The 288,358-nt window shown below is 36.0% G+C and overlaps 10 protein-coding genes and 1 long non-coding RNA gene across 19 annotated transcripts in view; 8 read left to right on the top strand and 3 right to left on the bottom strand.

The window, feature by feature from the left end:
- Positions 1-5,522: 5,522 nt before the first annotated feature.
- Positions 5,523-13,099, top strand: LOC128548001 (uncharacterized). Its single transcript, XM_053522208.1, has 5 exons — positions 5,523-5,656; positions 8,304-8,486; positions 10,127-10,150; positions 10,727-10,756; positions 12,658-13,099. The coding sequence occupies exons 1-5, from the start codon at positions 5,572-5,574 to the stop codon at positions 12,831-12,833; spliced, it is 498 nt and encodes a 165-aa protein (XP_053378183.1). The 5' UTR covers positions 5,523-5,571; the 3' UTR covers positions 12,834-13,099.
- A 5,970-nt stretch (positions 13,100-19,069) lies between these two features.
- Positions 19,070-37,518, top strand: LOC123528604 (CUB and sushi domain-containing protein 2-like). The gene is made up of 10 exons (XM_053520970.1): positions 19,070-19,168; positions 22,860-23,040; positions 23,570-23,704; positions 24,940-25,110; positions 25,645-25,821; positions 26,117-26,296; positions 27,689-27,871; positions 30,528-30,551; positions 33,952-33,981; positions 37,337-37,518. Exons 1-10 carry the CDS (start codon positions 19,070-19,072, stop codon positions 37,516-37,518), a joined length of 1,362 nt encoding a protein of 453 aa, XP_053376945.1.
- Positions 37,519-45,399: 7,881 nt separating this feature from the next.
- LOC123528699 (inter-alpha-trypsin inhibitor heavy chain H3-like) lies at positions 45,400-50,448 on the top strand. Its single transcript, XM_045308638.2, has one exon. It carries the CDS (start codon positions 45,901-45,903, stop codon positions 47,824-47,826), a length of 1,926 nt encoding a protein of 641 aa, XP_045164573.2. The 5' UTR covers positions 45,400-45,900; the 3' UTR covers positions 47,827-50,448.
- Positions 50,449-51,075: 627 nt separating this feature from the next.
- Positions 51,076-53,699, top strand: LOC123528700 (histidine-rich glycoprotein-like). Its single transcript, XM_053520758.1, has 3 exons — positions 51,076-51,266; positions 52,612-52,833; positions 53,037-53,699. Exons 1-3 carry the CDS (start codon positions 51,116-51,118, stop codon positions 53,126-53,128), a joined length of 465 nt encoding a protein of 154 aa, XP_053376733.1. The 5' UTR covers positions 51,076-51,115; the 3' UTR covers positions 53,129-53,699.
- A 4,450-nt stretch (positions 53,700-58,149) lies between these two features.
- On the top strand, positions 58,150-60,622 carry LOC128547785 (uncharacterized). Its single transcript, XM_053520971.1, has 2 exons — positions 58,150-58,346; positions 60,386-60,622. The coding sequence occupies exons 1-2, from the start codon at positions 58,150-58,152 to the stop codon at positions 60,615-60,617; spliced, it is 429 nt and encodes a 142-aa protein (XP_053376946.1). The 3' UTR covers positions 60,618-60,622.
- A 12,806-nt stretch (positions 60,623-73,428) lies between these two features.
- On the bottom strand, positions 73,429-194,523 carry LOC123528611 (prestin-like). 8 transcript variants are annotated; one of them, XM_053522210.1, is made up of 20 exons: positions 194,202-194,523; positions 137,675-137,992; positions 137,058-137,168; positions 134,920-135,152; positions 129,588-129,752; positions 121,633-121,794; positions 117,391-117,473; positions 115,227-115,374; positions 98,306-98,419; positions 94,949-95,026; positions 93,193-93,288; positions 91,035-91,130; positions 89,052-89,158; positions 88,620-88,689; positions 86,709-86,879; positions 85,236-85,439; positions 84,261-84,315; positions 82,904-83,031; positions 81,801-81,910; positions 73,429-75,961 (listed from the first exon to the last, which is right to left on the bottom strand). In XM_053522210.1, the coding sequence occupies exons 1-19, from the start codon at positions 194,506-194,508 to the stop codon at positions 81,815-81,817; spliced, it is 2,742 nt and encodes a 913-aa protein (XP_053378185.1). In that variant the 5' UTR covers positions 194,509-194,523; the 3' UTR covers positions 73,429-75,961; positions 81,801-81,814. The 8 variants fall into 8 exon arrangements, with proteins under 8 accessions (XP_053378185.1, XP_053378184.1, XP_053378191.1 ...); XM_053522209.1 differs by having other exon boundaries at positions 73,429-75,964; XM_053522216.1 differs by lacking the exon at positions 194,202-194,523 and adding an exon at positions 190,010-190,142 and having other exon boundaries at positions 73,429-75,964.
- On the top strand, positions 99,651-107,812 carry LOC128548002 (uncharacterized). 2 transcript variants are annotated; one of them, XR_008366851.1, is made up of 6 exons: positions 99,651-100,028; positions 100,675-100,747; positions 101,084-101,384; positions 101,978-102,114; positions 106,775-106,861; positions 107,371-107,812. It is a non-coding gene; the product is annotated as an uncharacterized LOC128548002 (long non-coding RNA). The 2 variants fall into 2 exon arrangements; XR_008366852.1 differs by having other exon boundaries at positions 99,670-99,755.
- On the top strand, positions 123,042-125,902 carry LOC123538625 (uncharacterized). The gene is made up of 3 exons (XM_045322845.2): positions 123,042-123,840; positions 124,101-124,460; positions 124,837-125,902. Exons 1-3 carry the CDS (start codon positions 123,649-123,651, stop codon positions 125,587-125,589), a joined length of 1,305 nt encoding a protein of 434 aa, XP_045178780.2. The 5' UTR covers positions 123,042-123,648; the 3' UTR covers positions 125,590-125,902.
- On the bottom strand, positions 126,698-128,901 carry LOC123538624 (putative nuclease HARBI1). The gene is made up of 3 exons (XM_045322844.2): positions 128,152-128,901; positions 127,358-127,969; positions 126,698-127,265 (listed from the first exon to the last, which is right to left on the bottom strand). The coding sequence occupies exons 1-3, from the start codon at positions 128,505-128,507 to the stop codon at positions 126,902-126,904; spliced, it is 1,332 nt and encodes a 443-aa protein (XP_045178779.1). The 5' UTR covers positions 128,508-128,901; the 3' UTR covers positions 126,698-126,901.
- Positions 194,524-247,744: 53,221 nt separating the features above from the next.
- On the top strand, positions 247,745-253,508 carry LOC123529401 (uncharacterized). The gene is made up of 2 exons (XM_045309729.2): positions 247,745-247,806; positions 248,215-253,508. Exons 1-2 carry the CDS (start codon positions 247,758-247,760, stop codon positions 249,528-249,530), a joined length of 1,365 nt encoding a protein of 454 aa, XP_045165664.2. The 5' UTR covers positions 247,745-247,757; the 3' UTR covers positions 249,531-253,508.
- Positions 253,509-277,047: 23,539 nt separating this feature from the next.
- LOC123528801 (probable cytochrome P450 CYP44) overlaps positions 277,048-288,358 on the bottom strand; it is a 23,553-nt gene continuing 12,242 nt past the window's right edge. The window contains exons 9-10 of the mRNA XM_053520972.1: positions 285,713-285,872; positions 277,048-282,449 (exon numbers count right to left, since the gene is read on the bottom strand). Coding sequence (XP_053376947.1) covers positions 282,295-282,449; positions 285,713-285,872 — 315 coding nt within the window. The 3' untranslated portion in view covers positions 277,048-282,294. The remainder of the gene's footprint in view (positions 282,450-285,712; positions 285,873-288,358) is intronic.

Below are 288,358 nucleotides of genomic sequence, written 5' to 3' on the forward strand. Positions count from 1 at the left end.
CAGAGCAGGATGAAGCAACTGTGTTGTTTTTCTGGATATAAGAAGTGATTCTGACTTTGAAGGATTGAAATGTACAAGCCATTGATCAGCCCATGACATGATTTTAAGAATGTCCGATTGCAGAACCTCCGCAGCTGGGACCGGAAAGTCAACAATGATGTAAAGACTAGTGTCATCTGCAAAAAGGCGGATATGACTACCAAGATCAAGGACGATATAATTTATAAATATTAAGAACAGTTCGAAACTTTTGTCTGAGGGCATTAAAATCGGCTTGTTCGTACATCCAAATCTGTCTTGTATAGGAAGGCATCTTTTGTTTTTTGAACTTAAGAATACAGTAGACAGGACAGTGATATCTAATATTCTGTTCGAGAAAATGGTCACCAACTCCAGAATGGAGTACTGCTTGTTGGTTAGAAGCAAAGATCAAGTCAATTGTAGAATTAGAAAGCTCCGTATAATGAGTAGGTTCTTGGATTAACTGTACGAGGCCATTTAGTTGGCAAAGAGATGAAACTTTAAGACAAGTATTTGGATTTTGGATATTGAAGTTAAAGACATCTGTAATAAAGATATCAGCTATCCCTGTGTCAGTAGCCAAAGAAAAGGAATCTTCAATAAGGTTATTGTAGATGGTATCGGAGCCGGGTGGTCGATAAAAATTTCCAAACAGGACATGCTTGTTATTACGAAGAATCACCTCAATCCAGAGACATTCTAGTCGATTGGGTTCAAGATCAGGTCTGTGCTTGAAATGAAGATTGTTTTTCACATAAATTATAACTCCTCCATGATTGTCGAACTGTCTATCCTTTCGAATTGGCAGGTGGAATGTTGGAATAGTAAGATCAGTGCTCGTAACTGATTCACTAAGCCAAGTTTCAGTAAAGGCCAAAATGTCAAAACGGTAAGTTCAGCAGACAAGATATCAATTTTATTCTGAATACTTTGAACATTATAGTGGATAAAAGAAAGATGATTGTGAACATGAAGAGGGGCTTCTAAAAAGCCTGTAGAAGACTCAGCTGAGGAGGCGACAGAATCTGGTCCAGGGTTTTTATGAATATCACCAGCGTTTGTGAGTAAAACATGAAGCCACGTTACCAACACACACTCGAAAAGCAAAGTCAAACTGAATTTTATAAATAATGAATTTGATCTATAACGCAAGATATTTGCATATACCCTTCTAGTTGGAAAATGTATGAAAAGTTGAGGCGTAATATTGCAGGTAAAGCTGAATGAAAAAGATACCAACCGGAGAGGATCTTGCATCACAACAATAAGCAGACAGAAGTGGGTCACTAAGGGAAAAGAAAAAGGGTTCCTGTAAATACTCAAAACACCGCTAGATGATGACTTGCCTCTATCCGGGACATTTGCAAAAACACGTGCATGTTTAACCATTATCGAATGGAAGTGAAGTTAAGTGTTTGGTCAAGGAATGGCCCGAACCTGACTTAGATAGTGGACACGAAAGATCACTTGTAGTATCATCACAGGTGGATACATAGAGAAAGACAAAAGGAGGATAAGATAAAATACAATAAAATAAATAAAACAAGTGATACATAAGAGATGTTTCATATAGAAATAGGAGAGAGAGGGACGCTAATTTACAACTGAGTATGTTCGGACACTAAATAAAGGCAGTGTGCGATATTTAGTAATTAAGAAGGATTGCTTCAGAGAATATAAACCATATAAAATACTTGTAAACTCTTATGTGTTATGTTGATGTTAATCTTAAGTTGTGTTGTATTTTGTGTTGTGTTCAGTTGTGTTATGTTATGTTATGTTATGTTAATGCTACGTTACGTTACGTTACGTTACGTTATGTTATGTTATGTTTGATGTATTATATGACTGAATAATATTTATTGTGTTGTGTTATGTTTAGCTGTACTGTTCTGAGAAGTTCTATGTTACATAATATACAACAAGGAACTATCGCCTTGATATTTACGTTACTTATCATAAATACCAGAACCACTATTCAGTTACTGTCACCAACATAGGTACACAGGTGCAATGTAACACTTAATACTGGTAAAGGTATATACACAGATCGTAAGCAAAGACATAGGTACACAAGTGCTAGGTACCACTTAATACATGAAAAAATGTATACACAAATCATAGCAAAAGCAAGATGCTACCATGGTGTTGCACTCTATTGATGGCAACCGTTACTAATATGTGATTGTCACCAACTTCAATATAATGCAATTCTTTAATAAACATAAAATAAAAACAATTTTTGAGTGTCAGTAATCCATTTACAAATCATGATAAAAATAAATCCACCATATTTATATGCACAATGCTTCCATTCTGACTTAAAAAATTAAAACGCAAGTCTTACTTAAGTTTTTTTTGTTCCATGCAAAACTATAATTCGTTACTAATATGTCATTTTCATTACTCAAATAAACAATACAACAAAAACAATTCATATCCCTTGAGACCGTTTTAAAGCAAGGAATCATAATATTTGGCTTGAATTTTTTTAAGTCAGTCTGAATAAAGTATTTTTTGTTCTATGGAAAGCCTTAATTAATCAAGTAATAATGGTTACCGTTACTAATATGTCATTATCATCACTTCTAAAATATAATGCGGACACTCAATAAACCTACAACAAAAACTATGGCAGTCTGTAAACCATTTACGAATCATTATCAAAAAAATTTCAGCGGCCATATTTATATGCCCAATATTTCTAGAGCACATATGTATAAACATACAAATATTACACAATACATGTATTTCTAAACCATTCTAATTACTGGCGTGATACCTATTATTTATTCACAGATTCACATACTCGACTGAACCGTGACATCTAGGACGACGATGACGAACGAATTTACTATCATCAATTCATCATCATCATCATCAACAACAACATCATCATCATCAACAACAACTGTGGAAATGTGAATGATAATCTTCACAAAATCACTTAAGACCGTTTCAAATTAAGAAATCGTAATGTTTAACTTAGAAGTTTTAACGCAATTCTGACTAAATTATTTTTATTTCATGCAAAACAATAATCAAAACTGGTTACCATTACTAATATGCCGATAACATTGCTTCCACAATATAAAGCGGTCAAAAACAATTTATGAGAGTCACTAATACCTTTATGAATCATGATAAAAAAAAATCAGCATATTTATATGCACAATATTTCCAGAGCACATATTTAAGCATACAAATAATGCACAATGCATGTATTTCTAAATCATTCTAATTACTGATAATACTTATTAATTCTGTTCTAAGATCAACATACTCGACTGAACTGTGAAATCTGGGACGACGACGACAACAAGCTCAAATATACTAACATTAAATCAACATCATAAACATCAGTATCATCAACTGTGAAAATGTAACTAATAATCATCACTATATGGTAAATTGAATGAAATTGAATGTAACACGCCAAAATTATTTTTTTTATTTACGCATAAAGCACTATGGGAAATGGTGGAATTGACGCTAGAAGGTGACGGTAAATTCGATGTGTGAAGAAAACAGTACTTTTTCAGGATAGAAGATCGATCGTGAATGACTTCGTTTGAGTGATCTAGACACTCTTTCTAGCTTAGATGTAGCAGAGAGTTGATTTAGCTGACAGACCACGGAAATTATGAAAGTGTCCGAGACCCATTGAATACTTCAGTCACATACAATAGGGTTCATTTGTTGAGAACATTTTTGTTCGTTGGGCAAAGTTCCAATTACTTTTTAATGAATATTTGAGCACTGCTGTCCCTTACTGCAATATAACGAGTCTTGTTTCATATGTAATAACAATATTGATTGATATTTCTTTTTGATGAAAAGCTATTATTTGTTTGCTTGATGTTAAAGTAGTTATATATGTTTGATCAACAGGAAATAGTCGTAACGCCATTTACCCGGATAACGTTGATTAAAGCCTGGACTTGGCATAAGGAAATGAAAATCGTTTCATGAATTAAAAGCAACCCGTAAGTTAATTCATTAAAACGGCAACACAAATATCCTTTTATTATGATATTTAAAACATTTGATTTGTCTTTAAATCAGCGTGTAATATGCGGGTCTCTTTAATCATGGACAAAAAATTCAAAAACAAGCACACAGACCTGTACATTTCATTTCACCATATTGCGGATCATATGTTATTGTAGGGATAACGCATGTTTTTTCACGTTGGCGTCATTAACTTTTGAATTATCCGTTTTGAGGCCGATATATGTTTAAACTTTGTCACGGAACGCGCATATATAAAAATGTGTTTAACAGCATGTGAGCACGTGGAGCTCTCCATTAACACACGCTTTTTCTTATGTTAGAACACCCAAGGAAAGTGACAGAACAATAGTTTTATGCTATAATGTATGAGTGTGAATATTTTCATTAAAATGTGCATTGCAGAAGAAGTTCTATTTGCGAAAGTATTATTAAAATTGTGATTTTCCAATAGACGCCCATTTTGAAAAACTGAGTGAAGTCTAAATTTTCAAAAAAGTCTAGCAAAAATCAAGCACTCGACCCTTTTAATTTGCCGAATAACTCTGACAAAATCGATTTTAGCATTATAGATTTAGGATAGCATTAAAATAATTGCAGATATCTTCAATTAGAGTTAATATATCATTAAAAGAACTATTGATATTGAAAAATAAAAAATAATTTTGGACTTCATAAAATTGATTTTATGATTTTATGAAATAAGTTAAAATCGTATGAGAATACTTTACAATCACTACCTTCCAATAAGTCCGATTTGAGGTTTTATCGACATGAGAGAGGGCGTAGCCAGGTGGGACCATCCCAACAGATGACTTAGCCTAGCAACTTTTGGCCGTAAAATCTCATTTTCAAAGAAATCAGTATATAATAAAGTTTAGTTAATTCTAGCTTACTGCTATAAAAAGAGCTTTTATCACGTGTTCAAAAAAATGACCACGGACAATTTAGTATCATTTACGTTTGCCTATGTACTCACCTGCAAATAGTTTGACATCTCGAATTGAAAGTATAAATTGTTAACAGATACATACCTCAGCAATTCTGAATAGCCATGTACTTGTTAACTGGTTTTATTGATGAGTTATTAGATGCGAATTCTCATCAAGCGCTTCAATAAGTCTTTAATTACATTGAAAGCAACAGTAATCTAGCGTAATAAATAACTGATTACATTTTTTTGCCCTCTGTGCAGAATACAAGTTTATCCGCCGTGATCTGGTTTGAAATCCAAGAAAAGGACGGAAAAGTGTTTTCTCATTTCTGCCACAGACTAGCTTTAGGGGGGAAAATCCCGAAAGGATGGAACGAACTTTCTTTTGGATTGTTTTGTGTTATATCGCTTTTTCTCAGATGTATTTAGCTGCGTTTTGCACCGTGGAAAGTTTAATGTTTAGTGGTAATCAGGAATTTGACGATAAAACATGTCCAGCTGAGGATATCATTTTCACGGAGACGGCACGCAGCAAGATCGTTTGCGCCTACAAATGTTTCGAAAGTTCAGGCTGCAAAGGCTTCTCTTATAACAACGCTGATTTAATGTGCATGGGTTGTGACAAATTTTACGAAACAGAAACAAATCTTGTTGAAAAACTAGGCAGCGTATTTTATGTCTCAAACATCAGTAAGTATATTTTAGCTAACTAGCATCTAGGTGAAAAATCCGGCCTTTACCGTCAATCGTTCAATCGCTCACAATTCTTTAAACAACTTCCCATGAAACGCTTCAGGTATCAGACATGACGGTAATTCGCCGAAAAAAAAAAGATAAAAAATACCTGACAGGATTAAAACACTATCAAAGATATTCAGCTTAGACTTGGAATACTTGCATATAGTGACAGTGTGCACATGTATGACAAGGGACATCACTCTGTCAGCAGTATTTTCAGAGTTGTGCCCCTTTTTACTTAAAAATTGTTTAAATTTTTTTTATAAAGTCATATATCTTGAACACCATGAAAATATATTCAACTGAGACCTGGAATACTTGTATATAGTGACAATGTGCACATGTTTAACAAGGGACATTACTGTCAGCAATATTTTCAGAGTTATGCCCCTTTTTAACTTAGAAGTTTGATTGAAATGTTTCATAATGATAACTATCTCAGCAATGCATTTATACATTGGATTCAAACTTCACACATGTCTTTAGGGTTAGTAAATATAGTCACAGGTCCAGGTCCTGGAAGTCTAACTTTTATTTTAGCAAAATTATGTGCCTTTTTATACTCAGAAAATTCATGTGGTAATGCAGAACTGCGGTGGTCCAATGGATAAGGCACCTATCCCGCAACCGGGAGGTCGATGGATCGAACCCTGTCAGAGGCGAGACTTGTTACTGAAGAGAGACCGGTTGGTGAGCCTCCAGCAAGATAAATAATGGTTACCGATTGCCTACCTGCCGGATGCCCGGCATTAAAGAAAAGGAATCGGGAAGTAGTGCTGTCCAATGTATATAGATGTCTCATAAACCAACTTGGCTGGCCCTTTCAGTAGGGATGACATTATTATAAACAAACACTTTACTTCTACTTTTACAGAGTACAATTTTCTGCCTTTGTAAGTACTTGGGGACTATTGTATTGACACTTTACGTATGTCTTGGGGTCGTTGCATACGGTCACTGGGCCAAGTCCAATAACTCTGAATAAGTACTAGGAATATTTAGTTCGAGTTAATAAATAAAACGTGGCTGGCACTAATGCTCTTCCGTAACGAGGGAAAATAAAGATGATGAGTTATACTAATGTAACAGCCTGTAAAATGTATCAATGACGTATTTATCACAGATTATGGTCCGCTATCATCTCCAACCGGATGGACGGTAAATTATACGGCTTCAACATATCTACAGACTGCTACATACTCGTGTAATACAGGGTACCAGCAAACAGGATGTAGATTTGGATTATTTGCTGAAATTTAGGATAATTTACTACAGATTTGCATAATTTACTTATGTTTGGGATTATTTGCTGCAGTTTTGGGTTATTTACTATAGGTTTGGATAATTTGCTAAAGTCTGGTATTATTTGCTAGCGATTGGGATTATCTGCTTTAGACTTGGAGTTTTTGCTATAGTGTCGTATTAATTTCTGTAGACTGGGATATGCTACTAACAGGATTCAAGCGTGTATACTTCAACACTCTTACAGCATGAAGTCTACGTCTACGTGATATTCACCATGTATTAGATTTCCAGCTGTAGCATTTGAAATAAACAGCGCCTTTACCTTGCTTTTCAATAAAACATAAATTACACCTCTAGGCGTTTCCCTGCCACTATGACGTTATAACGTCATGGATCTGAAACTGGTAAACTGGAGCGATCTTCACATTCCGTTGAAAAGGATGAGGACGGACTTGAGAAGCAAAGGACGATGACGGATTAGAGTAGCAAAGGACGGTGACGGATTGGAGAAGTAAAGGACGACGACGGATTGGAGTAGCAAAGGACGGCGACAGATTGGAGTTGCAACGGTCGACGACGGGTTGGAGAAGCAAAGGATACCGACGGATTGGAGTTCCAAAGGTTGACGACGGATTGGAGTAGCAAAGACGACGACGGATTGGAGAAGCAAAGGACGACGACGGATTGGAGTAGCAAAGGACGACGACGAATTGGAGTAGCAAAGTATGACGACAGATTGGAGTTGCAAATGTCGACGACGGAATGGAGAAGAAAAGGATGACGACGGATTGGATAGCAAAGGACGACGACGTATTGGGGTAGCAAAGGATGACGACAGATTGGAGTTGCAAAGGTCGACGACGGATTGGAGAAGCAAAGGACGACGACAGATTGGAGTAGCAAAGGACGACGACGGATTGGAGTAGCAAATGATGACGACGGATTGGAAAAGGATGACGACAGATTGGAGTTGCAAAGGTCCACGACGGATTGGAGAAGAAAAGGACGACGACGGATTGGAGTAGCAAAGGACGTCGACGTATTGGAGTAGCAAAGGACGACGACGGATTGGAGTAGCAAAGGACGACGACGGATTGGAGTAGCGAAGGACGACGACGGATTGAAGTAGCGAAGGACGACGACGGATTGGAGTAGCGAAGAACGACGACGGATTGGAGTAGCAAAAGAAGGTTACCCTTTACTTCTATTTTTTTAAGAGACGTGTAAGCGTTAAATAAACGGCGAAAAGAAAGAATACAAATTATTGTGTGAACATGTTCCGAGAGATAGGTCAGCGCCCTGGGAGTATACAATGATAGACATTAACAATTGTCAATACTTTTATTATTTTTAGTTGATTGTGGTGAACCATCTGTCTCGGACAATCACGTGGTTCTCGGACCATTTGACGGTAATACACAATCTGGAGCTGAAGTGTCCTACAGTTGTACTCCGTGCACGTTTTTTCCTGGCACGGAACCAGCTGTGATCACGTGTCAGGCTAATGCCACGTGGAGTATACCAGTGTGCGTTTATGGTAAGTGATATCTTTGATTTACAGCCAGACTACCATAGCTTATCATAGCTACTTAAAGAATAACACATTTTGCGACTTTTAATCATAAGCGTACCACCAAATTAGAATTAAATACTTTCAGGGTTTAGTTAGCATCTAAAAATAGTTAGAGACAAAAAGAGTATATGTCATGTGCGTGAAATAAAATAAAATGTCTCGGTGAATTATGTGTATATATTGTGTGTGCGTGGGTGAGTGCGTGCATGCACGCGTGTCCACTTTGCACAAAGCTATTGCGATTTTGGCCTGCACAATAGGCAGATACACGTGCATGACTCTGTCTCTGTCGATAGTTTTATGAGGCGGCTGAACCCGCGTTCAGGGTTATAACTACCTTCAGAGAGTGCTTAATTTATTCCTAACAACATCAAGTTTCTGCGCTATATCAAATAGTTCCATTCATGAGCAATGCGAATGAATTATCAATGATAAGTAGATTATCACTGCCACTGATTGCAGATTATATTTTGACAGTTCCTGATTCATCTCAGGACTCACATAGTTCCAGTTGGTCTAAAGTATAAATAATTAAGGATAACCTTTCGGTTCAACAGATCAATACAAACAGGTTTATTCGTTGGGTGATACTTCTATATTGATGCAAAATGTAGATGTTATAATGTCAGCGGATCGGCTAACCATAAATAAATAAATAAGTATTAGGTATTAGGTTTGCTGATGTTTCATGCTAATATATTGAATATTTAATAAATATCTGGCGTTCGATTTGTTACTTATTGCAATTTGATGGCATAGTTATTATTTATAAGTGTCCCATTAATAGCACAACATAGTTCTGCTTTTAAATGCGATTTTCATACATTTACGGAGGAGTGGCTTATTATTTATTAGGTTGGTTTTGTTACTATATTTATCTCAAGCATAAGATGTGTCCTTTAACAGGTTTAATGAACATGCACTTGTTAACAGACAATAGGTAAATGTAGCCATTCTCTGCATCATCTGATCTTTAAACAAGTAGCATTAACTATTTCAGTCATTAAAATTAAACAGGAAATTATTCTGCATAAACCCGCCTCAATCAGCCTTCCTAAGACTTTGATCTGAAAAGCATCAACAATCATTTTCTTTGGCTGAATGATTTTAACTATTTACCACTTAAAAGGTAGATAGGTGTATAGCCTTTCAATAAGTATATCATATAAGTTCCACAAATACAAAGTCACCGATATAAATAAAAGGATACAACTTTTCAAACATAATTATCCAGTGTTAATACTAATAAACTTTGATAATGTGGCAGTTGAGTCCAGTAAGTCAAGGGGTGTTAAAAAATAATCCGTCATAGATCTATTGTAAAGCAAATATTGGATTTACCTGTATTCGAAAATAAATAGTGTCGATTGTATTGAGGTCAACTGGCTCATTATCAAAGTTTATTAGTACATTAGTATAATCTCTAGATTGAGATTATTTAACAATAGAAATGAGTACGGGATGGCAAATCATTCTACAAACGTTTGAAAAATATACCAGTATAGAAAACAATTATCGACAGACATGAACTTTGGAGTTAAAAAAACATATATAATTAACATGTCAATTATTCATTTAGTTTTGTAATATTGTTTCTTTTACAGGTCCAGATGTTGGAAGGCTTCCAAGTGAGTAGTGACAAAAATGCACATATTATTTATCTTTATATTACTAAAAATGTATTTTAGCCATAAAAGTCATCGGCCTTGGAAGTAAAGTTGTCAACAGAAATGTGGATGATTATATAGTAACTGTTCGCAAGATTTCATTATGTGTGCATTTTGTCAAAATTTGTGGTGCCTGTTTAGATAGCCATGAATTCGGTAATTTTACTATCATATGTCGAAATAAACTGACCTGACTACCAAAGCAGACGACATTACTGGGCAAATGCCTTTACAGTCACATTATTGAATGGTTTCTCTGTCAAACTACAGTCATACCTCTTGATCTACTGAAGATCCCCCTCCGAATAAAAGCCACTGCCATAAAACCTGCTTATAAAAGCCACCAATATGAGTCGGTTTCAAACTGCATGTAAATATTCTGTTGTTTTGTTTTGTTTTATTTTGTCATCTTTCGTTCATAGATATTTTGATGCAAATATTTACATGTATACTTTTATCTTTAACTTTATCTAGATCTATGTAACATTCATCTATTACTTACTAAGCTGAATTAAAAAAAAAATCATCATTTTTCAGATGGTCAGCTGATCCCTGATGGAGCTATAGGTAATTCAAATATCATTAGCACATGCTTAATTGTTACAATACACGGACCACGGGCTTTTCATGCACTGTTGTAACAACGTTGACTTAAAAGATAATAAATAGGGTATCAATATACCTATGAAATAAAGTCTCAATGGTTTAGAATAAAACTTGGGTATTACAGGACCATATTTTCATTCAGGCATAGACCAATATTTAGCAAGACAATTAATTGCACAGCCGCTTTAGAAAGGAAAATAAACGGAAATTAGTATATTTCCATAGAACTATGCATTGAATTTGAATAATATGTATCATGCTGGTGTTTTCTTCTTTGCTTTCTTGGACGACCAGCCAGTAATGCTACATGGAAAATTATTCTGTTTTAGTAACTGCAGTTATGTTGACGTATTGCGACCAAACTTGACAGGCTACACAAACACTAAAGTTCAATGAAATTTGCATTTTGGGTTGCTTTACTGAAGATGTAGGTCACTGTCACAAATAGGAATAAGAGAAGTATATGACATCTCATTTGATTGTTATGCAGTTTGAATCAAATTCTTGTTCAACATTGTAGAAACAAGGCAACTGTTTTTGTTAAGTAACTTGTGTTAAAAGTAAGATGAGTAGACCAAATTGGTACATTCGTACATTGCATAGAGAGATAAATGTTTGTTTGTATACAAGTCTGGTGATTATATCACTAATGTTTTTAACACATATAACTACTGTTAGAAATGATATATTGCAAACAAACTCGATATACAAGTAACTTTCACAGACACAGGTTCATATGAATTTAAGTCTGTTTGTGCCACGGCCAATTTTATTGCAGCGTCCTGGTGCCAGGAGAGAGATTTAAATTTGTCTTACGTACGACTTAGTATCTCGGGACTTAGTATCCCCTACGTAGGAGTTAGTATCTCCAACGCCGGACATAGTATCTTAGTATGTATGAGATTTTCTACGTATGACATACTATCTCCTATATAGGATTTAGTATCTCCTATGTAGGAATTAGTATCTCCAACGTAGGATATAGTATCTTAGTATGTAGGGGATACAAAGTCCTACGAAAGAGATCTTAAGTACGACGTAGGAGTTAATATCTCCTACGTAGGACATATTATCTCCTACGTAGGACATACTATCTCCTACGTAGGACTTGTATCTCCTACGTAGGAGTTCGTATCTCCTACGTAGGACATAGTATCTCCTAAGTGGTGGGACATGGTATCTCCTTTGTAGGACATACTATCTCCTACGTAGGTCTTTGTATCTCCTACATATTATCTCCTACGTAGGTCTTTGTATCTCCTACATATTAACTCCAATGTAGGAGATACTATGTCCTACGCAGGAGATACTAACTCCTACGTATTACTTGATATCTCATACGTAGGAGATATTAACTCATACTTAGGAGACACTTACTCCTACGTAGGAGATACTAAGTCCTACGTAGGAAATAGTATGTCCTACATAGGAGATACTAACACCTAGGTAGGAGATACCAAGTCGTATGTAAGACAAATTCAAATCTCCCTGCTGGTACCAGGACGCTGCCATACAATGTCAACATTACATAAAAAAAGTAAAATTGTATTCACTCATGATGATGACAATAATAAAAATGGTGATGATCATGATGATGATAATGATTATTATTATACTAATACGTACATAAAGGATTCCGTCTAATTTTGCAATATTTATGTGTTGTCAAGTTAAAAAGATGTTTGACCTTTATCTCAGTTCGCTTCTGCCGTAAACTACAGTTTAATAAATCCAAAAATGCGTATGGCAGCTTTTTTCTAGATAATGTAAATAGAATTAGATATTTACAAAAAAGATAAATATATAAAATAAACGGACGGATTCTCCTAACGAAACACTCATATTTTAATTCATTTTGACAGGCTGTGCTGCGACGTTTGGTAACACATGTCCAAGTGCTTCAATATCTGAGTCTGCGCTGTTGCTGGATGGGTCGACCGGAAGTTGTTACTGTGACAGCGCGTGCTGCTCTTCAGACGACTGCTGCTTCGATTCCACGTGCGATGCCGATGATTATTACGACTATTATTACCGTTAAAAAACGTACTACAACACTTGTAGGGGGTTTATAATATCAGAAAGCTGTCCTATTACAGAGAACATGGTAAAACATTCAAACAGTTTAATATATATATATTTGCCCTGATGAGTATAAACGAAACCGGTAGGCAAATATAATGTTACTCATGTAATGTTGTTTATTTTTTCTTTATAATATACTTGATCCGGTACAAACTTTTGCATTTTATATATATATATATATATATATATATATATATATATATATATATATATATATATATATATATATAAATCGACCAATAAATAAACAAAAAAAAGATATTTCCATCAGAATGTTATGTATGTTGGTAATACAGTGGCAGCCATCTGGCTGGGTATAGTGACATCATCGTACATTCCTTACATGGGCAATCCCATAAACGGTAAATCAATTAATAATAAGTCCACGAAAATAAAACAGAACTACTTTTGAAACCTTTCTTAATTCATATGAAAGAATTATAAAGCCCAGACTGAAACTTTTATAAACATTATTCATGATTTAGAATAAACGAAGCTGGTGTAATTTTGTGCCCACAGAAAGTTGCCGATTTCTTTGCAAACGATGTTCTAATTGAACATATGTAGTTGACTATATCAAAATAGCCGTAGAATAAATTAATATGTGTTCTGATTGCATTATTGTTTTATACTTTGGTATGATATATATGATTTACTAAGCTATAATATGATCTGATATGCTATAATACGGCGATATTGGCATACAAGAAGAGTTACTGGCCCTCGTGCCTTACTGGTCTTGTATGACAATATCGCCTGAAGACTCATCAGCCCTGGACACAGATATTTTAACAGTTGATTAAGCTAATTTTCGGTTAACTTATAAGGTGATCTTTCGATATTTTTAGAAGACGTAGTAAAACAAATAAATGAGTTAAAGATTATTAACACAAAAATGTCTCTACAGTGAAACCAAACCATTATACCAGTGCTTACCATCAAGACTAATGTTTCGAAACAATATTGCCTTGTGTTGTGATTATGCTACTGACCTTAAATGACAATAAATAAATAAATAAATAAACCAGCGGTTAAAGTTTCGAACAACTGGGCCCTGATTTGTAACATTTTTATAACATATGTGCCACTAAACTCCTTTAGTGAAATATTTTAACGTTATTGAATGTTCTTGTAATGCAAGGGAACATCAACGTTGTCTGATGACGCTGACGTCATTTCCTAAGTGGCCCGGTGGTTCGGTGGTAACACGCCTGACTGTCACTCCCGAGGTTCATAGTTCGAATCCCGGTCCAGCATTGGAAATTTCTGAGATGCTCTTGTGTGTCTTCCACCTAGAGGTAACTACTGGTACGGGTTCGCGTGTATCCATGCTATACACCATACAATATTAATAACCCCGCTGTCTATTTGCCACGATCTAGGCCAAGTTAGCTGGACATGCTCAGATCGCTCTGTGTCTGTACTAGCAGAGGACCTGACTGACTTTCATGTGATAGCAATATCCATGAGCTGTGACGGATTAATTCTGATACATGCCATTTATTGTGATCAAGTAATTGTCTTTAATGTGTAAAGTATCATCGAGAATGTCGGGAATTGGCGCGCTTTAACGTAACGTAAACGTCAACGTCACATCCTTGCAATGTTTGGTATGTAACGTCATTATTAAAAAGGTATCGAACCTGGAACAGCGTCGTTATTGCTACATTCCACTATACTCCAAGATAACCGTTCCAATGCTCTACCGACTGAGCTACACTGCCGCTTACACATTTCTCCCCGTTATAATATTCAAGTCCTTTTTTGTCAAGTCCATTTTGAAATTCGTCCTCGAATTTCAGCGGGTACTTTATATATAAGCAATTCATGCGTCGGAGACTAACCAGTGCAATGCCGTCACGGTCCCATGTTGGGCGCCAAATGTCACAGGGTGAGAAAAATGTGCAGCCAGACCGGGACTCGAACCCGGGGCCTCGGAATACCGTTCCGATGCTCTAACGACTGAGCTACCCGGCCGCCTACACTTTCTCCCTGTTTTAATATTGAAGTTCTATACCATGACATACTTCCCCGCTATATGAAATTCGTCCTTGAATTTCTAATGGGAGTATATTCAATCACGGTCCCCGTTCTCCCCGTTTTATTATTCAAGTCCTACACCGTGACATTTGCATTCCACCCGCCACTCCCTCCATCCCAAATTGAAAAGACTGCACCATACAGATCTATTCAGGAAAAAATACAGCCAAAATAAACATAGGGTTGACCGATTCTTAAACTAAATCACAGACGTATTAAGAATACTCTCTAGATGGCCACCAACAACCAAAACTGGTCTTAAAACTCATGCTATGCATATTCTAATTTTCATATTCTATCAAACTGTATATTTTTTCAATTCAATTCAATAGTTTATTTGGCAAAACATATACAATGTTCATCGCCAATACTGTACAGCGGTGTTAAACAATTACAAAGAATCTATCTATATGAATTAATGCTATTTATTGCCTATATTTCACTCAAAATTTATCCACATTCAACATCAAACAATATTTTCCGCGTAACCACTACCTGTATGTCAATGAAGGGTAAATAACTGTGCGGTGTCTTTTAATTAAAGACTGTCGTTTTACAGTGCATTTTATGAATTTTAATTAATAGACTAAATTAAGAAACTGAAGGGGTAAAAGAGGAATAGTTTAGTCGTGCTCACTCGCACTGTAAGCATATACCAAGAGGACATTTTTATAATTATGACAGGTCTTGATTAAAGATGAGGGGTGGGGGCTTGAACCCGTGACTGCCAAAACGAAACCAAATACATCTGACATTTTAGACTACATTGACATCGAGCTGATATTAATAATAGCCAAAACATTAGAAGATGCGTTGATATCAATGGCTCACTCATTATAAATAATAAATGTCTAGTACATTACAAAACAAATGTCAGAAATTAATTTCATAATTCTTCAAAATATCAAAATCTCTGTTACAAACAGACCACCGTTGCTCCATCAACCGCCCCCCCCCCCCCCCACCCACACCCACACCACCCCACCACCCCATGTAATCATTACCAGCTGTACCTATCCACATGGTTTAACGCAAGTAGTTCGTATCTGAGAAACAACGAATATTGCTTAGTTAATTTTCCCAACTAGGGCAACTAGAACAAAACTATTATCAAGCAATAAAGTCCCCTAACGGAGGGAGTGTTTAATATATCGGCTGTCATAGAAATCACATGTTTATATTGAAACTTAATTGAAGAACCTGCAGCATTTTCTCTAAATAACCTACCATCTATAAGTCAGGTCTCATTCACAAAAATCTTGTACATTGAAAACAAAGGATCTATCTTTTTTTGCCATAGCAAGAAAATAAATTTCTATACTGCCGTCTATCCATGCTTCAAGTTTCATGAGAAAATATCTTGATTTTTATAATTTATCGCAGGATCCGGCTGTACCACATTTTTGTCATATTTTGGACCTTTTGTTGCTCCCCAATTTTTGTCAGAGCAACCACATATTTTTGCCATAGCAACCGTGAAAAAAAGAAGATAGTGTATACTTTCTATATTGCCGTCTTACATGTACCAAGTTTTATGAAAAGATGTCTTGTACTTTTAAAATCATAGTAGGATCCCACTTTATGTGACTGACTGACAGACGAATAGACGGGGGCAAACTACAAGTCATCTTCATTGAAACACCTGTTGTGGACTGTTACAACTGCAACGTTATGATAGCTGTATCTTTCAACTTAACAACTGATCTATTACCATATTGATCTGATCATCTAAATGAGGGGTAAAGATTATGCTTTGTTATTTCTATGAATTATTAACGCGTAATTCTACCCAAGACAATCTATAGATCAGGCAAAATGTAGATGGTGGAATATTTTATAACGTCAAATTCTTAACTAATTCAATTTTAGGGCATAAACCCATTTTATTTTTATAAACCTATATGGGACTGATGCATCTCACGTATATGCAATCAACTGACAATCGACAATATCCGACAATTTATACTTAGATGTTTTGATCGAATATTTAAAAAATAAACACTTAAATATTTGTGGGGACAATATGAAAACTATGTTTTAGAGCTCGTAAAGATATACAGATTCGAAACCCTTACTGTTTGTGTGTAACTTATGCAAAAGAAGGTTTGGTTAGAAAAGTTAAATAAATAGTCCAGTTCAACTGACCAGTTTCAAAATCAGTATATGATTAATAACAAGAAAGCTGTCCTAAATTCTAGACAAAAAAAATGTTCGTTCTCTTCTGTGAAAAGAAATTATTTTTGCTGTCTCAAAAGATATAATTACATTCTACATTACAATGAGCAAAGTTCTAATTACTTTTACGAATATTAGAGCAATGCCGTCTCATACCACATTATAACTAGTCTACCATTGTTTTTTATGCATTAATGATACTGATTGATATTTCTCTTTGATGAAAAGCTATTATTTGTTTGCTTGATTTTAATGTAGTTATGCATGTTTGATAAACCGGAAATAATGGCCATCTTTCCGGATAACGTAGATTAAAGCCAGGACTCGGAATCGGGAAATAAAAGCATTTTATGAATTTAAAGCAACCCGTAAGTTAATTTATTAAAACGGCAACACAAATATCGTTTTAAAAATAAAATAATTTATTATGACATTTAAATATTTGATTTATAAAATAATCTCAAATAATGTCTTTAAATCCGCGTGTAATGTGCGGGTCTCTTTAATCTTGGGCAAAAAAATAAAAAAAACAAGCACACAGACCTGTACATTTCATTTCACCGTATCGTGGATCATATGTTATTGTAGGGATAACGCATGTTTTTTCACGTTGACGTCATTTACTTTTGAATTATCCGTTTTGAGGCCGTTATATGTTCACACTTTGACACGGAACGCGCATATATAAAAATGTGTTTTAACAGCACATGAGCACGTGAAGCTCTCTGTTAACACATGTTTTCTCTTCTGTTAGAACATCTCCGAAAAGTGACAAGAACAAGTTTTATGCTAGAATTTATGATTGTGATAATTTTCATTAAAATCTGCATTTCAGAAGAAATTCTGTTTGCGAAAATATTATTAAAATTGTGATTTTCCCACAGACGCCCATTTTGAAAAGCTGAGTGATGTCAAAATTATCAAATTAGTCTAGCAAAAAGCGCATGGCCCTAACTTTTAATTAGCTTTTAATTTGCCGATTAACTGTTACAAAATCGATTTTAGGATATCATTAAATGAATTATATATATCTTAAATTACAGTTAATATATCATTAAAAGAACTATTGATATTCAAAAATAAAAATTACTTTTGACGTCTTAAAATGGATTTTATGATTTTATTAAATGAGTTAAAATCGTACGATAATACTATACAATTATTGCCTTCCAGTAAGTTTGATATGAGGTTTTATCCACATTAGAGAAGGCGTAGCCAGCTGGGACGAACCCAACAGATACCTTAGCCTCGCAACTTTTGGCCCAACAATCTCATTTCAAAGAAATCAGTATATAATTGTCAAATTTAGTTACTTCTAGCTTATTGCTATAGAAAGAAGCTTTTATCACGTGTTCAAAAACGGACAATTTGGTATAGTGTGTATAGAACGTTTTTCTCACATGAAAGAATAAAACCATTTTCTGTCCAACTTTTATCAGTATATGGCTAGCACTTAAACTGGTACTAAAATTGGCAAATTTAATTGTTTTGGACATGGGTGGGCATCTGGGTAGAACAATCGGCCTTCCGTAAATGAGCAAGATGGCTTCCTCACATGAATTTTACACCCCAAGCGGGATTTGCATCCACCTCGGTGAGGGACAAGTGATTCGGCAGGTCCAGTCACGCGAAATTTCTGAGATGCTCTTGAGCGTCTCGCACCTAACTAAGAGGCCTGTATTGGTTCTTCCCAGGAAAGACGGCTTTGCGTGTATCGGTGCTATACACCGGACACGTTAAAGAACCAGACAAGAAGGTGTTTGATATTGCAGATAACTGCAATTATACGGTAGTATGGCAGCGTCCCGGTGCCAGCAGAGAGATTTAAATTTGTCTGACGTACGACATAGTATCTCCTACGTAGAACTTAGTATCTCCTACGTAGGACATACTATCTCCTGCGTAGGACTTAGTTTCTCCTACATAGGTTATACTATCTCCTACGTAGGAGTTAGTATCTCCTACTTAGGACTTAATATGTCCTACGTAGGAGATAGTACTAGTATGTCCTACGAAGGAGATACTATGTCCTACGTAGGAGATACTAAGTCCTACGCAGGAGAACCTATGTCCTACGTAGGAGATAGTAAGTCCTACGTAGAAGATACTATGTCGTACGTAAGACAAATTTAAATCTCTCTGCTGGCACCAGGACGCTATTACTTTAAAGAACATGTTTGCACATACTTATATACGAAAAATAATTGATTTTGTACCAATAAAACGAAATGAACAGCAAATATTTATGATGTGTGCGTCAAAATCGGTATCGAAAATAACGTTTTATATGCGAAAATAAGCTAAATATTTTATTTTTTACATTTTTAAAACTGTATTTTCTGTTACTTTAAAGAACATGTTTGCACAAACTTATATACGAAAAATAATTGATTTTGTACCAATAATCACGAAATTAACAGCAAATATTTATGATGTGTGCGTCGAAATCGCTAATGAAAATAACCTTAAGTGCGAAAATAAGGCATATATGTTGTTTAATTTCCTATTGTTTTCTTTGAATTTTCTCCCAACTTAAAGACAATGTTGACACATGTTTATAAATAAAAAGTTCCCTTGTATGAAATCCTATGTCAGATGTCTCGGCGATGCTCGTTATTTTTCGAAATAAACTGGATCCCATAATGTTGTTTAACCATAATGAAGTTTGCACCGCATAAACACTTGAAATCATCGCAAATAAAGTTGAAAGTACCGAATATGAAAATCGAACCACTACACATAATGATAGGAGGATCAAGGAAAGGTGAAACAACCGCATATACCGTTAAAAGCACCGCATACACATTAGAAAGCACTACATATAAAGCTGGAATTTCCGTATGTGCAGCTGAAACCACCGCATGAAAATGTAAAACCAATCCATATACAGTTGCAAGTACCACGTATACAGTAGAAAGCATATCATATAAAGTTTAAAGCACAGCATATGTAGTTTAAAGCATCGCATAGAAAGTCAAAAGCAAAACATATGAAGTGAAAATCACTGTATATACAGACAAGAGCATCCCGTTTACAGTTAAATCCGCATATAGTTAAAAGTACAGTATACATAGTTAAATGCACAGATAAAGGCGACACTTATAAAGTTGAAAGCACCACATAAACAGTTGAAACGATCGCATACAAAGTTAAATATACCGCACAATCAGATGAAAGCATTGCATATACATCTGAAAGAGCCGCATATAAAGTTAAAAACACCGCACATACTGATGAAAGCACCCCAGATAAGTGTTAAGCACTGCATATACATGTATAAGCACTGCACATACAAGTAGAAGCACTTCATATACTGATATATGTACATCATAAAGTGCTATATCAACATCAGAAGACAGCTATGGCTTTCCATACATTTACGTTTGCTTAGTGAAAATATGAAACCGCTCAGTAATTCTAAACTGCCATGTACTTGTCTGCTGGTTCTATTAATGAATTATTAAGTGAGAATTCTCATCAAACTGAAATGATTTTGACGCTTCAATAAGTCTTTAATTACAATAAATAGCGTACTAAATAACTGATTACTTTTCTTGTCCACTAAGCAGAACCAAGTTTTTCCCCCGTTATATGTTTTGGAATCCAAGAAAAAGACGGAAAAGGTTCTTTTCATTTCTTCCACAGACTAGCTTTTCGGGAACAAAATCTCGAAAGGATGGAAGGAATTTTCTTTTGTATTGTTTTGTGTTATATCGCTTTTTCTCAGATGTATTTAGCTGCGTTTTGCACCGTGGAAAGTTTAATGTTTAATCAGGAATTTGACGATAAAACATGTCCAGCGGAGGATATCATTTTCACGGAGACGGCATCCAGCAAGATCGTTTGCGCCTACAAATGTTTCGAAAGTTCAGGCTGCAAAGGCGTGTCTTACAACATCGCTGATTTAATGTGCACGGGTTGTGATAAATTTTACGAAACAGAAACAAATCTTGTTGAAAATGTAGGCAGCGTCTTTTTTGTCTCAATCATCAGTAAGTATATTTTAGTTAACTAGCATCTAGGTGAATGATCCGGCCTTTACCGTCCGCCGGCAATCGTTCACATTATTCTTTAAACAACTTCCCATGAACCGCTTCAGATATCAGACATGACGGTAATTCGCCGAAAAAAACAACAACAAAATTAAAAAGTGCCAGACTAGATTATCAAAGTAAGAGTGACACACGCGGAAAAGGCTGGTTTATTCTGATATACTCTCTCTCTCTCTCTCTCTCTCTCTCTCTCTCTTCTTTGTTTTTAATTCTCTCATTAATCTCATGTTGTGTAGCGTTTAAAGCAATTCTCCCGGTAAATTTACATGATTTGGAAACAAAAATATAGTGTGTATAGAACGTTTTTCTCACATGAAATTTGAATAAAACCATTTTCTATCCAACTTTTATCAGTGTATGGCTAGCACTTAAACTGGTACTAAAATTGGCAAATTTAATTGTTTTGGACATGGGCGGGCATCTGGGTAGAACAATCGGCCTTCCGTAAATCAGCAAGATGGCTTCCTCACATGAATTTTACACCCCAAGCGGGATTTGCATCCACCTCGGTGAGGGACAAGTGATTCGGCAGGTCCAGTCACTGGAAATTTCTGAGATGCTCTTGAGCGTCTCGCACCTAACTAAGAGGCCTGTATTGGTTCTTCCCAGGAAAGACGGCCTTGCGTGTATCGGTGCTATATACCGGACACGTTAAAGAATCAGACTGTCTATTCGCAAAGAGCTAGGCTAAGTTAGCCGGACAGGCCTGTATCCCTCTATCTGTTCTGGGGGCTCCTCACTCTGTCCCTCTGGTCAGATCGCTCTGTGTCTGTACAAGTAGAGGATGAATTTCGCGCCCTGTGTGGCTGCGTTTGCTATATGTAAAGCGCCTTTAAACGTGTTTATCATGAAAAGGGCGCTTTATAAATCTGGTATAATGATTATAATAATAATAATATTAATTCGCAGCCAGCGACCTTAACCATCCAGGCCAAGGAGACCACTGGGCATATTTTTGGGCGAGTGCTTATCCAATAGTCCAATATGGTTATTGAGCTGTGTAGACTTATAAATACAATTTCATATCACATACTGTACAAACCACTGTTAAGTAACCATTTTCATACTATATTTATGCCTCGGAAAGGGAAGCGTGTCTGTCAGATAGATTGTCCATTCGTCCGAAACGCTCTCTGTCTCAGTTGTAAATTTAAACGATTCAACGGTTTCAGTGAACCTTTTAAGCATGGTGAGTAGATGTGATGCATACAGGAGTCAGGCCCATAACACGTGGGCCTGTATATATGACAACCACATTTGTCTCAGTTATAACTTCTAAACACTGAAATATTCCAATGAAATTTTGATCGAGTTGAGCAGGTTTGTCGTGTCCAAAATTAATGTCGCAGGCCAAAATCAAATTTGCCAGGCCATAGTCAAGGTCACAGACAAGGGAACTTAGATTTACTTGTGCCCTAGTTTTAACTTTTAAACCATACATGGAATTCCAATGAAACTTTATGGATATATGATACAGTAGGTAGATATGGCACATGCAAGAGCCAGGTTCTTTTCTCTAAGATCTAGATGACAGGCAATGGGAATTAGTTTACGGTCAGGGATATTCGTGAACTGCCTTTTACTTTTAAACGATTCAAGAGACTCCGATGAAAATTTTAACATATGTTATAATGATGAGAAATGTTGTAACGCTCAGAAGTCAGGTTAAGGACACAGGCAAAGGCTCATGGCTTTGGGTATAGGGTTTCTTGCAGTGTGAGTTGAGTGATCCAGCAAATGGTAATGTTTCCCAGACAGGAACCACGTACCTTGAAACAGCGACATACGTTTGTAATACCGGCTATGAGCAGACTGGAGGAAGTCCAACACGCACATGTCAGGCAGATGGTACATGGAGTGGTAGTGAACTTGTCTGCAATATTGAAGGTGTGTTTGGTAATGGACAGCATGAGCTTTGAAATGTTTGTGTTACATTCACTTCTAGTAGTGATCTTGCTTTTGCTTTTAATGGTTTATTTTTAGCCTACTCCATTTCCGGTAATGGACAGCATGACGATTGTGCATTTCATGGTTTGTTTTTACATCCATTAACGGTGATAGACAACATGTGCTTTCCAATGATTATTTTTACCTCGGCTTACGGTAATGAACAGCATGTGCATTTCATGGTTTGGTTTACATCCACTACCGGTGATAGACAGCATGTGCTTTCCAATGTTTGGTACTTTCACTTAAAAATTTCATGGCGGAAGGAATCTATTTTTTTTCCACTGGGTATTTTCGGAATAATATTTAGTACAAATAATTCTAGTTCCGTCCTATGGAAATTTGTTTATTTATAGATAATATAATAAATTGTTATATGGGCCCGGTATCGCCTTATTGAATAACGAAGGAAAATACAGATAAAATGTTATACTAATGTAACAGCCTGTAAAATGTATCAATGACGTATGTATCACAGATTGTGGTCCGCTATCATCTCCAGCCGGAGGGACGGTAAATTATGCGGCTTCTACCTATCTACAGACTGCTACTTACTCGTGTAGTACAAGGTACCAGCAATCAGGAGGTGATGTATCCCGTACCTGTCAGGCAGGTGGAGTGTGGGATGGAACTGAAATTATTTGCCAAATTTACATTACGTTTCGTTTATTACATAACATAAATAGTAGAAAAGTAGTGAAAATTCAGCTTCTGCCAGCTAGACGCCACGCCTGTTTCCTGAAATGGCTTCAGGGTGCTAAGTGTGCTACAATTTAGGATTATTTCATATTGACTGGGATTATTTGATATAGATTAGGATTATTTGCTAAAGTTTGGGATTATTTACTATAGATCGGGATTATCTGCAATAGATTAGGATTATATGCTGAAATTTGGGATTATTTCCTATACACTGTGATTTTCTGCCATAGACTGGGATTATTGGCTGAAGTTTTGGATTATCTGCAATAGACTTGGATTATTTGCTGAATCTTGAGGTAATTTGCTATAGACTTGGATTATCTGCTATATATTGGGATTATTTGCTGGATTTGGGGTTATTTGCTATGGATTAGGATTATGTGATGTAGAGTTGGATTATTTGCTGCAGTCTGGGATAATTTACTATAGATTTGGAAAATTTTACTAAAGTTTGGGATTGTTTGCTGCAGTTTGGAATTATTTGCAATAGGTTTGGATAATTTGCTTAAGTCTGGTATTATTTGCTAGCGATTGTAATTATCTGCTTTAGACTGGGAGATTTTGCTATAGTGGCGTATAAATTTCTGTAGCCTGGGATTTGCTACTAACGGGATTCAAGCGTGTATACTTTAACACTCTTACAGCATGAACTTTTAAGCGTACATTATTTAGAAGAAAATAAAACACTGTACAGTGAAATATTTAATGGAAGGAAAACAATAAAAGGGTGAGATTGTGGAGGAGGAGGTGGCGGAGGTGTTTTGGGGCAACTAGCATGTTTGTTTTTCTCCATGGAAGACCTGGATGGCTTTGTTCGCCCCAGTTAATGTCTTGATAATACGCCTGTCTCAATAATTTCCAAGAGTATATTGTTTAATCTATAATTACATCTTAATTATTTACCATGCTTGAAAATAGTTCATCGCGTTTCTTATGTCAAGTGCAGAGGATTTTTGCATGGATTCATATACAGAACCAAACGGTTATGTTTAAAATACTTCCATTTTGTTCTCCTCTAAACAGGAGGGACTAGCTGATATTTCATTTCATCATTTACGCCACAGTTAGCTTCTACATATACTCTTGTTCTACTGTTGATGTCGTTGTTTCAAACACGAAAGAAATTATTGGATTGTTATATTATAGCTTGTGCGACATTAACTGACCCCAGTGATGGAACTGTGACAGCAACTGGTAACAGCTTTGGAGATACCGCTACTTTCAGTTGTGATCCAGGATATGATTTGATAGGAAGCAGCTTATTGACATGTGGAACGGGAAGCTGGGACGATGGTGCACCAACCTGTACCAAAAAGGGTATGTGTGAACACCCTCGTGGTTTAAATTCTGTGCATCTTGACACTGAACCGCGGTAAATCAGACGATAAATCACGAGGCCTTACTCATTTAAATTCTTACATATTCAGTAAAATATGAAATACGATTCAAATCATGCTGGACATAATTTGTGATCCGAGAAGTGATGAACCGGACGTCATGTTCCAATTTTGCGTCATTATTGTTCTCTCACCGGTACGCGCGTCAAATGAAGCAATATTAGAATGTTTTCTAAAGATAATGGTACATTACCATTGTCATAGCTGTGCGAAAGAATTTTGTTATATCTCTAGGGAGTAATACTGAGTCGGCGTTTTGAATGATCTTTGTTTTATTATTGTACGGTTGTTAGTTATTACGTACACCGGCAGAAATAAAACAGTTTGAAAATATGATTCCATGTCTATTGTTGATTTTGTACGGTTTCCGAAATTGTAATTACTGTCGCCGATTAAAAACTTTATCGGATATATATGGAATTTCAATCATGGAGTTTAGGATCTTTTTTTTCAGTGTGTGGTACCTTGAATAATCCACCAGATGGAAATGTAGCGCAGACAGGAACCACGTACCTTGAAACAGCGACATACGTTTGTAATACCGGCTATGAGCAGACTGGAGGAAGTCCAACACGCACATGTCAAGCAGATGGTACATGGAGTGGTAGTGAACTTATCTGCACAATTGAAGGTTAATTTGTTTTAACTTTACTTCTGGTAGTGAACTTGCCTGTGCTTTTTGAGGTTTGTATCTAAGTGTCAAATTTAATACCATATTTATACTATATGTAGATAAAGAGTGAAAAAATGGTATATAAACAGTTTGAAAAAAAAAATAAACACCAATGAAAATCGCTTTCCGAGACACACCCAACGATGCCTCTATGGACCTGATAACGTCATGGCGTGAATAATCAAAAATGGAAAACTGATGAAGAATTTCATAAGCCCATAATACATATGTATCTGTAATATATTTCTTACAGATTGTGGTCAGCTATCAGCTCCATCTGGAGGGACGGTGAATTATGCGGCTTCTACATATCTACAGACTGCAACTTACTCATGTAGTACAGGGTACCAGCAAACAAGTGGGGATATATCCCGTACCTGTCAGGCAGGAGGAGTATGGGATGGAACGGAAATTGTTTGCCAAAATCTTAACGGTAAGTGAAAATAGCTAGATAGATACTCTCATAGATAAAAAAGATGTTCAGGAATTCTGAAGACAGCATGCTAGAATTGATAACATGCGAGAAAAGGAAAGGAATTAAGGGATAAAAGAACACAACAGAATTTTACTAACACCTCTTACATATATGTAATGCTAAGCATAAATAAATTGTTAGTTTTGCATATAACATTGCGTATTTTAACATAGATTAAGTTGAAATCGAAATAAAAACATCAATTCATTCAGTTATTATTCTATGAAACATTTTATCTATGGTTTAGTGCATGCAAATATAGAGAGGCGGGGAAGTGAAGGTAGGGGTGGTGGTGAGTGGCGGCGGTTGTTCAACATTCACCTTGTTATTCAATATTTACAAATTTATTTGAAAAGTCATCAGATTTTGAAGTACTGAAACTTTCTTATTTATAGTTGCTATGAAGGAATATTGACTACTGTTTCAACTACAATACTAGTATAAGGAGATTATTAAAATAATATGAAGGCGGTCGCCTATACATTCATGATTCCTCTTTACTCACATGTCTACGTGATAATCACCATGTATTAGATTTCCAGCTGTAGCATAATTATGTAATAAACAGCGAATTACACCGCTAGGCGTTTCTCTGCCACTTTGACGTTATGACGTCATGGATGTGGAACTGATAAACTGGAGCGATGTTCACATTCAGTAGCAAAGGACGACGACAGATTGGAGTAGCAAAAGATGACGACGGATTAGAGTAGCAAAGGACGTCGACAGATTGGAGTAGCAAACGATGACGACGTATTGGAGAAGCAAAGGACGACGACGGCTTGGAGAAGCGAAGGGAAACGACGGAGTGGAGTTCCAAAGGACGACGACGGATTGGGAGTAGTAAAGAATGACGACGGATTGGAAAGCAAAGGACGACGACGTAGAGCTGAAGATGAAGCTGGAAGAAAGGGCACGACGATGGAGAAGCAAAGACGACGAGGAATGAGGAGTAGCAAAAGATGACGACGGATTCGAGAATCAAATGATGACGACGGGTTGGAGTAGTAAAGGATGACGACGGATCGGAGTAGCAAAGGATGACGACGTATTGGAGAAGCAAAGGACGACGACGGATTATAGTAGCAAAGGACGACGACGAATTGGAGAAGCAAAGGACGACGAAAGATTGGAGAAGCAAAAGATGACGTCGGATTTAAATTTGTTTTTAGAACTATGGTCACTCTTTACTTATTTTTTTTCTTTTTTAAGAGACGTGTTAGGGTTAAGTAAGTGACGGAAAGAAAGAATACTAGTTAATGTATGAACATGTTCTGAAAAATAGGCGAGCGCCTCGGGAGCATACAATGATAGACATTAACAATTTTCAATACTTTTTTCAATTTTTAGTTGATTGTGGTGAACCATCTGTCACGGACAGCCACGTGGTTCTCGGAACATTTGACGGTAATACACAATCTGGAGCTGAAGTGCCCTACAGTTGTACTCCGTGCACGTTTTTTCCTAACACGGAATCAGCTGTGATCACGTGTCAGGCTAATGCCACGTGGAGTATACCAGTGTGCGTTTATGGTGAGTGATATATTGGGGTTACAGACAGACTATAGCTTATCGTAGCTACTTAAATAATAACACATTTTGTTACTTAAATTGTAACCATCATAAGCGTACCACCAAAATTAGAATTAAATACTTCCAGGGTTTAGTTAGCATGTAGCGCTCATCCAACAGTAGATAGTGACAAAAAGATCATATATCATGTGCGTAAAATAAAAATAAATGTCTCAGAGAATTATGTGTATATAGCGTGGGTGCGTGGGTGCGTGCGTGCATGCACGTGTGTCCACGTTGCACAAAGCTATTGCGATTTTGGCCTGCACAATAGGCAGATACGCGTGCATGACTCTGTCTCTGTCAATAGTTTTTGGAGGCGGCTGAACTCGCTTTCAGAGTTATAACTAGCTTTTTGAAATCAGATAGTTCAATTATTTTATTCCTAACAACATCTAAGTTTCTGCGCTATATCAGATAGTTCCATTCATAAGCAATACGAATGAATTATCAATGATAAGCAGTGATCCAGGCCGTGGTTACAACACTGACTACATACAGCTGAAGCTGACCAGTTTAATTAATGATAAAATGGTCCAGCCAAGGGTTATATCACAGATTGCAGTTTATATTATGAAGGTTCCCGATTCATCTCAGGTCTCACATAGTTCCAGCTGGTCTGAAGTATAAATAATTAGGGATAACCTTTTGGTTCAACAGATCAAAAGAAACAGGTTTATTTTTTGGGTGATACATGTACTTCTATACTGATGCAAAATGTAGATGTTTCATGTCAGCGGATCGATTAACAAAAGTGTTTATATTGAGCTGTATACAAATGACTAGAAAGTATTTAGGTTTGCTGATGTTTTATGGTAATATATGAACATTTGATAATCATTTGGCGTTCAATTTGTTACATTTAGTGCAATTTCATGGCACAGTAATTATTTACAAGTGTTCCATTAATAGCACAACATAGTTCTAGTTTTAGGTGCGATATTCATACATTTGCGGAGGAGTTGCTAAATATTTATTAGGTTAGTTTTGTCATTATTTTTATCTCAAGCATTTAATCTGTTTCTTCCTTTTCTTGAGATAAGATGTGTCTTCTACAGGGTTTAATGAACTTGCAGACAATAGGTAAATGCAGCCATTCTCTGCTTCATCTGATATGTCAGCAAGTAGCATTAACTCTTTCTGTCAGGAGAATATTCTGCATATACCCGCCTCAATCAGTCTTCCAAAGACTTTGATCTGATAAGCGTCAACAATCATTTTCTTTGGGTGAATAATTTTAACTATTTACCACTTAAAAGGAAGATATGTGTATAGCCTTTCAATAAGTATATAATATAAGTTGCACAAATACAAAGTCACCGATATAGATAAACCAAATACAACTTTTGAAACATAATTATCCAGTTTTAAAACATTAGTATAATCTCTAGACTGAAACTATTTAACAAAAGAAATGACAACGTTTGACAAATATACCGGTATAGAAAATAATTATCGAAAATAAAATTTAACGAGAAGTTAATATATATTACGTTCATAACAAAACAGTGGCAGCCAATTATAAACAAAGGCGTTGATAAAATGATGCTTCCGAGACAAACTCAAAACATGTTGACCTATATCTCCACATGAATTCTACGGAAGAGCATTAGTGCCAGGTGTATGTTATTTATTAACTCGAAATTTCGAGTTACTAAGTCGAAATTTTGAGTTACCTATCTCGAAATTTCGAGTTACTAAGTCGAAATTTCGAGTTACTATGTCGCAATTTCGAGTTATTAAGTCGAAATTTCGAGTTGCGTATCTCGAAATTTCGAGTTACTAACTACAATAGTTTACTTTGATGTATAGGTCCTGGCCAAGATTAGGTACCTGGTATATCCATCGGGTAGCCCTACAGGGTCATATAATTAAGATGATCGGGCAGCGTTTGCTCATAAAAAATATCACTATTTAAACCATGTTTAAGTCTGGAAGGTTTTCGACCTAGTTTGAGCCCATATGGCAAGTATATAGACTTACCCTATATGAACGTGTAGTAATGAGTCTGACAAAGAGTGGGTACCTGGATAGATCTAGATTTTGAGGAGAGGTCATAGAAGGTGACCGGGAAGTATTCAAACTTAGAATGTTTCACTATTTTGACCATATCTGGAAGGCTTTCGACCTAGTTCTAGCCCCTACCACCTGAACATACTATTCATGTAAATGAAGGTTTTTTTTTCCTGGATACAGTTTGAAATCTGGAGTACTCTAGGGGCTATGGGTAGGTCATACATTGATGTATGGTAGTATATGTTCAAGTCGCTACATGTTGGGTACAATATATGGACGTGTAGATAGATGATTCCACTTCGAAGAGTCAAAAGTCGTCCATTACATTTTTGGCCTTTGACAGACGGACAGACGTTCAAATTTTGCGGATAAAAGGGCAAGATACGAAATCGAAATTTCATGTTATTAACTACTAACTCGAAATTTTGACTTAGTATCTCGAAAATTCGAGTTACTAAGTCGAAATTTCGAGTTAGTATCTCGAAATATAGCGTTAATAAATAAAACGCACCTGGCACTAATGCTGTCCGTAGAAATCAGACATGAACTTTGGAGTTAAAAATCATATATAATTGACATTGTAATATTGTTCCTTTTACAGGTCCAGATGTTGGAAGGCTTCCAAGTGAGTAGTGACAAAAATACACATATTATCTATCTTTATATAATTCTAGCCATAACAAGAGGGACATGAAGGCCCTGTATCGCTCACCTGACCTATTGACCTAAAGATAGATCATCAAGATTAACATTCTGACCAAGTTTCATTAAGATATGGTCATAAATGTGGCCTCTAAAGTCTTAAATAGCTTTTCCTTTGATTTGACCCAGTGACCTAGTTTTTGGACCCACATGACCCAGATTCGAACTTGACCTAAAGATCATCATGATTAACATTCTGACTAAGTTTCATGAAGATATAGTCTTAAGTGTGCCCTCTAGAGTGTTAACAAGCTTTTCCTTTGATTTGACCTGGTGACCTAGTTTTTGATCCTGGATGACCCAATATCAAATTCGTCGAAGACTTTATTGAGGGTAACATTCTGACCAAGTTTCATTCAGATTGGGTCAAATTTGTGACCTCTAGAGTGTTAACAAGTTTTTCCTTTGATTTGGCCTAGTTTTTGACTCCACCTGACCCAGATTTAAACTTGACCTATAGATCATCAAGATTAACATTCTGACCAGGTTTCATTAAGATATGGTCATAAATGTGGCCTGTACAGTGTAAACAAGCTTTTCCCTTGATTTGACCTGGTGACCTAGTTTTGATCCTACCTGACCCATGTTCTAACTGGATTCATGATCCTCAAGATTAACATTCTGACCAAGTTTCATGAAGATACAGTCATAAATGTGGCCTCTACAGTGTTAACAAGTTTTTCCTTTGATTTGACCTGGTGACCTAGTTTTTGACCCCAGATGACCCAGTATCAAACTCTTCCAAGATTTTATTAAGGGTAATATTCTGACCAAGTTTGATTAAGATTGGGCCAAAATGCGACCTCTAGGGTGTTAAAAAGCTTTTCCTTTGATTTGACCTGGTGACCTAGTTTTTGATCCAAGATGACCCAATATCAAACTCTCCAAGATTTTATTGAGGGTTACATTCTGACCAAGTTTCATTAAGATTAGGCCAAAATTGTGACCTCTAGAGTGTTAACAGTCAAATTGTTGACGACGGACGACGGACACATGGCGATCACAAAAGCTCACCTTTGAGCACTTGGGCTCAGGCGAGCTAAAAAGTCATCGGCCTTGGAAGTAAAATTGTCAACAGAAATGTGGATGATATATAGTAATTGTTTGCAAATAAATGATTTCATTATGTGTGCATTTTTCCAAAATTTGTGCCTGTTTAGATAGTCATGAATTCAGTAATTTTACTGTCATATGTCGAAATAAACTGACCTGACTACCAAAGCAGACGACATTACCGGGCATTACAGACACATTATTGAATGGTTCATACATCCTGATCTACTAAAGATCCCTTCCGAATTAAAGCCACTACCATAAAACCTGCTTATAAAGGCCATCAATATGAGTCGGTTTCAAACTGCATGTAAATATTCTGTTTTTTTTTTTTTTTTTTTTGTTTTGTCATATTTGATTCATAGATATTTTGATGCAAGTACTTACATGTGTACTTTTATTTTGATGCAAGTACTTAATGTGTACTTTTATCTTTATTCTTGCATAAAAACTACTTTTTTCACTGGATCCGCCCATGTATAAACGGGAGAAAAATCGTGTGCAAACAAGGCAATTCACGTGCTGTTAATACATGATTTTTATTTTTGAAATGCTTTGCCAGGGATATATATGTGTATTTTTGCGCACACTGATATTTGGCATCTGCGTCTTGTTTCTTCCATAACAACCTCTTCTTGTAGCATTATAGATACAATGTAATCCATAGTATATTTAGCTGTATCTGTTTCCAACCCCAAACGTACTGCCCCCATCAATATCGATGTTTCTCATTACAGAGTTGGTGCAACTTTTTCTGCGCATGCGCAATAAATCTCAATCCCCAAAGCGCTTTGGCAGATCGCAGAAGGATCCAAAATGGCTGACTCCAGACAAGATACGCTCTAGCTTCTCTTAGAGTTCACTCCCTTTAAAAAGCGTCTGTTCAGTTATTGTAAATAACTGTGAATAAATAAGTATCGCGTGTAATTTGTGCTATTGTTCGTTTTTAGGTATTATATTTATGATTTTGGTAAGTATCAGTCAGTATGTTTTTATCTAATTTCTCGAAGAATTTGTATAAACAGCTTGGAAACTTGACACTACGTTCGTACTCATCCGTACTCCAAATGCGTGTCCGTACTCAATATAACTCGAATGTAAAGTTATTATTCTTGAAATTGTGATCGAGTCCACCAAATTGTGAAATGATATGAACAATTATTGGTAATTTTATGTTTGTAATAATGAGAGATAAAAAAATCGCTTAAAAACCTTCAGGATGTGCTTTTGATAGTGTTGTTTATTTCCGGGCCCTGGATACGGATATTTTAAACATGTTTACCGTTTCCAAGAACAACAGGAATGGTAAATAAAAACTGTACCGGAATCGTCAAGTCATCACATATGAAAACAATACATAAATCGTCGTGAAATATTTTTTTATGCAAGAATAGCGACAATACACGTTTGCTTTGTGTATTAACGTCTGCAGAAGCCCGCGGGATTGTTTGTGACCGAGACCGAAGGTCGAGGTCACAAACATATCCCAAGGGCTTCTGCAGACGTTAATACACAAAAAAACGTGTATTATCCCTACAATTTTATCTAGATCTATGTAACATTTAACAAATAATCAAGGCCTTCGAGTAGTTTATCGTCTAATTTACCACGGCTCAGAGTTCAGATGCGTAGGATCGAAGCATCTGAACGATGAACCGTGGTAAATTAGACAATAAATCACAAGAAGGCCTTGATTGTTTTCATTCTCTAGGCTCATTGAAATATTTTGATAAATATTATGCTGGACTTCATTTACCTATAGTGTGTTGCCAACCTACTTTTTTGACCAATCAGAGCGAGTTATTTTTTTAAAAAGTGTGGCATCTTATTCCTGAAGATCAATGTGACTGTAGCAATAATTTTCGAAGAACAGCTCTACATGCTGAAGAGCGTCGACACGACTGACTTTGCAATTCTGATTGGTCAGACGTAGATTTCACACTATGTCAGATATAGAGTCCATGAAGAGAATTCTTCGAGAAAAAGAAACCTCGGTCGGTCACTCCGCTACGCTCTGTTTCCCTCCCTCTCGGTTTCTTTTTCACGAAGAATTCACTTCATAAACTCTATCTATAACGAGGAGCAATGAACCGGACGTCATGCGGCAACTTGACGTCAAAATTGACGTAATAATGCTACCTTACAGGTCCGTGAGTCAACCGTTGTTTATCGCAGAATATACAGAGCTTGATCTCCTTCTTTGTTTAACTGGAAATCAAATCGAGCCATGTTAGAATCATCTATTACTTAAAATATTCATCATATTTCAGATGGTCAGCTGATCCCTGATGGAGCTATAGGTAATTCTGATATCATTAGCACGTGCTTGTTACAATACACGGACCACGGGCTTTATATGCACTGTTGTTCACCAAGTTAAAAGATAATAGTAGGGTATCAATACACCTGTGAAATAAAGTCTCAATGGTTTAGTATAAAACGCGGGTATTACAGGACCACACTTTTCATTCAGTCGTATATTTATGTGTCCGTCCGTCACACTTCATTTCCGATCAATAACTTGAGAACCATTTAATCTAGAACCTTCAAACTTCATAGGTTGGTAGGGCTTATGTAGTAGATGACCCTTTGGTTTTTGGGGACACTCCATCAAAGGTCAAGGACACAGAGGCCTGAACATGGAAAGCCGTTTCCGATCAATAACTGGAGAACCACTTGACCCAGAATGTTGAAACTTCATAGAATGATAGGAAATGCAAAGTAGATTACCCATATTGATTTTGGGGTCACTTGATAAAAGGTCAATGTCACAGGGGCTATATACACTTCAGTCCCGATCAGTAACTTGAGACTCATTTGCCCTAGAATCTTCAAACTTCATAAAGTGATAGGGCTTACAGTGTAGATGACCTCTATCGTTTATCACATGTCAAATTTACAGGGGCCTGAACATGGAAAACCGTTTCCGATCAATAAATTTAGAACAACTTAACCTAGAATATTGAAACTTAACAGAATGATTGGACATGCAGAGCAGATTACCCCTAAAGATTTTGGGGTCACTCCATTAAAGTTCAAGGTCACAGGGGCCAGAACATTGAAGACCGTTTCAGATCAATAACGTGACAACCATTTGACACAGAGCCTTCTAAGTTCATAGGGTGATAGGACTTACAAAGTAGATGACCCCGATTGTTTTAGGGTCACTAGATTAAAGGTCAAAGTCACAGGAGCCTGAATATGGAAAACTGTTTCCGATCAATAAGTTGGGAACCGCTTGACTCAGAATGCTGAAACTTCATATTAGAATGATTGAACATACAGAGTAAATGATCCCTGTTGATTTTGGGGATACTCCATCAAAGGCCAAGGTCACAGAGCCAGAACATTGAAAACCTTTTCCAATCCATAACTTGAGAACCACTTGACCCAGAACATTAAAACTTCATGGGATGGTTGGACATGCCGAGTAGCTGATCCCTATTGCATTTCAGTCACTAAGTCAACCATCAGTGTCTCTTTAATTTTCGCTCCTGTCCCCTATTGGATTCTTGCCTAATACTACTATGCTTTGGAGGAGACATGCGCTTTTCTACAAAAGCATCTTCTAGTTTGCCGCTTTAGAAAGGAAAATAAAAGGAAGGGGTGTATTTCCGTAGAACTATCCATTGAATTTGAATCATCTGTATCATATTGGTGCTTTCATCGATCCTGGCTTTCTTGGACGACCGGTGTAAGTTTTCTGGTCAGTAAGTTACTTAAATGAAAATTATCCTGTTTCAGTAACTGAAGCCCACATGGAAGATTTGGAAACCAAATGTGTAGCCTCATTAAATAAAGTCTTTATTTACTCACTCACTCACTCACTCACTCATTCACTTACTGCAGTTATGTTGATATATTGCGACCAAACTTGGTAGGTTGCACAAAGATCAAAGTTCAATGAAATTTGCATTTTTGGGTTGCTGTACCTAAGATGTAGGTCACTGTCACAAAATAGGATTTCAATATACCTTCCGCTAGGCTTGAGGTATTGCAATCAAACATAATACATAGGTAAATTGTGTGGAGACAGCTCATTTGATTGTTATGCAGTTTGGGTCAAATTCTTGTTCAATGTTGTAAAATAATTCAACTGTTTTTGTTAAATAACTTGTGTTAAAAATACAATGAGTAGACCAAATTGGTATATTCTTACCTTGCATAGAGAGATCAATGTTTGTTTGTATGCAGGTCAGGTGATTATATCACTAATGTTTTTTAACACATATACCTACTGTTAGATATGATATATTGCAAACAAACTTGATAGATAGGTAACTTTCACAGACACAAGTTCATATGAATTTAAGACTGTTTGCGTCACAGCCAATGTTATGGCAGCGTCCTGGTGCCAGCAGAGAGATTTAAATTTGTCTACATACGACTTATTATGTCAGGACTTAGTATCTACAACGTAGGGCATATTATCTCCTACATAGGACTTAGTATCTTCTACGTAGGAGTTGGTATCTCCTACGTAGGACTTAGTATCTCTTACGTAGGACTTGTATTTCCTACGTAGGACTTGTATTTCCTATGTAGGACTTAGTATCTCCTACTTAGGACTTGTATTTCCTACGTAGGACTTAGTATATCCTACGTAGGAGTTAGTATCTCCTACGTAGGACATAGAATCTCCTAAGTGGGGCATACTATCTTCTACGTAGGACTTAGTATCTCCTACGTAGGACATACTATCCACTACGTAGGACATACTATCTCCTACAGAGGACTTACTATCTCCTACATACTATCTCCTACATAGGAGATACTAAGTCCTACGTAGGAGATAGTATGTCCTACGTAGGAGATACTAACTCCTACGTTGTACTTGATATCTCCTACGTAGGAGATCCTACGTAGGAGATACTAACTCCTACGTAGGAGATACAAAGTCCTACGTAGGAAATAGTATGTCCTACGTAGGAGATACTAAGTCCTACGTAGGAGATACTAAGACAAATTCAAATCTCTGTTGGCACCAGGACGCTGCCATACAATGTCAACATTACATAAAAAACACTTCTTCTCATTTCATCATACTTACTATTGTTTGTAACTTGATATTGTATGACATTGTTGATTTAATATTCAAATTTATATTACTTAACATTACCTATCTAACTGCCATACCATTGGTACCAATATAACTGTAACATACGTGATTTAAATGTGATATATTTAAAGTTATTTCAGTCAGGTGACATATAGGTCCATTGGGCCGGGTACTGTAACTTTGTTTTGTCATGTTATGAAATAATATTTGCTGTTTTATGTACATGTCACTATAATAAAATATTTACTTACTTACTTAAAAAAGGAAAATTTATTTATTCATAATGATGACAATAATAATAATGATGATAATGATGATGATGATGATGATGATAATGATTATTATTATTATACTAAAACGTACATAAACGATTCCGTCAAATTTCGCCATATTTATGTGTTGTCAAGTTAAAAAGATGTTTGCTCTTTTTTCTCATATCGCAATTCGCTACTTCCGTAAACTACAGTTTAATAAATCCAAAAATGCGTATGGCAGTTTTTTTTTCTAGATAATGTTAATAAAATTACATATTTACAAAAAAGATAAATATATAAAATAAACTGACGAAACACTCATATTTTAATTCATTTTGACAGGCTGTGCTGCGACGTTCGGTAACACATGTCCAAGTGCTTCAATATCTGAGTCTGCGCTGTTGCTGGATGGGTCGACCGGAAGTTGTTACTGTGACAGCGCGTGCTGCTCTTCAGGCGACTGCTGCTTCGATTCCACGTGCGATGAGGATGATTACGACTATTACGACTATTACTACCGTTAAAAAGCGTACTACAACAGGTGTAGGGGGAATTTATAACATCAGAAAGCTGTCTTATTACAGAGAACATGGTAAAACATTCAAAAAATATAAAAATCGGTCAATAAACAAAAAAAAAAGAGATATTACCATATGTAGGAAATACAGTGGCAGCCATCTGGGTATAGTGACATCATCGTACATTCCTTACATGGGCAATCCCATACCAGAAACGGTAAATCAATTAATAATAAGCCCTCGAAAATAGAACAGAACTTTTTCGAAACCTTTCATAATTCATATGAAAGAATTATGAAGCCCAGACTGAAACTTTTATAAACATTATTCATGATTTAGAAAAAAAACGAAGCTGGTGTAAAGGGTAATTTTGTGCCCACAGAAAAGTTTCGATTATTCTAAATGAACATAATGTAGTTGGCTATTCGCTTATATCATAATATCCATAGAATATTTTAATATGTGTTGTGATTTCAGCTGATAGGCTGTATTATAGTTATATACTTATGATAATATGATCTACTATGCTGTAATATGATATACATGTATATGATATGCTATAATACGGCGATATTTGCATACAAGAAGAAGTACTGGCCCTCGTGCCTTACCGGTCTTGTATGACAATAACGCCTAGAGGCTCACCAGCCCTGATTTATAACCTTTTCTTGCATATGTTCCACTCAACTCCCTTGTTATATAAACAAGATTGTGATATATTGTACAGCGCGGCAACGTCAACGTTGTCTGATTACGCTTGCGTAATTTCCTAAGTGGTCCGGTGGTCCAGTGGTAACACGCTTGACTGTCACTCCATAGGTCCGGGACTCGAATCCCGACCCAGCACTGGAAGTTTCTAAGACTCCCACCTAAGAGGTCAGTACTGGTACGGCTTCGCTCGTGTGTATCCATGCTATACACCAGGCACGATAAAGAACAAGGCTGTCTATTCGCAAAGATTTAGGCTAAATTAGCCGGACATGCCTGCAGCTAAAAGATTTCTCTCCCTCTGTTCTGGGGTTTTTCTCTCGCTCTGTCCCTCTGGTCAGATCTTTCTGGACCTGTACTAGCAGATGACCTGACTGCCTGCCTTATATAAAGGCGCTAAATAAATCTTCTATTATATATGATTGTTATTTATTCATTCTTAAAGGACTGTAGTTCATTTATCCACGCTGGAAGAGGGTGCTAGCTAAATTAAGTTTATTTACCATGTTTTCTTTTGTACAATAAATATTAGTTAGAAAAAAGATAATAAGTAGTTAAAATATTAGAAAGATGTCACCTCGCCAGATTTGGATATTTTGCACAAACCGAAATTGTGCCGAAAATGGAACACCATATGTTTTCATTCTACTCATTCAGCGCAAATGTGTTACTATATTTAGAAACAAACGCAATGAGATACGACATTATATGATCATTATAATATGATATGATATGGTTTTAATATGATAATTCATAAATGGTTTATCCACGAAGAACCAACGTACAATAAGATTTTTCTCAATCATTATAAACGTAACATTGTATATAAGTAAAACTTCTAAGAATCCTGATTTTTAGGGTATCAAAGAACTTTATGAAGGTGGATATTTTTCAAGCCCGCATAGCAAATATTCAAATACATAATGTCGAATATTTGCTACAATATTTATAGGTTATTAGATATGCACGAGTTCTGCAGTGGAAATATTGCGCGACTTTAGGTCCGCGAAAGAAGGAGTGCATATTTCTTGATGCAAATCTAATAATCTTTTAATTACATACGCATCATATAATTGATACAAATGTGTTATTAAGCCTGAGTGAAATTGAAAACATCGTCGTTAAAGTAAACGCGACGACATACAAGAAACTGACGTCACAAATAACATCACACTCCCGATATGAAATTTGAACGTCAATATTGAAAAAAGGTTGACGTTTCAAGTTACATTGAAACTTTACGGAGTTATTAAATGAGTATGTAATAAGTTCTTTATTTCAAATTCTAATAAAGTGCCCATATTCAAATATGGTGGAGATGAGGGACAACAAAATTTGTTTGTAATGACAGAACTTTCAGAATTGTTTTATGCTATTTAATAGCGTGTAAAAATGAAACTTCTTTGTCTTAAGGATGTAGGATCGTTTCTTTTCTACCGTTAAGATTTTTTTCATATTCTGTGAGCTAGAAGAACATTAGTTTTTAAGACAAACAATAGAAGAAAAAACACAGAATTCGTTTTAATTTCATAGGGCATTTTCTTCACCCACTTTTTAAACAAAGTTTCTGAATTTTTGTTTGATTAGAAAAAAAATGTTGGTACCTTAAAAACACCAGTATTATATAAGCATAAATTTCACTCATAAATCTCTTTCAATTTTTGCATAAATAATTACCCTCCCCATCCCCCCCACCCCACCCCCAATCCGCGCCCTCACACTTTATTTTCAATGAAAAACTTCTGCCGTTAAGATTTTAAAATTATCTGGAAGCTATAATGACATACAAAAAAGAAAGAAAAAGGTTGGGGTCACCGTACATTTAAGAGATTTATTTAGAGGAAAAAACGTTTAAAAACTGGTAAAATATTGATATTTTTAGTTCTTTTTGTTTGGGTTTGTATTCTTTAGATAATATAAATAGCTATGTTGAAAATATTTATTTATATTGTAGCTTATCATTATATATATCAGTCAGAAAAATATCAGAACCAAATCTGATCTACTTTAATAAATATTTGAAATTACCGACCCCTACCCCATTACATCTTACATCAATTTTAGGCAAATGCCAGCAAAAATAAGGGTGGATTTTTTCGCAATAAGTAGAATCTGTTTTAAATATTTAGCATTAATTTTTGGCAAAAAAAATTGTTAGAAAGAAATATTCGAAGAAATATTTTTTAAAATGGCGGATATCCCGAAAAAATACGCTCGTATACATACATCCTTAATGACTGTATCAGCTATAATATATTTTTGAATCTTATCTTAATGTCTGATCATTTTATTTTACAACAAATGATGTAGCATTAAACAACCTGGATATTAAAATAATTCAAACAAAAATCCATAATTGGTTTATAAAGAACTCAGGACATTGGCTCGAAAGAATAACATGCAGGTTACAAATGAACTAAAGTTCACTGTAGAACCGTTAGAAACTGACAGAAATTCCTCTTACCGGATGCGGATGAAATCATGGTGCACAAAAGTGTAATTTATTTTTACCTTCTTCGGTTTCAAGGCATAAATGAGTTTTTCATGGTGTATTCAAAACTCTGAAAATCGGCTACTGAATAGTGCTGCATCTTCACAACCTTAACCTCCGGTCTTGATGTTGTTCCGAGCTTAGTGTTTAACATCACTGATCTCAAATAATCTATCCTCAACGCTACGGGTCCGAAATCCCACTTTGTAGAATTCTTTCATATGAGGAAGGGACAATTTCGTTTAGGACCTTTGGCGGCTTTTAACATCCAGGTACACGCTCGTGCCTGAAATAGTACAGAGATATTCCTCCTCCACCAACGTCAGAAAAACACCATATGACATAAAATGCAACTTAAAAGTTCTGTATGTAAAACATATAACGTCCGTTTTGAGTCAAGTAAGTTCTACCTGTTTGACAGTGGTTTAACTTTGTGTTTACATGTATCGATACCCAGTATCTTAAATCAATCGCCGATTCAAGGATGAAAAAAGGAGATGAATAAGGTAAGAGATTTTATCTTTCCATGTAAACTATCAGGAACTTACATTGAGCTATATAAGATAAATGATAATACATTTGTTTTAAAAGCGAAACTAAATGGAATCTATAGCTATGACTATGCACTGTATGGAATCATCCTCACGGCAAAAATGAAGCGCATAACGTACGACAACATAACCTGAAATTCATTTTTATCAAAATGAAGAGATAACGGCATCATGAAATGAATGTGTATTAATACTACCCTAACATTAATGAAAAATGATATCACAAATATAGTTTGGCAAACGAATAATATTTTCTCAAAATTTAGACCCAGAAACGCACCAGAGGCCACATTTCATACCTATAAGGGGCAGAGCCCCCACCAACCCCTCCATTACCTCAAAAAGTTTTAGACCTAAAATGCACCAGAGGCTACCATTTCATGCCTGTATTCAAAAAAAACTTCAGGGGGAGAACCCCCTGACCGCCCTAAAATGAAGGGAGTACCATAGACTAGCCATGTAGACTGATAATAAAGAAGTTGTCACAAAATTTAAGCTTTTGTAATTTTTCTTTTATTCTGTGTAATGCCAGTCTGTTTTAGAGATTTTTTCAGGGAACTGACTGTAATATTATCAGTATGATATTGCACATGGGATATAGACTGGCTGCATTCACAGTTTTAAAAACAAAATTTTAAAAAGAAAAAAAATATCATAGTGTAGGAGCTAGTCTAGGAGTACCCCACCAGTAAATGCACCAGAGGCCACCATTTCATACCGATATTTAAAAAAATTCCAGGGGGGATCCCTCCCCCTCCCCTACCCCCCCCCCCCCGCCCAAGATGGGCAGAGGCTCCCCTCCCATACCTACCCGTTCTCTGCGCCATACGCCTCAGCGGTCACACGGACGTATTCGTTCTAGACTGGTGTCCCCCCCCCCCCCCCCCCCCCCCACACACACACCCCGTCAAATATTTCTGGATCCGAGTCTGAATGGCACACATTGTGACCCGATATATAAGAAGAATAAAAAACTTCAGCAAATGCAGATGATCGTACACAGCAGCACCACGAAAATTATAATGCATTGTCAAACCGTTGGCGTAGGAGCGAACTCAAAGTTGAAGGGGGAGGTAAGCAATCGGGGCTGAGGGCCGACCAGCTAAACCTACGCTTTTTTCTATGAAAATTGTTGGACAGCTAAAAAAAAAATTCTGTATAAAGTTCCGGCCTACCCGGTTGATTTAATTCCTGTAAATATTGATCTGGCATTCTAGAATATTCCGTATGTTTCTGTAATTTAATTTTCGGTATTTTAAATTAATAACAAAATCTGGCATACGTTCACCTACCAATCTTTGCTTGTCGTGGCCTTAACAGACGGGAAAATTGCCACAGTGTCACACTTTTCATGATCCTCGATGGTTAATTTATCTAGCGATAAAATACAAAACTATTCAACTTTCTTTTCTCTTCATATATCATTATACTACTCAAGAGATTGAAAAAAATATAATCAACTTCGCGGCTTTTCTCAATAAAGATACGAACAGCTACATATTATTATATTCTATAAATGTGAGTTTAGCAAAAAGTCTATACTATGCATTCCTACCCTGAATAATATTTTTGTTTATATTCAGCGATATAGATCTAGCCAATAATATTTCTAGTTTCACCTTTAATACTCTGGCTGATCATCAATGATATATGGTATTTGATTTGTATATACGCTTGACCTTGTATAATATTTTAATATGGTTGCTGACGAGTTTGAAACATAATGGCGCGTCCTAATTTCTAAAATTAACTACAGAATTCTTCTTCCGTTCCTACTTATTTCATGTAAAACAGTTAAACCTTGAGACATTATTTTCGGAACTTAACAGGATTTCAATGTCAGCCAGAAGCCTTCTTATAAAAATGATCATATGTATGATACAGATCACCGGGGACCTAGGTTATGATATGATACAATATCGAAAGTACCCAAGAACCTACTGACTAACATTCTTATTACAAAAACAATGGGACCATTGTGTACACTAGACAAACGTGTGCTTTTTCTATAATTTGTCCTGTTAATCTGATACCTCCCCTCACACTCTCCTCCGCATTTTCGTATACTTTTTAAAAGAAAAGGTACGCCCCTGATGAGGACCCTATGGCCACAGGCCACCGGCACTTGAATAAAAGTTGATCAAGCTGAAAAATCGAATCATTTAGGTACTTTATCTTTAGCATTCGATGCTATTCAGAAATGAAGTATGACATATTCCCCACATGAATAAAGGGCGGAGGATGAATGATATCAGACACAATGTATGTTATTATTATTATTGTTATTATTATTATACCACATTTATATAGCACTCTTTTCATACAAAATATGTGCTTTCAAAAGTGCTTAATCGTCACGGAGAACATAGCCCCGCCGCGACCCTGCGATACGTAGATTTGCGCTCTCCCTACTGAATTGTATCGGAACATAATTTACCAATAAAGATAGCCGATGACACGTAACTGAAAATACAAACTTTACGTAGGAGCTATCTATATTATATGTATGTGAAGTTAACTGCATCAGAATACGATGGACTGAAAAAAATATTAAAATATCATTTCCTGAAAAAGAGTTATTTGAGCTGAAAAAAATGATCCCGGATGAAATATTTGGAAAAAATGGAGACAACTCCGCAAAGACTTTATGATAGGCTTAGGTGACAATTGACCTAGTACCTCATGCAAACTACCCACTTTTTACCTCTAATCATGAAAAAAGCATGCCTACTTGCCACATGAATTAGCAACCTGAATGCAAAACTATGTAAAGATCAAATAATTGATTGCCCTGGGGAAAGTAGGACATTTTATGTGGTGAAATTTGCCAACAAACAGACGATTTTTTTTTAAAAAAGTCAAAACCTACAGAATTTCACAAGGTGAAATATGTTGAAAAGGCTACTGCTGGAAAGAGAACAATCACAACTACCCATACATATGCGTCAAAGTATGGGAAAAATATCTAGAAATATGAGAAAATCGAAGAAATTGATTTCAAGACTGTTAGATGCATACCTGTGTAATCATACATGGCATTTATCATAGATAGGTTACTTTTCCTTTGCACTGATATAACAGGGACAGGATTAGGATTAAGAAACAGTGTTCACTCAACAATTTCACCATATAATTAGATTGTTTCCCTTGCATAAAGAAGGCTTAGGGCAAATCTCTAGGTGTTGTGACCATAGGTTCGAATTCTGTTCTTTGACTACGCATTTTCTCGTTCTTTATTTTTTTCATCAAATATATTATATAACTTACATGATGTTGGCTATATTTTTTTCTAGATCTGAGATGTTGGTCAACATTTTTATAATTATTCACAGGGAAGAATGCTGAATGTATATTTGAATCTACCTGTATATTTATTTCAATAACCGCACCTTCAAAAATCGTCCAGATAGAAGCGATCTCACTCGCCAGATAATTTTGTAGATAAAGCATTAACAATAAATGTGAACGCCATATTCACCTTGCCAGATGTTGTCCATTTAGAAGTGCATAATTATTCAACATTGGTTAAAATATATTATGTAACAGTTATATTGCTGTGTACGTTCGGACTGCGATAATTAATTGACGGAAATAGCCAGAATGTTTATGAGAGCCAGGTTAATACTTACGCGAAATACGTGCATAATACAAATACAAAGGGCATTATAATAACTTAGTCACGGTATTCCATACAATACACATTTATAGAACATCTATATTACTTTATTGTCTAAACGCAGTTCGATAAAACCTCCACTTTGCAGAATCAGATGATTTTAAACCAACGTTGTATTATCCAGATCTTTACACAAGCCTTATAGCAAACATCGAAGAGCTGGCCTCCTAAAATAAATGTAGATGTAAAAATGAATTAATTAGACAACCTTTATATTTCATCATGCAAAGTGTGTATAACTTCCACCAAGGAAACGCAGTAGAGTAATTTAGTCCTAGATCTAGAAAAATATTTTTCATTTAATTATGCCTTATTTTGAATTTTATCCTTTATCACAGTAAACAAATAAGCAAAGATGGTCCCTTTAGCTCCCCATCGCTCCCCGACCATGTACGCCCTTGAATTGAAGTACTATTGTATTTATTCAAGGTCAACCTGCAGCGGCTGCAAGTACTTATATTGTTTTAATGCTAGATGAGTAATATGCACGATCACAGCGGTATCTCCTAACGATGAAATATGCCAAGTATAAGAGTTTGAAAGTTATATTTACTTACAGCGAGCGGAATCTCGAGTTTCACTTGGCGTTTAAACAGTTTGTGGTGCTTATGTTAAAATAAAATATTTTCAGATTTTACCTGGAGTTATTAGCATTTCTTCAGGATATAACGCAGTTGGCCGCCTCTCGTAACAACAGTATTAATAAAATATGTGTAATGTCTTTTAATTATACGGATGGTTGTATATAAACTTTGACATACTTTCAAAGGAGGATATTAAGACAAAGAATGTGTGAAATGTTTAATTATGTATTAACTGGTGGTTTATAACCGTGACATATGATTAGTGACACAATGAGCATAGCGTGAAGAAACAAAATAAAACTAGTGAAAAGGGGCGTTGCTTTCAAAGTCCGTAACAACCAGTCACAGTATGGTAATGTTTTTGAGAATGTCTTGATAATGCATTCTGATAATTCAATTCGCCTCTTTTGGCTTTTACTGTGTGTATTCTGTGCGCTAACAGACACTACCAACAAAGTTCTAGGACCGGAAGTGACGATACGTGAGCTCGAGATCACATCTAAAGTCGCCTTCCGGTATGCAGATGTCGTTGTAAGAAGCCTTGCTGTCAATACGAGATCGCATGCCCAAGAAGTGACCTTTGAGGTCAAACTTCCAAAAGAAGCTTTTATAACAAGCTTTCTTTTAGTCACAAACAATAAAACAATAAAAGCTGTGATCAAAGAGAAAGATGAAGCAGAAAAGGAATACAGAAAAGCGAAAACAGCTCACGTGATAGCGGGACATGTGACGCAACAAGAGGTCAGAGATGACGTAGATATTGACGTGTTTGAAGTAGTAGTGAACGTCGCAGCGAACGCTGATGTTGAATTTCGTTTAGAATACGAGGAACTTCTGCAGAGACATGCAGGAAAATATTCACAGAAACTATTTATAGAATCGGACCATATTATTGAAAAGCTACAGGTGAGATGTGAATTTAAGGACAAACAAAAGTTCAAAATGTTAACGTATAAAACACCTTTCTATACAGAGAGGGTGCATGTAGTATATAACAAGGGAATGGTGACTAAGAATGGATATTATTTCAATGAAATTGAATGGAAACCAAGTAAAAGGGAACAAGAAAATGCAGACAAGAAGTTAGAGTCACCATTTGAAATTGAATATGAATTGGAAGTCAATAAAAGAGGGGGTATGGTTTTGATTAACGAAAAGGGCGAGTTTACGCATATGTTTTCGGCGCCCTGTGACGAAAGTAAAATCATGATGAAACAAATCGTTTTTGTGATTGACATAAGTGGCTCAATGGATGGAAATCCAATAGAACAAGTTAAAGAAGCTATGACTTCCATCCTGTCGCGCCTGCGCACTCACGATTTCTTTAACATAATTTTATTTGATGATAATACGATTATGTGGAAATCAACCTTCCAACAAGCGACTTCGCTGAACGTGAAGGCAGCGAAGTATTTCGTAGAGAAAAGTGTTAAAGCAGATGGCTCGACGAACATAAACGAGGCTTTACTTCTTGCAGTAGATATGTTTGATAAAGAATTACCGGCAGATATGAATGGAAACCTTGGCAAAATAATTGTCTTCCTCACTGACGGGTCTCCGACATATGGAGAAACAGACACGACAGCTATTAGAAGAAATATTCGTGCAAGAAATTACTTGAATGGTCAAATATGCTGTAAATCTAGTATTAACACTATCGCATTTGGAAGGTATGCGGACATGGATTTTTTGCGAGTTATTGCATACGAACATGAAGGTATTCTGACAATTATCAAAGAGACAGAAAGTAACGTGGCAGGTGAATTGGTAAAAATATATAAAGACATCGAAAATCCGTTCTACAAAAATTTAGTGTTCACGTACCAAGTGAATGACCAATTATTACCCCGGAATAATATAACACAGACACAGTTTCTGCAATACGATTGCGGAAATGAAATTGTTGTGAGTGGTTGGACATATCCCAAAGTACCAATACGCCCTACAGTTAAAGCGGATGGCGCCCAAAATGAAATAGCATTCAAATCAGTTCCAACCGTGTTGATATTACACGACGATTCTGTGATACTCTCGCGCCTTGTTGCATATAAAAGAGTTAAGCTTCTATTGAAAGAAGCCGAGACTACGCTTTATCCAGCGAGAAGAGAGACTGCGAACAAAATGGCACTAGAGCTATCTTTGAAATTTGGTTTTGTGACACCTATGACGTCGCTTGTCGTGACTGATTATTCCAAATCTTCGACAAAAGATTATATAATCGCTCGAAATGGGGATTCTTTTAAATCAGCCATTTCAAACCCAGTACATATTTTACTCTGCTTGTATCTTTACTTTCTGGTATAAAATTTGTGAAATAGCAGTCCAAGCATTTATAAATTGTACTAGCGCTATTCTTGTTTAAAAACTAACAGTTTCTAGTTATCAGATACTTATTTTCTCCTTGCATGCTTCACATACTGTTCATATTAATATCTATTTGTATTCCTGGTAATTCTTTGCGCAGTTCGTGTTTTTATGCTGCATATGTTCTCTGTTTTACATTTTAATTGTCAAATTAAGTGTATACGTGCTGTTGTTTAATATCTTTCTGATTTGTCAAGTGTAAGTGTATACGTGCTGTTGTTTAATATCTTTCTTATTTGAGCCGCGCCATAAGAAAACCAACATAGTGGCTTTGCGATCAGCATGGATCCAGATCAGCCTGCGCTTCCGCGCAGTCTGGTCAGAATCCATGCTGTTCGCTTTCAAAGCCTACTGCAATTAAAGAAGCTGTCAGCGAACAGCATAGATCCCGACCAGACTGCGCGGATGCGCAGGCTGCTCTGGATCCATGCTGGTCGCAGAGCCACTATGTTGGTTTTCCTATGGCACGGCTCATTCATAGTCTATTTTTTTAGCTGGACTTACTTAGTCATCAGTTAGAATTGTGAGATATCGTTTCTTACAAATGACGTTATCATAAAATACCAATCAAGAATTAGAATTTATGTTGGTATTAAACCACTTTCAACTCGTGTCAATAGTAGAGTTATAAATTTTTGGCGTCAATTTATTAGATAACTCCAAAGAAAATAAATAATTTGAACTTGGTAGTATGTCTAATAATTATTATTGATTGCCCTTTTTAGTTTATTGGAGAGATAATGAAATTCATCACCCGACGGATTTTCGTTACACAAATGGCGTAATACTGATGATGCTAAGCTTAAGGTAGTTCTGCACGTTCGGATCATTTTTTTATTTTCTACAAAGTAGAATCTGATTAAACCGTGATTTTTCAAGAGTTCAGAGTACACTTAGAAATTTCAGCAAAAAAATAAAATAATATAGGGTCTTGTGCTTGGTTTTTTGCTAGACTGATTTGAAAAAAAAATGGATATTAGGCAATTCTTCATAATGGGAGTTTATGAGAAAATAACAACTTTCATAACATTTTCGCGAATAGAAATTTTTCTACAATGTAGATTTTAATGAAACTTCTCACAGTCGTAAGTAAACATATGGCATATAATATGGTGAAATAAAATGTATAGGTTCGTATGCTTATTTTTTCAGATATTTGACTATGATTAAAGTGAACCTCACACTTCAGCCTAATTTTAAGACACTTTTTTTTAATTGTTTAACGTGTCGGATGTTTTAATATCATATTTTAACTTAAGAAAGATAGTAGCAGTGCCATTGTAATAAATTTACTTGCGGGTTGCCATTAATTCAGATGATTTTCATTTCCAAATCCAGGCTTTATCAAGGCTAGATTTTCCGGATAATTGACGTTACGCCATCACTTCCGGTTTATCAAACGTGCAAAAACTGAACAGTTTTGTTAATTATTCTGATAACTGTTTAATTTACAGAATGACTAGCAAGAATTTGTTTTGAGAAACATATCAAACTTCTGCCGTTTGATCTTGCTGTCATGCTACGTAAATTTAGTTGTATGAATCACGAACTTCCAATAGAAGAAAAGAAAAATATTTCTAATAGAGAACAAAGAAATTTTGCCATTTATGTAACGAAAACCCGTCAGGAGATGAATTTCAGTATCTCTCTAATTACACTTTCTTTTATGATGTTAGAAAAATATAAGGATGGCTATTACTTTAAACATCCTGATGCTTGTAAATTTTAGAAATTTACGAATAGTGAAAATAAAATGACTTTATTGAAATTTGGCACCTTAACAATTGTGTCTGTAGTTTCAAATAAATTGCGAGTTTTATTGCAATTCTCATTCTCCACATATGTTAATCGTTAACACATCTTGTGTTTGAAAATAATTTATGTTGCTATGTTATGTTTATGCCAGATGACCATAACGGCCTTGACTTTTTCATTTGAAACTTTAAATTTGAAACTTTAGTAAACCGTAGTGTTCTGATGTATGAAATGTTTTTTTTGCTCTTTGTTTTAACATAAAGAATGAATGCTGCTGTACATTCCAATCTGCAAGTTCTTAATCTTAAAAAAAAGGATAAGATTAACAAGTAAGAATGTAAAACCACGAAATCGACCGTAAGATATCGAAAAATACAACAAAATACAGAATTTAATGTATAATCATTTAACAATAAAAGAAACATTTAGGATGCCATACCAAGCCTGGGACAAAGGTTGATGTTCGTCCTTCCAGATGTTCGTTTACTATTTGTCCGTTATAGGTCTATCTGCTCGTTTATGTCTATGTATGTGTGTTACATGAACAAGGGCTGGATAAGGAGTACATGGGTACTTAAAGCATACAAACAAGCTTCGCCTCGTGTTAATGTAACGCACATACATACGGAAGCTTGTAAAGGGCACCACATATATTAGTTTGGAACTTGTAAGTATATGTATAGCTTTTCAGGTTCTTTATTTCATAACAATGCATTACAGATGCTTACTGAAAAATTACTGTATATATTGCATTTTCTATTATTGCATTATAAATGGCATTATAAAATATAAAAAAATCATGTAGATTTTCTGACTTATGTTCGTTCATTTCGACAGTAAAATGTCACCATACCTTTCAGCACAATAGCATACATGTATATTGTACACGAGTTTTTTTTTTTTTTTTTTTTTTTTTTTTGCTTATGCTGTGTTTCACAGAAAAGTATATTTTCTCCTTCACGGAGATAAAATGATTTATATCCAGTATTCAACTGCTTATCAATTTCTGTCTCCATCGGTATACAAAATGTATCTCAAATCTTCAACCTACATCAAAATAATGCTAATTTTAAGAAATCTTGAAATCAGTTTAGGATTGAGCTAGAAATTAAACCCAAGTTGTCATTGTATCATAGTTAACCATTCTGTTGTCCTATTGATACCATACTTTCACCAGTTTGCCAACACGGAATTGTATAGCAATACTTTTTTTTAATGAGACAACTTGTCCCAGAGCCCTAGCTCTTAGGTCAATGTCACATTTGGAGCTCCAAGGTCAATAGTTTTTTTTTTCTGTAATTAACCCAACATCTGCAAACGTTGGTTTGCATATGTTGCAGACCTAACCCTAGTAGACACTTCATCTACACTATACTTGCCTGAAACTCATGTTTTATATCTTGCAAAACAATCATGGCGGTTGTACAATACCATTTGTTTATGTTATAGATATAAAACAGAATCTACAGAACGAATGATGGCAACACCGGATGACCTTGTGCACTGTCCTGTATGTCTTGAAGTATACGAGCAGCCCCGGGCCTTGCCTTGCCTACATACATTCTGTAGCACGTGCATACAGGAATACATAAATGCTGCTGCACGTGCAACGTCAGCTATAACAGGTAGCGTGTACAAAGCGTTCATATGTACATAGATGAGAAGTAATTGTTTGATGTAATGTATTACATGGAACTGTTCAAAATGTCAAATTTATCAGGCATTCATTAAACGCAGGATATTCATACGTCAAATGATGGATATGAACCATTTATCGCGTGCAGTGTTCATTGCGTCGACGCGTAATATATTCAAAGCGTTATTGATATCGGTTATATTTTATATAACAACTCTTTCATGACCATAAATGTGATTTGTGTCAATTCATTGCGTCAATAGAGGTATATATGACTTTCAAGACTGCAACGTCAATCACAGAGATAATGTGGACTTTGTTTTTGTTTTTGTTGATTTTAACGTCGCACCGACGACACAATTATAGGTCATATTGCGACTTTCCAGTTGATGTTGCAAGATCCCGGGTGCCCCTCCGTGCATTATTTCATCATTGGTAGAACCACCGACCTTCCGTAAGCCAGCTTGTTGGCTTCCTCACATGAAGAATTCAAAGACCCGAGTGAGGCTCGAACAAACATCGGTGAAGGGCAAGTGATTCGAAGTCTGTGACCTTAACCATTCGGCCACAGAGGCCGCAGAGATAAAGTGGAAAAGCAATTATCGTTTAGAATGTTTATTTCTCGGGCAGTATATGAACACCCTTTATCTTTTATGCTAAATAATGTAAACTGTACAACTTTAATCACATCTTACGACTTTAGCCGTAACAAATCAAAGAGCATAGCATTTTATGACGAACCCGGGTCGCTCGGGTGCTAGTCAAATGCTCTAACCACTAAGCCAGAGTCGACTCCCTGACGCAGTTGTCAAAAATTAGCTTTAAACGTGCAGGCTATGTGTAAGCGACCGTAACACATTATGTAGTGTTCGTTATTCCAGTTTATTCATCATTTGTGCATTAAATAACACTTAACGTTCACCTATTACTTCAAGTAATGTATACGCGTGTATCGGGATTAAACTTCTGGTAAAGTATACAAAGTCTAATGTATATTTTCATCAGGAATGATGGTGCCTAGGTCATGCGATTTAAACAAAGTCTTCCGTGCTTGTGCCTGTGCACTTAAAATTGTGTTTTTAGAAGGACACTTTTGTCTTCGAAGCCCTTAAAAGGTCAGAAAAACTACATGTAAATGTTCCTGAATTTAATTGCTATACCGTATACATTACAACATATCTTACAAAAAAGTACATATTCTTATATGGATAGTAATTATACCTCTATACTGTCAAATCTTACAAGTCAGTATAACTCTTACTGGGTTAGAAAATGCCAATGGAATGCAAATATACGCACAGATTATATTTATGATAATTTTATACTTTGAATAGATCACGAAAAATACCCGGAGTATGATGAAGAGGAGGGTTATTGGCCGCCTCCGCCAGAGGGAGCACCTCCTCACTGGGGTCCCCCTCCACATGGGCCTCATTTCCGTCATTGTCATCCGCCTCCTCCTCACCATGGTCCACCAGGACACTGGCACCCACCACACCACAGGCCACCAGGACATGGACCCCCGCCTCACTGGCCTCCCCCTCCACATCACAGAGGTATGTCTTCTAAATATTTAGTCATTTCAGAATGAGATATAGTCTTTTCTTAAACTATATTTTCTCTTTTGCAAGAATTTTCCTATTTAAGGTTAAGATGGCAATCCTGAATCATTTTATATAGACCTACATTATTACATGGCAACATTAAACGTCTTACAGTGTTGTTGTTTAGTTTTATCACTTTACTTACCACTTTCCAGGGAGAGGTTGTCACAGGCCAGGCGGCAGATTTCATCATCCACACGGGCCTAGGCATCGCCATCATGGACCTTGGAGAGGTGGTCCCCCTTAGCTTCATTAAGTAGAATAGACGATTGCTTACGTGCCTATCATAGCAGCCGATATGAAGACAGACAATCTACTTATTTTGTGCGTTTTGCTAAGCTAAGAATTTCAACCTCACATGTGTTTAATCATAACTGTTGAACTGCACTGTGCAAAAATTCTCGTCTATATTGAAGGAATATCACTGAAGTTTGTTGTAATAGATTGCAAGACATACATCACCTTCTCAGAAAGAACACTGCTGTGAGATGAACTAACATCGGTTTGTCTCACGTCACGGTCTATTTTATCTGAATAAGCCATTACTTGGAAAATTTTGTCATAAAACATGAAAATAAATGGTGCATTCATTCAAAGTCGCCGTGAATAACTTCTGTTTTTATCAAGTAACAAATAATTGTTTAAGACTTAACGTTATCGATTTGTACAATTTTCAACTTATTATTTATATTCTTAAGGAAACTTCTAATACCCTCTTCGTAGTTAGCAATGACTTTCGTATTACTACTAATACCTTTATGAAATGTTTCACACGTTTAGTAAAACATGTTGGTAAATCGAATAAATCTATTATCTTTTATATGAATTTGTTATTTTATCAATTTTACGATTTCGTTCATTTTGCCGAAAGTTCATTAAAATACACATAAATGTATAGAAACTGCAAACGAGCGAAATTTCGTTATTTGTCTAAGACATAAATATAATGACAAAGCTAAAATGTCTTTTTTATCCTGCTACATCTACGAAACAAATTGAAATTTGTAGACGTAGTTCCTTAGCTTTAGAAAAACATAATAAAAGGCTGAAAACCTGATTTCTTAGTCCTTAACATTACCCCCAAAAATAAATAAAATAAAATAAAATAAAATAAAAACTAAAATAATATATTGTATGGCTTATTTCTACTGTGTTTTAGTAACAGCATGGAACAATATTTTGGATTTCCTTGCGTAGTAATTTCTATCTGGTACAAACAGTCTTGCGTGTATTTTTGAAAATTCAATCTAGATGGAAAAATAAAAGATAAAACGTGTTTTCAAAAACTTGTCACTGGTGTCATGAAATTATCATTTAAGCAGTATGTAGTAACACTTAACTTAACAGTTAAAAGTATTAATAAAAGTTATTTATAATATAATAGAGAAGATTATTTAAGAATAAAAAAATCTTTATTTTTTCCTCTCAACAGTGGATAAGTTTATTTCCAAATGATTAACGGTTAAATTTTACCAAAGAAGTGGGCCATGGATCCCCAGTTCAATCACCTACACATATATTCAGAATGAACCCTCACTACTCTTAATGAAGGTGCATTACCCCTCCTATATCATTGCTCCACAGGCGTCGCGTGACAGGAGATTAACCTTGAATGACCTACGTAAGTAACTATATTACATCTTTGTATTTGCATAAAACATCAAATTGCAGAGTCATCCTGTACGATAGGACAATGAAACTTGACACACATTGAAGTTTGTATTTTTTTGCAATAACAAATTAATATCATTCTATTTAAAAGGTACATCAAGTTTCTGCATACATTTACGACAAAAGATATATCAGTGTTGTAACTGTGGAAGAGCATTTGTGCCAGGTGCGTGTTATTTATTAGGTACTACTCGAAATATCGACTTACTAACTCGAAATAAATCTCGAAATTTCAACTTATCTGTTTTCATTTTTTTTTTTTTTGGCAAATTTCGAACGTCCGTCCGCCAAAGGTAAAAAGTGTGAATAAATAGGTTAGCAGTGGCTAAGCAGTTCTCCTAAGCAAGGCTTGGGAGCATTTTATTGATTCCGACAGTAAAAATGTAAAGTAGCTACATCTATATCTACACTGAATTCGTATATGGTACTTGCATGGACACAGCGTGTATAGAACGTCACTTAATACCTGCATGTATTTAATATTAACTGAACCTGCATCCATGTATGAGCTATACTGGAGCTACCATAATTTCCACATAATAGTATAGCTAAATGTCCATCTATAGTATGTGTACATGTTCCGGTCGCAGGGCCTCAAACTTGATCGAAAACAGTAAAGGTATGGTCGACATAGTAAAATATTCTAAGTTCGAACACTACCCTTTCACTTTCTACGACTTTCTCTCACCTCCAGAGCTACTCCAGGTGCCCGATCTTGGTATTAAACGGTAGATATGTCCTAGTTTTGAGGCATCATGTATGTCAATAAGTTATTTATATACTATGGTTTTCTAGAAGGTCCGATAAACAGGGAGTTTACATTTAAATAAGAAGCTGTCTGAGGACAGGGCAAGCCTACAGTAAGATCTAATTGAAAAACTTTCCTGCATTTCTTAATTGTAAAATATTACCAGTTTGGACATCTAACATTGATGGATATACATTAACATTGTGGGTTAAACAAGAGCTGTCGGATGACAGCGCGCTCGACTATTCGAAGAATTGATTAAAGAATGGGGTCAAAATTTTTCCATAGATTTTCAGAGAAAAAAAAATGGATTAAACAAAAAATGTTCCTGTATTTGTGGATTTCGATTAGTCTTGGACTAAGTGGCTATGTGTGACCATGATGGCAAATATGTTATTAAGTTATATGTTAGGCAAAATATGGACTTGTATGAAAAATTTAACTAATTTCCAAGTCCAAAAAGGGTCATAATTCAGTCAAAATAGTTGACAGAGTTATGTACACTTGCCTACAGATGGAAATCATGTTGATATACTAGTGTTAAAAGTTTCAAAGCCACAGTTCAAATAGTTTTGACAAAAATTTCAAAGTCCAAAAAGGGCCATACTTCAGCCAAAATAGTTGTCAGTGTTATGTACTCTTGCCTACAGATGGAAATCATAATGATAAACAAGTGTTTAAAGTTTAAAAGCCATATGTCAAATAGTCTTGACAAAACATGGACATATACGAAAACAGAACCAATTTCCAAGTTCAAAAAGGGCCATAATTCAGCCAAAAAAGATGACAGAGTTACGTACTCTTGCCTATTGATAGAGACTATAATACTGAACAAGATATAAAAGTTTCAAAGCCATATGTCAAACACTTTACACAAAATATAAACTGGTACGAAAAACTTAACCAAGATTTCTAAGTCAGAAGGGGCCATAATTCAGCCAAAATGCTTCATGGAGTTATGTACTCCTGCCTACAACTGGACATGGTGATGGTAAACAAGTGTTAAAGTTTCAAAGCTTTATCTCAAAAGACTTTGTCAAAATGTAGACTGGTACGAAAAACTTAACCAAGATTTCTAAGTCAAAAAGGGGCAATAATTCAACCAAAATGCTTGACAGAGTTATTACAAGTGTTGAAAGTTTCAAAGCTTTATCTCAAAAGACTTTGTCAAAATGTGGACTGGTATGAAAAACTTAACCAGGGTGTGACGCCGACGCCGACGCCGACGCCGACACCGACACCGACACCGACGCCGTGGTGAGTAGGATAGCTCTACTTATTCTTCGAATAGTCGAGCTAAAATGATGAGAATATATATTCTTTGGATATACTAAATTCAGTTTGGACTGTGTCTGGAATATTTTGGAATTTATATGGATTGGATTTAGATTTGACCATGACAGGATTGCATATCAGATTGAATTTTACAGCCAGTCAACATTTTTAAGGTATTTGAATTGCTACTTTTCATAATAAGCCTTATTATTCTTAATAGTTTCTGGTTTGTTTTTCTGTTACCTTGAGTGTTTTAAGTAATAAGCATTTTTTACCCTTAGACGGAACAACATATTTGAAACAGAGCACTACTCAGTCATCTACGATGCTCTATAGCTACCCCAGATTTATCCAAGGTACCTGTTCACCAATGTACATTCATGTTAGTTAAAATTTCGAGTTAAGCTGAAGTTTCGAGTCAGGAAGCCGAACTTTCGAGTTATGTTAATCGAAATTTCGTATAGCTACAACTTCGTGCAGGGTATGACTATATTTTCCTGGTAAAGAGTTCATAAGTGCGTTGAAAACATGGTTAAAATAGTGATATTTCGACCCTCGGCTACCCCAGGACTAATACTAAGACCTATAAATTTATGTCCATGTATTATAGTTAGTAAATCGAAATTTCGATTAACTTTATTCGAAATTTCGAGTCAGAAGTCCGAATTTTTGAGTAACGTAAATTGAAATTTACCGTTACATATTTGAAATGATTAAATCAAAGTCTCGGTGTTTAGGAGTAGTGGGAATGGATGCGTAATTTCCGTTCGAATTCATATTCCATCTGTTATTTCGTCATTCGTCGACCGTAAATGTAGCTCACGCAAGATTTCGGCGACATCCGGAAAATGCCGAAATCACATAATGGGTTATATACTTTATTAAAAACACGCATCTGGCAGGCTCTGTCATATCGTCAGACCTTGTTGTTACAATGTCTACTGTTTGTGACGATATAACTGATACATAGCGGCTTATACATTCTGTTCAAGGGGTCATTTTTTTCCCAAGTGGTCATGCACTCACCAAAATATGATACTCTTTATTCACAGCCACAGGCGATCATCGTTTATTGACCATTAAAATATACATGTAATCTGTATACGTTCTAGAGAATGTGCGGTCAATGTTCTATGTAGCTAAAAAAAGTATATAAAGTATTACTATGTCGAATCATATCATCTATTTTGTAATATTCGGAGTTTGAAACATGTTTACATTACAATCAGAAGGTTTTGTATATATTTACCAATTACTCTCTTAAAATAAGTGTCTACGCAACTTTTGTCATCAAAATAATGCCGGACACTGCAGTTGTTCGTAACTAAAGTGAAATGAAAATAAAAAAAATAACTGAAAATTGAACTACGTATTCATGAAGACATCAATACTATTATTCAGTTGTTCATCAAATGTTAATTTTTTGGTCTAAGGAATTATGAATAGTGAAATTCGATAGCAACAAAATAGCTCATGAGCATTTAAATGTTTGGTGAGTTTTAACGGTTAGTATAAAACTGGTGCATTCATAATGATAACAACGCACTTTTGAAACAAATTCAATTTTAGGTTTCATGTATATTTTGTACTTTCCAGTGGATGACGTTTCGGGAAACACAACGGACGTTACAAGTCTGGAAGAGGGTGGCGTTGACACACTGATTATCATTGTATGGTGTATGGGCGGAACCCTTCTAATCTCCTTTCTCCCACTGATTGCTCAAATTATCCGAGCGAAGAAGAAATATCTAGTCGGAAGTTTCAATAATAAGTAAGTACAATTTTTTGTTTAATGATTTCACACATAATACAGAATAAAACCCATCCGGAAGTGTTCAACGCACATTTGAAATAATGTTTGTGTTCGGGTTTAACGTCTTTTTCAACAATTTTTCAGTCATATAAACAACGGTGTCTATACTTGTAGCAGTGAGCACAATGCCCAACTTTATAGTGCTTCCTCACTGGAATATCACGACGTAGACACGTGACATGATACCCCACTCAATCACATTATACCGACACTGGGCTGGCAAGTCCTAGCACTACCCTCTTAATGCTGAGCGCCAAGCGAGGAAGCTACTAGTACCATTTTTTACGTCTTTGGTATGACGCGACCGGGGATCGAACCCACGACCTGAAATAAACTCCTATTCTTACTTTCGTGTATACTGAAATGGCTCCCCAGTATAACCCATTCTATCTTCCGTCATAATGCAGCCATCTATAAATACTGCCCGCCCGCTTAGCTCAATGGGGAGAGCGCAATCTACGGATCGCGGGGTCGCGAGTTCGAGGCGTATGTTCTCCGTGACGACTTGATAACAGACATTGTGTCTCAAATCATTCGTTCTCCGCCGCTGATTCATGTGGAGAAGTTGGCAGTTACTTGCGGAGAACAGGTTTGTAATGGTACAGAATCCAGGAACATTGGTTAGGTTAACTACCCGCCGTTACATAACTGAAATACTGTTGAAAAACGGCGTTAAACCCAAAACAAAACAAAACAAGAGCTCGTAGAACACGAAATGACCCCCTTGATGCATTCATTAACTGCACAAGGAACAGAAATTTTTTGGTCACTGTACACAAAAGTTCTATCGTTCTGGGTCAATGTGACATTGACCTTTGACCTATTTGACATCTGCTGGTCATGATTAACCTCCCTATCAACTTTCACGATCCTAGGCCCAAGCATTCTCAAGTTATTGTCTGGAAATTGTTTAACTGTTCTGGGTGACTGTGACCTTGACCTCTGGTCTCAAAATCAATACGGGTCATCTGCTGGTCATGACCAACCTCCCTATTAATTTTCATGATCCTAGGCCCAAGTGTTCTTGAGTTATCGTCTGGAAACCGTTTAACTGTTCCGGGTCACTGTGACCTTGACCTTTGACCTACTGACCTCAAAATCAATAGGGGTCATCTGCTGATCATGATCAACTTCCCTATCAACTTTCACGATCCTAGGCCAAAGCATTCTCAAGTTATCGTCAAGAAACGGTTTAACTGTTCCGGGTCACTGTGACCTTGACCTTTGTACTACTGACCTCAAAATCTATAGGGTCATCTGCTGGTCATGATAAACCTCCCTATCATCTGTTCCGGGTCACTGTGACCTTTGACCTACTGATCTCAAAATCAATAGGGGTCATCTGCTGGTTATGACTAATCTCCCTATCAACTTTCATGATCCTAGGCCCAAGCGTTCTTGAGTTTATCATCCGGAAACCGTTTATCTGTTCCGGGTCACTGTGACCTTGGCCTTTGATCTACTGATCTCAAAATCAATAGGGGTCATCTGCTGGTTATGACCAACCTCCCTATCAACTTTCATGATCCTAGGCCCAAACGTTCTTGAGTTTATCATCCGGAAACCGTTTATCTGTTCCGGGTCACTGTGACCTTGGCCTTTGATCTACTGATCTCAAAATCAATAGAGGTCATCTGCTGGTTATGACCAACCTCCCTATCAACTTTCATGATCCTAGGCCCAAACGTTCTTAGGTTATCATCCGGAAACGGATTAGTCTACATACCGACCGACATCTGCAATACAATATACCCCTCCTTCTTTGAAGGGGGGCATAAAAAATCTATAAATGCCATGGCAGCAGTAATATGTACAACATCCACACGCCAAGATCTAGGCGTAATTATAGAAAGAACTTGCAATAAAATATTTTTTATACAAGTGTCTAAAAACGTACAGAAATTTCCTAGATGATCACTAGAGGGTTTCCACGTGTGTATTCTGACTACTTTAATAATCGTTGATGTAAACAATCTATTGTATCCGTTATTTTACAGCGAGAATGTACAAGAAACTGGATGTTACAGTTTGTTCCGAATTCGAATTGACGAAAGAAGGCATAACTCTACATTTTCAGCGTCATTAGACACGGTTGATCTGTTTCCCGGATATGACACAATTGATACGCACGTGCTAAGCAGGACAATGCCGACAAGGCCTTCTGACGAGAATTCACCACGCAATATGTCATTCAGTGCTACCAACTTTCAGAATACTCGTCATTTGTAATTTAGAGAATATTTGAATGACTACTCGCCGCCAAGAAGCGCTCATGCGCAGACGACATTACTCCACGTGTAACAATGGTTGCGTGATAGGACCACCGCCATCACCTCCATACGGTGTAGTTACAGATGCTTCTAAACATACCATCTCCAAATTAGAGACAGAAGCTACGTAAAATCACGTGATCAATGTCACATGACAGTTTCTTCTGATTTTCGAACGTCATGGAACTATAAGTATAATAGTTAACATGACTGAAATGTTTACGTACAGATGTTTCCCTCAGTTAACAAACACACGACGTAACCATCATGCTATGGGACTAAAACAATACAGAATCTCATTTTCACTTCTTTTGTGAAACAGGTTCTACAAAGTTCTATTCCAACGCCAGGATGATAAGAGAGAAGAGGGGCCAGTTTTCCTTTTAACTATGAACGCCAAGGGAGCTACCGGTACCATTTTTCACGTCTGGTACGACTCGGCTGGAAACCGGACCCATACTGCCCGCGCCCAAAGCGGACCTAGGCTATCGGGGCGGTTAAGAATGTATGTCAAAATTCGGTATGTAATATTTGCTACCCAAAACAGTATTAAGGTGAAGAAGGTGTAATTCAGCGACGTCTGGCGGAACGCCAAACGTTACGCTTCGCAACGTCGCGTCATTACGTTCTATTAAGAAACAAAATGGCGCCGGGCGATGCGGGAGGGCGATACACCGGACATTTATTTTTTGTATTTTTTTTTTTCATTCTCGGCTGGATAATCGTGGAGGTTATAGGTGCCAAATGAAGACGAATAAAAAAGAATAAATCTTTAAAAAAGACTACACATTTTGAAATATACTACTAAACATTACAATAGCCGTGCAAAATTCGTTTGAAGTCAAAACATGTGCAGAAAAACGAATGTTTTTTTTTTTTTATATTTTCTTTGGCTGACATGGGTGGTTATTTTGTCCTACTTTTGTGTTTATCGCTTTTCCGTAATCGGGGGACACGTGATTTTAAAATTCATTCAAACGAATATCCCGTTTTAAGACGCACCACTTGCACAAAATAACTGTATTTTTTTTGTATTTTCTTGATGGTAATTATACATGATTTGCATGAAAAATATGAGATATACAACATTTTAGGTTCAGATTGACATTGTCATATATAAGGTCTATAATCTTAAGGGGACGCATATTGCTACATTCACAGTTCATACAGCAATGCGGAAGGGGTGCATATTTAAGAAATCGATGGTGGGAAAATAAAAAACTTATTCCTAAACTGATATAATACTGATGGACACCTGTAATATTCAGTATTTTGTGGATAAGGATGTGGTACTATGAATGTAATAGGAAAACAGAGGTCTTTGTGAAAGTACATTCAACACAAAATATTAAGCTTTTGTATAAGGAAAATACAGGTTTTTTACAATAACAGTGTTCCAAATAATGTTGAAGGGATGAGATTTTCTTTCTAACACACCAGGTTTGCTTAAACATGTAAAAATTTAACGCCACGTCTGTTCATCTCTGGATGGACGCCATATTTCTCATTGATAAAAAATGTAAACAAAAAAATCAGAGTGGGATTAGCATTGCAAGGGCATAACATGACATTCTACACAATGAATACCTTAGAACAGATATCTGAGATGCTACACAGGTCAGGCGGGTTAAATGCATAATGTCGATCACTTGAAATTCATCTTGAAAAGGTGGTTAATTTTAGTTTGTTTACATGGTTTTTGAGTCGGCTAAACGATGTAATCGTTTTGACGAGTCCTTGCTATCCAGCGATTCTCTAAGTCTAAATGGACCAAATAACACAGTGAAGCGATGTAGTTCCATTAGATTTCTCAAACTTCAAACAGTTCACTGCAAGAATGAAGTTAAGTTGCGTGAATTCCCTTTGCTATGACCAATATACGATGTAATCTGTCATATTTATGACTTGTAATTGTGCAATACTCGAATGTAACTCATTAAGCATAAATGTGCATTTTATGAATTGCGCAGGCTTACAAAGCTTGCGTAACATCCAGCGAAAGACAAAAAATAGTTCCACAGGGCTCCAGATAAGATGCGTATTAGCGTAAATTACGTATAGAAATAATGCAAATACGCATGTCTAATAATTTCTAAACGTATATAAAATTACAGAAATGCACACAATGCTTTTTTAAAAACAAAATCTGAATCGTCTGGATGCGTTAGGTAACATAGCCGATCCCGATCAGCCTTAATTCTCCCACATTGAACGTATACACGCATCGTATGATTTCTATAAACTTTGCGTGGGTTTCTACACACACACACATGAATTTTGCAGTCAGTAAACGGATAAATTATCGGAAGAAGAAGCTCTTACTGGTTTGTTTAGTTACTACAGATATTAAAAATGATTTTAATTCTTATTTTTCGAGAAATAAACAAATCGGCGAAACATTAAATTGTATTTTCTTGTAGTTTTTGAAATCGAAAGTAGATCGTCTATGTTTGGCGAAACGAAATAATTTTTTTATGAAAGATTTAAATAAGAGGTAATTTAACCGTAAACTTCAATGTCAGATACTGCCAATTGCTGCTAAATGTCTTCGTATCATCACAATTTGTAAAATATATTGTTCAAACTGGAGAAAAGTGTAATCGTATCCGGATATAATATTTTGGGTAAATATCGAGCTGTGTTATGAAATTTTAAGAAAAAAAAACAAAAACAAAACTGAAACTGGTAGACTATACTGTCAGTACATCAATCATTATCCGACTCAGGCCATTCAGGCCTTTGATTAATTTTCCCACGACTTCTCGGCGATTCACTGCAAATGTATTACTGCGCCGGACGAAAGGTAACTCTAATAAACAACGGGAGACAACTTAGGTGTCAGCACGTGTACGATTTTTAAAAAAACATGTCGATGATTATAATTTCTTATCAAATAATGAATCCTATTCAGATATTCGTCTTTAATATTAGAAAATTATTAATTTCTGTGGACATTTGTCAAATAATATTACTTACAGTGGACTACTTTGCGCATCAAACTGGTTTCCGCTTCAGTTGTGAGGCACTTCCGTTATACTTTTTGACAACAATAACAAAACACAAAATGAATCAATAAAGTCACTTATAAACCGACTGCTACTTAAATCAGTGTAAGTAAAGTTGTTGTTACAACATTATACATGTTCGTTACGTTATGAGATAAAGTTTATCTTGAACTGCATAATCCATTAATTACGTTTAGATGATATTGCATTTACAACTTATTTGACCCCGTTTTTTTACGTGAATGACAGCATTCTCGTGCAACTCGTGCAAACAGAATTATGAAAAGTATGGTGGAGAATTCAAGGACAAATTATAAATGACATTAAAGTGAGGATAACTGTATATTCGTCCAGTTTTGATCATTGACATTCCTGCTGTTTATTAGTAACTTTTGTGAACAAGATTAGAATGTTGCTTTTGCACATGTAAACATTGATTGGACCTCTCAACCAAATTTCATACCTTATTTTAGGGATTTTTAAGACAATACAATTCAAAAGTTTGTTGAATGTGTTTTGATATTTATTAGTTCATGAATACCAAGTTAAAAATTAATAATGGCAACATTTCTAGGCCTTTATTGTAAGCCACTAGACTTCTGTAACGATAACTGTTTTATGTATTAAGGGGAATATACTCTTTTAGTTTTGTAATGTGGCATTCCTTGACCACCGTATCTTTTCTTATGCACTACTTTGTAAACAAACTAAATAATGTGTTTTAGCTCACATATGCGAAATGAAAATCAAGACAGTGAACTTATTTCACATTCTTTCTTTAAATTAGAATCTGTAGGACATTGATAAATGTTTGGACAAAGTGAAGCACTATTATTTTCGCACCAAAAAGTCTTAATTGTTGACTTTGAATGTACACAAGAAGTGTTATGTAATTCAACAATAACTTTCTTGTTTCAGTTTTTCTCATTTTTATTTTAGTGAGCAATCCTTTGTGTACTTATAACAGTTGAAACAGTATTCATTTCATTTACCAAAACCTTGTACTTTTTTGCAGGTAAATTTTATAATACCCCACCCACTTTTTTTCTAATTTCAAAGTATGCGTCCCCTTAAAACTATGCTGAAGAAAAGGTTGACTGAATACGTTTGCGTATGAAGTTTTGAAAACACATTTATTTCGGAAGCTCCTAAATGGTATCCCCTCCACCCACCACCCCGAAAACTTGTAGTATAGCTGTTTATTACCTGTATTATAAGAATAATTTTCGTGAAGTTTTTGAAAATTATGAAAGGCATGTCAAAATTCATATATTTTTTGAAGACTGCTGATGTGTATAAATTTTATTTATCAATGAGACATTTTACGTCATTGCTGTATAACATACAACCATAGCAGTTATCAAACGCATTGTCATAATAAAAATGAAAAATTATGAAAAACTTTTGAGGTTTGCGTTTTGTTTTGTATTGTAGGTAGTAATGATTTACCGACAGTTTAACTGTTATTGTTTCCGAACTCCCTAACGGTATCAACTTGCTCAACATTTATTACTGACAACATCTCTGTAGCAGGTTTGTTTAGATGCAGTAGTTCTCCAAAAGATAAATTATATAAAGCAAGCTTTTGGCGGTCGCTCAGTCCCGAATATGTTACAACTTTACATGCTGCATATTATTCCTACATGGTTTCATGTTTCTATCATTTTTTAAAATAAATGTAACAAAAATCTTGAAGCACTTAATGAAATACATGCGACACAATTTTCTGTATATTTTCGGACTGACGGACGGACGGGCGAGAACACTAACTGCCCCGACCAAACATAACTTGGATAGGGCACATAAAAAGATATATTTCCTATTGTTACATTCTCTATGCAAAGAAATCATTTACCACCAGCTGCACCGTACTTATTATACTTAAAAACACATCTTCTTGAAATATGTCCCAACATTTCATGCCGCAAAAATGTACGGCTTTCTTTTCACCACGGAATACAATGAAAATTAAGATTATTTCCGACCGAATATTTGTATATATACATGTATATGCATTTGCTTAATTATGTTTTGTTTCGCAATTGTACAACCTAAATGGGTAACTTGAAAATTACCACATATATTCACGTGATAAAGACAACTATGAAATATAATGATTTGGAAATACAAGAATGAAAGTATGTTTTAGAAAATATTAGATTTTTTAAAACGGAATGGATAAATATCTATTTGCAAACATCATACACTGTTTTAATAATAAGACGTTTGCGTAACGTCAGAAAAAAGCGGGAAAATGCGCAACGTCAAACGCCGCCCAAAGCGCCATTTGAGACTTTATCATTTTTTGCGACTTCGTAGCTCGAAAACGAAGTCGGTAGTCAAGGACTTTTTTTTCGTTATTTTGCTGAGAAATGCCTTTAAAATAATTGTGTAAATTTTAAAAAAAATTCTATGGACCAGTAAATGCATGCTCCCAATTTATACAAGAAACGTCATTTTCGTAGAGGTCAGATTTTGGAACAACACATGCTAAGATTTATGGCTACAACTTAATTAATCGGAAAGAGTCAGCCTCAAACTTATCACTTAACAAACTCGCGTGCAGTCAGTGTCGCTGTGGACTAACATTTGTCTGGTAGAAGTGTATTTCATTAATTTATCAAATGATTTTCTTTTGATTTTTTATGTTTGAAAAATGCACAAGAAAATGGGGGTAGAGTAAAGTTTATGACAATACTGCGAAAACGAAGTCCGTGACCCCTGATTTTTATTTGCTCATTTTACAGTAAAATAAAATTATAAGACAGTATTAGTTTTTTAAAAAATTCTATGGACCTGTTTTTGTCCACTACTTAGTCATTCCGCACGAAAACAATAATTTCATAGACAGATTTTGGCATGATTTTTGCATAAAATAAGCATTCCTTCAGCGAATAGCGGGAGTATGTATTTAAAAATTACATCACCGTGTAGGTTTCGACTGGCATATTATATAGAATGAAAAAAAAAATACTTTTTAGATAAAATGAATGCCCCGAGACTAAATTAATCGCCATGAAAACGTTAAAGGTGAAATTTCGACGTTATTTGCGTAAAAAGTGTGCAAATGATCTTTTCAATAATTGTACATCGGGTGAAGATCTCTTATCTACGTATGTTATCTAGGATGTAACTTGTTTTTGAAAATCCCGCTCATTACACCTTCTTCACCTTAACAAAACTGCAAGCTGCTTGCATTCTCCTTAATGTTGAACAAAATAAAATTATCTGTTTTTAAAGCTGTTGTTTTTGAAGATGCGACTAGAAATCGCGCTATTGTTTTTTTTCTATCTCCAGTGATCGACGTAAATGTCGCACGATTGAATTAAGATGCCGTGAGTTCGAAAAAAGATGTCGGACGATCGGGATAAGAAGTCGTGCGTTCGAGATAAGATACCGTGCACTCGAGATAAGATGTCGTGCTCTCGAGACAAGATGTTGTGCTCTCGAGGTAAAATGTCGTGTGTACTCGTGAGCGAGTCTTAAAGTTGTCCCGAAGCGGCTTTCGTAATTTTTTGCTGACTTTAAGTTCGGGAGCCCCAAGCTCCAGCAAAACATAAGATGGCCCTACCAGGCACAGGTGGCCGGGTGTCATTCTGGAGAAAAACTCGTTTGGAAATAATTCGGCCCAAGGGGCGGAGAGGTGAGGGGCGGGGCGGGGCGAGGTGAAGCTGATCTTTTAAGCCTACAGCGTCCAACCGATCCAATCCAAAACTTGGGTGTGATAGAAAATACAGAAGATAGGGAAGTTAAGTTGCTGTACCATCCAGATATTGTACACATTATCTTCGGGTGCGTGTCCCTACCCGAGAAAAGTCACAGCCAGCACTAGTCAACGGTATCGTCATATGAGATACAGCAACTGAGTCCGATGCGTAACTACTGACCAAAGTCTATCGCTCAGTCATCGAGTTTAATCGGCATTTGTATGAATTGTCTCCACAAACTATGTAACATAAAAGAATAACTGCATAGAACAGCGGTGCAGTGCAACACCCGGTAACTCTAATGAGCTCGTACAAAACATGTTTGACAATCTTACACAATGCATCCACCCTTCAAGAATTACATGTAATCAAAACATGTAATCCCTGGGCACTGTTTATGCTCAGTTCACTTTGCACACGACTACATATTATTGTTAGCGCGGGTTTTCAGAGGGGCACGTCAAAATGGTTTGTATTTTTTTCTTCCTCCGATTTCTTTTCTATTGTCTTTCTATTTCTGTCGTTCTTTCTTCTCTCATTTATTCAGTTAAACTTATAAAGGATTAATTTTGTGTTTTCTATCCATTTTTACTTGCGAGGATAATTCAAATTGCTCTAAAAGGAAGAAACTATTTCTATAGAAGTAGCTAATGCCACTTTTTTCTTTGAACTCATAATAGAGACTAATGTCCAAGAAAATCCATAGCTTCAGATTTCTTTTTCTGGTATGGTTATTGTTTTATTCTTGCTGTGATAGTTATCTGCCATTTGCTATAATTTCGGATCTTTTCTTCTTCTATACAACATTACACAACCTTAAGGTTCAGTTGAACAGTCGCAGATACCCAGTCAGCCAAAAGCAGATTAAAAACATATATTTCTCATCCTTGCTCTTTGGCTCTATTGCTATACTGTTTATATCCGTCCAAATTTGGAATATTCATTCACTTATACTTTTATCAGGTGATGTACATCTAAACCCAGAACCTGGATCGAATGATTCCATATTGTCATCATCCTCACTATCGACCTTTACGGAGCATACTGATCTCTCCAAACACATCTCCTTTATCCACTTAAATGTTCAAAGTATAGCTTTAAAGTTAGATTCCCTTTATGCAGAGCTAAAGGACTTCGATATCTTAGCTTTTTCAGAAACATGGTTACATAGAGATTTTCCTAACGACGAATTAATTTTGGAGTCTTTTTCACTTCCTGAGAGAAAGGACCGAGCAGACGGATATGGAGGCGTTATTCTTTATGTGAAACAGTATCTATACTATAGAAGAAGGCGTGATCTTGAAATCAACGGTGTGGAATGTCTTTGGATTGAAATAGTAGTTTCTAACAAACATATTCTTTTCGGTACATTTTATAGGCCACCAAATACTGATGCCTTTCAACACTCTTTGATATTAGACTCTATTCATCTTGCTTTTGATACAGGTATTGAAAACATCATTATTGCCGGTGACTTTAATCTTAACATAGCCAACCAGGTTTCTAACAAAAAAGTCAGTAGTATATATGTGACCAGTTCTCCTTGACGCAGTAAATTGATACACCTACACATTTCACTGAGACATCATCCTCAATCATTGATCTAATTTTTACCTCAAATAAAAACTTAATACACATAAGTGGCGTTGGTGACCCTTTTCTTCCTCAAAACGTTAGATACCACTGCCCAGTTTATGGACTTTTAAACCTTAAAAAGGCAAAATTTCCACCATTTTACCGCCACGTTTGGATATTCGATAAGGGTAACTACGACAGACTTAGGCAAATAACATCAACATTTGACTGAGACTCTCTCAAACATGAGGATATGGATAAGTACACGGAAAACATTGCAAATAAAATTATTGAGAATGCCAAACTATGTATCCCGAACAGAAAAGTACTGATCAGAGAGGGTGAACCGTCTTGGTTCACGAATGAAATCAGATTACTAATTAGGAAACGTAAACGTTACTATAGAAAGGCAAGACAAAGAAACACTCCGTATCACTGGGAAAAATTTTGAAACCTCCGCAATCTTATAGTTAACAAAATCCGTGTTGCAAAGAGTCAACAGTTGGATCTTCTTTCTAAAAAGTTAAAATCAGAATCTCAAACCAACAAAACTTGGTGGTCTTGTTTGAAATCTTTCATAAAACCATATTCCTCCTCCTCTATTCCTCCCTTGTCATATGATGATAAAATTATTGAAGATATGCCTGGTAAAGCCAAAGAAGTATAAAATACACAGAATGGCAACTGGATGTAATCTCGCGTGAGCTCGTGTCAGAGCGTGATTCGGCGTTATCTTACTAAAAACAAACATCGGCGAGCATGGAGTTACAATTTGTACCTTTAAAACTACATTTAAAATACATGTTAGCTTCTAAAACAAAATTAGTTTAATTTGAAATGGTCTTAAGACACGAAGTACACGTTTTCTTTTGCCATCGAAAGAAGCATGGTCATACGGTGATAATTATTTTACCGATGAATAATTGCTTTCGCATACAAAATGGCGCGTGGAGAAAGCTCCGGTAAACGAGATCTCGTTTTTTTTGTCACGGGAGGTTGGCGAGATTTGCTCTATATGCCTTTCAAGTTGCCAATCTATTTATTTTTATAGCTCTTTGGTAAAGCCAACTTGTTCAATGACTTTTTTGTTGGTCAAACACGTATAGATGAGAACTCAGCACCCCCGCTGCCACACCCACAATCTGTTGATCACGACCTCCTTGTTAGTATTACTATTTCCCCAGATGAAGTAATATCTGTTTTACAATCGCTTCAACTAGGTAAAGCTGCAGGCCCTGATAAATAATCGTATCCTTCGTGAGCTTTCTCTAGAACTATCCGGCCCCTTGTGTGACCTCTTTAATTACTCATTGCGTATTTCTACAGTTCCAAACAGTTGGAAAAACGCTAATGTTACACCTATTTTTAAGTCTGGAGACCCCTCTCTTGTAAATAACTACCGTCCTATTTCTCTCATAAGTACTGTCAATAAAGTGTTTGAAAAAATCGTGTTCAAACATACTTTCAATTTTCTTCATGAACATAACATCCTCTCTCCCCTGCAGTCTGGTTTTGTTCCGGGTGACTGTACAGTAAACCAACTTACATATATCCACAATTTATTTTCACAAGCTATTGATTCTGGTAAAGAGATAAGGGCTATATTTTGTGACATAAGTAAGGCATTCGACCGTGTTTGGCACAAGGGTCTCATTTATAAACTTAAGTCTATTGGAATCTCTGGGTCCTTATTATCCTGGTATTCCTCATATCTGCATAATAGGAAACAAAGTGTTATACTTCCTGGCTGTAAATCATCTCAAAAAGTAATCACTGCAGGTGTTCCCCAAGGATCAATCCTTGGCCCCCTTTTATTTTTAATCTACATCAATGACATAGTCCTAGATATTCAAGCTCATATAAGGTTATTTGCAGATGATACGAGCCTTTCAATTGTAGTTGAAAATCCAAATACTGCTTCTGCTATCTTAAATTCAGATCTTAATAAAATTTCAAACTGGGCATCAAGGTGGCTAGTGAACTTTAACCCTTCTAAAACTGAGTCGTTATTGATATCCCGCAAACAAAATAGAGTTTATCATCCTCCACTATTAATGCAGGGTCAGCAAATAAACGAAGTCCATAATCATAAACATTTAGGTATTTTTCTATCAAATGATCTTAGGTGGACTACACAAATTGAGTACATAACAAAGAAAGCCTGGCTGCGAATAAATGTCATGAAAAAGTTAAAATTTCAGCTAGACAGAAATTCTCTTGAGGTAAACTACAAACATCATTCATTGACCTATTCTTGAATATGGTGACGTACTTTTGACAATTGCACTCAAAATGAAAAACAGGAACTTGAAAAAATTCAGCATGAAGCAGCAAGAATAGTAACTGGAACAACGAAACTCGTTTCTACTGACAAACTTTTATCTGAAGTTGGCTGGGAAACCCTTGCAAACAGAAGGAAAAAACATAAGTTAGTGCTGTTTTATAAAATGAAAAATAACCTCACACCGTCCTATCTTTCAGACCTTGTTCCATCTAATGTAGGAAGAGACCACAGATACCCTCTTAGAAATGCTGAAAATATTCAGACTATGTCCACACATACTGCATTTTATTACAATTCCTTCCTTCCATCAGTCATACGGGACTTCAAAACGCTCTTCCAGACGAAATACGTAATGCTTGTTCTCTAGCATCCTTTAAGCGTATGTTAAATAATGACATTCCTACTGTTCCAAAGTACTTTCTGACAGGAGTAAGAAAATCTCAGATACTTCATACAAGGCTACGTACGCAATGCAGCTCTCTATCTTCTGAGCTCTATGCTAAAAACATTATTGAGTCTCCAAATTGTGACTGCGGGGATGTAGAAACGCCTTATCACTATTTTTTCATATGCCCGAGGTATTCTCACTTAAGAATACAATTGTTCAATATCATATCCCAGTTTTGTACTCCAACATTAAATGTTATCTTACAAGGTAGTCCTGCCCTATCAGATGATTCCAACGTAGAAATATTTACTGCTGTTCAGTGTTACATTGTTAAATCCAAACGATTTTGATCTACAAGAAGTAAACATATCAGAAATAGCTTACATGAAAAATAGCATATCAAACCCTTTTAACTGTGTTAAGTGATAGTAACTCCATCATGTAATTGCCTTTAGTTTTGTTGTCAATTTCTTACTATTTCTGTTCCTTTTTCTTTCTTTTTTATACCAGTATCTCCTACTACGGATAACTTTATAAATAGTTACTTTACACCTGTGTAATGTTCTTTAGTAAACGTTTGATATTTTTTCCATGCATTTGAAGGTTTCTATTGCCATGAACTATATATGCACATTGTTGTAAAAGGGAGAGGACAACCTTAAGCTTATAAAGCTTCCTGTCCAATCCTTTATTGTATATTTGTAATCATGTTGTAAATATTGCAAAATAAAATATGTTTAAACCAAAATCCATAGCTTTATTGTAAATGTATTGTACTGTGAGTCAGTCTGTTCTAGAGATTGTTTTATACACACATTCATTCCGTATAGGGACCGTTGCTACGATTACGCCCCAACTGGATAGATATGATGTCCAAAACTATTTAAACAAGCAAACTCGATGAATTGGTATCCTCAGCCGAAAGGGTTTGTGGTGAGGAATGGCAAAAAAAAAAAAAAAATATAACGGGCAAAAATTTAAGGATGTTACTAAGAAGCAAATAATTTCATTAGTGACCAAGGCAAGAGGGTGCCCAGGTGTGGGTACACAACTTCACATGTTTATAATAAATGTTCATGGAAAAGAATGAAAGAAGTTTAATGAAATTCTACCAATATGGCTATAGACGTGGAACTTTCATTAAATCAAGGGCAATAACTCTAAGGGAAATTGACTAATCCAAACAAACCTCGATGGGCATCATCGCAGTATGTTGGTTCATGTTTATTTCAAGTTTCATGAAATTCTACCTGCTAGTTACTGAGAAATGGCTGCGGACGGACACACACACGCATTTTTGACTATTTCAGGGGCCATAACTCTAGAAATAAGGGGTGGACCCAGATAAAAACTTGACGGGCATCATCGCAGTATGTTGGTTCATGTTTATTTCAAGTTTCATGAAATTCTACCTGCTAGTTACTGAGAAATGGCTGCAGACGGACGCACGGAGGAACGGACAACGCCATTTCAATACCCTCTTCCGATTTCATCGGCGGGGGATAAAAATGCTTATTTTTTCAAGGTCAAAGTCACTAGGTGGTACCAGGACTCACCATGGCGGAGTAAAATGAGTTTTTGAACCATCCTACAAGGTTTCAAAGCAATGTATGTAACGGGTTTTGAGACATTGTCATTTTTGTGAATTTTCAATGGCGTCAAAAAATATTTTAAAAAGTGCTAATTTCTTTAAGGTCAATGTCACTAAGGGGTTTAGGGCTCACCATGGGGGTGTAAAATGAGTTTAATCTCGTTTCCAGAAAAAGTGGACGAGACAAAAACGACCAACAAGATTGACAAGCATAATAAAATTCCTCACAAATATCGATGTTTATTAAGCAATATACAAATTGTTCAGAAGTATAAAAATACAATGTAAGTTACATTTTTTTATGTTTTTACATTCCATTTAATAGAAATTCGATATAAATTGTAATAATTATTCAAAACATAAGAGCATGAAAATATTGTACCATACAAATACACAAAAATTATGAAACCTAAAATAAGAGAAAATGTTAAAAAAGCGCTGTACTTTTAACAAGGAACATTTTCTAGACTGAAGATCTTTCCATAACTTTAACAGAAATATGCAAGTAAATGCACTGAAACATATTACACATGAGATTCTATACAACAAGAGCTGTCTGTCGACAGCGCGCTCTCGACTATTCGAAGAATTGATGGAAGTATGAGGTCAAAATATTACCAGAGATTTTCAGACAAAAGAAAAAGAATAGATAAGACAACGTACCTGCATTTGTGGAACTGGATAAGTCTTGCACTATATGGCAATGTGTGACCATGATAGTAAGCAAGTGTTCAAAGTTACAAAGCCATATATCAAACAGTTTAGACAAAATATATAATGGTATATGAAACTTAATTAATTTCTATGTCAAAAAGGGACATAACTGAGATAAAGTCCTTGTCCTAGTAATGTAGTCTTGCCTACATGTGTAGACTATGACGGTATACATGTGGTCAAAGTTTTGGTCAAAGTTTCAAAGCCGTATGACAATCAGGTTGGGCAAAATATGGACTGGTATGAAAAATTAACTGATTTCCAAGTTCAAAAAGGGCCATAATTCAGCCAAAACAGTTGACACAGTTATGTACTCTTGCCTACAGATGGAGATCATGATGATAAACAAGTGTTCAAAGTTTCAAAGCCACATGTCAAATACATGTAGTTTTGACAAAAAGTTGACCTGTACGAAAACTGAACCAATTTCCAAGTCCAAAAAAGGGTCATAATTCAGCCAAAATAGTTGACAGAGTTATGTACTCTTGCCTACAGATGCAGATCATGACGATAAACAAGTGTTCAAAGTTTCAAAGACACATGTCAAATAGTTTTGACAAAACCATAATTCAGACCAAATCCTTGATGGAGTTATGTACTTTTGCCTAAAACTAGACATGGTGATGGTACACAAGTGTTGAAAGTTTCAGAGATTTTATCAAAATGTGGACTGGTATGAAAAATATAACCAGAGCGTGACGCCAAGACCGACGCTGTGGTGAGTAGGATAGCTCTACTTATTCTTTAAATTCTTCGAAATAGGCTAAAAAGCAAGAGGACTATGATTACCATTATCCCCCACCAAAGATTCGCAGCTTAAACAGGTATAATACATAATGGGAGAACTAGCCCCTTAAAACTTTTGTTAAAATGTCACCCAAGAACACTATGGTCAGCCTTTTAATGAGATTTTTGTACAGCACCTGTCAACCATCTAGTTTACACCAGATAAACTTCAAACCATGATAAATACGAATCTAGTAATGGCATGATGATAAAACACTGTAAAACCCAGCAATGATAGCCATTTTTGTATAAACATCAACAATTTTTCAGTGGTTCAGCACATGATCAATAATACTTATACTATATAAATGTAAACAGACAACATAGACAGTATTAACAGAAATTCATCTTGCCTAAGGTAATTTTATTTACAAACAACATGGCTATGAAACACTTTATCTGCACCATGTGACACCATTACCTACGGATTCTTTTACATTTTTGAAATGTATCAAAACTACCCACATATGGAAATATCCAATCCCGGGGGTTGATCTTAAATACATGTACTTTTGTGTAACTTTTTAAGGTAAAAAAGTTTATGATTTACTCTCCATCTTTCAAAGTAGACTAATACAAAACTCCCCATATATGGGAAATTCACATTTCAAGGATTGCTTGTGAAACTACCATATAACATTTGCCTACATGCAAATTCATAATTTTATCAACAATCAGAATTTACTGCATGACAAACACCAAGGAATAAGCTTATCTAAGGCACAACTCTGACTGATCCAGTCATACAAGTAGAGTCAATGTAACTCCCTGTAAGCATTTTTAAACGAATAATTAGTGTGTCTGTTTTCCTGAGGATACAATTTTGATCATAGGGTAACTTTCTACTTTTTAATGGTTGTGGAAGATTCTCCCCCTCATCCCCCCCCCCCCACACACACACACATGGGCATCAAACAAATAAATGCATTTTAAACAACAGTATCACTTATAAAAAAGGGAACTCTGAGCAAAAAGACTATTAACCTGGAGATTCTAGGTAAGTTTCATCAGTAGAATGAATAAAACTTAATTTATCTAGCATTTTGTTTATTTACTGGTAATGATAATGAATGATTAGCCTGCAAATGATCCAAACATTACAAGAAAAGAAATAAACAAAGCACGTCTTTGCAATGTTACAAGAAAAAAAGCTACAATTTTCAAGCTGTTTAAAATCCTCCATGTTTCTGTATCTTTCATTTTTGCTGACATTTTTACTTCATACCAAGAAAGCGGACACTTTCGTACAATTCCTGCTGAAATAGACAGAAATATAATCTCATAAAAGTTAAAACATATCAAAAGTCACCAAAAACCCGCATTAGTATGTTTTCTGTTAAAATCATACTTAAACAAGAGCTGTCTGTAAGACAGCGCGCTCCACTATTCGGGGATTTGACAGTAAAATGAATATATGTCTGAATAAGAGACCTCTACTATAAAAGGAAGATACACCAAGTGGCATAATTCCATCAAATACACAAATTAGAATTAGGATTGTTACAACAAATGCAGATGATGATGGTAAAGATATATTTTGAGTTTCAAGTCATTATCTTATATAGTACCAAAGTTATGTCCAGAAAATGAAGTTTGTTAAAAACAAGAGCTGTCACTAATGGTGACAAATGCCCCCACAGCACCTTGACCTTTGACCTGGTGACCCCAAAGTCAGTAGGGGTGGTGTACTCAATAAGTACTATCAGCATGTGAAGTTTGAAGGTCCTGGGTGCAGTGGTTCGTGAGTAAAGTGCCTTCATGCAAAAAGTTAACGTTGGCCCCTGTGACCTTGACCTTTGACCTGGTGACCCCAAAGTCAGTAGGGTTGGTGTACTCATAAAGTACTATCAGCATGTAAAGTTTGAAGGTCCTGGGTGCAGTGGTTCGCGAGTAAAGTGCCTTCATGCAAAAAGTTAACGTTGGCCCCTGTGACCTTGACCTTTGACTGGTGACCCCAAAGTCAGTAGGGGTGGTGTACTCAATAAGTACTATCAGCATGTGAAGTTTGAAGGTCCTGGGTGCAGTGGTTCGTGAGTAAAGTGCCTTCATGCAAAAAGTTAACATTGGCCCCTGTGACCTTGACCTTTGACCTGGTGACCCCAAAGTCAGTAGAGGTGGTGTACTCAAAACCATTCTGGGCTTAGTGGTTCTCAAGTTATGAATTGGAAACTGTTTTCCATGTTCAGGCCCCTGTGACCTTGACCTTTGATTGAGTGACCCCAAAATCAGTAGGGGTCATCTACTCTGCATGTCCAATCATCCTATATAGTTTCAACATTCTGGGTCAAGTGGTTCTCAAGTTATTGATTGAAAAAGAGTTTTCTATGTTCAGCCCCCTGTGATGGTTCTAGGTCAAATGGTTCTCAAGTTACTGACTGGAAATGGATTTCCATGTTCTGTTCGTTGCGACCTTGACCTTTTATAGAGTAACCCCAAAAACAATAGGGGTCATCTACTCTATAAGTATTATCACCCTATGAAGTTGCAACATTCTGGGTCAAATGGTTCTTAAGTTACTGACTGGAAATGGATTTCCATGTTCTGTTTACTGAGACCTTGACCTTTTATAGAGTGACCCCAAAATCAATAGGGGTCATCTAATTTGCATGTCCAATCACCCTACGAAGTTTCAACATTCTGGGTCAAGTGGTTCTCAAGTTACTGACTGGAAAAGTTTTTCCATGTTCAGACCCCTGTGACCTTGACCTTTATTGGAGTGACCTCAAAATCAATAGGGGTCATCTACTCTGCATGACCAATCATCTTATGAAGTTTCAACATTCTAGGTCAAGTGGTTCTCAAGGTATTGATCGGAAATGTTTATCCTTGTTCAGGCCCCTGTGACCTTGACCTTTGCAAAAACAATATGAGCCGTGCCATGAGAAAACCAACATAGTGGGTTTGCGACCAGCATGGATCCAGACCAGCCTGCGCATCCGCGCAGTCTTGTCAGGATCCATGCTGTTCGCTAACAGTTTCTCCAATTCCAATAGGCTTTAACAGCGAACAGCATGGATCCTGACCAGACTGCGCGGATGCGCAGGCTGGTCTGGATCCATGCTGGTCGCAAACCCACTATGTTGGTTTTCTCATGTCACGGCTCATATGTCTCTCCTAGAGAGGTGGGGGGGAGACATAATAACAAAGATAAAGTGAAAGTGCAACAACATAAACCTGAAATTCTAAGTAAAACAGGGCCATGATTCAACACATATTAGTGCCAAATTTATGGCCCTTGTTTCGTATGATGTAAGTGATGATGTGGTACAACTATTTTAAGTTTGAATCAATCCGTTTAGTAATAACAGAATACAGAGAAAATGTGCATCAAAACTTTAACCTGAAAAAAGGGGGCATAATTCATAAAATATTAGTGCCGGAATTATGAACCTTGTGTCATAATATTATGATGTGGGTGATGATGTTCAACAATTGTTTTAAGTTTGAATCAAATCCCTTCTGGCTAGTAAGGGGGTTTGCAGGTGTCCGACCACGGTGGTTCAAAATACCTCATGAGGGTCCTGTGCCCAGTTTGGGTTTGCCCCACGGGGTTTAATTTCACCCAAAGTGTTTTACGTGTATTATTAGAATTTAGACTCCATACGTTTGGACATACCGCTCACAGGGATCAAGTGAAAATGCATCAAAATTAACCTAAAATTCTTAGTAAAAAGGGGGCACAATTCATGTAAAATTGGTGCCAGAGTTATGGACCTTGTGTCATATGAAGTGGGTGATGATGTGGAATGGCTATTTTAAGTTTAAATCAACTTCATTTAGTAATAACTGAGATAGAATGAAAGTGCACCAAAAATTTAACTTGAAATTCTATTAAGTAAAATGGGGGGGATGGATAATTCATAAAATATTGGTACAAGAGTTATGGCCCTTGTGCCAGATGATGTGGATGATGATGAGGAATAACTATTCTAAGTTTGAAGCAAATCCATCAAGTAATTACAGAGATAAAGAGACAAAAGAAAAAGTGCATCAAAACGCCGACGCAAGGATGAGTAGGATAGCTTTCCATATAATTGTATAGCTGGGCTAAAAGCTGTGACTCGAAAGCACTTAATATGCACCTTAGACATGACTATCATTACTGAATACAGTCAGTAAGACAGTTTAAATTTACTGTTTAATCACAATTAATTAACCTTTAGTCTGCTGGCGGCAAGTGATTATGCGATTGCGACCAGTGCAGACAAAGATCATCATGCATGGACGTGGAAGCTGATCTTGGTCTGCACAGTTCGCTATTCAGTCTTTAAAATTTCAGTGAATGACCCTTTGAATAATAAATGGTACTGCCCAAATTGAATGATAGACCAGTCTATTTTAGAAATTTAGCAACGTAAAGGTTAACTTTCTACCTCTGCCTAAATTATGGTAACAATATCAAGTGTTTACGAATGTATAAAAGGAGATTTATTGTTTATCTTTGGAACAGTACTTCCAAAAGTACAATGACAGTTCCTTTAATTTAATGCTGATAGATCTGCTGCCAGCATTTAACTGTCCTAGGCAAGTAAATAATTATGTCCCAACAGGAATCAAGTAATTTACTTAAGGGTATCTATTTTTATTTCTATGTTTATTCTTTATAATGTCCTCTGTTTATTTTGTTGTCATATTTTAAATATTTTTTTGTCATTACAAACATATTTTTTCACTGCTATACTGACATGTATTTTCTCTTAATTCCCTGCTATTGAAAAACCAAGCTTCATGACAAAAATCTTTTGCGATACAAAGATGGACTAAAAATATTAGGAGTATACATGACTATTATCTGTTTAAAGGAAAGATATTACAAGACTAGAGATGCTTTTGAGAAAAGCGCATGTCTCCCACAACTGCCACTATAAACAAGAGCTGTCTGATGACAGCTCGCTCGACTATTCGAAGAATTGATTGAAGAATGGGATCAAAATATTTCCACAGATATTCAGACAAAAGAAATAAATAGATAAGACAAACAACGTTCCTGTATTTCTTTGATTTCGATAAGTCCTGCACTAAATGGCAATGTATGAACCAATTTCAATGTCCAAAAAGGGCCATAATTCAATCAAAATAGATATGTACCCTTGCCTACAGATGGAAATCATAATGATAAACAAGTGTTCAAAGTTTAAAAGCAATATGTCAAATAGTTTTGACAATTGTATGATAACAGAACCAATTTCGAAGTCCAGAAAGGGCCATAATTCAGCCAAAATAGATGACAGAGTTATGTATTCTTTCCTACAGATAGAGACTATTATACTAAACAAGTAATAAAAGTTTCAAAGCCATATGTCAAACACTTTACAAAAAAATATGAACTGGTACGGAAAACTTAACCAAGATTTCTAAGTCAAAAGGGACCATAATTCAGCCAAAATCCTTGATGGAGTTATGTGCTCTTGCCTATAACTGGATATGGTGATGGTAAACAGGTGCTGAAAGTTTCAAAGCTTTATCTCAAAAGACTTTGTCAAAATATGAACTGGTACGAAATATTAACCCCGATTTCTAAGTCAAAAAAGGCCAAAATTCAGCCAAAATCCTTGATGGAGTTATGTGCTCTTGCCTATAACTGGACATGGTGATGGTAAAAAATTAACCATGATTTCTAAGTCAAAAGGGGCCATAATTCAGCCAAAATCCTTGATGGAGTTATGTGCTCTTGCCTATAACTGGCCACGGTGATGGTAAACAAGTGTTGAAAGTTTCAAAGCTTTATCTGTAAAGACTTTGTCAAAATGTGGACTGGTACGAAAAACTTAACCAAGGTGTGACGCCGATGCCGACACCGTGATGAGTAGGATAGCTCTACTTATTCTTCGAATAGTCCAGCTAAAAATGTCTAGTTTCTCTAGATGGTTTAGACGAGTGGATCCAATTAGATGGTCTGGATGAGTGGATCCAATCAGTAATTCAAGGGCCATAAATCAAAAGTGCCTGGGTGGATTTGGCTAGTTATCAAACTTGGCTAAGGTCTTATGGCCAAACACATTTGTTCAAGTTTGGTGAAGATCGGATGAGAAATGTCCGACTCAGAGAGCGGACAAGAGTAAAAAGGCCGATTTTTCGGTAATTCAAGGGCCATAACTCAAAAATGCCTGGACCGATTTGGCTAGTTATTGTACTTGGCCGAGGTCTCATGGTCAAACACATTTTGTTAAAGTTTGATGAAGATCGGATGAGAAATGTTCGACTTAAAGTGCGGACAAGAGTAAAAAGGCAGATTTTTCGGTAATTCAAGGGCCATAACTCCAAAATGCCTGGACTGATTTGGCTAGTTATCGAACTTGGCCGAGGTCTCATGGTCAAACACATTTTGTTTAAGTTTGGTGAAGATCTGATGAGAAATGTTCGACTTAAGAGTGCGGACAAGAGTAAAAAGGCCGATTTTTGGTAATTCAAGGGCCATAATTCAAATACGCCTGGACTGATTCGGCTAGTTATCGAACTTGGCCGAGGTCTTATGGTCAAACACATTTTGTTTAAGTTTGGTGAAAATTGGATGAGAAATGTTCGACTTAAGAGTGCGGACAAGCTTTGTGACAGACACACACACACAGACTGGAGTAAATCAATGTCTCCCACACCACTGTGTGGTGGGAGACATGAATATTACCCTGCATCCAGTATGAAGCGAAATAATTGTATGTTTCAGGGAAAGAATATTACCCTGCATCTTATAAGAAGCTAAATAATTGCAAGTTTTAGGGAAAGAATACTACCCTGCATCTTATAAGAAGCAAAATAATTGTATGTATCATGGAAAGAATATTACCCTGCATCTTATAAGTGAAATAGTTGTATGTTTCAGGGAAAAAATATTACCCTGCATCTTATAAGAAGTGAAATAATTGTGTTTCAGGGAAAGAATATTACCTTGTATCTTATAAGAAGCGAAATAATTGTATGTTTCAGGGAAAGAATATTACCTGGTATCTTATAAGAAGTGAAATAATTGCATGTTTCAGGGAAAGAATATTACCCTGCATCTTATAAGAAGTGAAATAATTGTGTTTCAGGGAAAGAATATTACCCTGCATCTTATAAGTGAAATAATTGTATGTTTCAGGGAAAGAATATTACCTTGTAAATTATGCTTAAGCATTCTCTTCATCTGAATCTTCTGCTAAAGTGAAGTCAACTTTGCTTGCCTTTCTTTTCTCTTTACACAAACCATTCTGAAAGTCTTCAACCTATAAATGTAGCAATAAAATAAAACCCTGGCTAGTGTAAGAACTGGTATAAATTGTCAGGAGTGCAGTTGTGGGTTCACTCCATGGCGGCATCATATCAAAGATGAGGAAAAACCTCGCTTGGTGATCAGCTTTAACAGTATAGCTCTAGGACAAGTCAGCCCTGTGTCAATATACTTTGACTGGATGTGGTATTATCTCACATGTCTATGGCAATAAATTCCAGTGAAACAGCACTATAAAGCTGGGCATTGTGCTCACTGCTACAAGTAGACACCATCATTTATATGACTGAAAAATTGTAAAAGCTGATAAACCTAAACACACACATATTCAGCGGGTTATTTCTGACTGCAGACTGTGGAACAATTTCTAAAATTTTAAGTACACATGCTCACAGATGTGATGGATTATCAATGAAATAACGACTGTTGTGAAATCATTTAAATTCGTGAGCACACAATTTCATGGTCTGGTAAAACAGCTGTTTCACTGGCATATGAATTTGTGGATTTTAACTTTTTTCAGGAATTTTAGATGTTCACGGGGAATTAACCCTTTGCATGCTGTACAAGATTGATTCTGCCTTTGGGACCAGTGTAGATCATGATCAGCCTGCACATCTGTGCAGTCTGATCAAGATCTGCACTGTTCGCTATTCAGTCAGAATCTTTTTGTTAAGCACCCCTTTTAACAGTTAATGGTACTGTCCAAATTAAAGATGGATACGTTCATTATAAAATTTTAGCAGGGTATGGGTTAATTTCATGGATTTTTATTGTTAGGTCAATCCATGAAATTAATTCCCAACAAACATGTAAATGTAGTGTTCATATTGCCATAAACTGTTGAAATCCACAAATTCATAAATAGTCCCCAATGAGTATTAATAATTTCACAGTATATTATTTCTAATCAACAACAAATTAGATAAAGCCACAGAAAGTTATTGTATGTGTGAAACAAAATGATTGTCTTGATGATAAATCCAACCTGATCTGTGAAGTCCGGAGATTCAATGTGTAAGGCATGGAGAACTGCGTCATGTACTGATACATAGATGTTGGAATGGTCAACAGTGTCGTAAAACTTCGTCTTCTCAAACATGTCTCTTATACCACCTAAAAAAGAACTCAATACTTCAATCTTATTTTATCACATATACAAACACTTTACATACTCACATGCTTATTTGTGAAGTAAGGTGGTCAGTGGCAAAATAAGGTAGTCAGAGATCAGTGGTTAGTATGCCAGCAATCCTGTTCAATTCAGATGAGTGTTCAGTGCTTGGTAATTTACTTAAATTGGCAGAGTTTCTAGCAGTATTAGCCAAGACTGGAAGCTGGGGAGGTAAATATGACACCTGCCATAGGATGGACAGGAAAGAAATTGTTTCCCGGTAGAGACTTTTGTCAACTACATATGCTAAAGAAGAAACTTTTGCCTTAAATAGGATAAATCAATCTTGGTTTGAACGTCATATTATGATCATTTTGGAGAAGTTCTAAAGCTTTGCCTACTACCCAGACAGCACAGTTTTGACTCTTTGTCAAACACCCATGAAATTACAGTTTAATTAACTAATTAATTTCTGAAAATGTGCCAAGACTTTGAGATTTAGTTCAAACAGAAACTAACATATGTAACAACTTTTGACAAAAACAACCGTGCTTTACAAAAAATTGCAGTCCAGCAAAATTGCCAAATGCTTAATAAATCATGTTGGAAAATGTGAAAAATGGTCAAAAATGATGAATTAACATAACAAAGAGTCCTAAGGTAACCAGAGCTATCACTTAAGGTGATGCCAATTTGATAAAGAGAAAAGTAATGTTGCGATCAAAACCTTTGACCTTCAAGTATGACCTTAACTTTGACTTAGTGACCTTTGTTGTACACTGCAAGTCGTCTTCAGGAGGTTAGTAACTGGTGCCAGTTTTATGAAAATCATTCCAGCATTTAAAAAGATATGCAGTGGTCATAATGGATGGATAGACCAACAATCATACATACATGTGTGAATCAATTATAGCCTACATACACTACGCATCTTGAGGTATAATAAAAGAAAATATCCAAGAGACTGTCAAGTACAAACTGGCCAGGCATTTGTTTTCCCCCTAGAATAGTTGTTAGCAGTATCTTACCTTCACAATTTACCAGAATCGCATTTATTCCTACTGTAGCAGTGTCTCACCTTTACAATTTGCCAGAATCACATTTATTCCTACTGTAGCAGTATCTTACCTTTACAATTTGCCAGAATCACATTTTATTCCTACTGTAGCAGTATCTTACCTTTACAATTTGCCAGAATCACTGATTTATTCCTAATGTAGCAGCATCTTACCTTTACAATTTGCCAGAATCACATTTATTCCTACTGATTTGTATTCACATATTACCTGAAATAAAATTAATTTTATCTCTCAAAACATCATAATTTAGACAATTTACAAGACCTGGTTTTGAACTCGTATTACCATGTTTAAATATGTCATTTTGATTTGTAATAAAATAGTCTTTTCACTTTGTAATGTGGGGTCCTTGAAAGCTGTTATTACTTAAACAGAAACATCAACTCTACCTACTCTATCTGGGACAAAAGTCAAACATAGTGTGCACATGTCATAGAAATAATTGACTTCTTCTATTAAAACAACTACTTTTTTCAACACTGATTTGCTTCTAACGAGAAATTAGCATTTTTCGCAGCAAATGTAAAACTAATGTTTTTGACATTAAAATTTTTATGAAACAGCTATTTTACTAAAACTTTGGAAAGGCTACATTCTTTCCTTTGCAACATTCCAAAATCACCCTTAACACAGGAGTTTTGATTTTGTACTTGTATGAATAGGTGTATAATTATGTAGGATTTTATTCTTATTTCAATGTATGAAGTGTAAAATTTCAAATTCAAATCTTAGGTGTACATGTTAAAATTCTGAAATTCAAAACATGTACATTTACTTCTAGCAAGCAACTTGATAAAATTCATCAGAAAACTTTCTTTGTTCTTTGTTTTTGTTGGGTTTGACACTTTACAGCTTTGATGGTAGAGAAAGACCCCAGGTGCCCCTCCATGCATTATTTTCATTATGGGCAGGCACCTAGGTAGAACCACCGACCTTCCATAAGCCAGCTGGATGGCTTCCTCACATGAAGAATTCAACACCCAGATTGAGGTTTGAACTGTCATCAGTGAGGGGCAAGTGATTCAAATCAGCAACCTTAACCACGCGGCCACAGAGGCCCCCTGAACATTTTTACTGGTGTTTATTATTGTTACCTATGTGACATCTAACATCTACACCAAACTTACAGCAGCTAATACTTTCACTCCCATTGAATCAACGAAACTCCATGGTGAACAGTCTAGAATAATTGTGTGAAAGTCAACTTCTTGTGGACATTTTGGTTTGCTGTCTGCTACTACCATGACCTTGACCTCTCCTGACTTTGATTGCAGCTGTACTTGAGCGGCTTCATTTGTAGAATCTTGTCGATCAATAATAATTGATTCATCCTAAAAAGAAAAAAAACAAAAAAACATTTTACATCAAGAAAATACAAGAGCTGTCCGTAAGACAGCCAATGCGCGGCCATTTGAATTATTGTCCCTGAAGCAGGAATATTACCCTAAATGTTAGAATATCTATCGAGATTCAATCCAGTATCTGCATTAGTTTTGGAGATTGTAACTTGCATGCAAAATTTTAACAAGAAGTTAAGTTAAAAAGGGGACATTATTTTGCAAAATACATGTCAAATTTATGGGACTTGATGCTATGAGCTAGTTTTAGAAACCCAAATAAATGTGTGAGGTTTCATTCAATATTTCCATTAGTTTTTGACCAGGAAGGGGGCATAATTTGGCCAAAATTAAGCTCTGCCTACTTCAGATACGTGATTACATCTCTGACACTTTGTTTTGTGAAACTAAGCAGTAGGGATTTGTATTACATAAACTTAGATACATTCTCTTTTGACTATTCAAAAAGAACTTACCTTGCATAATTTCATTACATCTGATTTTAACTCATTTTTTTAAGTCTTGAAGTTAGTATTCATGATTTCATGTTATATTTTCTTTGATTAATAAAACAAGTTGCTCAAAACATGCTTAAACTTTTACTGCCACATAGACAAATAAACATACAAAGATGCCACATTAGCAAGTAGTGATCTGTATATAAATTATGATCTCACGTCATAAAAAACGATTCGATTAATAATCGATGATTGATCAAAAACCCCAATTATTTATAATGATCAATTATGAAAATAGACCAATTAAGCATCCCTCCCTGTGAGGTCACTTCATGATGCTTAAGGTATTAAAAGCATTTAGCCTTGTAGTTAAGAAACTTTGCATTAAAAATGTCCAAGACCTGGATGCAGATGATGAAAAAAGGGTGACAACAAAAGCTCTGCTAATTAAAAATCTTCAATTAGTTCAGCTGAAAGTATTACTGGTAGTAAAATCAAATCTTACAAAATCAAGCACCATTATTTAATTCAAGCTTGGGTAGGAAAAGTCATTTCAACCCTTACCCTGCTAAATTTCTACAATGAACTTGTCCATCTTTCAATTCGGACAGTACCATTAACTGTTGAAAGGGGTGCTTACCAAAAGAAACTGACTGAATGGCGAACAGTGCAGATCATGATCAGACTGCACAGATGTGCAAGCTGATCTTGGTCTGCACTGGTCGCAAAGGCAGAATCACTTGCTGCCAGCAGACTAAGGGTTAATGTTGAAAATCAAGGAAGCACTAATAAATCTAATGCATACCTGTTTTTTATCCTTCAGCTTTTCTTTCTCTGTCATCCTCTTTCTTTGAGCAATTTTCAGTTTTCTAGGGTTGGCAGTTTTCTTAAATAGGAGTGTTTTAAAGTGTTCTGTGTTCACAAAGAACAAAGAATGCTCAAATCTGAATATTCTAATTCCTGGGATCTCTTTCGCCTGAAAATAGATATGGAATATGCTCAAATTTTCACCTATTTTCATGTAGTAATCTATCTCAGTTCTACAGTAAAGCTGAACTTGCCTTAGCAGCCATATGAATTAAGCAGCCACTTGCCTAAAGCAGGCAGTAAGCTTGATTTCCAAAATGACTTTTTGCTCAATTATCCTCCATTTGTATTAAGCAGCCACCTGCTTTAAGAAACCCAATTTTGTCACTCCCTGGATTGGCTATTTAATACAGACTTGAGAATATCATATGTGAGTCAGTACACTAGACAACTTTTTATGACTGGTACCAATACCTTCTAAGAGGGAAATTTCACATTATTTGAAACAAATATTTTTATTCATGTTTACAGAATGTATACTAGTCCTTTTAAACCTATCAGTACCATCAAAAATCGTTCCTGAAAAATAATCATTTGCAACAATAACATTCCAAGTAAAGAACAGTCTCTAAAATGCCATGTACATTTTGTTACCTAAGGAATTCTCGGCTTAAACCAATTTTTTGGCGGGGTGGGGGGTGGGGGAGGGGGGGAGGGGTGCACCGACACAGTTATAGGTCATATGGCGACTTTCCAGCTTTGATTGTGGAGGTAGACCCAGGTGCCCCTCCGTGCATTATTTCATCACGAGCGGGCACCTGGGTAAAACCACCAACCTTCCGTAAGCCGGCTGGATGGCTTCCTCGCATGAAGAATTCAACGCTCCGAGTTAGGCTTGAACCCACATCGATAAGGGTCAAGTGATTTGAAGTCAGTGACCGTAACCACTCGGCAACAGAGGCCCTCACAAACTAATTTAGGAAGGGAATGATACCCATATAATGCCCAAACAAGAGTCTACTTCTGAAAAAGTGCATGACCTTTTGAGTTTGACCTTGATCTTTGAACTAGGGGTCTGGGTATTTTACATGACAAGTCATCCCATTATGAGGATATTTATGCAAAAAATTTTCAAATCCCTTCATGGAGGGTACAGTTATGGACCACAGTCAGGCAAAAACCCTATTGAACTTTTGACCTCCATGTGTGACCTTGACCTTTGATCTAGAGGACTGGGTGTTGCATATGACACATTGTCTCATTACAGAATACATTTGTGTCAAGTAATTTCAACAATGACAGAAATATGGACCGAACAGAAAAAAATCCTATTGACCACTGAGCTCTTAGTGTGACTTTGACCTTTGGACTAGATGTCTGGGTGTTATGAAAGACATGTCTTAATATGGGATACAGGTGTGCTGAGTGATTTTAAAATGCCTTCAAGGATGACAGCATTATGGACCAGACAGGAAAAAACACTACGGACCTTTGAACTCGAAGTGTGATCTTGACCTTTGAGCTAGGGTTCTGTGTTGCACAAGACACATCAGTTGTTTCAAGCTTTTCCTTTTTTAGCTCTAGCAGCCCTATAATTCAACAAACTAGAGAGAGGACCTTCCCAGGATATTATAGACCTTCCCACTTCCCAGGATGCTATAGACCTTCCCAGGATGCTATTATAGACCTTCCCAGGATGCTATAGACCTTCCCAGGATGATATAGACCAAGTCTGGTGTAATTCTGACCAGTAGTTTTCCGAGGAGAAGATGGAGAAGTTAAAATATCATCCACATATGCCGGGGATGTGTAATATACATGCTAGCATAATATATCTGAGTGTTTATGGTACTAACAGCCCAACCTGAACAAAGTTAAGGTGAGCTAATAAAAGAACGTTCATAAATACCTCTTGATAAATATGCATGTCTCTGTATAAATCAGTTCCTGGCATCTGTCCCAAAACACACCCATATGGTCTATAAAAATATATGTAAGAAACAATCCACTGAGTTAAAATTAAATCAAACTTAACATTATGGCAATCTAAGGATGTCATATTTTGTATTGTGTTTAAATACTCAAACACAACAGTTTTCAACTTTATTGCTATTTTTAAAGGCACTGGCTGGCAAATGGATAAAACAGAAAAATTTAACAATCCATCTAAATGGATTTTTCACACACAAAACTCTTAGCACTGCTTGAAAATAACAAGAGAGTTAGAACAGCAATTACTTCAGCTACACTGGAAAGAAGTGACCACTCCTCATCTTGACAAATACATTTCTTATGGGCAATTTGTCTTTCTACAAGGGTTAAGCTACCTTTAAATACCAACCTTTGGCTTCTCACTACCACAGTGACAATGTTAAAAATGACAGCAGCACCAAGTCCAAGGTCAACATCCAATAACACTGTGGCTAGAAAGGCCACTATCCATACAAACTAGAAAATGTTAAAAATAGCAAATTACGTCTATTTTGTAAATTATATCAATTAATCTAACTTTTGGATTGACAATTCTCATTTTAAGAAAAATATGGAAATTATTTCTTCTTGAATTAAAAATATGTGTTCCCATGGTAACAGGTATTTTACTTCATATGTATGTGTGTAATAAATTTTAAAACAAAGCATAAAACAGCTGATTTGTAATGTAGTATATGAACAGAAAAAACTTTGTACAAATATGTACAAGTATGTAAACTGATAAAAAAATTGGGATAAAATATTTTTCAGTCAGGGACTTGAGCAAAACTGAGATAAAGAAAACTAAGATAGCCAGAAGAAAGAATCTTCAAATCATCCAGTCAACCTCACTTGGAAAAGCAAACTTCTGCTGCAACATTATATCATTTTACAGATGAACCTGCCTTAGCAGCCACCAGCATTTAGCAGCCACTTGCCTTAAAAAGCCAGTCAGTTAACTTCCCAAACTGACTTTTCGTTCTAATTGGAACTCGTCTTAAGCATCCACCTGCCTTTTGTAGCTAAATGGTATTGCTTCCTCCACTGGCTGCTTAATAAAGGTCTGACTGTGCTTAAATACTGTGAAATCATTATTATTCGTGGGGGATTCATTTTTCGTGGATTTCGTGGTTGAGCTCAACCACAAATTTAAGTCCCAATGAACAAATTGTGCCCATGATATTTTTAATTGTACGCAAAGTCGCCAAGAAAGACACCACAGCCGTTCGATCTGATCCGTAGTTGTATGCATGCAGCAGTACTAACCTGCAGTTTTTGTGTAATTAGGCTCTATCAACGATAAACTTAGGTATGCGTGGAAACAAAACCGACTATTTTATTTAGAAATGTACCAGTGGTTTGTTTATGACATGCATGTCAAAGTAAAAGTAGATACTAAAAATAGAAGTTTGACATAGCGTCACATGCCAACCACACTATAATACGAATGTTATTTGATTTTTTTCGGCCCCGCTATTGCGATGTTAAGACACTAGCCTTTATTTTTATTGACATGTTGTAAAATACTTTGGAACTATTAAATATTATAAATTAATTGCTAGATTTGCGTCCGATGCATTAATGGTTAATTCAAATTACAAGTTTCTCGGCATGAAATAACACATGCTTATAATTTTAGATGCAGACGTGCCATTCATTTTGTCAAAAAAAAAAAAAGTCAGACCAGTTTATAATAGTTTATGTAAGGATTACTATGGTTATACTAGTACTACGGAATAAAAACAAAATTATTTAAATCTATTATAGATTTTCTAGTTTGTTTTAATTTGCAGTACAATAACTAGAGCGAGTCAATCAAATGATCAATTTTATATTTGTTTGATTATGAATGCTAATTGTGCAAGGTGCTACGGTTTTGTCACTTTTTTATTGGCGCTGACTTTTCTTATTGAATATTTCACAATTCTAAAAAGTTTTGCAAATTAGTGGTCATATAATTATAGATAACACGGTCGCTAATTGGCACATGATTACTTGCTAATCTCCCGCGGCGAAGACTGCAAGTCGGTAACCATGGTAGCGCTGTTTGACACATGTAGGTTTCACATGTAAGGACAGAAGTACTAGTAGGTCTATTCCTGTGGAAATTATGATTTTTTTTTTTTAACAAAAATTGAAAATCCACGAATTTACGTCCCCATGAAACAGCCGTTTTGGCCAAAACCACGAAATTTCGTGCGGACGAAATTAAATGATTTCACAGTATTTGTCAGAAACAAGTTTTACTGTATATAACTTCGAATTTTGCTTTTCATTCCTTCTTATCAATTAACATATAAAAGTAATTTTATCAAACACCGAATAAAGTAATTTAGAAAGAAACTTTACTTACAAAGTCTATCAATGAAACATGCCAAAGTTTTTTAAGGTCAAGGACTTGTAGAAACATTCCTCGGAGAGCAACTATGATGATAGAGGCTAGCACGCACTACAAACAGAGGTATATGTTAACTAACTATATTCCTTCACCTCTCTAAACTGTTTATATTTATCAGGGGGTAGTTATTAACCCTTACTCTACTAAATTTCTGTAATGAACTTGTCCATCTTTCAATCTGGACAGTACCATTAACTATTAAAAGGGATGCTTAACAAAAAGATAGAGATTGCATGATGAACAGTGCAGATCATGATCAGACTGCATGGATGTGCAGGCTGATCATGATCTACATTGGTCGCAAAGGCAGAATCAATCATGTCCAGCATGGTAAGGGTTAAATGTATTAGATAATAGAGAAATTGAGATTAATACACAAATCCATGAACACACTCAGTATAGGAAACTCCTTTCTATGACAGTAATGTTCTGCCACAAAAGATCTGATAAAATAACAAATTGGTTTGATACATATTTTACAAGTTTTGGACATCAAATTACAGTTCATGGGTGTTTTAGAAAAATGCTACATATAAGTTCAAACAAAATTTTAATGTTCTGTATGTTTGACTCTTCCAATGTTTAAGCCTAAAATAAAATTGTTTGTTTAGGGTAGCCTCATCCTACCTTGCTTAAAAAACTCTACCCAAATTTTTTTTTCAATTTTGTAAAATTTTCAAAAGTAAGCAATAAAACAGTTTTAAAGGGGAATAAATTCAAACAGACACCTTATTTATCAAAACGATCTGTTATGCTTCTATTTGTTAGCTGTAACACTTAACAATTCTAGTTTCTGATCTTAGTAACTATCAATTTACCATTCCCGACTTGCTATCCCCACTCCCTCCAAAATAGACCTACTTAACCAAACTACAAATCTTAGACATGTTAACCTAACCAATCAATTCATTTTAGGACTATATCCTATGTAAAGATACAAATCACTAATATCAATCTCTCTATTATATGGTGTGAGGTTATAAAACAGGAGACAAAACATTAGCATAGATTTGTTTGATAAAAGAGCACATAACCTCCCTTAAGAGTGAAATCATTATGATGTTATATCTCTGCCTGGGTAAGAACGGGTTTTCCCTACCAAACAGACAGTGGGGATTAAGAAATTAAGCTTTTACAAGGTTTCTTATCAATGTTGTCCCAAGTGTTGTGGGAATAGTGCAGAATAAAAAAACAAGTTTTGGCAAAGTTTCTTAACCATGTTGTCCCAATCATTGTGGGGACAAAGGAAAATGAGAAACCAAGCTTTGGCAAGGTTTCTTATCCATCTTGTCCCAACCATTGTGGGGACAAAGGAAAACGAGAAACCAAGTTTTGGTAAAGTTTCCCCAAGGGTCGTGGGTACAGTGGAGAATTAGAAAGCAAGCTTTGGCAAGGTTTGTTATTCATGTTGTCCCAAAGGTTGAGGAGATGGAAAATGAAAAACCAAGTTTTGGCAAGGTTTCATATTCATGTTGTCCCAAGTATTAAAACCTTAAAGATAAGAAGTATATTAATTACATGATCAATTTCACGTTCAAAGGCGCTTTACATAGTTCAAATGTAGCCACACAGGGCACATAATTCATCCTCTACTAGTACAGACACAGAGCGATCTGACACAATTTGCTCTCAAATAGTGTAGCAGAAGGGAAGACGCAGAAAACTGAATAAAAGTGAGTAAAAGTGAATAGTCAAGTGAGAATGTTAATTGTGCACTGAAAAAGAATACTGTAAAAACATTTATTTTGTTGGAGACAAATTTTCATAGATTTCGAGGTTGATTTAATATACAAAATTAAATCCCAATGAAGCAGCAAAATTCCCATTCATTTTATGTTCAAAGGTCAAAATCCAAAAATTTTAAATCCCCATGAAACAGCTGTCTTGTGCAAAACCATGATATTTCGTGCCCATGAAATTAAACGACTTCACAGTATGTGAGATTACTGATGAATTGACTTGCGAAAATATTGTATTAGAAATACCCTGAAATAGAAGTGGAAGTGTTAGGAGAAATTGAAATACTAGCTTTTAACTAAACTGCAATGTAATTAGCAAATCTGCAAGAAATTTGTTATAATAACACTGAATATTGTATGTTAGCAGTCCTTACAAAATCAGGTCTACGATTGTACCATAAATCTGGTACAGTGAACACCTGGGCAAACAAACCATCTAGGGCTACAATAACTGTAGAGGCCATAACACACTGAAAAAGTACCACATAGGTAAAGTTAACTAATGACAGTAACTCTTATGTAAATTAAATTCATGGCAGTACCACATATGTAAAGTTAACTTATGACACTACCATACAGGTTAAAGGCACTGGCCTCCAAATTATATGACAACAAAAAAGAAGAAAAAAAGAATAATTTTAATAGGTATCAGGAAATTAATGCTACATTTGTATATTTCTTAAGAAAGCTCCGAAACTTTATTATTGACTGACTATATGTTATGGGAACACATGAGAATTAGTTGTTCTTACTAATTTTTGCATTGAAAAATGCTTGTAACGGTTTATTTGAGGTAACTGACTTAACTATATACAACTGTATATACAGTGAAACACCGCTCCCTCGAGCATCGATGACTCGAGCACCCGGGCTCGCTCGAGCAATTCATGTAGTCCCGGCCGATTTCCTTCTATTTTCTATGTGAAAGTACCATGGCTGGGTCGAGCATCGATAACTCGGTCACTCGAGCATGACACCTGGTCCCTGTGTATTAATTTACTCTTTGTTGCTTATGGCAAACTCGAGCAAAAATTTTCACACCTTCGGCAGTCAGAATGTATCGGTTATTTTAAAATTTTCTCACGCCGTGAGAATTGCATGGTCTATTCCCCCACTGTCTTAAATGTTTGTTTGTTGGTATATTTGATCTGATAATGAGATTAATTATTGATGAAAGGTGGAAGAAAAATTTTATTGATCCAAATTGTTATTAATTATTACATTTTTTGCGGGATCGAGAAGATAAGTATGAGATCTTAATATTTTATTCAACAATTGTTTGCATGCAAATAAAGGAAATAATATAGCCTTTTCATAAAAATGAGACGATAATTATGAGATCTTAATTTGGAGAAAAAAATTGCGAATTCGATTACAGTATTTCAAATAAATAAAATGTCTTAGCTGTTTCTTCACATGTGCCATTTACGATCTATCATAAATAACGTTTGTAATACGATTTTTTTTTTGAAAATGTCACGAGTGTGTTATTATTACGCATCACCGTTTCCTCTGCAAATGTTTGGGTCGCTCGAAACCATGGATAACTCGAGCATTTTGCTCATCCCCTTGTGACCTCGAGCGAGCGGTGTTTCACTGTATTTATATTCAACAATCGCTATATACATATTCCTCCATGGTGTATTGGTCAAGAGTGTTGGAAAGTTTTATTGCTGTGGGCCTGTGGTGGCCCGGGTTCGATTCCCTACAAGGAAACTTTTTTTTCCCACCATTTGGCTTCTTTTTTTTTTTTTTTTTTGAATGCTGAGGTTTCTTAATTAATTTTAGCTTAGCCTAAGCTGAAATTATATATATGTAGGTTTGATGTAATGGTTGACAGCTTGAAAATAAATACAGTAAAGTTCTCCAATTAACTTTCAACCACATCATGGTGTAAAATTTATGGTATTATATCTAACAGCTAAAGTATTTTTCAATTTGTCTTAGATACAAGAAAATAGTTTCAGTATACTTTAAACTGCGTCTCATATCCAACAGAAAAGGAGTAGACAACTTCAAAACTACAAAGTTAATAACAATAATCTTGGTTCCATTTCTCTAACTGTAAAGGAGCAGTTACAGAAATAACTGCATTTATAAACAGGGGTCTCTAACCTGACATAAACTTACATTGGGTAAGGTTCTGAAGTAGGGTCCTATAGCCAATAACACTACCAGCAGAAGACAGCAAGAAACCAGTCCTGCTACCTGAAAAATTATATACATTGACTGGTTTATAAAATAATTTACTAGCTCGCATTGATGGAGGGAAACTCTTTGGTGAAGTGCACACATGGTGGGGTTACATCTTTTTTTGCATGAAGCATCCACTGCTACAGAGAAATCAACAAAAAGACGTTATCTGTTTCACCCCATCTTAGTACTATATGTATATCTCTCTAACTTATGATAAATAGAGAGAATTAACGAAATGGAAGTAAAACAGATCTAGTAAAATTCCTTTTCTAAATAGGAAGCAGGAGCCAAAAAAAACTAGAGCTTTCACTAAAGGTGATGAATGTACCCCCCACATGCAATGACGCACTCGAGGCCCACATGGAAGATTGGATAATCCAAATGTGTAGCCTCATAAAATAAAGTCGTTATTATTATTATTACACAGTACATTGCAATTTGACACATACAAGATTGCATAATTATGCGGACTGTATGTATAAAGACTGTATGTATATAGTATAGTAACAAAAAACAAAGTCCCATAACTCTGCAGAATATTTATCTAAAAGAACATAACATGCACCAAGCACAACTAGGGTTGGTACTGATCACTTGTGTGAAGGTTCATTAAACTGTGTCAAGGGGATGAGGAGAGTTGGTTCGCACAAGATTGTGTCTATGTAACTATATAGTATAGTAACAAAAAACAAAGTCCCGTAACTCTGCAATTTTTTTTTCTGAAAGCAGGGCTTTTCATCCTTATATAACAGAGGCCTGTATAAGGCCGCTTCCCAATCCAAATAATACTATTTTTTCCCAACTGTGGCAGAGATATTTCCCAAAATGCAAGGTTAGATTTCCCAAATTCATGCCAACAGATGGTTAAGATTTTGTTTACATTTTAGTATTGCCAGAGGAAGCATACATTTGTCTGGTATTGTTTTTTGTTGCACTGTATCCTAACAGTGCACAGAAGCATGTGAGACACATTCCAGTTAAGTCTGATCTGTTATATTCCATGGCCTGGATTTTAGTCCGTGTTTCAGGGGAGATAAATTTCGGTGTTTTCTTCTGGTTGATTATTTTTCCCAAAATGGACAATTATCGCACATAAATTTCCCAATTTGAAAGGCCAAGGTCTCTTCCCAATTTCCTTATGAAAAGCCCTGGAAAGAACCTAACATACCCTATGCACAACTACTGTTGTTACTGATCACTTGTGTGAAATTTCATTAAATTGTGTCAAGGGGATGAGGAGAGCTGGTGCACACAAGATTGTGACTATGGACAGACAGACAACCTGAAACCAGTATACTCACCCCCCCCCCCACCCCACCCCACCCCCTTACAACTTTGTTGTTCGGGGGATACAAAGAAGAAATAATAGACACTAAATGTATTAAGGACATGTTAGATAGACATTATACTATCATGTTTTCTGTCAAACCTTCCTGTTTTCCACAACAGACAGATTTGGTGAATCTGAATCACAGTTTCTTCATAAGAAATGTCAGGATTTATAATAAAAGTAGCATACTAAAAACAAAAGTTCTACCTCCTATGCATTCCTCAACTAACCTTCATGACAAAGACACGCACAGTGCAGGTCCTTTAGAACAATATATGAACTTGCATTCTACCTCCCCCTCTTTCCTGTATGAAACTTCTATTTATTTTGTTGGGTTTAACGTCGCACTGACACAATTATAGTCAGATGGCGACATTCCAGCTTTGATGGTGGAGGAAGATCCCCAGGTGCCCCTCCGTGCATTATTTCATCACGAGTGGGCACCTGGGTAGAACCACCAACCTTCCATCAGCCAGCTGGGCTGCTTCCTCACATGAAGAATTCAATGCCCCGAGTGAGGCTTGAAACCACATCGATGAGCTCCCATGCAGAAATATTTTCCTGTTCTCAGGAAATCCCAGAATTATCCTGGGATTCTTTTAGCAAGGCTGCAAGAAAGTCCTGAAGACAGGACATTAACACTAAAAGACAGGACTTTTGATAGAAAAGTTGTCCTGTTCACAGGAAAAAGACAGGACTTTTTCTAAAAGATACAGATTGAAAGATAGTAATTAATTTGAAACATGATCTTGTAAAGGTGTAATAAGTTAATTACATCCTGGTGTTGAAGACCCATGTTTTGGGAGAAACTGTATCATTAAGCACTTGTGCTGTGGTGTTGTTGGTGTACGTAACAGGAATATTTTCTATAAATTTGTGGTAAGTTAGCAAATTATTTCTGTATAAACTTTTAGAAATACTTCTAGTCCTTCATTTAATGATTTTACAAAACAATAAGTTATTTAGAAAAGTAGTTTTCTTTAAAATCAGTGAAATGTGTTACTACAGTTTAGGTAACCTACATGTACATGTTTGATCAAAGACAGTTTCACTCTAGTGAACAGATCATAGAATGATAAGAGTTTTTTGCTCAGTATGAAGCTCATAATTTGATGATTTAACACTGAATTGTAGTACTTTCACCTAGTTTTTTGTTGGTTTTTTTTGCCATGAGTGCACATATTTGACTTGATTTAAGATGTGCCAAGAAATTAATATTTCTGCTATGACAGGTTATATTGTTTCAATGTACATGATGTATGCCTTTTAACTACAAAATATTTTTTAATATTAGGAAATAATAATCCTTATATTCTTACTGTAAATACTATTGAACTTTAACAGTCAATTTGTTAACTGTATTTCCCGCCAAAGGGAATTTCAAATCATGTTTACAAGGTATTCAATTACATGTTCTGGGGTTTCCTGAAGACAGGACAATTGTCCTGAGATTTCCTGTCATCAGGAATTCCTGGGATTTCCTGAAGACAGGACAACTGTCCTGTAATTTCTTGACATCAGGAATTCCTGGGATATCCTGAAGACAGGACAATTGTCCTGGGATATCCTGACTCCAAGATTCCTGGGATTTCCTGAGAACAGGACAATTATTATACTTTTATGTCCTGTCTTCAGGAAATCTCAGGATAGCAGGATTGGAATTCTCAGATGTCCTGTTTTTTTCCTGTTCATAGGAAAGTCCTGGGATTGTCCCATTCCCATTTAATGGCGAGAAAAGTCCCAGGACTATCCCAGGAATTCCTGAGATATTTTCAGGACATTATCCCAGGATAGTCCTGGGACTTCCTGGGATAATCCCAGGATTTCCTGTTCCATTTTCGCACGGGAGGGGCAAGTGAGAAACACATGGTGCAACAGACGACAGAAAAAAAAATATCGAGAATAAAGTACATGTACATATTTTCTGGACTTGTATGATGCAAAGTCAGAAAAGTGCTTACCTGAGTTCTGCCTCCAACTCTTTCTTGTACCAGACTTCTTGAGAGAGAAGCAGATGGTGCAGCAGATGAGAAAAATGAAGAAACTACTGTTGATAGACCATAAGCTACCAATTCCTGAAAAATACATATCAAACAGTTCTAGTTTTATTTGATTAAGTATTTAACCTAGCTCTTAAAGTTTATTTTACTTCAAGTTCACACTGTGAAAAATTTTGGTAAGTCAACAGTATTTATTTTGAATACAACATTTCGACTTCCCAGAAATATTCTATTACTTACAACATTTTATGACCTATACATTTTCGGAAACTGCAATGAAAGAGCCATAACCTGAACATCAAATCATAATTTTGTGACCCTACTTATTGAACCAAAGATGACATTTATTAATACTATACGGTTGTATCTGTTACGTACGACCATTTTTTCAATTATTTTTAGTAAATCCACTGAAGAGAAAAGTTGTATCTGCCACATACAACTTTTAAAGATTTCATATTATGTGATTTTCGATACACCAATTATATAGTAAATAGGTCACAAGTACTAGCAGATACCCCATTTCACTACTGACAAGTGTAAATAGGCAATACTATATACAATTTCTTAAATAACCTCAGCTTGATAAATATATGACAATCATAACTGTCAGTATTTAAAAGCTTTCACTATGAGGTTGCAATATCAATATAAACAGTTTTTATGAGAAAATCATTAAAATAATATATAACGTTGCTTTTTTTTTCAATTTTCTCAAAAGTACTGTTTTTCACTTACAATGTTTTATTTCTGGGATAGTGATTTCAGTTTGATTATTTGTAAATAACACCTCAAGTGTTTATGATTTCCAACACCCTAGCCATCAAATGATTTGATGAGGAAACATGATTTTGATAACAACGTAAATGGTATTTATTTACAAAACCCTGTACCGATGAGGACATGTTGTGGACTGAATGAAAAACCATAGTAACCCCTTCTTTACCTAATACGAGATATGACAGTTTTTCAATCAACCCTCTATATATGGCATAGACCTATTTTAGTCCTTGCGCGGCTTGCGCCTCTAAATATATTATTATAGCCAGTTTAAAAACAACTTGAATTGTTTTTGAAGACTCCTTAACTTTCAAACTTGGTTAATATCTCACCTACTTGGGTGACATGAGGATATTTTCAACCTTCCAAAATAGTATTTTCCTCAGCCAGCACCTCAGGACTTATTACTTTGCTTGAAGACTGACAATATCCCATATCACTCTCACTGGCTTGTATGATTATTTATTATATACCTATATAAATTCTGTACAAAATTTAGCTTGTATTTGCCCCCACACTGTAGCGATAGGAAATAGGCGCTTCCGCATAATCGGTATGTGTCGCGCACTAAACTGTTTACGTATGCACCGGTTAACAACGTCGATGTGTTCCGGCACTCGCAGTCAGAAAGGTAAGTTTTATTTCTCAAAATATTCTGTTAAGTACTATTTGTCAACTTATAAACACATGTTCAGTCCAAACTTACGATATCAAAGATTGAATTTAACCCGGATTTTTTAGCGAAGCCATTTGAAATCATTGATTTTAAAGGTGTGTAGTTCTGTTCTGTCATTCTCTATTCATAACTTGTGTTTACACGAATCTTCAAAATGTGCATATTTATGTGGGTTTCATAGGTAAACCAGTGGCGCATGGAAGCTAAACATACTGTTAATGGCAGTTGGTAAGTGGGAATGGTCAATTATTTATGGTTTGTTTTTGGTTTGCAAAATAATCAAAATGTTAGTTTGACAGACGACAACAACAACAACTCGTTATAGTTTGTTTCAAAACATCTAGAAAATAGAATCATTTTGATTTTGTTCGATGATACAAACTGCAGCATATTATGATCTGTTTGTTGGATGATTTTAACATAATGTTTTAACTGAAAATTGTTTTATGGTACTAGAAAAGGGTATTGCAGTTTTTCCTTGAGTACCTATACTTTCGGATAAAATTTATTTCGGATGTAATATTTGGCTACTGTAGTATTATGTTTTTTCTTATGTTTAAAAAAATGAGACATGCTGGGCAGTTTTCCTGATTTTATTTTGTTATAAGTTTATACATTAAAATATTGTATGTGTCATTAGGATAAAAATAGAGCTGCATTTGGCAACATAGTAAAGATTGGACGATTTTTTTTGGAGATACCAAGGAGACGCCCCGGTACATCCCGAACTAAGGGCTAGATACACAACCGGTAGGGGGCACATGAGTCTAACGACTAGAGTCTCCGAAAGGAGGTACATCAGATAGATACATAATGGAGTGTTTCATATGATAAATTACGTTTTTAATTTTATTAATTACTTTGTATATTTCAGAAGCTGTGTGTTCACTGTTGGCACATTGAATGATTGACAGCATTGGATAAATAATGCTCTATTGGATAAATACGTAAGAAAATAACATTTCAATATTTAAGGCAAATGATTTATACATTTGAAAGGATATGTAAATTCAAACTATTTTAGAGAATTTATAAATGACTGCCTCCTTTGTAAAACAAGATTTATTTTTATTTTTTAAACTGATTGTTACTGTTATACTCAACAGTTAACATAAGAGAATAAAAAATACATGTGATATCAATGTCTATTTGCGTTTGACCTCCTTTTAAGCTGCCATTTTACTAACTTAAATATGGACGTTATAAAGATTAAAACGGTGGATAGGTAGTTTTAGGTAATAAGGGTTTTAAGTTTTAGATATGAAGATAAAACTATATTTCAGGTAAAGTACATTGGACAGCTGAGATTGTGGTGTGAACAGCTGAGATTGTGTTTTGGACAGCTGAGATTGTGACTTGGACAGCTGAGATTGTGGTGTGGACAGCTGAGATTGGTGTGGACAGCTGAGATTGTGGTGTTGACATCTGAAATTGGGATTTGGACAGCTGAGATTGTGACCTGGACAGCTGAGATTGTGCTGTGGACAGCTAAAATTGTGGTGTGGACTACTGATATTGTGGTGTTGACAACATATTGTGGTGTGCACCTGTGATATTGTGGTGTGATGGTTTAAAGTAGCAAAGGTATAAAGCATGTATTATATTATTACATTTCATTATAGTTTGACTATACAAAGGAGAGCTTTTATACTTACCCTGAATTTAAAAAGACTTAAATCTTCTGCAAAGTACTCTGAGTTCTGTGAAAGTCACCGATGTCAATTGACTCAGTTGTAATGATTATTTGAAAATTGAATATTTAAAAACGTAACACAGGAATTAGCTTTAACTTACTCCAGAAACAACAGTGTTAAACATTCCTGTCTGATGTCTCTCATAATTATGACAAAACTATCTTTTAAAGGTAAATTTCAAAATTTAGTATTCTACATTTCAAGAGTAGAATTATTAACTGAAAATGAAATATATGGCTAACCAAATAAAATGCCAAAGATCTAAAACAAATGAATATTCCATACTAATTATGTTAAGAAAGGATAACTAATAATTTAATTAAATATGTACACAATGTCAGTTTCAGTACAGTTGGTTTTTAAGTCCACATGTGCTAACTTATACAGGGACATTCTTTTTTCAATCTGAATAAATTATAGGATAGATTGTTTTAGATAAGAAGGGTGTTAGGTTTTAGGTATGTAGATAAAACTTTATTTCAGGTAAAGAACGTTTGACAGCTTAGATTGTGGAGTGGACAGCTGATATTGTGGTGTGGACAGCTGAGATTGTCATGTCGACTACTTATAGTGTGGCTTGCAGAGCTGATATTGTGGTGTGATGCTTTAAAGTACTAAAGGTATGAAGCATGTATCATATTATTACATTTCATTATAGTTTGACTATACAAAGAAGAGCTTTTATACTCACCCTGACTTCAACAACACTTAAATCTTATAAAAAGTACTCAGAGTTCTGTACAAGTCACTGATGTAATTTGACTCTGTCATAGTACTTATTTGATAATTAATTATTTAAACACATGACACAGGAATAAGCAGTAACCTGAACCTGAAACAACAGTGTTAAACTTTTCTGTCTGATATTATAAACTGATAAGACAGATCATCATGTAAAGGTAAATTTAAAATAGAGCAATAGAATTAAGTGCAATTTAAATATAAGGCTGACTCAAGAGAATGATAAAGATCTGAAACAAATCAATTTTGTATACTAATTTTGTTAAGAAAGGACAGCAATTAAAACAGTTTACAGTGTTGTTTCAGTATAGTTAGTTTTTAAGTCTACAACTGTTGTAGATTGACAAAATTAACAAAATCAAAATTATTACATATATAGAATTTTGAATGCAGCCATATCTTTTAACATTATTATGTAAAAAGATTGTATTCATGTTAATAAGTTGAAACATATATGGGAAATTCAATTTTAAAACCTGTATTAGTGATATGATAAAATTATTGGAAATTAAATACTTTGAATACCTACAAATTTCTGCTGTAGAACTAAAAAAAATGTTACATAGTAATTAAGTTTGCCCAGGACAAAGTTTACAAATAAATTTTATTTGTGTTGTCTTCTTGACAACTCTGATCAAACATACAAATGCACCATGATGACAACAAAAATATTTTATTTATTAAAAATGTTTCCAAATATTGAAATGTATGATGTCATTTTAGTGATATACATAATTTATAGCACAAATGACATCTAGTATACAGGCCATGCATGGCAACCTGATATTCCTTTTATGATTTTAAAAAGAAATATCTGATTTATATAAAACCATTGCAAGTCTTGTTCTGGTGAAGGTAACTTCTTCCAATTTTCATATTTGAATGTTTATTTTTGACATTTTTTCTTAAAAATTTGGTATTTTTAATTTAGAATGTTTTGCCACTAATGCAGGTTATGAAATTACTCATATCTAATTCTTCAATTGTGAAAAGTAATATTAATTATCACAAAGTAAAATGGTGAAAAGTTTGAGAAATGAAAAACTGATCCTTATGCTAGTGAGATAATTTGTAAAACAGTAAAGAAAATAAAATAGATATGCATATTAGAATTAAGAAAGATATTTTGTTTGACTTTAATACAGCTTTTGAGGTACATTAAAAAACTTTTGAATTGCCAAAATGTCTGTGTCATACCAAGAGGTGCTAAATATCTTTATAAAATCAAACAAGGATTGTGCTAAAGTTCATGAAATTATTTGCTCAAAATTTGGAATTCAGCCAGAAAAGTACATGCAAAGAGCCTCTATGGCAAATTGAAAAGGGCTTTAATAAAAGCTAATAGATTGAAAAATTCAACACAGGAGGTGGAATATACCAGATTTCTTACATCATTCTTCAAACTACCTGAGAGTTGTGCACTTAAAAAAGATATTGAAGAAACCAAGAGGAAAGAAAGTTCTGAAAAAATGAAAACAATATTTGAACAAAATACAAAGATCAGAAAACTTACAAATGATGTAATGCTGCTTAGACAAAGACTAAAATCAATAAATTTGTCAAGGCTTAATCAAAGAATTAAGAGGCAGTCATTAAGGATCAGAACACAAAACATCCTTATAAGTAAATTAAGAAAGGAGCTGAAAAGGATTTTGAAAAGAAATCAGTCGACTAAGTCTACACAGTGTAACACTTTTAAATTTGAAATACAAGAAATAAAGGAAAGAATCGATGAATTAAACGAGAAAATGAAAAAAATACCAGAAAAACATCTGAACCAGGAGTATTTGATTGTAGGACTGAAAGCACAGGCAAGCCCTATAAGGACATTGTAAGGGAGTATCTATGATTTTAATAAGTTTGAATGTAGGAGTAAATAACATTGAGAAAGTTATTTCAAAAGTGTTAAAATTAGTAAATGTTAAAACAAGCAATCTTCCATCTGAAAGAACAGTCAGAAATTTTCAAACTGAGTTGGGCATTTTAACCAAACATCAGTTGAGTGAAGTTATAAACAGTAGTGAAAACTTAACAATGCATCGGGATGCAACTACTAAAAAGGGAAGACATTTCTATGGGGTAGTGATATCTGGGAAGGAACAGACTTATACAGCACGTTAAGAGAAGTGCCTGATGCAAAAGCTGAGACATATGTTAATGTAATCAGTGATTTACATTCGGAAATTAATCAAGTCAGTAATGAATCAGATTGCCCAGTATTTTTTCAAAAAGTAAAGAATTCTATGACAGATAGATGTGCAACAGAAGAAAAAGTAAACGAGATACTACAAACGGAAAACAATATGAAAATAAATTCTTACAAGTGTTCTGTTCATCCTGTGTTACAATTTCAAGACATTTGTGAAAAAGAATCATTGTAATAGAAAAAGAAAATTGTGAAAATCTTAAGAAAGATATATCTACTGGAAATGTAATAAAGAGTACATCAAAGCTTTTTTTCAAAGATGGTACAGGGGATCCAAAATTGGCAACAGCTTATATTAAAAGTAAGGGATTTGAGAAAGTACCTATTGAAAATTTTAGAGGTAATCGCTTCAATACCTTTTTTTACAATGCTTTAGGTATCTTTTTACTTAGAGTACACATCATTGATTATCTCCAACAAACAAAGACTTCACAGAATTTCATTCAGAAGATAATTGTTGAAGGATTAAAGAATAAGTTAATCATTAACATGCTCTGTGCATTAGCTATAATTTACAAAGTGATAACAGAACCTTACATGAAAATGACAATGAGGAATGACTATAGTACTTTACAAATGGCTTCATTTTATCAAAGGTTGATTGATGTTTTATGTATCGGAGTAAATGATCCAAGGAGTATCATTATGAACAAAGTGAAAATAGAAGTTGGACCGCAAACGGAAAGTGATCTACACATTTCAGATGAAATCCTTTCAGTAGCATCAGACAATGCTTTCATAGAAAATGTTGTCAAGAGATTTTCAAAAGTTTTAATTAACAAGTGTAAAAAGACCTTTGCAGATTACATTGAAGGTGGCAAATTTCAAAACCCTTCAGAAAATGTTATTAAAGAGTCTGAATTTTGTCCACAAAATAATATTACAGTTGAAAGGCTTATGGCAAAATTGGATTCAGGACTCAATAAGGCACCTAATATTAATATAGAAAATTTAGAATCAAGAATAATTTATCAAAATAATAATACAGGACTATGGATTGAGAGAAAAGATCAAAATGAAAAATTCAAAATCATATCAAAAGCAAGAATGGAAAGAACTCAAGTTCAGAAAATAAATAATGATAAAAGAAAAGAAATATATGAGGCATCTATTATAACAATTAATGAAAGAAAAAGAAAAAAAATTGAAAGTGAAGAAAGAAAAAGTGCAAAGGCATTAAAACTACAAGAAGACATAAGTGTGCATGGGATTGCTAATTGTGAAAAAGAAATAGAACAGAAATTAAATAATATGTCAAACAAAAAGGAGAAACTTAATTATCTAAAAACACAAATCAACAATTTAAAGAACTCTATATTTCTGCATAATAAAACCTTAACACAATTTAGTAAGGCCGGAAACTGCTAGGAGTTGAGGAACTGAAAATCAATTTATTACATCTCTTAAAGAAGAAGGAATTACAATCACAAATATCTGACCCTCTGGAATGTGTAGGAAAAGGAATTTATCATATTTGGACAGAAGAAAATGGAAATGATAAGTCATATTCAGGGAAAATTCTGTCTTTCGACAAAGGAGAATTTAAGGTGATTTTGGCAATTCAGAAATTTATTAACTAATTGCATGTGTTCGTTTAATTTCACTGACAACAATGAAAGACAATGATAGAGGTTCCTTTATTTTTATCTTTATGCAATTAAACCTGTCATTACCAGTCGGGTAAAAGAGAGAAAACTGTTTAGTACATTTGGCCAAATTACAAAGACAAAATTAAAAGCTGCTTAATGAAGATTTACTATGCTATTGCACAGATTTGATTGCATAGAAGAGCACAAACAATGCTATACTGATGAGCGATACTTTTTTTTTAAACAAAGTTGTCATTTTCCCCTTAATTTTCATCTTTTTGTGTACATGTTCTTTGAATGGTAGAAGGCTTATAATAAGAAATTGGATACCCACACATCTGTTAATTTTTCAATGAACATGATTGTATGAATTCACCTCACTAATAACTTAAAAAAACTCTTTTTTCAATAACATAATGCACATTTGGTATTAAGATATTATACTGACAGATATAAACACAGATAATGTTTAGACTCACTTCCCTTGGGACAATGGTTTAATTCTGATGTTGTTTTTAATGGATAAATATTCTAATCAAATTTTGAGATGTATCAGACATTTGTTTTTTTACTGTAAAATAGTAACAGTTTATGTATTTCTTCACCTCAGTACCCAATACATTGACTTCAAATAAGTAATTTATCAGTTAATTATATTTCTAGTAAAACTGAGTAATGAATAACCATTCTGATGCTGAATATGTGTTTATATGTGCATCTGATAATGTCTCATTTATTTTTCAGATTAAATATGAAGATCATAGTGTGTTTGATGTAAGCATAGACGAGGTGTGTGAGGACCTGAGAAATGGCACGCTTCAGTTCATATAGGTATCGTATAAGGGTTATAAGTTGACATTCGGATAACTTAGATAAGCAAGGAAACATCAACAATCCTCAATAGCTACCAGTAAATGTATGATCAATAAAGTAGCCAGTGTGTTTTAATAACATTATATCGTTTATCTGCAAAAGTAACATATGAAAACCAAAATTTATGCGTAATAAATAAATTATTTGAGCCGCGCCATGAGAAAACCATCATAGTGGCTTTGCGACCAGCATGGATCCAGACCAGACTGCGCATTCATGAAGTCTGGTCAGGATCCATGCTGTTTGCTTTCAAAGCCTATTGCAATTAGAGAAACTGTTAGCGAACAGCATGGATCCTGACCAGACTGTGCGGATGCGCAGACTGGTCTGGATCGATGCTGGTCGCTAACGCATTATGTTCGTTTTATCGTGGTGCGGTTCATTTATAGAAAATCAATTTTTGTTAATTATTTTTGTATATATTTGTTGTTTATTTATTCAGTAAATGTTAATATATTCAATTTCAGATTTATTCCTTACTACCTTCCTGTCAACTATATCTTCCACAGCATGATTCAATCTAGTCCCAATCATTGCCTCTGGTCACCAGATGGTCCGTCCACAGAGTCACAAGCAACAGATACTAAAATCGGCAAAGTACATGTACTTCAGACTTCCAGAGGATATTGTTAACAATGATGATTTGATGTTAAAAAGAAAATGTATTTGAATAGCTATATTTCTCTTGTGTCACTTGGGTGTCAAAGGTCATTTCAGAGATTGTCCGGGCTGTAACTTTGCAACGCATAAACGGGCTTAAATGTTTGCTCAGCTAGACAGTGTTGTGTTGAACTCCCAGTCCTTTTGACCGCTGGTGGGCTCGACATGTTTCCTGTGGGCATTTAGTTTATATTGCATATACTTCAAGTAGATACACATTTTAGAATACCGGTAGATAACCAAATAAGAAAGAAAAACATTTTTTATTTTACATAATAGCAAAATTTGGAAAAATTTTAACTTCTACTTCACTGTTATATATAGAGGATAATTGTTGGTTTCGGTGTAATATCACGTTATAATTTCACCGAGTGGGCACCAGAAGTGATATTTTCACGAGTGGCGCAGCCACGAGTGAAAATAACAACTTTTGGTGTTCACGAGTGAAATTACCGTGATATTACATCGATACCAACAATTTTTCTGTTTATTTTATGTCTAAAACTCTACTTTTGTTGTGTTTATTTCAATAAAATGTCGAAATTTGCGGGAAATTTTATCAGGAAGCATCGCAAAGGTGACGTCATTTTAACGACGTCATCGTCATATTGTTTCCGGCTTTCAGTACGCTCGGTAAACTTTTGACATTAATCCGGGTATCAGATTTGATAATTTTCACTGAGTGGCCAGTGAGTTTATCAGGATATAATTCACCTTATATTTCGATAAACCACCGAAAAACATAAAATAATATTATATAATCACTTATGATGAGTATGAATGCAATATAGACACTGTAGAAAATTAATCCCGCATTTTTAAAGATACAATATCTTGTTATCTCTTATTGTCAATCATTGGTATGTAAGATTTTTGCCATAGGTTTGAATAGCTGACAAGCATGGTAGAAATTATTATTTACCATTAACGGGCTAAATTTCTATAATTAACATGTCCATCTTTCAATATGGACACTATCATTAAATGAAAGGGATGGCTACCAAAACACACTGACTGAATGCAAACAGTGAAGATCTTGATCAGGCTATACGGATGTGCAGGCTGATCATGACCTACATTGTTCACAAAGGCAGAATCAATCGTATCCAGCATGATAAGGGTTAAATCCATTGTTTTTACTGCCTCCTTTTTTGGCTCATTATTGTACAAGTACATATACAGCATTGCTTTTCTAACCATGTAATAATGCATATGATTGGTTTTCAAAATAAAGAGGCTTTTTCTCCTCTCTCACCATACTTTAAATAAGTTCAGTTTTAGAAAGTGTTTTGGGGCAAACTATATTCAAATCAATGTAGTCAATGAATGTGTGCAGTTTCAGGTGAATGGCTCAAGCAGTTTTATATCAAATTATATAGTTAATTTTGTCCCCTGTGAATCCTAGAAAGTGTGACATTTTATATGAAGGGTAGTTTTCAACTGTGATTTATTTTTTCAAACCAAGCATTATTGTAACAGCTTTAATTTTTTATGTAACTCAAACACTGCACATTTAAAGGAAAATACTTTTTTTCATAAACTACATTTTATTCTTACCAATGTGTCAAATCTTGTGATGTAACCCCATTCACAAATAAATATGAAAAAAATACTAAATTTAAATGTTGATCACTTCAATTTCATAACCCTATTGCTTTTCTTATGTCCTAATGTTTTACAAGATATTAATATTTTCAGCTATGAAGATACAATTAATATGATTTTTTGTTTGATAAATCAATTTAGCAGAACCTTGATGAATGTTTATACACCCAAAATGTCCCCTTTGCACCATTTCAGTTGTTAAGTGTCAGATATAATTTGAGCTGCGCCATGAGAAAACCAACATGGTGCCTTTACGACCAACATAGATCCAGACCAGCCTGTGCATCCACACAGTCTGGTCAGGATCCATGCTGTTCGCTAACAGTTTCTCTACTTGTGCAGTAGGCGTTGAAAGCAAACAGCATGGATCCTGACCTGACTGAGCGGATGCGCAGGCTGGTCTGGATCCATGTGGTCCCAAAGCCACTATGTTGGTTTTCTCATGGTGCGGCTCATTTATTTTTTAAATAGAATGTTATTTTACTTTACTTTTTCCTTGAAAGGGAGTTACAATGGATATTAAAGCAGCTTTTGACTTCACATGTAAAGGATTGTTAAACATTCACAAAGCCAAAGCTGTGCATCCTTTTTAACATTCATAAATTACCTTAGCATTACAGTAATATGTACTGGCAGTTCTATATTCTGAGCAATGTGTACACAATGGTTAGGCAATACTTGACGATTTAGAATTATGTAAGAAACCCTGGAAAAATTTATAAATCATTCTTTGCTTTTTTGCCAAAGTTGTCGAGTTTCAAGTTAAAAAGTTACTAATACTACTTCTTAAGCTGTTAATTTTACCTCCATATGTTAATGGCCGCTAGTGAATATTGTGTAGTTGAAAGAATTTTGATTACTACTGATTTATTGTATAAATATTTTTGGCTGCAATTTGTCCCCTGTGTATCTTCTCAGTAACATTAAAGTATGTATGTATTTACTATTCCACAACATACATCATGTGCCCTGACCTGCCATATTTGGTTAAATCAAGTTTTATTGTTTTAATCATAGTTTATTTTAAGATTTACAATGATATTGAATATTTTTACTGAATTCTGTGTATGACAGAATATATGCTGAACCCTTTATATAACATAAGGTTTTTTATACTGTATTCTGTATATAGCAACATTATTTGTTTGTAAACTTTATTGCACATAAAATATCAAAAGCATTAAAATGTTTTAAGCTGTCAAAAATTGCTTTTAACTATTCCATTTCTATATTCAAACACAAAAATGGACTATAGCAAAACCAAGAGGTCATTTGGTTCAAATTATGTTAAGGTTACTTCCCCCTTTTCAAAAAACTGTAAAGCAAGCTAGAGTTGCAGTTCTTTCTTAATCACAGGAATGTTTTGTTAGAGATAATTTGCAATAAAATATTAATTCAATTATGATAGATTGTAAATATATGTTGCTGTTTTAAGTATACTGAAGGACTTCCAAACATATTTCTATATTTTCTAATCTTTAATTCTGCAGTTGAAAAAATATTGTTCTATCTCTACACACTGGCCACCAAGAAAGACCCGCCCGCTTACCTCAGTAGGTAGAGCGTCGGTCTACGGATCGCGGGGTCGTGAGTTCGATCCTCGGGCTGGGCATATGTTCTCCGTGACTATTTGATAAACGATTGTGTCTGAAATCATTAGTCCTCCACCTCTGATCCATGTGGGGAAGTTGGCAGTTACTTGCGGAGAACAGGTTTGTACTGGTACAGAATCCAGGAACACTGGTTAGGTTAACTGCCCGCCGTTACATGACTGAAATACTGTTAAAAAAGGGCGTTAAACCCAAAACAAACAAACAAACAGCTTGTATTTGACAAGTAAATATGAACAGGCAGTAAAAAATTCCATATTGTATCTGTATTGTATGTTGCCGGACTACAATAATATGCATGACCTGACACAGGTCTATAAATAGCATACATAAACAAGAGGACCATGATGGTCCTGAATCGCTCACCTGTCCCAACATGACCCAGTTTTGAACTGAGTATGACGTCGTTTTTTTCCTATTATTTGACATAGTGACCTAGTTTTTGAGCTCATGTGACCCAGTTTTAAATCTGACCTAGATATCATCAAGATGAACATTCAGACCAACTTTCATACAGATCCCATGAAAAATATGGCCTCTGGAGAGGTCACAACGTTTTTTTCATTATTTGACCTGCTGACCTAGTTATTGATGGCATGTGACCCAGTTTCAAAATTGACCTAGATATCATCAAGGTGAACATTCTGACCAACTTTCATGAAGATCCATTCAAAAGTATGGCCTCTAGAGAGGTCACAAGGTTTTTCTATTTTTAGACCTAATGACCTAGTTTTTAACCGCAGCTGACCCAGTTTCGAAATTGACCTAGATATCATCAAGATGAACATTCAGACCAACTTTCATGCAGATCCCATGAAAAATATGGCCTCTAGAGAGGTCACAAGGTTTTTCTATTATTTGACCTACTGACCTAGTTTTTGATGGCACATAACCAAGTTTCGAACTTGACCTAGATATCATCAAGGTGAACATTCTGACCAATTTTCATGAAGATCTTGTGAAAAATATGGCTTCTAGAGAGGTCACAAGGTTTTTCTATTTTTAGACCTACTGACCTAGTTTTTAATCACAGTTGACCCAGTTTCGAACTTGGCCTAGATATCATCAAGATGAACATTCAGACCAACCTTCATACAGATCCCATGACAAATATGGCCTCTAGAGAGGCCACAAGGTTTTTTCATTATTTGACCTACTGACCTAGTTATTGACGGCACGTGAACCAGTTTCGTACTTGACCTAGGTATCATCAAGGTGAACATTCTGACCAATTTTCATGAAGATCCATTCAAAAGTATGACCTCTAGAGAGGTCACAAGGTTTTTCTATTTTTAGACCTAATGACCTAGTTTTTGACCGCAGCTGACCCAGTTTCGAACTTGATTTAGATATCATCAAGATGAACATTCAGACCAACTTTCATACAGATCCCATGAAAAATATGGCCTCTAGAGAGGTCACAAGGTTTTTCTATTATTTGACCTACTGACCTAGTTTTTGAAGGCACGTGACCCAGTTTCGAACTTGACCTAGATATTATCAAGGTGAACATTCTGACCAATTTTCATGAAGATCTTGTGAAAAATACGGCCTCTAGAGAGGTCACAAGGTTTTTCTATTATTTGACCTACTGACCTAGTTTTTGAAGGCACGTGACCCAGTTTCGAACTTGACCTAGATATCATCAAGGTGAACATTCTGACTAATTTTCATGAAGATCTTGTGAAAAATATGGCCTCTAGAGAGGTCACAAGGTTTTTCTATTTTTAGACCTACTGACCTAGTTTTTGACCGCACGTGACCCAGTTTCGAACTTGACCTAGATATCATCAAGATGAACATTCTGACCAATTTTCATAAAGATCCCATGAAAAATGTGACCTCTAGAGAGGTCACAAGCAAAAGTTTACGCACGGACGCACGGACGACGGCGCTGCGCGATCACAAAAGCTCACACTGTCACTTTGTGACATGTGAGCTAAAAATGCACTAAGTTCCGTTTTAACATCGATAAACATTGAAGACTTTGTTCAATAATCAAACGACAAACAACAAGAGGGCCATGATGGCCCTATATCGCTCACCTGAGATTAATTGCTTGGTTAAACAAATTTCTTTGCTAATGCTTCAAAAACAAACAAGAAAATAGATGAGAAGGTCATGGTAAAGATTCTTAAAGATAAATACTGAAATCTGTTAAAAAATTATACAGGTGGTCCAAATCTCTTTGCTGTAGCTTTAAAAACAAGAAAGTAGGTCAGGGCTAATAATATTTAGGATCAGTATTGAAATCTATATCAAAAGTTCTACATGTGGTCCAAATTTTCATGCTGTATCTTCAAAAACAAGAAAGTAGGTCAGAAGGTCACAATTAAGACTATTCAAGATGAGTATTGAAATCTGTATAAAAAAATATAATTATCCAAATTTCTATACTGTAACTTCAAAAACGAAAAAGTAGGTCAGCAGGTCACGATTCAGTAGGTCAAGGTCACAGTCAAGTGACCCCTAATTACTTGGGGTCATCAGGTAATTATAATTAAACAGTCCAGGAAATATGATCAGATAATTTTTAAAGTATTTTTTTCCTATATAACACATACAAGTGACCACCAGGGCAGGGCCTCTTTTCACCCCAGGGGCATAATTTGAACGATTTTGTTAGAGAACCACTAGGCAATGCTACATACCAAATATCAAAGGCTTAAGCCTTGAACTTTCAGACAAGAAGATTTTAAAAAAAAATTCCTATATAAATCTATGTAAAACTTGGGACCCCCTGGTGGGGCCTCTTTTCACCCTAGGGACATAATTTGAATAATCTTGGTAGAGGATTACTAGGCAATGCAACATACCAAATATCAAAAGCCTAGGCCTTGTAGTTTCAGACAAGAAGATTTTTAAAGTTTTTTCCTATTCAAGTCTATGTAAAACTTGGGACCCCCAGGGTGGGACCTCTTTTCATCCCAGGGTAATAATTTGAACACTCTTGGTAGAGGACCACAAGGCAATGCTACATGCCAAATATCAAAGGTCTAGATCTTGCGGTTTCAGACGAGAAGATTTTTAAAGTTTTTTTCCTATATAACTCTATGTAAAATTTGGGACCCCCGGGGCGGGGCCTCTTTTCACCCCAGGGGCATAATTTGAACAAACTTCATAGAGGACCATTAGATGATGTTACATGCCAAATATTGAGGCTCTACGCTTTGTGGTTTTGGACAAGAAGATTTTTAAAGTTTTTCCTATATAAGTCAATGTAAACCATGTGACCCCCAGGGCGGGGCCATATTTGACCCTAAGAGGATAATTTGAATAATCTTGGTAGAGGACCATCAGATGATGCTACATGCCAAATATTTAAGCCCTAAGATCTGTGGTTTTGGACAAGAAGATTTTTAAAGTTTTTCCTTTCAGTTGCCATGGCAACCAGAGTTCTGCATGGAATTCAATTCTTTGAACAATTTTTAAAGAGGACCATCCAAGGAACATCCCTGTGATGTGAAGTTTCGTCAAAATTGGCTTGGTGGTTTAGGAGGAGATGTTGTTTAAAGAAAAGTGTGGCCGGACGGTGAGTGATAACAATAGCTCACACTGAGCCTTTGGCTCGGGTGAGCTAAAAAGGTGGAGGTATATAATAAATGGGTCATTATAACAGTAGCTAGTTCTAGGATTTTGTATTCGGCTCTCGTGGATTTGGCAAGGTTGGATCACACTCACTGTTTGTGCGCCTTGTGAGATCCGATTTGACAAAAATCCACTCGAACCAATACAGCATCCCAGATCAAGCTACTATCATAATAACCCTATTATACAACTGAAACTGTATTAGTGGTCACCTGTATTTACCAGACACTTACCTTAAGCAAAATTCAATTATCTTCAAAAAATTGACTTTTCGTTATAATTTTGACTTGTCTTAGGCCACCTTCTGGCTTAGCAACTAGACTATGTTGCAACCTTGACTGGCTGCTGATTTGATTGAGTAATATTTGGGTAAAATAAAGCAAAAGGCAACAACTGTAAAGTTTAACTGTCTATCACTTTACCTTATTAATCAAACAAAGGCAGCTGCAGTTATTCATCTTAAAACCATCTGAAAGAAACAGCCTTGACATTCATTTTGACGTTCACTTAATTTATTGAGAAACAGATTTCGAATAATTGCAGTGTAGTGCATATACATATTTTGAAAAGCTTAGCACTGCATCGCTTTTGAACCATAAACAAAACCAGAACTTAAATTCTGCCTAAAAACTTCACACCAATTTTCACTTCCTTTGTCATTTTTTTTTCAATGTCAAATTAAAGGACATTGTACTGATTTCTCAAAACCCAGCCAGTCTATGTAAAACTGGAAATCAAATTACCTAACTGGCATCCACCTCAGAGTCATTTTTCTATGCCAGCATCGAGGCAGAGGTCATAAATCTTAAAACACTTAATGCTATAGCATCTGACATTACCAATGGAGAAAGTTAAATTACCTGATTGGCATCCACCTCATAGTCATGTTTCTTTGCCAGCAGTTTGCCCATAGAGATAGAGATTGCAAATATCACGATAGCTAATGCTATAGCATCTGAGATTACATCAGGAATCCGCCTTAACGCCTTCAGGTTTGGCTCTGGCAAACTGAAATAATTACAAAGGCATATCATTACAAAATTCTGACTTTCCTGTTTCAAAGTTCCTTCTTTTAAAATGTTAACACTTCCACTTTCTTTCAGTCAAATTTTCTGTTGTGTAAAAAGTAAATCTAACGTCCAGTCAGTCAAATATGAAATACTGCGACTTCAATTTTGTAAAAGTATTTCTGAAATCTCTGACATACTGCCACTTCCACTGTCTAGAAGTAAATATGGTCAGGTCAGTCAAATCTGACACACTGCCACTTCAACTGTATAGAAGCAAATCTGGTCAGGTCAGTCAAATCTGACACACTGCTACTTCCACTGTCTAGAAGCAAATCTGGTCAGGTCAGTCCAATCTGACACACCACCACTTTTACTGTGTAGAAGCAAATCTGGTCAGGTCAGTCAATCTGACATACTATAACTTCCACAGTCTAGAAGTAAATATGGTCAGGCCAGTCAATCTGACATACTGCCACTTCCAGTGTCTAGAAGTAAATATGGTCAGGTCAGTCAAATCTGACACACTGCCAATTCAACTGTCTAGAAGTAAATATGGTCAGGTCAGTAAAATCTGACACACTGCCACTTCCACTGTCTAGAAGCAAATCTGGTCAGGTCAGTCAAATCTGACATACTGCCACTTCCACTGTTTAGAAGCAAGTCTTGTCAGGTCAGTCAAATCTGACACACAGCTACTTTTACTGTGTAGAAGCAAATCTAGTCAGGTCAGTCAATCTGTCATACTGCAACTTCCACTGTCTAGAAGTAAATATGGTCAGGTCAGTCAAATCTGACACACTGCCACTTCCACTGTTTAGAAGCAAATATGGTCAGGTCAGTCAAATCTGACACACTGCCACTTCCACTGTTTAGAAGCAAATCTTGTCAGGTCATTCCAATCTGACATACTGCCACTTCCACTGTTTAGAAGTAAATCTGGTCAGGTCAGTCAATCTGACATACTGCCACTTCCACTGTCTAGAAGTAAATATGGTCAGGTCAGTCAAATCTGACACACTGCCAATTCAACTGTCTAGAAGCAAATCTGGTCAGGACAGTCAAATCTGACTCACTGCCACTTCCACTGTCTAGAAGCAAATCTGGTCAGGTCAGTCAAATCTGACACACTGCCACTTCCACTGTTTAGAAGCAAATCTTGTCAGGTCAGTCAAATCTGACACACTGCCACTTTTACTGTGTAGAAGCAAATCTAGTCAAGTCAGTCAATCTGTCATACTGCAACTTCCACTGTCTAGAAGTAAATCTGGTCAGGTCAGTAAAATCTGACACACTGCCACTTCCACTGTTTAGAAGCAAATCTGGTCAGGTCAGTCAAATCTGACACACTGCCACTTCCACTGTTTAGAAGCAAATCTGGTCAGGTCAGTCAAATCTGACATACTGCCACTTCCACTGTTTAGAAGCAAATCTGGTCAGGTCATTCCAATCTGACATACTGCCACTTCCACTGTTTAGAAGTGAATCTGGCCAGGTTTTGCAAATCTGACACACTGCCACTTCCACTGTTTAGAAGCTAATCTGGTCAGGTCAGTCAAATCTGAAACACTGCCACTTTCACTGTGTAGAAGTGAATCTGGCCAGGTCAGTCAAATCTGACACACTGCCACTTCCACTGTGTAGAAGCAAATCTGGTCAGGTCAGTCAAATCTGACATGCTGCCACTTCCACTGTGTAGAAGCAAATCTGAAGTTCTGTATGTCAAATTCCTGTGTGTGTCAAAGTGAAAAGTTTGTTTCATAAGGCATGATCATCAATTGCAAATATGAAATAAATAAAACATGCTTAAATTAACATGTACATATTATATGAAGTGAAATACTCCTGAACCAAGTATCATAGTAAGTGGAATTTCAGCTATCTCGAGGTAAATGATCAGTCCCCCAGAATTCAAGATACTGACTTTTACCTGAACAAGTGGAAGTCATTTCACATTTTCAACACATTTTAGTGTTAATCTGTAGGTACAAATCTAGTTATATAAACATATTCATACCCTGTTGGAATGTCTGAAACTACAACAACACCATGATTCTCCTCTAGTTTGATTGCATAGGAGATGACTGTACCCAAAACAACCTGAAATATACAGAAAAGGTAGGATTTTGTGATAAAGATAATGCACAAGATAAATTTCCAATCTCATCCAACTCTGTATCTGGTTGATTGGTATTTTGAAGTTTGCAAGATCAAGACATACACTTTACATCAGGGCATAGACATAGAGGAGATTGTTGCTCAAGAGAGGTTGTTGCTCAAGAGGAGGGTGTTGCTTAAGACAGGTTGTTGCTGAAGAGTAGACTGTTGCTCAAGAGGAGGATGTTGCTTAAGAGAGGTTGTTGCTCTAGAGGAGGATGTTGCTTAAGAGAGGTTGTTGCTCAAGAGGAGGGTGCTGTTTAAGAGAGGTTGTTGCTGAAGAGGAGATTGTTGCTCTAGAGGAGGGTGCTGCTTAACAGAGGCTGTTGCTCAATGGGAGATTGTTGCTCAAGAGAGGTTGTTGATCTAGAGGAGGGTGTTGCTTAATAGAGGTTGTTGCTCAAGAGGAGGGTGCTGCTTAAGAGAGGTTGTTGATCTAGAGGAGCGTGCTGCTTAAGAGAGATTGTTGCTCAAGAGGAGGGTGCTGATTAAGAGAGGTTGTTGCTGAAGAAGCAATTGTTGCTCAAGAGAGGTTGTTGATCTAGAGGAGGGTGTTGCTTAATAGAGGTTGTTGCTCAAGAGGAGGGTGCTGCTTAAGAGAGGTTGTTGCTGAAAGAAAATTGTTGCTTAAGAGAGGTTGTTGCTCTAGAGGAGGATGCTGCTTAAGAGAGGTTGTTGCTCAATAGGAGATTGTTGCTCAATAGAGGTTGTTGATCTCGAGGAGGGTGTTGCTTAAGAGAGGTTGTTGCTCAAGAGGAGGGTGCTGCTTAAGAAAGGTTGTTGATCAAGAGGAGGGTGCTGCTTAAGAGAGGTTGTTGCTCATGAGGAGATTGTTGCTCAAGAGAGGTTGTTGATCTAGAAGTGTTGCTTAATAGAGGTTGTTGCTCAAAAGGAGGGTGCTGCTTAAGAGAGGTTGTTGCTCAAGAGAAGGGTGCTGCTTAAGAGAGGTTGTTGCTCAAGAGGAGATTGTTGCTCAAGAGAGGTTGTTGATCTAGAGGAGGGTGTTGCTTAATAGAGGTTGTTGCTCAAAAGGAGACTGTTTCTCAGGAGAGGTTGTTGCACTAGAGGTTGTTGCTCTTGAGGGGGTTGTTGCTCAGATAGGTTGTTGCTCAGAGAGGTTGTTGCTGTAGAGGAGGTTGGTGTTCAGAGAGATTGTTGCTCAGAGAGCCTGTTATACTACAAGAGGTTGCTGCTATAGAGGGGGTTGTTGCTCAGGGAGGTTGTTACTCTAGTGGAGGTTGTTGCTATAGAGGAGGTTGTTGCTATAGGATGTTGTTGCTCAGGGAGGTTGTTACTCTAGTGGAAGTTGTTGCTATAGAAGGAGGTTGTTGCTATAGGAGGTTGTTGCTATAGTGGAGGTTGTTGCTATAGAGGAGGTTGCTGCTATAGAGGAGGTTGTTGCTATAGAGGGGGTTGTTGCTCAGGGAGGTTGTTACTCTTGTGGAGGTTATGGGCACTCTAGTGGAGTATGTTGCTATGGAGAGGTTGCAGGCACTCTAGTGGAGGTTGTTGCTATAGAGGAGGTTGTTGCTATAGAGGAGGTTGTTGCTCAGGGTGGTTGTTACTCTAGTGGAGGTTGTTGCTATAGAGACACAAGCATTCACCTATATAGAATCTACGGGCAATATTTCAGACACAAGCATTCACCTATATAGAACCTCTGGGCAATATTTCAGACACAAGCATTCACCTATATAGAACCTCTGGGCAATATTTCAGACACTAGCATTCACCTATATAGAACCATCAACCTTCTGTAAGCCAACTTGACAGCTTCCTTAAGCTAGAAGATGCTTTTGTAAAAAAGCGCATGTCTCCCCCACTGCATAGTCATATATGCAAGAAGTCAATAGGGGAGAAGAGCAGAAGTCAAAGAGACACTGATGGTTGGCTGCAATAGGGATCACCTATTTGGCATGTCCAATCATCCCACTAAGTTTCAACATTCTGGGCTTAGTGGTTCTCAAGTTATGAATTGGATACGGTTTTCCATGTTTGGGCTGCTGTGACCTTGACCTTTGATCAAGTGACCCAAAATCATTTGGGGTCATTTACTCTGCATGTCCAATTATCCTATTAAGTTTCAACACTGGGTCAAGTGGTTCTCAAGTTATTGATTGGAAAGAGTTTTCTATGTTCAGTTCCCTGTGACCTTGACCTTTGATGAAGTGACCCCCAAATACAATAGGGGTCACCTACTCTGTTATTCCTATCTCCCTATGAAGTTTGAAGGTTCTAGGTCAAATGGTTCTGAAGTTATAAACTGGAAATGGATTTCCATTTTCTGTCCACTGCGACCTTGACCTTTAACGGAGTGACCCCAACATCAATAGGGGTCATCTCCTATTCATGAACAATCATCCTATGAAGTTTCAACATTCTGGGTCAAGTGGTTCTCAAGTTACTAAATGGAAATAGTTTTCCATGTTCAGGCCCCTGTGACCTTGACCTTTCATCAAGTGACCCCAAAATCAATAAGGGTAATCTAGTCTGCATGTCCAATCATCCTATAAAGTTTCAACATTCTGGGTCAAGTGGTTCTCAAGTTACTGACCGGAAATGGTTTTCCATGTTCAGACTCCTGTGACCTTGAACTTTAACTAAGTGACCCCAAAATCAATAGGGGTCATCTACTCTGCATGTCCAATCATCCTACGAAGTTTCAACATTCTGGGTCAAGTGGTTCTCAAGTTATTGATCGGAAATGGTTTTTCATGTTCAGGCCATTTTTCCATTTTCTGTCCACTGCGACCTTGACCTTTAACGGAGTGACCCCAAAATCAATAGGGGTCATCTCCTATTCATGAACAATCATCCTATGAAGTTTCAACATTCTGGGTCAAGTGGTTCTCAAGTTACTAAATGGAAATAGTTTTCCATGTTCAGGCCCCTGTGACCTTGACCTTTAATAGAGTGACCCTAAAATAAATAGGGGTCATCTCCTCTGCATGACCAATCATCCTATGAAGTTTCAATATTCTGGGTCAGGTGGTTCTCAAGTTACTGACTGGAAATGGTTTTCCATGTTCAGACTCCTGTGACCTTGAACTTTAACTAAGTGACCCCAAAATCAATAGGAGTCATCTACTCTGCATGTCCAATCATCCTACGAAGTTTCAACATTCTGGGTCAAGTGGTTCTCAAGTTATTGATCGGAAATGGTTTTTCATGTTCAGGCCCCCGTGACCTTGACCTTTATACAGTGGCCCCAAAATCAATAGGGGTCATCTACTCTGCATGACCAATCATCCTATGAAGTTTCAACATTCTGGGTCAAGTGGTTCTCAAGTTACTGACCGGAAATGGTTTTCCTTGTTCGGGCCCCTGTGACCTTGACCTTTAATGCAGTGACCTCAAAATTAATAGGGGTCATCTACTCTGCATGTCCAATCATCCTATGAAGTTTCAACATTCTTGGTCAAGTCGTTCTCAAGTTATTGATCGGAAATGGTTTTTCATGTTCAGGCCCCTGTGACCTTGACCTTTAATAGAGTGACCCCAAAATCAATAGAGGTTATCTACTCTGCATGAACAATCATCCTTTGAAGTTTCAACGTTCTGAGTCAAGTGGTTCTCAAGTTACTGACCAGAAAAAGTTTTCCTTGTTCGGGCCCCTGTGACCTTGACCTTTAACGCAGTGACTCCAAAATCAATAGGGGTAATCTCTCTGCATGACCAATCATCCTATGAAGTTTCATCATTCTGGGTCAAGTGGTTCTCAAGTTATTGATCGGAAATGGTTTTCCGTGTTCAGGCCCCTGTGACCTTGACCTTTGACGGAGTGACCCCAAAAACTGTAAGGGTCGTCTACTCCATCCATAAGTCCTGCCACCCTATGAAGTTTGAAGGTTCTAGGTCAAATGGTTCTCCAGTTATTGATCGGAAATGAAGTGTGATGGACTGACAGACGGATGCACGCACGGACAGGGCAAAAACAATATGCCTCCAGAGAGGGGGAGACATAATGAAAAAATTCTATGCCCTTACTGAGGTTTCAGACCCATATCAGTGAGTGGCAAGAGATTCAAAGTCATTCAAAGTCAGTGACCCTAACTACTTGACTATATGGATGCCTCTACATAATATATAGTAAAATACTAACCACAATTAATTCAATGGGTACTGGCATGAACATCCTGGGTTTAAGTTTGGGATTCTGGTTTATAAATCTCGATGTACAATATAATATGGTGATACAGACAATGGACAGTAAAATGGTGACGTAATTTGCTGTATCGATGTTTGAGAAGAAATCACGGTATGTCTGAAAAATATAAGAAAATTATATTTTGTATGACAGAAAAAAAAATCAACATTCTGTTAGAGAAATACTGTGAACAGGTTGTCTTTTTAAAGTTTGGGGTTTTAATACTGTTAGGAACAGCATGTTCAGCAATAAGTCATATGTGTCACTAAGGAAACTGCAAAAAATAGTGCTTACACATTATATTCATGGTCCCCTCTTTAATGTCTAAAATTGCCAAAGTATGTTAAAGAATTTATAAAATTCAGTATTTCCTTCATTTTGACAGCAAAGTTAAGCAACATGACAAAAAGCAAAAATGATATTTTCCACTAATTTTCTTTCCTCCATGATATATATTTAAGTCACATAAAACATTTCAGTACAGAACAAAAATTTGGAAAAGGTTATTTGAAATCAGCAGTATCTTTAAGAAAACTTTTTGTTATAACAAGAGCTGTTTGGAAAATATGCATGCCCCTCACCCATGATAGCCTGCCCCATTTTCAGTTCTGATATCCCTATGACCTAAACCTTTGACCTCCAACATTATAGGGGCAACATACTAACCACAGGCAAACATCCTATGGTGTTTGTGACCTGTAGGCCAAGGTGATTTTGGTTACTGAGCAGAAACTGTTTTCAGTCATAAGATCATGGTTACCTTGACCTTTGACCTACTAATCTGCAAAACAATAGGGGTCATCTTCTGACAACAGGCAATAACCCTATGAATTTTGACAACTGTAGGCCACAGCTTTCTTCAGTTATTGAGCAGAAACTTTTTCAGTCCCTAGCTCACTGTGACCTTGACCTTTGACCCACAACTACCCAAAACAATGGAGGTCACCTACTGACCGCAGACAATAATCCTATGAAGTTTGACGACTGTAGGCCAAATTGAGCAGAAACTATTTTCAGTCTTGAGGTCAATGTGACTTTGATTTTTGATCTTCTGACCTCAGAAAAAGGGGGACATCTACTGGCAACAGGCAATAACCCTACAAATTTTGGCAACTGTAGGGTACAGCTTTCTTTAGTTATTGAACGGTAACCATTTTCAGTATCCAGCTCACTGTGACCTTGACCTTTGCCCTACTAATCACCAAAATCAATAGGGGTCATCTACTGATCACAGGCAGTCATCCTATGAAGTTTGACCATTGTGGGACCAAGCATTCTCTTGTTATTGATCAGAAACCAAAATGGTCTTCCAACCAACCAACAGATGGACAATAAGCAAAAACCCTGGAGAAGAGGAGGCATAAAGCTGGGCTCCCACTGCCGATCAGATCAACTCGATCAAGCCCGATCAAGCGATCGGGTACTTGTCTGGGTAGGTCGGCATGATTGATCGGGAGTGGTCGGGGAGGTCTACCTTGGTCGGCATCGCTCGGGCTTTCTACCCGAATTTTTTTGACATGTCAAAAAAATTCGTGTAGCGATCGTGTAGCCAAGCGGTCGAGAAGAGCTCGGGAAGCGATCGTGTATTGATCGAGTTGAAGATCGAGTTAATCGAGAAACAATCGTGTAGCGATCTTGTTTGGTCGGATTGACATCTTTTACCCGATCTGTAACCGATCTTCTCGACTTCTACTCGAGTAATATACGATCGCATCCCGATTAAGTAGATCTCTGTTCGATCTCTTGTCCAGATTATCAAGACTGCTACCCGACTACTCCACGACCACACACGACCGCACACGATCAAACCCCGATCACTGTTCGACCATACACGAGCTCACGTGACTAAAGCAAGAAAAGCGTGCTGACCAGTGTCTCATAAGTTGTTTGGACGCTGAAGATATAACATCTTTAGCAAACCAATATCTGTTAAAACATCTTCAGCCAAGCCATTTCTACTACAAACTAAAGATGCCGAGAAAAGGCAAAAGGCCGATAGGCAGTACAATTGCGAGTAAATGTGCAGTTGCTGCGCCTCAGCCTGAAATCGTGGAACCCACCCAGGAAGAGAGTAATGAGTCGCCTATACCCCCTACTGACTCTTCTGCCGAGCAAACCAGAAAAGAGCAAGTAGAAGAACGTCCGACTTCTCCTGAGATAGAGGTACTAAGCTTTTGATTTTGCTTTCCCTTCGAATACGAACAAACAACTGTCATTAGACTTATATTTTGTGTGTCAAGTGTTTATAAGGATATAATGCATAATTTGTTTATTTTATCATAACACACTGCTATGTTTGTCATGTATTTTTACAATTAGTACTCTACATGTATATGTTTTTTTCGGCAATATTTTAGGCGCAAAATAACAAACATAATTGGAAGTTTCCTTGTTATTCATAAGTATACTTTTAATGTTTACAGACTGATATCAGGCCCCGGAAGACACTACATCGTACACTCACGCAAGATGAAGAAGATGACCTTGTAGCGTGGTTAAGAGAGAACTCGTTCCTCTTCGACAAATCATCCGCAGGATTCAAGTATAAGGAGAAGAAGAACAGTACATGGGCCGCGAAAGAGGCAGAGTTGGGCCTCAAACCTGGAGACCTGTCGTCAATCTGGTACACGAATATGAGAACACAGTATTCGAAACTAATTAAGCTTACCAACAAATCTGGATCTGGTGCTGGAGAGCGCACAGCAAGGCAACAGTGGATTTTGGACAACTTTGAATTCCTGCGCCCTTATCTGGTACAGCTGCGAACTCAGAGGGGATCCAAAGTAAGTACATGTAGTAATAAAAATCCTGTATAAATCATGTGTATACACTTAAAAGAAATATACGTAATCAAGCATTAAATTATTTCTAAATTTTAATGGTATAAAAGGGAGTTCAGTTTTTTTGCCTAAGTTTGACTCGGATTTAACGACAGCTAAGGCCATATCTCTATTATACAAGGCCATATGTGGACCTATGTTTTAAGTCTTGTGCAAGAGAAATACCATACAACATTTCTGAAAAGTTCATTTCAGAGCCGGGATTCAAACTCAAGCCAACACATGACACAGGATTCGCAGTCCAAGGCGTTAACCTCTCTGCCATCGGGGCACCTTCTTAAAAGTCTGTATTTATTCTGTGTACTTTCTATATTTGCAGTTTGCGGAGAAGAGAAAGGAACTTGTCTTGGAGGAGACAGAGGATGATGACGCCGCCTCCGATTCGTCAGCACCCTCTACATCAGCAGTATCTGGTTGCCGTCCCAAAGCAGCGCGTGTACTGTCCTCATTGACGTCCGAGTTGGAGTCCGTGCGTGGTGCCATCACAGTTGCGCAAGATCCAGCAGCACACACTGGCCAGTTTTTGGTGTATTTGATGCGCCAAATGGACCAGCAGAGAATGAATGTGTTTGTCACACGTGCAACAAGGCTGGCTCTGGACCTTGCGGAGGAAAGCCAAGAGGAGAAGAGACGACTAGCCACCCAAGAGGCAGCAGGGCATGTAGGTCAACAGATAGCAGATCCAGTTTTTGCCATGCCTGTCCCTCCCGCTCCTACATCATCTATATACAGAAGACAGGCTCCCATATCAGCGGAGTTCGGCTCAGCATGGCAGCAGAATCAGTTTCAGCAACAGGATCACATGCAGCAGGATTTTCAGCTAGCTACCAATATAGCTGCATCTGCACCACCAGCCCATCTTACACCACTGCTGAAAAGTTTTACTCACCTGCAACCACCAAATGTGCAGGCAATCTTGCAACAGCCTACATGTGCTTACAGGTCCATTACACCCGCCATAGAAACCCCAACCACGACTGCATCTATCATCCGCCAGGCTATGGATATGGTCTCGACACCAAATAGTTCCCCCATCCTAACCCAGGAGATGCATGACGCACCCAAGGACTGAACAAAGTAACTGGAAAATGGTTGAACCAGCCAAGTGATTTGATGATGTGATTTTACTCAAGTTTATGTGCATTGTGAATTTAGTTTTTCGACGTTTTGGTTTTTACTTTGAATAAAGGTTAAATAGCCTCATTCTTGATAAATATTACTGTTGACTGTTGAGTCTTCTTAAGTAAATCAATGTAAACTGTTCGTAAAATTTGTTTGGATAGCAATTTATCTTACTTAGAAACTTAATTAGCTTACTTTTGGCATAAGGCAAAATAACCCTGTTATTATGTAGGTTTCTGTCAGTATTAAAAGTTGAACTTAAATGTGTATTGTTATAACAAAACAAGGCTGGTCATGCTGGTAGCAATTACTTAAGAATACATGTATTCTAAAATTTAATATTTTTCTTCAGCCCCTAAACAATTAATCAATCAATTAAAAGTGAGCGTTGTGTTCTGGTAGTTAAAACGTTCGACCTTATGAAGAGATGTCTGCTACCGCAACTTGTCCTATACGTGTAGGTTATAGTTCATATAATGGAAAAATAACCAAATTTAATACAAGCGAGCGAAGCGAAGCGCCGTATTAAGTTTGTTTATTTTTCCATTATATGAACTATGACCGACTTATAGTTAACCCCGCCCACTATCATTCCTGTGCCTTCAATTAAAGTCATGTGATCGGGGGAAAATCACGCCATCCGTATACAGCGCGCCAATTGGTTGAACGGTAACTTGGATAAGTCGTTATCGATTCAAAATGACGTAACTACCGCTTGATAAAGCAGAAGTGACGTCATTTTGAATCGACACTTCTGTCGTTCCAGACAGTAGGCTGGGCTTGCTATTTGGCGCGCGCCATGTCTGCTGACCTAGTTATAATACGAACTTATTTGTGCAGAAGTGTTCTTATATGGAACATATTCGAGCAGAAATTTGAAAAATCTCTGGACGGTGATTGGCTCAGAAACTAGGGTGAACTATAAATGAAAGTTGTAAATTACTGGTATGTGGCTATTTCTTGTTGCCGACTTAGGTCATGTTCTAAGTTAACTCACCACCGTGATATGATTGAAATACTTCGAAAAAGGGCATAAAATCAAGAAACAAACAATCAACTCTATTGTATATACATGTATACTTGAAGCTTATTTCCTCCATTAACAAACATATCATGGAAACTATCATATCCAAATAGAAGATGACTTACTATAATATACTTAAACATATCGGAAATCACTTTAATAACTACATAACTTGTGCATACTCGCATCATATAGGTTATACACTTCATCAAAATATCTTTCCAAAGTAACTAACACACTAAATCATATTCTGTTGCCACTCAACTGAACCAGCTCGGGAGTTGAAGTAGTGTTTAATGTAGTTCCTCTGACTGACCCCAGCGGATGTCACCACATTTCTTCCATGGGTCCGATCACCATCAGCCAACTGTCTTCCTTGGCGCCATTCACCAGGTACTAATTGGTTATGCTCGTCCTCTTGGTCGACGGCCAGTCTTGCAATGGCAGGGTACCGTATGCTGATAAGGTTATGCAGTGTGACACATGCAAGAATAATCAAGTCAACGGTTTCGGGCATCTGGTTCAAGCAGCCAAGTAGGCACTGAAACCGCATAGCGAGAAGACCGAAGGCGTTTTCTACCACTCGTCTAGCCCTGGACAACCTAAAATGAAAGGATGGTGATGGTTTATAAGAACAAATTTCTGATTAAATGCATAGCTATTTTGCCAATAGTAATTCAAAAGATTGTCTAACCTGTAATTGAATATGCGCTCCTCGTTGGTCAAGTTGCGTCTGGAGTATGGCTTCATCATCCAAGTTCTCAACGGGAAGGCGTCATCTCCAATGAGGAAGTATGGGGTGTTCATGTCATCGCCAGGCAGTGGATCAGGGTCAGGCAAACCAAGGTTGTTTTCTTCTAGCATGGTTCTGAGTTCAGTGTTATTGAATAGCTGGGCATCGGATGCACTGCCATTAGCACCAACGCTTACCCAGATGAATTTGTAGTTTGCGTCTACGAGTGCGAGTAGTATTATGGAAAAGAAGCCTTTATAGTTATAGAACAGAGATCCAGAGTTCTTCGGGTTCTTTATCCTCACGTGCTTACCATCAAGAGCCCCGCAGACATGAGGAAAATTCCACTTGGTTCGGAAGTCATCTGCAATCTGCTGCCATTGTTCAGCAGTGACGACGTCTGGCAAAACCTCTTCAGAGTACTCCTGTATTATAGCATCCAAAACTTCAGGGACGAATTTACTTATTGTGTTACTTCCCACTCGGAATGAGTACATCAAGTCTGAATACGAGGCTCCAGTTGCGAGATGACGAAGAGTGACCGCCAACTTCAATCCAGGCTCCAGGGCTTCCCTGAAATAGAGATTGAACAATGATAAGTAATAACTAGCCTGCTATTATACAACGTATTAAAATTTCTTAAATATTAGTGACAATTGCACAGAGCTGTTGATGTCAATTGGTTGGAAAAGTAACTAGATGACTAATTATTTCAGAAATACGTGAAAATGATGGGGATCAAACCCATGATTTACCTGAAGTTGGTGTTCTTTTTCTGAATTCTGGGTGATATGCGATCAACAAGCTCCCCAAACATATCAGCGTCTACCCTTAGGAAATTTTTGTATCCTTTTGGGTCTTCCCTGTTTAGCTCCTGTAGCAGTTGCTCATAATGCCCATACAGGGGTCGTCGTGCAAGCCACTGCTTCATCCATATTTTCCTGCGCATTTGTCGCCTACGTCTATGCCTACGACCCTCAGCCTCTTCCTCTTGTTCCAACTCTAGCACTGCAATGGCCCTGTCTCTCTGGAGCTCTAACCATCTGGCCCACATCTGCAACTGCTCAATCTCCATAAATATGTATACTATGCTGGACACAACATATACCATGAAGTTTCAGGATGAAGTGATAATGATCAACACTGTTTGAAGTTTTTATTCTAAAAGTTTTGGTACACGACTGTTCACGACCTTCTACGACTCGAGTACGACTATGACGATCGGGTCGGGGAAAGATCTGACACCGATCGAGCAGAGATCCAGTAGGTCGAGTTGAGATCGTGTAGGGATCGTGTAAAGGTCGGGATGATCGAGCGGAAATCGGAAAGGTGGTCGGGTTGACGTCGTGAAGGAGTCGTGAATAATCGTGTGGAAATCGTGTGTGATCGACAAGAGGTCGAGAAGAAGTCGTGTATTCGCCTTTAGTCGAGCATGGTCGGGCCTGATCGGGGAATTTGGGTGATCGGGATGATCGAGTTGATCTGATCGGCAGTGGGAACCCACCTTTAACAGCTATAACTACTCCTTAATAATTATGTTTTGTGAATGTTTCTTGAACATCTTCCAGTAGAAATTTTGACCAGAAGACAATATTTTCTAGATTTCTGCTAATTTCATAAATTTTCAGGTACAAGTACTCCAGATAATCAATACGGTTTGAAATTTTCCCTGTAATCCAATGACTACCATTGGCCAATGGTAAAAGTTCCTGACACACTTTAATGACAATGTCTTAAGCTATGTTTCTTACATAGTAAATCTAATGAAACATACCTTGAAATAATTCATGAAATAACATGACTGTACATTATTTAATTTATCAAATAATTTGATACTGTTGGTTTAAAATGTCATGGTTCTGGCCCAAAGCAGCTACTTCATGAAGATGGACTTTTTTTAAAGAGAAAATAATTTCCAAAGTAAAAAAATAGCAAGCAAATGATTTCAGCCAGAACAGCTATTTTATGCAGATATAATTAGAGAAAACAGAGTTTTGCACACACAAAAATTACTGGAAAAATTCTGTTTATTGGGACAGATGCAACCTTGACATACATGAAAGTTAGTATCTGTGAATAACAATTTCACAGTTTGGATAACATTGTAACATTTGTTGTGCTTATATATGAGAATTTTGTCTCAATAACCATATTTAAACTATCTTTAAGAAATTGCAACACAGAAACTTACATATACAAGTTTAAATACACCACTGTATCTGGCTGTCTGGACACCAAATACATGTTTGATCTGACTGGTGAAGACATGACATGCTGCCCCGGTTGTAAAACCACTGATCAGTGGATCCGACAAGTACACTGTGATGAATCCCAGCCGAAGCACACCCATCAATAACTGAAATATAGAGCCATCAACAACTAAAATATAGTACCATAAACAAATGAAATATAGAACTGTCAACAACTGAAATATAGAACCATCAATGACTGAAATGTAGAGCCATCAACGACTGAACTGAAATATAGAGCCATCAATGACTGAAATATAGAGCCATCAATGACTGAAATATAGAACCATCAACGACTGAAATGTAGAGCCATCAACAACTGAACAACTGAAATGTAGAGCCATCAATGACTGAAATGTAGAGCCATCAACGACTGAACTGAAATATAGAGCCATCAATGACTGAAATACAGAGCCATCAATGACTGAAATGTAGAGCCATCAACGACTGAACTGAAATATAGAGCCATCAATGACTGAAATATAGAGCCATCAATGACTGAAATATAGAGCCATCAATGACTGAAATATAGAACCATCAATGACTGAAATGTAGAGCCATCAACGACTGAACTGAAATATAGAGCCATCAATGACTGAAATATAGAGCCATCAATGACTGAAATATAGAGCCATCAATGACTGAAATATAGAACCATCAATGACTGAAATGTAGAGCCATCAACGACTGAACTGAAATATAGAGCCATCAATGACTGAAATATAGAGTCATCAATGACTGAAATATAGAACCATCAACGACTGAAATGTAGAGCCATCAACAACTGAAATATAGAACCATCAACGACTGAACAACTGAAATGTAGAGCCATCAACGACTGAACTGAAATACAGAGCCATCAACGTCTGAAATATAGAGCCATCAATGACTGAAATATAGAACCATCAACGACTGAAATGTAGAGCCATCAACGACTGAAATATAGAGTCATCAATGACTGAAATATAGAACCATCAACGACTGAAATGTAGAGCCATCAACGACTGAAATATAGCACCATCAACGACTGAAATGTAGAGCCATCAACGACTGAACTGAAATACAGAGCCATCAACGACTGAAATATAGAGCCATCAACAACTGAAATATAGAGCCATCAACGACTGAAATATAGAGCCATCAACAACTGAAATATAGAGCCATCAACAACTGAAACCCGTACGGATGCTGCATGGAGATTATATGGAAATTGAGTAATTTCAGTGCCGTTGTCGGCATTCTCCGCAAGCTTCCCACAGAAATCATACGACGCACGTATGGCATCCATGCAGAGGCTGTGCGGAGAGGATATGGTGACGGTGCAGCCACCGTGACATTTTTAACCATCCTAGTCATAAAGAGGAGTGTTGTGTACAAATTTATATTTCTGCTCTTAAGTTTGCCAATCGCACATTGACAAACAAGAGTTTCAAGATTTTTTTAAATTGTTTTGCCCATATCCTCCACCTCTGATTCATGTGGGGAAGTTGGCAGTTACTTGCGGAGAACAGGTTTGTACTGGTACAGAATCCAGGAACACTGGTTAGGCTAACTGCCCGCCGTTACATGACTGAAATACTGTTGAAAAACGGCGTTAAACCCAAAACAAACAAACAAATTGCCCATATCAAGACCGCTGCACAGCAATGGTGCGGCCACTGTGCATTTGCCATGCGATGATTGCTCAACATCCGTGTGATTTCACAGGTACTGCACGGGCAGCGAGCAGCAACCTTGCGGCAAGTTTTCAATTTAATATTTGAAGTAATGACAAAGATACTGGACATCAAGGCTCCGAAAATCCGATTTAAAGAATCTAGTTAAAGTAATTACTGTAAATAAATATTCAGTTATTCGCTCTACAAATATTATTTTAAAATGATGACAGATTATTATGCGAACAATAAAGTGGCATTTCTGCACTTACAGGTAATTAGTGCAAGTAAAGACTTTAATTAATCATAATTATGCATTCCGTGAAATGAAATCTGTAAAAAGATAACATAAAAGGAAATTTTAGTGTTTGTTGGGGTTTAATTTCTTGCCAATGGACTAATGCAAAAAAACAAAATCTGTAAAAATGCTATACCAAAATCTTTAAAAATTAGTCTCCAACAAATACAAATAATTTCACAGTATGATTATACGTTTTGAAATTAAAAAATCAGACTTTCTTTGAAATGCAAATGAGTAACTTTGAGATAAGCTGCTCTATATTTCTGTTATGGAGCAATGTGGACTGGTAATTTCACCAGTTCCACCCCCATAAAAATTGGAGAAAAAAATTATTAAAATATTCTATAAAATGAACACTGTTTTATCTGAATTTCTTACCAACACAGTAACAGATGGTTTTATATTGGGGTCAATGAAACTAAAACTCAGTGAGGCTGAATTTGACAAGAGGGACAAATATGATATTAAAAGGTCATCTCATATAATTAATATTATATATAACTTTATAAATTATACAAGTAATTTGCATGCAACTTGTTCTGCATCAGGTATGATAGATGGTAGATGATGTCACTGGAACGTTTAAATGTTAATTTGTTATGACAGTATTACGCCAACTGTCTTTTATGGGGGTCTAAGATTCACTGACAGTAATTAATTCAGTAAAGGTTTAAATCATGTTGCAATTATACTAAAACAACAAATAACTGAAATGTTTGTGTCACTGACTACATTTAACAGATACACTGAAACTCTTTTTCTATTGATTCAAGTTTTATAAAACTGTATTTGAGACATGCAATCAAACTCCAGCTTCTGACTGGTTGCTTTTAAGGCAGTTCTACACATTCAGAACAATTTTTTTCTAGATGATTAAACCCTGATTTTTTCAAAACTTCTGAATATACTTCAGGTTGAGGTTTTGCTGGACTGATTTTAAGATTTTTGAACTAACACAAGTTTCCATAATGGGAGTCTATGGGAGATAACATTTACACGAACAGAATTTTTTTCAGCAGTGTAGATTTTAATGAATCTTTCTTTCAGTCGTAAATACATGGCCTATAATATGGTGAAATAAAATGTATAGGTCCATGTGCTGGTGGGTTTGTACTTTTGTTAGATATTTGCCAATGATTAAAGATCTGTGCATTTCAAGCTGATTTTAAGACATTTTTAAAAGTAATTTAACATGTCAGATGTTTAGATATCTAATTTTAACTCTAGAACAAGAGCTGTCACTAATGGTGACAAATGCCCCTGCAGCACCTTGACCCTTGACCTTTGACCTGGTGACCCCAAAGTCAGTAGGGGTGGTGTCTTCAATAAGTACTATCAGCATGTGAAGTTTGAAGGTCCTGGGTGAAGTGGTTCGCATGTAAAGTGCCTTCATGCAAAAAGTTAACGTTGGCCCCTGTAACCTTGACCTTTGACCCCAAAGTCAGTAGGGTTGGTGTACTCATAAAGTACTATCAGCAGGTAAAGTTTGAAGGTCCTGGGTGAAGTGGTTTGCAAGTAAAGTGCCTTCATGCAAAAAGTTAATGTTGGCCCCTGTGACCTTGACCTTTGACCTGGTGACCCATAATCAGTAGGAGTGGTGTACTCAAAAAGTACTATCAGCATGTGAAGTTTGAAGGTCCTGGGTGCAGTGGTTCGTGAGTAAAGTGCCTTCATGCAAAAAGTTAACATTGGCCCCTGTGACCTTGACCTTTGACCTGGTGACCCCAAAGTCAGTAGGGGTGGTGTACTCAATAAGTACTATCACCACGTGAAGTTTGAAGGTCCTGGGTGCAGTGGTTCGCGAGTAAAGTGCCTTCATGCAAAATGTTAACGTTGGCCCCTGTGACCTTGACCTTTGACCTGGTGATGCCAAAGTCAGTAAGGGTGGTGTACTCAATAAGTACTATCAGCACGTGAAGTTTGAAGGTCCTGGGTGCAGTGGTTCGTGTGTAAAGTGCCTTCATGCAAAAAGTTAACGTTGGCCCCTGTGACCTTGATCTTTGACCTGGTGACCCCAAAGTCAGTAGGGGTGGTGTATTCAATAAGTACTATCAGCATGTGAAGTCTAAAGGTCCTAGGTGCAGTGGTTCGCGAGTAAAGTGCCTTCATGCAAAAAGTTAACGTTGTGACTAACGAACTAACTAACTAACGAACAAATGAACGGACGGACAGTTGAAAACTAATATGCCTCCCTTCGGGGGCATAAAAACAGCAACATTGCCCTTGTAACAAATTTACCCACCAGTTGCCATTAATTTATAAAACGATTTTTATTTCTGTACACCAGCGCTTTATTCTCAATATGGGAACAAAAATCTTTATGCCATTACTTCCAGTTAATCAAACATGCGGATTTAAATTTTGAAATTGACCATCACTGCATTCTGAGACTGGTTCTCAAACTTGGTTTTAAATCTTAAGGCTAATGCATCCAGCCTATGGCCTTTTAATAATGTAATGATAATGGGGTCTACATCATAACTAATATCCACAGAAATTGAGACAGTGAAATAACTGAAGGAACAGTCATGAGAAGTGTAAATTATTTTTCTTTCCATAATATTACATGCAAGTAAAGTGATTTGCAGAAGACATGGGTCCAAGGTAACTAAACTGACTTTGTAGACCATTCACAAAGTTCAAACTTGCCATTGGTCAATTTCAAAACAAAGCTAAGCATCAACCAATCAGATGCTGTAGTTTTTAAGACTTGTCTCCAAATTTGCACTAGAAGTTTTCACTGAATTTTTTCTCTCTTAATATTATATTTCAGTGCAGAAATGCTTACCATAACAGATAGAAACTATTTATTATTAATTATTTTGATACTCCATGTACAGAATTCTACTGCTAAAACAGTAAAACATTCTTTTCGTAGTACATGCCTCAAAGGAATAGGCAGATAAAATCACTAAGAATTGACATGAACCTTGTCTGCTAACAGTTCTCAAATAGGCAAAAAGCTTTCAAAATTGCTCAGTGCAGCAAAAATACTGCTCGTATTTCCCACAGAGTGAAATAAATCTTCATGGTTGACATTTTATTTCTCTAGATTTCAATGTAAAATTTCTTCCTCATGAATGAATTTTGAAAGCACATGGGAATATAGAAAATACTCTGCAATCATCAAATTAGTTAGTTTTTTTTGTAGCCAGATTTCCTGTTAGAAAGCAAGGAAACACAACATAAAACTGGATTTTATCCCATTTCGTAACCTCAGCATAAAAAGTAGGTAAGTGCATCAACACAAAGCACAGGTGACAATTTAAAAATTTATGAATTATGAATACGTAAATATAAATTTAATATAAAATTCACCTGAATGACTCCAACAAGAAATGTAACTGACATGGCAAACTGTAGTCTGAGATCAACTTCCTCACGGGACATGGTAGAAGTGTCGTCTGCCGCAGAGGCAGTTAAGTTAGTCTGGTTCCCTGTTTGATTTCCTGCGACAGTAACCAGTCCAGCTGTTGAATGGGGTATTGACACAGTATCCATCCCTTTGGAGACTGCTGAGCCAATCATAAGACATGCCACAGCAAAAGTACCTGAATAGATATAAACTTGACTTCTAAACTCTATCAATACAAAATCCATCATTATTTGTAGTCACAGCATGAACACTGAATTTCTCAACAAAAACACCTTATAGTCTAGTGTTTCTATGCAAACATAGAAGCATGATATTTCAACTTTTTTACACAAAGAATGTTTTTAGTTGGGAAATAGATTTTAGTTTTGCAGGCTTTGTTGGCAAATAAAACACGGTTTTGCATTCAGATGTGTAGTACTCTAACCATGAAGCCCGAAGGCCTGAGTGAAAAATTACGAATTTGAACGAAAGAAGGCCTGAGTGAAAAATTACGAATTTGAACGAAAAAAACGTGTTTTATTTGCTAACAAAGCACACAAAACTAAAATCTATTTTCACGTTCGAATTACACCAGGAATGGATACTAATCTGGAATCCTTTTTTAGGCGAAATAGCCAAAAGTAGGTCATTTTGGGAAACATGTTCTTATCGACAAAACAATACATGGTAAAATCCTTCTTTGTTTATATAAAAGAAAATCTTAAAAGTGTTAGAATATAACATAAACTTCCGAAACATTCTAAGCTACTCAAATTCTATGTTTTATTAAAAACAGTTTGGTCCAAACAAACAATACTTCTTAATGATGTACACTGTTTTCAAAATTTAGGAAATATTTCATCTTGTGCACAGATTAGGTTAGAGTCAGAGATAAAAATTCATGAATTCTCATACCGGTAATTTTCAGTTGATTACATAGGACAAAGCTACTGCTTTCTGCTTGAATAAGATTCCAGATTTGTCCACAGTGATATCTGTATTGAGTTGATATAAATTGCAGAATATGCAATGCAGATGAGAACACTCTGAACCAAAAATAATCTGATTAAATAAAACTGGAACTATCACTAAAGGAGATCAGATGTCGATTTGATACAGAGACAGTAAGATGTTGTGATCGTGACTTTTGACCTTCAAGTGTGGCCTTGACCTTGGGCCTAGTGACATCTAAATCAGGTTCACAAATGATGGCAGTTTTATGAAAATCTTTCCGCTGCTTAAGAAGGCAGGGAACAGACACAAATTTAAACCATTTGATATTTGACCCCTGTGACCTTGCCCTTGGACCTAATGACCTGGGTTGGACACTCTGCATGTTGTCTGGATGAGGTTAACGACTGATGCTGATTTTACAAATTTCTTTATATGGTTTAGAAGATATGGAGTAAACAACTGGATCTTTGAACTCTAAGTGTAGTTTTGTCCTTGGACTTGGTGACCCTAGGTCATGTGCTCTGCACGTCTTCTTGATGAGGTAAACAATAAATGGTACTTTTATGGAAAATCTTTCAAGCCGTTAAGATGATACGAAGAAGTCACAAAATTAAGTTATTTGATCTTTGATCTTCAAGTGTGACCCTGACATTGAACCTAGAGGCCAGGGATGTGGTGAGGTAAATAACACATGCCAGTTTTCTGAAAACCTTTCAAGCTGTTTAGAAGATATGGAGCCAATTCAAAGTTAAGCTATTTGACCTTTGACCTCTATGACCTTGTCCTAGGACCTTGTGACCTGGGTTGTGGGCTCTACCATCATCTTGGTAAAGTTTACAACTCGGGTGCTAGTTTTATGAAGATCTTCCCAAGGGTTAAGAAGATACATTTGACATGAAGATAAGCCATTTGACCTTTTACCTCCAAGTGTAGCAATAACCTTGTACCTAGTGACAGATTGTGCGCTCTGCGTGCTACCTTGATTAACTTAACACTTGATACTAGTCTTAAGAATATCTTTGCAAGGGTTAAGAAGATATGAATTTGACACAATGAACACAAGGACCAACACACTGATATGGGTGATTCCAATATAGACCCAGTATACCTTGTATCTGTTGTACAAAAGTCTAGTTTTCTAACATACCCATAGAGATATGTTTGCTGGATCCAAAGAAAAAGTAAACAAGCACCGGGAAGAATGACATGTACAAGCCATAGACTGGTGGCAGTGTAGTCAACATACCATAGGCCATACCTGCAATAAACCAACAATAGCATGTATAAGGCATAGACTGAAGGCAGTGAAATCAATATACCATTGGCCAAACCTGTAATAAACTAACAATGACATGTACAATTCCTAGACAGGTGGCAGTGTAGTCAACATACCATATGCCATTAACCTGGAATAAAACAACAACAATATGTACAATTCATAGACAGGTGGCAGTGTAGTCAACATACCATATGCCATTAACCTGGAATAAAACAACAACAATATGTACAATTCCTAGACAGGTGGCAGTGTAGTCAACATACCATATGCCATACCTGGAATAAAACAACAACAACATGTATAAGCCATAGACTGGAAGGAGTGAAGTCATCAGAATATAAATATACCCATCGATAATTTAACCTCTAGCTTAATGTACCAAAGACCATGTCATGGTGCATTGTCATAGACATGGACTTCATGTGATATAAACTGCGTCCCAAAAATAGTGGAATGAATACACCTGTAGATAAATTTACACAAACCTTGTGGAATATGCATTATTCCGACTGTTAATCCGGACACAATGTCGCTTGGAAGATCTTCCTTCACACTGTAGTCCTTCATAATATTTATAAATGGAAACATTCCAAACAGGAATTTCTTCAAACATGACCCTGAGCATACACATTTTGACAGCTTCTTGTGCACAACTTCTTTTAGTGTTGGTGAAGGGTGGCTAACAGCCTCGTAACTCTCGTCAAAATGTTTCTGAGAAAAGACTGAACGCTCTATCAGAATCTTTGGCTGGCTGTTGGCTTCCGACTTTTCCAGTAGTTTGTCAACTTCCTCCTGCGCCTGACCTGAAATAGGATTTAAACTTTGATAATAGAGCTAATCTGATCAGACTAATTTAAGATGAACAGCAAGTTTTCATTGTATTAAGTGCCTCAATCAAAATGAACCAGCATACACTGGTATAAGACAACTATAACCAGAATCAAACCTGCCTCACCCAGAATCAATTTACAGTTACTGGCATGTAAAACTTCTATCAAATATGCCAAGTAAAACAAGTGAATGAAGTACTGCAATGCAATACAAAGTCCCCAGTGCTGTGTTATGACATAATGTATATATGATACAACATTGTTTATACATCATTGACAGTTATACTACAGTAGAGAAAAATTAGGTGCCTTCCAGTAGGGAACTTTGTGTACAGTTGTTACTGAGATGCAGACTGATTGCCATAATGTGCATAAAACTCAATGAAGAAAATTAACATTCCATTCCTACCAGGTTATATAACTTGGTTATTTCTGTAGGGCCTTTTATTTTTGATCTTTCGGTTTACGGAACCGCCGCTCAGAAAAACGTGTTTTCAGAAAAAAAATAAAATTGAAAAAACGTGATTTTTTTATTTCCTCCGCTATGACATGAAAGCTTGCAGAAGAAAAAATGCATCGCGTATTCCAAAAAGAAAAAAAAAGTCTCGTTCTTCGAATATCCGTCACGGCGAACGAGTCAAATCGACATTAGGAATTCCTGTAATTCTATTTTTAAACTTCATATCTTATGCATGACGTAAACGTCCAATTAAAATTTCCGATATATACTGCGCCCAATCAACATGCTTGTTACGCAATTTACGAAACGTTTAAAAATGGCTGCGCCCAGGCTGTATTATTTCCAAAGTTTTGAAGTAATTTTAATGAAAATGCAAGAACATTCAAAGTTGCGACGTAGTGCTTTCCTGAAAAAATGGCCAATTGTCGGTGATATGCAGTCTGTATTTAGTATACAACTACGTTTATGTAACTGTCGTTCCAATAGCGCAATGCTTATTACGGTGATTCTATGCACCACTTATTACGCGAACTTGAAAATATTTTCCCCCGAAAAATATCATTTAAATACACAGTGATGACAGTACTTTTGTTTGGTGATATAAACTGGTACAGGGGACATTAAAACTGTGTAAGTCCCGGTAAGCAAACGTTTAGTCTGTACAGCTTTTTGGCGTCCAGTTACCTATTTTGTTTATAAGTTATGAATTACCTATTTTTAATGAAATTATTGTACGTTATGTATTAACATCAGATTAATGTTGATTATAGATGTAATTACTGTCTTTTCCAATGTAGCTGTGCAGTGGATGTGGCAAGACAAATATTGACTAACAGAATTTTCAAAGATCATTGCAAAGATGAACTGTTGTGTTACATTAGGCCTATTCATAAAATAAATTAACAAATACCTTGGAAGAAAACCATATGAGGAAAGGCAAGGCTTCCAGTTAACAGACATAGGCTAGGTGTCTGTTTACCAGATGGCTAGACACTTCCTATTCCTAACACTTAAAAAGATAATTGCTTATTAGGCACAGTGCAGTGTATGCTGTACCTCTAAGTTTCAGACTGGGTCCATTAACAGCCAAGATGCTTGAAAGCTGCTGAGTGTAAAAGCATATATCCATGGTGACAGTGTTGTTCAAATGTGGGGAATAGTAGATTCTTCCATCTGTTGTTTTAACAGAATGTATTAATTTCAGTCAGTGTTTAACATAGGACTTCTATGTCTCCAAGACTCCAATCATTTAGTTTGTGAGAATATATGCAGTTTTTATGTATAGTACAGTCCTTTCAAGAAAAATATTACAGCTACCTGCCCAGCTGTATATTAATGTAATTTCACAGAAATACCAAGACAAATTTTTTTCTCAAGCTGCTATGACAAGCCCCAAGGCTCATTTTTAATCAAATATAACCAAGGTCACAGGTATATTTGCAGGAAAAAGCATCAAAAGTGGGAAAGAAGATTATAACATGCAGCCTGTGTGATATTATGTAGAATTTACCCATATTCCTTTCAAAGGTCCGTTTCCTACGGAAAAAAAAAATTCTGATTCTGTTTTTTAATTTTATTTTTTTTCCCTCCTCCTACGACCATGTGTCATCCTGGCGGTTCGTAAACCAAAAAATAAAAAAATAATGGCCTAGGTCTTTTGACTGTGAAGCTATTTGTGAAGTTTCAATCCAATACTGAGACATTGTTTGTCAGTTAGTTACACGCAAAACTTTTTATATGTCAGAAAAAGGGACATAATTTGTACAAAACTGAACGAGGAGCAATCTAACTTGATTAAATCAGTAGCTTAGACTCGATCCAATATATGCAACAGTTACTGAGATAATCATACTGCAAACAAAACCTTAACCAAGGTGTGATGCTAACACCAGGGTGAGCAGAATAGTTCTCAACAAGACCGGTTCGTTGACTGTCGACTATTTGAAGAACTAAAGTAAGTATGGGGTCAAAAATTATTACCAGACAAAAGAAGGAGAATAGATAAGAGAAACAATGTACCTGTATTTGTGTAATTAAGAATATTAAGATAATTATATATATTAAGAGATTAAGTTATAAATATTCTGCAGTAAAACTGGTACAGCATTCAAATAACACAAAGTTGCTGTCTGTCACCGTGCTCCTCATGAAAAGAAAATTGCAGTTCTGAAGTGAATGTCAGTGGTGACTTCAACACTGCACGAGCGGAATAGCCATCATTATTGTTTCAATATGAGACCTCAAAGAATCAATGCAATATGTGAATTAATTTGCGGAGAATGTAAAAAATGTCGAAATATTGCATGAAGAGATGGATAGGTCTATCTATTTTTCGAATAGTCTAGCTAAAAAGTTGTGAGTAGAAAAATATAGAGACTATGATGGTATGGTAAGCAAGTGTTCAAAGTTTCAAATCCATTATATCAAACAGTTTAGACAAAATATGGAATGATACGCAAAACTTAACTAATTTCTATGTCAAAAAAAGGGCCATAACTGAGCCAAAATCCTTGTCCTAGTTTAAGTTATGTAGTCTTGCCTATATATAGATACTATGATGGTAAACAAGTGTTCAAAGTTTCAAAGCCACGTTGACAAAACATGGACTTGTACAAAAACTGAATCAATTTCCAAGTCCAGCCATAGCGAAATGTGGATCATGATTGATGATCAAACATGTTAAGACATGTTGGAACATGTTTTATGTATCCATGATCATGTTAGCTAATCATGTTTCATGAACATGTTCAACCATTAACCCTTAGCCTGCTGGCGGCAGATGATTCTGCCTTTGCGACCAGTGCAGACCAAGATCAGCCTGCACATCCGTGCAGTCTGATCATGGTCTGCACTGTTCGCTATTCAGTCAGTAAATTTTCAGTGAAAACCCCTTTGAGTAATAAGTGGTACTGTCCAAATTGAAAGATGGACCAGTCCATTACAGAAATATAGCAGGTTAAGGGTTAAACATGATTGTTATAATCTTTTTTTTTCTGCCAAAAAATGTTTCTCACATCATAAACCAACACTAAAAATATTGCCAGAACGAGAAAAAAACTGATGCAGTGTTTAAATATGTCAAGCAATCAGAAAATTGGCAAATGTTCAAACATGATTATGCAAAAAGTATTTTTCTTTTAAAATGTTTAAACCCACAGTTTGATTTTGTAATAATGTTCCACACAAAACGTGGGATGAGTAATGGATGAACAAAATTTTAACAGTCTAGACTTGACAAATATTATAAAACAATCTGAACAATTCAGACTTGAAAAAGGTGAAGATTGTAATTTTCACAATGTGTTATTTTCACAGTGCATTAGTTTTGGCGCAAAAATTGTAGCTTTCTTTTTTTGTTGTTCATAATAATTTGTAGCTGCAGTGTGTATTTTCTTCTCACTGAAATGCTGTAGAAAGGAATGATTTAGTGTAGTGCATGCTTTTTGATGTATTTTGATATTAATGTCAGTTTTATGATGACGCAACTGTCATCAGTTTTCAAGATCTTGCTATGACATGTTACACTATAAATAAATAGGTACTGTAACTCACAAAGGTTATTTAGTCACTTTTGAGACAGTCATCACTTCCCTGATCAGTACCTGTAAGTATTTACAAGCAAACCGAAGCTGCTGCTAATTCAAATACATGCAGCAAGACACTGAGGTTTCACTTCTAATACTTTTTTTAATAAACACTGCAAGTAAATATCAATTTCTGAAACTAAACATTGGAGTTTCAAGATAAAAACACTACTGACAACATGGTCAAATGAACATGTTTGTAACATGATAAATCATGGATGATTAACATGATTTATCATGATCTTGTCTGATTATGTTGTACCTGGCATGGTGCCATTTTACATACATGTAATAACATGTTTATATCATGGTCAAAACATGTTTAAATATGTTCAAAAAAACATCTTTGACATGTTCTGATCATGAACATTCCGCTATGGAATGTTTGCCTAAAACTGGACATGGTGATGGTACACAAGTGTTGAAAATTTCAAAAGCTATATGTCAAAAGGTTTTGTCAAAATGTGGAGTGGTATGAGAAACTTAACCAAGGTGTGACGCCGACACCTACGCAGATAGCCATCCTTATTCTTCAAAATAGTCAAGCTAAAAATCATAAATATATCCTTTTTTTGCGGAATTTTCGTAGTATATTCTGCATTTCTGAAATATCAGTTTCATTAAATTTTGAACTGAAGAAAAATCTTTTATCCAAAAGGTGCTGAACTACATCAATATGAGAAGTGACTATGTTACCGCTTTCATATCAATACCTAATCATATAAAGGTGCAGATGTCTCTGTAGGAAAATTAAATGAGTATAAATAGACAGCATTTTTACTACTTACTATTCTTGTGACATCTTTAACTCATTGATTGTGATATCCTTAATTTATTTTATAATATCATAATAAATGACAGTATAGTATGATATTTTTCGATATAGCGTATTTAATGATATTTAAGATAAAATTACACATATTTTGTTTTTGGTTATGATACATTTAAACTTTAGAAAGATAGAATCATTGTTAGTTTTATTATTTATCACAGCAGCTTCCATTTGTTCCTTGCATGTTTTATATTTCCGTATTCTTGGTTATCCAAATAATGTAACGCTATCACTTCCTATGTAACAAATGTGCAGAACTACCTTAAAGAACAGGTGAATTGTTCCGAGATGCTAGAAAACGAAACATGACTGTTGTGGTCTTGAAAAACCCTCTTATATCGATCTCAAAATTAGCATTTATACAAAATGAATAAAGTAACAATTAATTTAAATGTGGAAAAAAAAAAAGATATTCTCACATGAGATTACAACAGCAAATTATTCTAAAACGGACAAACCTTTCATAATCCTTATTTCTTTACAGCAAGGTTTTAATCTAATTAATAAAACAGTGACATTTGAAGTTTGTGAAAGTTATAAATGGTAGACACCTTGTCCTATTAACAAGACCGTGGGTAAATAAGACAGTATACAAAAATGCACAAGTTAAAAGATATTAATGTCGAGCTAGGTTTTACTAAATTTTTAATAAAACAGTTATTTAGTAATTAAGTATAGGTTAGTCTTTATTATTAATGTTTATTTACAAAGTTTAATCAGCTATGAGAGGCGCAGCCGCGAGGCTGATTAAGTTTTGTAAATGCACATTAAGGTAGTTCTGCACGTTTGAAAAACCGGAAGTGATGGCGTAACGTCACTTATCCGGAAAACGTAGAATAATGCCTGGATTCAGCGTAGGGAAACGAAAATCAGTTTATACATTAAGGGCAACCTGTGAATAAATGTATTAAAATGGCACTGTTACTAGCAAAAAATCGAGCACAAGACCCTATCTTTGTTATTTGATGAATTAATTTAATTTCTTAGTATATTCCGAAGTTTTGAAAAATCAAAGTTTAATCAAATTCTACATTGTAGAAAAAAAATCGATCCTAACGTGCAGAACTACCTTAATAAACACTTAAAACCTACTTAGTGTTTGAAATTATTTTTTGTTTCCGGATGACGTCAGAGCGAATAAAATCAATAACACACCTCTTCTCCCTTCTATACACAGGACTTACCTGTTCGATAAATGACTGCAAGTTAATGCTGATTTACTAAAGTAAATTTCCCGAAAATTTATAAGTACTGCAATGTCACTGGACAAAAAATGATTTCAAACACTAACCAGTTATTCAATTTCTGTGTTTACTTCTGAGTTGTTCTTACGTGGCTTATTTTACAATAAACAAAATGTCATGTTTAATTGTTATATTCCCACAAAATAAACAAGATGCACTTGCATAGATGACACATACAGCTGTTTTAGGCAAAAACCTGTGACACATTTCTGCCATAGTTTAAACACAAACAAATAAAATATCTTGTTCATCTAACAACATGAAAAGACAGCAACAATGAAAAACATTTTGGTGTCAAACAGTAATTTTTTTATTTCAAAGCTAAACTTTGTCTTATTCCCAACATGCAACCCATGATGCATTAAAAGGCTGGACAGACAGGAAGACACAATTTGTTTTAATAAATATTTTTAACAAACATAAAAATATTTTGGTTTTGTTATAATATAAATATTACATTGAACCAATTATAGGTCCTACTGGGAATTTCTAGCTTTTGATGGTGATTGAAACCCCTAAGGTGCCATCTGGGCGTTATTCTGCAAAAAAAAAGCAAAGTGCTCCTATCTGAATAAAATTGGGAGATGACCTTACAATGATGCTTCAGACCATTAGTTTCATGAAAATTCATGAATGGTTCATGTGAAAAAATCATTTAAAGGTTTTTCTATTTTTAGCTGAAGGGGCCCCTAACAGGGACCTGGTGCAACCATTTGAACAAACTTGGGAAAGGACCTTACAATGATGATACAAACCAAGTTTCATGAAAATCCATCAAGCGGTTCATGAAAAGAAGTCATATAAAGTTTTTTCTGTCATTCTGTAACGTTTCAATAATTTCAGTCAGTTTTGGTGAACAACATCTCACTCGAAATTATGGCTAATCCGTGTACAGGTAGACAATACAGTAGAGACCAAATACTGGATTATAGAGATGTGCCTAGGAGGTATACAATACCGAATAAAGAAACATTAGCTATGTTGAAAAAGTATAATCTTTTGAAATACAGAGGTAAACGAGCTGGTCGCCCGAGGATAAAATCTAAAGCTGATATTCACTTGACAAATTCGACCCAAATTAAACTTAATCATACATTTATATCAAATGCACACAGAAAGAAACAACAGGAACGTTCAAATTTGATCCAAATTAAACTAGATCATTCATTTTTATTGAATGCCCAAAGATTGAAACAACTGAAACTTTCAACTGTGAACATAAGGTCTGTGCGAGGAAAGTCTGCTGACCTTCTCCAGCACATATTAGAGGAGTGTATAGACCTCTGTGTGATCACAGAAACTTGGCTACAGCCGGATGGTGATGACGTTGTCGGGGGGAATTGTCTCAAGATGGTTACTGCTTTGATGATGTCCCGAGACCCGACCGTAAAGGTGGAGGACTTGCCCTGTTATACAGAAACAATCTCAAAGTGTCAAGATGCCCAGCAAAAACCTTTCAGTCTTTTGAATGTGCTGAATGGAAAGTACGTAGTCAATCATTCATCCTCTACATCTTTGGTATATATAGACCGCCATATTTGGAGAGACACCCAGTAACTCAGGCTATGTTTATGAAAGAATTCACTGAGTTTCTCGAACAAATAACGTCAAGATCCGAGTCTCTGGTGCTGTTAGGTGACTTTAACATCCACATGGATAATAAGTCAGACTGCTACACAAAACAATTTCAGCAGTGTTTGAGATCTTTTGGACTGGTTCAACATGTCAATGCTCCTACTCATTCTGGTGGTCATATTCTTGACCTGATGATCACAAAGCTAGAAGACAAACGTGTGAATGTCTCAGAACCTTTGCCAGACTATTACATCTCTGACCACTGCTTTGTAAGTTGTAACATTGAACAGTGTCGCCCTCCCTTGATCAGGAAAGAAATCAAATCTCGCAATTGGAAATCTGTATCAAGTGACATATTACAATCAGAATTCGGTCAATTAAATGAAATTGTAGTGAACACTTCCAATGTCAATGATCTTGTGTCTGAGTTCACTAGAATCACGTCCGACATTGTTCAGAAACATGACCCTCTAAAGGAAAGAACTATTCTCTGTAGACCGACAGTTCCTTGGTACTCTGGATACCTAAAACAGTTGAAACAATACAAACAATCAATAGAAAAAATCTTTATGAATGACAAATCTGACCTTTCAAAGAAAGTGTATAGTGATGTAAGAAATGTATATAGCGCTGAGCTTTCTAGGGCCAAGGATGAGTATTACCAGAACAAGATTGGAGAAGCAGAAGGAAACATCAAAAAGCTGTATGCCGTAACATCCGATTTACTGGGAAGGTCGAAAGACAATCCGCTCCCATTACACACAAGTGCAGTATCTTTGGCAAATGACTTTCTATGATACTTTGCTGATAAAATAATCAAGTTGAGAAATGATCTTGACAACATATCAACTGAAACACCCAATGGTAATTCTTCCTACTCAAATCCACCTGTGACTATGAATACATTTACTGCGTTCAAACCACTTTCCGAAAATGATATTTTGAAACTTGTATACATGTATGCATCAAAATCTACAACTTGTGAACTTGATGTGATACCAACTAAGAAATTAAAGGAGCATTTTTCACAACTTGTTCCCGTTGTGACAGAAATTGTAAATCGATCACTGCTATCTGGTGTGTTCCCTGATGAATGGAAAAGTGCTGTGATAAAACCTTTGTTGAAGAAGAAAGGTCTCCCACTTGAACTGCAAAACTATCGCCCAGTGTCAAATTTAACATTCCTCTCCAAAATTCTTGAAAAAGCTGCACTAAATCAAATCAACAAGCATATTGAAGCTAACAATCTCCTCCCAGCTTACCAAAGTGCCTATAGAACATATCATGGGGTTGAAACAGCAATGGTCAAAATGTATAATGATCTTTTGGAAACCATAGGTGAAAATCAAATAACAATCGTGGTCATGATCGACTTGAGTGCAGCGTTCGATACCATCGATATCCCGATACTGATTCAAATCCTTCAAGATGACTTTGGTATACATAGCACTCCCTTGAAATGGATAGAATCTTATCTCACGAACAGAACAATGAAAGTTTTAGTCGAACAGTCAGCATCTGACACAGAGCCACTAAGGTTTGGTGTCCCGCAGGGTTCTTGTGCCGGACCTGTGATCTTTACCCTGTATATATCGGCTCTTAACCGAGTGGTGCAGAAATATCCAGCTGATCTCTATGGATATGCGGACGACCACAAGATTGCGTTAAAAATTCAAGTGGGAAATTCTCAAAATGAGACAACTGTTCTTCAACAACTCGACAGTTGTCTAAATGAAATCATAAAATGGATGACAACCTTCGAACTGAAAATGAATCAGTCTAAAACTGAAATTATTATGTATGGAACAAGACAACAGTTAGCGAAATTGGACATCACAAGTGTAAACGTTGGTGGGTGTGACATAAATTGCGTCGATCACGTCAGAGACCTACGTGTAACTATGACCAATACACTCAACTTTGACCATCACATTCAGAAAAAGTGTCAGATAGCTCATGTACAGTTACGAAACCTTAGGGCTATACGGAAACATCTCACACAGAAGTCAACTAAATCATTAGTGCATGGATTGGTTCATTCTCACATTGACTTCTGCAACAGTTTATTTACAGAAATTCCAGCCTACCAAATCAATAAACTACAGCGAGTCCAAAATCATGCCGCTAGAGTAGTCAAGAATGCTTCCTATGAAAAACCAAGTACCGAACTTCTGAAAGAATTACACTGGCTTCCAGTTAAGGCTAGAGTCATGTTCAAAGTTTTAGTAATAGTCTTCCGTGTCATCAATGGTACAGCTCCAGTATATCTGAGGGAAATGTTTGTACCTACTCGACAACGATACAGACTTCGCTCACAAAGTGACACTAACTTTTACATCCCTAGACGGCGAACAAAACTAGCAGACAGATCTATGGCAGTCGTTGGTCCCAAATGGTTGAACGATCTGCCTAGCTATCTGAAAAACATTCAGTCTGAAGCCAGCTTTAGATCAAAACTGAAAACACATTTATTTAGGCAGTTTTATGAACAATGAGTGTAGTCTTGTTAAAATACAAAATATTCAGAAGTGGTGTAAAATAGTATTTATATATGTCCAAATCTTTAAATCTAAGTTCTAGAATCCTGTTCATATTTTGTATGCAATAGAATATTTTATAATTTTTGCGCTATATAAATGCCATGTATTTGTATTTGTATTTGTATCAGGTCTAGCCTTCAAGTGCCCCCATTTGAGTAAAGTTGAGAGAGGACCTTACAATGATTCTACAGACCAAGTTTGAAGATGAGCTATCAAGCTGTTCATGAGGAGTAGTCGTTCAAAAGTTTTTCATTTTTAGCTCTTTAAGTGGGCCCTTAATTAAAGGGACCAAGTACCCCCATTTGAACAAAACTGAGAGAACCTGACCTTATAATAATGCTACAGACCAAGGGTGATGAGGATCCATCAAGCTGATCATAAGAAGAAGTTGTCTAAAGGTCTGTCTATGTTAACTTCTAATGGCCCCTAAAGAGGGCCCAAGTGTCCCCATTTCAAAAAACTTGAGAGGAGACCTTGCCAGGATGATAATGACTTAGTTTGGTGTAATTCTGACCAGTATATTCAGAAGAGAAGATGTTTAAGTGCAAATGTTGACAATGAACCCTTTGGTTCAGGTGAGCTAAAAAGGAAGTCATAGATCTATTTCTTTGAGAATTCAAACTAGAACTGTCACAGGAGTGACTCATACCCCCACCATACGGTCTTGTCACAGAAGAATGGCAACCATAAGAAATATTAAAAATACTTAGAATAATATAAAAATGTCAAAAAAAGCTTAATACTAAGTAAAAAGAATTTTACTCGTCATTGGAGTACTTCATCCTGGGCTTCCACATATATAAGTAATAATATTAGCATAGTAATACTAGTAAAAATAAAAAATCTCTTATATTAGAGATACACTAAAAGTGAATACAAAAAAGTGTCTTACTGACCCATGTTACCACAGAAAAATGTATTTACTTTTTACATAGGACTTATAATATAAAAGGTAGAAAAATACCTAAAATATTGATAATCTAAAAATAGGATTTCTAAAAATAGACTAATTCCTGGAATTTAAGGGGAAGAAACTCAGTACAAAAGTTAAAAAAAGGTTACTTCCCTTTGGCTCTAAGCCAATCAGAATGAGATATAGTGAAAATACATCAAAACTAGAAAATGCTTTTGTAAAAAAGTGCATGTCTCCCCCAATGCAAAGTCCTATAGGCAAGAAGTCAATAGGGGTCAGGAGTGAAAGTCAAAGAGACACTGATGGTTGGCAGCAATAGGGATCATCTACTTGGCATGTCCAGTCATCCCGCTAAATTTCAACACTCTTGGCCTAGTGGTTCTCAAGTCACTGTTCAGGCTCCTGTGACCTTGACCTTTGATCAAGTGACCTCAAAATAAATAGGGGTCATCTACTCTGCATGTCCAATCATCCTATTAAGTTTCAACATTGTAGGTCAAGTGGGTCTCAAGTTATTTCCAAAAAATTATTTTACATGAACAGGTCACTGTGACCTTGACCTTTAATAGACTGACCCTAAAATCAATAGGGGTCATCTACTATGCATGTTCAATTATCCTATGAAGTTTCAACATTCTGGGTCAAGTGGTTCTCAAGTTATTGATCGGAACTGGTTATCAATGTTCAGGCCCCTGTGACCTTGACCTTTAACGGAGTGACCCCAAAAACAATAGGGGTCATTTACTCTGCATGAACAATCATCCTATGAAGTTTCAACATTCTGGGTCGAGAGGTTCTTAAGTTATTTATTGGAAATGGTTTTCCATGTTCAGGCACCTGTGGCCTTGACCTTTAACATAGTGACCCTAAAATCGTTAGGGGTCCTCTACTCTGCATGACCAATCATCCTATGAAGTTTCATTATTCTGGGTCAAGTGGTTCTCAAGTTACTGACCGGAAATGGTTTTCAATGTTCAGGCCCCTGTGACCTTGACCTTTCACAGAGTGATCCCAAAATCGTTAGGGGTCATCTACTCTGCATGACCAATCATCCTATTAAGTTTCAACATTCTGGGTCAAGTGGTTCTCAAGTTACTGACCGGAAATGGTTTTCAATGTTCAGGCCCCTGTGACCTTGACCTTTAATGGAGTGACCCCAAAATCGATAGGGGTCATCTACTTTGCATGTACAATCATCCTATGAAGTTTCAACATTCTAGGTCTAGTGGTTCTCTAGTTATTAATCGGAAATGGTTTTCCATGTTCAGGCCCCTGTGACCTTGACCTTTGATGGAGTGACCCCAAAATCAATAGGGGTCATCTACTCTTCATGACCAATCATTCTATGAAGATTCAACATTCTGGGTCAAGTGGTTCTCTAGTTATTGATCGGAAATGGTTTTCAATGTTCAGGCTCCTGTGACCTTGACCTTTGACCGAGTGACCCCAAAATCAATAGGGGTCATCTAATCTTCATGACCAATGATCCTATGAAGTTTCAACATTCTGGGTCAAGTGGTTCTCTAGTTATTGATCGGAAATGGTTTTCAATGTTCAGGCCCCTGTGACCTTGACCTTTGACGGAGTGACCCCAAAATCAATAGGGGTCATCTACTCTTCATGACCAATCATCCTATGAATTTTCAACATTCTGGGTCAAGTGGTTCTCTAGTTATTGATCGGAAATGGTTTTCAATGTTCAGGCCCCTGTGACCTTGACCTTTGACGGAGTGACCCCAAAATCAATAGGGGTCGCCTACTCCAGCAGCCCTACAACCCTATGAAGTTTGAAGGTTCTAGGTCAAATGGTTCTCCAGTTATTGCTCGGAAATGAAGTGTGACGTACGGACGGACGGACGGACGGACAGGGCAAAAACAATATGTCTCCTGGGGGAGACATAATTAACCTTAAATTCTAAGTAAAAGGGGACATAATTCAAGAAAAATTGGTGTCAGAGTTATGTACCTTGTGTCACATGATGTGGGTGATGAAGTGGAACATCTAATTTAATTTTGAATCAAATCCATTCAGTAGTAACTGAGATATAGTGAAAATACATAAAAATTAACCTTAAATTCTAAGTAAAAAGGGGCATAATTCATGAAAAATTGGTGTCAGAGTTATGCACCTTGTGTCACATGATTAGGGTGATGAGGTGGAACATCTATTTTAAGTTTGAATCAAATCCATTTTGGAATAACTGAGATATAGTGAAAATACATCAAAATCAACCTTAAATTTAAAGTAAAAGGGGACATAATTCACAAAAAATTGATGTCAGAGTTAAGCACCTTATGTCACATGATGTGGGTGATGAGGTGGAACAACTACTTCAAGTTTGAATCAAATCCATTTAGTAATAACTGAGATATAGTGAAAATACAACAAAATTAACCTTAAATTCTAAGTAAAAGGGGACATAATTCATGAAAACTTGGTGTCATAGTTATGCACCTTGTGTCACATGATGTGGGTGATAAGGTGGAACATCTGTTTTAAGTTTGAATCAAATCCAATTAGTAATAACCGAGATAATAGATTTCGCGACGCGTCAGGACGGGACGCAACAAAACTGACTCCTATATAGCCCCCCCAAACATGTTTGGTGGGGGTATAACAAGTGTTCAAGGAAGCTAAAAGCATTGTAGGGGCATTCAAATCATATTTCTCACAACTGTAACATTTTTAATTTACATAATACACCATATTTTCACACATGAGGAACTGTGTCATTCACTGACATGATTTGTTTTTTCCAAAATAACTAAAGAATTATGGTGTGTCAACAAGATTTTCAACAAGAAACAATATCATTTCCTGATGGGACAGTATTTTGATGTATTATATAGCTGGTAATTAAAAAGGTGAGACAAAGCCCCTCTCTGACAACTTAAAATGTCTTCTCCTGTTTCCACAGGTTGGACAAAACCCTCCTGATGAAATTTTAAATGGGAAAAATCCTACCCAATAAAATTTAAGGTTAAACAAGAGCTGTCACTAATGGTGACAAATACCCCTGCAGCGCCTTGACCTTTGACCTGGTGACCTTGACCTTTGACCTGGTGACCCCAAAGTCAGTAGGGGCCGTGTACTCAATAAGTACTATCAGCATGTGAAGTTTGAAGGTCCTGGGTGCAGTGGTTCGCGAGTAAAGTGCCTTCATGCAAAAAGTTAACATTGGCCCCTGTGACCTTGACCTTTGACCTAGTGACCCCAAAGTCAGTAGGGGTCATGTACTCAATAAGTACTATCAGCACGGGAAGTTTGAAGGTCCTGGGTGCAGTGGTTCGTGAGTAAAGTGCCTTCATGCAAAAAGTTAACATTGGCCCCTATGACCTTGACCTTTGACCTGGTGACCCTCAAGTCAGTAGGGGTCGTGTACTCAATAAGTACTATCAGCAAGTGAAGTTTGAAGGTCCTGGGTGCAGTGGTTCGCGAGTAAAATGCCTTCATGCAAAAAGTTAACGTTGTGACGAACGAACTTAAACTAACGAACGAACGGATGGACAGTTGAAAACTAATATGCCTCCCTTAATAGGCCCAAGTGTTCTCAAGTTATCTTTCAGAAACAGCTTAACTGTTCTGGGTCACTGTGACTTTGACCTTTGATCTACTGTCCTCAAAGTCAAACTTGACCTGTATTTTAAAATGTTACACCTGTGTTCCAAAACTTATCTAAATCTTTCAAGCCTTTCATGAGTTATTGTTCGGAAACCATGAAAACCAAAGTACCGACCAACAGACCGACAATACCACCCAAACTATATAAAATAAAAACTTTCTAATATGTTTTAAAAATATTCAATCCTTTGACAAATATCAGGGAAAACTATTACTGAAAACTGGCTTTAAACAAGAGCTGTCTCCATATAGGATGACACATGCCCCCGATGGCACTTTAAATGAATAGTTATGGCCCATGTTAGAGTTTAGGACCTTTGACCTACGGAGCTGGGTCTTGCGCGCGACACGTCGTCTTACTGTGTCACACATTCATGCGTAGTTATTTTAAAATCCATGCATGAATGACAAAAACATGGACCGGACACGTCCATCAATGCATCATCATGAAAAATGACCTTTAACGTCTAAGTGTGACCTTGACCTTTGAGCTACGGACCTGGGTCTTGCGCGCGACACGTCGTCTTACTGTGGTACACATTCATGCCAAGTTATTTGAAAATCCATCCATCGATGACAAAGATATGGACCGGACACGCCCATCAATGCACTATCCTTTAATGTCTAAGTGTGACCTTGACCTTTGAGCTACGGACCTGGGTCTTGCGCACGACACGTCGTCTTACTGTAGTTCACATTCAAGCCAAGTTATTCGAAAATCCATCTATCGATGGCAAAGATATGGACCGGACACGAAAAATGCGGACAGACCGACAGACTGACAGACGGTTCAAAAACTATATGCCTCCCTTCCGGGGCATAAAAATAATATATTTTATGTTCATAACAAAACACTCCGGCAGCCTTATCATAAACAAAAGTGATATGAGCCTTTAAGGAGGTAGGTTACCTTTGTTACAAGGGTAAATTCAAATTAGTTGAACCGCAGCATTCTTTTGTATTTCGTGTAATATGAAGTTTTAACTGCTACAATCTCAATTTCGTTTGTCTCTGTCCCTTCAAGTTCATTTTTTATCCAGGTTTGAAGAACATGACCCTCCAAAGGTATTTCACATTGAAAGAAGAAGGAAAATACGGATATTTAACACTTTTCAGTGTATTTTAATTTCATTGATATCCGTAGAAGTCGGCATAATTGATAATTTTACTAATATGCACGTTAGCTTTCTAATATAAGCTTAAAATGTATATGTCGCGGGGCTCGTGTTTCCATGGTTTAAACGCATTTTCTCTCATTTTTAAACAACTATGTATAAAAATAGGGGTTTTCGACGGCTTCAGTGCCATTCTGTTAATGACCAACATGGAATATTTGGGTAATATTATTAGCAAAATACCAAGCACTTTACATGGTACCCTATTTTTCTTAAAGTTTAAAGTAACCATGGCAACAGAGATGTTTAAAATAGCTTATATCTTGCTTTTTGTCGTAATTTCTTATAAAAAGTATTGAATAAGATTATCTTTCTAGCTGATGTAGCTTTAAAACATATTATTTCTAACATAAGTTATATTTTTGTGTTATTTGCATTTATTCAAACAAATTTCACAGCTTAGAATACTTACAGCAGCACCCCTCGTCTGGAATTTTTCATGGAAAAATCGTTCAGCATGCTGCTATTATTCTCATGGATATTGTTGAAATGAAAAAAAAGCCGAAGCTGTGTTTCTTAAATAGACCAGTGTCAACGCTTTTAAATTTTACATTTAGATACACAGGTCACGGGCTTCGTTTCCATGGTAACATCAATTCAATTCAAGAAACCACAATTTTCTACTGAAATTTGAACAATTTTAGATCTTAGTTTTAGTACATAAGTAACAAATTATCAACGGAACCTGAAAAATAGGTATTACAAATCAAACTGCTAGATTTTCTATTTGAAAATGGCCGTAACAAGTAACCTTTCACCCAACTATATTCCAAATCACATTGCTTATCATCATCCATTTTCTTACATTCCGCTTAACATTTCAATATAACTACATAAAAGAAGCAAAATATTGATTATTATTCAGAGCAAAAGACTCATAAAAAATATTTCAGCAAATAATGGTTATTTGAAAATAGTTAAAATAAAGAAAATGCACAGAATTACGTACTTCCAAGATAAAAACTATTAATTTTGCGCGTTAACTGACACGTAACGTCATGACGTCAATGACGTCATTGTAAGGCAACATTGTTTTGAAGCGTTTCTGCGGCAATTTATTCATTATTTCTGCATTATTAAACCATAAAGCATCAGATCGAAGACATGTTCATGATTTGTTTTCAGAAGAATGAATATACAAACACATTTAGTTTGTCATAAACGTCGTCGTAAATCGTCACGTTAGCTTCCGGTTGGACATGCGCACATACAAATATGAAGGTAACCAACCTCCTTAAACATGCTCATGCATTTTCATACTCAAATGTAAACTCTTCAAAGTTTCTTACGATGTTCAAGTCTCACTTTCTGGAACTTGTATTTTTTCCTTGAGGCTTTCCCAGAAACTCCCATTCTCAAATATATGTTGATCGAAACTTTGAACAAATTTTATTTATCAAAAGTCTCCTTCCAGAAGAAATATTCATGACAAGTCCATAAAAGGAATGATTTCATCTATTCTTCCGAGTTGTCAAAATGCCAAATTTGGCAGAAAGTTGCATCAAATGTTTGGCAGAAAGTTGCATCAAATGTAAAATATATCACAAAATAAAGCTACATTCCTTCCATAGTTACTGTTACTAAGACATTTTTCTAAGAATTATGCCTCAGTAGAATAAACGTCAGCAAATCATTATCTTTGACAGAAAATCTTCCTTTTGTAATTAAATATTATAAGACAAACAAAGATGATATCTGTGCTATTGAATTTCTCACAATTACCTATTAGGTATGTTGGTTCATTGACCCTTGACTGCAGCTGCTCAAGATGAAAATTTCAGCCAAGTCAATACAAGATTATGATCAACTGTTATTTGGAGATTTGAGTTATAAGTAGACTCAGCCTTCAAATTAAGGCTTCAGAGTTTTTAAAGGTGGTCAATCACAACAGAGCAATATTTTATGACATTATTCACTTTTCATGTATTCTATTAGAAAACATATATAAAGAACAAAACACAGAGTTAGGTCCCTATTTGAAAAATTGATACTTATGATAAAATAATTCTATCTTGATTGAACACTTGGATCAGAATAACCTCCAATAAAACTGGAGCATGTATTCAGCACTCAGTGTAAATGATCAAATGTTAAAAGTTTTGAACATATCCATTACTTGACTAAAATCTGAGGCATTCCTGCTTATACAAATTACACTAAAGCCTGAAAAGTGTCAATATAACACTGATGCCTCTGTTATGAGACGTTCCATAAGATGTTAGGACACGGAACTGTGTGTCCTGTAATGGGATTTTGACAATAAGAACAAGATACTGAAGCTATGGATTTGAAAAAAAATGACTGTACATACTTACTTCTTCTATAAATGATTAAATATTATATCCTCTTGTGTATTTTTTTTTTCATGTTAATGCTTTTCTATTATATGACCTAGTGCCCTAGATTTCTTACCTTGGCGATGCAGATTCATAGTTGCCTCTGATTTCATTAAGACAAACCTTATGACCAGATTATAAGTAAATTCAGGTACGAAATGTGGTCTCTAGTGTGATGATAACTTTTTTTCATTGCTTTAATCTTATTTTTAAAGGATATTGTAAAGAAAAATGTTCAGGACATTCAAGTTTCATCTAGATTAGAAAGAAAATGCTAACATAAGTATTAACATTTTTTTCCATATTTTCACCAACTGACCTACATTTTCACACAAACATTCTGACCACATTTCAATTAGATCAAGTAAAAATGTGATCCCTGGAGTGTTCGTCAGGTTTTTTTATGTCATGACCCTATAATCCTTTTACATATCCCAAATGATCAAGCTTCAATATGATCTAGACTTTATAAATATCAACATTCTGACCAACATGAACTAGACTTTATCAACATTCTGACCAAGTTTCATGTAGATTAGGTGGGAAATACCCAGACGAAATGATGACCATGGTTGACCATGGTCACCACAGTTTTTGATGGTTGACCATGTTTTAACATGGTCAGCCATCAAATACCATGGTGAAAACATGGTCAGGAGCACAGTCAGCCATGGTCGACAATGATGAGATAAGACTGGCTATGGTTGACCATGGTCAGAAAAGACAATCAACAGTTTGACCATGATCTACCGTGGTCAACTTTTTTCAACCACGGTTGACCATGGACTACCATGGTCATGTTAGTAATTTTCACACTTATCAAGTTTTACAATGCACCAAGGATGCCTAACTGCATTTTGGCTCCAAAAGTTTTCCTAGTTATAGAATAGTTTTCCTGCATTTATAGACAGATTCAAAGGTAAAGACTATAATTTATTGTCATCTTAGCAATTTTATGACAAATAAATGACTGACTTGCAAAAATAGATATAGACTGCAATTGTCATGTATTTTCACGACCTTTTCAGGTTCATATTTATATAGTTTTTGATAGTCAATAATCACCATGGCCATGGACCTTGGTCGACCATGGTTGACTGTGGTCCACAACCATGGTTGACCATGGTTTTTAACCATGGTCTGATACCATGTTTTATGACTGTGGTGTCAATTACCACAGCCATGGTCAACCATGGTCCTATGACCATGAACTACTATGGTAAACCACGAATTACCATGGTAATAAACCTCTGGGGTGTTAACAAGATTTTTTCTATGATCTGACCTTGTGACCAATTTTTAAAGCCCAGATGCTCTAGTTTCAAACTTGACCTAGATTTATAGATGAACATTCTGACATGGCTGTATGCAGATCATAAAGAAAATATGGCCCTCTAGCATATTAACAAGGTTTTCCTATAATCTGACACAGTAACTTACATTTTGATCCCGGATCACCAAGTTTCAAACCTGACCTTCATTTCACAAAGACAAATATTCTGACTAAGTTTCTTGAACACAGTTCTGGTGTGCAGGACGTGGGACAACAGACGAAAGATGCCAGATCATCCATTTAAATACTATCTCAAAACCAAAACCTGGAGCACCTTTCCTAATCCTAATTCAACTTAGCAGGTCTAGCGACTTGCAAGCTTTCAATGGGATGACTGGGCGGATCTGCAGAAAATGTTTACTTTCAGTCCAGTGGGCCTGCTTGACCTTTTGGTCACCGACTATTATAGACAATTTACAATCTAACAAGTGTGTTTTCCCATGAACAGACTCAATCAAACCAAGTCTGCTGTTATTCCTTTTTGGTTGCATTCTATATGCTTCCAAGCGATATTTTGACAGATTTTATTCCCAAGAAACACTGACTAACCCTTAGCATGCTGGACACAATTGGTTCTGCCTTTGCGAACAGTGTAGATCATGATCAGCCTGCACATCTGTGCAGTCTGATCAAGATTTGCACTGTTCGCTATTCAGTTAGTAATCTTTTTGGTAAGCACCCCTTTTAACAGTTAACTGTTACATGTACTGTCCAAATTCAAAGATGGACAAGTTCATTATAGAAATTTAACAGGATAAGGGCTAAAACACAGGTGTACACTTGAATAAATGTCTTTGGAGACATTGCATTTTGTCCAATTGTATTTCCCATTAAATATTGTTCAATGAACTATCACAGAGCTCAATAAATCAAACTTTTAATGAATGAAATTTCACATATATTTCTAAAAATAATGTAAAATTCTGACTTATATCACAGTAAAAAATTTAATTTTTTGGTAGCTTTGCAGTCTGCAGTCTGTGCCATTTTCAAAATTATACCATTACTCTGAAACCAATTGTAAGAACACAGTCAAATATCATAATGATTTCTTATCAATAAAATCATTAAAATGTATAATTACTTACCTTTTTCAAGCTTCACTTTCTGGTATTTGTACTTTTTCCTCTGAATTTTACCAGAAATCCCCATTTTTTTTTCACAAAGAAGCAGACTCAGTTTATCACTGATATTTTATTTTTGATCAACAGAAAAATCACAAATAACTTTCACATCCAAGTTGCCTGAGGATATATCTTTGGAAATATCTAGAAACAGCAAATGAACAAAAAAATAATCTTAGAATAAATTTTCAATTAAGCCAAGATGTTATTTTCGTTGTATTTCCCACAAGTGTTCATTAGATACCTATTCAAACAGATGTGGATTTTCTGATCAATTCTTGACTGCAGTTGACACAAAGATAACCTTTAAGTCAAACTGACTTGATACAATCATTTGTTATTCGTTGTTTTTTTTGTCTCCTATACTAACAAACATCATTATATCTGTTTCCAAGACTGGAAGTGTGACATTATAATGCTATAAAATCTACACGAAAATGCTGAAAATGAACACAACACAAAACTGGCAAGTGGTCAAGGATGAAGGTGATAAATCTTGATATCAGGTTAGAAGCAACATAATATACCGCAAACAGTGATATTTTCTTTTTTATGAAATCTTTGTTTGTTATCAAAATGCATAATATTACTCAGGCTGCACAACTGTGATAGAATTTCTTCACATCTGAACTCTAAACAAGAGTGCCAGAATGTCACAATATACGCCCGTCACAGCAAATTTCTTTACACTAGCACCTGTATTTGCAAATGAAATTTTAATTTTCTAGTTGTTTACAATGTTTTTTTTAGAAATTATTGTAATTCTTTTATTTTTCTAAGTCCACAAAAAAAACAAGAGCTGTCCATAAGACAGCCAAGCTTGACTATTCGAAATATTGTCACAGAAGCAGGAAATTATTACCCAAAATGTTAAATATCAAAAGAGTTTTAAGTTCGAAAGGGGGCATAATTTGACCAAAATGCATATCAGAGTTATGGGACTTGATGCTATCAAGTAGTTTTATAACCCCGAAGAAACATGTTACAGGGACTACCTTAGCCTGGAAAATTAGGGAGAAGTGACTTCTCCCTCCTGGGGAAATAGGGAGAAGTTTTGAAATTTTGGGAGAAGTTTGGCAAACGTGAGACAGGACATTGCTTACATGCATTAAATAGCAATAATAATGTTTATTCATTTCCATTTGTAGTATTATCTTTTTATGACATAAATAAAAATGGTGCAATGTTTCAACAATACAGTACAATTATTTGCACTGTTTTACTGAAAAATGTTTGACAATTTGACACAACAAATCTTTCCACATGTAACCAGTACTTAATATTTCTTGGATTTCTTCCTTTCTAGAGCAGCTTTTTCACTTATGTGAGCATTTTGAGTTTAAAAATTTTATATTGTAGTTCCTTCAATCTGACAAACTACAGAGTTTAAAAAACTCTCAAACTTACAATGAAATGTTATTTGTATTGATCAGTAGATAAAGGACTTAAAAATCAGGGGCAATATTTTTTAAAACTACGTATTTTGACATAAAAAAATCTCAAAATTGGTTAAATATATTACCTCCCTTTAACACATTTCAGAATGTACTAAGAGTTGTCTGCTATTTTATCAAACAACAAATTTAATAGTTTGTCAAGGGCCTTATATTTAACTTATATCTATGTTTTTAATGAAAGAGAAATGAAGATTAAAATGATAGTAAGCAGATCCCGATTGAAAAAAAAAAACGTCAGGAGTAACACTGGTAGTCTACATTGTGATGGCAATAAAATTTCAAAACGACTTTTATCCGAAACCATGAATTACTGGATAAGACATCCGCTTATAAAGTACCGAGGGCGTTCGGTTGACCCGAGGTTCCGTGTTTTGACCCGCGAAAATCAAGAAAAACTCGAATTTGACCCACACAAAAAAAAGTGTCCCGTGCGTCGGCTCGATCTGCGATATGCGTCTCGAGTTCTGCTTTGTCAATCAAAATCTGGGTGAATTTCAATTTCAATGTTGTTCGCCGCCACAAACGGAAGTATGACAGGCGGAGCGTCGTATGTAAATTAGCTACTGACAGATGTCAATCACGCCACGCGCCGACTGACACATAATTAGGTTTGTAATTCGGAAGTTAATTATCGCTGTTTTACGAAGTTTTCGGGCTCTCTGATCTCCGATTTCGGTCAACTTTAATTATTACTCGTTCATTCTTTAATTATCATTTACTGCAATCACATTAAATGCAAATAATTAGCAGCTTATCCTGCGGCGTCAATCTGAAATCGAGGGATCATCTTTTGTTGTCATGGACACGTTTCGCCGCGCGTGCCTCCCGGTGACATCCTGTGTATTGCGTATTTACAGACTTTACATAACCGAGATGTATAATCTCGGCGCACTTTATTGCCGATTATGTTTTCCTTTCATCCAATTTTAGGGCGACCTGAACTTCGCTTTTCTGGGCGGGAAGGGCGAAGTGAAATATTTTAAAGCGAAGTTATCGCTCAACTTCGCCTAAAACGCAGTCCCTGATGTTAAGTTTCAATTCCATAATCTGCATTAGTTTTGGAGATAGTAACTTGCATTTAAAACTTTAACCAGAATTTTCTAAGTCCAAATGGGGGCATAATTTGCTCAAAATACAAGTTAGAGTTATGGAACTTGACCCAGTGAGCTTGGTAATTGACCTAGAAAAAGAATAAATAAGTTTCAAATCTATATGCCTTTTGGTAATAGCTGTATGTACTTGCATGCAAAACTTTAACCAGGATTTTTTAAGTCCAAAAGGGGGCATAATTTGCCCAAAATACATGTCAGAGTTATGGGACTTGATTCTATCAACTAGTTTTATAACCCCGAAGACACATGTGAAGTTTCAATTCAATATCTGCATTAGTTTTGGAGATAGTAACTTGCATGTAAAACTTTAACCAGGATTTTCTAAGTCCAAAAGGGGGCATAATTTGCCCAAAATACATGTCAGAGTTATGGGACTTGACCCAGTGAGGTAGGTAATAGATCTAGAAAAAGAAAAAATAAGTTTAAAATATATACGCCTTTTAGTAATAGCTGTATGTACTTGCACGCAAAACTTTAACCAGAATTTCTAAGTCCAAAAGGGGGCATAATTTGCCCAAAATACATGTCAGAGTTATGGGACTTGACCCAGTGAGGTAGGTAATTGATCTAGAAAAAGAAAAAATAAGTTTCAAATCTATATGCCTTTTAGTAATAGCTGTATGTACTTGCACGCAAAACTTTAACCAGAATTTTCTAAGTCCAAAAGGGGGCATAATTTGGCCAAAATGAAGGTCAGAGTTATGGGACTTGGTGCTATCAACTAGTTTTATAACCCCGAAGACACATGTGAAGTTTCAATTCAATATCTGCATTAGTTTTGGAGATAGTTAAACTTGCATGTAAAACTTTAACCAGAATTTTCTAAGTCCAAAAGGGGGCATAATTTGCTCAAAATACATGTTAGAGTTATGGAACTTGACCCAGTGAGGTTGGTAATTGACCTAGAAAAAAGAACAAATAAGTTTCAAAGCTATATGCCTTTAAATGATAGCTGTATGTACTTGCATGCAAAAACTTAACCAAGGTGTGACGCCGACGCCGACGCCAGGGTGAGTAGAATAGCTAGACTATTCTTCGAATAGTCGAGCTAATTACCAGGTAGAGATACCTTAAAATACACCCAAAATTTGAAAGTAACATCAATGTTGTACCACAGAAAAGTGTTCTTGGTTTTTCCCTACGGTCAGTTATAAAAAAGTTACAATGTAAGTTATTTATAGTAACAACTAAGGGAAGTTAATCTTTAAAGAAAAAAAAAAATTGCAAGTCCATACAAAAATCCTTACCAGGTAGAGATAGCTCAAAATACACCTCAAAATTGGATGTAACATGCATGTTGTACTACAGAAAAGTGGTCTCGATTTTTCCCTACGACTAGTAATGAAAAAGTTACAATATAAGCTGTTTAAAGTAACAACAAAGGGAAGTAATTCAAAAGAAGAGACCAGTGCATGACACTCCGTCTCATGATGGTGTACAATTGTGCCAAGTTACATCAAAATCCCTCCATGCATGAAGAAGATATGCTCCGGACAGTCATTCTTGTATCTGACCTTTGGCCTCTGTGACCTTGACCTTAGACCTACGGACCAGGTTCTTGTGCATGACACTCTGTCTCATGCTTGTGAACATTTGTGCCAAGTTATATCAAAATCCCTCAATGCATGAAGAAGAAATGCTCCGGACAAAGTTTTCATTCTTGTATCCTTGACCTCCAAGTGTGACCTTGACCTTAGACCTAGGGACCTGGTTCTTGTGCATGACACTCAATCTCATGATGGTGAATAATTGTTCCATGCTACATCAAAGTTCTTTCATGCATGAAGAAGATATGCTCCGGACAAAGTTTTCATTCTTGTATCCTTTGACCTCTAAGTGTGACCTTGACCTTAGACCTAGGAACCTGGTTCTTGCGCTTGACACTCCGCCTCATGATGATGATCAATTGTGCCAACTTTCATCAAAATCCCTCTATGCATGAAGAAGATATGCTCCGGACAATGTCATTCTTGAATTTGACCTTTGACCTCTGTGACCTTGACCTTAGACCTAAGGACCTGGTTCTTGCGCGTGACACTCCATCTCATGATGGTGAACAACTGTGCCAAGTTTCATCAAAATCCCTCCATGCATGTAGAAGATATGCTCCGGACAAAGTCTGAGGACGCCGCCCGCCCACCTGCCCGCCCATCCGCCCGCCAGGGGCGTTCCCATAATACGTCCTGTTTTTCAAACGGGCGTATAAAAAGGAACTTATCATGCTAAACAAGAGCTGTCCGTAAGACAGCCAATGCTCGACTATTCGAATTATTGTCCCAGAAGCAGGAAAATGTTACCCTAAATGTTAAAATATCTATAGAGTTTCAATCCAGTACGTATCTGCATTAGTTTTGGAGATAGAAACTTGCATGCAAGACTTTAACCAGAAGTTTTATGTTCAAAAGGGGACATAATTTGACCAAAATGCATGTCAGAGTTATGGGACTTGATGCAATCAACTAGTTTTATAACTCCGAAGGCACATGTAAGTTTCAATTTAATATCTGCATTTGTTCTGCAGATAGTAACTTGCACGCAAAACTTTAACCAGAATTTTCTAAGTTTAAAAGGGGGCATAATTTGCCCAAAATACATGTCAGAGTTATGGAGTTTCAAAGCTATATGCCTTTAAATGTTAGCTGTATGTACTTGCATGCAAAACTTTAACCAAGGTGAGACGCTGACGCCGACAGCTGAGGGTGAGTAGAATAGCTAGACTTTTCTTCGAATAGTCGAGCTAAAAATGAACTTACTGGATGATAAAAACACTGTTTGGGATTATATTATTTCTTCAATCATTTAAAGCCTGATCTTCTAGTTAAAAAAGGTAGACCACAGAGCTTCCACATTGATGTTTATTATAAAAATGATGACATCGCAATGCCCAAAATGGCAATAATTTTGTAAAATGAATGCCATTCTCACAGCTGCATCTTTCTTGTATGCTTTTCATAATATTTTCATAGTTTTTTCTCCAGACTGTTACCGATTTAACTTTTAATTATTTCTATCTCAATTAAGAAAATTATCCAAAACACTGTATTATGCCATTAAATGTCATTTCTTACCGTGTTCTAACCTTACAAAAGGTACTTTCTGGTACTTGTAATTTTTCCTGTGAACTTTTCTACAAATACCCATTTTAAACAAATAAATCAATTTCACTTTGAAAACAATAACGATGCTGTTTCACACATTTATATTGCCAGGAATCAATTCTTAGAAATATTTCTAGAAATAACATTATGTACAAAACATTCACTATGACATACAATATCTCATTATTCATAATGTAGAAAGCAAAATTTCATTGGATTTCTTGCAATTATATTTGTTTCGAGAATTGTCAGATAACATTCACTGGTTGTTGCTACAGCTGGCCAAGTCAATACAAGATGATTATCACTCAAAACAAAACTTCTAATTTACTTGATATCAAAACAAGAAGGAGTAAGGCCAATATGAACAAGGCAGTCTGAAAGACAGCTAAATCCCCCGCCACTGCTATGCATAGTGAAAGGGTAAGCCTTTGATTTTAGCTGTGACGTTGACCTTGAACTGACATGGCTGACTCATGAATTCTGCACAGTGTCTTGATGAGGTGATCATTTGACCCAAGTTTCATGAAAATCCTTCAAGGGGTTTAGGAGATACAGAGCTGAAACCTTTGACCTTCAGTTGTGACCTTGACTTTTGAGTTGACATGGCTGACTCTTGAGTTCTTGATGAGGTGATCATTTGACCCAAGTTTGATGAAAATCCTTCAAGGGGTTTAGGAGATACAGAGTGGACACAAAATGGAAGGCTCAAACCTTCGACCCTTAGTTGTGACCTTGACCTTGAGCTGGCATGGTTGACTTTAATTTCTGCACATCGTTTTGATGAGGTAATCATTTTATCCAAGTTTTATAAAATTCCTTCAAAGGGTTTAGGAGATATAGAGCAGACACGAAATGGAAGGCTCAAACCTTTGACCTTCAGTTGTGACCTTGACCTTGACCTTGAGCCAACATGGCTGACTCATAAGTTCTGCACATCGCCTTGATGAGGTGATCGTTTGACCCAAGTTTGATGAAAATCCTTCATGGAGTTTAGGAGATATAGAGCGGACACAAAATGGAAGGCTCAAACCTTTGACCCTAAGTTGTGACCTTGACCTTGAGCCGGCATGACTGACTCATGGGTTATACACATCGTCTTGATGAGGTGATCATTTGACCCAAGTTTGATAAAATTCCTTCAAGGGGTATAGGAGATATAGAGCGGACACAAAATGGAAGGCTCAAACTTTTGACCTTGAGTTGTGACCTTGACCTTGAGCCGACATGGTTGACCCATGGGTTCTGCACATCGTCTCGATGAGGTGATCATTTGACCCAAGTTTCATGAAAATCCTTCAAGGAGTTTAGAAGATACAGAGCGGACACAAAATGGAAGGCTCAAAACCTTTGACCCTAAGTTGTGACCTTGACCTTATAGTGCATGTCAATTTGTGGGAATATGGGCCGCCGTGAGAAAAATATTGAGAAATATAGAGACCTATACCACATTGTAGATTGAAGTGAGTTATCGTAATTTCCCATGTATCTCTTTCCAGACACGTGACTGGAAAAAGTTATGACGTCATAAATATGGCGGCTAAAGAGAAAATAAGAAACTAGGGCTGCTGAATAATTACAGGTGACAACGTCTTTGAAAACTATGTTATGATTGTAAAAATGATATATTTACTGAAGGTAATATTTATTCTAGCAGATAAAACACTTTTATGAAAAAAGATGGAATTCATTATGCTTAAAATGAAACAAGAGGGTCATGATGACCCTGGATTGCTCACCAGAGTAATATGAGCTACTTGTTTCAAATGTCAAACTGATGATTTTTAGAATTTTTTTGGAAATTTTCCGATGTACAATCAAGTAACCCCTGGGGTGGGGCCAATTTTACCCCGAGGGTCATGATTTGAATAAAGTTTGTAGAGGTCCACTAGGCAATGCTACTGGTCAAATATCTAAGCTCTAGGCCTTCTGGTTTATTTTAAGAAAATGTTGAAAATTTTTCTATGTACAATCAAGTAACCCCATGGGGCAGGGTCAATTTGACCCCGGGGATCATGATTTGAAGAAATTTTGCAGAAGTCTATTAGGCAATGCTACATGTCAAATATCAAAGATCTAGGCCTTTTGGTTTATTTTTAGAAAAATTTTGAAAATTTTCCTATGTAAAATCAAGTGACCCCTGGGGCGGGGTCAATTTTGACCCTGGGGGTCATGATTTGAACAAATGTTGTAGAGGTCCACTAGGCAATGCTTCATGTGAAACATCTAAGCTCTAGGCCTTCTGGTTTATTTCAAGAAAATTTTTGAAGATTTTCATATGTAAAATCAAGTGACCCCCAGGGCGGGGTCAATTTTGACCCCGGGGTCATGATTTGAACAACTTTAGTAGAAATCCACTAGGCAATGCTACATGTCAAATATCTAAGCTCTAGGGCTTCTGCTTTTTGAGAAGAAGATTTTTTAAGATTTTCCTATGTAAAATCAAGTGACCCCTGGGGCGGGGTCAATTTTGACCCTGGGGGTCATGATTTGAACAAATTTTGTAGAGGTCCACTAGGCAATGCTACATGTGAAATATCTAAGCTCTAGGCCTTCTGGTTTATTTTTAGAAATTTTTTGAAGATTTTCATATGTAAAATCAAGTGACCCCTGGGGCAGGGTCAATTTTGACCCCGGGGTCATGATTTGAACAACTTTAGTAGAGGTCCACTAGGCAATGCTGCAAGTCAAATATCTAAGGTCTAGGGCTTCTGGTTTTCAAGAAGAAGATTTTTTAAGATTTTTCTATGTAAAATCAAGTGACCCCTGGGGCGGGGTCAATTTTGACCCCGGGGTTATAATTTGTATAAACTTGGTATAAGGCCACTAGGCAATGCTTCACACCAAATATCTAAGCTCTAGGGCTCCTGGTTTTTGAGAAGAAGATTTTTAAAGTTTTTCCTTTCGGTTGCCATGGCAACCAGAGTTCTGCATGGAATTCAATTCTTTGAAAAAAATTTAAAGAAGACCATCCAAGGAACATCCCTGTGAAGTTTCATCAAAATTGGCCTGTTGGTTTAGGAGGAGATGTTGTTTAAAGGAAAGTGTGGACGGATGACGGACATACAACGGACGGACGGACGATGGACGGTGAGCGATCACAATACCTCACCCTTTGTGCTCAGGTGAGCTAAAAACGTATCCATAAATGTCAGAAAATGACGCAAATGACTAAATAGCAATATTAAGTTAGCAAATTCCTGTTTAATGGCGCAGTATGTTCGATAAGAAATAGAAATAGTCTGATAATCTATCACTTCCATAGTCAAATGGCATAATTATATGTATTTAATTACTATTTATATGCATGAGTGTGTCAGATCAGCTTAATGCCCCGACACTGTGGTAAGAACTCAAAAGCAATAGAAAAAAATCTGTTACATGGTGCAATTTTAAGAATGCTGTTTCTAATGCATTAACAGCTTAAACACGTTAATTATGTTATAGTGCTAATTCTCCTATAGAAATTGATAAATCCAACCAATTAATACATAATTCCCCGTAAACCTGAGTTAAAGACATCTGCGAAAGGAATCATCAGAAGATTTCTCTATGAATGCTTAAGTCCAGTACACTAAGTGGTCTATGATGTCATCGTCCTTTAACGCCTACAGTATATTAACGTTTTCATAAGAAAATTTATAATACTTAAGTCCTTAAGTCCTTCCAATGAACAGGATTTGGTCACTAATCACATCCCTGAAGTTTGTATTGTCAAAGTTCGCATATATAATCAGCAAGATTATGTTGGATTCCTTCATTGCATATACAATCACATTATGCTCGTTATATAGATAATTTAACCTCTTATACATGTACCACTATTAATTTTTATTTAATCGTGTCGAACGGATAATTTACCCCACGTTAAAAGATTTTGCGACAAAGTATATACAAACTCTGGAGAACATTCCTAGAAAAATTAAAATCCAACAATTACAGGGGGCGGGTGCTGTTTCGTCGTTTCATACGATTTCTTTACGCTTTATACCTAGTTACCAAATAATCTAATCAATGACAAAGGAACTGCTTTAATTAAACGCATTTTTGTGCATTTAATTTCAGTTAAGCCTTTTCTGCTTGTAACATTTCTAAAAATAAGTCCATGTGAACCTGTGAGGCAGTTTGTCAAACCCTCTTCTTATTGAAAGACATCGATGCTGGTAAGGGAATGCAGATTTTTGAGAGGTAATAAATAATCCATGAGAACTATGTCTGCCTTAAGTTTGTTGTATGATTTAAAAAATGCTATACGGTCAGGTGTGGTTACTACATTAATTCACGCATTCTTGATGATGTTTTCAGATACGGACAATCAGTTTTTGCTCGAATAGTTGACATTTTTTGCCAGTGAGATGTAGTTATTAAAAGAAACTAACAATTCAAATACTACTATACTGTATCGCTTGGGACTGACATATTTCCATATTTAAAATTGATTGAATTACACTTTCAAGTTTATTTACTCAAGTTTTTTTTTCTATTTAGGTGGGGTATGGGGATATTCCCCATACAATCTTTTGCAATATATCAGGCCAGGTAAGTATCTGGTTTGACACAATAGCTGTAGGTCATGTTGTCTGTCGGTTATATGCGACGTTTAATAAATGCATTTACCTTTACCTGTATATAATCGTCATATATTTGCAAGAGCGACTTTCAAGAATTCAGTGAACGTTATCAATATGTCCTTTTGCAGAAATACTGCTATTATCAGCTGCGAGAATATTCTACTAAATGTCACTATCGTAATTCAGACTTGTGTGTGTCTTTTAAGTTTAATAACAATTTTAAAAAATACTTCTGTTACTAAATGTGTTAAAACAGTAGCCATTTATCAAATTCAATAGAAATTTTCCCAAATGTATTTGGTAAAATCTTGAAATGTTTTATCATGTGCGGTTCTGACCCTCTTATTTGGAGATACTGTTGACATTTTGTGTTCAGTCCTATGTCAGCTGGATGCTACACTTCTCTTTGATAATGCCTAACAAAGGAGGTGGACGACGTCATGAAAGGTGGTTCTTAAAGGCCACTGGCACTGAATTGCTTTGATATATTTCTACTTTCCTAATTTGTCGGATCCTTAATAATGTTCTGCTGTTGTTCCGCTTTCTGTAACGGCATGGAGAACAGACGCAAATGGTTTGTTAAAAGTTTTAAGAAGATCCTTTGAAAGTATGGAACTCAACTAATCAAAATAATAGATGACTTGTTTTGACTAAGTTTGTTCATGAGAGGTTTAGTTCACGCCCTTTAGCACCAGCTTAATCGGAATTCTATTATGATAATATTTAATGAACTCCATAATACTAAAAGACCAGAGGATCAGTTTCATATAAATATTTACCCGATCATTTTTGTGTTTCATATACTCTATAGCGGGTTATTTTCGCGGGGGTTTAATTTTAGTAATAGGGTGCCTTTAGTTTCTATTGTGTGAATAAGACATTCAGCAGTTGGGGGTTTAATTTATACTGTTATATAACTTTGGAATATGGTGAGGATATAGAGTGTGAACATTGTTGCCAAACTACTGTTAAGCACACCAGCGTTGTTTTGAAACTGACCGTTCCAAGGTGTTTTCGCACTACGTTCCTTTTCCTATTTTACGTTTTGAACTTTCTGTCTACAGGCTTTTCATTATTCATGTATTTATCATGTTCTAACCTATACATGCATTGCTGCAGTGTTACGGTTTACAGATGCGTTGCGTTAACATGAATCAGTCTATCAAAATCGGATCTGTTGAGAAATATTTTCGGTTGTAGAGAAAAAATGATAAAAAAAAAAAAAATGAAATAATTACTCCCTGCCCCTGATGCCCCTCCTTCTGCAATTAGCTTATGGAAGGCCCATATTTAACTCAGATTGTTTAAAATGCAAAGGTAATAAATAATACTGTTTATAGATACCTTTGTTATCGCGGGGCTGAATACAAATTAAGTAAAACACTTTCAGTGTTGATGTTAAGTTTGAATGAATATAATTAACCAGTAATTCTGAGTAATTAAGAAGACTATCATGAATTTAACATTTGCATTAATTTTAAAGAAAAAGAAAAAATCGGTCAATTTTTACGTCTACTTGCATAATCGTCTTGATAATACTTTAATTTAATCAAAATGAAATTGCAAACAATGCATGTAATATGCACATAATCTTACAATAAGAGCATATACAACTACTTGTGCCGACATTGATTTGTACTCAGCATTTTTGTAAAATGTCTTTTCTTCTAGGTACGTATTAAAAGCAAATATTGGTAGCATATATTCTCTTATTGTATGTTTTATTTCTTGTAACTTTTGGAAATAATCTTATTTCAAATTCAACACCATAAGAATAGTCGAAAATAATTAATATCAAGAGGTAGAAGCGACATGTAAAAATGCATTGTAAATTAAGTGGGTGGGGTACAAATTAAACAGTTAAAATAAATCAAATACATTTTTTCCTGAGAAAGTTTTAATATAACTATTTTAAATGCCCCATTGGCATGTTTAGTGACATGATATCAGATATTATAAGAAATTCAAGTAATTTTTTCAGACATTATTCAGCAGTATTATTTTAGATATCGGTTGCCATATTGATGACCAGTCGCAGTCGCCAGAAGAGATACATACATATTGTTTTTGTCCTAGACCAAGGAATAATTTGGTATATGTGGCTATATTTCTCAACTACTTTCGAGCGGGATTACAAATGGCCGTGGACTATTAAGCCAGCATGGCTGACTCATGGGTTCTGCACATCGTCTTGATGAGGTGATCATTTGACCCAAGTTTTATAAAATTCCTTCAAGGGGTTTATGAGATATAGAGTGGACACAAAATGGCAGGCTCAAACCTTTGACCTTGAGTTGTGACCTTGACCTTGAACCGACAAGGCTGACTCATGGGTTCTGCACATCGTCTTGATGAGGTGATCATTTGACCCAAGTTTCATGAAAATCCTTCAAGGGATTTAAGAGATATGGACCGGACACGATTTTGTTACGGACGGAAGGACGGATGGACGGAGACCATTCCTATAATCCCTCCGCCACGGCGGGGGATTAATTGACAAATTATCACCCAATATTTTTCCTTAAACTTGAGGAGGAGTGTGGGGGTGGAGGGCATATTGTCATTATTTATTTCTGATAATTTATACTACCCTGTAGAAGACAGCTGATATTAGAAATAAATGCAGTAGACTTTATATCAACAAGAGATGTTTGAAGAACATGCATGCCCCACTTCAAGGCAAGTCAAGTTTAAGGGAAGTGGCGGTCTAGCGGATAAGGTGGCGGCCGCGCTCAATCCAGGGGATGTGGGTTCGAGCCCCACTGGGGTCACGCCATGACTTTTCATTTGACACCAGTACTGGGTTTTCCAGGAAGCGGACTCGAGTGTGGTTCCAATATGCTTAAAGCTTTTCATCACAATCGAGCTAAAACAAATTAGTATAAAGTAAGGCAGGTCAGTAATGGGAGTGATGAAGTACTAACATTAGGAACCATTTTTGATGCTCAAGGTGACCCTGACCTTGTTGTTTGATCTACTGATCTGACAAAAGATGTCTATAAATTATGTAAGCGCACCTACAGGTGGGCAGTTGGTAACATTGCTTTTTGTTTGTTTTGGGTTTAACGCCATTTTTCAACAGTATTTCAGTCATGCAACGGCATGCAGTTAACCTAACCAGTGTTCCTGGATTCTGTACCAGTACAAACCTGTTCCCCGCAAGTAACTGCCAACTTCCCCACATGAATTATCAGAGGTGGAGGACGAATGATTTTAGACACTATGTCTTTTATCAAATCATCACGGAGAACATACGCCCCGCCCGGGGATCGAACTCGCGACCCCCCAATTCATAGACATTGCAGTCCTAATAAGTTTAACCCTTACCCTGCTAAATTTCTAAAATGAACTTGTCCATCTTTCAATTTAATCAGTCCAAAATGTTAACAAGAGGGCCATAATGGCCCTATATCGCTCACCTGTCATCATTGCATTTAAGGACAAGAAGGTCAAAAAATCATAATCAAGATCAATCAAAAGAATCATGAGAAAATATAGTTGAAATTTTCTTAAAGGTACAGATATGTCAAAATGCACTTATAAATTGGAGGTACCATCCATGTTGTACCACAGGAAAGTGGTCTCGGTTTTTCCCTACGGCCAATAATAAAAAAGTTACTAAATAAGCTATTTATAGTAACATAAAAGAGAAGTAATTAAAAAAAAATTATTGTAAGTGAACAAAAGGATCTGCCAAATAAAAACAAGAGCACTGCAATGCAATGCAAATGCAGAGCAATATACACACAAAACAAAGTCATTTGACCTTTGACCCCTAAGTGTGACCTTGACCTTGAAGTGAGCCATCCAAAACATGTGCTCTGCACATCGTTTTGATGAGGTGAACATTTGTGTCAGGTTTCTCTGAAATCCTTCAAGGGGTTCAAGAGTTACAGAGCAGAAGGGAAATTGCTAACCAACAGACAGACAGACAGACGGACACCAAGGCGATAACATAATACGTCTCTTAGGGTGTATAAAAAGGAATCGAGATCTTATGGTGATACAAGTTGTGTGCAAGTTTGGTTAAAATCAAATAAAAAGTGAGTCTGCTATTGTGCAGACAAAGTCAAAATAGCTAATTTTGGCTCTTTCAGGGGCCATAACTCTGGAACCCATTAAGGGATCTGGCCAGTTCAAGAAAGGAACCAAGATCTTATGGTGACACAAGTTTTTGTGCAAGTTTGTTTAAATTCAAATCATAAATGAAGCTGCTTTTGTGCAGACAAGGTCAAAATAGCTAATTCTGGCCCTATCAGGGGCCATAACTCTGGAACCCATAATGGAATCTGGCCAGTTCCAGAAAGGAATCAAGATCTTGTGGTGATACAAGTTGTGTGCAAGTTTGGTTAAAATCAAATCATAAATGAAGCTGCTATTGCACAGACAAGGTCAAAATAGCTAATTTTGGCCCTTTCAGGGGCCATAACTCTAAAAACCTATTAAGGGATCTGGCCAGTTCAAGAAAGGAATCAAGATCTTGTGGTGATACAAGTTGTGCGCAAGTTTGATTAAATTCAAATCATAAATGAAGCTGCTATTGTGCAGACAAGGTCAAAATAGCTAATTTTGGCCCTTTCAGGGGCCATAACTCTGGAACCCATAATGGAATCTGGCCAGTTCAAGAAAGGAACCAAGATCTTATGGTGATACAAGTTGTGTGCAAGTTTGGTAAAAATCAAATCATAAATAAAGTTGCTATTGTGCAGACAAGGTCAAAATAGCTAATTTTGGCCAGTTCAAGAAAGGAATCAAGATCTTGTGGTGATACAAGTTGTGCGCAAGTTCGATTAAATTCAAATCATAAATGAAGCTGCTATTGTGCAGACAAGGTCAAAATAGCTAATTTTGGCCCTTTCAGGGGCCATAACTCTGGAACCCATAATGGGATCTGGCCAGTTCAAGAAAGGAAACAAGATCTTATGGTGATACAAGTTGTGTGCAAGTTTGGTTAAAATAAAATCATAAATGAAACCACTATCGTGCAGACAAGAAATTGTGGACGGACGGACGACGGACAAAGGGCGATCACAAAAGCTCACCTGTCACGTGACAGGTGAGCTAAAAAGGGTGCCTACCAAATGGATACTGACTGAATGTTGAACAGTGCAGATCATGATCAGACTGCACGGATGTGCAGGCTGATCATTATCTACACTGGCCACAAAGGCAGAAACAGCCGTGTCCAGCATGATAAGGGCTAATGTACGGACATGAAAATATTTTCAACTGATTAGAAAAGTGGTTCATGATCTGCACTGCTCGCAATTTAGTCAGTACGGGTATGGTTTTGGTAAGCACCCCTTTTAACAGTTAATGGTACTATCCAAATTGGGAACATGGACAAGTTCATTACAGAAATTTAGCCGGGTAAGGGTTAACAAGAGGGGTTTTGAAGGTATGGCAAAATTTTCAAGTAATGTAATATTGCTAACTTGCTTAGGACCAGAAGAAAACACTTTGTGGCACATATACTGGACCCCGCTCCAAATGATCTCCTTTGATTTACATTTACCTGAAGAATGCTCTATGGGAAATTCCACCCCTACCACAAGCACATTCTCTGACCAGAAACCCACATGCTTCTTTGCGGCCAAAATCGTTAAACAGCGTGTCTGTTGCTTACTTAGAAAATTTCAACAAGGCATTCTGAAAGACAGCTATATCCCCCGCAGCTGTTATGGATTAGAAAGGGTTGATGGTATTGGGTGGAAGCATTGACATTGTGAAGTATATTCTATAGTCCATGTATGACAACATCAGTGATTTTGTTCCAAGCGATATGCTGAGAGATCGCAGGAATAAGTTTAATATAAAAAGAAATCCAAGAGTATAAAATTCATCAACAAAACTCTGGCAAGTAGATCGGTTATTGAATATCACAAACTTATGAATTCACTTACCATTTTTGAACATCTTTAATAATGTTACAAATTGATCAATGCGAGAAAATGGTCTGTGTATAAGGCAGAGGAAATCTACTCCAGACTGACAATCAAAGTTCGAGTATATTACAGCCAAGTCATATTAAATCCTTCAAGGGGTTAAGAAGATACAGAGCGGACACAAAATGGAATGCTCAAACCTTTGACCTTCAGTTGTGACCTTGACCTTGAGCCAACATGGCTGACTCATGAGTTCTGCACATCATCTTGATGAGGTGATCATTTGACCCAAGTTTCATGACATCCTTCAAGGGGTTTAGGAGATACAGAGCGGACACAAAATAGAAGGCTCAAACATTTGACCTCAAGTTGTGACGTTGACCTTGAGCCAACATGGCCGACTCATGAGTTATGCACATCGTCTTGATGAGGTGATCATTTGACCAGAGTTTCATGAAAATCCTTCAAAGGGTTTAGGATATACAGAGCAGATAAAACCTTTGGCCTGGAGTTGTGAGTTCTGCACAATCATCATGGTCTTGATGCAGTGATCATTTGCCCAAAGTTTCATGAAAATCCTTCAAGGTGTTTAGGAGATACAGAACAGACACGAAATGGAAGGCTCAAACTTTTGACCTTGAGTTGTGACCTTGACCTTGAGCCAACATGGCTGACAAATGAGTTCGCCACATCTCTTAATGAGGTGATCATTTGACCCCGGTTTCATGAAAATCCTTCCAAGGGGTTTAAGTTATATGGAGTGGACACAATTGTTACGGACGGATGAATGGAAGGATGGATGGATGGAGACCATTCCTATAAAAAAATTAAAAGTAGTCAGCAAGGAATCTGTAATTGCAGTTTCTGTGCCATTTATTCTGTTTGCATTTGTAGGGGTGAATGCAAAAGAAGTATAAGTGCTTCTTTATTTATATCCACTTAGACCTCTTTCGCATTCATCCCTTAAATTTTAATTTAATAAGTTGCATTTTTGCTGAAATGTGTACTCTGAATATTTCATTTAGCCATTATGAAAGTTGTGACATATTTGTACGAAATGTGACTGAAATGTTGACTTTTGTGACATAATATTAACTGTGCTGGACGATTTTTCATTTGTTCTATGACACGCTTGTTGCTGCTTTTTGCAATCTGATTAATGAATCTTCATGACCTATAATAATAAATGACAGGAAGCTTGGTTACAGTAATACCTGACATACAGGTAAATCTTCTTAAAATTATGACTACCATTCACGTTTCATTGAAACAGTCACAATAATGGTCTAGACACTTGAGCCTCAATTTTGTTTATGACTGACATTCATATTCGATTAAGTTGGTTTCAATAATGGTCTACACACATGATCGAGGTAGTCTTCTTTATGACTGACATTCATGTCTGACTGAGTTAGTTACAATTATGGTCTAGATAAAAGAGCCTCAATCTTCTTCATGACTGACATTCATGTCTGATTGAGTCAGTTACAATTATGGTCTACATAGAGAAAATCTTCTTGATGAATGACAGTCATACTATATGACTGTTCGGTTACATGATCGTCTAAACAAAAGATAATCTCCTTCAGGACTCAGACATTCATTGTCTGACTGAGTCATGACTAACATATATGTGATATCTGACTGGTCAAATACAATGCAGGTCTAGAAACCTGGGAAGTTTCTGGAATTGAAACACATACTGCACCTTGTACTTTTCTAAACAAGAGGGCCATGATCTACCTAGATCGCTCACCTGACATTCACAGCTGGATTTAATAATAACTATTTCAAAATTGGGCCAGCAGTTTCAGAATAGAAAATTTTTCCACACAGCCAAAAGGAAAAACTAGTCCCACCCCCTGGCAGCAATCTTTTTTAACGAAATGGAATTTGGTAGAGGGTGACTCAAAAAACATTGCTGTGAAATTATTTTCAAATTGAGCCAGCAGTTTCAGAGGTGATGATTTTTGAAGTATTAAATATAGTCATATACAAAAAAACTAGTCCTCGCCCCTGGCAGCCATGGTCTTAAACAAAACAGAATGTTTGAACGAATTTGGCAGACAGTCACCTAAGGAACACTGCTGTAAAGTTATTTTGAAATCTGTGAGAAGTTTCAGAGATGATTTTCAAAGATTGTCCATATAGCCAGTGGTAAAACTAATCAAGCCCCCTGGCAGCCATGTTTTTTTTTAACAAAACAGAAAGATTTGGTGAAGGAAACAAAGGAAACATTTCTGTGAAATTATTTTAAAATTGGTCCAGCGGCAGGGATCATCCTATTAGGCGATTTGAGCGATATCGTCTCTGTAAAGTCGGCCACTTCGCCTAATTATCGCCTCCAGGCGAAATCCGAATCGCCGAGTTTTTCTGAGTGTTGTAATCTGTTTACTTAAAGTTGTAAAACTTGATGCATATTCTAGATTAAATTACCGATAAATCCATAGTCAACCCCGCCTACTCGCCTGTCAAACTTCAGCCAATCGTAGTGTTAATATCCCACAGTGTTAATCAATAATATTGTAAGCCGCCGCCATTTTCAAAATTTTCAATCGGCGTGTAAAAAGCCGATAAACTTAACGAGTGCATGATCTTATCCATCAATTGTATATTATTTATTGATTTTATTAAAACTTACTTCAAAAAATATTTCAAATACGGCCAATTTCTGTAAATGAATTGCCTGGGCATTGTTGATAAAAAAAAAAATACGATTCCGCGGACGTCTCAACTGCCTTAAAAAATTATTGTAAAAATATCGCCAATATCTACGAGTTTGGTATTATTTTGATAAAGATTAATAAATATATCAATTAAATGCATAAATCTGAACAAGTTGATGCAAGAATTGGGCATTATTAAAGCACGAGTATCGAAACATGAATGAAAATTTTCAGGACATTTCGATCGTGCACCTGATAAACTTATGAGTTTCGGATGTGTAAACTTCGGATAAAAATTTTAAGGCGACTTTTTCATAGCTAAGTTAATACTTTATTTAGAAATTCATGAAAATAATAATGCAATAATCAATTTCCTTAAATAATTACTGTTTATAAGTTATAGCAAGACCCACAAAAGTGGAAATTAATATATAAATTAATTATAGGCAGGAAACTGAATACTATGTCGAATCTTCTCCTTAAATTCCTCGATTTCTCCCTAAATTCTGCAGAAGGAGAAGTCACTTCTCCCTAAAATTTTGACCTAGGATGATCCCTGCAGCGGTTTCTGATGAGTTTTTTCTTTTGGTTGCCATGGCAACCATAATTTTGTATGGATGGTCTAGATTTGAAAGAATCTGAAAAGGGACTACCCAAGGAATATTCCTGTGAAGTTTGGTTGAAATTGGCATTGTGATTTCGGAGATGATTTTTAAAGAAATTGTTCATGTTGATGGACGGACATAGGGACGAGGGAGCAAAATGAAGACAGATATCCAACGATTTTAAATGCTCACCGTAAGCACTTCATGCTCAGTTGAGCTGAAAAGCCAAAAACGTACTAAGATTCTTCTGGAGAAGTTGCCCATATAATCAATCAAGAGTCATAAAGAATGACAAGTTTTTTTTTTTTTTTTTTTTTTTTTTTTTTTTTTTTGGAATGACAAAGAATGACAAGTTAATGCACTTACAGAACTTAACTGAGAATTTTAGTTTCTCATAAGACTTACAGGACATGAAACAATACCAGACTGACTGTACCTCAGTTATTAGATTGTTATTTTACATCAAAATTAGCAAGTCTACTCATCCTGTCTGTTTATATTATAGAAGACTTTAAAGGTGGTCGGGATGCTTGGTTAGAGGTTACTTAAACCTCTGAATGGTCATAGTTATGATGAAAATGTTTGACTGAGCATGCATATAGACCGAAAATGCCCAAAAAGTAACAAATAATGGGTTTTACCAACAGCCGGCGTTAAGGCTAGTCTGATCCGCCAGCTGTTGGTAAAACCCATTATTTTGTTACTTTTTGGGCATTTTCGGTCTATATGCATGCTCAGTAAAACATTTTCATCATAACTATAACCATTCAGAGGTACCTCTATAACCAAGCGTCTGTGGGGTCAATCACATTTAAGCTACATTTTATGACATTTTTCATATAATATTATTCTGTCAGAAATATATTTATGGAACAAAAAGACCCACTACCTAGATTTAGAGCCCTACTAGAAATGTATGTTTTATTACTTTTCATGAAGTTTTGTAAATGCTCCCTCTCTCCCCCACCTTTAATATGGAATTATTTCACTTTTGATTTCAATGTAATTTCAAGCTTTACACTTGCATTTGATAGAATCTGATATGATATCTTTAAACAAATATTAAAAAAAAAAAGTTTTAGAACAGAGCATAGCTTTCAAATTCCTTTTTTTTCTTTGAAAAGGGAGGTAATAATAATTATATGAACTTGCATTTCTAATGAATTTTGGCTAAATACACAATTGTCAATCCAAACCTTTGACAAATATATTACAACAATTCTTATATTCATAGCATTCAATAGGAAAACTATGCTTACAAAACTTACACTGAAATAACTGTTAAAAGTAACTGGCTGAATAACAAAAACTAAAAAAGATTTTCATTAGACATACAAATTTCAATTCCCTGTGTGATACAGATGAGTATGCCTCTGGTAAAAGAGTGAAAGCATTAATGGGCAAGACCACTTTAAAGATACAAAATTTCTCAATTAATGGAACAAGACGCTTTTCCCATTTAACCTGATAAGATTATTTCTTACTGCACTTCCAGAACAAATGCTTCGAGCAATTTCTTCAATATTCAACAGACTACATTTTAAGTAATTTTAGCAGCTTTCTTCTGCTTCAGTGAAAATATCAATTTTCCATTAAGGCATTTCATATGTCTTCAAAGCACTCAGTATTTCCGAGGGGGACTTAGGTTCAACAGGGAATAAAAATTTAAATTCTATCTAGAAACTGTTCTACTTCCAAGTCCTCCATCTCTGGTTCATGCAGAAAAATTAGCATTTAATTGCAGAGACCAGGATAGTACTAGTACAAAATCTAGAAACACTGGTTAACTTAACTGCCCGAACCCAAATCCCCATGTTACACAACTGACAACTCAAATACTGTTGAAAAACACCCTTAAACCCCGAACAAACAATATTCCCTGTGAGAACCAGACAACTTCCCCAATGAAGCAGAGATGCATGACTTAAGCATTTTTCTTTTCATCTTAAGTTACCTTTGGAACAGGAACTGTCTTAATGGAAAGAAAAAAATAACATCTTTTTTTACTATTTCTGAACTCAAAATTCCTAAATGATGTATACGTAACTGCTGATGTTTTCATGATGAAGTAAACAATCGACTATTAAAATGCTATCCTATAATATTTGCAAATAATACCCAAAACTTTATCTTGATAATTATTATGTTACAGTAAGTTTCATTTTTCCCCAATTTAGATATTAACTTCTGATGTCATTTTCCCAATTTAGATATTAACTTCTGATGTCATTTTCCCAATTTAGATATTACTTCTGATGACATTTTCCCAATTTCACCAATGTTGGTGGCATTCCCAAATTAATGAAAAACAATGGCCTGTGACTTTACACACATTTTCTTCTATCAAATCACCACAGACAATATTAGCCTTGCTTGGCTATCCAACAGACGTCTGTAACACCCTGCCTGCTGACCCTATACGAGCTACCAGTATTAATCAGTGTATAGATAGGGAATACACGCTGAATCTTAAGTCACTTTAAACAATAATAAACACATACATTTTCTCAAGTATCTAGCACAGTGTGTTTTTGGAAGAACTGCAATTCAAAAGTGAAAATGAACTTCATAAAAAATAATTTACTGCTTACATCGAATTTTCCTACATACCATATATTGCCTTATTGTTATGCCCCGAGGATGTTACAAGTTGAAAAACGGGAGTTTTTATCAAAGGTACTAAATTTAAACTTATACAGAATGAAATTTAACAATAATAGCACTAACATAATGCTGGTATTCTTTTATGACCTACTTTTATTAAATATGGGTAGGGAGTGGAATCTTAATTGGGGGCGGGTGTTAATTAGGGAATTTACAGTATGATAAACTATAACTGGATTTATATTATAATACCAACTCACTTTATATTTTGCTTAATGATAAGTTAATCATTTTAATTTTCAAAGAGTTTTCAGAAGGCACACAAAATACCGTCTCAGAAACAAAATACTGAAACATCAAAATAACAACGTATATAATAATAAGAGACATAACGAAGCAATCAAATAAATCTGATATTTAATAATGATCAACTGCAGTCAAGAGTTTCAATATTTAAATCTGGTAACTGAACAGTGTTAAGTTTTATAAAAACACTTGAAAAGACTTATGCAAATAAACACCAAATAGATCCAATAATATTTACACTGCACAAATTAATGTCATTAAAAAGAATCCAAACTTCACTTTATTTACAACGCAAAAAAAATATCAAAATTCCAAAACAACATTTTATATCTGATTATTGCACAGAAACACAAGTCCAAGAAATTATACTATGCATCAGATTCTGATAAGAGAAACTGCTGATTCTGTAATGCCAAATTCCGCATGAAAATATCTGTCTATAAATTGATGTACCCTATCATTATATTGATTCAATACAGAAAACTAATAGTCCTAAGAGGTACACTACAGCCAAAACTGAGAAAAGCATGCACTTAAAGTAATACTGAAAACGAAGTACACTCCGAGGATAAAAACACCAATTATATGGAGTTTGAATGTTGCTTACATATCAATAGCCTTGATAATATTTCTCAGTATTATTACATACTGGTATAACAGTTTAAATGTCATGTTTGTTTCAGAGTCATTTTATCATTTTAGGTAAAGTACAATTCACTATAATTGGGTCATATTCCAGAACTTTTCATCTGGAAACTGGGAAGGGACCCTGGCCTTTCAAATTGGGAGATTAATATGAATTATTGCTCTTTTTGTGAAATTTTCAAAATTTTATATAATTATAGCCTTATGGAGAAAGCCATCTAGGCTCCTGCTAGTCATGTTTTTAGACAAATCAAAATAACTTGAGGGTCATCCAAGGCACATGGCTGTAAACTCATCGCAAAATCAGGCCAGCTGTTTCAGAGCAAAAGATTTTCAAAGTTTTCCAAATAGTCATACAGAGTAAGCTAGCCCCACGGTGAACTAAACAAGAGGACCATGATGGTCCTGAATCGCTCACCTCTTCCCACATGACCCAGTTTTGAGTATGATGTCGTTTTTTCTATTATTTGACATAGTGACCTAGTTTTTGAGCTCATGTGACCCAGTTTTGAACTTGACCTAGATATTATCAAGATAAAAATTCTGACCAATTTTCATGAATATCCATTGAAAAATATGGTCTCTAGAGAGGTCACAAGGTTTTTCTATTATTTGATCTATTGACCTAGTTTTCGAAGGTACGTGACCCTGTTTTGAACTTTATCTAGACATCATCAAGGTGAACATTCTGACTAATTTTCATGAAGATCTCATGAAAAATATGGCCTCTAGAGAGGTCACAAGGTTTTTCAATTTTTATACCTACTGGCCTAGTTTTTGAACGCACGTGACCCAGTTTTGAAACTGACCTAGATATCATCAAGAGGAACATTCTGAATAATTTTCATGAAGATCCATTGAAAAATATGGCCTCTAGAGAGGTCAAACGATTTTAATAATTTTAGACCTACTGACCTAGTTTTTGACCACAGTTGACCCAGTTTCAAACTTGACCTAGATATCATCAAGATGAACATTCAGACCAACTTTCATACAGATCCCATGAAAAGTATGGCCTCTAGAGAGGTCACAAGGTTTTTTTATTATTTGACCTACTGACCTAGTTTTTTATGGCACGTGACCCAGTTTCAAACTTGACCTAGATATCATCAAGGTGAACATTCTGACCAATTTTTATGGAGATCCATTCACAAGTATGGCCTCTAGAGAGTCACAAGGTTTTTCTATTTTTAGACCTACTGACCTAGTTTTTGACCGCACATGACTGTTTCGAACTTGACCTAGATATCATCAAGCTGAACATTCTGACCAATTTTCATACAGATCCCATGAAAAATATGGCCTTTAGAGAGGTCACAAGGTTTTTCTATTATTTGACCTACTGACCTAGTTTTTGATGGCACGTCACCCACTTTCGAATAGGATCTAGATATCATCAAGATGAATATTCAGACCAACTTTCATACAGATTCAATGAAAAATATGGCCTCTAGAGAGGTCACAAGGTTTTTCTATTATTTGACCTACTGACCTAGTTTTTGAATGCACGTGACCCACTTTCGTACTTGACCTAGATATCATCAAGGTGAACATTCTGATCAATTTTCATGAAGATCTCATGAAATATATGGCCTCTAGAGAGGTCACAAGGTTTTTCTAATTTTAGACCTACTGACCTAGTTTTTGACCGCACGTGACCCAGTTTCAAACCTGACCTAAATATCATCAAGATGAACATTCAGACCAATTTTCATACAGATCCCGTGAAAAATATGGCCTTTAGAGAGGTCACAAGGTTTTTCTATTATTTGACCTACTGACCTAGTTTTTGATGGCACGTGACCCAGTTTCAAACTTGACCTAGATATCATCAAGGTGAACGTTCTGACCAATTTTCATGAAGATCTTGTGAAATATATGGCCTCTAGAGAGGTCACAAGGTTTTTCTATTTTTAGACCTACTGACCTAGTTTTTGAAGGCACGTGACCCAGTTTTGAACTTGACCTAGATATCATCAAGTTGAGCATTCAGACCAATTTTCATGAAGATCTTCTGTAATATATGGCCTCTAGAGAGGTCACAAGGTTTTTCTATTTTTATACGTACTGACCTAGTTTTTGAAGGCACGTGACCCAGTTTCGAACTTGACCTAGATATCATCAAGATGAACATTCTGACCAACTTTCATAAAGATCCCATGAAAAATGTGACCTCTAGAGTGGTCACAAGCAAAAGTTTACGGACGGACGCACGCACGCACACACGGACGACGGACACCGCGCGATCACAAAAGCTCACCTTGTCACTTTGTGACAGGTGAGCTAAAAACAAACTAGTGGCCTAGTTTCTTATTCTTTATTTGATCTTCTACTAGGCTTCTCTTGATAAAGGGTGCAATGTACGTTATAAAATGTAGTATAATATAGGTGGCCTGGTGGTCTAGTGGTAACATGCCTGACTGCCAATCCAGAGATCCAGGGTTCTAATCCCGGTCCAGGCACTGGAAATTTCTGAGATGCTCCAGAGTGTCTCCAACCAAACTAAGAGGCCTGTACTGGTTCTTCCCAGGAAAGACGGCTTTGCATGTATCAGTGCCATACATTGGGCATGTAAAGAACCAGACTGTCTATTTGCGAAGAGCTAAGCTAAGTTAGCTGGACAGGCCCATATCTAAAACACAAGGGTCATGATGACCCTGGATCGCTCACCTGAGTAATATGAGCTACATGTTTCAAATGTCAAACTGATGCTAAAATATAAAGAAAGTCAGTATGTCACATTCATGGTCAATGAAAGTCAGTTTTACGATCGGTGTGCAAAACTGTGTATGTCATCCAAATTTCAAGGCTGTATCTTAAAAAACAAGAAAGTAGGTCAGCAGGTCAAGGTCACAGTCAAGTGACATCATATTACTTGGGGTCATCAGGTAATTATAAGTAAACAGTCTTGGAAATAGGATCAGATAATCTTTTAAGTATTTTTTCCTATATAACTCATATAATAAGTATGTGACCCCCTTTTGATGGGGCCTCTTTTAACCCCAGGGGCATAATTTGAACAATTTTGGTGGAGGACTACTAGGCAATGCATCATACCAAATATCAAAAGCCTAGGTCTTGTGGTTTCAGAAAAGAAGATTTTTATATAGTTTTTTCCTATATAAGTCTATGTAAAACTTGGGACCCCCAAGGGGTACAATTTTAACAATTTTGGCAGAGAACCATAAGACAATGCTACAAACCAAATATCAAAGGCCTATGTCTTGTGGTTTCAGACAAGAAGATTTTTAAAACTTGGGACCCCCTGGGCAGGCCGTATTTGACTAGGGGGATAATTTGAACAATCTTGGTAGAGGACCACTAGATGATGCTACATACCAAATATCAAAGCCCTAGGCCGTGTGGTTTTGTACAAGAAGATTTTCAAAGTTTTCCCTATATAAGTCTATACAAACCATGTGACCCCCAGGGTGGGGCCAGATTTGATCCTAGAGGACTACTAGATGATGCTACACACTAGATATCAAAGCCCTAGGCCCTGTGGTTTTGGATAAGAAGATTTTTAAAGTTTTTCCTTTCGGTTGCCATGGCAACCAGAATTCTGCATGGAATTCAATTCTTTGAACAATTTTGAAAGGGGGCCACCCAAGGATCATTCCTGTGAAGTTTGGTGTTATTCTCACCAGTAGTTTTCAAGAAGAAGATTTTTTTAGAAAATGTTGATGGACACACGACACACAACACACGACGGACATTGAGCAGTCACAAAAGCTCACCATGAGCCTTTGGCTCAGGTGAGCTAAAAAGCATTTCTCTCTCTGTTCTGGAGGCTTTGTCTCACTGTCTTTCTTGTCAGATCGCTTTATGTCTGTACAAGTAGAGGACGAATTTTGCGCCCAGACTGGCTGCCTTTGCACTATGTAAAGCGCCTTTGAACATGTTATCATGAAAAGGGCGCTATTTAATCTGGTATAATATATATAATAATATAAGAAATATTCAACAAATCATTTGTAGTGCTAAATGTAATATATTGATTGTAATTGCTGATGAATACAATTATAAAATCTTTAAATTAAATGAAATGATTACTTCACCATCTGCAAGAACCGGCGAGTAATGTTTGAAATGCAAAAATGCACCTTAATTTTCTCACATTGCCTATCGGTTAGTTCCTTAATGAAAACATCATTACTATTAACAACAGCTCATAGAACTCGAAATGCGCCCCTTGATGTATTCAGTAACTGCATGAGTTACAGAAATTATTTGGTCACTGTGCACTGGACGTTTGATGTACTGGCCTCAAATCAATAATTATGAGTTATTTACCAGTCATAAGTGACCTCCGTATCAAATGTGATCTTAGACCAAAGCATTCTCTAGTTATTTGGCAAAAACATTCTACTGTTCTGGGTCACTGTGACCTTGGCCTTTGACCTTCTGACCTCGAAGTCTATTAGGGATCATCTGCTGGACATGATCAACCTCCCTATTAAGTTTCATGATCCTAGGCCCAAGCGTTCTCAAGTTATCGTCCAGAAACTGTTTAACTGTTCCGGTTCACTGTGACCTTGACCTTTGACCTACTGAACTCAAAATCAATAGGGGTCATCTGCTGGTCTTGACCAACCTCCCTATCAACTGTCATGATCCTAGGCTCAAGCATTCTCGAGTTATCATCCGAAAACCGATTGGTCTACATACCAACCGGCCGACCGACCGACAGACATCTGCAAAACAATATACCCTTCCTTCTTCGGAGGGGGGCATCAAAATATTTGGCTTGACGGAAAACAATAACAAACATTTACATTGTTGTAAACTAAAATCATGCTGCTGTTCTAATAGCTACAAGATCAACTAGCAGTAGGAATTTAAACAAGAGGGTCATTGACCCTAAAGCGCTCACCTGTGTACAAGGCTTCAAGTGTCTTTGTATAACGTAATGGTACAAGTCCATAGTTAGGTTTCTTCTATGTTAGCCTATATTATATACATGTCACACACATTTTTGAACCTAGGGCAATAATTTAAACAATTAGGGTAGACAGTACAACTCTGATATCACACACCAAATATCAAGGTCTAGCTATAATTGATTCAGAGAAGAAAATTTTCAGTTTCTTATAAATAAGCTTATAGTAAGTACATGTTAAACACAGGGGCGTGGCCATTCTTTTTTTACCTTAGAGCAATAATTTGGACAAGTATGGTAGAGAGTCAAACCCTTATATCACATGCCAAATACATCAAAGCTCTAGAGAAAAAGATTTTTAATGTCTGATAGCTGAAAACCTATCTTTAACCAAAAAGACCCATAACCTTTTATGTTCAATGAACCGGAGAACCATTTGAATGATTTTGAAAGACGGCTACTAATGGGTCATTTATGTAAAGTTTTATCAAACTCCATTCAGTGCAAATTGAAGATTAATGTGTGCCAGGTCAATACTTACAGACAAATACCAACTCAAAATAAATCTGATCTATTAGGGACTATTATGAAATCATTTCTGTATAAACATTACACGTATGTGGGCTCCATTCATAATCCCGATCACACGATTGGTACACTGAAATCCACTATTCGGCATGTCCAGCATGTGTACTGAATTGATGCACGTGAAACTAGCCAAACTGTAACAAGTACATATTGATGTACCAAGCGAAAACTGGGTACACAATCAAGCCCATGTATTATACTTTATTGCATTAACCTGGCACAACCTATTTCCGACCACCACCTATTTTCACCATCTAGGACTGTTTTATGATAAAAATCTTTAGAAACCAAATTTATCAGTTGCAACTGTTTAATCAGTTACAGTGGAGACAGAACAAGTTAGAAACCTACTTTCCCTCAGTTTTGGTACTTGGAAGTTTATATGAATTACTTTTATGTAGCAGTACCATGTTTTCAGGAGGTTTTTCTTTTCACCAAAAATCCAGCACGTTTCTTTAGCTAATACCTATTCTTACCTAAACCAGTATCCATTATTTATATATCTTTTGCACTAAACGTATATTCCTTAGCCCATGTTTCCTACCAAAATTGTGAATCATACTATACAAAATTATTTTGATATTATGCAATGCTGATGCCTGTCCTTGCAACAGTTTTCTTCATTTCCTTACCATTTTTAAATTTTCAGAGTGTTAAAAGCTTAGCAGTAATGTAATACATTTTCATCTGGGACAGCTATCAATGTGGCAGATGTGACACTTAGGTTCTCTTGAGTTATTGTGCACATGATATTCGTCATTAAATGGCATTATAAATGTATTTTCCATTTTTATGTAGAAGCTACCCTTTTCGGCAGAATTCGAGACACAACATTAATTGCAAGTGTCTATAATCTGTTCGGCAGTAAGCAATTAACTTTCATTAATTAATGTATCGCCTATATTCCAAGTCTGCGGGGCGTGAAAATACAGCGACCTTGGTCGTTGCAGTTTATCGATTTTGTACAATACCCTGTCACCAGGTGTCAGTGATATGACAAGATTCTGTGTACATATTACCGCCAATGCACTTCATGATAAATTGACAATTGGCAAGGGAAGACCGCTGTATGTATTCTCAATTATATTTTCTAGCCTTTTCAAAAATTTACGAGTTCAGCATTTCGCCGCTCCTCAAGATATTGGGGCAGTGGACGTCGCCCATGCCGCCCCAGCTCATATACCCTTGCCTGTACCAGAAAATGTTCCAAACGGATTTCATTGGGGATTTCCCAACAGAAATATGGTGAATAAGTTTGGACTCAACGAGACAGCAACAGTCAAAAGTTATCATGCTGTCCTGAAACATCCTACAGTGCTTTAGGGTATAGCGGATAGCTAACTAATTACTCCTTCATTCTAATTCAAAGAAACAGAATTTAGTAGTTTTTTCTGCATATATAAGACAGAAAATAGCTATTCTTTTCAAAACATTCAGCATCTAATAGAAACTCATGTGATTTTTCTCTCCATGCTATTGTTTACATACATGCTGGTTAAGAGTGTACAGGATAGCTTTGGTCATTTTTTCCATTATTATATAGTTTAAAATTCACACCTAAACAAACTTCCCAAGATTTGTTTCTATATAAATCAGAATAATACTGTATTCTCTTTTCAAAAACATTCAGCTTTTTAAATTTCTATCAAATACTTTTCATTCATTAATGTTTTTTAATACACACTCATTTAGTCAGTAAAGGATAGCCTCGATTTTTATTTGATGACATGAAAAACAAGAGCTGTCACTAATGGTGACAAATGCCCTCGCAGCGCCTTGACCTTTGACCTGGTGACCTTGACCTTTGACCTGGTGACCCCAAAGTCAATAGGGGTCGTGTACTCAATAAGTACTATTAGCATGTGAAGTTTGAAGGTCCTGGGTGCAGTGGTTCGCAAGTAAAGTGCCTTCATGCAAAAAGTTAACATTGGCCCCTGTGACCTTGACTTTTGACCTGGTGACCCCAAAGTCAGTAGAGGTCGTGTACTCAATAAGTACTATCAGCATGTGAAGTTTGAAGGTCCTGGGTGCAGTGGTTCGCGAGTAAAGTGCCTTCAAAGTTTACGTTGTGACGAACAAACGAACGAATGGATGGACAGTTGAAAACTAATATGCCTCCCTTTGGGGGCATAACACAAGCAAACATTTAAAATGTATGTCAGAATGTCTGTCTACATGCCAATTAAAGAATCATATGAAAATTTATATAATAATTCAAGTATAAATGCAAAATTTATCAACCTATCCCCTAAAGCACTGTATTATTTGGACTACTTGTTAAGCTGTACCGGGATACATAAATTTCAAAAGGGGTACGGCACATGGGTGGATTGTGTTAAAATGCGGGTGGACCTCCACATTTGTTTAAGCATACCCTAATACAAGTGATATAGTATTATGGACCTTTAATAATTTTGGCTACAAGACATAAAATCAGTGATTTATTTTGCCCTTTTGGGAAAAGGTCCAGTACCGGATAAATTGGGAAAAATAGCGGGGTTTTTACTCAGATTGGGAATTTTTATAGTTAATTAATAACATCATTTAGAATGCTCCTTCCTTTAATTCCATGTAAATATCATCAAACAAACTGTTTGAATGGTTAAATCATGGTGAATGTCAATGTAACTAAGTTTTCCTTCTGCAATCATCAAAATGCAAACTTAATTTGGTCATTTGGGTAATTTTTGGATGATAATTGGGAAAAAAGATTGCATTTTTCAATTGGGAAAAGGTCCTTTTAAGGGTACTTTATAAAGACGGAAAAAAATCGCTGAAAATTAACCCAAAGTGACGGAGTTTGGACATACGTATTTCATACACACTTAGTACTTACCAATGCCAATTTCTTCCATAGCATTTTCCTTAATGACCTACTACAACTTGTGTTTATCAGCTTATCATTGTTATTAATTGTTTAGATAGTCTTTAACGATACACGTGCTGAAATACTTTGTTTCTTTTGTTTATTTTTTCAGCAGTGTTCAAGTTTCTACTAGAATTCCATTAGAGTAATCTCCCCAAGAGATTATCGATTTGGTTCCCAGTTTTATTTCCCGCCAAATGTCAATAGGGGAAAGACTAAAGAAATTACACGTCCTACCTTGAACGGTCGTTTGTTACAGAATAATGAGATACGATACATCTACATCTACATCTACGGAGATACTCCCAACAATCAATTTCTGATCATAACTGGGAGGTCGGGGCAGTTGTTTAAAAGCATGTTGCTATGTTACATGATACATGATATTCATGTTATTAAGAGAGTAAGAGCAGTAATATTTACAGCTTGTTAAAAATAAAAACAGGATGATGACATTAGTACATATATACGAGTCTAGGTCAGATGTGAAGCACTGAAAGTTCACACTATCCTTGATGTTATAAGGTAAGGCGTTCCAGTATCTGATTGTGCGGGGAAAAAAGGAGTTCATATGATATTGTGTTCTTGAAGATGGAATGATAAAGTTCTAGAGGTTTTCAGGTGGTTATGATATACAGAGACGAGGTTGTTTGATATTTATGCAACATAATTAAAGATGCATGCATTCTTCTTTGTTCTAATGTCTGCCATTTAAGAGTTCCAAGCATTGATGTTACGCTGCTTTGGTACGAGTAGTCATTCATAACATATCTGGCTGCAGCTCTTTGTACCTTTCCTCATGATCTCACATGTTAAGTTTTTCTGCCATGGATGCCATATGGTGTTACAGTATTCTAATTGTGGGCGGACGTATACATGTTTTGTAGGCAGTTTCTTTGATATTACGGTTATTACATTGTACATTTCTTTTTATAAATCTGAGGGTGTTACTAGCTATTAAAGATGTAAATTCAATATGTTTTTTCCAACTAAAGTCATAACTAATAGTAATCCCAAGATATTTAGCATTTTCTGTGGTTTTTAGTTCTTGATTATGTAATTTATATGGAAAGATGATATTTTTTCTTTTTTTAGGGATTCTTATGATTTCGCATTTATCAGGATTAAATTCCATAGACCATTTACGTTCCCATTCTTCTAATTTTGTCAAATCATCTTGAAGTTTGTAGGAGTCTACTAATGAGCCGATAGTGAGGTATATGATGGTGTCATCAGCAAATAAACATATTCTACTTTTAACAGAGTCGGGAAGGTCATTGATGAAACAAAGGAAGAGACAAGGACCGACTTTGTCGAAAGCTTTCGAGAAATCCATTACAATGAGATCTGTTTGTTTTCCAGATTGGAGATTGTCAAAAATTTCCTGTGTGAAGGATAATAGTTACAATACAATACAAATTTTATTTACTGTCGGTATGGCATAACAAATCAACATTAGCTATGAATAGCTATTGACCGACTTGACCGAGATCGTTCCATGTATCAGATTTTGCTTTAGGTCGTGATTTATTAAGTAAACTGCGACATACATCTCTGTACACGATTCAAACAATCTGATTAAACTAAATTAGAGAATGTTATAGCTAGAGCATCATAACGCTGTCCTAATTCTAAACTACTGCACATATAAGATAAGATAAGATAAAATAACATGACAACACAGGCAAGATTTTTACAAAGAGAGCTTTTTAGCCTTCTATTATTGGCTATTTAAAGATAGTAAATGCCCATCTTTCATTAAAATATGTGCATGTATTAGATCTAAGTGTGTAACGCATAGGCCTATTATGTAACTGTTACTGCACATAAACATGTTCATTACAAGTATTCATAAATCATATAAAGTAATTGCTTGTATTTTCAAATATGAAATTTGGTCAAGTTTATCTTTAAGAATTTATACTGAAATAAAACCGAACTTTTGAACTGTTTTCTAGTTTTTGGATATTAAAACATATATTAATTATACCTGGTATATTCTAAAATTTATTCAAGTAAATAAAAAATATGATAAGTTGAAGAGAATATTGTAATGTTATATCAAAAAAATAAATATGTATGCTGTAAACAAAACTGGTGATTGACATAGCCCAGTAACAACAAGAAATTCATTATGAAAATAGTATCCCTTATAATATTATGGACAATCCATACATACCTAGTCCCATTTCAGAGTACAAATTTTACCTGCTTTTAAATAATTTTCCTTAAACTGGCATAAAACGAAGAAAAAGTAGTGGTCATGTATCTATTTAGCGAGATTTTTCTTTTCACATTTTGCGTTTGCATAAACTGGTATTGCTACTCATACTAAAACAGAATAAGTGGAAACTCCACAGGTCGCTCAACACGACAAAAAAGAAAATGTTGCAGGCTCGGTTTGATTCAGTCTGTTCATGGACGGTAGTGGAAATGCATGCTACCGCCCATGCCCGCTAGCCCGGGTTGAGCAGAACTCAACATTTACACATGCTACAAGTACAAAAAAAAAAAACAATTTAGAGACATCCGCAGATGTGTTCATATGGCGTTGCACATGGAAACTCAATGATACACTAGCGTGTAATTCCACGAAAAGCGGCGTATGGTCCCCAGGTAAAATAATGGGGAAAACAATGAGCAGAACTAAACAAACTGGAATTAAGATAATGGAGCCTGCATATCACAGGAACTGCCAAAAACAAAATTAAAAAGCAGGCACAATATCCAAGGGATGATTATACAGCACCCAAAGCTATGAAAGCGGGAGTATTGGAACCACCCAGGCCGAAATGTTCAACAGTACCAATAACACGACATAAAGTCGTGCTGAACGATCTAAAAAGATCGAAATATAACAGCCCTGAGTTTTACTTCACCAAACACAACATTCTCTCTCATTTTTTTACCAAAACGTCAAAAAAGAACTTCCACAGTGAAATTAAACAGAAAACAAGCAAAAATTTTGATTTCTTTTGGCAGCCCAAAAGAAACAGTAGTGTTCAATTACCTATCCGCCAATATGTGATAGACCAGATTGCTCCCGCTCTGCTTCCTTTGACCATAAGAAAGGTATAACTCGTAACGAACACAGTGGAGCACCGCCTCAGAACTGTCAGTGGCAACAACACCACTGGAGAGCTTAAACCGGTTTATGGTGCGCAGCCAACCTCACTCTTACCCCCACTATGTTACAAAGACACGGGACAATGTAAATAAAAGTACTCCCCGTCAGGTGACTCTCTAACACACGTAATGGAAACAAAAAGGCATGGCATGTAAAACACAAAAATGCTCCTGTATAAATATATAAAAAGCAAACATTATGAACCAAAAACGTATGTACTCAATGCCTTTGCAGAAGACAGAGCAACAAGAGAAACACTCTTAAGGGCCCTGCGAAACAGGCCAGAAGACGGATGTCCTGGTGGGATTTAAAAACTGCTCATCATACAGTCCCCACCCACCCTTCTTCCGTCGGACACAATCAAAGAGGGAAGCGTAGTGTCCAACTGTAAACGGGCTGAACACTAAACATGCGGTATGTCTCAAAACAGTTGGGTCGTAACCTCTTTTAATAAAACGTTTTATAATTTTAAGAATTGCGTCTTGTCAAAGAATTCATATATTTCTAACTGTACACTGCGAAAACATAACTTAAACTTTACTACATTTTGAGAATTAATTTGCCTGCAAATGCATGCCGCACGTAAATATGAATTATGACGCTCTAATGGCACTGAAAACGCGCAGTATAACAGTCTTATTGGGAATTAAACAAAATTAAACAAATTAAACTTTCTTTCTTTGAGACAATACAGCGCTATAACAGAATTATCCAAATCGGACAAAAATAAGACATTTATAAAATTGAGTATTGGTGGTGGAGGACAGCCCTAGGTGCCCCTTCTCGCCCAACAGTTCTGTAAAACCGCCGACCTATAGTAAGTCAGTTGGATGGTAGATGGATTATTTGCTGGATTTTAAACTCACAGCAATGAAGGACAATGCCAACAACCGCTCGGAAGACGTGACCCCGTAACAGGTGTAGACTGAGTACTAAATAAATCTCTGTTCTTTCAATTTTTCTTAAAGATGGAAATATGGATTTTGTATTAATTCGGCCTGTAATTTTGTATATTTTTATATGATTTGAAATTACCTGAAAGTTGATTCGGGTCTAGAACTGTGTAAAACCGAAAACGCTTCCGTACATCGCCGATATAACTTTCCGGTACCTTCGGAGCGAGGCTTCTCTTCCTCAGCAGATTAGCACTCGAGACGTTTCGGAACTTAATAATGTTTTGATTGATATCTTGGTCGAGTCTTTCTCCAACGCCAAGCTCAAACCTGTTGCTATGGTAATTTTCAACGCCTTTTGATGTCTCCTCATTAAATTCGAACAAAGGTGATGAAATCACTCGCTTCATTCGACCAAGGACAGAATTTTTTCTTTTTGATTTATCCATAGTCCTCGAAGATAAACTGCTCGTTGCATTTTGCGACTGCTCAATATTGTCGAACTCAATGTTGTCCATCATGCTAGACAAAAATATACAGGTTTACTATTACCAACTTGAAAATGCACTTAAGAAGTGAAGCTTACAGCAAATATGAGTAAAGGTCACGGTCATATTAAAATGCAAAATTCTCTTATTTTCTTTTGTTGTCAATCTGAAGCGAAAACTAAAATATTCGTGTCTGTATATCTAAAAAAAAACAGCACAAGGTCAATGCCATACCTGAAGATCAAATGTCAGAGATGATTGCCGTACATTACGTTCTGGAGAAACTAAAGGACTTTAAAATGACACCGTTTTCAGATACGTGTATTCAATATTAATACTATATAAGTAATAAAGGCACTGTTTTATGTAGGAGCATACCTGAAAATCAAATGTCAGAGGTGATTGTCGTGCATTACGTTCTGGAGAACTAAAGGACTTTAAAATGACACCGTTTTCAGACACTTGTATTCAATATTGATATTATATAAGTAATAAAGCACTGTTGTATGTAGGAACATTATCTCCTGATGGTGTTTTTCCAACTTTTAAAATGGAAACATTGAGGATTTTTTAATGAAGTAAACTGGCTTATTTCACTCAGTAAATAAAACTTTATGAAATGCACGCGCAGCACATGCAGCTGGTAATAAATTGTACACATTGGGAGGGAGAACAATTCCACTAAAACATGTTAGGAAATGCGGTTTGCTATTAAGCATTGCAAGTTTACATGCCCGATGTAATTCATACTCAAATAGAAAATTCTTGACCGAACGTCTTTAATCAATTGTTTGCCAGTACCTACACATCCAGTAAGAAGTAATCTATAGACAAACATATTGCGAATTAAAACACTTACCGTTTTTCACCCCGTTGTTCAAATTTTATCACTTTTTCTCAATACATATTAAAATGGAAAATAAATAAATTCTTTAAGTTTAAAGGAACTTTTTCCTCCTAAATATCCTAACCATCAATTAAGAAGACACACAAAAACTACAGCGTATCCATGCATGACAGTTATTACATCTCTCATAAACAGCATAACTTAATTTGAATGTTAATATAGTGTTTATCATGACTGGTAAAATGTTGAATAATGTCGGGCAAATGACCGATATATTAACAGGTAATTGTTTAATATCATAATTATGATAAAACGGAGAGAATTTTGTAGAAATTGAAAAAAATATCATTTATTTACGTAATTAGCATTATAAATTATTAACTTAACCCTCATCTTCCATGCAAATAGGAAACATATTATTTGCATGAAATAATCAAAACATAAAAGGATGTGAGACGTCATATTGTGTGCTTATGGAATAAACCAGACATGTGCGTATGACGTCCTATATTGTATATATGAAATAACCCAAATGAATGTATGACGTCATAGTTTGTGCGTTTGAAATAATCCAAACATTAAAGAATTTGTGACATCATATTTTGTGTATATGAAAAAAACAACAAGACAGTGTGTGACGTCTTATATTGTAGATACGAAACAACTCAAGTCAATGGATGTGTAACTTTACATATTGTGCATATGAAATAAACCAAACATAAAAGGTTTCTTGTCGTCTTTGATTGTATATATGATACAATCCAAACATCAATGCATATGTGACGTCACATATTGTACATATGAAATAATCCAAACATAAAAGGATGTGTGACGTCATTTATTATACATATGAAATCAATTGATGTGTAACGTAGCATATTGTCGCACATGTAATAATCTAAATATCAATGGGTGTGTGACTTCACATATTGTGCATACATGAAATATTCTTGCACACCGGACTGGTGTTTCCGGTGATTTTACCCATGCCGGCAAAACCCATCTGGCACCCCTCCCCCCTCCCCCATGCCAGATGACTCTCGTGCTGTTAATGACAACTAGTTGTTCATGCACTGATAAAATATTGTTTATGTAAAAACACGAAAAAAGCAGGTACCTTGATAGTTTCTCTCCGTTCCTTATAGTATATTTCTCGATTCAAAATACGTTAGGTTACCGTAAGAACATAACGTTACGCTACAAACGATAAAACTAAAGTAGAACTTTGTTATTGTGCGTAACGTAAAACATCATGACGTCACTTCTGCTTACGGACGTTAATTTCCCGCGCTCTACTATAAGAAAGAGTACTACAAAGAAAGTATTTCTATCTGTTATTTGTAAAATACGGTATGCAAGAAAATAATCTGCCAGAATAAAATGCTAACATGTATACGATATGCAAGAAAAAATATCAGTCATGTGTTTACGAATCGGATGAAAATATCCGTCCCTCGGCCACCTGCGCATGGGCGGTAATTCGGCAAGCCTCATTACTGCCCAATGCGCAGGTGCCCTCGGGACGGATATTTCTATCCGATTCGTAAACACATGATAGATATTATTAATCCAACACCAGTTGATGTGTAACGTCACATTCTGTACATATGAAATAACTCAGCATCAACGGGTGAATGACGTCAGGTATTGTGCATATGAAATAACCCGAAAGACGTCCTACAGTGAACATATGAAACAAATGTTCAAAAGAAGAAAAATTAGAAGATATTTTTATTCCTAAATGCCTTTCCAGAAGTAATGAAAAAAGTTTAAAAAAGACAAACTTGAATCCTAAATTAGATTATCATATTTGTACCTAAAATGAGAATTGTATGTACAGAAGTGATAACTGTAATAGGTTTTCAAAGGTAAATCAAAAGGTCAGTCTACACAACTTTGTAAAACATTCGGATAAATAATATTTTGAAGGAGCAAGGTCAATGAAAGATTTAATACAGAATTTATGCGGCCACGGTTATCTCATTTTCAATTAAAAGATTTAATAGAGTGTGATCTGGTAGAAGTTGGGCTTCCAATAGGTTTTGAAGGTAACGGAAATGAGGGAATGACCTTTAAAGTCTACTCATTCTACCAAAAATTGCATCAGTGGAGTTAGAACCATGCATATGTGGTAAACTTCTTCGGTTTTGGCAGTGACATATTTTGCTTTTTGTAAATATCTAAATAAATAGTTCCAGTTACCATGTTCTATTATCACACAAGAGTACATTATGATGAAACCTTGCTGAAAATTTGAACCTTATTGAGCAAATATTGTTTGTGTTGTTCCCAAAAATATACCTCAAAATACTCCCGAGAAAGTTTATCAGCAGAAATCAATAAATGTTCTTAAAGTTATATATTTTAAATTTTCTGGTGCCATGTTCTATTATATATGTTGTAAACATATGCCTTAATATCTATGCAAAGTTTAAGGACATGACATTTTGTAGTTTTAGTGAAAATCTTGAAAAATATCTATTTGTTCACATTTTTCCTGTTCGGTTTCTTGGGTGGCTAGAGCTGGCCAATGAAATTAATCAAAAATATCTAAAGATGTCATGTCAAGAATGTTGTTTTGAGTTATAGCGAACTTTATAGAATTTTTACAAGTTTTGTTCTCTTGAAATCGTTAAAATTGGACTCTTGATGCGAGTGTGCAATTTTGGCGGCCATATTGATTTTGTCTTATGGGCGACAGACACCCTGACGCTTATAAAAAGTATGTTTGGTACTTTAACAGACAAATTTATCTTGTCTTGTTTTATCGGTCAGAAATATAAACCATATAATTTAGTTCTTTCTTTATTTCATATAAACAATTACATGTAAATATTTAGACCTCATTTTTCAGTACTTTAGAGGATTTTAATGATATGAAAACCGTATATAGACAGTTAGTAACCAAAAATAAAAAAAAATATTGAAATGTTATTTACATAATATAAGAAACATAATCTGAAAAAAAGAAACAAAACCCTCTGAAAAAGCTCCCAAGAAATTTGCTGTTTGGAAATAACGCATATATAGACATGTTCTCAATGACCTGCAAATTCACAATGAAAGTGGGCTAAATCTTTGTTAAAACAATGAAAAAGCCTGAAACCACCGAATCCCATAGAGGCATTTTTTACCTTGCTTTCTGTGCCAGCAATTATAATTCAATTGCTATTGCCTTTGCAAGCTGAGAACCAGTGTCGTTTTGAGCTGCCGAAAGGAATTTCATCTTCCTTCGTCGTTGACTTGTTTACAATTATGTTTTACAGTCTATCGACTTGACTATTTTATTTTCTGATGAAGACGTCATGAATTTTGTACATTTTTTAACAAAAATACGAAATTTTAAAGTAGCTGAAAATGTCTAATATGTTTAATCCTCTTCAGTTTTCTAAATGATTTCAGTGAACTATATCACAGAATGTAATTTGAACGAAAAATCTCCTGTATTTAGATTGCATTATAATAATTGTTGGTTGGCATATTTCTGTCACGAGTTAGCTAGGTAGCTATCACGACAATATGCAAAAGGTATAAAGATAATAATATACATTTATGTAAATTATCGCAATTATATTTCCAGGAAACCGTTACATTGCTTTATCAAGATAATATTTGAACTATCGCGGGAGAAATATGCCGCCATACTTATAAGTTACTCAACATTCCCCAGGTGTTGTCATTTTGTTTTGAAACCTTTCAAGTATACAAAACACTGACAAATTATTTTGATCTTGCTAAATTTATACTAGAAGCTATTTTATCATAATAATTTTGAACAATGACACATTTTCTCCTGATTTCCTTTACTGTGTTTTTTTATTGTATACCAGGAAAAAAATGTACTATGACACTGCTTACATCAGACTGTAAGTATGCATTTATTCAGTCAGGAGACATCTTTGTTAGACTATTGTTCTATGTCATAACTGATTATGAAGTTATACTTTTTTGTAATTTGACACATTCAAAATATACTCATACAAACGGATGCTATACTAGAAGTATAAAGCACAACTTAACTATTTGATAAAAGTGTTTTCACAATAGGACCCATGTGCAGGTGGAAATGTGAAAACAAAAAAGATAGCGCCTAAAATGTTTACATGTTGTCATATTAAATCATTTTTGTATTATACAACAAACAAGGAATAAAGAATTTAAAGAAGAGGAAAAGCATCGTAAAGATAGCGTTAACGTTGTTCACTTCAACAGACGACGTCCAGTAAGTTGTAAAGTGTCCCTTGGTCTCAGACCCGACACAGTGATGGCACGTTAAAACGTTTTCCGGATCATAACGACGCTTGATTTGCAGTAATCTAGAGTAGTGGTTGCCCCAGAAATCTTCACGCCAATGTGGATTATTTTTTTGTTGGTTCGTTGACGTACATGCCAGTGCCAAATCTACGAAGTCTCTCACTCAATGCGTCGGCAAGAGGGATCCAAATATCGTCTTGTTGTGACTGGTCAAACCATGTTTGTTTCGTCGGACTAGCTAGTGCCACGTAGCACGTTAAACATGAAACAGCAGTTCTGTAACCAGGATAGAGCGGAGTTGATTCTATAGCGAATTCTGTTGTTTTGCCTGAAGTAGCCACAATATTTAGATATTTAAATGTCAAACCTTGATTGCTTGCAGTGGAATTGTAGTCATTCATGTTTCAAACTTGGCTACTAAAGTTTTATCTTAAATTCTAACATGGCTCGATTTGATTGTCGGTTAAACAAAAAGGTCAGGAGATTTAAAATACTAACTTGTGAATAACAAAATTCAACTTGCAGCAAATCACAACATAAACATCAGTTAGAGACATAAAACTGTTTAATCTTCGTTTTTCATATAATCTGTGTCTAATACAGATTTTAGTGTAAACGCTACGTGTTGAACCTTACCTCCAAGCGAAATTCCTGTACATCCAAGATAAATATCTTTGAAGTTCGTGAGAAATTCTTGCTGAATGAATGTTACAAGGTCCTCGTTGACTTTGTCTGGCTGCAGCATAGTACCAACTAGAAAGATCCTAGTTATAGGTGGATTAATCACGTTTTTCTCATATTCCCAGAAACTGCTAATATTAGTGATTGTCACATTGATTTGAGGATTTGAAGCTGTTTACCAATGTTAATGAACTCTTCAAAAACATTCTCTTCTGTACCATCCCAAGGACCAAACTTGTTCATTGCCAACTGCAAACTCCCCGTCATTGTGACACCTTGATGTATTGTTTTACTATTTCTTAGTAAGTAATAGCCTCCCCATTCCTTTGGCATCGAAGTTACTAGGTTACCAAGAGCAGATAAAAGCTTTCCACTGACATCTATATCATATTGATCTATCTTTAGAGGCATCCATGTATTCACTATCACCATCCCCGCAGGCATTAGGTGCAATTTGAAAACAAAATAAACCACCACTCCGAAAGTCCCGCCTCCACCACCAGGTACTGCCCAAAATAAATCCCCGTTGTCTGTTGACGTTGAGCCATCAAGTTCTTCTATTTCGCAACCTGACTCTGTACACGTTGCTATTCTACCGTCTGCCAAGACAGCCTATATAACATATATTGATATTCTAAGTACATTTATATTACATGATAATTATTTCATGTTTACTTATAACGTTCGCTATACTATGGACGCATTGGTCGAGAGGGCTAAGACGCTTTCCTACGGAGGTGAAGACCCATGATTGATATCACCAGACGCCATATTTTGATACAGGAAAAGTAAAATATTTCGATCATGTTCTTTGACCTTCAAGTGTGACCTTGTTCTGGGTTATGTACACTGCAAGTCGTTTCACTGAGGTTAACAATTGATGTTACTTATATGAAAACTCTTCAATGTTTAACCGCAAACATGATATTAAGGTATTAGATCACTAATAGAGAACCTCCTTTTTGAAGAGTATTCAATTCCTTCCATAAACCTACTTTTACTGCAATTCTTAGTGGGGCGTAGGTTCAAACCCTACTGGGACCAAATTTTTCTTTCGTTATTTTCCTTTCTCTAGTAAGTTTTTACTTCTTTCAAGACTTATTATAGATTTCTTGTACAAAAATGGAAAAACATGAATCTTAAAAGTGATTTCTTGGTGTTCAAGGTAAATTTACTACTTAAACAGAAGGGGTAGAGTTACACATCTTTAAAAATATTGAGTTACACGCGGTGAAAGTTCTCCATTTGGCTTTCACTCTTAGATTATATATTGTGGAAGAAATTTAGGTAGGTTTTTTGTCTGTCCTAATGTTATTTTTAAATGGAGTAAGCAAAATTCAAAACAAAAACACAGCATTCGACCTTATTTTTTCAATGTTGAAGTATGAATTCTGTCTCATTAAATCCGTTTACTTGAGTCACCATAGAAAAAATGATATTGACATTTTTATTTTGTGTTTAATGATTGTTTACCAATAGTTTGATGTTTCTTTTATTAAAATTAATGGTAAAATGAGTTCTCTGCAGACGTTTTGGATAGTGGCTATCACTTTGAAATTTGTCTCTACTTGAGCTTGAGGAGATACCATATGTTATACAAAATTTATAAAAAACGGCACGGTTAAAGTTGTTTAAAAATTGCAGAATAGTGCAAAACACGGTTACCTTTCAGAATTTTCTAAGCAAAGGCCATTTTGTAAACATTACTATTAGTGATCTAATACCTTAATGACGTTCCGTTATACTGCCGACCTTGAAACTACGACGACACGATGCTATTGCGCAATATAAATATCGTACTGTTGAACGCGACATCACGATAACAAGATGTGACAGCATGACAATATAATGCGATAACACGTTTTGTTATGCTATTGGATCGTGTTGTCGAGCCTTTTCAGCGTGTTATCGCGCTGTCGCATCGTGTTGTCGTGCCGTGGCTTCGTATTATCTTAGTGTCGTTATTACCTCTGTGACAGTTGACATTACAATGGCCCTACTGCAACACAGTACAGGAGTCACGCATTGAAATTCTCATGCCAGTATGTGTAATGACTACTGTCGGTTTTTCAGACTGTGCTAATGCATTTAAACATGTAAAGAATAAGTGAAAAATAAGATGTACCTGGACTTCAAGAACATTGTCAACTGCGTATCCAAGTGACCTTGAGATTGAACTGTGTCCTCCGCCCAGCGTATACCCACCAGGTGTCACTGTATGGCTACTTCCGCCTACAATGGTTCGATTGTAGGTTTGATCAAGCTGTAGAAAAAACATCAAATCTATAACTAATTTATTTATTTATTTGGGTTTTACGGCGCACCAACACAGTATAAGTTATATGGCGCCAAAATCTATAACTAAAATTTCTGACATATATATGATATGTTTTAATATATAAACAGGCAGACGTTCATTGTACAGCAGATGCACGACTGAATCTCTGAGATAAATAATTATCAAGGACCTCTGTAAAACTCTTCCTTTAGAACAGGGGCGTCGGAAGGTGTTTGATATTGGGGCCGCGAGGGGGGTAGGTACGGGAGGGGGTTTCCGACCCCCTACCCCCCGTAAGGGGGGTAAGGGGGAACTCCCCCTGAAATTTTTTAAAAAACAGGATCATAAATGGCGAGTTCTGGTGCACTTTAGGGGTACTGAATCGCATCTCAAGCCTCCAGTATTTTCTTACTATTTACATGACTATAAGCAAAATAGTGTTTAATAAACTCTTATCAGAATTAATAATGTGTAACGCAATACAAAGAATGCATGTATGTTGTTTTTTTTTTTTTCGTATTTAATGTATTGAACAATAATCATTCATGTTACATTCAATAAACTCAAGTAAGTTCACTCAACAGTTTTCAACATTCTCAAATCAGCTAAGTGTAATTGACTTATTCAGTCTCTTAAACTTTTCCAAAAATGGAAAGACGTGAGTCGTTGCTGTTCACAAACTCATTTGCCACCGCATCGAGATCAATACTTAGAGATAGGTCCTAAAATTTTCAATGATAGAAACTCAATAAATAAAGTCTAGAAATTGATTTCCAAGTCCTTGAAATAACCAAACGTGATTTCACAAATGTGTAATTTATGATAGTTTTGTTAATATCAATTACAGAAGTTTAAATTTTTAATTTAAAGTTGTGATCCGCAAAGAATGACAACTCTTGCCTTGGGCTAGTACTTAAAAGCAGAGATATCTATTAGTTTACTTCCCTTGTAATTACATAAATGAGTGGAAAATGGAAATGGTTTAAGACACAATATGATACTTTTTTGCACAACAAAAACATTTAGGATTTATTCATATGTATTTGATTTACCCCTCAAAACCTGGTTCTTATGATTTTTTTAACTTACTTATGGTGAAAAAATAACTTTTAACAAGCCGATAATAAAATGAAATACCAGTAAGTATTTTATAGTGCAGATAATACAGTTTTGCTTGTATCAAAATGTCACAATAGAATCACTTTTGTAATAAAGAACACCTGGTAGGATTAGTAAGGTGAAATTATATTGATCTCTATTTCCTATGCCTACAATACTGTCTGTTGCCTCTCTGTGAATATGTAAAGTCATAATGTGGTTCAAACGTTTTTCGGTCATGTTGGAACGTAAGTACGTTTTTAATCTCCTAAAAGCTGAAAATGAACGCTCACTTGTAGCGTTGGTGGCAAGCATAACTAATATCAGTTTCAAGACAGTAACAATTTCAGAGAACATAGCGCGAGAAGCTGGTTTCATATTTGTCAACAATTTGGTAACATCAGAAACAGTAACATTGGAAACATTGTCACAGCTATTTCGAGCATGTACTTTCAGAGATTCCAGTTGAGATTTTAGTGAGGGTCTATCTATATCGTCCTTGTAGAAGTCTACCACAAAATCCATGTCTTCCAGGTATGAAGAGTCATTGGTGACACATTTAAGTACCATATCTTCCAAGTGACGATAGGACTTGTAACCGGGTTGGTCAAATCGATCCTGCACACAGTTTACAGCTAAATCCAGTGCTGATGTCTGTTGTTCATTTTCTCTTGAGCGTGAGCCGAAGATAAGGTCTCACCGATGTCTTTTGTCTGTTTTGGAAGTGTGATGCTTCTTTCAACCGCCTCTTTATGGCAATCTGAATTTTCATGTTTTTTAATTTCTTAGTGGCGTCCTTCCAGTTGCTGAACCCGGTACTGATGAAGGCAGTTTCTGCTTTTGAGTTGGCAACCTTTCCACCTGTCATAGCTGACATGCATATGTAGCAGAACGCCACGTCTTTTGCCTAAAATGAGATAAGAAAAATTGTTTCAATGGATTTTTTAATTACATGTATAAAAAAGATTATATATAAATAAAATACAATAAATATGTCCATATGTTACAAATTTAAGCAATGATTTAAAAAGTTTTTCATGATGGAAAACATGTGAAATCAGAAAAAGTACGTACCTCATCACAGTGAATCCAAGGATGAATTTTGAACCACTGAACATTGATAGAGCGCTGTTCATGATTTTTTATTCCAAAAGTGCGTTTTGGAAATTTGAAATTTAGTGGTTGGTTAGGAGTATCCATTATGAGTATCATAAAAGATATGACATAAGTTAAACTTCATTTCTTATTTTGTTTTGAAATATCTTTTTTTTTTTAGTAAAAACAATTTATGCAATTAATTCCTTACATCTTAGCGGTGTGATAAATCTTAACACTTACCTCTTTCATAAAATAAAAACATGATAATTATTTTTCTGAATTTTATAAGATCTTTGCGGCGGGATATAGCTTAAACGTACCATTAACTAAAGACATGCCAATTAAAAATATGCTGATTTGCTCATGCGTAATTAAGTCCAATCACGGACACGTGTGTATGACTCCAATTAACACCCCCGGTCGTGTCACCGTCACCACGGTAACACACTAATCTAAGAAGCTGCAGTATATTCCTGAAATAAGCCAATAGTCCATGCAACATTTGTCAGTACCGAAAGTTAGAGTTCAATGGATACCTCTTGGAGAGATGCCAATCATCAATGCTCTATTTAGATGTGTTGCTGATGATTTGTTTGAGCCAATTGTGCCAGGAAAAGGAAACCGTTACCTACTGACCGTAGCTGATTTTGTTACCTATTATGCAGAGGCAGAAAATGAAACATTATTAGAAGAATTCTCGAGAATAGCTTTTCCTTCTGAAATCTTAAGTGACAGAGGTAGCCAGTTTATATCATAACTTATAGGTAAAGTTTGCAGGCTCTTGGTCCAACATTCTTGTTGTTGTTGTTGTTGGTCCTAAACAGTTGTTTGCCACACCTTACAGCAAAGAATGTAACAGCCTTTGTGAGAGAATGAATAGATTTATTCTCAAAAATATGCTACAGAAAATGTGCCAGGTTTCCGAGCAAAAGTATATAAATACTGGCGGTATTTTGCTCATGATAAAAACATGTGTATGATTAATAAAGCTTATCGACGAAGGGGTGCAGACTTAGACTTTTATGGAAAGAATGTATGATGTGTGTTCGATGAAGGCGGTAAAACGTCACAATGTCGAAGTATGTAATTTATAAACAGTGGAAAATTTTATATAAAATTGCAAAAGAACACACACACAAAAAAATAAGAAAAATAAAGTGCTAGCTTCCAAGGTGAAAAGTCAGGCGGCGCAAACTAGCTCCGTAACCGTTGGAATCGCCTCGCGCCGACCCCAACCCTGATAGTGATGATGAACGTTTTACGATTATCATTAGATATATCTGATATGGCTGGTTAAAACTTATATATATAGTTGTAATTCTGGCGGAAAAATAGCACTTGTTATAGTAATTCAAAATATATGGTTGCACGCTATTCGAAAAGTAGGTGGCAAATCGAAATTTAAATCAGTACTTGAATGTTAATACCGTTTCTATGAATTGAAAAAAAAGAACCCGCTCAGTAGCTTAATTTTGATTCATATATTAAAATGAATCTTCATCTGTATGTAGTTTGTAGAAATAAACGAAGTTTGTGTGGCATACGCCCAGCCAGAATCTTGAGAAATAGGGAAACGTTATGTCCGTGTATCTGTCAAGTGTAAAGGAACTGGGTCAGTCATCTTTTATGTCTGTATATAGTTTTGATACACACTTTTTGTTTGGGGATTGTAATATTTGAAATATTTTTGACATATGATACTTTGTATACTCCTGATGAAAATATAATATATCAATTCTCGGTTGTGGATATTTAATCCACTGTTACTATCTTTAAATGATCACAATGAAAGTAGTAGAAAATACAGGGGGAAGTCAGCATAAAGTAGTACACGTACACTTGTCTTACCATTTTATATATTTCTGCCCAAGTCAGTCCGGTCTGAACTTTGAATTTTGATTTCTCCATATTCGTTTCTACTGGAATTAAGTTTGACCTCGTACTCTTTTATTTCAGACAAGTTTATGTTAATACTTCCATCCCATGTAGATCTTCCAACATAGTCATGACCGGAACTTCTAATTGTCACGTGCAAGTTGTACTTCCGAGAAAACAGGATTGTTTCTTTTATGTCCTCCTTTGAAATTACCATACTCACTATACTTGGATACCTTTGGAATAAACATATTTTGGATTATTTGATGTGCTATTCAGTGCTAAAGTAAAAATATTAATAAAAACTTAAGAACATTTATGTCTGATGTAATGAAACAAAATACTTGAATGGCTTGCCGATTAACGGTCAAAACTATTGTCCGGTGTCCAATCTATTCAGTATCAAAATTTGAAACGGCACTCATTATTATGTGATGTAGCCTGAAATAGTTATTAAAACTGATATACTAATTTTAGCACGAGACACGTTTGCAATTAAATAAGCAACAGAAGTTGACTCAGTGTATGCTAGAATAAAGCATTATTTAGGAAAATTTACGAAATACAGTTTATGTTTATATAATGTTATCAGAATGATCTAAAGTGTTAAACATACTTCGAAAGAAAACCTCTTCGAAAGATGGGCCAGATTTATATGTAACTTTGAAAACCTACATTCCGAGGTTTACAATTTGCAACATTATTTTTTTTGGGGGGGGGGGATTTTTTGGTCCTTTTTACAACCTTTACAGGATATCTCAACTTGTTGTATTCTTCCAATCAATATACATGTTTAGCTGCTTGATGTGCTAAAAGAAATATTAAACACAGATTTCTGACCCCTGCATTTTGACAAAACACGTGGTAACATACCTCTGGTCATTTGTGTTGTACGTATGTGACTGTTTGATGTACTCGTACATATGCGGAAGAACAACTCTGCCTTTCAATTTTTAATTCAGAGAAGCAACTTCCTTTTGCGATGGATAACATTCGTCTGCTGCACAACACCTAATATTGATGACGTCATTCACGTCATAACCTATTTTGTTGCGATCCTGTCTGAACGACGGTCTGTGATTGGCCAGTGTACCGACATAATAACCAGAGCACAAAAAATGACAGCATTCTAGAAATATTTCAAATCACTCTATATTTTCTGTATACAGTTACAATAAGCCTTTACAATGTATATACATAGAGCTATCATGAATATTCAACTTCCGCTCCGCACATGCAGTGAATTGATTTTTTTCAATGTTTTCTGAGGTGCCTTAGTACACATACAAAACGTTTGCTCATTATGTTTTTGATGAATACATATATAAAACTTCCACAAGATTATGTATACAGAGAGATGTAAGCAACAATATTTGCCTTCAGTAAAATGTATTTTAAATGAAGTTCTAAACGGACCATCCGGGCAACAGCCTTTCATCCAGCAAAATACCAGATATAGTCAATCCATCATTCAGATTCTTAGTTTCGATAAATCAACAAGTTGAGATACACGATTTCATGTTAAATAATTATTTAATTTTTAATGTAGATCATTTATAAACTACAATGATCTGTAACTGGCTGAAGATGCACATGTAATATCTGGTTCGAGAGTACAGTACACAAAGTCATCAACATTTGCCCTTTAAAGTCAAACTGTAGTGAATGACCTTTATTATTTAATCGAAATCTCATGTATTAAAATATCAAATTTTCGATTATTTCTGCTTTTCATATGATATACTTTATGGGTTAAACAACTTCAGGGATCAGACATTTAGCATTCAAAATAAACCTTCCATGTACTTGACGGATCTTTTTTATGTCAAATTTCAAAACTTTCCATTTAATATTGAGTTATTTTAGAAGTGTACAAAGGCGTGGGAGCACACATTGAAAAACGGTGTTTATATCATACAAAATTGATTTTTTTACAACAAAACTTAAAAATTCAACTGAAAAAGTTTTTGCTGAATGAAAAATAATTAACAAATTATTACAAAATCTACCATTTTTCTCACATTCTATATGTTTATAAATTACCTGCCAAAGTTCAAGAATGTCCATTGATTTTAATTGCCAAAATGTTCCACTCAATGTTGATTTCTTTTACAGGGGATACATATTGAAAAACAGTATTTATATTCATTCGCTATTACTTTTCTGTTCATAAAAAAGATTACTGGTGATCAAACAATCAGGGTATCCCATGAAATGACTATGTACATGTGTATATAACTGAAACTTTTCGCAAAAAAAAAAACATAAAAAAATCAACAGCATGTAATGCTTTAAATGAAAAATAAGTGACTTAAAGCATAACTGACACATTGTAATCACAAAGGTTGCATGTATTACTTAATACAAAGTGTAAAAATGACAAAATCTCGTGAATGGTACAATGGAATAATAAAATTCATAATACTTTGTAATGCAACTGAACAGTTGCACAGGGGACAAACTGGAGCAAAAAATATATTTCTAGTAGACGTTTATAATAGGTAAAATTCTTTCAACAACATAACATTTACTAGTGAACAGTAACACAATTAGGTACACTTTAGTGCTTAAGAAGCAATAAATTTGATGTTTGAACTTTTTTACTTGAAGATTGGTCCCTTCGAAAAAATGCAAACAATGAATTTTAAATTGTCCATTGCTTCCAATACATTGTTCAGTCACAAAGTAATGCCTAAATTTTGTGTACGGTCTGCTAAGAATATAGAATTGCCACCACTGACATTAATGCCGAGGTAATGTCAGAAATGGGTGTACAAGGAACATCACTTTTGGCTTTGTAAATGTTTAACAGTCCTGTATATACGAAGGTGAAAGCTGCATTTCTATCCCTTGTAACTTCCATTCCAGGATAATAATGTAAATACAAAACAATTCATTTTAAAAATAAAAAAAATCTGACACTTAACAAATGAAAAGCTGCACACGGAACATTTTTGGATCTGTAGACATGCGTCAAGATTCTGAGAAAGTCAATGTATAGCTAATTAGTTATAGGTCTTAGAAAAACATTAAGATGTAATTTATGAGAAAGAAATACTTAAAAAGTACAATGTTTAAATTACTCCACAAAATAAAAGCTATTACAATAAAACTTGGCTTGAAAAATTAAAGCACAGTTGGAAACAAGCCTTCATGCAAAATGTCATACAGAGGGAAAATTTAGCTATATGCATATACTAGTATTTCGATATAACTTGAAAACTACTCGAGCCTCTATAATCTGAAAGTTCACACATTTATTGACTACATTGATTCCGGTAGAAATTGCCCAAAACATTTTCTTAAACTGAACTGAATTAAAGTTGAGAGAAAAGAAAATATCTCATTATGTTGAAAACCATCTAATGCGCGTCCAATTTAAGTTAACCTAGCCGACTTTACAAAGATAGAAGATGACCAATGGAATTTGATATTTTGTACATACAAGCCATCATAAAAATTAATACAGCAAAACTTTTGCAAGTTTACAATTCAAGATAGACTATGATTATATTCCGCCAAAATATTTTTTTTAAATGATTTGAAACCGTTTAATATATTTGATGTTAATATTTTTTTTCTAACGTGCTAAAATAAAATGCAGCCAGTGACGTACTCCAAAATCACTAATTTTCCAAATTTTAAAGTAGAAACTCACCCGTATAGTTTCACCATCCAAGTTATTTAGTGCTTACTTGTCATTATAAGAATAATTCGAAGGTATAATGCCACGTAAATATAGGGCACACAAATGTAGGGCGAAGAGGATGGATGTTTGAATATTATGAAACACCTTAGTTGCCTCCTCATTGTGGTTTAAATTTCATCTGGTCCATATCACAATTTGTTCGATGCATATCTCGTGATATACATTTCTTTACTAGTTATGTAGGTTCAACAACTGTTTGGTAAATGGAAATGCAGAGAACATATTGTGACACGTACTCCACGAAATAAAAGTCACTTTGGAGATACAGCAGGGGCGCTTCATAATAATCAACCTAGTCGTCACCGTAATTGATTAATGTAGTTGCGATGATGTTTAACTTATATTGTTATTCAATAGAAAGACCTTACACACCTAAAAAAGGAAACATTATTACATACCCGTTTGTATTCCCAGTTAAGTTACACTGGTACCGAAAACGTCAATATTTTTCCATACACTGACGCCTGAATTTCATATCGGTTGCGTGACGTAATTCTATGTATGTTGTTGCACTATTTTTTTCTATTTAGTTCAGTATTGTCAATCCTATTCAGGCTATTGAACATATTTATGATATTTACATTATATTTATACGTGTAGATGCGTATGTAATAATAGGTTATTATCTTTGCATCGGGAAATATGTACTCGTTCTTCTGCGGAAGAATATTGCGCTCCTAAAGCCGCGCAATATTTCCGCTGAAGAACTCGTGCATATTTCCCGATACAAAGCTAATAACCTATAACTATACCTTTATTCTGGTAGATTTAACGAAATTTTGAAAGATTTACCTGTCATCTATACACATATTTGGGAACCAACTTGCTAAAATGTTAAATTATATTGCGAAGAACCTGCATCCCCGGTTACCCAAGTTCTTTGTTTATCAGAATTTATTCCTAATGTGTGTGCTATTGTCATGAAATGCACGAGCTCTTTTCTAAGATGATATAAAACGCCAATATTTAGATTATTTAGCATTATTTGAATTGAAACAATTAAACAGACTTGCATATCAATATTTAGTTAGTATTATATGTAGTTCATATATAGATATTGTAGGCTTCCTTTTGTAAATTAATTCCCTCCTTTGAGCAGAACCAGCTTTTTTTTGTTCTGGTATGCATTATATATGTATATAAATGCATACTACATTTCCTTTTTATTTACAACCATATACTGACATTGGTGTTATTTATACTTAAAACACGGTTGTGATGTAATCCTTTGTTAGTTTTGTCCATTATATAGGTTATTGTACCGATACCGTTCTATACACACGATTATTTTACTATACCTGTCCATTATTAACCTGTAACTGTCCATTCTTAAAATAATGGATACTTTAAGAATGGACAGGTACAGGTTAATAATGGACAGGTATAGTAACAACCTTGTACGTTGAGAGGTGTAAGTACATCAACCTATGAAATTCGAAAGTGTCAAAATATAAACTGCAACGTTTTACAGAACTTGTAGCTGCAATACAAACCCTGAAGGGGAACGTATGACATTAACCCAAATCGCCCCACAAATTATCAGTCAAATGAAAATCAAACAATGTGCCAAAAGTAATTACAGAATGTTAGTTTAAATCTTCAACCGTTAGAAAGTAGTAAAGTCCTCTTTGTGTACTCCTAAATCGCAATAGAAAAGTATCGCAGATATACGGTTGGTATGGCATTTTCAGTCGAAAATAGATGAAAATAGGCAACGTAATGTAAAAACAAGAGCTGTTGGAGGACAGCAACGCTCGACTATTCAACAGCCTTGACAACTGAATGGATAGTAAAGTCGAAAAGGGGGCATAATTTTGTAAGAATTGCAAAAAGGGTTATGTAACCTGTACAATGCATATCAGCTCTTAACAATGGACAACTGTGCAAGTTTCAGTCCACTCCCATTAGTGGGTACTGAGATACCAGCTTACATGCATAAAATTAACCAACAACTGCTTAGTCGAAAATATGGCATAATTTTGTAAAAATGCAAAGTAGAGTTAAGGAACCTGAGCACTGCATGTCAGATCATCACAGTGAAAAACTGTGTGACGTTCGAATCCATTTCCGTTAGTAGGTACTGAAATACCAGCTTACATATAAAACCTTAATCAAAATAAACTTGTGCAATGCAAGTCAATTTATCACAGTGAATAAGTGTGTGCAGTTTCAATCCATTCCGACAAGTGGTTACTGAGATACCAACTTACATACAAAAACTTACATACGCATTGATGTAATACAAAAAATGGAACACTACAGGTCGCCCAACACGACATAAACAAAAATGTTGCAGGCTCGGTTTGATTGAGCCTGTTCATGGACGGTAGTGGAAGTGCAGGCTAACGTCCACGCCCTCTAGCCCCGGGTTGAGCAGAACTCAACATTTTCACATGTTATAAGTACCAGAATGTAATTTAGAGACATCCGCAGATGTATTCATACAGCGGTGTACATGGAACCTTTAGTGATGCACAGAGTGCAATTCAATGAAAAGCGGCGTATTGTCCCCAGACAAAATAATGGCTCTGTCTTAAACGAGAAAACAATGGGCAGAAACTGGAGTCCAATAACTCCACCTGTTCTCTGAATAGTCGAGCTGAAAACATTTTTTTTTTCTTTTTCAAATGCTGCAGACCTATCTTTCTCATGCGGTGTTCGTGTAAAATTGGTTAGTTGTTTGCAATAACTGACATTAATTTTGTTGCAGTCCTTCCCAGAAATGTGCAATTTCAACTTTCTACTATAAAGACAAAAAAAGAACAGAAAAAAAGCGTCAAGTTCCCTGAAGTTTTACTGCACGTTTCGGTATTACCAGAAAATTTGTAATGATCTTAATTTAACAAACCAATTTTCTTGCAATAACGATGTTATTTATATTAATAACTATATATTTTCTGGTAAAAACGAGATATGAGTCATGACGAGTAAATATCTCATGTGATATGGGTAATTTTCTTCTAAAAATTGGATAGAATATCCCGTAATTACGATAAAAGAACCATTGTTTTATAATTATAATGATATAAAAATAAATACATACATTTTTGTGTCTTCACCTGGACCCCTCATTTATTAATTACTTGATTTATATAAAACTGCAAACTCAGCACGAACGAAGCATGGACAACTATTAATATATACATCATAAGGCCAAGTTCATTTTAATTTTTTAAAGGTACTTCAAATTATTCATAAACATGACAAAGCGAGAAATGTTCGAAACTTTCCTAAGAATCAGCACTGAATATCATTAATGTTTAAAACCCTTTTAATTGCAATAAATATTTGTATGCAATCTAATTTAAACTCCATTTGACTTGGTATTTTTATTTAGCACAGAGACACAAATCAATGAATTGTCTATGCCTCATAGAGGACAATATTAAGGACATATAATATCACGACAATCTTGATTTGTTCGTGAGGACCGTGTTTTAAGTCAGACAAAAGCCTCAAACTATCCATTATGTGAAAGAATGGACAATCTCGGCGCGTTGCGCCTCGATTTGTCCATTCTTTCACATAATGGACAGTTTTCGGCTTTTCTCCTTTACTTAGATATCTACAACTAAATCGTAAAAAATCATTAACTTCCGCAATTCAGTTATTTTGTTTTGAATGAAAATTGAACGAAACAACAACATTCATGTTTCTTACGTAAAAGTACAAAAAGTACACAACGTTATAAAATTGGCTTTACCATAAGATATGGTTACACTATAAGTCTGTATGCTCATGTTTCATCTTTTTATCTAGTTTATAAAGCTCGACGTACTTGATATGTTTAAGACACTTGAGCAGTTATTATGTCTCCAATATGTAGTGGGTGAGACATATTGAATTATTGTTGTCCATCTGTCCGTCCGTCCGTCTTCCGTCTGTCACAAAGTTTGTCCACGCAATTCCTCTGACACCACTAGATGGATTTACACCAAACTTCACAATAGTGATCATTGCCAAATCTAGTTGTGCGCATCGTCAGCATTTTCTAATTCGATGATTGGTCCTTTATTCATTCAAATTTATGATGTATGGCCACTTCTCTTACATTACTGAGCTGATTCCCACCACACCGTACAGAACTTATCAGTGGCAAGCCTTGTTATACAAATCATTGACATATTCTGTTTCACTGATTTTCAGTGGAATTATGGCCCTTCATTTGTCGTATTTCACCTTGTCCAGGCAACTGCTGCGAAACAACCAAGAGGAATTAACCAAATTTTTTAAAAGTTATCAGCGGTCTAGTTATGCATATCATGGGCAAGTTCCGGTTCTGTTTTTCAACAGAGTTATGGCCCTTGGGTCATCATATTCATAATTTATTTTGTTTTAGAAACTTCTTTTATATAATTAGATTGAATTCGACTAAACCTTACAGGAGTGATTAGTGCCAAGTCCTATTATGTATATCATTGGTATGTTCTGGTTCAGTGATTTTTAGGGGAGTGATGGCCCTTTATTTGTCAAATTATATGATATTTTGGCAACTTCTCTTATACCATTGGGCAGATTTCCACCAAACCTTTCAGGAGTTATCAATGCCAAGCCTAGTTATACATATCATCGGCATGTTCTGGTTCAGTGATTTTCAGAGAGTTATGGCCCTTGATTTGTCGTATTATAAGTGTTTACAGCAATTGCTGCATACAATTTGGCTGAATTTCACCAACATACAGTGTTTACACTACTTGCTGCATATAAATTGGCTGAATTTCACCAAACCTCACACGTGATTAGTGTGAAGCGTAGTTGTGCATATTATTGTATGTTTTGATTTTCAACGGAATCATGTCCCTTGATTAGTCACATTCTTTGCTATGTCCTACTTCTCCTATACCACTGGCTGAAATTGCACCAAACTTCGCAGGAGTTACCACTGCCATGCCTAGCTGTACCCATCGTTGGAATGTTATGGTTCTGTGATTTTCCCTAGAGTTTTGGCTCTTAATTTGTGGCACTTTGCAATTTCTGAATGGTAAGTGGTGGGAGACATACGTTTTTCGAGAAAAACAATCCGTAGTATTCATATCATTTAAATTGAAAATGTTACATAGAAAAAACTTCACTATGTGAAATGCTATTTTCAGACGTTTCTCTTGTTTATTTCCTTCTTTTATCACTTGGTTATCAGCTGAAGAAACATTTTATAAGAAGACGTAAAAGCCTGTCTTTCTGGCATTCTGACAAATATTGACATTATATTGTTACCAGAAGTCCATAAGAGGCTATTAATAGATAATTGGAAAGCAAGGCAATGAATTCTTAAAAATAATTTTGACGAAGAACCATTTCTACAAGTATGGGAGGGCTCCCAATGATGTGATGTACGTATTTCGTCCAGTGGTTCATGCAACAACAATGTCTGCAAAGGTTGCTCTGATTTGACCCAGTGACCTAGGTTTTTACTGAGACGACCAAGTTTTAAGTCTAATTAACCTAGATTTCATAATAAAAGGTATTCCGACAATTTTTCACGTATGTCATGCACTAAATGTTGTCTTCGCAGTTTACAAGAGTTTGACCTAGTGACATAGTTTTTAACCCAGATGACCATTTCCAAACTGACCTAGATTTTAAAACGGAACACTTTATATATATAAAAAAAACATATAGCTTATCGGGTCCAAATCAGTTAAAAAGACTAAAATGTCACTGTTGTGAGACATGATAACAGAGTTTTGAGTATATAGGCAAATGTTGAACCACTACGAATGTGTAGTACAATTCGGGTGTGTGTATAAAGCAGCATCGAAACTAATCTTATCGGGTTAGTGGACTTGTAAAATATGCACGCTCGCGCTTTGCCTTATTTGGTAGGTGATTTGTTCGTATAAATTGACCTGTGTTATCTGACTGCAACGTTGTGAATGACCCTTATTAGTACCAGGTGATTAAAACATGTAAAATGTGAAAAAAGGAACGTGCAGTTCATTTTGGCTGTCCTCGAACTTTTTGGCATCTTGATGTTGCATTTACCGACTTTTTGACAAAAGAAAATGTTTTTACAAGTTAAAGCATAGCAAAAGTTCCATCTAGGGCACATTTATATAAATATATAATGATCATCTTGTTAAATTTTGGTTGCAATGTCTGTTGGTCATCAGTGTGTGGAACCCCAGGCCAGGATCAGACACAAGGACAAGACCATTCTACCTTATTGACACTCCGTATCCCCCCTGTTTAATCAAGGAATCAGTGGCGCATTGTTTAGCAGTTTGGACTACAACGACAGCGATTCGGGTTCGATTCCCGAACCCGGATCGATATTATTCCCGGATGTGGCATATAACCCGACTAGTGTTCAGTGCTTTGTGATTTACTTTACTTGGTACTGTTTCCAACAGTATCGGTGTAGACTGGATGCTGGGGAGATAAATATGACGCCTGCCGTGGGCCTGGCTGGAAATTAGTTATTCCATCAATTCCAGGTGGGGCCTTTCGTAAGTATTCCAAGGTCAAGGAGTTTGATTGAACAGCTTGAAATATTACATCAGCTTTCTATTGTAATATTACATCAGGTTTCCAGGTCATCTGCTCAGTCAAGTGTAACTTACCAAATTAAAGAGTTCCTTCTCAAGAGAAAGAACAATAAAGTGCACGATTATTTTGATTATGAAAAAGAGCAGGTTGCCAATCACTGACTTTAATTTGAATCTGTTTATGCCATATTTTTTCGCGGTCATTCAATTTTTTATTCTACCATTTCTTTTCCTGACACCTACAGAAATACTTAAAAGAATGTCAATAATATACAAAAAATAACAGAAAACGTCTTGCTTAAACTATCATTATTCATTTTCGTTGATGTTTTGCGTTTCGTGTTAAGTTTAGTTAACAATACTTGATTTTGTATATATATAATAAATAATTATACTGATTTCCGATGGTCAAAGTTTTAACACTACAGATATAATGCATCACAAATAATACTGTTAAATATTTATTTTGGCATCTTTTTCAGACATTTATTCACAGAACTGCATAAAGATCAGTTAACAAGTACGGACAGAATAGGTTAAGGTGTTTTGTCAGAATTATTAAAACTATTATCTCTATTGAAATATATCAGTACGGAAATCGTTGACATTTTTTGTATCCAATATTTTTGTTCATTTAGCTCGACGAATCGAAAAAAAACAACAGTTAAATTATACTTGCCCAGGCTTCGGCTTTGTCGTTGCGTTCAGTATAAGTTTGACTTACTGAGAAGAAAACAGCTTTTGATTTAGAGGCCTAAAGGATAAAGTCACTGCTTTTCGTCCTCATTCAACACTTTCATTTGTTTTATATACTTAACACAAAAATACCGAAACAATGTTTACCTGCGCCTTCCTCCTCCTCACATTTTTCTAAGTTTCTAAGTATATCCAAATACACCCCACCCCCACTCCCACAACACTATACAGTTAACAAAAATGTTTCTAACCTCCTATAATTATCCATTGTTTTCTGTAATTTTAAACTGTAGGGTTAACGCACGTTATTTTGTGTAACAACATCTGCAGAATTCCAAGGGATTGGTTGGTGCACGAGCCCGTAAGGCGAGTGCACCAACATAGCCCGAGGGATTCTGCAGATGTTGTTTCACGAAACAAACGTGCGTTATCGCTATTCTTGCATAAAACACAACTAAAGTGCTGGAAATATCGAAAAAACAAGACTATTCAGCTGACATTAGCCGATCGAAGTCGGCCGTTTCAGGTTGTTATGGACACATGTTTTATTTATGCATTTCCAGGGCATACAGAAACAGTGCATATATTTTATACATGTCGAACGGACATTCTTGTTGTGGTAATTTCTTTAATATTAAATACATGTAAAATAAGCATGACTCCCCCTTTTTCCGATATATCGGTAGGAACTTCAGCTTTAGAGGCTCGGAATTATGAGAAAAGGGCAAACACGGCATCCTGTCTTTACACAATTTGCAGGTGAGGTGCCGACAGAACACAATTCTAGCTGCTTGGTTTAAATTAATAGTCTGTCCTTTACGCTTTTTAAATGTAAATATTATCGTTTAATAGAAACTGGTATCGATATCTATATTCTTCATGTCGTTAAAAATGAAATCTCTAGGCCTAAACTAAAAAATTTTGCTTTGCACCCCACCCCATCGCGATCAAAGTTTGATAAACACAAAAATTTGAATTTTTCCAACATCGATATAATCAACTTAGATTGGATTTATGAACTCAAACATGGTTGGTGAGATCTACAAATAAATTGAAAAAAATATATAATAAATACCTTCTGTTCATCAAATGTTCATTAACTATGGAAAAATCCTTCAAACTTTACGCTTCGTCATGTTTATGCTTTACATTACACACCATCACTACATCAGTAGACTGCATAGATGTGTAAAGTAGACACAAACATTTTTTAAAAGTTTTAGTGTAAGATTTAAAGTTAGCATGTCAACTTTCTCGACTCAAATTAATTTGGAAAACGAAATTGTATTTTTGTAAATGTTGTTTGCTTATCATTTTCAGGGATTAAATCGCGGCGTGTAAACTTACTTTGAGTCAAATACGCGTAATAATACAATAATAAGGAACGTCAATGCAGTCGCGTATTAAGAGAGGTAGCGCTTATTACAAGTTAAAGTAAAGTTAGGTTGAAAAATGATATTTTTAATAAAAATGCAGATGAAAAGATTTCATAAATCTCGGACATTTCGACTTCGGCCAAAATTGATTCGGGATCCATAATTTGCTTACGTTGGACCGGCAACAGCATATTCAAAACGTTCACCAACAGCGCGTGCTCACGAGAATCTCCTTGTCTATACACGTTTTTTCCCTGTTTGTGCATGCCCGAAATCGGCAAAAAACAAAGGTTTTATGCAAGAATACTTCTCTATCGGCAGCTTGAATTGATTACTTGAATTTAGTATTGTAAATGTAAATAGGTTTTAAAAACTAAGTATATGCATGTCACTTGATTTTCTTTTATCTATTTAATCTAAACGCTAAATAGTTATTTTCTTGCTTTTCACAGTGCCTGGGCGACAACCCTGATAGTGTGAGACTGAAACTGAAATGAGTACAGAGGGTAACAATTGGCTAATATAAGGAATGAGAGCAAATTTCTACCGACATGTCAATAACATTGTGCTCTGTAAACATGTTTGACATTCATATCTAAACACTTTCATATGACTTTTATGCCTATGATTACATGATTTATACAGATGTTTTGTTTATTTGTGCATATTTTGAAACAAAATGTTTCATATATGATATTCAGTTACATGCTGTTGTTTTCCAACGTTCGCAACGTACTTCAAAGGTTTGTGTTTTGAAACGGAAAAAGTAGTATTATATTTTCACAATGGCACCGGCAGCTTGAATTAATTACTTGAATTTAGTATTTAGGTTTTAAAAACTAAGTATATGCATGTCACTTGATTTTCTTTTATCTATTTATTATATAAATATAAATATAGTTTTTAAAACCTATTTACATTTACAATGCTAAATTCAATTGTCTTATCATATTATTTCTGCTATATGTAAAGCACCTTTGAACGTGTTTATCATGAAAAGGGCGCTATATAAATCTGGTATAATAATAATAATTTTCAAGATTAAAACTTTATATGAAAAATGTCGAGCCTGGTAAAAAAAGAAACACAAAACGTTATTGTAAGAATTTATAGTCAAGTATTACTTTTTTAGTTTTTGGCATTAAATAATGAAATAGATAAAGCGAAGAACTAACTCCAGAAATATACTTTTTACTTCAAAACTAACATGTTTCGTCCATTGGACTTCATCAGAGTATAATAACAAAACAGTATGACGTCACAGGAAAGTACGACGTCAAAAGACGTTACCCATTTTGGCGTAATATTCACATATAGTATAAGATTAAAAATAGATACTTATTCCTTGCAAAAATTGCAAAGCAAAAATAATATTAACACAGGCAAGGAAAACTAACTAATATGCAAAAATACATTAGGAAGAATCTGTGTGAAAAAAATGAAAGACTAAAATAATATTTTAGCATTCATGCCATAAGGCCAGGCTGTATTCAATGTATGAATCCAACGAGTCTCTTTCAAGAGCCTAAACCAGTCATTTTTTACCAAGTCGATTGGCATGAAAGAAAAATCACTAACAGAGTGATTTTCAGAATTGAAATGTACAGATACATTTGTAGGAGTGTCAGGAAAATGTCTGATATCAAATTTATGGCTGTTCATTCTTTGTGAACATTGCTGATTTGTTTGTCCCACATATTGTAACTTACACTTTTTTGCATGTGATTAAATAGATAACATTTTCAGACATGCAGTTAAGATTTTGTTTAACATCGTAAGTTTTTAAAGTTTGAGAGCTTGTAAGCTGTGCAGATTCAGTGATACTAGCGCAATGAGAACACCGTGTTCTATTACTTTTAAGAACACCACCATTTACATCCGAAGACATCAGGCTACTGTGAACCAAGATATCACTAAGATTTGTAGGTCGCTTGTAAGCAATAATTAGTTTGAATTTAAACAGGTTGCGTACACTGCTTTTCTCAGATAGTGCACTAAATAATGAAAATACTTAATTCTGAAAATGATGTCACATTTTTTTCCAACTAGAACGTTAGAAATTATCATGTTAAATAAGCTACCATCTTTTTAATAGTGGTGCCATTAAAAAAATAGTTCAGCGATATAAATGATTTGATAGCGATTTTGATATAAAATCAACTTATAATTAGGCATCCTTTCCTCTTTTAAACAATATTGCATCGAAAAGTCATCATGGCACATATTGCTTAATTGAAACAACACATAGACGCTTAAGAATATTGTGGGATAAAATCGTATTACCTCTTGCAAAGTCATAAATGAGTACGTAAGTAAAGAGGAGATACCAAATACCCTGTACTTGTAAAATTATTACAATAATTAAATTGGTAATTTATATTTAATGATAAAAGAAAAAAAGTGAAATGGTATATCTTTATCAAATACTTAAAGTACTGGGTTTTATCATATGCGCAATTATTTATGTATTTAATACAATGCCAATGAAACGTTTTAAATTAACATTGATTCAATGAATATATCTTATTGATGCAGAGACTGAATAAAAACCAAAAAGGGCAAAATGTTTGTTATATATCCATGTCAAAAACCTACTGAAATGCACATGAACAGAAAGTTTAGCATAGAGTCCATTTGGAACAACTTCCGTGGAACAATACAAATTCTGTTACCATTATTAAGCTCTCTGTACATATGATCTGTCTCGAAGACATTGAAAACATAGAAAAGGTACAGTATGAAATTATTTCGTTCATATGTCTTGATAAATTTTCAAAAAATCCTCTTAAAATCGATAACCCGTTAATTTTGCATTATTTTGTGAACTACTTTACCGTACATTACTGCTATATGCAACATAAACAAAGGTATGCCTATTTCTTACTACATACATATTAGTAAACAGTATTATATTAAAGCAAAAAAAGGTTTTACTGTGTATCATGTTTATTTAGTCAGACAGACTTAACCTATTTTTTGTGAACTACGTAACCGTGATCTACGTTACTATCAAATTAGCAAAATGTCTAATATTCAATCCTAGGACTAATTTCTTGGGGAGCAATACACATAGGCACTGACTAAACTTCACGGTGTTCTGTTTAAACAAAGATGGTGCGTCCCATTTATGATTTCATCAAATAAAAGTAGCACAAACAATCAGATTTTAACCAGTCGTCGTTTAGTAACAAATCAAGTAAGTTAACCAACTGATATGTGTTAATTTTCTACATTTTCTGGTAGTAATATGATGAATCTGTGGTGTGTTACTTAAGAAATAATATATCTCATCGGTGATTTGTCGCTGAATAAATCACTGTTTGGAGTTCAGATGCGAAGGAATTATATCACGAGGGCGCAGCCCGAGTGATATAAATCTACGCATCTGAACGACAAACAATGATTTGTTCACGAGCAAATCACTAAATGAGATATATTATTTCGATTCTAACACGTTACCAAGGATTTTGAAGTACATCCTTGTCGGCATTCATTAAATATTTGCCCATTTTCAATCGGTTTCTTTTCCAGCGCGCCGCTACGCCGTTTGACGCTGTGACGTAATAATCGTGACGTCAGAACAGTGAATTGTTGTTTAATAATTCATCGTTTCCAGCCTTCTTTGTTTAATAGGAAAATGAATCGGATCGTGTTAGAATGCTACATTAAATGCAAACATAAGTATAATACATGGAGAGCATGCTGGAGATGGTAACGTAGTTCACAAAATGGTAACGTAGTTCACATCAATTTATTTGTGATCAGAATTATTATGTCACATGTTTAACTTGTATTTCTATCATAAGCAAGGATATACCTCTTACAAATAAGTATTTTTGTGAACTACGTTACCAAATACATGTACTAGTCGGCATAAGCTTCATGTCCTTTTTGTTCCTTGTTCTTTTAATTGAGTTACATCTAGTCACGTTTCTTTACGTTAACTGCGACTACTTTTATTTGTAATATTAAGCGTAAAGCAACACTTAATTAGCGCATAGTTGATCAAATAATGTTGGTTACACTTCTTACTAGTTATATAATGATTTAGTACTAGTCAGCATTAGCTATGTCCCCGTACATTCCTGTTTTTATTGAGATCCCTAGTCAATATTCGTTACCTGTGGTGACTATATGTCTATTTTGAATAAATACGACTGGATTCTTTACATCACAGCTAGTCCAATTAAGTGAATTCATAAATTTCATAATCCACTTTTCTTAAAATACTGTAAAATAAGAATTTTGTGAAAATATAAGATGTATAAAATTACTGTATTGCAATATAAGATTGTCAAGGAAGTACTTGGCTTTGGTTAAGATAAATTATGTAACATAAATTAACGGCAACGTCACATTTATAGTCTGCAAACTATAGAATGGTGAACTACGTTACCAAACACCATTTGTTTTTGTCACAACGTGTATTGCAGATTTTGCTTCTTCTAAATTCTAATCTTGGATTATTTAAAATGTGAAGTCATAACACCTGTAATTAAATGTATTGCCCTGTATTGAAACATTATTTTGCCATCCACAGTTAAACTTCAAAATAAGATATTTAGAAAATGGTGTAAAACAGAGAATTTTTTTTTTTTAAAAAAAGACAAATTTTAAAATGCACAAATCTGACAAAAATATATGTCTGTGGTAAATATATTCTGTTAAACAGTTTTTTTTATTGTTTCAGTAAAATGTTAGAAAAAAAAGAATCGTATATCTAAGATTATTCTAGTTGTCATACAGGTATAATGAATGTATCCACTCACTATATAACGTAGTTCACATAACGAAATTGGTATGTACATTGTTGTTTCCAAAAAAATATTTTGCCAGTATTTGCCATTTTTTTTAATGTTGAAATGGGTAGCAACAAGGATTAATCGGACGAAATTAAACGCAAAAATAACTGATTTAAGAAAAAAAAGCTTCAACGGATTTTCTCAAAAATTGTCCACATTTCTGGTTTTTTGATGTGTATGTCATGAAATTCTTTGTTAGAGTTTGACACAGGTTTAATCGTCACTTTTTTCCCGTACACTACTAATGCCCTGGGTTTTGTAGCCATATACATAGCAGGTTACCTTCTCTCTCATAGTCGCACTGTATTTCGAAACCTTTTATACATTACACTGACAAAAGTCTTTAAGTTCTGATATTTTATTGAAAAGATTATGTAACTGCGACAAAAAGACTAACCGAGAACAATTACACTATCTAATCAGTTGAATTTGCCATAACTGTATAAGTCAAAATATTATCGGAGTAGTAAACAGTTTTGCACAATTTCTGATTATAGGAGTTCCCGGCTGGCTTGTTTGAGCTAATTAATTAGTACTATACATTACCGCCCGTAGAATGGAATACCGAAGCAGGATAAGAGTTACGTATTCGCGCTGAAACTGCCGTTACGTGCCCAATACCTTATTTCATGTCTTGCAGTCCACCTACTGCATGACACCACCAACAAGACTCTGATTATGATTTTTTGACCTTCTTGTCCTTAAGTGCAATGATAACAGGTGAGCGATATAGGGCCATTTTGGCCCTCTTGTTATGAAGATCCATTCACAAGTATGGCCTCTAGAGAGGTCACAAGGTTTTTCTATTTTTAGACCTACTGACCTAGTTTTTGACCGCATGTGACCCAGTTTCGAAGTTGACCTAGATATCATCAAGATGAACATTCAGACCAACTTTCATACAGATCCCATGAAAAATATGGCCTTTAGAGAGGTCACAAGGTTTTTCTATTATTTGACCTACTGACCTAGTTTTTGACGGCACGTGACCCAGTTTCAGACTTGACCTAGATATCATCAAGATGAACATTCAGACCAACTTTCATACAGATCCCATGAAAAATATGGCCTTTAGAGTGGTCACAAGGTTTTTCTATTATTTGACCTACTGACCTAGTTTTTGACGGCACGTGACCCAGTTTCAGACTTGACCTAGATATCATCAAGATGAACATTCCGACCAATTTTCATGAAGATCTTGCGAAATATATGGCCTCTAGAGAGGTCACAAGGTTTTTCTATTTTTAGACCTACTGACCTAGTTTTTGACCGCACGTGAGCCAGTTTCGAACTTGACCTAGATATCACCACGGTGAACATTTTGACTAACTTTCGTAAAGATCCCATGAAAAATATGGCCTTTAGAGAGGTCACAAGGTTTTTCTATTATTTGACCTACTGACCTAGTTTTTGACGGCACATGACCCAGTTTCGAACTTGACCTAGCTATCATCAAGATGAACATTCCGACCAATTTTCATGAAGATCTTGTGAAATATATGGCCTCTAGAGAGGTCACAAGGTTTTTCTATTTTTAGATCACCTGTCACATAGTGACAAGGTGAGCTTTTGTGATCGCGCAGCGTCCATGCGTGCGTGCGTAAACTTTTGCTTGTGACATCTCTAGAGGTCACAGTTTTCATGGGATCTTTATGAAAATGGGTCAGAATGTTCATCTTGGTAAATTCTAGGTCAAGTTCGAAACTGGGTCACGTGCGGTCAAAAACTAGGTCAGTAGGTCTAAAAATAGAAAAACCTTGTGACCTCTCTAGAGCCCATATTTTTCATGAGATCTTCATGAAAATTGGTCAGAATGTTCACCTTGATGATATCTAGATCAAGTTTGAAACTGGGTCACGTGCCGTCAAAAACTAGGTCAGTAGGTCTAAAAATAGAAAAACCTTGTGACCTCTCTAGAGGCCATATTTTTCATGAGATCTTCATGAAAATTGGTGAGAATGTTCACCTTGATGATATCTAGGTCAAGTTTGAAACTGGCTCACGTGGGATCAAAAATTAGGTCAGTAGGTCTAAAAATAGAAAAACCTTGTGACCTCTCTAGAGGCCATATTTCTCAATGGATCTTCATGAAAATTGGTGAGAATGTTCAGCTTTATGATATCTAGGTCAGGTTCGTAACTGGGTCATGTGCGGTCAAAAACTAGGTCAGTAGGTCAAAAAATAGAAAAACCTTGTGACCTCTCTAGAGGCCATATTTTTCATGAGAGCTTCATGAATATTGGTGAGAATGTTTACCTTGATGATATCTAGGTCAAGTTTAAAAGTGGGTCACGTGCCTTCAAAAACTAGGTCAGTAGGTCAAATAATAGAAAAAACCTTGTGACCTCTCTAGAGGCCATATTTTTCAATGGATCTTCATGAAAATTGGTCAGAATTTTTTATCTTGATGATATCTAGGTCACATGTGCTCAAAAACTAGGTCACTATGTAAAATAATAGAAATAACGACGTCATACTCAGTTCAACACTGGGTCATGTGGGGATAGGTGAGCGATTCAGGACCATCATGGTCCTCTTGTTAGACCTACTGACCTAGTTTTTGACGGCACGTGACCCAGTTTCGAACTTGACCTAGAAATCATCAAGGTGAACATTCTGACCATCTTTCATAAAGATCCCATGAAAAATGTGACCTCTAGAGTTGTCACAAGCAAACGTTTACGCACGCACGGACGGACGAAAGACGCAGCGCGATCACAAAAGCTCACCTTGTCACTTTGTGACAGGTGAGCGAGCTAAAAACCTTGTGACCTCTTTAGAGGCCATATATTTCATGAGATCTTCATGAAAATTGGTCAGAATGTTCACCTTGATGATATCTAGGTCAAGTTTGAAAGTGGGTCACGTGCCTTCAAAAACTAGGTCAGTAGGTCAAATAATAGAAAAACCTTGTGACCTCTCTAGAGGCCATATATTTCATGAGATCTTCATGAAAATTGGTCAGAATGTTCAACTTGATGATATCTAGGTCAAGTTCGAAAGTGGGTCACGTGCCTTCAAAAACTAGGTCAGTAGGTCAAATAATAGATAAACCTTGTGACCTCTCTAGAGGCCATATTTTTAGCTCATGTGACAGGGTGAGCTTTTGTGATCACCCTTCGTCTGTCATCCGTCAGTCCATCCACAATATCTTGTGAACAAGATAGAGACCACATTTTGCAAGCCAATTTGATTAAACTTATACAAAACTTGTATTGGCATGATATCTCGGTTCCTTTCGAAAACTGGCCAGATCCCATCATGGGTTCTAAAGTTACTGACCCTTAAAGGGCCGCTATTTCTGTGCGTCAACAATATCTTGTCTGCACGATAGTGGTTTCATTTATGATTTTATTTTAACCAAACTTGCACACAACTTGTATCACCATAAGATCTTGGTTCCTTTCTTGAACTGGCCAGATTCCATTATGGGCTCCAGAGTTATGGCCCCTGAAAGGGCCAAAATTAGATATTTTGACCTTGTCTGCACAAAAGCAGCTTCATTTATGACTTGAATTTAATTAAACTTGCAGAAAACTTGTGTCACAGTAAGATCTCGGTTCCTTTCTTGAACCGACCAGATCCCATAATAGGTTCTAGAGTTATGGCCCCTGAAAGTGGCAAAATTAGCTTTTTTCACCTTGTCTGCACAATAGCAGCTTCATATTTTACCAGGTGACCTAGTTGTTTAACCCAGATGACCTATATTCGAACTTGACCTAGATTTCATCAAGACAAACATTCTGATCAAATTTCATGATGGTCAGGTGTAAAATGCTATCCCTGTTGCATACACAATGTGTTAAATTGATTTGACCTAGTGACCTAGTTTTGGATCCAAGATTACCCATATTCAAACATGACCTCGATTTCATCAAGGTAACCATTCTGACTTAATTCCATGACGATCCGGTGCAAAATGCAGTTCCTATTGCATACACAAGGTTTTTCTTTGTTTTGACCTAGTGACCTAGTTTTTTTACCCCAGATGACCAACATTCGAAACTGACCTAGATTTCATAAAGGTAATCATTCTGACTAAATTTCATGAATCATCCGGTGCAAAATGCAGCCCCTATTGGCTATTGCATACAGAAGGTTTTTCTTTGATTTGATCTAATGACCTTGTTTTTAACCACAGATGACCCACATTCGAACTTGACCTAGAGTTCATCAAGGCAATCATTCTGATTAATTCTACGAATATCCAGTGTAAAAAGCAGCCCCTATTGCGTACACAAGGTTTTTCTTTAATTTGACCGGGTGACCTAGTTTTTTACCCTAAATGATCCATATTCAAACTCGACCTAGATTTCATCCAGACAAACATTCTGATCAAATTTCATGAAGATCCGGTGCAAAAAGCAGCCCCTATTGCAAGGTTTTTCTTTGATTTGACCTAATGACCTAGTTATGACCCCAGATGACCCATTTTCAAACTTGACCTAGAGTTCATCAAGGCAATCATTATGACCAAAATTCATGAAGATCAATTGAACAGTCCAGCCTCTATCGCATACAAATTTTTTTTAGCTCACCTGTCACAAAGTGACAAGGTGAGCTTTTGTGATCGCGCGGTGTCCGTTGTCCGTCCGTGCGTGCGTCCGTCCGTAAACTTCTGCTTGTGACCATTCTAGAGGTCACATTTTTCATTGGATCTTTATGAATGTTGGTCAGAATGTTCAGCTTGATGATATCTAGGTCAAGTTCGAAACTGGGGCACGTGCCTTCAAAAACTAGATCAGTAGGTCTAAAAATATAAAAACCTTGTGACCTCTCTAGAGGCCATATATTTCAGGAGATCTTCATGAAAATTGGTCATAATGTTCACCTTGATGATATCTAGGTCAAGTTCGAAACTGGGTCAAGTGCCGTCAAAAACTAGGTCAGTAGGTCTAAAAATAGAAAAACTTTGTGACCTCTCTAGAGGTCATATATTTCATGACATCTTCATGAAAAATGGTCAGAACGTTCACCATGATGATATCTAGGTCAAGTTCGAAACTGGGTCACGTGCCGTCAAAAACTAGGTCAGTAGATCAAATAATAGAAAAACCTTGTGACCTCTCTAAAGGCCATATTTTTCATGGGATCTGTATGAAAGTTGGTCTGAATGTTCATCTTGATGATATCTAGGTCAAGTTCGAAACTGGGTCAAGTGCGGTCAAAACTAGGTCAGTAGGTCTAAAAATAGAAAAACCTTGTGACCTATCTAGAGGCCATATATTTCATGAGATCTTCATGAAAATTGGTCAGTATGTTCACCTTGATGATATCTAGGTCAGATTCGAAACTGGGTCACGTGCCTTCAAAAACTAGGTTAGTAGGTCAAATAATAGAAAAACCCTGTGACCTCTCTAGAGGCCATAATTTTCACGGGATATGTATGAAAATTGGTCTGAATGTTCATCTTGATGATATCTAGGTCAAATTTAAAAGTGGGTCACGTGCCATCAAAAACTAGGTCAGTAGGTCAAATAATAGAAAAACCTTGTGACCTCTCCAAAGGCCATATTTTTCATGGGATCTGTATGAAAGTTAGTCTGAATGTTCATCTTGATGATATCTAGGTCAGGTTCGAAACTAGGTCAGTAGGTCTAAAATTAGAAAAATCTTTTGACCTCTCTAGAGGCCATATTTTTCAATGGATCTTCATGAAAATTGATCTGAATATTCAACTTGATGATATCTAGGTCAGTTCCGAAACTGGGTCACGTGCGGTCAAACACTAGGCCAGTAGGTATAAAAATCGAAAAACCTTGTGACCTGTCTAGAGGCCATATCTTTCAAGAGATCTTCATGAAAATTAGTGAGAATGTTCACCTTGATGATATCTAGGTCAAGTTCAAAACAGGGTCACGTATCTTCGAAAACTAGGTCAATAGGTCAGATAATAGAAAAACCTTGTGACCTCTCTAGAGACCATATTTTTCAGTGGATCTTCATGAAAATTGGTCAGAATTTTTATCTTGATAATATCTAGGTCAAGTTGGAAACTGGATCACATGAGCTCAAAAACTAGGTCACTATGTCAAAAAATAGAAAAAAACGATGTCATACTCAAAACTGGGTCATGTGGGAAGAGGTGAGCGATTCAGGACCATCATGGTCCTCTTGTTTTGACCTAGTTTTTGACCCCAGATGACCCATTTTCAAACTTGGCCTAGATTGCATCAAGATAATCTTTCTGACAAAATTTCATGAAGACCTGTTGAAAAATACAGCCTCTATCGCATACACAAGGTTTTTATTTGTTTTGACCTATTGACCTAGTTTTTGACTCCAGATGACCCATTTTCTAACTTGGCCTAGATTTCATCAAGGTAATCATTCTGACCAAAATTCATGAAGATCCACTGAAAAATACAGCCTACATCGCATACACAAGGTTTTTCTTTGATTTGACCTAGTGACCTAGTTTTTGACCCCAGATGACCCATTTTCGAACTTGGCCTAGATTTCATCAAGTTTATCATTCAGAAATCTAAATGCTGACGGACGACAGACAGACGACGGACATCGAGCAATCACAATAACTCACCTGAGCTGCTCAGGTGAGCTAAAAAAACAAAACATTTTCTTCTCAATAACCATCTGACGAAATGTTCTGAAACTTCATCAGATTGTTACTTGGAAAAAAGAAATTGTATAAATGACGACCAAATTCAAGAGTGGTCCCATCCCGTTCAGCCCATTCACAGGAAAAACTTCAAAAACTTTCTTCCCTGACACAGTAGTAGGTCGGCCTAAGATATTTGGTATGAATCAACTAACAAACATGTTGAGTCAAACCTACTTAAAGGCAATCTTTGACTAAAGACCAATTGTTTATAAAGACAATGTTTCAGTTCCCATATAAACGCATGTAGTGTAGTTTGTTTGTTTGTTTTGGGTTAAGCGCCATGATTCAACAGTATTGTAACTATGTAATGGCGGGCAGTAAACCTAACCAGTGTCACTGGATTCTGTACCAGTACCAACCTGTTTTTGCAAGTAACTGCAAACTTCTCAACATGAATGGACCTACTAAAAACCTAGTAAGATAACACCCGAATGAGTTTAAATGTAAATTATGACCATTTATCTACTTAGAAAATGTGACTGAACTTTTGCATGAAACAACGTTTTTTTTTTTTGTTTGGTTTAACGTCGCACTGACACAATTATAGGTCATATGGAAAGCTTTGATGGTGGAGAAAAATTCCAGGTGCCCCTCCGTGCATTATTTCATCACCAGCGGGCACCTGGGTAGAACCACCGACCTTCCACAAGCCAGCTGGTTGGCTTCCTCACATGAAGAATTCAACGCCCCAAATGAGGCTCGGACCTACATCGGTGAAGGGCAAGTGAATGGAAGTCATTGACCTTAACCACTCGGCCACGAAGGCCCCCGGAAACTAAGTATTAAGCTGTATCTAAGCTATTAAAGTAACAACTACATCAACTATATTTAGACTGAAACTTTGGTACAAGTTTTGCCTGCAACTAATTATCAAGATGTAGCTCAGTAAATAAAATCTGTAAAAAGATCTATTGGAAGCATAGAATACAACCAAGAAGAATAATAGCAGACTCGGTTTGATTGAGTCTGTTCATGAGAAGTTATGAAATGTGCAACACCTCTCACGCCACCTAGCACCGGCTTAAGCGGAGCTCTATTACACACATGTTGAATGGACCCCATGACCCCGAAGGACCAGAAAATATAACAACACTGAAGCTGTAAGTATCCGATCCGATCACACCTGCTGAAATAATCAAGATAACTCTCCCTTGAATTTAATGTAACATATGGCTCTTTTTCAATTTAAAAAAATCGGTTAAAGCTATCAAGCCCTATCAGTAACACTCATATATTTGAATGAAACTTGAAACAGCTCTTCCAGATCTTCTCACATATCCAAGTAATTACTTCTCGCTTGATTTTTTTTCAGGGATTAAGGTTACGAAGTAGGCCTTGAGAAACAAAAATCAAACAACACCAAATCATAGAAAGAAAGATTTGTTTGACATGAAAATTGAACAGCATTTAAAAGATGTAAATTACTTTGCGAAACTAGTGTCAGTATACTGATATAAACATTGAATTCTAAACAATGACTGCATATAGGGGCCCCACTTCCGGACAGTCAAACGCCTTTAAAAACACCATTTTCAAAGAACTGTTACATGTTCGTTTTGATGCATTTGCAATAGCGTGCGAGTGGTGAAATTTCACATACCAAGGTGGAACACAGTTTTCAGCAATTGTTTATCTTTATTTCTTTACAAATGGCATTCATTTTCAAAGGGAAACCACTTTTTCTCGACGATTACTTAAAATAATCGGAAAAAGTTGTCTCCCTTTGAAAATGAATGCCATTTGTACTTAAAGTATTCCGAAAAAGTTGTCTTCCTTTGAAACTGAATACCATTTGTAAAGAAATAAAGATAAACAATTGCGAAATTTCACCACTCGCACACTATTGCAAATGCATCAAAACGAACATGTGTAATAAAAATGGTGAGTTTTTAAAGGCGTTTAACTGTCCGGAAGTGGAGCCCCTTTAGGCAGTCCTTTTCCGGAATTCAATGTTTTTATCAGTATACTGACACTAGTTTCGTAAAGTAATATACATGTTTTACATGCTGTTCAATTTTCATGTCAAACAACTCTTTCTTTCTATGATTTGGTGTTGTTTGAGTTTTGTTTCTCAAGGCCTAATTCTCATCCTGATTTGTTTCTCAAGGCCTAATTCTCATCCTTTCCATGCTTACGACCAGGCCTGTGTTGCAACACCATATTTTACTGTGATAGTTCCTCCAACCATCCCGCCAACTGACCTTGTGGCTCCCAGAATCTAGTATATCAGCGTTAATATGCTTGAAATGTTCTTACCTGAAAGTGTTTCCTCAACAGGTAATGTCTATACTGCCTCGTGAACCGAACGACAGCTCATACTGTTTGTCTAGTAGTATAATACCTACTCTGTCTTATAGTTAATGAACAACTATAAGCTATTACTCTTTCTACCCTTACGATTTTTAGGATAGTAATTCTTTGAAAATGACTTTCTTCACATGTATAACAAGCATGAGACTTAGTGCTAGGGGGCGTGGGCAGTGTTGCTTTTTCCATTTCTGCCCATGAACAGACTCAATCAAACCGAGTCTGCAATTTTCACTATTTGCCTTGTTCTCGGTGCTTCCGAGGGATCTACTTTCCAAATTTTATTTACTTCACAACAGCAAGTGCTGTGTGGCGGCCGTAAAAAGTCGCCCCGACTTCATCTCAGTGTTGTTATATTTTCTGGTCTTTCGGGATCATTGATTTCAACTCGTTTAGATTTGAAGATTGAATACTGCTTAAGCCGGTGCTAGGGGGCGTGGGCAGTGTTGCTTTTTCCATTACTGCCCATGAACAGACTCAATCAAACCGAGTCTGCAATTTTCACTATTTTCCTTGTTCTCGGTGCTTCCGAGGGATCTACTTTCCAGATTTTATTAGGTACAAGTCGTGATTTTGTTTGTCTCATTCTCTTAACAATTTTTCGAGAATGGCTGTCTGTAATCGCACCTCTAAGTCTTCGAGAGCTTTCTGCAGATCCTGCTGATGATCATCATCACTGCTTGAAGACTGTATTTGATTAACAGCACTTACAGTTTCTAAATCATAGTCTACCTTTCTTCTTTGTTTTTCAGGTTTTGCTTTACCATGCATAGCTACATGAATTTGTTGGTATCTTCTTACCGTTTTAATAGCTTGATGTACTGTTCCTGGAGCTTGATTACAAACATATTCTCCAGCTTCTTTGTCAACCATTCCTTGGCAGAATTTGTTTACTGCCTGTTCATTTGAGAATGTTTCTGGTAAACCTTTAAAAGCTCTAACAGCCATGGTAAGAACCCTATCAGCCCAATCCTCCAACGTCTCACCAGTACTTTGTGATGATTGCATGAATCTTGCTTGAGCAGTAGCTGGTAAATCATTCTCATTGAATCTGTCTGTTAACTTCTTTAGAGTTTCCTGATCATTCATTTCTTTACCATCAGAAACTACGGAAAGATATTCTAAAGCCTTACCTTTTAAGCTTAAGCACAAACAGTTCAAGCATTCTTCTTCTGACCATGCGTATGTTCTTGCATAGCGCTGAAATTGCATATAAAATGCTTTCAAACTGCCCTTTCCATCATAGCTAAGATGTTTTGGAAGGGTAGCCAATGGGTCTCTCTGTCGAATTCCTGTTTGATTAACATTTGATACTGTTTGTTGTATCCCTGTTTGACTATTATTTGAAACTGTACCTGTTCGTTGACCAAGTGTTTCATCAAAATGTAACTTAGGTTTTGGTAAACCTTTTACTGCAGATGGTAAAGGAGTGAATGGTGTAGTCATTGCTTGATTATTGGTAGAACTTGACTGCCTCGGAGATGTATTCTGGACATTGCTAGATGTAGGTGTCGAAGTTTTCGGGACACTAGGTAATTTACTTACCATGTCGACTCTTACCGCATCATTCTGACTTCCTCTGGAAAGGTTCTACGGGCAATAGTTAATAAAATCTCCGGTGTAATATTTCCACTACTTTCCCTAACTGCCACCATGGCATTAGCTAGTTTCAGCTTAATGCCTGGAATAGTGACAAGTACATCCACAGGTGCAAAATTTATGGCAACAGGTGTTGTTGATGTGTTTGACTGAGATTCCACCATTATTTTGAAGAATATATAGCTACTTACCAAAAACTGTAAACTGTTTGTTGATTTTAATAGACAAACCACACTCACTACACTCCTTCCCTACCAAACAAAGGACAGGAGCTCTGACAAATGACAACTGTCGATGTAAAAGAATGTTTATCTGCAACATACAAGAATTAATTAAGAAAATGAATATATTCTCTTGATGTATAAATTGTAGTTTATCACTTCCATATATGTGGTCTATCAAATATTTCCACCATAGGCCCCATCTAACGGTATCCTTATGGTATAGCATTATATAGTAAGAAAAGAAAAGGTAGGACACTTCCGAAACACCAAATCTGATTTGAAGCTAATATAGAACGTACGGTTCAAACGATACATTTAATTAATTGATATTATTGTAATAAACCTACGGCATAAGTTTAACCTTTATCACTACAGTATTTTTAAAGAAATCAGCGATTTTCCACGAACTTCAGATTTCTACATCTTCCCTGCTTGTAATCATCCGGTTTGCAACGGAGTGAATTTGTAGTCCTTATTGCGGTGGTCAAAAATAAACCTTCGGTATCGAAGGTATAAAATTTCGTGAAAATAAATCGAAAAATTTATATTCTGTACCGGCTTGGCCCGATATAATAATGTTGTGGTCACGCTTAGCAGCGCTCCTTAGTTGTTCTAACTGAATTGACATTTTTGTTTATTATTGTTTGTCGCTATTTTTTCATTCAGTTCTATTGAAGTAATGATGATGAAGGTATATAGCCGAGGTATACAGTATCGATTTTCCTGGTATCTGTCAAACTATACCTATTAACCAATGAAATCGCAGAGGATATTCGCACCGTAGATCCGGAAAAAGCGGAGCAAAGTAAATGTTGGACTCGATTCAAAATGTAAAAGATCGATTTTATAGCTATAATAGGACTTATTTGAACACTTTTTGTGGTATATTTGTTAAAATTAATATTTCCAACTAACGTTTAAATTTTATTCTATTGAAATCGATCATATATTAATGAACAAGAGAATATAGGTATTCGGAAGTGTCCTACCTTTTCTTTTTTCTTACTATATAAATGCTATACCATAAGGATGCGTTAGATGGGGCCTGTGATTTCCACTAGGTTCAGTGGAATATTTTATTATCTCGGATTGGCCGTATGCTCTCTGCTGTTCTAAAGAAGACTGTAGGTAGATACCAAATAAAGCTGTACGTTGATATTTTAGACCTTGATTACGGTCTTATTCTGTTTCTGGTAGATAACGATTAGTTTCAATCGTTACCCCTCCCACTCTTGTTGAAATTCGGTAGCGTTTGCAGCGACATTTTTAAACCGCTGCCACCATTATAGTGTTTTCCAACTAATAAATATCAATAAGTAATGGTTTACTTACTTATTGGAAGTGCTTTCCTTCTAGCTGAACTACGTAGTTAGCTGTAGTTAAAATAGTGGATAGTATTCTAATTCTATGTGTTTGTCGTCCTTACTGCAGAGTGCGGTATACCAGAATGCCCTTTTCCCAGCTATTCCAACGTACGTCGGCTACTTTTGGCGAGAGTCGTAGGTTACTGAACATCAGTCACGGGTCAGTGAACCGCAGCCACTACAGTACAAATGGCATTCATTTTCAAAGGAAGACAACTTTTTCCGATTATTTTAAGTAATCGTCGAGAAAAAGTGGTTTCCCTTTGAAAATGAATGCCATTTGTAAAGAAATAAAGATAAACAATTGCTGAAAACTGTGTTCCACCTTGTTATTTGAAATTTCACCACTCGCACGCAATTGCAAATGCATCAAAACGAACATGTGTAACAGTTCTTTGAAAATGGTGAGTTTTTAAAGGCGTTTGACTGTCCGGAAGTGGGGCCCCTATATGCAGTCATTTTTTGGAATTCAATGTTTATATCAGTATACTGACACTAGTTTCGTAAAGTAATTTACATCTTTTACATGCTGTTCAATTTTCATGTCAAACAAATCTTTCTTTCTATGATTTGGTGTTTTTTGATTTTTGTTTCTCAAGGCCTACTTCGTAACCTTAATCCCTTAAAAAAATCAAGCGAGAAGTAATTACTTGGATATGTGAGAAGATCTGGAAGAGGTGTTTCAAGTTTCATTCAAATATATGTGAGTGTTACTGATAGGGCTTGATAGCTTTAACCGATTTTTTAAATTGAAAAAGAGCCATATGTTACATTGAATTCAAGGGAGAGTTATCTTGATTATTTCAGCAGGTAAGATCGGATCGGATACTTACAGCTTCAGTGTTGTTATATTTTCTGGTCCTTTGGGGTCATGGGGTCCATTCAACATGTGTGTAATAGAGCTCCGCTTAAGCCGGTGCTAGGTGGCATGAGAGGTGTTAACGTTGCACATTTCATTACTTCTCATGAACAGACTCAATCAAACCGAGTCTGCTATTATTCTTCTTGGTTGTATTCTATGCTTCCAATGGATCTTTTTACAGATTTTATTTACTGAGCTACATCTTGATAATTAGTTGCAGGCAAAACTAGTACCAAAGTTTCAGTCTAAATATAGTTGATGTAGTTGTTACTTTAATAGCTTAGATACAGCTTAATACTTAGTTTCCGGGGGCCTTCGTGGCCGAGTGGTTAAGGTCAGTGACTTCCATTCACTTGCCCGTCACCGATGTAGGTCCGAGCCTCATTTGGGGCGTTGAATTCTTCATGTGAGGAAGCCAACCAGCTGGCTTGTGGAAGGTCGGTGGTTCTACCCAGGTGCCCACTGGTGATGAAATAATGCACGGAGGGACACCTGGAGTTTTTCTCCACCATCAAAGCTTTCCATATGACCTATAATTGTGTCAGTGCGACGTTAAACTAAACAAAAAAAAAACGTTGTTTCATGCAAAAGTTCAGTCACATTTTCTAAGTAGAGAAATGGTCATAATTTACATTTAAACTCATTCGGGTGTTATTTTACTAAGTTTTTAGTAGGTCCATTCATGTGGAGAAGTTTGCAGTTACTTGCAAAAACAGGTTGGTACTGGTACAGAATCCAGTGACACTGGTTAGGTTTACGGCCCGCCATTACATAGTTACAATACTGTTGAAACATGGCGCTTAACCCAAAACAAACAAACAAACTACACTACGTGTGTAAATCTAGGTCAAGTTTGAAAATGGGTCATCTGGGGTCATAACTAGGTCATAAGGTCAAATCAAAGAAAAACCTTGTGTACGCAATAGGGGCTGCTTTTTACACTGGATATTCGTAGAATTAATCAAAATGATTGCCTTGATGAACTCTAGGTCAAGTTCGAATGTGGGTCATCTGTGGTTAAAAACAAGGTCATTAGATCAAATCAAAGAAAAACCTTCTGTATGCAATAGCCAATATGGGCTACATTTTGCACCGGATATTCATGAAATTAGATCAAAATGTTTGTCTGCATGAAATCTAGGTTGAATATGGGTCATCTAGGGTCAAAAACTGGGTCACCCGGTCAAATTAAAGATAACCTTGTGTACGCAATAGGGGTTGCTTTTTACACTGGATATTCATAGAATTTAATCTGAATGATTGCCTTGATGAAATCTAGTTCAAGTTCGAATGTGGGTCACCTGTGGTTAAAAACTAGGTCATTAGGTCAAATCAAAGAAAAACCTTGTGTATGCAATAGGGGCTGCAGTTTGCACCGGATCTTCATGAAATTTGATCAAAATGTTTGTCTGGATAAAGTCTAGGTCGAATTAGAATATGGGTCATTTAGGATTAAAAACTAGGTCACCCGGTCAAATTAAAGAAAAACCTTGTGTACGAAATAGGGGCTACTTTTTACACTGGATATTCATAAAATTTAGTCAGAATGATTGCCTTGATGAAATCTAGTCCAAATTCGAATATGGGTCATCTGTGGTCAAAAACTAGGTCACTAGGTCAAATCAAAGAAAAACCTTGTGTATGCGATAGAGACTGTATTTTTCAATTGAACTTCATGAATTTGGTAAGAATGATAGCCTTGATGGAATCAAGGTTAAGTTTGATTATGGGTCATCTGGGGTCAAAAACTAGGTCGCTAGGACAAATCAAAGAAAAACGTTTTGTATGAGACTGTATTTTTTAATTGAGGTTCATGAAATTTAGTCAGAATGATTACCTTTATGAAATCTAGGTCAGTTTCGAATGTTGGTCATCTGGGGTCAAAAACTAGGTCACTAGGTCAAAACAAAGAAAAACCTTGTGTATGCAATAGGGACTGCATTTTGCACCGGATCGTCATGAAATTAAGTCAAAATGGTTGCCTTGATGAAATCGAGGTCATGTTTGAATATGGGTAATCTTGGATCCAAAACTAAGTCACTAGGTCAAATCAATTTAAAACTTTGTGTATGCAACAGGGACAGCATTTTACACCTGACCATCATGAAATTTGATCAGAATGTTTGTCAAGATGAAATCTAGGTGAAGTTCGAATATGGGTCATCTGGGTTCAAAAACTGGGTCACCTGGTCAAATCAAAGAAAAATCTTTTGTATACAATAGGGGCTGCATTTTACACTGGATATTCATAAAATTTAGTCAGAATGGCTGCCTTGATGAAATCTAGGTCACGTGTGGCCAACAAACTAGGTCATTAGGTCAAATCAAAGAAAAAACTTGTTTGAGACCACACTTTTGGTCCAATCTTAATGAAAATTTGTCAGAACATTCGTTTTCATGAAATCACTAGGTCATACATGTTTACACTGTTATGGTGTGTTTCTCAGGTGAGCGACCTAGGGCCATCTTGGCCCTCTTGTTTACAAGTTTACGAGAGACAACAGAACATATGACCGCATTAGATCGTCTTATCCTGATTAAATGCACTAAGAGACACTGGAAATTTGTCTTTAAAAAACACCCATCTTCATTAATTTTCAATGCCTTGGGGAGGGGATATCCTCTTGTATTTGAACAATTTCCCTTTTTTATACGCCCAAAGGAACGTATTGTTATAGAATCACTGGACCTCAAATTCCAAACTTGTATGTTAGGACTTCACCTTGCGGGGATTATTTTTATTTACACTGTCTTGTAACTTTGGAACATGGTGGGGGTAAGAGTGAGGTTAGGTGCACCATAAACCGGTTTAAACTCCCCAGTGGTGGTTTTGCCACTGACCGTTCCAAGGCGGTGCCCCACTGTGTTCCTATATTTGTTTGTTTTGTCCTTTGGTGTTTCATTTCTGTGTTGTGTGCGAGGGTTGTTCGTGTGTGTCTTTGGAGAGGCTGCGTGTTTTGAACGTGGCTTTCCCTGTTGGATATTCTTCCTTGTTTTTTTGTGTAAACGAAACTTTCCTGACATGAAATCTGCAGCATTGGCATGATACACATACTAATTCATTTACAAATGGTACCAGCACTCCGTGATTTCAGTTAGCAGTGCATCTAAATTGTCCTGAACTTTGTGCAGTACAACTGTCAAACCCATTCGGGTCGCGAAATTACATTACACTCACGAATAAATAATAAACGGATGAAACATTTACCACATTAAACAGATAAGATGTAAATCTATATCAGTACTTTTACTGCAACTACCCATTTTGATGTATCATTTTGTAGAAAATGCACAATAACAACATTTATCGGAGAAATTTAAACAAGTGCCGTTTCCAGGCAAACGACCAAAAACTACCGTTATGCAACAAAACTACCCTAAGTATGTTCAGATACTGTATCGTCTACTCAATATTGGACTGTAAATCATTTGTGCATTAATTACATAAATGCAGAACAATCTTATATTAGCGGAATCCTATTTTTCCTGGAAGCCTAAAGCCATGACAGTTGTAAATTTAGCGTAACGTTTTGATTGGTCAATCATTTCCGCTATCGCTGCTGATTGGATGAGAGTGCATTTGAAAGTTTGACAGCGGGACAATTTCAGTTGTATATTCCAACGCCCAAAAGGTCAGAGACCACCAATTCAAAAAAGTACAGGGAACTTACTGGGAATGAGGTAAGTATATACCTGGGAATAAGGTAGCATCTGTGCGTTCTGATTGGTCAGTCATGTAAACAAACCCAAGAAGAGATTATTTTTTTCAAAATGGAATATTTTTACTGCATTTACAGTATTTCATGATACATTTTGACAAAATTTGCTACATTTTATGTGTATTGAAAAAAAGTTTCATCAAATGAATTTCTCCCGCCATGACAACGATGTAAACAGGGGGTGATCTCATTCACACGAAAAAGTATACCACTATTCATATGTTTTTCGTCCGATATTTTGGTGGAACTAAGATAGTTCTTGAAAAAAATGTGATTGGATATACATGTTTCGATATATGGAAGGCCGTACACGCCATAATGTTATAATGGAAATCTATGGGAAAACAATTGGTGTTCTCTACCCTATATTAGAGCTAAAACGTGACTTTTGTCGAAAGCGATCACAGGTAATGTTAATGGTCACAAATCTGTTGCAGATGATGTAGAAAGACGTTTTCGTACAAAAGTAAGCGTGAATTTTGAATATTTTTTAAATTTTGGCCTCTTTGTTTGACAGGTGTGCGCATTTTTATCTGAGGTTTTGGACCAGAAAGGCTCATTTTTATGTCTGTAATGTCGGAGAATGATCAAAATTGGTAGACTTTATTTCTATTTCTTACGGAATGAATCATATTTCAGCTTCCAAACAAAATCCTATGCCAATAACTTAAATTTTCGCGAAAAAATGCAATAAAATGACGACAGTGTCTGAATCTGGGCCTGTAAATCGACAGGGGGTGACCTTAGTAAACTGTATATATCTTTCTTAAAACTGAACATTTCTTGATGAAACTTTGTGAAACAATTGGTATTGGATTGTACTTAACAATAAAACTGTAAAATGGGAAAAAGTGAAACGAAACTTTTATCTATAGGTCAGAGACCACCAATTCAAAAAAGTACAGAGAACTTACTGGGAATGAGGTAAGTGTATACCTGGGAATAAGGTAGCATCTGTGCGTTCTGATTGGTCAGTCATGTAAACAAACCCAAGAAGAGATTATTTTTTTCAAAATGGAATATTTTTACTGCATTTACAGTATTTCATGATACATTTTGACAAAATTTGCTACATTTTATGTGTATTGAAAAAAAGTTTCATCAAATGAATTTCTCCCGCCATGACAACGATGTAAACAGGGGGTGATCTCATTCACACGAAAATTACTTAAATAAAGTATCACTATTCATATGTTTTTCGTCCGATATTTTGGTGGAACTAAGATAGTTCTTGAAAAAAATGTGATTTGATATACATGTTTCGATATATGGAAGGCCGTACACGCCATAATGTTATAATGGAAGTCTATGGGAAAACAATTGGTGTTCTCTACCCAAAAGCTTATAAATACGAGCGCAGACGTCAGTCATCAGCTTTCCATCCATCAGATATGGACTCTAGGTCACGAGTTATATAGGTTAAAATCCGCCATCCGCCAAAGATTCTACATATTTGTATATACAGTTAATCCGCCAGCATATGTATTTACTTTTGGTATGTGTTAACTCTGGTTATTTAATCCGCCAAAACGAGATCGCCGCTAAAAACATAGTAACACTGTGGAACATTGTGGAAGCTCATACCAAGGGTGACATTATAAAGATCTACTAAGTCTCATTAAATTAAAGCATTGTTGTATTTTATTTAGATCTAGTTAATACAATATTAAAAGTATAGAAATAGACATCTGTCTTTATGTGAATTTTAGGTAGTTTCGAGTTATGCCTGTAAAAAAATAACTACCGTACCATCTCTATACTAAATTGCCCTGCCATACTGTAACTTAAGCCTGGGCAATAGCAAATATAATAATATCGTCCTGAAATAAGACCCGACGATGATTACAGTATTATGTTATGACGCCGGTGTCCGTCTGTCCGTCCATTAGCAATTTCGTGTCTGCTTGAAACACATCACTTGAAGGATTTCAAAGAAACTTATCACAAGGTCACACTTTCAAAGGTCATATGAGTTTGTTAAGTGTCTGCTTTGTAGCTCTTGAACTGCTTGAAAGATTTTAAAGAAACTTGGCACAAATGTTCACCACATCGAGACAACGTGCAGTTAGGCTGGCGATATTCGCCAGACTATTATAACCATATATCGAGTTTCCACAATGTTCTACAGGTGCTGAGACTGACAACACAAAATGTAATTTCATGCGCAATTCAAATAGTCCGCCACGTTTATCAGTTTTGCCATAGTGTTTGTATAAAGATTGTTAAACTTACCTGTTTCAATAGATCTATTTGCTCAAATATATTATAATAATGTTTGATTTCTTGAAAGATGATATCAGAAAGTATTACATAATGATGGTAAATTAATTCGCTTCTATGATGAAATGTCCATTTGAATGGAACTTTTTCGTAACTCAACACTGTTGACCGCTTCGTTATAGATTATGACCCCGGTCTATAAGTAGCTAATTAAACAAACGCTGGTTCTGAGAAACAATCGTCGATATGAGTTATACTGCGCATTATTCGACGACCTGATAAAACATGGAAAATAAGAAATATGAAATATCAATTAAAATGAACTTATAGTGATATGAGTTATGTCAGGTCTTATATTTAGGGTTTAAGTTTTAAGAATCTATTCTTTCAGATCATTTGCTTTAGGTATTACGGGACGTAATCGCTGCGTGGAATTGTCACAGTAACATGGAAGAAACAAATAACTACATTATACCTTTTTTAGGCTATTTTTGTACTAAATTCGTTTTAAACATTCTGACGAATACTGAAAGACATAATGCAAAAAGTGCTTTGTCACCAGTTTGCTTAAATGGTTGGGGCATAGATGTAAGCGAATTTTGTTTAAACACACGTTTTCAACTGTTTTCAGGTTATATTAAGATAGTGAACCGTACGTATTGGTAATGTAACTAATGTTTAACAATTGCATTAACTTGATTCAGTCCTGAAGTTAATATATTTTCGCACTGTGATTCATCTTTAAACGACTTTTACCGTGTCGTTGTTGTTTGTTTGTTTTTGTTTTATTTGTTAATTTTGTATGAATTATGTCTTTTTTTTCCTCCAGCTGAAAATTTCAAAGTGATAGCCATTGCGCAAAACGATCGCAGAGAATTCATTTTACCAAATATTTTTCTAAATGAAACATCAAGTAACAATGATAAAACACAAAATAAGATTGTTGATTACAATTTTTCTGGGAAGCCTCGAGTGAAAGGATTTAATCGGACAGGAATTAAGCTTGAACTCTTAAAAATTATGGCATTGTTCTCTGCATTCATAAAGAACCATAGGGCAGAAGTAAAACCTACCTACCCACATTTCTTTCAAACTTCGTAAACTAAAGAAAAAATGCAATATCAAGAACTTTTACAAATGTAACTAAGTATTTCTAAGATGTCTAAACATTCACCCTTCAGGTTAAATTCATTTTAAACAGCAAGAAATGTCTAATCAAATGAAACATTTCCGCTTTTGTACGACAGATCAATGATAACAAGTCTTGAAAAAAACAACAGTTTATCTTACTTGAAAAAAAGAAATATAATGAACAAAGGTTGGTCCTAGTGGAGCTTGAACCTACACCCTTCTGAAAAATTAGTTAAAGTAATCTCATGGTAGGAATTTAATACTCTTCAATAAAAGGAGTACATTATTACGGGTACGTCAATTTTCCTAACCATCGTATAAGGGAAGGAACATGACTAAACAAGTATCATTAACAGTCCGGTTAATAGCGGGGTTCGAGCCCAAAATTTCCCTCATACCGACAAGAAAAATCACCCCATCTGATCATTGTGCATACATGACATACATGATGTATGTGTGTGTGTGTGGGGAGAGGTGGGGGGATTGCTTATCGAAATATAGATGTTGTGTTTGTTACCTTTATATTTTATCTGATATTATGTCCCTCAATGTTTACTTTCGCTTCTTTAGAAACATATATAATATATAAACAGTTATGGCATGCCAATTGTCCAATGATAACACGAACCCAGGTTCACGGTCGAAAAACTAGGATTAACAATAGATAAACTAGGATTTTGGAACATAAAACCAGGTTTTTTCTAATACTTACCCATATTTCCGAGCAAAAACACGCCCATGAACCCAAGTTTCAACTAGGTTTTTTAATTGAACTCTGAATTCCGGCCGTTATTCTAAGTTCACGAGGGTGAACCTATGTTTACGGGAGTAAACCAGGGTTCCCGAGTGTAAACCAGTTTACGAACGTGAACATATGTTAACGATCGAGAACTTAGGTTTACCACCGTGAACATGGGTTTACCTAGGTTCACGTTTGTAAACAATGGTTCACGCTCGTAAACTCATGTTCATGGTCGTAAACATAGGTTCACATCCGTAAACAATGGTTCTCGGCAATCAAATTATCCAATAACTACATTCTTTGTCTAAAAACTAGGATTATCGAATAGTAACATAAGTTTTCGAGCGAACACACAGGATAACGGGCGTAAACTATAGTTTACTCTCTTGAACCCATGTTTACGTCCGATAAACTAGGTTTCTCGATTGATCTTTAACTTGGCTGCACAAGTTAATCAAGATGGTTCATCACAACAATACCCTATGCTCGCCTAAGTTTGATATGGAAAACCCATAATATCTAACATTTTGCAAACATCTTTCGCGCACAGTTTTCATTCGCTTTTTTGTGGTAGCCAGCCTTTCTGTACTTTCAGTGCTTTGATTACGCTTCGAATTATTATAAACAAAGGGCGCATTCGGCATTAAAACCCGTGTAACTCTGACTAGATCACCCGAGTTCACCTGAGTGACACGAGTAACAATTGTAGCCCGAACGCTTTATCGAGTAACTGAAAATGATGGAGAACGTTACCTATATGCTAACAGTTCAAAAGCTTCTGAGCTGTAACAATAATAAAGACTGTTGCTTCTTTTGACACATAATGACTTCATTTTCCAGAATAAACAGCTGATCAGATGAGACAGTATCCCTCGACCAGGGAAAGTTGTTGATACATTTACCATTTTCAACTACTTTTGTATATCTTGACAGGGGATCGGATCCGCAACCTTTAGCCAGGGACGTTGATCTATCACTTAGTCATGTCCATTGAAAAAAATATGTTACGAAAAGTTCAACTCTGCTGTCTCTATTCCAACATGCTAATGAATGTAATTTTTTTTTTAATGAAAATGTCTGTGTTTCAAATGACATAGCTGAATTCACCATGCTCACAAATAGCACATAACAAACAGTATGCTTTTTTTCAAACTGTGTACGTAGTACAGCCATGAAATGTGCTAAATGCTAGTTTGACTTTTAAAAGACCAAGTACCAGTTCTAGATGTTGTTCAGTTGGGTCCAACACCATTTCCTACAATCTTATATTGCCATATATGACTGACAGTCACTAATGGTAACAAATGTTCACTCTCCCTGGCAAGCTTAGCAACCTAAGTGCACTTTCTTAAGGAACTGACAACTCTACATCCGCATGAACTTAGGTAGACTGCAAATAGCCATGGAAGGAATTTCTTCGCTAACCGGATCAAACAGGTGACCTTTAGACTGGCTGTACAGTTCATCAACTACTGAGATAACTAGACAACAGTACCATATGTGTCTGTTGAAGGTTTGTCGACAAGTAGGGAGGTTGAATTTATTACTTATAACTTCAACATCAGTGCGTGGCTTCTTTTGTGGATTCTTTGTCCTTACACCCATTATGTGTTTTTAAGTCTAGATGTTATTCTCAAAGTTGTCCCTTGTGAACCTAGAAAGAAAACTTACAAGCTTTTAGAATCATATCGAGAACCCTCGAAATATGCTTGACATAGATATTGCTGTAAGAAGCAGATTTCTCAACCTCTGTCCTATTCAGCAGTAATTACGAGGGCAGGTTGGGTGAGGGGGGGGGGGGGGGGTCATGAATGACAAAAGAGCATTTCAAAGTTACTCTGCATTTAGAAGAAAGTAAAAGGTTTTAAAAGAACAACATTGACAGTACGCTCCACTATTCGAAGGCAATCGTCAGTATAAATGATTTTCGGTTCTAGAATTGAAATAATGATTCAAGGATTATTTGACTTGATTCTATAATCTGGCTTTAAAACTCTTAATAGTTTTCAACCCAGTACCGCCCTTAGTTTTGGCAAGAGCAACTTGACTACAAAAAAGGAAATAACTTAAAATTAAAGCAAATGTTATGGGACTTGATGTTTTTACCTTACTTTACAATCCTGAAGGCATGTGAGAAATTTCAACCCAATGCCCCCATTAGGTTTGGAGATAGCAACTTGCATGCAAACCCAACAATATCTATGCACAAGAAAGAGGGCATAACTTGTCTAAAATGAAGGTTATGGAAATTGATGCTTAAATTGAAATTCCTTTACAACACTGGAGACATGTATTGACGTTTCGATCCAATATCTGCATTTGTTTCCGAGATAGTAACTTGCATGCAAAAATTAAACAGCTTTTTCTAAGTTTAAACAGGGGGCATAACCTGGCCAAAGTTCAAGTAAGAGTTATGGAAGTTGATGCTATGTCCTTTGCAGCATGGCAGACATGTGTGAAGTTACAACCCAGTATCTGCATAAGTTACAAAATACAACTTGCATGCAAAACTTTAACCCCAAAAAGCGGTCTGACTCAAGTAGTTATGAGGCTTGTGATATGTTGATATGATCTTAATTTACATACCCGAAGAAATATGTGAAGTTTTAACCAAACATCTGCATTAGTGTTGATATACTATCTTGCATGTAAAACTTAAAACTGCATTTTCTAAATCCAAAAGGGGCATAATTTTGTCAAAATGCATATTAGAGTAATGGGACTTGATCAACTGTGGTTAGTTATACATGTATATAATGACCTTAAGATGTAAAATTAGGTTTCAAAGCAATATGTCTATAAATGAGACCCATAATTTACATTAGATTCGATCAAGAGATATCTAATGGGACTTGGTTATTTTGGTAGATCTGATGAGTCGAAAGACTTGTTTGAAGTTTCAATTCAATATCTTCTGCGTTTATTGAGATAAAGCCTTGATAGCAATTGCACCCAAAACTTTACAAGTTACCACCAACACCATGGTTAAAGTGTTAATGCATTCGGATACGATCACCCGCCTTTCCCAGCTTCAGGAGGTGGGTAGAATTCGGGTGACACAACTACCATCGCCCGGGTTACACGAGTTATACTCGAGTAATACCCAGGGTGACTCGGGTTAGCTCGAGTAGGTATGCCGAACGCGCCCAGTGTTTGGAATGGAGGACGGATCTGTCCGGAATTTATCTAACCCGGTGTACATGTAAAGTACAGGTCTGTCAATGGCGTCTTGTAAAACGAAAGTTGATACAAACGTAATGAAAACTGAAAGTACGGCTTTGAATTGTAGTCTTTCGTAATTTTAATGGCGTGCATGGGATATTTACGATATACTTTATTGAAAATAACCGCTATTCCTTAAAACGCCGCCGAAATATATATGTTTTACCTTTTTACTCGTTCGTAATAGATGCACATAATTTTGCGAGTGCCACAACCGGAAAATTGGCCCGAAAACAACTCTGCTGGCAATGTTCTGTCGTATAAGTTGCAGGAACTTTTTCAAGCTAAGACTTCTATCATATATTAATATGGCTGAAGTTATTTGAGAACATATACTTGTCTGAAAAAACTAGACATATATTGGAGCTGTTTATCTAGCCAACAAGTTAAGATTTTTGGAGATAAATTGCATAGAAAAGTATTCAACTTAATGGCATGATCATTTTCGTTTTTCAGAAAAAAGATGGTCGTCTGGTAATCTTGAGGATTTCCTCTCATTTCATCCAGCAGAGAGACCTGGATGGAGGGAAGCTACCATTGCTGGGGATATCAGTTCAATACCGTCAGTTTCTGACATGATAAAAAATATAGTAGAGTATGAAAAAACCTATGAGAAATTAAAGAAAACTACTGGAAAAACTGACAGAAAACAAATCAGTAAATATTTACTCACTAAGTTCTTATGCAATGTACAAAAAGAAGAAGATATTGGAGTGAAAGAGGAAGGGAAGACTGAGGACATCATGCATATTTTGGACAAAGAATGCAATATTGATGAGGCTGGGGCAAAAAGGAAACTTTCTGACTGTTCAACTGATATGTCACAGGAAAAGAAACTGTGTGTGGAAGATGAAAAACATGAGTCACCAGAATTTGATACATACTCAAGTTTAGAGGATGAACTTGGTGATTGTCATGGAAGAATATCAAGTTCAGGTGATGCAAAGCCATCAAAAACTGTATTAGAAACAAAAAATTTGTATAAAGCTTACAAGCACATCGCACATGAACTTAATAAGTCTAAGACTGAAACAGATATGTATGCTGTAGACAGTAACTCAACAGAAGCCGTTGATGACTGTAAAGGTGTTATAGATATCGACTCTTTGATTATCCACACTCATAGAATCCTTATGGAAGGTGTAATGAAGGAAAACCAGATGCCAGGAAGATTCAGTACAAATGATAGAAAAGCTAATTTCAAAGGCCAGGAATACTGGTATCCCAAATTTGAAGAAGAAATATTTGCCGAAGAAGCTGTTCAGACTTTGATTGACAAAGTGAATGACATTATGGATGACATCAGGTATAAGACTGTTTCAGATGAAGAGAAATATAAACTTTACTTCAAATGTTCCAGCCTTTTTCTCTTCGTGTTTCTTACCCTGCATCCATTTGCAGATGGAAATGGCAGGCTTGCCCGTTTGCTTGCAAGTTACAATCTACTCACATTCTCACCATTTATGACGCTAATCTACAATGTGTTCAGCTCATCCAGGGAATGTGATTATATTCAGGCATTAGTCGACACAAGAGAAGGTCTACAAATTCCAGAGAAAATAACTGCTAAAGATGAGGCTAGAAAGTTGACGATTTCTGTAATGCGTCAGAAACCTTGTGATTTGTGTTCCATGCTTATTGAGTCAAATTGGACAATTTGGCGACAGTTATTGGTCGGATTGGGTGACAGAAGTGTTAAGCTTTTTGAATGGGAAGTCCAGAATCAGAAATTCTTGAGCAGGACTTTTGAGGCATCTGAATCTGTTCAATAAGTTTATTGACCACTACTGGGGCACTAATGCATTCATATGTCAAGCACCATGATAATTAAGCCAGTTGATGATGCTTGTATTAGACTGTTACCTTAGAAATTGTTAATTCAAGAATGTGGCCAGAGCAGTCAGTAAGATCTTAGTGTTTTAAACTGTTTACATAGATTCCATAATTATGTTCCTCTTCAAAGAAGAGGGGTATATTGCTTTGCACCTGTGTTGGTCTGTCTGGCGATAGAGCAAATGGTCTCCGCCCAATAAATTGAGACCACGACCAAGAACCTTCAAACTTAGGAGCATGATTTGGCTTATGAAATAATGACCCATATTGTTTTTGGGGTCAGTAGATTAAAGGTTACAGGGGACTTAACCTTGAAAACTATTTCCACTCAATAACTCTTGAGAATCATATGAACTAGAACCTTCAAACCTGATAGCATGATTGGGCTAATAATGTAGATGACCCCTGTAGTTTTGAAGGTCAAGGTCACAGGGGCCTGAACCTTTAAAACAGTTTCTGATCAATAACTTGAGAACTATTTGAACCAGAACCTTCAAACTTAACATGAATGTACTTATAAAGTAGATGACCCCTATTTTAGATGGAGGGGTAGGGGTCAGTAAGTCACAGGAGCCTGAACCTTGAAACAATCCCTCCCATAAAATTGAGAATCTCTTGACCCAGGGCCTTCTAACTTGGTAGAATGATCTGGATAATCAAGATGATGACCCCAATGTTTTTTGGATCAGTAGGTCAAAGGTCAAGGTCACAGGAACCATGAAAACGGTTTCTGTCTAATAACTTGACAATGACTTGACCTAGAAGCATGATTGGGCTTATAAAGTGGATGACCCCTATTGATTTAGAATTCAGTAGGTCAAAGGTCAAGGTCATAGGGGCCTGAACCCTGAAAATGGTTTCTGCCTAATAAAAATAGCCCCAGAACCTTCAAACTAGACAGCATAATTGAGTTTACAAATTAGATTACCCCCTTCTGTTTGAGGGTCATTAGATCAAAGGTCAAGGTCTCAGGAACCTGAGCCTTGAAAACCGTTTCTGCTCAATAACTTGAGAACCACTCAACTTAGGATCTTCAAAATTGATAACATGATTGGATTTATGAAGTTGATGACCCCTATAGTTTTGGGGGTCAAATGTCAAGGTGATAGTGATCACAGGACTGAAAATGGGACAGTACATCATGGGGCCCTGTATGTTTTACAAACGTCTCTTGTTTCAGCTTCTTGATCCAACAGTTTTTCATGAATTTCAGCGTTATCTTATAAGAACGAGGTTGATTGCTCTAAGGGTGTAATAGAGATTTTCAGCTTACTTCGACGCGTACTGCGGACCACGGACTGCGAACTTACTATAGGGGTTTTCTCAAACTGTATATACGTTTTTATGCACATATTTAGCATGTAATACGTACTATCCGAGAAAAGACAGTTATAAGATTTATTAATATCCTTTGTATTGTATATATGAATTACCGATATACATGTATTTCGTCTTACAAGCATGCTTAACAGCGTGGGCGCATTAAAAAAAATATCGTTTCATCTTTTAGATCTTTTTTATTAATGCATCTACTCAAATCATTCTGCTACCCTATTTATAAACAAGACATTGCAAACTTATTCTTTTTATCCCCCTCCCCCCTTTCGAAGAAGGGGAGGGTATATTGTTTTGCAGATGTCGGTCGGTCTGTCGGTCGATCGGTCGGGCGGAATGTAGACCAATCCGTTTCCGGATGATAACTCAAGAACGCTTTGGGCTAGGATCATGAAAAATTATAGAAAGGTTGGTCATCACCAGCAAATGACCCCTATTGATTTTGAGGTCTGTATGTCAAAGGTCAAGGTCGAAGTGACCAGGAGCAGTAAAACGGTTTCCGGACAATAACTCATGAATGCTTGGCCCTAGGATCATGAAAGTTAACAGGGAGGTTGGTCATAACCAAGAGATGACCCCTATTGATTTTGAGATCTGTATGTCAAAGGTCAAGGTCGAAGTGACCAGGAACAGTAAAACGGTTTCCGGACAATAACTCATGAATGCTTGGCCCTAGGATCATGAAAGTTAAGAGGGGGGAGGTTGGTCATAACCAAGAGATGACCCCTATCAATTCTGAGGTCAGTATGTCAAAGATCAAGGTGACCCCGAACAGTTAAACGGTTTCCAGATGATAACTCAAGATTACTTGGGCCTAAGATCGTTAAAGTTAATAGGAAGGTTGGCCATCACAAGCAGATGACCCCTATTGATTTTGAGATCAGTAGGTCAAAGGCCAAGGTCGAAGTGACCAGGAACAGTAAAACGGTTTTTGGACAATAACTCGTAAATGCTTGGGAGTATAACGCTTGGGCCTATTATACGCTACTGAATTAAGTCAGTTTTCCCGGCCACGTTATCAGGATATAAAAGATGGCTACATTATAAATTTTAAACCATATACAGTGAGTTTTCATGAGTTTAAATCTTTGTCCAAGTTTCCCACAGCCGAGTATCTACACATACCCCCACAGCCGAGTATCTACACATACCATATGTATGCATGTGTTCGAAAAGGTACCCGACTAAAAAGGCTTTGTCAATAATGAAATAATGATAAAGACTAGTCTCGACTGCTGAGCTGGTTGTATCAAATGACCACACAGAATTGCTCCAATGGTGTCAAAAATATAATGTCGTTGACAATTCTATGCATGCACTGGCCATAAAACATTTTTAATATGATCTGAATTTGACCTTGGACACTTCCCATGCCTAATGTTCACAAAACAATTTTCGGTCTCCGCTAGGTTTTAGATCGACATTTTGACAGCCAGTTTTGATAGTACTTAAAGATTAAATTCCTCTTGAAACTGATGATCCATACTAAGTAGTCACTTTAAGATAGTAAATTTAAAACAACCTTTGTTACATGCAATTCTGATATCAGATTATGAAAATAAGAAGAGGCTATTTCCTTTGTTCATTTCAAAACATGCTGATGCACACTAATTCAGCATGTTTTAGCTAAAAAATGGTAATGTATTGGATCACGTTTCGACAGGGTTGAAAGATACATGTATGACAACTTCCTGTATGTTTAGACAAAGTGTTGAAGTAAATCATTCAAGATATTTCAGTAAAACTTCTATTTTATCGAACATTAGATACAATTATCAAAATTAATGAAAAACATTAACCTTTTCCGTATAGAAGTCTACGAGAACACGGTATTGATACTGTGCAACAAAAATTAAACGGGCTTTCATTTCATTCAGAATGATTTATTATTTTTTTCACAATAATATTTTGTACCGCATTTATTTTTTATTTTGTTGCAAGGAAAAACTAGTCTAGGAATTGTATGGACGGACACATATTAAAACCAGGAGTCGCCGTTATCTTCAAATCCATGTTTCAAGCTATATTTTAATGCATGAACATATTAAGCTAAGGTATTGTAGCACAGTGGGTTCGAAAGTTCACATGTCATGTCGTTCGATTCTCGTGGAGGTTAAGTAACGCCAGAAATGTCTCAAAATATAGAAACAAAATGTTAAAGCATACGGATAATTGAAGATCCTGCTTAACGCAAGTAAAATGCAGCAGAGTATTTAGATGACATCTTCATATTGCGATTACGTGTTTTAAATGTAGCCTGTTCACTATCCATATATTTTCAAACGTAATAGCAGATAATTATATCACAATACACTAATTTGTACAATGAAGGCAAAAGTTACAACACATATAGGTGAAAGAATCATATATACCCTAAGTATGTTTTTTTTTTTTTGCGAATATTTTGAGAAAACCCCTACTGTAAGTACGCAGTCCAATGTCCGCAGTCCGCGTCAAAGTAAGTTGAAATCTCTAATAGGAACTTTCTGAATTTTTAAGATATCTTTAGTAGTGTTACTTTTATGGTGGCCAAAAACGTACTTTAAAATTCCGGTCCTTGCAAAGTTTACTGTATTTATGATTTATGTCCCCCTCTCCCCCCCCCCCCCCCCCCCCCACACACCACACACATTAGGGAGACAATTGTTGTTGCCTATCGTCGTCCTTCCCATCCGTCACACTTCATTTTGTATCAATAACTTGAGAACCATTTTACCTAGACATTCAAACTTCATAGGGTGGCAGGGCTTATGGAGTAGACGGGGTCACTCCATCAAAGGTCAAGGTCACAGGGGCAACATGGAAAACCATTTCCGATCAATAACTTGAGAACCACTTGACCAAGAATGTTGAAACTTCATAGGATGATTGTTCATGCAGAGTGGATGACCTCTATTGATTTTGTGGTCACTCTAATAAAGGTCACAGGGACCTGAACATGGAAAACCATTTCCGATCAATAACTTGGGAACCACTTAACCCAGAATGTTGAAACTTCATAGGATGATTGTTCATGCAGAGTAGATAACACCTTTTGGTTTTGGAGCCCTCTCTTTTAAAGGTCAAGGTCACAGGGGCCTCAACATGGAAAACCATTTCCGATCATTAACTTGAGAACCACTTGATCAAGAATTTTGAAACTTTATAAAATGATTAGACATGCAGAATAGATGACCCCTATTGATTTGGGGGTCACTCTGTTAAAGGTCAAGGTCACAGCGAACAGAACATAGAATTCCATTTCCGGCCAGTAACTTGAGAACCATTTGACACAGAATGTTGAAACTTCATAGGGTGATAGGACTCACGTAGTAGATGATCCCAATTGTTTTCGGGGTCACTCTGTTAAAGGTCAAGGTCGCAGCGGACAGAACATGGAAATCCATTTCCAGTCATTAACTTGAGAACCGTTTGACCTAGAACCTTCATATTTCATAGAGTGATAAGACTTACAGAGTAGATGACTCCTATTGTGTTTGGGGTCACTCAATCAAAGGTCAAAGTCACAGGGAGCTGAACATAGAAAATACTTTTCAATCAATAACTTGAGAACCACTTGACCCAGAATGTTGAAACTTAATAGGATGATTGGACATGCAGAGTAGATGACCCCTACTGATTTTGGGGTCACTGGATCAAAGGTCAAGGTCTCAGGGCTGAACATGGAAAAGCGTTTCCAATTCATACCTTGAAAACCACTAGGCCCAGAATGTTGAAACCTACTTGGATGATTGGACATGCCAAGTATTGCAGCCAACCATCAGTGTCTCTTTGATTTTTGCTCCCCTATTGACTTCTTGCCTATTACCCCAGTCACACATACGGCACGGATTGCTACGTCTAGCCACGGATAGAATTGTAGTAATCCGTATCGATCCGTACCTGAGCTGTACGTATTGGTACGGATTACTACTTTAAGGTATGACTCAGGGACGGATAGATACGGACTACTACGTTTCTGTCCGTACCTAGACGTAGCTATCCGGGCCGTATGTGTGACTGGGGAATATACAACTAAGTATTGGGGGAGACATGTACTTTTCTACAAAAGCATCTTCTAGTTCATACTTTTATAAATTTTACCCGGAAGATGTTGCTTTTATAAATTCTAACTAAGATATCTAGAAAATTTTGTAACAGTCATTCGTCAACATATAAAGCCAAAATTGACACACTTTTTTTGTGTGACCAGAATGATAGAAATTACAGTTGAAAATAGTTTTTGAAAATGTTACCACCATAACATTCTTTAGAGTGATGTATAATATGAATTGTGTTGTCTTTATTTAAAAGAGAAAACATTGTAATAGAAAAGGTGATCAAACTGTTGTATTTATTACCTTCTTGTGTTTGGTTTCATGTTATTTTCTCCTGCACAAAATGCATATATCTTTACAGTTGTTTCATTATTTGACTTCAAGCTGTTAAGCATAAAATGCACTGAAAATATTTTTGATCATTTTTGTTTTGTATGTAAGAAATTTTAACCAGTAAAATAACATGTTTGATCAAATTGTCTTTTGTGTTCATTATTTTACCATCATTAACTTAAATGCCAAAGCTTGCGGGTGAGCTCTTTGCACTTATAGATTCTCTTTACACATGTATTGTACTTTACCCAAATGCACCTTCCCCTTTCCATATAATCTAAGGTAAAACTTATTCCATTATTTGCAGTTGATTCGGGCATATAGCATCCACAGAAGTTTTTGGCTTGTACTCTCCTCAGGGAAGGTGGAGTATTTAGATTTGCCCCTGCTTTGCTCTATTCTTCCTTGGAGTTTGTGACCTAGAATCGTCAATGATTATTATCCCCTACCAAGGTCGGAGAGATAGTTTTGTGGTTGTTTTTCTTTTCATCCAAAGCATTAGCTATGACATAGTTTGGAACATTCAAAGAAAACATAGCAATCTGCTGTACGGAAATGCCAACTAGCATGTTTGGTCAGATTCCCTGAGTAAGACAAGATATATGTATATTACAAAGTGATTTTTTAGGCTTAGCTGACCTGAATGGAAGGTATCGGATCATGTTAAGATAATTAGTCACCTTCATGTAGTGGACTCTCTCTGTAACTGCATGTCAATACTTCAGTTACCTTTTTTATTACAATTAAAAACTAATCCGTCAATGATAAATTGCATGCAAAACCAAATTTTTCAAAGTCTAAGAACGGCCAATATTTTAATTAATTTCAACGAAGTGTTCTCTCACTCGATTATTAAATATAAGCACATATGATGAGAAGGATGAATTGCCAATACCATGTGTTACTGAGATATAATTTGACAGAAAATTTCACGCAAAAAATATTTAGTTTTCAAAGTCAAAAAAAGTCATTAATCCCTGGAAAAAAACAGTCGACAAGTAATTAACTTGGATATGTGAGAAGATCTAGAAGAACTGTTTCAAGTTTCATTCAAATATATGTGTGTTACTGATAGGGCTATGTTTAGTGTTCAACCCGTTTACAGTTGGACACTACGCTTCCCTCTTTGATTGTGTCTGACGGAAGAGGGGGAGGACTCTATGATAAGCAGTTTATAAATCCTACCAGGACTGAACTGTTTTGATATTTGTCTTCTGGCCTGTTTCGTCGGGCTCTTAAGGGTGTTTCTCTTGTTGCTCTGTCTTCTGAAAAGGCATTGAGTACATACGTTTTTGGTTCTTAAGGTTTGCTTTTTATATATTTATACACGAGCATTTTTGTGTTTTACATGCCGTGCCTTTTTGTTTCCATTACGTGTGTAAGAGATTCACCTGGAGGGGATTACTTTTATTTACACTGTCCCGTGTCTTTGGAACATGGTGGGGGTAAGAGTGAGGTTGGGTGCGCACCATAAACCGGTTTAAGCTCCCCAGTGGTGTTTTTGCCACTGACCGTTCCAAGGCGGTGCCCCACTGTGTTCCTTTGTTTGTTCGTTTTGTCCTGATGTGTTGGCTTTGTGTGTGTGCGTGTGTGTGTTCCTTGTTTGTTCGTTTTGTCCTATTGTTTTGGCTCTGTGTGTGTGTGTGTGTGTGTGTGTGGTGCACGCGTCTGCGTGCTGTGGGTTTCGTTTTGAGGAGGCTGCGTTTTTGGTGCGTGGCATTCCCTGTTTGATATTTGTCTTTGTTTTGCTTTTTTGATAGCTTTAGCCGAATTTTTTAAATTGAAAAAGAGTCATATGTTACATTAAATTCAAGGTAGAGTTATCTTGATTGTTTCAGCAGGTGTGATCGGATCGGATACTTACAGCTTCAGTGTTGTTATATTTTCTGGTCCTTTGCGATCATGGGGTCCTTTCAACATGTGTATAATAGAGCTCCGCTTAAGCCGGTGCTAGGGACGTGAGAGATGTTGCACATTCCATTACTTCTCATGAACAGAATCAAACCGAGTCTGCTATTATTCTTCTTGGTTTTATTCTATGTTTCCAATGGATCTTCTTACAAATTTTATTTTCTGAGCTACAGCTTGATAATTAGTTGCAGGCAAAACTTGCACCAACGTTTCAGTCTAAATATATGTAGTTGTTACTTTAAAAACTTAGATACAGCTTAATACTTAGTTTCCGGGGACCTTCGTGGCCGAGTGGTTAAGGTCAATGACTTCCAATCACTTGCCCCCCAACGATGTGGGTTCGAGCCTCACTCGGGCGTTGAATTCTTTATGTGAGGAAGCCAACCATCTGTCTTGTGGAAGGTCGGTGGTTCTACCCAGGTGCCCGCTGGTGATGAAATATATTTAATGCACGGAGGGGCACCTGGAGTTTTCCTCCACCATCAAAGCTGGAAAGTCTCCATATGACCTATAATTGTGTCAGTGCGACGTTAAACTAAACAAAAATCAACTTTGTTTCATGCAAAAGTTCAGCCACATTTTCTAAGTAGAGAAATGGTCATAATTTACATTTAAACTCATTCAGGAGTTATCTTATTAGGTTTTTAGTAGGTCCATTCATGTGGAGAAGTTTGCAGTTACTTGCAATAAGAGGTTGGTACTGGTACAGAATCCAGTGACACTGGTTAGGTTAACTGCCCGCCATTACATAGTTACAATACTGTTGAAAAATGGCGCTTAACCCAAAACAAACAAACAAACTACACTACATGTGTTTATATGGGAACTGAAACATTGTCTTTATAAACAATTGGTCTTTAGTCAAAGATGGTCTTTAATAAGGTTTTACTCAACACGTTTGTTAGTTGTTTCATACCAAATATCTTAGGCCGACCTACTACTGTGTCAGGGAAGAGAGTTTTTGAAGCTTTTCCTATGTGAAACAGAAGACTTGCGGAATGGGACCACTCTTGACTTTGGTCTTCATTTATACAATTTCTTTGTTCCAAGTAACAATCTGATGAAGTTTCAGAACATTTCGTCAGAGGGTTATTGAGAAGAAAATGTTTTTTTACAAGTTTACGAGAGACAACAGAACATATGACCGCATTAGATCGTCTTATCCTATTAAATGCACTAAGAGACACTGGAAATTTTTCTTTAAAAGAAAAACATCTTCCTTAATTTTCAATGCTTGGGGAGGGGATATCCTCAATTTCTCTTTTTTTATACGCCCAAAGGAACGTATTATGCTAGATGCTGGTGAGAATTTCAATGACTCCACACTCCATCTCCACCAGTGCATGGTACACCTCGTCAAAAAGATCGTTATCAGCCTGTTTCTCCAACTCTTCAAAGTGCTCATTGAACCCTTTCACTATATCCCCTTCTTCGTAATGGGAGGTACCTACATGCAAGTCAGTTATGTATCTGGCGCCTTTCTTCCTTTGACTATTGACGAGTTTATGGAATAGTTTGGAATCATACTTTCTGTTCTCGTTTATCTTCTGTTTGAATTGAAAGTCCTTATTAGCGATTGCCTGTCTGTATGTTGCTCTAAACAATTTCTTAGTGGATTTTCGTTCAGTGAAAAGTTCGTTATCCCCACGAGGTCTCCCTGCTAACTTCCACCTTCTGTATGCTTCCTTGTGATTTGCCATCTTTTCGTGAATTTCTGCGTTCCATATTTTGAGTTTAGGTTTTGATTTAAACGATTTTTTAAGAGTCCCTGATTTTGTAGCCGCATCACTCAATACAGCACAGAATTTTTTGATAGCATCATCAACATTACCGTTAAATGATTCACCCTTAATACCATTGGCTACCTGATCGCAGTACAACTGTTTATTGACTGTATTCCAGTTCACTTTCTTAGACACATGTTCCTCGAATACTGGTTTTTCTATTTTATAGTTTTTTTAACTCAATCTTTATAGGATAATGATCCGAAGTGTTACTAGATAAGTCACTTAAAACAGTCTTAGTAGCAGATATAAACTCTGTTGGTATATTATATAAAAAATGGTCAATTTCAGAACAGTCAGATCCATACTGGTCGACATAAGTTTTCCCAGCACTATCCCATTTAAGCTCGAACTCGGCAAAAAATTCCTTCAAATATACCAGACGTTTGGTTTCAGCATTACTAGACAAAGTTTCGTTAAAGTCTCCGCCTATCAAAAAGTAGTTATCACTCTGAAATTTTAGTAAAATCTCTCTAAGCTGGTCTACGCACTCACAAAATTCGTTGACATTACCATTCACTCCGCGACAAGGAAGATATACTGAGACCACCAGAAGCCCCTTATAATCTGTGAAGCCTTCAAGCCTGATACATTGAATACGGTTGCCCCATCATCTAGTATTTTAATTCTATAGTCCAGTTCACTCTTCCAAATAATGCCCATCCCTCCATACCCTCTAGGTAGCTGTGTTGGTAATATAGGGTCCCTAAAGTCTGTCCCTTTCCCCGCGGAGTTAGTATTCTCAATTACCTCGCTCAATAAATCTGTTTGCGTCTGGAAAAGCCAGTGCTCTTGTACTAATAAGATACAATTATGATTAAAGAGCTCACAAATAGTAAAAGTACTAGTAACTATGTTTTTGCAATTAAAGGAAGACACACCTATCACGTTATGATGTACTACTTCTTTGACACTGCTGGAGCTATCATTTGTAGTACCTGCTACCTTTGACCCTTCATACGGCTGAGATGATACAAAAAAGGATGCTGGTCTGGAAACTCACTCTCGTTGGAATTCTCGGACATACAGAGCAGAGGTTGGCCATATAACTGTTCCACATTGAGACCATGGGGTATGTTGTCAGACGTTTTACCATGAAAGTTTGTCATATAATCCATGTGAGTTTGCGCATTGATTGGGGCAGCAACCTCGCTTACTGTATTTTGTATGCCAATGCTATGAATCGCACCGAAATCAGTAGCCTGTGGCACACACTCTTGATAATCGGGTATCAGACAGGCGTCGGCACTGGAAGGTGCAGTCCCCTCGGGTGCAGTCACTTCGTCATAGTTAACACGTTGCGCCGTAAATGTTATTCATCACATTTGTCCGGGTTAGGTTCTTTTCCGCTTATCAAACCATTGCCAGAATTCTGCTGGTCATAGTAATTTGTTTGAGAATCAGCTACTGTGTGTTCCGTTTGCGACACTTGAATATCACTATGTAAGATGAAGTTGTCAAGTTCATGCTCCAATTTATCAAACACATAATTTGCGAATCTATCTTGCAATTTACAAAATCTGGTTTGAAAAACACTACTGTTTGCACTTGATTTTAAAGATGCCTGAGAATGATCACAGTCGGAAATATCAGGTGCTGATTGCTTATTATTATTATGTGACTTAAGCGATGCAGATTTCTCACTGTCAGTAGACTCCAAACGCTCTAAACGTTTGGCAAAGGATTGAACAGTCAATTGCAATTCTTCATTACGCGCCTCCAGACGTTTTGTGTAGGATTCTAATTTATTAAATTCTTTCGCCCTTTCTTGATTCTTTAGCAACAACACTTTCACTTCATCTTCTTTTTTCTTTAATTTTATCTCTCTATCTCTCAGGTCAGAAAGTTTGGTGTTACATTCACAATTACTTCTTGAAGATGAAGCTGAAGATTTCACATTGTGTTCAATTACATCATTTGAGGTTCTGTCAGACAATATTCTTGGCACTACACCTGTTTGGGTTTGAGTCGCATCAGCATTAGTCAAGGAGTTTGAAGTTGGCAGAATATTTTCCTGTGGTTTGGTTGCAACCTCGTCTACAGCACACGAAGACTGCTGGCTCGCTGACTGTTCAATATCAATCTCATCCTGAAGAATTTCCAACGCCAAAGTACACTCTGTTTCACTAGTGATTTGGGGTATTTTAATACTATTAGTTTTGGTTTTTGATGATTTTTTAACTGCATCACGTGAAATAATACTATTAGAAAATTCATCAGAAGAGACATTGCTCGATATTGTATCGGGAGGATGTTGTCTCACACAGAACTTACAACAGTATGTATTTGACCCAGATTTTTCTACTTCAGTCTTGTTCAACCCTTCACACCGGTAATGTATCCAATGTGCGCCCTCTGTATATAGCAAACTCCTGGTTTTACATGATTTTTTACACCCTGGACACACGACACTAAATTCCGAGTTACCAGATGCGCCATCATGATGAGTACGCGTACTGTATATTGCGCTGTCCTTCATATGTGACCCAGTAGACGCGATTGTCTCTCCGTTCTTATCAGACCTGTTTTTTCCCCGGCTGTTACGGATAAAATCAGACAAAGCCCGCACAAGCTGTTCCTTCAAAGCACCCATGTCTACATCATTGCTAACACAAAAGAATTCCATTATTTCATGAATATGAGGCATGTCGCATTCGAGGAATGTCATTTTATTTTTACCATTTAGCAGAAGTTTACTAGTTGTATGATATACATTCAATGTGTAGGATTCACCGCTGCTATAGCTCACCCTATGTGTTTGCTTTGTAAGGTTTTTACCTGAGCTGTCAACAGTATCTGTAGTGACCACTGATCCAACACTACTTTGAAATTTACCGAAATACTGAGATAATGCAATTTCTATAAGCTCAAAAGTTACCGCATCAGTAGTAAAAACTATATTATCCCTGCTATATGAATATTCCACAGCATGGACTCGTTTAGCCGCCTTGAGTTTCTTCCGAAGGAGCTTGTCAAGATTCAAATCGTATTCGTCCCTCACAACCATCCTGCCTACGTTTACTTTATCAGTTCGGTTCAATTTGGCAGAGTGAAGAGCCATCCTCCGACTACCGCACCACGCAGCCAGCCCCAACGTACCAGACACCACCGGAATTTCGGAGGTTAAAATCTAAAAATTCTTCAAGTCCATAAAAGGCATAAAAAAACGGCATAAAATACAATAGTTCCTCCATCACGCATTGCAATGTTTAAAATTTATGTTAAAACTTGTAAAAGGTCTCACATACCCACACAGTCTGGCTCGAAATTCAATAAAACTCAATCTTAAAATGTAAACATTCAATATGGCTGCCGTGACCCGCCAACAAAGGAAATTTATTTCACAAGTTTTTCAGCTAAATAACAGCCTGGAATAGATACACAGTCCCCTCACACCGGTCCTTGATAATTACTATTGTTTCAACCGATACTCTTACCACCACAATAAAACATAAAAGTTAAAAAGTTATTAAAAATTTAAGAGCGATAAAATTCACGTCCTTTCACCAACACCAACACCATGCTGATTCGCGGACTGAATTATTAATAGAACCCGACTGGTGAAAAGCGTACAGCGTTATTTTCGACCCCAAACCGTTTCGTACTTATGGTAATATCGGTAACCGACTTTAGTCTGAAAAAAAGATGTTTTATTCATTTTTATTATACTTTAAAAAACATTTAGACAATATCAGGCAAAGTTAGTGTGTGTGTGTGTGTGTGTGTGTGTGTGTGTTGTTTTTTTTTTTGGGTGTGTGTGTGGGGTGGGGGGGTGTTCATGTAAAAATAAAAAAAAATATCTTTCAAGTTTTTATTACGCTTCGAATTATTATATACAAAGTTTGGAATGGAGGACGGATCTGTCCGGATTTTATCCAACCCGATGTACATGTAAAGTAGCTCGAGATCTAGATGCAGTAATGTATGGTGGCATATTTCTGCCACGAGATAGCTAGGTAGCTATCACGATAATTTGGAAACTTTGGCTGAAATGTGTGCATTTTTCTGAAAACATTTCAGCCAAGAATAATATTTTCTAGATATTTTTATTCATTTCCTGAAAAATGCTTTAGCGCAAAATTTCGCGTTAATGCCTGGAACTGCCACGAGATGCTCGGTAACTATCGCGATAATATTTTAAACTTTCCAGCAAAGTTGTGCAATTTTCTGCAATCATTATCGCAATAAATTATTGTTTCTCGATATGCTTTTTATTTCCATGAAATTTTAGGCTTTTGCGCTAAACTTGTCAGAAAAGTTCAAAATATTGAGATAATTTCTGAAAGTATTGAGAAAGGTAATCTAGCTAATAAATGGCAGATGTACGGAAACGTTTATGGGCCTGGCAATTTCGTGTTAGATAAGGCAAATATCGACATATTTTCGCGAGAAATCAACATATTATCACAAGAAGTCGATATATTTTATTGACATACTGCATAAATGTTCTCAATGTTTAATTATTTTTCGTCGAGATCCGCGTAAACTGTTAAGATATCTCGACATATTATGTCGATATAAACCATCCCTTTCTTGATTTTCTAACGCAAGATCTAACCCAGCTAAATGCAGCGACAGTGAGCAGGGGCGTAGGAAAAGTGTGTTTGGTTAGTACTAAGTACGTATTCGTGGATCTTCGAGTCTCGTCGAGCAGATTATACGAGTTCACAATGAACATAAAAATAACATAAATATGTATAGTATCTCTGGAAAAAAATGCGGATTCACTGTGTATATTAGTATGTAGTATACGTGTACTTAGGCGCCAAATTTTCACTCGGTTAATCATATGCCTTTCTACTAAATAAAGTGACTCGGTAGAACTGCTAGTAATAGCAATACTAAACATTAATTTCTGGTTTACGGCAATTTGCATGTGCCTTAAAGCTACTCGTTGACAGATGGTATGAAGCAGAGAACATCTGCATATACAGGCTTGGTTTGTCTGTGAACAAATACCGGTAACATGATATCACTAGCACATAACACATTTTTGTAAATCTTTTCTGAGTGCATTTTTTGCAAAAAGGCAACAACAAACAAATTAAACAGATCAATATTTTTTTAAAACAATCAGCCTCACTGTATAATATCCACAGTCATACTTTCACAACAGACGTCCGTCAGAACTTGTGAAAGACACACATTTTTTTTCTATTTTTATGGATTTCATAAATGAACACCAAGAAACCTTTATATTAAATAATGAAAATGATGTTTTTCATAAAGTATATCTAGGTTCAACATGGATTTCATAAGAAGAAGTAAATATTCAAATTAAAAGAAAATAAAATGCTTATGTTTTATGAATGAATTTCATTAAACATTAAAATATATATGTTTCAATGTTTTTATGAAGTACATCTAAAATACAGACGGATTTCTTTAAAAGGGGATTAAGGGGAATAAATAAATAAAATGTTGATGTTGTTATATGAAGTATATTTAGACTGCTTGGAAAATCCGTAGGACCAATGTGTTTGTAACACTGTCTGCTATCTATGTCACCTCACATGGATTAGGAACTTATATACTATAAGAAGTCAGCTTGAATAGTGTATACTTTTTCATCGATAATTCCTTCATGTTTTATTCATGACAGGAAATATGGAACTTGTTTTTGTGTACATTCATATCTTTTGTGTGTTGTCAGATGGTAACGTTACTGTGGTTTTTAGGGACCGCTTCTTAATTAACACATCGCGCTCCCTAAGATTGCGAAATTAGTGCTGAATTGTAGTTGTTAAAGTACAGCCTAACCTGCCCTACAGTCACTTTATATTGGCGGTAAGCCAGGCTTCTAGGAACGGAGTCAGTGCTACAATTCCCGAAATAATTTCCAAAATTGCGTTTATTCTACTAACTAAACTTCCAGCTATTTGATTTGTCTAACTAGCGCGGCCAATATGAACATACATGAACTTCGTACGGGCCTGTATACCAAAATGGCATATTTCAAAAGAGAGAGCAATTACTTTAGTAAATCGACTTTAAGAAAAGAGGGCGTTTTTAGGCGACATGATTTGTCGAGATGTCATTTAGCTTATGCAAATCTCGAGAAGAAATCATTGCGTTTTGTAAAATGAAAAAAAATCTCGACATAATGTGTCGGCTTGTTACGATATTATTCCGACATATCGCGAAAATATATCGATATATTGCGTTATATTGCGAGGCCCATAAACGTTTCCGTAGATGTGGGCACTTACACAAAAAGTATCGAGAAAATAATTGTATTATCGCAATAATATTTGCAGAAAACCTTCCACTATTGAGCTAATCTTTTCAGAAAACTTCGCTTTATTAAGATAATTTTTTGAAGTATCGCGATAGCTACCTAGCTATCTCGTGGCAGAAATATGCCACCATAGTAATGATGTTATTAGTGGCAGTAAAGTAACATATACCTATGTTAAAGTGGCAGGGGCCAGTTACGTACTTGGTCCGTTTTTTAAATTAAATAGATAGCTGTACTTTAAAGGTTATAACACACTAAATAGTTGTTGTTCTTTATTCTATATAAAACTGACCTATTTCCAATGACCGCAGCACACATCAGGACCCATTTTAAATTTCTGTAACTTACATTTTCTTGAAGAATATTGTCAGTGTTAACTAAAAATCAAAAGAAAAGTGGGGGTCATGTTTGATGCAAGAAAAATAATTTTAGTCAAACACACAAACTGCAAAATCAGCTAAAAAATGAGACCCCAAATTATACTGGTGGTGTATGATCTAAGTTTCCATGAAAAAATTTGTCATATTGTTATTTCATTATGAAAATGATACCTACATGTCAAGCATAGATCTGTCATGTGATTTTAGCCAAAAAATTGCAAAGAAAATAAGGAAAATAGCTCTACAGAGCAAAAAAAACGGAGGACTATTTGTGTCCGCCATTATGCGACTATCAATTTTTCTATTTAGTGTCTGTATGCCTTGAATCGATTTTCCTAGCTCCGTGTAGACGGCCGGGTCTAAAATCTTACCAGAGGTAATGGAAGTCAGACGAAACGGAAACGGTCATCCATCCATCCATCCATCCTGATTCAGCACAAATTTGCGGAAAAAGTAAACGGTTATGAGACACTTTTCTTCCCACCATTATTTTTGTCTGGTCACATGCTTTAAAAATATACATATGTTTTAGGTCATATATTTGGCAGATAATACGGTACAGGTCGCACAAGGTGTGCATTTTGGGCCATTTTTGCCTCAAAATATATTGTCCTGAAACCGGAGTTTTATTCGTTTTTATCATAGAAACAACAGAATCGGCATGCTGAAAATGTTACATAATGAAGTGCTAAGTTTATTCAATACATCCACTCAAAACTTACCTGGAATTTCTCAAAATTCGATTTTTAATTTTTTTTTCGCACTGATATCAGCGCAGATTAGTGGAATTTTCAAATCTACTGTCCCTTGCCCCCATAAACCTAACCCTAACCTCTAGTCAGTGTATTGTACACTCCAGTTTACTACCTGTTGTCATGTTCGATTCTGCATATATGAGTAACGAAGTACCTGTCAATGGCGTCTTGTAAAACGGAAGTAGATACAAACGTAATTCAAACTGCAAGTGCGGCTTTGAATTGTAGTCATTCGTAATTTTAATGGCCTGTATGGGATATTTACGATATACTTTATTGAAAATAACCGCTATTCCTTAAAACGCCGTCGAAATTGATATTTTTTTACCTTTTTGTAACAGATGCACCTAATTTTGCGAGTGCCACAGCCGGAAAATTGGCCCGAAAAAAAAATCTGCTGGTAATGTTCTGTCGTATAAGTTGCAGGAACTTTTTCAGGCAGCAAAATGAGTAAAAAAAAGTACGACCTATACGCCACAAAAAACGGTAGTTATTTGTTGAGAACAGGTTAGTACTGGTACAGAATCCAGGAACACTGGTTAGGTTAGCCGTCAGCTGTATCACAACTGAAATAGTGTTAATGGCACTAAATCCAAAACAAACAACACATATCATGAATCTATGCAGAAAATAAGTTTATTTCCAGAACTAAAAAGTTCTTAATGAAAAACGGTACTTTGAAGAAAATATAAAAAAAAAAATCTTATTTTCTTATATACATATTACTCACCAAAATTGTTTGTGGTCATATTGCAATCTCACAGCTAAGACTTCTATCATATATTAATATGGCTGACGTTATTTGAGAACATATACTTGTCTGAAAAAATAGACATATTATGGAGCTGTCTGTCTAGCCAACAAGTTAAGATTTTAGGAGATAAATTGCATAAAAAAAGTATTCAACTTAATGACATGATCATTTTCGTTTTTCAGAAAAAAGATGGTCATCTGGTAATAATCTTGAGGAGTTCCGCTCATTTCATCCAACAGAGAGACCTGGATGGAGGGAAGCTACCATTGCTGGGGATATCAGTTCAATACCGTCAATTTCTGAAATGATCAAAGATATCGTAGATTATGAAAAAACATATGAGAAATTGAAGAAAACTACTGGAAAAACTGACAGAAAACAAATCAGTAAATATTTACTCACTAAGTTCTTATGCAATGTACAAAAAGAAGAAATTATTGGAGTGATTGAGGAAGGAAAGACTGAGGAAGTCATGCATATTCTGGACAAAGAATGCAATATTGATGAGGCTTGGGCAGAAAGGAAACTTTCTAATTGTTCAACTGGTATGTCAGAGGAAAAGAAACTGTGTGGAAGGTGAAAGAAATGAGTCAACAGACTTTGATACATACCATGATACCCAAGTCTAGAGGATGAACTTGGTGATTATCATGGAAGAATATCAATTTCAGGTGATGCAAAGCCATCAAAAACTGTATTAGAAACAAAAAAATTGTATAAAGCTTACAAGCGCATCGCACATGAACTTAATAAGTCTAAGACTGAAACAGATATGTATGCTGTAGACAGTAACTCAACTGAAGCCATTGATGACTGTAAAGGTGTTATAGATATTGACCCTTTGATTATCCACAACAGAATCTTGACGCAAGGTGTAATGAATGAGGACCAGATGCCAGGAAGATACAGTACAAATGATAGAAAAGCTAATTTCAAAGGCCAGGACTACTGGTATCCCACATTTGAAGACGAAATATTTGCCGATGTAGCTGTTCAGACTTTGGTTGACAAAGTGAATGACATCAGGTATAAGAATGTTTCAGATGAAGAGGAATATAAACTTTACTTCAAATGTTCCAGCCTTTTCCTCTCTGTGTTTCTTACCCTGCATCCATTTGCAGATGGAAACGGCAGACTTGCCCGTTTACTTGCAAGTTACAATCTACTCACATTCTCACCATTTATGACGCCAATCTACAATGTGTTCAGCTCATCCAGGGAATGTGATTATATTCAGGCATTAGTTGACACAAGAGAAGGTCTTCAGATTTCAAAGAAAGTAACTGCGAAGGATGGTGTTGTAAAGTTGACGATTTCTGTAATGCGTCAAAAACCTCGTGATTTGTGTTCTATGCTTATTGAGTCAAATTGGACAATTTGGTGACAGTTATTGGTCAGATTGGGCGACAGAAGTATCAAGCTTTTTGAATGGGAAGTCCAGAATCAGAAATTCTTGAGCAAGACTTTTGAGGCATCTGAATCTGTTCAATAAGTTAATTGACCACTACTGGGGCACTAATGCATCCATATGTCCAGCACCCTTGATAATTAAGCCAATTGTTAATGGTTGTATTAGACTTTTACCTTAGAACTTGTTAATTCAAGAATGTGGCCAAAAGCAGTCAGTAAGATCTTAGTGTTTTAAACTGTTTTTCATAGATTCCATAATTATGTTCCTCTTCAAAGAAGAGGGGCAATATTGCCTTGCGCCTGTGTTGGTCTGTCTGGCGGTAGAGCAAATGGTCTACGCCCAATAAATTAAGACCACTTGACCAAGAACCTTCAAACTTAGGAGCATGATTTGGCTTATGAAATAATGACCCATATTGTTTTTGGGGTCAGTAGATTAAAGGTTACAGGGGCCTTAACCTTGAAAACCATTTCCATGCAATAACTTGAGAATCATATAAACTAGAACCTTCAAACCTGATAGCATGATTGGGCTAATAAAGTAGATGACCCCTGTAGTTTTAGGGTTGAAGGTCAAGGTCACAGGGGTCTGAATCTTTAAAAAGGTTTCTGATCAATAACTTGAGAACCACTTGACCCAGAACCTTCATACTTTACATGATTGTGCTTATGAAGTAGATGAGCCCTATTTTAGAGGGAGAGGTGGGGTCAGTAAGTAAGAACTAAAAGTCACAGGAGCCTGAACCTTGAAACATATCCTCCCAAAAACTTGAGTATCTCTTGACCCAGGGCCTTCAAACTTGGTAGAATGATTTTGATAATCAAGATGATGACCCCTAATATGTAGGTCAAACGTCAAGGTCACAGGAACCATGAAAACGGTTTCTGCCTAATAACTTGACAACCACTTGACCTAGAACCTTGAGCTTAGTAACATGATTGGGCTTATAAAGTGGCTGACCCTATTGTTGTAGGATTCAGTAGCTCAAAGGTCAATGTCACAGGGACCTGAACCCTGAAAATGGTTTCTGACCAATAATTTGTGAACCACTCGATCCATGACCTTCAAACATGATAGCATGATTGGATTTTATAAAGTTGATGACCCCTATTTTTTTTTGGTGGGGGGGGGGGGGGGGTTAGTAGGTTAAGGTTACTGGGGCCTGAACCTTGAAAGTGGTTTCTATCCAACAATTTGAAAACCACTTGACTCGGGATCTTCAAACTTGATAGCATGATTGCATTTGGTAGGATTCCTAGGCTCAAAGGTCAATGTCACATGGACCTGAACCTGAAAATGGGTTATCGATCCAATAATTGTGAAACGTTCATCCTAATTGACTTACCAAACTTGAACTGATAGCATGATTGGATTTTATAAGTTGATGACCCCTATTTTTTTTGGGTGTAGATAATGTCAAGGTTCAGGGTCCTGAACCTTGAAAGTGTTTATCACAATGACTCAATACTCGGGATCTTCAACTTGACATAGTGACTTCATAAGTGATGTCCATGTCAAGTTGGTTTAGTGATCTTGCGATACATGCTTTATCCACAAGTCACGTACTTGGAAGGTTTTCATCAGTAACTTGAGAACATTACAGAACCTTGACTGATAGCATGTTGGTACAAATAGATGACCTACATTGGGTATAAGATAAATTTCAAGGTTCAGGAATCGAACCTGGAAATGTTCGGCTCATACTTGAGCCACTCGATAGCTTCAACTTGATAGTTGATGATTTAAAGTTGAACCCATAGTTCGGGTTAGTAGCAAGGTCAGTTGTTGTGATCACAGATGAAATGGACACAGCAGTTATAACATCTTGACAACTGTCGCTCGGCAGAGTTTGTGAATTTCAGTGTTATCTTATAAGAACAAGGTTGATTGCATCTAAATGTCTCTTAAGGGTTTAGTAAGAACTTTCTGCATTTTTATGAAATCTTTAGTAGTGTCACTTTTATGGTGACCAAAAACATACTTTAAAATTCTGGTCTTTGTAAAATTTATTTCATACTTTTACAAATTTTACAAGGAAAATGGTGCTTTTATAAATTCGATGAAATCTAGAAAGTTTTATAACAGTCATTCAGCAACATTATTATTTAATAAAGTCAAAATTGACACTTTTTTGTGTGACCAGAATGACAGAAATTACAATAGAAATTGTTTTTTTGAAAATGTTACCTCCATAACATTTTTAAGAGTGATGTATAAAAAAAAAAAAAAAAAAAAAAAAAAAAGAGAATGATCAAAGAAGTATAAAATACACAGAATGGCAACCGGCTGTAATCTCGCGTGATCTCTTGTCAAAGCGTGAATCGGCATTATCTTATAAAAACAAACATCGGCGAGCATGGAGTTACAATCTGTACCTTTAAAACTACATTTAAAATACATGTTAGCATCTAAAACAACATAAGTTTAATGTGAAATAGTCTTAAGACACAAAGTACACATTTCTTGCCATCAAAAGAAGCGTGGTCATACGATGATAATTAATTTACCGATGAATAATTGCTTTCGAATACAAAATGGCGCGCGGAGAAAGCGTTACTTCCGGTAAACGAGATCTCATTCATTTATCACGGGATCCTGGCGAGATTTGCTCTATATGCCTTTCAAGTTGCCGATCTATTTATTTTTATAGCTCTTTGGAGTGATGTATAATATGAAATGTGTTGTCTTTAATTAAAAAAGAAAAACATTGTAATAGAAAAGGTGATCAACCAGTTGTATTTATTACCTTCTTGTGTTTGGTTTCAGGTTATTTTCCCCTGCATAAAATGCATATATATATATTTACAATTGTTTCATTATTTAACTTTAAAGTTGTTTAGCATAAAATGTACTGAAAATATTTTTGATCATTTTTGTTTTGCATGTAGAAATTTTAACCAGTAAAATAACATGTTTGTCTTTTGTGTTCATTATTTTACGATCATTAACTTAAATGCCAAAGCTTGTGGGTGAGCTCTTTGCACATGTATTGTACTTTACCTAAATGTACCTTACCCTTTCCATATCATCTAAGGTAAAACTTATTCCATTATTTGCCATTGATGCAGCAATAGGGCATGTAGCATCCACGTATTTTTTTGGCTGAACAGTTTGTACCTACAAAAATCCCCACTATATCCAAACTTCCAGTGGGCTAGGGGAGTATTCAGATTTGACCCTGCTTTGGTATATTCCTCCTTGGAGTTGTGACCTAGAATCATCAACCAGAGGCAGAGGTGTCTTTTCATCCAAGGCAATATCTGTGACATGGAATATTCAAATAAAACTGATAGTAATCTTAACTGCTGTAAGGAAATGCCAGCCTGCAAGTATTGATCAGATTGCCTGAGTAAGACCAGATTTGTTCATGTATATATATTGCTTAGTGATTTTATTAGCTCACCTGAATGGAAGGTATCGGATCATGTTAAGATAATTAGTCACCTCCTTGTAGGGAACTCTGTAACTGCACAGCAATACTTCAGTCACTTATTTATTACAACTAAAACCTATTCTGTCAATGATAACAACTTGATTGCAAAACGTAAACAAAATTGTTCAAAGTCAAAGAATGGCCAATATTCTAATTAATTTCAACCAAGTGTTATTTCACTTGGTTATATAAGCGTATATGATGAGAAGGATGCCTTGCCAATATGTTGTTGCCGAGATATAATTTGACAGAAAGTTTCATGCAAAAAATACAATCTAACTTTGTAGAGTCGAAAAAGGGCCAAAATTCCCTATCGAAATTCAATCAAGAGGTATCTTACTTGTTATTGTGAGAAGACCTGAAGACCTGGAAGAACTGTGTTAAGTTTTAATCAATATATATATAGATGTTACCAAGATACAGCTTGATAGCTTTAACAGAATTTTCCAAGTCAAAAAAAAAGAGCCATAATTTACATTAAATTCAAGCAAGAGTTATCCGACTAGATTGATTCAGCAAGTTTGATCATGAAGTTTCAGTCAGATACCTGTAGCTGTTACTGAGCAACAGCCTGATAATTAGTTGCACACAAAACCTGAAATCAAACTTTTCTACTTTTATGTCAATGTCAATCAAGTCCTGTCTAACTTGATTATTCCAGTAGGTTTGATGACAGGCAAACGTGTGAAGTTTTAGTCCAAATATCTGTAGTTGTTACTCAGCAGAGATACAGCTTAAAACTTAGTTTCATGCAAAAGATCAGCCACATTTTTATGCCCCCGGCATCTACTGATGCGGGAGGCATATAGTGATTGTCCTGTCCGTTCAGTCGTTTGTTTGTTCGTTCGTCCGTCCGTCCGTCTATCCAAGGTTAACCAAATGGGACCGTTTCGTCTAGCATCAATACCCTTTACTAGAATGACTTGATACTAACGCAGATGTAACCTGCGACCATTCCTCATCTTCAGACATCACCTGACCTCAGTTTGACCTTGACCTTGATCTCATTTTGGACTTTTGGTTGCTTTATATGGGACATCTCTTGGTTAACCAAATGGGACCGTTTCGTCTAGCATCAATACCCCTTACTAGAATGACTTGGTACTAATGCAGATGTAACCTGTGACCATTTCTCATCTTCAGACATCACCTGACCTCAGTTTGACCTTGACCTTGAACTTGACCTCGTTTTGGACTTAGGTTGCTTTGTATATATCGACAAGGATGCCACCGGGGGCATCAAGCGTTTATTGAACGCAGCTCCTTGTTTAAGTAGAGAAATGGTCATAATTTACATTTAATCTCATTCAGGAGTTATCTTACTAGGTTTTTGGTACAGTACAGAATCCAGTAACACTGGTTAGGTTAACTGCCCGCCATTACATAATTACAATACTGTTGAAAAATGGCGCTTGACCCAAAACAAACAAACAAAATACACTGCATGTGTTTATATGGGAAATGAAACATATGGTCTTTATTGGTCTTTGGTCAAAGGTGGTCTTTAGTAAAGGTTTGACTCAACATGTTTGTAAGATGTTTCATACAAAATATCTTAGGCCGCCCTACTACTGTGTCAGGGAAGAGAGTTTTTAAAGCTTTTCCTATGTGAAACAGAGGACTTGCGGGATGGGGCCACTCTCGACTTTGGTCTTCATTTATACAATTTCTTTGTTCCTAGTAACAATCTGATGAAAGTTTCAGAACATTTCGTCAAATGGTTATTGAGAAGAAAATGTATTTTTACAAGTTTACGACAGACAACGTATGACCGCATTAGATCATCCTGATTAAATGCACGAGGAGACACTGGAATTTTTTCTTCTATAGACACCCATCTACTTCAATTTTGTAAACTACGGTAGGCAAAGGGAGATGGCCAGGCCAACAAATAAAAAGATGTTGTAAATATCACAGAATATTTAATATGGCTACAACAAACAATGCTGTGTATTATTACATCTTTGGATTCAAATAATTGTTTAATACTGATACATGAAACAAGTCTAGTATGGAAGGACAAAGAAATAAAAATATATTTATTAATTGGTTCAGATTTCTTAAACATTTTCAAGTATTTGAGTTTGGACCTTAATAAAGGCCTCTTCTGGTTACACAGAAGCCACTGAATAAGGTAGATAAAATTAACGAAAATATATCAGAATAAACTCCCTTTCTATGATTTTTTCAAGAACAACAAAACAATGGCAAATCAATAAAAAAAAATGATAATAAGTAGCTAAAACAATATACTGAGATACTCAAGTGATGGGAATAATGCATTTTTTCGTATTAGTAGAACATCTGCAGAATCAAGAGTAATTTTGCAGATGCTATCACCGGAATCAAACTTGAGTTTTACAGTATTAAACAAATAACAAGAGCTGTCGGAGGACAGCAACGCTCGACTATTCAACAGCCTTGTCAATTGAATTAATACGAAAGTCGAAAAAGGGGCATAATTTTGAAGAAAAATGCGAAGTAGAGTTATGGGACCTACACAGTGCATGTCAGATCATGACAGTGAACAAGTGTGTGAAGTTTCAATCCATTCCTATTAGTGGGTACTGAGACACCAGCTTACATACAAAACCTTAACAAAGAATTTCTAAGTCGAAAATGGGGCATAATTTTGTAAAAAAGCAAAATAGTTATGGAACCTGTGCAATGTAGGTCAGTTTATCACAGTGAATAAGTGTGTGAAGTTTCAATCCATTCCCACAAGTGGTTACATACAAAACCTTAACCAACAATATTCAAGTCGAAAAGGGGCATAATTTTGTAAAAAAGCAAAACAGAGTTATGGAACCTGTGCAATGTAGGTCAGTTTATCACAGTGAATAAGTGTGTGAAGTTTCAATCCATTCCCACAAGTGGTTACTGAGATACCAGCTTACATACAAAAATTTAACCAAAAATTTCTAAGTCGAAAAAGGGGCATAATTTTGTAAAAAAGCAAAATAGAGTTATGGAACCTTTGTAATGTAGGTCAGTTTATCACAGTGAATAAGTGTGTGAAGTTTCAATCCATTCCCACAAGTGGTTACTGAGATATCAGCTTACATACAAAACCTTAACCAAATCGGGACGCCGACGCCGACGCCGACGCATGGGTGAGTCCAATAGCTCTACTATTCTTTGAATAGTCGAGCGAAAAAAGGTAAATTATATGAATATTATGTTGATAAGCATTCGTTTTTTATTGAAATTGTCTTAATTATGCACTAAGGGGCCTAATACATTCCGAATCACCAAGGAACATGCATATATAACAAGAGCTGTCGGAGGACAACAACGCTAGACTATTCAGCAGCCTTGTCGCTTGAATGAATACGAAAGTCGAAAAAGGGGCATAATTTAGTAAAAAAGTAAAATAGGGTTATGGAACCTGCATAGTGCTATCAGCTCATGACAGTGGACAAGTGTATGAAGTTTCAATCCATTCCCATTAGTGGGTACCGAGATACCAGCTTACATATAAGAATTTAACCCAAAACTCCTAAGTTGAAAAAGGGGCATAATTTTGTAAAATGCGAAGTCGAGTTATTGACCCTTTGCACTGCATGTCATATCATGACAGTGAACTAGTGTGAGAAGTATCAATCCTTTCCCATTAGTGGATACTGAGATACCAGTTTACATACAAAAACTTAACCAAACATTTCTATGTTGAAAAAGGGGCATAATTTTGTAAAAAAGCAAAATAAAGTTATGGGACCTGCTTTGTGCATGTCAGATCATGACAGTGAACAAGTGTGTGAAGTTTCAATCCATTCCCATTCGTGAGTACTGAGATACCAGCTTACATACAAAACCATAATTTTGTAAAAAAGCAAAATAGAGTTATGGAACCTGTGCAATGTAAGTCAGTTTATCACAGTAAATAAGTGTGTGAAGTTTCAATCCATTCCCACAAGTGGTTACTGAGATACCAGCTTACATACAAAACCTTAACCAAAAATTTCTAAGTCAAAAAAGGGGCATCATTTTGTAAAAAAGCAAAACAGAGTTATGAAACCTGTGCAATGTAAGTCAGTTTATCACAGTGAATAAGTGTGTGAAGTTTCAATCCATTCTCACAAGTGGTTGCTGAGATACCAGCTTACATACAAAAACTTAACCAAATCGGGACGCCCGACGCATGGGCGAGTCCAGTAGCTCTACTATTCTATGAATAGTCGAGCTAAAAAGGTGTTTAAGCAGCATGATTGTGATGTCCTTGTTAACATATTTTTACTCTCGTGTTAAAACGCCCTTGAAACAGCAATCTGATGTTTAATACAATAAAAAGAAATAGAAGCTTTTATTTTCAAAATTAATACTGGTTATTTCCTGAAAAGCAGAAACCCTGAATAGCAAATGTCTTTACATCTATGATATATTGTGCAAAATGTAAATATGCATGATAAATACCAGCAACCAATAAAGAATCAAAGTTTAATCAAATACAAGCTGACTAGAATAAATTGACAACTTCATCATCTGACTGAGTGTATGACAAAACCACTTCCAGACAAAACCCCTCTGGCTGTCTTTGAATTTGGATAAAACTCCTTCAATGCATTGTTATTATTCTGTTAAATGTACCAGAGGGACTTTGTCCGCATTGTACAATATGTACAGGAGGGGGTTTGTACAGAAGGGGTTTTGTCTAGCTCCAATCCAGAATACAAATATGATTAAATGCAGATGACCTTTCCATCTACCTTTAGGCTGCCAATCAGAGCCTAGCTTTCAAAGTTTTGAAAGCCATGGTACAAATCTTTATTTAACACTCCATGGTTTATATAAATATAACAGTGGATTATTTTTGAAACTTTCGCTGTTTCAAACAGTTGGATTTTCATTATATCACTTTCACAGTTACAGAACTACAATATGAATAAACAAGGAATTGGTAAAACCGAATGATGCTCCCCCGATGCACGTGCTTGAGGGAGATAATTCAAAAACTTGGTAAGGTAGAGATATGGTTCTTTGACAATGCACTTCCCGTCAATGGCCTCTATCATTTTGTGAAGTTTCAATGAAATGCCAGTAATACTTTTCAAGTAATGCTCCAGACAAGCCTTATTTGTATAATAAAGGGAGATAATTCAAAAACTAGGTAAGGTAGAAATATGGTTCTTTGACTCTGCACTTCCCGTCAATGGCCTCTATGATTATGTGAAGTTTCAATGAAATACCATTAATACTTTTCAAGTAATGCTCCAGACAAGCGTTATTTTGTATAAAAAAGGCAGATAATTCAAAAACTAGGTAAGTTAAGGTTATGATTCTTTGACACTGCACTTTATCTCAACGGCCTCTATGATTATGTGGAGTTTCAATTAAATGCCATTTATAAATACTTTTCAAATTATACTCAGGACAAAAGTGTGACTGACGGACGGACAAAGCGGCAACTATATGCTCGCCCTTCGGGGAGCATAAAAATGTTCAGATTTCTTTTTTCCAAAATATTTAATACCTACTAAAACATAATAATTATATTGATACCTACTAAAACATAATGAAATGTTCTCCACCATATCAAAATGTTAAAGAAATTATTCAACATTTTTTCCAACATTAACATTGTGACATAACTGATTCATTTGTGAGGCTGTCCAAATTAAATTGAATGTGCATGACATAAATTGGGTAAAACTGGTTTTGGTAAAAACCATTGAAAAGACATAAAATAAGAAAATTTGTTTGTTTTACATTTAAGACTGAAATATCATTCACACAGTTTGCCCATGTGACCTCTATCAAGTTCAGGTCATTGTTGCACATTTTGGAAATCCAAAAGCTTCTTTGAGCACATATTTCTATTAAGAAAGGTCATTACAGCAGATGATACTACCCAGATACTGAATTATTACACTTTTTTGAGTTTTAATAAATTCAATGTGGAAAGGCACATTTTTTTAATGTAATATTCTTTTTATCATCTGAGTTTTTTTAGCAGAGACATCAAAATTTCTTCTTTCTTTACCTGTTATAGACAAAGTTAGTTTGACCAAAGTCTCCTATACTTAAAACAACAATGATGTCAGAATGTTTACTACACAAGTGTAATACCAAATCACATAACGACATAATTTCACTTACATGATATGAAGCATTTGATAAATATCAGGAAGACATATATATACTGTAAAATCATTTAATTTCATGGGCATGAAATTTCATGGTTTTGGTCAAAACGGCAATTTCTTGGGGATATGAATTCGTGGATTTCAACTTTTGAACATAAAATGAATGGGAATTATACTTGTTCATTTGGATTAAATTTCGTGGATTGACTCAACCACGAAATCCACGAAAATTAGTCCCCCACGAATATTAATGATTTCACAGTATGCATACAAACATGGAATGTACATCCAGACGGGCTGTATGTCTAGAAAATACTGACAATTTCTTCTACCTGAACTAACAAAAATGTTTAAATGAGCTTGTTTAGAAAAAAACAGTTGAATGAATCACTGTATCAATGGCAAAATTAAATATAAAACAAGCAAATGGTAAGTAAAATTCAACATAATATACTATTGGTTGGCAGTGCTCCAAATAAGATGTGTATCTGCATATTTTACTCTAAGGAAAAACTGGAATATGCACAGAATTTGCATACAATTAATGCCCACGCTTCAGGATTTATGCAAAACATTCTTTAAATATCTGAAAAGCTAATTTTCACTTCCAAAAATTATTGGACTGCTACTCCAAATACTTAAATGCAATAGTATTCTTATAGTGGTGTCAGTTACAATGGAGACAGAAAATTTTATAAGTGCAATTATCGAGTGTCTATTTGTTGATTTCTTTTTTTTTTCAGATTTTTAGATGTATAAATATTATGGCTTCAAATCAAAGAAACAACAGGGGATTGTGAACTTCCCCTGGACTGAAAAGTCTGTTTCAGCCAAAGCCATCATATATCATATTGTGCAGGATCTAACCGACAATGTCAAGCTATCAACACCTTATTTATCCAAGACTTTTTTCATATTTTCCAATTTACTCCCGAACTTTTAAAACTTGGGATTTATCCACAGGCTAAAAAATTATCCTCAGCAATGTTGGTTAATAGTAAAATTCAACATAGTAAACACAACTGACTGGTGAAATTCAACATGATACATACAACTGATTAGTAAAATTCAACATAATACCTGGAACAACTGATACGGGGACTGGAAACCGGCATTTATCTTATCTTATGCTGTCGTCCAATCGAACCGTATGCCGTAGGTTATTCTGCTATTACTCAAACACTTACGCCTTACAGTTTAACTCGTCCTTTCAGTGAAAATCTGGGAAAGCATTTGTTGAATTTTTTGTTGAAAACAAAAGTTCTGCCATGAAATTATTGCCTGCATCTGTTTTTAAATGGAAAATATCTACATTAATGTTACTTTTCGCCCTGTGAAAATGGCTATATCTAGACTTGTCTTACCCAGAGAGAAAGATGTCGTTTTTTACATGATATTTGCCTTGTTGATTCAGAGTATTTAGAACAAAAAAATTAGGACATATTTTAATGAAAATAGCAAGTCAAAACTGTAAACTGTTGCATGAAAATATTTGTTTATGATATTGCTCTGTTCTTCACCATTTAAATGCGTGTTAAACCTAGATGATTTTCTGCAGTTTTATCTAAAAGTTCGGAATACTAAATGTAACTTCGTTGTCGGCCTTTTAAAAAAAATATTGTTATTTTAATTTAAATACATTGTATTTTTCACACATCAGTTTTAAGATTAAATTTATTCAACTAATTTTTGGAGTTTAAACAACAATTTCGTTTGAAACATTCCCTACGTTCAAGAAGAATGTTTGTTTCTGTATGTAGAAATCTGACATTATAAACAATAATTATAATTATGGCTCTACAAGATTAAGAAAAGTGTCAGCTTTCTGTTATTTTCCATTTTTTTTATTCAAATCCAACAAAAATCGGCCCTTTGATAAAGGTTTGAAGTTACGTGGTAAAATATTTCTTCAGGGAAGTGAGCTCGAGTTAATTCATAATAATTAAGCATATCACCACATGCAGTCGCATGCTGTTTTTGCTTCAGAATCCCTTTAGATCAATCTCTGATCATCTAATTATCGCCACTTAACATGTGACTGGTAAACCCTTTGAACAAGAAGTGTTATAGCTCCATGATTAACATGAAGTAAAAATGCTAATTACACGCTAATCGATAGTGGCGAAAACAAAATATCGATCGCTAACGACTGGTCGATATTTACAGGTATGGACGACAGCATAATACAGATAAATGTATTGATTTATACGGAGTTTCTACTCCCCGTATTAGACCTTCCTGATAATACATACAACCGATAGGTAAAATTCAACATAATACATACTACTGATTGGTAAAATTCAACATAATACATATAACTGATTGATAAAATTCAACATAACAACATATACTCCTGATTATGAAAAATTATATTAACAATCAAATGGCTGAACAAATCACCATGTGATAATATCTGACAAAAAGATCCAATTTGGAATCATTTAAAAATGTGGAAAATTCAAGATTTTGAATATAAAGCAGCATAAATGTAGGGATAACGCATGTTTTTTTGTGTTATAACATCTGCAGAATTCCGAGGGACTGGTTGGTACCCGAGGGATTCTGAAGATGTTATAACACGAAAAGAATATGCACTAACGCTATTCTAGCATAAAATGCGTGAAAACCAGGTAAATGAATATATTGTCCCTCAACGTCATTGAATTTCCATGAAATGCGCGGTAAAGTCTACGTTTTTTATTCACGTTGACGTCATTTCCTTTTGAATTATCCGTTTTGGGGCCGTAATACGTTAACGCTTTGCCACGGAACGCGCATATATAAAAAGGTGTTATAACAGCACGTGAGCGCGAGAATCTCTCTGTTAACACACGTTTTCTCTCCTGTTAAAACACCTCCGAAAAGTGGCAATAACAGCAGTTTTATGCTAGAATATAAGCAAATACAAAATACTGGTAACATCTGAATGAATTCAAAGCTTTTTTACATAAAATTAGGTGTCGATTTTTAATAACTACTTTCTGGAAAAGGTCCGAGTACCCCCATATTTACATCATAATTTTCAGAATTCAGATTTTCACACTGGAAGGCCATGATTGCCCTGTACTGCTCATCGGGGTAAATAATTTCAACAAACTTTGTACAGCACCATTACAAAATGCTACATGGCAAATTTCTAAGCTCCAGGGCTTGAGATTATACTTAAGAGCATTTTTAAACTTGTTATATAAACCTGTTCTGCACAAGTAACTGCCAACTTCCTCAACATGAATTAGAGGTGAAAGACACAACGTGTTTTATCAAATCGTCACAGAGAACATACAGCCCGCCCTAGGATTGACTCGAAACCCCGTGATCCATAGATCGGCGCTCTCCCTATTGAGCTAAGTGGGCGGGTTAGTTTATTATAGTAACACAGTAATAATATATATAAAACTTTGCATTACAACATGTAAAATATGAAGCAGACTAATACTGATTTCTAACATTTGATATTTAATAGACATTTTATAACATTTCATATTTGTTATACATTAGGACCGAGTTGCTCAAAACTTTATTCAGTGTATAAACTTCCCCAAGGATAACTTCATTCTTTGTTATTGCATCATACCTGTACAGAAGAACACTGCTTGCTGGAGCATCGATAGCTTAAGTACAATAACCTTGTGTGGCCCTTCGCCATTTCATTATATATTCTATGTTTAGATCCCTCAAATCCCTGAATGGAGCATTGTGATTAACCCTTATCGTGCTGGACATGACTAATTCTGCCTTTGCGTGCAGTCTGATCATGATCTGCACTGTTCGCCATTCAGTTAGTATCTTTTTGGTATGCATCCTTTTTAACAGTTAATGCTACTGTCCAGATTGAAAGATGAACAAGTTCATTATAGAAATTTAGCAGGGTAAGGGTTAAGAGTGATCAGTGTTTTACTGTATGTCAATGCACTATTGGGGTACAGATCAGAATTACAGGATTTGTGTTTAGTTCCATTTCTATCAGATTCAGTGATTTACTTTTTGTCAATTAAGCCAATAGCCAGTTAATCCAATGACTAAAGTGTTGAGAACCTCGGTATTACCCTTTCAGAGACAAATACAAGTAATAAACCTAACTGTAAATCTTCCAAATGCCTAAAATGATATATTACAGTAAAGCTCTGCAGGTAAGGTCCTAGTCTGGTGGACTATATTTTCTTCAAAATCATTTTGAAATTTTGAACACAACCTAGAAAGTAACCTCAAATGAAGAGCTGGCATCAAATGAGGTATTGCTGGCACCTGGCTATGTCCTGTTATGTAAAGTAACATCTATAGGAGCATTGGGAACCATAAGTATTTGATACTTCTGCCCAAGATCTGAATGTGTCCATTCTAACCGAAAGTTTTGTAGCAACTTAATTATCACAACGTACATCTCTTGTTCTGCAAATCTCCTCCCTAGAAATCAAAATAATACACAATATCAATATACAGTTATTACAATGTTTTTATTTGTATGATGGGAAATAATAACACATATGATATATCACTCAACAATATCATCAACGCATCAATATTGTAATTAACTATAAATGCCCTACCTAATGTCAATTTATTCAGTTCATATCAGCATGCAACACAACATATAACCTGCACCAGTATTGAATCACTGCCTAAATCAGACAGTCAGTCTATTTTGCTAGTTTGTGTTGGGTTCAGCACATTTTTCCCATAACATTTCAGTTACATAATAGCAGGAAGTTAACTGGTGTTCCTAGATAGTTTTGTTTAAACATATTTTATTGCTAGTATATACATATATAAACAGATAACTACGTCATTTGTACATATAATAGGCAAAAGGGTCGACCCACAAGTTCTAGTAACATTAGTAACGGGTCTTCCCTAGGTGTTCCTAGATACTTAGTACTCTTCCAGTACTAACCTAATCGCCACAAGTAATTGTCAACTTCTCCCCATAACCTAACCAGTGTTTCTAGATACTATAACAGTACTAAGCTGTTCTCTACATGTAACTGCCAACATATCCACATGACCTAACCAGTGTTCTGGAAAATGTACCAGTAGCAACCTATTCTCCACAAGTACCTATCTGCCAACTTCTCCACATGAATCAGAGAAAGAATAATCTCAGGCACAATGTCTTCTATCAAATCACCAACAGTCAGTAAATTAAAGGTAAGTACACATGTATTAAAAAGACATTTCATCAAAAACAACTGCTGACCATTAAGGTACTTCTGCACATTCAGATCAAAATTTTTTCTACCATGTAGCATTCAAGTAAACCATGTTTTTTCCAAAACTTTAGAATATGCTTAGAAAATTCGGCAAGTACAGGGTCAGATTTTTTGCTAGACTGATTCTGAGTCTATTGGAAAATCACAATTTTGATAACATTTTCAAGAACAGAAATTTTTCTACAATGTAGATTTTAATCAAATTTCTCACAATTGTACATGTACATAAAACCTATTATATAGTGAAATAAAATGTTTAGGTCTGTGTGCTTGTTTTTTTTTAAAATGTTTGCCCATGATTACAGAAATCTGTGCATTTCAAGCTGATTTTAAGACATTTTTTTAATTATATAACATGTAAGATGTTTTAATACTGTATCATATTTTACCTTTAGAATGAAAGTAAGATTGCCTTTGTAATAAATTTACTCACTGGTTCCCATTAATTCATAGAATGATTTTCATTTCCGTATGCAGAAACAAGGCTATATTCTACATTTTCCATATAAATGATGTTATGCCCTTACTTCAAATTTATCAACCATGCAGAAGTACCTTAACTGGATATTGTAAAATCACAGATATTCATGGAATGTGCAGGTGTATCAATCCCTAAAATTAAATGGCAATGAACAAAAAAATTCCCATTCACTTTATCATCCATGAATTCACATGTCCATGATACTTTGATTCTGGGCTAAACAGCTATTTTACAGAAACTTTGTGGTTGCATCAATCCAAAAAATAAAATCCGACTGAACAATCATAACTCGTACTCAAAAGTTGAAATTAATGACTTCACAACCCTGTGGAATTTTGGCCAAATGGCTATTCCAGACCTGTTTTAGCCCTAATTGCAGTGTCAGCAGTCTGATAGTCTTTTATCAGTAGTTTTTGGTATCTGTCAGTAGTAACTTAAGGTTGAATAGTATTTACATAACCAAGAATAAGTAAACCATTAAACATTGATAATAATGAGAAATGCAACTATATGAGAACAGTTCTTCAGTGCTGAAATAATATGCTGTCTGCAGTCGTCTGTACAACCGTGTATACTGCTATAGTCACAGTTACAAACAGTACAGTGGAAGAGATAAATGCCTTTCTGAGATAGAAGCAGAAAATAGCAAACTCATTATATAATACAAAGAATCTTTAAAAGTTTTTCTGACATTAAGCTGGCAAACTTTCCTTCATATATTGTTTTGCCATTGCTAGTGACAATACCGAAATCACTGAGTGACTCATATGAAAACTAGAAACTAGAAACTGTCCATGGGACACAGATGCCCCCACTATTTGACAAAGGACACAAATTTTTTCCTAGGTCAGTGGCTATAACTCCTACAATACTGAATGAATCCAGACGCGAAACCCCAGGTGCACAACTGCACATGCTGACCAACATTCCTGTAAACTTTGGTGACTCTAGGTCAAATGATTTTGAAGCTACGCGCGACACAACATTAAAATGACCAATTTTTTACTAAGTCAGGGGCCATAACTCCTACATGACTGAATGAATCCGGACGCGAAACCCCAGGTGCACAACTGCACATGCTGACCAACATTCCTGTAAACTTTGGTGACTCTAGGTCAAATACATTTGGAGCTACATGCGACACAACATTTAAATGACCAATTTTTTACTAAGTCAGGGGCCATAACTCCTACATTACTGAATGAATCCGGACGCGAAACCCCAGGTGCAAAACTGCACATGCTGACCAACATTCCTGTAAACTTTGGTGACTCTAGGTCAAATACTTTTGGAGCTACGTGCGACACAACATTAAAATGACCAATTTTTTACTAAGTCAGGGGCCATAACTCATACATGACTGAATGAATCCGGACGTGAAACCCCAGGTGCACAACTGCACATGCTGACCAACATTCCTGTAAACTTGTGTGACTCTAGGTCAAATACTTTTGGAGCTACGTGCGACACAACATTAAAATGACCAATTTTTTAATAAGTCAGGGGCCATAACTCATACACGACTGAATGAATCCGGACGTGAAACCCCAGGTGCACAACTACACATGCTGACCAACATTCCTGTAAAGTTTTGTGACTCTACGTCAAATACTTTTGGAGCTAGGCGTGACACAACATTCTCGGAAGGAAGGACGGACAAGGGCAAATCTATATGCACCCCCCCCCCCCAAAGTGGGGGCATAATAATGAATATGAAGAAAGACACTTGTTCACCACTTTATAGTCAATAAGCATTCAGGATACCCAGATGCACTAATCAAGCAAAATCTGTTTTTATTAACAGAAAGGCATCAATAAAAGGAATGGACTAATTTTTTTACCAAAGAAGTTTTGTTATTAATCTGTAGTGTGTAGTAATTACAGACAATCCGTAGGAGTAAATAGGTCTGCAATTCCATGGATACTAGGTGTTGCCCTTCTCTCCCTTAAACTAATTGACAGTCATAAATGAAAACTACCTGCACACATCCTTGGTCCATGACCAAATGGTGTAAGGATATATGGGTGTATATTCTGAGCAGAACCATCCCTTAACCATCTCTCAGCCTTGAATTCTTCCGGTTCATCAAAATACTGTGGGTCATTAAACATCACAAAATTATTCAACTCTACACGTGTCTGAAATGTCAACAAAATCATCTTCTGAAAAATCAGCAATATCATAGGATGATTTTTTTTCTGGTGTTCACACATGACTGTGTAAACTCTGCTAAATAATGCTCATGTTAAATGCTAAAATATGCCTGAGTACAAGAACAGTAACAAGGGGTTCATCATCACGTGAATGTCTTGGCTTAACCAATTAAATCACTTAAACCGATTACTATTTTAAACTTTTTGCAGCAAACTACCAGCTTTACATCATCTTGGTTACAAAAACTTGTGTTTGCAGACCAGTATATGATTGGTTGATTTTGTGGTCAGTCTTGAATTGACCATTGGCAGAACTGCATTTTGAGACTGGTCTTCAACTTCTGTTTTATAATCCTGAAGCCTGTTCTAAGGAAGCGCTTTAAGATGTTAGTACATATAAACAAAACGTGAACACATTAAGAGCGCATTTCTAACAGTCTTTATTGGATAAATGTTCCTGTACTCTGTAGCATAGGCAAAAAGTCTTTAAGTTTGTTCTGTAACAATTAATAAAAATTACAACACTGAAGATTAGGAATATCATTACAATGCTTTAACTCTTATGCTGGACATAATTGATTCTGCCATTGCGAACTGTGAAGATCATGATCAGCCTGCACATCCATGCAGTCTGATCAGGACCTGCACTGTTCACCATTCAGTCAGTATCGTTTGGTAAGCACTTAACAGTTAATGGTACTGTCCAAATTGAAAGGTGGACAAGTTCATTATAGAAATTTAGCAGGATAAGGGTTAAGTACTGACTTAGATAATACAACATAAAGCATTGAAAAGCAGATAATTCAATACCAAAAAATCAAGAAATAACATAGAACTTGAGTTATGAGTAACAAACTATAAAGTATGTTAAACAAGAGAGCTATGATGGCCCTGCGTCACTCCCCTGACTCTGACTGTTTGACCTTAGAACTGTATCTGCTTCTAGTATAAAGTGAGGTGGACAATAAAAGTTTCATGAAGATCCATTCGGAAATGACAACTATGTTAATCTTTTTCTATGATCTGATTTTATTACAAGGTGACCGAATTACACAACTGCCATTTACTGCACTAAACCAAAGACAGATTGTGACCTAGTTTTTTCTAGTGTAAACAATGTTTACTATTGTTGTACCTAGTTTTTAAACAAAGATGACCCAGTTTCGAAACTTGACCTAGATTTCATAGGACAAAATCTCTGGCCATGTATCATGTAGAAAAGGTAGAAAATGTGGCCAGTAGAGTGCCTGCAAGGTCTCCCTATGGTTTGAATTAGTTTTTAACACAAAATGAGACAGTTTCTAAATTGACATAGGTTTCAAAAAGACAAATATTCTGACAAATTTTACAAAGATCAAATTAAAAATATGGTTTTTCAAGTATTTACAATTTTTTTCTATTATCTGACCTTGTTTTTGATCCAAGATGACCAAGTTTCAAGCTCCAAGAATTTGTTAATACAAACATTTTGATCAAGTTTTATTAAGTCTGGGCAAAAATTATGACCTCTTGTGTGTCAACAGTCAAACTGTTGATGAAAACACTGCCTCACACAGGGTGATCACACTTTGAGCTAAAAACACAGATGTACCCATTACCTTAACCCTTAGCCTGCTAAATTTCTACAAGAGCGCCGCCATGTGGGGCAATATACACCCGAAGGCTTACATCATAGGATTGGAGCAAAATTGTAAGAACTTGACTGTTGTAGCCCCAAAGGACTGGAACAACAAAAGGAAAACTTCAAAAAACAAATCTAAGTCCACAAAAAAAAAAAATCAAAGTCTACAAAAAAATCCTTATCAGGTATAGGTATGTAAAAATACACCTTAAAATTGGAGGTACCATCCATGTTGTACCACAGAAAAGTGGTCTCGGTTTTTCCCTACAGCCAATAATAAAAAAGTTTCAAAATAAGCTATTTATAGTAACATAAAAGGGAAGTAATTAAAAAAATTATTGTAAGTACAAAAAAGAGATCTGCCAAATAAAAACAAGACCACTGCAATGCAGAGCAATATACACAAAGCAAAGTCATATATGACCTTTGACCCTTAAGTGTGACCTTGACCTTGAAGCGAGTCATCCAGAACATGTGCTCTGCACATCGTTACAATGTGGTGAACATTTCTGCCAAGTTTCTTTGAAATCCTTCCAGCAGTTCAAGAGTTACAGAGCGGACACGAAACAAACTGATATGACTTTTGACCCCTAAGTGTGACCTTGACCTTGAAGCAAGTCATCCGGAACATGCGCTCTGCACGTCGTCTTGGTGTGGTGAACATTTGTGTCAAGTTTCTTTGAAATCCTTCAAGGGGTTCAAGAGTTACAGAGCGGACACGAAACAAACTGATATGACCTTTGACTCCTAAGTGTGACCTTGACCTTGAAGTGAGACATCCAAAACATGTGGTCTGCACATCGTCTCAGTGTGGTGAACATTTGTGTAAAGTTTCCTTGAAATCCTTCAA

This window comes from Mercenaria mercenaria, chromosome 13 (genome assembly GCF_021730395.1).
Source record: "Mercenaria mercenaria strain notata chromosome 13, MADL_Memer_1, whole genome shotgun sequence".
Lineage (NCBI taxonomy): Eukaryota > Metazoa > Mollusca > Bivalvia > Venerida > Veneridae > Mercenaria > Mercenaria mercenaria.

What these genes read in the sequence shown, in the direction of transcription:
- LOC123528700 (XM_053520758.1), top strand. Translation starts at nt 51,116, where the DNA reads ATGATGGCAACACCGGATGACCTTGTGCACTGTCCTGTATGTCTTGAA. An exon ending in TGCAACGTCAGCTATAACAG is followed by an intron (nt 51,267 to 52,611) that starts GTAGCGTGTACA and finishes TACTTTGAATAG; the next exon opens with ATCACGAAAAATACCCGGAG. An exon ending in TCCCCCTCCACATCACAGAG is followed by an intron (nt 52,834 to 53,036) that starts GTATGTCTTCTA and finishes ACCACTTTCCAG; the next exon opens with GGAGAGGTTGTCACAGGCCA.
- LOC128548001 (XM_053522208.1), top strand. Translation starts at nt 5,572, where the DNA reads ATGTGCATGGGTTGTGACAAATTTTACGAAACAGAAACAAATCTTGTT. An exon ending in AGATGTTGGAAGGCTTCCAA is followed by an intron (nt 10,151 to 10,726) that starts GTGAGTAGTGAC and finishes ATCATTTTTCAG; the next exon opens with ATGGTCAGCTGATCCCTGAT. An exon ending in GATCCCTGATGGAGCTATAG is followed by an intron (nt 10,757 to 12,657) that starts GTAATTCAAATA and finishes TCATTTTGACAG; the next exon opens with GCTGTGCTGCGACGTTTGGT.
- LOC123538625 (XM_045322845.2), top strand. Translation starts at nt 123,649, where the DNA reads ATGCCGAGAAAAGGCAAAAGGCCGATAGGCAGTACAATTGCGAGTAAA. An exon ending in CGACTTCTCCTGAGATAGAG is followed by an intron (nt 123,841 to 124,100) that starts GTACTAAGCTTT and finishes TAATGTTTACAG; the next exon opens with ACTGATATCAGGCCCCGGAA. An exon ending in GAACTCAGAGGGGATCCAAA is followed by an intron (nt 124,461 to 124,836) that starts GTAAGTACATGT and finishes CTATATTTGCAG; the next exon opens with TTTGCGGAGAAGAGAAAGGA.
- LOC128547785 (XM_053520971.1), top strand. Translation starts at nt 58,150, where the DNA reads ATGTATATTTTGTACTTTCCAGTGGATGACGTTTCGGGAAACACAACG. An exon ending in GTCGGAAGTTTCAATAATAA is followed by an intron (nt 58,347 to 60,385) that starts GTAAGTACAATT and finishes GTTATTTTACAG; the next exon opens with CGAGAATGTACAAGAAACTG.
- LOC123528604 (XM_053520970.1), top strand. Translation starts at nt 19,070, where the DNA reads ATGTCCTACGTAGGAGATAGTACTAGTATGTCCTACGAAGGAGATACT. An exon ending in TATACCAGTGTGCGTTTATG is followed by an intron (nt 27,872 to 30,527) that starts GTGAGTGATATA and finishes TTCCTTTTACAG; the next exon opens with GTCCAGATGTTGGAAGGCTT. An exon ending in GATCCCTGATGGAGCTATAG is followed by an intron (nt 33,982 to 37,336) that starts GTAATTCTGATA and finishes TCATTTTGACAG; the next exon opens with GCTGTGCTGCGACGTTCGGT.
- LOC123529401 (XM_045309729.2), top strand. Translation starts at nt 247,758, where the DNA reads ATGGCGTCTTGTAAAACGAAAGTTGATACAAACGTAATGAAAACTGAA. An exon ending in AAACGTAATGAAAACTGAAA is followed by an intron (nt 247,807 to 248,214) that starts GTACGGCTTTGA and finishes TTCGTTTTTCAG; the next exon opens with AAAAAAGATGGTCGTCTGGT.
- LOC123528611 (XM_053522210.1), bottom strand. Translation starts at nt 194,508, where the DNA reads ATGGATAAATCAAAAAGAAAAAATTCTGTCCTTGGTCGAATGAAGCGA. An exon ending in AGACCCGAATCAACTTTCAG is followed by an intron (nt 137,993 to 194,201) that starts GTAATTTCAAAT and finishes ATCCTATTTCAG; the next exon opens with GTCAGGCGCAGGAGGAAGTT. An exon ending in GAGTTGGAGGCAGAACTCAG is followed by an intron (nt 95,027 to 98,305) that starts GTAAGCACTTTT and finishes ATAATTTTTCAG; the next exon opens with GTAGCAGGACTGGTTTCTTG.
- LOC123528699 (XM_045308638.2), top strand. Translation starts at nt 45,901, where the DNA reads ATGCATTCTGATAATTCAATTCGCCTCTTTTGGCTTTTACTGTGTGTA.
- LOC123538624 (XM_045322844.2), bottom strand. Translation starts at nt 128,507, where the DNA reads ATGGTATATGTTGTGTCCAGCATAGTATACATATTTATGGAGATTGAG. An exon ending in AAAAAGAACACCAACTTCAG is followed by an intron (nt 127,970 to 128,151) that starts GTAAATCATGGG and finishes TCTCTATTTCAG; the next exon opens with GGAAGCCCTGGAGCCTGGAT. An exon ending in GAGCGCATATTCAATTACAG is followed by an intron (nt 127,266 to 127,357) that starts GTTAGACAATCT and finishes CTTTCATTTTAG; the next exon opens with GTTGTCCAGGGCTAGACGAG.